At 40.8% G+C, this 288,358-nt stretch overlaps 7 protein-coding genes across 15 annotated transcripts; 2 read left to right on the forward strand and 5 right to left on the reverse strand.

Annotated features, from left to right (window-relative positions):
* Positions 1 to 678: 678 nt before the first annotated feature.
* Positions 679 to 27,420, reverse strand: ppp6r3 (protein phosphatase 6, regulatory subunit 3). Of its 5 annotated transcripts, none has more exons than XM_069685832.1 (26): positions 27,243 to 27,420; positions 23,365 to 23,535; positions 23,015 to 23,248; positions 20,581 to 20,767; positions 20,280 to 20,417; positions 19,611 to 19,676; positions 19,340 to 19,452; positions 18,899 to 19,012; positions 18,518 to 18,644; positions 18,162 to 18,314; positions 17,038 to 17,187; positions 16,466 to 16,530; positions 16,113 to 16,228; positions 13,833 to 13,918; positions 13,408 to 13,494; positions 12,080 to 12,159; positions 9,434 to 9,488; positions 8,595 to 8,725; positions 8,122 to 8,237; positions 7,173 to 7,389; positions 6,976 to 7,073; positions 6,539 to 6,734; positions 5,595 to 5,612; positions 3,836 to 3,943; positions 2,220 to 2,291; positions 679 to 1,653 (listed from the first exon to the last, which is right to left on the reverse strand). In XM_069685832.1, exons 3-26 carry the CDS (start codon positions 23,239 to 23,241, stop codon positions 1,602 to 1,604), a joined length of 2,772 nt encoding a protein of 923 aa, XP_069541933.1. In that variant the 5' UTR covers positions 23,242 to 23,248; positions 23,365 to 23,535; positions 27,243 to 27,420; the 3' UTR covers positions 679 to 1,601. The 5 variants fall into 5 exon arrangements, with proteins under 5 accessions (XP_069541933.1, XP_069541931.1, XP_069541934.1 ...); XM_069685830.1 differs by having other exon boundaries at positions 12,080 to 12,177; XM_069685833.1 differs by lacking the exon at positions 5,595 to 5,612 and having other exon boundaries at positions 12,080 to 12,126.
* Positions 27,421 to 29,718: 2,298 nt separating this feature from the next.
* Positions 29,719 to 50,651, forward strand: ric8a (RIC8 guanine nucleotide exchange factor A). The gene is made up of 14 exons (XM_069687014.1): positions 29,719 to 29,917; positions 34,263 to 34,310; positions 38,553 to 38,766; positions 39,109 to 39,260; positions 39,356 to 39,436; positions 41,141 to 41,240; positions 41,438 to 41,625; positions 42,729 to 42,823; positions 42,904 to 43,054; positions 46,066 to 46,161; positions 46,259 to 46,403; positions 46,488 to 46,632; positions 46,877 to 46,996; positions 48,279 to 50,651. The coding sequence occupies exons 1-14, from the start codon at positions 29,822 to 29,824 to the stop codon at positions 48,418 to 48,420; spliced, it is 1,773 nt and encodes a 590-aa protein (XP_069543115.1). The 5' UTR covers positions 29,719 to 29,821; the 3' UTR covers positions 48,421 to 50,651.
* A 2,222-nt stretch (positions 50,652 to 52,873) lies between these two features.
* Positions 52,874 to 107,948, reverse strand: carmil2 (capping protein regulator and myosin 1 linker 2). The gene is made up of 41 exons (XM_069686308.1): positions 107,904 to 107,948; positions 104,478 to 104,578; positions 102,414 to 102,464; positions 101,595 to 101,654; positions 101,322 to 101,443; positions 100,320 to 100,417; positions 100,157 to 100,227; positions 99,943 to 100,016; positions 98,636 to 98,711; positions 97,552 to 97,640; positions 96,143 to 96,237; positions 95,979 to 96,065; positions 95,691 to 95,800; positions 94,686 to 94,763; positions 94,271 to 94,347; positions 93,657 to 93,761; positions 93,145 to 93,214; positions 92,930 to 93,011; positions 92,296 to 92,392; positions 91,912 to 91,966; positions 91,538 to 91,710; positions 89,996 to 90,067; positions 88,804 to 88,897; positions 88,611 to 88,697; positions 87,529 to 87,657; positions 87,083 to 87,199; positions 85,639 to 85,814; positions 83,506 to 83,593; positions 82,783 to 82,872; positions 82,604 to 82,655; positions 78,217 to 78,722; positions 68,999 to 69,102; positions 65,909 to 66,773; positions 65,415 to 65,519; positions 64,413 to 64,449; positions 63,633 to 63,701; positions 63,281 to 63,543; positions 60,910 to 61,045; positions 60,509 to 60,598; positions 58,685 to 58,798; positions 52,874 to 58,566 (listed from the first exon to the last, which is right to left on the reverse strand). Exons 1-41 carry the CDS (start codon positions 107,929 to 107,931, stop codon positions 58,034 to 58,036), a joined length of 5,526 nt encoding a protein of 1,841 aa, XP_069542409.1. The 5' UTR covers positions 107,932 to 107,948; the 3' UTR covers positions 52,874 to 58,033.
* A 1,632-nt stretch (positions 107,949 to 109,580) lies between these two features.
* ctcf (CCCTC-binding factor (zinc finger protein)) lies at positions 109,581 to 120,964 on the reverse strand. The gene is made up of 16 exons (XM_069686298.1): positions 120,831 to 120,964; positions 117,347 to 117,527; positions 117,089 to 117,225; positions 116,788 to 116,907; positions 116,501 to 116,680; positions 116,075 to 116,290; positions 115,779 to 115,941; positions 115,429 to 115,599; positions 115,203 to 115,336; positions 114,909 to 115,029; positions 114,130 to 114,279; positions 113,839 to 113,999; positions 113,493 to 113,675; positions 113,248 to 113,380; positions 112,704 to 112,946; positions 109,581 to 112,490 (listed from the first exon to the last, which is right to left on the reverse strand). Exons 2-16 carry the CDS (start codon positions 117,513 to 117,515, stop codon positions 112,243 to 112,245), a joined length of 2,529 nt encoding a protein of 842 aa, XP_069542399.1. The 5' UTR covers positions 117,516 to 117,527; positions 120,831 to 120,964; the 3' UTR covers positions 109,581 to 112,242.
* A 6,186-nt stretch (positions 120,965 to 127,150) lies between these two features.
* ripor1 (RHO family interacting cell polarization regulator 1) lies at positions 127,151 to 163,237 on the reverse strand. Its single transcript, XM_069686348.1, has 24 exons — positions 162,965 to 163,237; positions 148,862 to 148,985; positions 147,433 to 147,585; positions 146,724 to 146,802; positions 146,443 to 146,466; positions 146,015 to 146,068; positions 144,378 to 144,527; positions 143,100 to 143,163; positions 141,437 to 141,480; positions 141,121 to 141,246; positions 140,865 to 141,013; positions 140,160 to 140,292; positions 137,273 to 137,398; positions 135,877 to 136,043; positions 135,098 to 135,770; positions 133,128 to 133,264; positions 132,004 to 132,124; positions 130,886 to 131,021; positions 130,545 to 130,706; positions 130,298 to 130,456; positions 129,991 to 130,187; positions 128,534 to 128,617; positions 128,270 to 128,360; positions 127,151 to 127,575 (listed from the first exon to the last, which is right to left on the reverse strand). The coding sequence occupies exons 1-24, from the start codon at positions 162,981 to 162,983 to the stop codon at positions 127,478 to 127,480; spliced, it is 3,270 nt and encodes a 1,089-aa protein (XP_069542449.1). The 5' UTR covers positions 162,984 to 163,237; the 3' UTR covers positions 127,151 to 127,477.
* Positions 163,238 to 227,107: 63,870 nt separating this feature from the next.
* Positions 227,108 to 235,628, forward strand: dnajc24 (DnaJ (Hsp40) homolog, subfamily C, member 24). The gene is made up of 5 exons (XM_069687022.1): positions 227,108 to 227,163; positions 228,133 to 228,236; positions 228,439 to 228,574; positions 233,544 to 233,612; positions 234,614 to 235,628. The coding sequence occupies exons 1-5, from the start codon at positions 227,112 to 227,114 to the stop codon at positions 234,835 to 234,837; spliced, it is 585 nt and encodes a 194-aa protein (XP_069543123.1). The 5' UTR covers positions 227,108 to 227,111; the 3' UTR covers positions 234,838 to 235,628.
* Positions 235,629 to 265,586: 29,958 nt separating this feature from the next.
* LOC138612494 (paired box protein Pax-6-like) lies at positions 265,587 to 279,156 on the reverse strand. 5 transcript variants are annotated; one of them, XM_069685783.1, is made up of 10 exons: positions 279,096 to 279,156; positions 273,562 to 273,692; positions 272,374 to 272,589; positions 271,906 to 272,068; positions 269,825 to 269,977; positions 269,050 to 269,132; positions 268,757 to 268,910; positions 267,488 to 267,597; positions 267,165 to 267,306; positions 265,587 to 265,672 (listed from the first exon to the last, which is right to left on the reverse strand). In XM_069685783.1, exons 1-10 carry the CDS (start codon positions 279,106 to 279,108, stop codon positions 265,587 to 265,589), a joined length of 1,251 nt encoding a protein of 416 aa, XP_069541884.1. In that variant the 5' UTR covers positions 279,109 to 279,156. The 5 variants fall into 5 exon arrangements, with proteins under 5 accessions (XP_069541884.1, XP_069541883.1, XP_069541882.1 ...); XM_069685782.1 differs by having other exon boundaries at positions 267,165 to 267,298; positions 267,477 to 267,597; positions 272,575 to 272,589; positions 279,096 to 279,145; XM_069685781.1 differs by having other exon boundaries at positions 267,165 to 267,298; positions 267,477 to 267,597; positions 279,096 to 279,145.
* Positions 279,157 to 288,358: the final 9,202 nt, after the last annotated feature.

Here is a 288,358-nt window from a genome sequence, read left to right on the forward strand (position 1 = left end):
GCCCTCCATATGTGCTTGTGTCTGCCATCAAAATTGTGTTGTATTGCATCAGAGCTAACTCTTAAAACCACAAAAGCAGGGGCCCTGGTTTAGCTCAGTTGGTAGACCAGGGTCCCCAGAAATAGAGGCAGTCCTTGACGCACTGATCGCAGGCTTGACTTCCGCTCCGCCGATCGTTTACCCAATGTCATCCCCCAACTCTGTCCTCCCAACATTTCCTGTCTCTCTTCAGCTGTCCTCTAAATTATCTTATTAAAAAACCCCCCACAAAAGTCACAAACTATTACAGACAAATTAAACAACAGAAGCAGCGAAAAACCAGAAGGTTTTGTGTTCTGCGAGGTAAAACTGATGTCTTTGAAGAGAGCGACGTAGCGGCTCTTTCAGGTCCCAAAAAAAGCATCTGCCAATCAATCTCTGATAACATAACATAATAATTTGTTTCACAGCTGCAGGCTTAGTCAATCTACTGGAGCATTTCCAAAACTTTTTGTACCTATGAGGCGTTAGACGCCACAATATGTAAAATAGGGAACAGTATAAACACTGTAATTCTCACAGCTATGCACACTGACTGGATGCATCTTCAACCTGCAATAGATCATGAATCTAGAGGGAGACCCCGACCAGAGAACCACTGCTCTAAAAAGCACTTCAGACGTATAAAAATGAGTTTAGGGCCAGAGAAGAGGACTGGTGGTTCTGAAGAAGTTTAGTTGGGCTAAAAAACACAATTTCAGAATGCATTACAGCTCCCAGTTTATGCTGTGGTGACGACAAACTGAATCTCTCCTTTTCAGCCTTCTAGCTGCGAGGTAGGAACCCAGTTAGCATGAGTGCAGCCTGCTAGAAGGGGAGAGGGCGTGTTGGTATGGCTCTTTAGTAACAAAACATCATCTTACTTCAATAATAAATAAAAAAATTATATCAGAAAAAGCTCGTCAAATCTTACCCAATGCATAAGAATACAAGAGAAAACATTTACAAATGATACCTGCAGCAAAATAAAACTTTGATGTGTGGATTTAAAACGCGATTCAATCATTTGGAGCAGCTCTGCTCAGAGACACAGACCAACGGGGGTGAGGATTTAAATAAAGCAACTGTTGTATTAAGTGTCAGACTGTTATATGCAGAATCACAGATCCAGCAGGTGACAACAGCTCAGTGGTCGGTTGGGGCACCAATCAGCTCGTCCTGTGGTAATTCATCTTATGTTTCTGTATACATTTTTCTTTTTATAAAATATTTTATTCATACAATCATTTCTTTAACTATAGCAACATTACTATTTAATTTTGAGTGGCAAGTTATCAGTCGCACATCACCTCATAAGAACAATAGTATATAAACAAATGCTGAAAAAAATTATTCTGTATCCGTTTGGGTACATTTTGCTTTTCAGTTCGTCCTGTGTCTGTACACCTGTCTATCTGTCTGTCTGTCTCTCTGTCAGTGATGAGCCGAGGGGGGTATTGCTGGTCCTGGTGGGGAGGGGGCGTGTGATTGGTACAGCTCTGAGCAGTGATCTCCGCTGGCTGGCCAGGAGGAGGGCCCTGCATGGCAGAACAGGCTGGCTAATAGGTGGCTTTAGGTGATCCTCATGCCGGCCCGTTTACAGCTGGCTCCGAGGAGACGGCACTCTGGTCCAGTCTGGAAAAAACACAGACGGGCATGAGAGAAGGCAGATGCAATAATGAAGGATAATCAAGGAGTAAATTACAGACAATTTTCTTTTAGTTTATTTTATTTAGGTGTGCTGGACTGACAGCTCAGTGTGCAGCAGCAGTTCATTAGTCTGTCAATAAAATTTGCAACATAATATCTGTATGCCAAAGGAATTGGCAATAAGAGCCTGGAATCGGCATATGTCCTAAATTAACATTTCAGGCCAGTAAGAGGCAGCTTTAATTATTCCTATACGATGGTCTAATGCCAATGACTACACTGAATACGGGTAGGGGGGGTATTCACCTAGACTAATCTTACATAAAAATGAATATGTCCTGTATCACATGTTATCGAAATTTAAGTAGTTTTCATATTTTGCCCAAGTTATGTGCAGATTTTTAAAAAAGTATTGTATGTTATGTCTGCATCCGCCCTTGGCCTTCACAATAAGAGCAGAGCAATATAACAATTCTATTACAGGAAAGACTGATGCAGCCTAGACCACCTTAAATTTACCGCTCACACAGTGCGTGTGAAGTGAGACTTACTTGGCCTCCTCTGTGGCTGACATTTCCTCGAGAGGACCATTGGGAAGCTCCACAGATCGACACTTGTCGCTGCTGACAGGACACACAGGAGAGGAAAGACTACAGTTCAGTGAAAAGTTCGACTAGAATCATATCAGCATGGCTCTCGTTTGATTACGTTCAAAGCAGTGAGGGAACAATGTAAGATACAGTCCTACAATAACATTATTGAATACAAATAATGTTGAAAAAAAGATGTGACTGCACAATTTGATGAGCTATTATTACTTTGGTACATACTTGTGTATCAATTCCAAGATCTGTTTTCAGGATTTACACAACATGGTACCTTCGTCTACAGACCACAACTAAACGAAATGCAGATTCCTTTGTGTTTGTGTATAGAGCTCTGAATGTTCCAGTGGAATAATTAGACGTCAGCAGCATTTTAAATTTTAAATCCATTGATTGATTACACAAATACTGAAAAGTATATTTCAAGCTAAGAACTAAAGCCACTGCTGTTAGCCATATTAATACAGTGATATGTATGATGTGTATTAGTGATGCATTAAACAGCTTGTTGGTCTAAATCTACTTAAAGTTCAGACTAAAAGCAAATTGAATTTCTGTATATATATATGTTTCTGTAAATATTGTATGAACCCAATATAAACAGCTGTAAAAATATGTGATTTACTTTCAATTAAGGGGTCAAAATGATCCCAAATATCATTATTATGAGGCAGATTTGTAAAAAGTATACATTTTTGGGGATGACCAATTACAACACTTGTGCAACTGCAAGAAATCTGCAAGATGCTAGCTGTCTCCCAATCCAGGGGCTGCAGCCTTCGAAGGCCGTAATGGAAGGCCGATTGCATCACAGAAGTGCATCTAAGTCTGTCCCAATTCGACGGCTCCTTCAGATGCGGCCCACATATGCGTCCTCCGTTTCCCGGCCCTTGAAGGATCCATCGGGTGCATCCTTCGTGGCCCACCGTATCACGAGATGCATTGCGAAGCAATTCAAGCGAAATGGCGGCCGAGGAATAAACTTTAAGATGTAAAAGTTTTTGTTTCAACTCAATCGAATACCTAGCCTTACACATGTTTAAGAACATGAAAGGGCTCTTGAAACAAATCATCTCTAAAATAATAGGTTAACTTACTCGACGTTAGTTATGCTATCTAGTTAGCCCACTAGCTACTTGTTGCTAGGCGACAGGAGCAGGTGATGCAAGGGTAGACCAGACTGTCTCATTTCAGTCCAGCTTTAACGGTCTGCGCAGGCTATGAATGGAGCATCCTCCATGGACCACCTCCTTCGAAGGCTGGATTGGGACACAGCAACTGTGTTGTGAAAGCCTGACATTTTAATTCGAACCAAAAATGTATTGTGGCTATTGGTCCAAACACGCCTTTACAGTAATGAAGGAATATAAACTGGGACTGCTTCTGATTGTGGAACAGCATTTAATCTCAGCCATACTGAGTAATCCAGCACTTGTCAGGCCCAAATAATTATTGAACATCTACATAGGTGTTTAGGTGTTGGTGTGTGTGTGTGTGCGTGTGTGTGTGTGCGTGTGTGCGTGTGTGCGTGTGTGCGTGTGTGCGTGTGTGTTGTGTCTGACCCTGTTTTGGGACAGCAGGTCGCAGCTGAGCTGTTGAAGCCTGTTCTTTCTGAATCTGCACACTCCACTACAGCGTATTTCTCTGCAGAAGAACTCTTCTCTTCATCACTGAAATACACACACACACACAGATATACATTAATAACATGTGAGGTGACTCATACCAACCATTTTCCCCACAGAAACAAACACACACACGCTCACACACACGACACAGTGAGATGTGAACAGTGATGCATGCTGGACTGACCGACAGAGCAAACAGTAAAACAAAGGATGGAGGTGCTGAAATGGAAAACTATGAACATTATGAAGGAAAAGCATCAAAATGTACAGCAAATGGAGAAAGTCTGAAAACTGTTTTGGTTGTTTGGCTAAATGCTGTTTGATCTTTGCAGCTACAGAGCCAGCAGGTAGCAGGCTGGCCTACAAACTGATTTAACACTGATTAGACCGAAATAGATTGTGCCAGCCGTCAGTCTTGCTTTGTCCCAGAGAACCACCAATAATCCTGATGAGGACTCAATCAAAGCAAAACACCCACAAACATGGAAATGTAATCCAACATTTGAGGAGCTTCCTAACAATTATCACCGGTGATACCTGAGGATATTGTTGATTTTGGGGAACATTTCTGTTTGACACCATTTTTCAAGGCAGTCTAATTCATACAGGTTTCTTCATGCATGCTCAAAAGGACCTTTATTAAAAAGTAACTAAAATCGTATACATTTTATCTGTAATGCGACTTCATTTACAAAAAGGACACAACAATGGTGATATTGTGCAAAGCTTTGCAACTCCTTTCTCATTCCAAATCAGCAATTTCCTGAGTTTTGGTTTGATAAAATTAGAAACTTCTGAAAAGTGAAGCTGCATCCATCTTCCCTTTATTATTATTGTTCACGAGAACGGTGCATTGCACTGCTTCCAAGAGCTGTGATGCATTGGCTATTTCATGGTTTAGGCCAATTTTAGAAATGAAAATCCATTTTCACAGAAACTTGGATAAATAAAGTGTGGAGCAGTCACGGCTTAAATGTGCTCCTGTAGTTCATAGTTACACAGAGTGCTCTTCGGACACAGGTGAAAACTGTCAACATGGCAGCATGCACTTGTGCTTATAAAGTGAGGAGTTAATTCATAAGAAGTCTCCTCAGATATCTGGAAGTGGTGCTGTTCTTTATCGTCCAACCTCGAGAAAATCTCAGCTGTAAAGATTGCCTAAAGTCTATGGCAAGTATATACAGCAACACAAATAATTGACAGATTACACGCTCCGGTTATAATGCATTTACACAGTATTCTCATTATTACAATCACTTGTGCACACAGTCAAAAATACTGAACATGTGTGGGTGCCTAGATAGTACAAGCACATCAGAATTTATGAAGCAGTGACACCTTTCATTGTCATAAGATTGTGAGTTATTAAAAATCCACAGAGACGATGGCTGATGGCCAAAGCCAATAAAGAGGCAGACCCATCCAATCATGGAGAGGTAAAGGCCCCTTAGTGTTGGTCGGTTTGCCCAGTTCACATAAAAGCCGTTTGAAAACTGAATAAACTAAAAATTGCACTTGGACAACACCTTTGGTAGAAAAACATGCAGAATGGAGATAATGAAATAAACAAACAAGGAGCTGAAACCAAAGAAGAAGAAGAAGAAGTTCAAAATTGGGAAAGAAAAGTTGGTGGTTGACGTGACAACAAGACTACATCACGGCTGCAGGCTGATCTCTGATTGGCTGTACATACCGATAAGATTTCAACACTCTGAAGGAGACCACACCCACAACGCACAGCAAGAGAGAGAGGGGAAGCTCAGGTTGTAAGTGTCGCTCAGTTCATCAGACAGTTTGTTATTTACTCAGACGGACAGACAGACAATATAATGCAGCATCAACAAAGGGACAGAAGGACAGAAGACGGGCAACTTTAAAGTCTGTCAAATACTCTGCGGCTCAGTAGAAAACAGCGGCTACAATAAGCTTAAATTCATGACGGCTACTGTAGATATCAAAGGTGAAAACCACTCCTACTACATAAACACTTGAGATATTTCCTTGACGACCAGTCCTTAAAACCAAAGAATACTGCAAGGGCAAGAGCTTCCACCAGTGGGCCACAGAATGAATAATCATTGTGGTAACTCATCAAAAGGTCACCTAATAGACAATAGAATATATTTATTTAACTGAAAATCTTCCCAACTTTAAAACCCGAATACTACTAGTGTTATACCGAACACTAAAGGCGTCGTTCTGTCAACCAATGTGGAGCAAAGTTGGAGTGTTAATCCTGTATCCTCTTCACTCATACTTTGTTTTACAAAATACAAGATTAAAGCATATGATTGAAGTGCTTGAGCCTCTCTACAGTGTGCAGTGCCTTCACATTTGCATTTCTGTCAGTCTGATGTGCCCGCCTGTAAACGAGCACAGGCTGCAGCTGCTCAGAATTATAAACAGGTAAGAGCATCATGGATGAGGCTTTACTGACATTGTGTATATTTCTTTACTTTAATGTCTTTGGTGTTATTCACAATATAAAGACATCTGGTAGCCATATCTGTTACAGTAGGAGTTATGGCCAATGAGCCACTGAGAAGTGTTCACATTTTTCAAATTAAATTAAAGAATTAGATTATTTTAAATGTTCCCTGGCGTGTCGTGAAATGTTCTTGTGCGTGTTTGTCGAACCTCTTGAAGACGGCGGTCTCGGTCTTGGCGTCCACAGTGAGACTGACTGTTTCTTTCATGGAGCCGTTGATGACCGTCTCTGTGATGCTGCGCTGCTCACAACAGGCCGTTTCCTCCTCTGCTTTGGTTCTCCCACAATCCTTTGGTGTGGTGGAGGAGGGAGAAGCCACGCTGGTGCCCAACCAGCCATCACAGTCTGACGGGTGTTAAAAAAAGGTGACAGCAGGTGTCAGGTGTCAACAACTGTTACAATGATGTGTCACCCTCATGTGATTTAACATTATTTAAATGTTATGACATCGTACATATTAGCAAGTGAATTTGTCATTTCAAAGCGTGTCATGGTTTTGTTTGTCACATTAGGACAACGGGAGAGTTATAGTCATAGATACGACAGTGTTACAGATAACATGTATATGCATGTGCACACATCTCACCTTCAGGCTGCATGGGTGCATTGACCCCTAGAGGGTCCATTGTCTCTATGCTGGTTTCCATAGCAACAGGAGAGTTGCACCTCAGAGGGTCTTTAGGGCTGAAAGAGAAGAGTCTCTATTAAACACTTTCTCAGTGACACTCAAAAGCAGGAATGATCTTCCCCAGCTGCAGCACAGAGTCTGTCAGGACGTCCTACCTGACAGGGGTGAAGTTGGAGAAATCAGCCCAGCCTGTCTCAGAGTTGGAGGTGGCAGGGGGAGAGGAGCTCCAGGCTGCCTCAGGGAGGGCTTCTGTGGTGGAGGAGGGGGAGGACAGAGGAGAGGGGGCAGTGGGGTTGGTGGGGCTGGAGGCCGGAGCTGTGGATGTACCTGTGTCCATGGGGATGTCATCGAAGTTGGCCGTCCACACTGGCCCTAAAAAACAATTATGATATGTGATTAGTTCAGGCCAAACTTTACATAGACAGTCACTGGACGTAAAACCTGTTTAGGGAGGCCATTTTTCTGTCTCAGCTTAACTTGTACAGAAGGTGAGACCGAGGTGGGACGGAGTAAGTCTACACAGAGTCTTCAGTGTTGTACGAGTAAAGAAAAAACCCAACAGCCGTGGTGTAAGAGTGCTGCACTTGTATTCACAGAATATTCACACGGTACAAAACAAACATTTGCCCATTCATTTTGAAAGCAGCACGACCAACGAGGAAACACTTGACAAGACAGACAGATGGGGTAACTTCTGCACTCAGTAAATCAGTGACAGTGTTCCACAAAAGGCTTTTTGAATTATGTTAATAGTGTTTTTAACAACTTTGGCTCAGGGGGTTGTGAAGGGAGTCCCCACATCTGAGGATTGCGGTTATACAGCTCCTCTAGTCCGCAATTCAAAGCATCCTTAACACCAAATAGCTCCCTAAGGCACAGCCATCAGTGAGATTGTGTGTGTGAATGAGCAAGAAAGGATTCTGATGGGTATGTTGCCAGCCTCTCTCATCAGTGTATACATGTGTGTGCATGAATGGGTGAAAGTGAACATGAAGTGTAAAGCTCTTGGTACAGTTGACAAACTAGAAAGGCACTTTAACAGTACAGACCATTAACTATTAGTTCTTCCTACTATTGACATATTAAACTGTCAGGGCCACAAACCTGTGTCAACTTCCATTCTGTCATCCGTGCTGGGGTTGGAAGCTTCGAATGGATCTCTCTTCACATCCTCCTCCTCCGAGTCTGTGCTCTCCTCACTGTCTGTGCTGCCTGAGCTCCTGAGATAAACACACACAGTTTTAGCCAATCAGGATCATCAGAGTTCATCCTCTCTTTACACAGAGGAGTGAAATAAATGTGGAGCTTGGCTGGTGGCTGGTGCAATCATTGATAATCTATATAAAAGGGAGCCAATGTTTGATTTTAATCAACAATGAGCAAAGAGTACACGTTTGTATGTGTTGTCCTGAATCCTGTGTGTTTAAATTCACTTTTTTAAGAGTACAAAAAGGATTTACTGAAGGTGTAAAAGTCACAACAGAAGTTTATTCAGATTGACATCACATAGAGACATGTGTTTTTTATTGTATAAAATGACAAACGTGTGTGTGTGTGTGTGTGTGTGTCAAGCTCACCTGGGGCGTCTCTGTGCCTCTGGTGCGAAGGTGACATCTTTTTCATCCCAGATGTCCTCCTCGTCTGAACCAGCATCTTCAAACTGCTGGATCTTCTCCTTACAGCGAGCCTCAAACAAAGCTATATTCGCCTGGAGAAAACACACACACACACAGGCCACATCGTTAAAATAAAGATACCTTACATACATAAATACAAAAAATGGCAAAATGCAACATATGACCCTCAATCCTTGTATCACTATTTTTTTTATCAATCCTCCTTGATGTGGCGTTAGATTGGCTTCTTTGTGACAGATACACCACTATGAGTCCGAGTATACTGAGTTGAGTATACCTGTGCAGTTTGTTGTTCTTGTGACATGATGTACAAGTCGAGTTCATCTTATAATAGTCCCTTTAAAAAGGGTCAAATGGACGAGTATTTACTTTGTTTTAAATCCAGCATGTGTCATGCAGATTTACGGATGGTCTTTTTTTCAGTTTACCATCCATTAACAGAAATACCCTGCATGCATTCTGTAAGTATAAACTGTATACACAAATAATATAAAACAAACACACACTGTTTGTGGTCCGGTTGTAACTTATTAAACCCAGTGGTAGAGTATTCAATAAAATCAGGTGTTAGTGTTTGATATTCTGCCTGTGTTTTGATGTTATTGAAGTGAATCCTAATATTCTTCTGCCATACACTACTAAACACATGTCAACAGTAATACATAGAAATATAACACATCCCATCAAAGTAATAACCCATTTTCATTTGTTTCAGGAGAGTTTTACTGTCTCCTCTTAATGATAAGTGTGCGTTCAAGATTAATAATCAAAGTACTTACACTTTCATTTGTATTCAGTGAAAAATTGATGTCTGATATTCTATCAAAGGGAATACTGCAATGTTAAAGAGAACAGAGTTTAGTTTAGTTAGGGTCGTTAGGCATTCACATATATTTCAACTCACAGGCAGACAGGCTCCAGCACATAGCGCTAACAGTTCATGTTCAACACTTGTTTTCAACCCATGCCAGGTTCGTGGTTACAGAAATATCCTGCTGAAGACACTTTATTTTTAAAAGGAATTTCTGTTCTAAACATGCACGTTTAGGGCAAAGAGAAGCAAATATTTAAACAAAGGCAGAAGAAACTGACATGTTTCCAACATTCATTCATCAACCAAACAATTGTTTTCCTTCTCCAAAGTCAAATATGCTGAATATAAACTCGAGGCCGAGTCTAATTTAGCATACACTGGATGCAGAGAGAAACTGCTAGGCTAGCTCTTCTCAGGGTTAAAGAAATACACTTATGCAACCTACAATTATTGTTTATAAAAACCTGATCATAGGTTTATAAAACTCCTACCATGCTGTTATTCTGTGTGTTTAGTGTACAATAAAAGTGACATGTTGACCTTCAAGGTGAGCTTAAAATCTGGAGATCCTGGATGAAGGATCGTAATAATCAACATTAGTGTATGTAAACTATGAATGTGGTTCATCATGTAAGAACTAGCATGCTATCTTTATGTTCATAATTGAAATCATTTAGCAGCAGTCTCTCGTTACCTTTGTCAACAAGGTAGGAAAGTATATTCCTTATATTCAACGGAGCTATGCTAGCTTTTCCCTCTGCTTTCAGTTTATCACCAAGCTAAGCTAAAACATCTGGGCCTTCTCACAGAACTGAAAACCCTTGAATAATCTTGATCTTCTCTTTAGACTCTCGTAAATGTTATTGTTGTTTTAATCCAACCTGTTGCTTTTAATAAGAACTAAAATAAGATCAGCCTCAGTGCTTCCTTTGGAAAACAAGTGAACAAGGCTACAATTGACTTAAAAACAGAACTAGTTCAGACTAGTTGAAATTAACAGAAAGCTTTAACACACATGAACCCGGCACTCCCCGCTCACATCAGCTCATACCAGTCAGCAATCACCAAATTGTAACATTTGCTATCTAACCACCTGATTACATGCTGTCCACTACCTCACTAGAGTTTGTAAAAAGGTTCAAACCAGTTGAATTTTAACACAAGGTAAGTGTGTCTGTTAGTTCCATTATAACTACAGAACATTTAATATTAATCATGTTGTCACGCTTATTATTATAGAGTACAAATTGGATTTAGGGCCATGATGCTATCAGCTGATGAAGGATACCTTTTATGTGCAAATTTGTCATAATGAAAAAAGCCTGTTCAGCCAGATTGTGTAAAATCAAACTGGTTTAATTTTTTACACCAGACAGGACTGGAAAAAATGGATATTGGAGAAACTCTATTCCCTACTACTCTAAGCTTAGAAATTATAAAACGGAAATGGGAAATATTGACTGCAACAGGGCAGGAATGAATCCCAAAATATTCTTCACCTAATCCCACTTTACCTTTACGGTAATAACTGACGAGTACCTGGCCTGCACAGAGTGATTTTCTTAAAGCACAGCAGGCTCTGTGGGTTATCTCCTTATTGACCCTTATTAACTTGCAATCTGTATCACAACGTTGTCACGTTTTTCCCATCATCAGCATCAAACAGTATCATGTAACGCTGACTCAACTCTAAACAGCAAGAAATGTTGCTGTGGGTTCAATCTGCAGGACATTATTCCCTCACTGAGGCTGATCCCGTCAATGCTAAAAGTTTGTTTTGTTCTTATTTATTACTTAATTTACACCGCAGTGCTGACATCATTTGAAAAGATTTATTATTCATTTGATCAGAAAAAAAGCTCTTGTACATGCTACAGTGCTCAATCTGCTGTTTGCATTGTTTCTTAGTCTTTAACAAAGCAGTTTATGTTGCCAGTCATTATTGAGTTGAATCATTTTAACAGAACAGCATCCAGTCTTCCCATTTGATCAATGCAGTCATGCATCTTTTCTGTTGAACTGATTTATGTGGAAATGATGTGAAGAGAACTGATTCTGAACACCCAATGAGAAAGGTCTCAATTTGCATAGTCTGAGAATGCTTAGCCAAAGATGTGTAGAAAGAAAGAGGCTCTATTTCACCACATAAACCGACATTTTAAATCACTCAACAACTACCTGCTATTTCCCACAGCCCACAACCTTCGCACAAGATTAATCCCCGAGCAAGCTTGTCCTAAAGGATTGCAGAAGTGACAGCACAAGACAACACAAAGCTGGATATGGTTTCTTCTCCTAAAGCCATATTTTATATCTTTTATGGCAGCCACTTAAAAAAGTATTAGTATTAGTTTTAGCCTTTGAATTTTAGGTTCAATCATAAGAACTGATAATAAGTTCTTTTTATGTGGCATTTACATTTTATTGCCAACATAATATCTTGGATCAGAAATCAAACACCGTGTTTTCTTCATGCTATTATTGAACATATAAAAGCATATTTGACCCCCTTCTCCACCATCAGCTTTGTAATGTCTTTACTGCCCTACCCCTTCAGTGTTACACAGTAATATTTAGACAGCAAGTCCAGTCATGCAGGATGAGTACTCACTCCACAACATCGTCCTGATCAGCAAACTCTTCGTCATTGAAGCCGAACTGCTCAATAAAATTGGACGTCATTTGTTGCATCTGATAATCAGAAAAGGCCTGGCAAACCCAGGACCAACGATAATGATATAGTCTTGGCACTACACAAATCTGGTCATTACTTGCAGTACAGAGAATAGTAAATGCATATACTGAGCTGTAAATACAAAGAGTATATAACATGTAGACTAGAAGGTTAATAGCTAAAAAAGCACAAACATGCATTTTCAGTCAAATGCCAAAATGCTTTAACATTAGTAAACAAATCTGTCAACTTGATTTAAAGTTACTGTAAAGTTTCCCAAATAACATTGTTAGTTTATCAATTAACATGGCAGAGATGTTCCTGCAGAGTGTTACTGTGCATGACCCATAGTCACTAAATACAAAGAGATGTGTAGCTTTTGTTTGAATTGCATGGCTGATACCTCGTCAGGTAACTAATGTCTGATTACACCTCGTCAGGTAACTAATGTCTGATTACACCTCGTCAGGTAAACAGTGATAAAGGCCAGTGGTTATTTTGTTTATCGTCTCAAGAACATTTTGCCGATTGCATCATCACACTGAAATTAGATTTTTATGTCAATTATTCAACTTACACTTTGTGTAAAATACAACACCGACTCAAAAAACAGTTTGATTCGAGGTCAAACATACATCAAATTTGCAAGCATTGGGCTCGCAATGAGTGCACATTAATAAAATGGCGTTAACAATAATCATTGATCTGTTTTCAAGGAAATATGCCTAAAAGCAAATGTTTCTTTTTATTTAGGTTTCACACAGCGCCCAAACTGTTTTGTGAACCAGGGTTGAATTCTTGAACTTGAAGTTGAACTTCTTAAAGTAGTCATTGTGAGAACTCACATTTACATAGGCATAGGCCAAAAGAGTCAGGGTTGTGGTTTAGAGAAAGGTCGCTGTGGTCTAACAACAGACAAAGTATCTGTGTGTGATCGTGACTAGGGTATTTTTGGGGGGGGTTTAGAAGAAAGCTGACAGTTGTGTTTTTGCAGATTAAAAGTATTTTGTCTAAGCAGGACTGATTCTTATAAATGTTTTAAGTACATTTCTCACACTGACCAACTCTGAAGAGACAATATTGTCCACATACAGAGCTTAGAGGATTTGCCTCCAAAGGATATCCATTTATAGCCCAAAAAAAATCCTGTTTGGAACTATAGTAGAGAGAGTAATGAATATTTGTCGATCAGCTCGGTTTGTGTGGCTATGGGCCTGCTTTGTGTGCATGTAGGCATTTGTGATGTGTGTGTGTCTAGTTCTTACTTGTTGTAGAGAAGAGTCCTGGTGAAAGCCACTGTCTTTAAAGTCCACCTCATCATCACTGGAAGAATGGATGTGGTGTGTATTCACCTGAAGAAAAACATACTTTAGCAAAAAGCGTCAGATAAGATAAAATAAAATAAAAACTAACTACTGCCACCAAACTACTGAGCAGGCTGTGCTGTCCTAAAAAAAAGTAGTAATAAGTTGTAATAGAGCTTGGGCTCATGTGTTGCGCTAAATCTGAAGAATACATCTTGAAAGAAAAAAAACACTTCAGATAAAGCCACTGAGTTACTCCTAATTCAATGTGCTGGACTACAGAACCAACACAGTAACACACAGTATGACTGTCTTAATAAAGGCACCGTACACCAAAATAAATGTAAGAGCCAGACGTCAGTGTTAATGTTCAGGACGTCACTCACCAGGTCGACAGTGTTTCTCTTGTTTGTGTCAGACAGCTGCCCAGAAATAAAGGCCTCCCATTTGTCTTTGTCTTCTGCCGGGAGCTCTGTAACACACACACAGGTCATATTTACCTCCTGTACATTAATCACAACTGTTTAAGTCCATATTAGACTCCCCTGGTTATTTAAATAACCACTTATTTCCACTAGGGGCTGGGGGTGGTGGGTGTTTGGCTCAATTCACCTGAGAACTACACATTTGTTATTGGTTTACAATCTATTTAGACATTTTTTTTGCTGCACTGATTGGACTAAAGTTATATGGAGTTTTCCGTTTTAACCAGCCTTCATGTAAACAAGGAAACTCACAGACCAATGGCACGTGTTGTAAATCATGCCATGTGTAGGAACTCAGACTTTGTGGCAATGCTTATCCATCACAATGCTTATCAGTTGTTCTGCTTATCAGACTACACAGATTTGATTCAAAACGGTGCAGAAAAACTGGTTCATGCATTTTTTACTTCTAGGTTGAGGCTCAAAGTGCCATATTACCCCTCTAGAACATTGTTCTCCCAGGATGCGGGCCTGCTTGTGGTACCTAAAGTCTCTAAAAGTAGTATGGGAGGTAGAGCCTTCAAATTATCAGGCCCCCCCTCCTCTGGAATAATCTACCAGTCAGGGTCTGGGAGGCAGACACCCTCTCATCTTTTAAGAGTAGACTTAAAACTCTCCTTCTGATAAAGCTTATAGTTAGGACTGGCTCAGTCTTGGACCAGCCCATAGTTATACTGCTATAGGCTTAGACTGCCGGGGCACGGCAGGTTCCTGGGGATTGTTGTTGCAGATCACATGCAGCTGTGGACATGCTTTATGCTAAACCGCTACAACTATTAATATTAGCCATACTTATATTATCATTAGGAATACACGAGATTGCATTTTTTGTCCAGAGTCAATATTTTCCAACCCTTTATGCCAATTGCCAATTGCGATACCGGTATATTAGGCACATGTTTTTTTTTCACCTAACTGCAGACAACATCAAAGACCCTGTTATGGAGTAAAAAACTGCCATACTGCAGACATCTTGCACCCTTCTTCACACTTGACGGAAGAGGCGTTGTACAAAAGGTCACGTGTCTGATCACTCATGTTTCTGAGCGCACCTGAATTATCATTATAATACTAGAAATATGACTAACATTAGCAACTATCATAACAACTATCATCACTGCCGTCGTTATCATAAGTTTGTAATGTATGTTATTTTATTTGCTGTGTGTAGATCTCCCTGTGTGTCTCTATCTATCTCTCTCTGTCTTACCCTCTATCCCACTTTCTAAGCAGATGGCTGGTCACCATGAGCCAGATTCTGCTCGAGGTTTCTGCCTGCTAAAAGGAAGTTTTTCCTGCCACTGTTGCCAAGTGCTTGCTCATTGGTAAAATAATATTTGGTCTCTCTAATAATAAAACAAAGAGTACAGTCAAGCCCTGTTCTATTTGTAAAGTGTCATGAGACAACTTTTGTTATGATTTGGCGCTATATAAATAAAATATGATTGCCGCTTTTAATAATCACCATGTTCTGCTATCAATACTTAAGTCAGTAAAAACACTGACAGCATTCTCTAAAATATGAACATATATGCAGCGATCTCACTGCAGCTGAAAGGATGAGTATGCCACTTCATTAAGAGGGATGTGGTAGACTTTTATCAGTCAGAATCTTAAGTAAATTATTGTTTTTCATACTGTGAATTTGTTTGGAGTGAAGGTGATTCTTACTGAAAAATCCTGCGCTCCATCACAGCAGTCTAAAAAGATCTCTTCAGAAGCTAAAAATGTAAATGTATCCCGAGAGTCACTTCCGTCCTGTGAAGTTTTTAGTTTGGATCCTGAGATTTGTTAAAGTGAGATTACTGAACACACAGAAATGTTTACAACTACCGAAAGCAGCCTCTCTAAGTGTTAGTATAGCAATGATGCTGCTGTGTGTGACTCACAGTTGTCTAGCAGTCTAGTGTTAAAAATACAAATTAAAATGGTAATATCGAATTAGTGTATATAAGAATTTCAATACATATGGAATTCAGTATTATGATTGTATTATAGGAGATAAGCATATCGTCCCAGCCCTCATTTCCATCAGGTTACAACTAACAAAACCATACGAAACAAACATGGACTTTACACAGTAAAGAAAATAGAGTCAACAGTATGACACTGAAAGAAGATAAAGTGAATCAGAGATGACGTCACAGCTTCACGAGGCCTCAGACAGAAGCGAGTCCTTACCAGAGATGAGCTGTTGTATCTGTGGTCCATTGGGGCCTTTGTCACAGTTGTGAACTATAGAATTGGCTATTCTGGTTAGGTGTCCCATGTAGCCTCGTCGCCGACCGCCTTCCGCCCTAAAACAAACACATGAATAAATTATGAAGACCTTTCATTATGAGTAATTACTTAACAGACCACAAAAGCTAAACATCCCTCTCTTAACTAATGTGCAACATGACCAGTACTGATTGTAGTACAGATGGAAAGGACTTTTGGTTTTTGCTGTTTATTCTGTTCAACTAAATGAAAAGACATTAAAAACTTTTAGACCCTGAGAAGGTTCCTTATGTGCAGCAGAGCAGAATACTCACTGCTCTTTCTCATTGGAGCTCCAGGCGTCAACGATTCTCTGTATAAACTGGCACTTTTGAAACAGCTGGTGGAGAAAAATACAGACAAATTAGTCTCCTACAGATAAATAATGCAAAGCGTTCACCAACTTACATATTTGGCACAAGATTACTTATGTCTTCTTCAAACCAGAAAAGGTCTGTATGACTAAACATTAAAATATCCAGCCCCAGTTGGACTTTAACTGTGCGCATGAGACTAAAATAAGTATGTGTATGTAGTAATGCTTCAGACCAAAGTCTTTAAGGTCTGCCATCAGGTCTAAAAACAGAAATCACATTGTTTGCTGAGCTTGAGGTTCCGAAGCTTTCTATCTTTTCAGCTCACATAGAGACAAAGCCCCAAAGCTTCATAAGGCTTCATCCATCATTCATTACAATAAACAACTAATTTCTGTATTTGCTATTTTTATCAGGCATTAGCAGCATTACCAACATTATAATATTCACACACAGAGTATTTGTTCCTATACAGCTTTAGTTAGGTTAAACATCTGTAAATATCACATATTCTCTAGTATTTCCAAGCTTACGTGTTTGATGAGGATGCTCTCCCTTGCATGTTCTTGCTCTGTGTCTGGCTGGGTGTCAGTGGGGGCGGGGGGCATAGCCAGGATCATGGCTGTGCAGATCTCCACCTGAATGTGGAGGAAGTTGTTCCAGATGTATTTGAAATACATGTCCTGTGGAGAAAAAAGCAAATTAGCAAATCCTTCCCGCCAGTTTGAATCCCATTTAACCCAGGTCAGTTGTTAACCCGATATCTGTAGTTGCAGTGACCAAAGTAGCCTTCTTCTGATGCACAGTTAGGCCATGTCTACACGTACACGGGTATTATTGAAAACAGAGTTTTTACCTCCTTTGTTTCCAAAAAAACCCCGTCCACACAAGCATGGTCATAAAAAAAATCGCTTTTGTTCCTCAATACAGTAGACGAGTAACTGTGCATATATGTGTCAACATGTAAAAATTCATGTTAAGCATCACTGTTTATGTCACGTCCGTCATTTTGCGAGGAATGTCACCTCATTTGTGACGCCTCACAAAGGAGATAACGGCGCACAGCCTGACGTCATGAGCCAAAAATGCTGTTTACCCCGTCACATCTCCGCAGAAACTGAGTTTCTAAATGTCTTCAACCTGGCCGGAGTTTTACAAAAGATCCGTTTTCAATTTTTTAAAAGATACCCGTGTACGTGTAGACTTTGCCTTATTAAAAAATTTCAGCATGGGAATCCTTCAGATTATTCACATTATGTAAAGTTGCAGTCTTATGCTAGCCATGAGAAATTCCAACTCATCTAATCTACACTCAAAACCTCCTAAAGATAAAGCAAAAATAGTATATATAGAAGGAATAATAAATATAGACATAGATTAGACAGATTTGGACATTGGTAGAAATTGTAGACACCACAAAAGATCTGACTTGATGTAAAAATGTTGTAGCTGCACTCAAATATCAGGGGCATTCATATTATGTGTAAAAGTTCATAAACTTCAGATAAATACTGCTGAAGACAACCAAGTAGCCCTGATGACAACATCTAAACTTTCAGTTTCATTAAGAGTCATTACATTTTGCTGTAGTTACACCCCTCACTGCCCCTAACAATCTGCACAAACAGATACCAAACCACCAGATAGTAGTACTCACTAGTATGACTCCCAGTGTGTTGAGGTTAATGAGTTCTGTGTTGATGCTGTGTGTGTTACTCTGCAACAGGCTGGCCACCAGTCTGACCACATTGAGCCTTGTGTTTCCCACAGGGGGGTCCAGTACCCCCCAAGTTGTCTTCATCACATTTCTCTGTTGGTGGAGAATAAATACATAAATTAATATTTATATACACAACTGATTAGAATAAATGTGTTTTAATTAAAACAGCTGATTGTGGGTTAACTTTAATTAAAATCAGTTATGAATACAGCGCATACAGGTGTCTTTAATATACAAGACATTTTGTCATTTAAAAACTTCTGACAACTGTCTGGGTGTTGTTGTTTTTTTACCTTCGGCGGTTCCAGTAGCAGCTGGTGAAAGTCTTTGAGTCGCGGTCTCACAGCTTCCAGGATGCTGTGGTTGACTGAGAATGAAGGGTGGGACATCCCAGGGGGGCACTCCATATGACCCTCAAACCTAAAACAGGAAAGGCATGACTTAACGGATGAGCTTGCCGAACCCAATGTAATAGTGCCACACACTGAAGCATATAAACATTGGTTTCCCTAAACTGGCACCAAAATAGTTGCAACATTTGTGGTGGGGCTGGGTAGTTATTTTTATTAAGTGTCTTACATAATCTTTAGGAGGCATTCAGTTCTCATTTCACATCATTCAACACTCTCATTAACTCTGTTTATTCAATGTGAAATTAAAATATCAAGACGTACGCTGGTCTCCTGGTCTCAAACAACGTAAGGAGGATCTGAATGACACTGACGATAGCAGATTCATTTTTCTCCTTGTCGAAGATATTTCCCAGCAGCTGCTCCACCGTCTCCTGCCTGAGGAGGAGCAGGACACACATGAATATGAGGAGAAAGCAGCCTTCAAAGTCTTTATTGATCCACATGGCACAAGTTGCTTTAAAAACGCAAAAATGACGATATCCATAGTTACATAAATGTATTTTTAAACACACAAAGCAGTGAGCAATAAAAACTAAGTAACTGTTCTGGTACAGTTAATATAACCCGAGTAATATAAAGAAATCCTCTGTACAGAGTCTTTGTGAAGGGTAAGGTCACAGTCAAAAACAACATGGAAGTTAAACAGGTTTGTTCTGTATAATAATGATATATATAAGAGTTCTTCTAAATAAACGTGCTTACTTTTCAAGTGTGGACAGAAGTGGGTCGGGCTCTGAGCAGCCCTGGACCTGGAACATCTGGTCTCTGCTCAGTCTGATGATCTCACAGAGGGACTGGGAGGCATTGGAGTGTCTCTGTGTCACAAAAGGAGACAAATAGGAGACGTTATAGATATTTGTTCTCAAGGTCAAAATGAAAACCAAACAGAATGTTCATCAAAAGCTCACAGATGATTTAATTAACTGCCAGACAATTGAGGAAAGTGTGTGGATGAAGTGTGTTTGAAACTCACATCCTCATCTTGAGAGGGTTGCACCATGTCCACCAGTCTCTGAATCACCTTCTCCTCATTCAGCCACTGAAAGACAAAACATGGCAGAGATGATCAGGACAGCACGAAATAGAAAGAGAAAAAAAACCAACAGAAGAGACCTTCAATTTAGGAAAAAACCTCTATTGTTAGTTAATAATTACAGTTTATTAATTAGTTAATGAACTGTTACAAAACACTTAAGTTTATTCTTTTTTTCTAAATGATGTTCTTTTCCTATTAAGAAATTACCTGTTACATTTACATCACTATCCAGTAGCTAACAAGCATTAACTTGGAACAAATGCATCCATGCAAATTGTCTGAGCGTGAAAAGTAAAGATGTCTTCCAAATTTTCTAAACAGCAGCTACTATTTTTGAAAACTTAATCTCAACAACAGTTTGGCTTTTCCAAGTAGACAGGCTTCATATGGTGATGTGTCAGTGAAGAACAGAAGAATACAGCACTCACTAAACGTTATATTGTCCTCTGCAGGAGTTTCCTGAGCCGTGCCAGATCACAGCGAGCAAAATTTAATTTGTTTGCCTGTCACTTTGGGTTGTTATGGTCCAATTTAAACTGCTTCCTTAGTGAACAAACGTAGAATCTATTTTTAGCACAGCCAGGAAAGTGTTGTCCTGCTACTCACGTTGAGAACGTCCTGTCGCAGCTGTTGTGGTTCGATGCAGGTGAGCATTCTGAGCAGCAGGTCCATGATGGCAGATGTCCCGATGTGTTTGATCATCAAGTCTACAAAGTCTTCCCGCTTCCGCAGAAACTCCACTATCTATAAACACAGATACATAACACACACACCTTCAAACCAGTACGGAGGATAAAATCTACATTATTACAATAGAGCAGAAAAAGATAAGATAACATAAGACTAGTTACCATTATGTTTTGGTTTCACTTCTCAGACATACAGAACCCTGGTTTTGCTGACTCACCTGTTCAGGCTTGCGTCCTATAAGAATGGACAGGACCTTGGAAAAGAAGCTGGCCAGGAGCGGGTTGAGGGGTGGCTCATTTTGGAGGAAGCCGTAGAGTTTCATCAGCAGTTTTTCATCTTCTCCCAGTCTGTCGTTAATCTGGCTCACATCTGATGTAAGCAGCTCACAGGATATGTTGGGATACCTGGTGAGCAACAAAAGACACTTAGATTTTTCCAATACGACCACTACAATAGTGTGATGCAATGTCTCAATCAGTTGGTTTCAAATACTCTGATGCTCTAATAAAACTGCTGGTGGATGCCAAGAATAGTTATGAGGGAGAGCGTAAGAAAAATTGACAGGAAATTACATTTCAAATCTATAGACTTTGATGGATCTGATCAGCTTTGGAAGCCCAATAAAAAGTGGTTTTGTTCTTCATACATTATGCTGAAACTAATTAAGGCTACAAAAAGTTACACCTGTTTTATGTCTGCAAAGTGATAGTAGAAGTTATTGTGGCAGGATATTGTTCTGTAACTTTCATAGTTTAATTAAGATATAAATAGGAAGTCATAAGATATAAATAGGATTATAAATTACTGAGTGGGGGAGAAGAGGTAGGATTTAATAAGCTCATGCTTCTTCCTACTCCTTTTTGGACATTTTTTTCACATGTTCGAAATAAAGCCTTCATTCATTCGTTCATTCGAAGAAGTAGTGCTAGTAGCATAGTATTGTTGGAAAAACACTGACTGACATTTTGCTAGCTTTGCCTAACATAACAATCTCTACTAGAACCACACTGCTTTCGTTATTATGAACAAACCATAATCTATTTTGTTATGGTATTGGATTGGTGCATTGACTGACCTGATTTTAGCGTTTTAGGTAGTATAATCCTGTTTTCACCTCACTGCCAATGTACACAGCATCAGACTTTGACACCTTGCAGCTCTGCAGCCTTTACATGCCGGATCAGCTCGCAACTCTCAACCAGACATTTACTAATGAATATATACAGATGCATGATTTTATCAGCTATTCACTTGTAAGGTAGGTGCCCATGGTGCATTTACAAGTGTAAACATGGTTTGTTATCACCTATACTTTACTTTGCCTAAATGGCAGAAGTCACAATATACATAGTTGTTATCATGAACATAAAACTCATACATACTAGAGTTGACCAGTGGGCATTATAAAGCAACTGCACCTCAACTACAATCGTAATGTTATGACACATCAAAACACCATCATCAGAAAAAATAGAAATAGATGTAAGAGCTGTGCTGTGAAACCTGCTCTATTGACTTTTAAAATGAGAGAATTATTCTTGTACAGACAGAAAGCAAAATGAAATACTGTGGCGGAATCTGATGTTTCTCAGTAAAGAGAGAGAGCATGTGCAGAGCAGAGAGCATGAGCAAGAAAGGAACAGGAGGTAGCGATTAAGGTGAACAAAGCAAGAGATGGAACTTAATTTGCCATTTGATGCAGTGTGGTTATATTGAATACCATAATGCTCTCAGCATGTGGTCTGTTTTGAAGACTTGTGTATTCAAACTCATTTCAGGCTGCATAATTAGTGGAATATTATCAAAATCACAATATGGTCGAGTGCAATTCCAGAGAGCAGAAGCTGCAATTTTTGGCTGATAGTTTGGCCTGGTCTACAATCTTATTCTCCACTTGTAAGAAAAAATGTTTGTTTGTTACAGAGCAAAACAAATATCACCTCTTCATGATTGTTTTTGTGAAATATTTGAAAGGGAAATATTTTTTCCCCATATCCAGCAGCCTTTTGCTCCGTTTCACCTTTGCATGTTACTTTTGCATCTACTAGTTCTTCGTTGTCAAATGTCAGAGCTGCTTTATAGTAAATACAAATAAAACACGATGACTCACAATATTGTTCCTTGTGTGTTGATGCGTTATGTCTTTTCAAGTTTTCATGGTCCTCACAGAGAGGTTTAAATGCTTTGTGGTCTGCAGAAAGGGATGTGGAAGTGCAAACAAGAATGTAAAAAAGAATTGTTTAGTTCCCTATTTAGCTCCTGTGTAGTTCTTAGTATGTATGACATGATATGGTTCAAAACAGCAACATGGGCTTTTTTAGTGCAGGTTGAAACAGCTACCATTTTTCAGCTGGTTTGTTTCCTTCAAAGAGAGATTTGAAATTGACTGGTGTATGCAGACACCTCTCTAAAGCTCTCCTTTCTCCCTGCGCTGTACTGCTACTATTAAATCTGCTTTTATGGGTTATGTGCTGTTAGTGGTTATACAAGCTTACAGAAAACAGAACTTTGGATTTGCCTAGAGGAAGGCAAATTTTGCAATAAAAGTATACAGTATTAAACGTTTCAGTTCAGGTTTTCTTTCACTGCAGTGAACAATAAGACCTTTTGGAAATCACAAATTGATTATCCTCAGCACAGTCGTCTCTTACTTGTATTTAACCTTCTCCTCAACATCAGTACAGGGTTCCTGTGTGATGAAGGTGACAAGGTCCTCCATGCACTGTGGTCTCAGCAGGAAGTCAACCAGTTTATGGTTTTGGGCCTTGCACTCTTGAAGGACGTCGTCCTCATCCATCACCTCCGTCAGCGTCACATCCTCCTTCTCTAACAGTGTGTCGATGTGCGACGTGGTGTGGAGGTCAAACTTCCAAAACATGTTGGCTCTAAAACAAACAACATGAGTCATTTAAATAAATACAAAATGACATCTTCCATCGGAGGTTATCAGAGTGTAAAAGATGACTGTAATGATTAACAGAGCAATCATTCTTTGCCCTACCTGTGGGTGTATTGGAGTCCAGACGATGGAGCTCAGGTTATAAAGAGGTGTGTTCTAGTCTTTGGGAGTTGTGGCCCATTCCAGGCTAGCCGGACGGACAGACAAGCAGGCAGACAGCGGTGATGGACAGACTGACAAGCAGCACACATACAGCAGTTCAACAGCACACACCTGTACAGGGCAGACACAGACAAACAGACGTTTTGTAAAAGGATTGTTCCACTGCTTTTCATGTGGATATTAGAGCAGATAATTGCTCATTATTACAAATGGCATCAATCATTCTGCTGCCTGCCAAATACAGGCTAAATGTTGGCAGGTACAAAAAGCCCGTCACCTGTCTCTATGGCAGACAGGTTGATCAAAATGTAGAACTATAATATTTATAAGAAGATTATCAAGTTAATGTTAATGTTTCTGTAAATCATTGTTTACAATTTTAAATCTTCAGACAAAAATAATGAGTGAATGATCTGCCAAAATGGCAGGTGATTAAAAAAATATATATTTCAGACTCTATATACACCTGTACAGTACGATCAGAGAAAAGACAGTTTTCACTTTCCATTGTGTTATAATGTACAGTTCACTTCATGAAAACGTCATTTAGGAGGAGCAGCTCCTTCACATGCAGTCATTCTAGTTCTAGGTTTGTTTGTTTCAACATTACTAAGAACTAATCTATTTCTGATTAAATGGGGAAGTATAAGATGAAACTATAAAAAGAAAATCCCTACAAAAGGCTGTGCTCAGGATGAAATACAATCATTTTCAGATAATATCTCTCTCAGCGTGACAGAGTGAGGGATGAGGAGCGAAACACAGCTTTAAGTACCTTCAGTAACTGCACAGACTCAGCTGCAGCACAACCAAGCTGCATACATTTGAAACTACAGGTAACTTAAAAAGAGGGTGAAAAGGTTTTTAAAATATTATAATGTAATTATAATGTATAATGTTTTTAAAATGTTATAACGTAAATAAAATGTAAATTTATAATGTATGTTATGTAAATAAAAGGGTTAACAAAACAATTTATCATAACGATCATCTCAGCAATCATGTCGGTTAGTAAACACAGGCGGAGGGGAATTTTTAAAATAATTTCAAAATTGTACTTATTAAATCATTAAAGAGTGCTCACAAAAAGGAGGGTCCGACTTGTTAACATCATATTACTAACGTTGTCATGAACACAAGCACTGACTTGATTATCCACACTCCACTCCTCAGAGGCTGCTCTGAGGTGGGCCATTATGCTATCTGCAGTGTGACTGTCAACTGCGATGGAAGCTTGTACTCTCGCTCAACAAACAAAATCAGCTCACTGAGGATTCGTCATTCCACAAAGTTTAAGGGGAGAAAATCTTAAGTCACCATTTTGGTGAGGAGCTGGTTAATCTTCTCTGCCCTGATGGCATCATGATGGCGCATACCAACAGTGCTAGCAAATGAGGTGATGAGAGATCACCTGTTATCCGTTTCCTCTGTTTTCTACTTGTCTTTCATAAAAGGTTAATCATTGAACTACAGGGTTTATGATCCCGCAACTGTAATGTTACACTGCACATTTGGTTTGTTTACTTTATCGAAATACTTGCATAAACATATCTCTGAGGACTGCTGGTCGTCATTCTGTCTGTTAAGTTAAATCAAGGGATGTCTGACTTTAAAAAACGAACTTCTTTAATGGCTGCTTTGATTTGACCAGAGCAAAGGTTAAAAACAATACTCATAAACATTCAAAAGAATCTGAATTGCTTTTCTATTTGTCTTCTCATGTAAACCAACTTTAAGCTTCATGTGTGCTCTGCAGCTGTGTTAAATGTCAAAACTGACCCTTTTTGCAAGTACTCATAAGAATGTATTGATAATGTTCTAGTTAAGAAAGAGAGGGCAAATACCTTACAGGTAAAAAATAGTACTCAGATTACAACAATATTTTCCAGTCTTAAGCTGCATCACAAGTTAAAACAGCTAAGCTTCACAAGAAAATACTTTGCACTAAGCATGGATCCTATAATTAGCGTAAGTGTAAGCAATCAGAGTGAGGGATTATGTGAATCTAGATTTCTACTGAGGAAACCTGATTTTTCGCCAAGCTTTTCCTTAATTATGTTTCGAATGGGATCTTTTAGCGAGGGACAGACTAATGATGGTAATTCTGTAGGATAAAAGGCAATATCATTACTCATAGCTTTTACAAAATTACAACAATCCAATCTCTGACTAAAACCGAAACTGAGATAGGAAAGTATTATCAGCTTTTACAGCTAAATAGCACTTATAAAATAAAAGACATGTTCCAGACCAATTTCACCAACAGCTTTAAAAAAGCCTAATATAACAAATAACAATTTTTTTTTTCACATTTTTGAAAACAGAAACTCATTTCACTGAGAAGATACAAACACAGATTTTATACAAAGCAGGTTATTAAAATATGTGTTAACCTAGTCTCAGATTTTCAGCTTTAAACAAATTTCTGTTTTCTTTCCTTGTGTACGTAAACACAAAGATTTGCTGTGGACAGCATGTGTACATGGGGGGTATACTGGTGCACAAGCCATATATCAATATATATTTAAGAAGCAGGAGATGGTACTGCAGCATTTGTTGCAGCAAACCAAACGGATTCTGGCTGCTGTGAGATTTAAACTCCCTTAAACACCACTTATGTTAATATCATTTTTGCTTTATGTTTTTTTTTCTTTTGATTTGTATGTCTCAGCAACACCTGCCCACAACTCCACAAAGACATCCATTACCCTTATCGTACAGATTGGAGACTTCATAACAAGGAATAAAATGTATCCCTCTATCGTGGTGATAAGTATTTTTTTCTCCCCATACAACATAATAAGAACGAGAATCCAAAGGCTAAAAGCAATAAAATACTCTTGAGCAAAGCAGCATAACAAACTTTAGCACGGGGCCTGGCTGGATACCCAGTCCACCAGCCGCTGTCACGGGACCAAAACAAAATCAAAGTCGATATTTACTGTTTGATGACAGTTTGGTCTAATTGCACTATTGCATTATTAAACTCCCAAGCTACGTAGTTTACATGGGCACAGGTAGAAAAACAACATTGTGTTTTTTAACTTAAATCCACAGCCCTGTCATAGCCAATAAACAGATGTATACGTTAATAAGGTTCAGTTGGTTAATCTAGAGAAACAGACTGCGTTAGAGTGCTGTTACTAGGCAACCACATATTATAACAGTTAGTGTTGCTATAGACCCGTTTTTTACTGATTACACGGAATTAACCCGGAAAGATCATGACGGCTGTAACAGTTATCCAACAACGTCAGAAAAGCGTTAATTTCCGCCAAACGCAAGATAAACAACAACTTACGATTCAAGCTATTACCTGGCTTATACAAGCTAACACGGATGCTCGTTAATTGCGTTTTTATGTCGAAATATTACGTTTACAGTAGCGTCAGACCATTTACATACCAGGGCCCAAAACACCGCTACCGCATCAGAAACACACCGGCTCAGACATACAGGCTAACGTCACTAGCTAGCGTAGCTATTGTTAGCTAACCTAGTCACTTAAAATCAGGATCAAACTAACATTGGGACTACGTCAGTTTAACCGGTGTCACTGAGATATGAGACAACGGTCAATTTGCTAACAAGTTAGCCAGCTAAAAACATCGCTATAGCTTCACCGTACCTATTAACACTGACATGCAATGTTAACATTTACCCTCTCCAAGCTAGAGGTATACCAATAGTGTCTGACAGCATAGCGTTAAGATGGCCAAGTATGCTTCTTGATAGCCAGCTAACGTTAGCCGGCTATCTGAAGACTGCTGGCTAATCTTCAGCACCAACCAAGTGCATGGGTTAGCAAGTGTACCTACCGATAGACAACGGTAAACGGCGAGTCTCCAGCATGTAGCTTATTTTGCAATTAGCCCCCGGCCTTAACAAAACGAAGACAGAGATAACACGGAATTCCGGAAAGGAAAATAAAGCGTTTAAAACTGATTCTGACAGGCGCGAAAAGGGAGATCATCGGAGGGCACTTTTCAAGATGGCGGTTCCGTCAACTTCAGCGACCCCTTCCCCCACTACAGCTACAGCGACTGTCACTCAAACTGTAACTGCTCAACGATTGGCTGTAAACACATCACTCAAACCAGGTCCTGAGGTTTTCATTGGCTGCAAAGTATGCTACTTCCTGGTGTCGTTTACTTGATGTATAACTATCCTGCAGCCCAGAAGAACGGAGATTATACTGTTTTCTTAACTGTATGTATGCTGGAAAACCCACTTTTTAATAGAAGAAATAAAGATATACTTCAGCGTATAAACAATTTTGTATTATCGAATTTGGGTGATATTCCGTCGATGTGAAACATTAACCCCGCTCGGCCGGCTTACTTTGTATTACAAATCGATCACACTCGCATAGTACGAGCACGCCTTTAGAGCGTCGAGAAACGCCCATTTCACTAAAGGTGGTGAATTAAAGATAGTAGACATTTTGAGAGAATTTTTATGTTTGGAAAAATCCACTCAACACAACTGAAAAAAATGATCTTGTCCTCATCATAACTCAAAATAATATACATAGGAATAATATAGAAAAAGCTCTCTGCTTCTTTGCTAACATGTAGTTAACATAATTATTATTTTGGTGTGCCACTATGCTTGATACATTTACCTAAATTTCTGAAAAGCACTTTTGGTAAACACCAAAAAAGCTTGTTCTTTTCTGGGTGTGTGGTGTTTAATAATTTTAAAGGCATGTGAGGCACTCACGTTTTCAAAGCATTTGTCCAGTTCAAGTCCAGACAAAGTGTATAGGCCTACTGGCAGTAACTGTGCGCATTTCAGGGATTTCGAGAGGTTGCAGTTCTTATGTGGCTAAAAAATGAGTGAACATCTCTTCAGCTAGCTTTGGTGGTTACACTCCAAAGCAGCAAGAGGAAGGAAGTCAAACACAGTTATGACATTGGCATGTGTACAGTCACTGGTATCACTGTCACAATTTGGCCTACCTGAAGCATCAACACAATACTTGATCCTCTTAACATCTCTTGTAATGGACTTATTCATGTGAGTACCAACTGGTGTACCAACAGGACATAAAGTCTTTGAAAGTCTGTAAAGTTTGTGACAGAAGACATTTTGACTTGTTACAGTAAAAAACTATCAGCATTTACAATAACAACTAGTTGTATGTTAGCCCTGATGGTCAAAACACAACATTTCACCTAACACAACATTTCAACTTCCTTCTCCTGAAGACATTATAGACAACCGGGTAAATCAATTGTGGAGCTCATAGGTGAAAATCTAAGTCATCTCTGTTGTCTAGTATTTCTCTCCAAAGTAAATTTGCTAAATAAATAATTAGAGGCTTATGAAGGATGCACTCTGTCACTCTGTCATTTCATTGTGATGGATTTATTTTATAATTACATAATCTGAACAAGACCAGCCCAAAAATATGGCCACCAGCAATCAGAAAGCTCTGCAAAGGGTGGCGCTCACCAGAAAATTGGCCAAAACTGATTGGCCATTTAAGAAAGGCCCAAAACGTGTATCTCTATACAAGGTAGGCAGATTTTCAACAATTGTGGCGCAAAAGTTTAAAACTAATAAATATAAGGAAGATATTCAAGGGTGTAGAGGGGGGCATTTACAAACATATTACATTTGAGAGGTCTCCAGGTGAAGTTTGTATGGTCTCTTAGTACAAAAGTAATCTGCAGTAGAAATAAATACATTCTTCATGATACCTTTCTTACATTATAATATGGGAAATAAAGTATATAAGGATATCACATAATATAAAAGCTTTTTTTTTTTTTTTTTTTTTTAGGTCAAAGTGAGTGAAATATTGGATTTAGTGAGTCAGAATTCACTTTTTAAATCAAGGGAAGATGTAACCCATCACAATGTTTACCTCAAAAGTAAAAAAAATGACCTGAAGGGACATTGTTTGGAAATTCGCTACTCGTAATGTAGGGTTTGTATTTTACAATTTGACTTAAAACAATCAAAAGTTTTTGTTCCACCAAAAAAACCCAGTTTATTTTTAACTGCTATCTTTCTTTAACGAAGAATAGCCTCCATATCTATAATAAAGCAAATACAGGCATTTGGTTAATTCATACATTGTTAAATATATTTTATATGTAATAAAAACTATCTGCATCAAGGCCACTTTATTATTTTATACAATAAAAGGAGAGATACGCTTGCTTGTCCGTCTTTCCCTGGGACACTTGAACGCAGCACTTGGCTTGCTCAAATCCTCTCGGTTAATCGCCTCGCGCCGGCAGGTGGGGATTCAGACATCATGCAGTCATCTGTGGGTGGTGACAAAGCATAGTGTGAACGTTATACCTGAGTGTCAAACCGACACACACACAGTCACACACAGGCTCCTGGTCTGACGGTGATTCTGGAGGAAGCTGCGGAGAGCTAAATGGCGATGAAGATGGATTTAAATGTCACCATAGAGCAAATGGAGACGGGAGAGCAGGACGCTGCTCTGACTGCTCTACAGAGCTACAACAAGGAGGTAAACATCAGCATCAGAGGACTGTTTATCAAAACATTAAGTTTATCATGCTCTGTAGATGTTACTTGTTATACTGCCTCAGCTAAGCTTTTGGTTAGCTCTACAAACACATTCAGTTTAGATGATGACATTTGCATTGTCTAAAACTGTGTCTATTTTTAACATCCAGAAAGCTTAAGGTCTTCAGTACCTCAACTTTGATAAAAACATTGGCTTATCATTTAGCAAGTATTGTGTATCAGTCAAATGTGACATAGTTTGCCCTGAATTTCCATTCCAGTTATTTGTTTAACAAAATAATTTGAACTGAAATCTCAAATAGCTTTTAATTCCCAATCTAAACCTGCTTTAAAGCTGCATTAAGATGATTCTTTGCCACTTGGGGGCAGCAGAACAAGCTGTAAACACAACAGTGACATACGATCACCTTATAAATCTTAAACTGGGTACACTTGTTTCCACATTTAAATTCCTCCTAGCTTTCATGTTAAAAAGACTGTGATCAATCTACCTGCAGTCTGTTCTATACATGAAGCCTTAAGACCCCACACTCTCACTCACGTTGATACCAAAAATATGATGGAAGTAATCTGGCCTCGGTAGTTTCCTTTTTTTCTTAAAATTAACAACAGCCTTTAGTGTTGTGTCCATCATGCATATATACACATGCAGGGGACAAATGATCAAAAGTACCTGACAGCTTTATTTATAAGGACTTATCCTTAGCATGTGATTTAACTGGGTGAGCAACTGGTGCGCCAATATCTTGTAAATTTTTGATTTAGCACTACCTACTTAAGAATAATACAGGTGAACACAGGTAGTTATAGTTTATTACAACTTAAGTCCTGTTTAGTAATTTAAGCCGTCATTTCTACCAGTGATAACAATCAAAGCTTCTGGTAAGATGCTGACTAAGCTACAACGGATTAATTGAGCAGTTAGAGCTGGGCGATAAATCCATTCACTTAATTTATAAATAGTAATATAGTAGTAATATAAATAATAAAGTTTTTAGTTTGGGATGTTTACAAAAGAAAATAGTTTTTTACTTGGATAATTGCTTTATAGCTGCAGCCACTGCTTTCCAGAGCACCTGTAGTTTATAGTTCTCTTTAGTCACAGGTAAAATGTAAACATGATGGTGTGCTAACGCTTAGAAATGTGAGGAGTTTGTTCAAAAAAGTTAAAGGGTCAGTTCACCGATTTTCAACCTCAGTCCTATCATGCTATTATGGGGAGGTAATGCCATTATGGTAGGGAAATAATTCAATTTCGCTCTGTGCCTTTGGAGGACTCTATCCGCTTCTCCAGTGGTCCCTGGAAAACCTCCGCCAGACTACGTAAAACACATCATCTGGCGGAGGCCAGGGAGCTCGCTAAACTACACTTCCTCAATCTGGGACGCCCGCCTCTGATGTCATGTCTCGTTCAAAATCATCAGGTTTGAAATGTAGACTACAGACCCGAAGAATTTTTAGACGATCCACCGGTATATTCTCGTCGTATTTCGGATTCTGCACCGCTCTGAGCCATTGCCCGCAGCAAAAACAGTAGTATTTCACTCCAGCGTCTCTCGCTGGGCCGTTCCTTTCAGAGGGAGGGGTGCAATGCACGCTGGGTGTTGTAGGAATGTAGAATGGGTGAAACCACGAGCTGTTTGTACAACTTTCTCCACAGCTATGGCGCCAATTTCAAATATTATTGCTTCTATCGATTACAGAGAACACCAGCTTTGACTGTTTTTTCCAGGGGCCAATTGCTCCTTTAACACAGAGGCACGCAGCTGAGCGAGAGAAATGGAGGCTTCTGTTGGTGCCTGTTAGCTATCTTTGGTAGCAAGAAATCTTTTTCATATGAAATAACTCAGATGTTTTGTTGACCATTACATAACCAATCTTGTCCTCAGCTTACATGGAGGCCACACATGGGTTAGCACAGATGTGTTAATGATGGGACCTTGATGGGCTCCATACCATAGGAGTAGAATGTAGAGTAGTTATGACCCATACAGTACCCATGTTCGCTGTCTAAATGGTACGCACATTTCTAGGGCAGATATATTATCATGGGTTTCCCATGTAAGCCCTAACATTTCCCATTTGAAAGCCAACTCTGAGCCCATGCCCTGTTACCTTACTCAAGTCAGTGCCATATTGGCCCCACTGTTGAACGGGATGATGGGGTTTGTTATTAACTCTCGCTAATTGCAAGGTTGACGGTTAAACCCTCATGAGGAAGTGTCCTTCAGCTAGGTATTGAACTCCAAATTGCTCTTGTTTGTCAGGTCAGTGCCCTGCATTGTGGCGTTCTACTACTTGTGTGTGTATGCATGTAAATGTAAATCATGCACTATAACACATGGAAAACACGGTGACTGTTGGATCTTTGACCAAACAGTGAGTTGAAACTAAAAAATGTTGTAATGTGATCTTATTTGGTATTTGGCTTATTTAGTATTTGAGCTGCAACTCCGTGATCACATTGTGTTAATGAAAGCGGCCTCCACTGTCAGAGAAGGTGTGCTTCATTAGTCTAACTTGCCACTTGCTGTCTGCTTGCACCAGGTGAGCCCTGCTGCATGCCTCTCTGAGCCACAGAGACTTTTATCTGTGTGGGAGTCGATCATGAAGGCAATAGGATTAGATTCAGTGATACACAAATAGAGTCTGCTACAGCCAAGTCAAATCCTGCTGTAGCGCAGAGCTCTCTGAGATGAGGAGCTTAGTGCTGCAGGGACTCTTCAGATAATCTGCATCGTCTCTCGTTGCTTATACCTTCCTCAGTATGTTCAGGTGTTCCTCTGCTGTTAGTTCACTCTAGTTCATTCAGCCTGCTGTCTATTGCATTTTCTTTAGGCTATAAGAACACAATTGCATAAATGAATATTTTCTGATCTATATATTATTTTTGTAATTGAATGCACTGAAAATACTTTTAACTTAACAGCACGACTTACAATCTTTTCATTGACATTATCAGTGCTGAAAATGCTGGATTCTGATTGGATGGAAGGTGTGGAATAACTCTTCACTGGACTGTATAAATTGTTTGTTTCATTAATAAATCATGACAACAAACAGAGAAATATCTCTTCTTCTGTGGTTTCCATCTGCTCTATGGAGCTCTTTAGCCTCTTTCAGCTGAATGTTTTGGTTTGTTAGCCCTTAAACTCTGCTGTCCACAGCACAGTCCACAGTTTTATCCAGTAGTAGGCAGTTGTTTTGAATGAAAAGGGTCTGATAAACTTGCTGCACGCCCAGCATCAAACAGCAGACAGACACAGTTAGAGATCAGCTCCATGTAGTGGGCCGTTAGCTGCTAAAGTGCCAGACATTAGACGAAAGCAGAGTTCAAAGGAGAGTGAATATTGGACACATACACAGTATAAACTCTAAATGAAGGCTTATGTTGTTCTGTGTCTGCTGGATGTGATGACAGGAAACTGTTTGTTAATGCTTAAAGGTATAATCTTGAACTTTTTCATTTAAATAAATGTCTGTTAAGTTACTATCTATCACCCAATGAGGTAACACAATGGTGATTGAGCCTATGGCCCACTGATGAAAGCATTTGCATTTGCAGTGTATAGTATTATTACAGACTGGGTGTCTGTGGCGACAGAAAAATATCACAAGCGGCGCTCAGTTAGTGACGCGTTTTCCATCACCCAGCTGTGGTTGGTCTGTCAGAGAGGGTAGGCGGAGCTAAGCGGCAGCTTTTCCGGTCTCTGTAAGTGTTGCGAGTAAACAGTAATCTACTATGGCTGAACAAACAAAGAAAAGATCGATGGCTACAGATACAACTTCAAAAATGTGAAGTGAAAATCCAAAGAAAAAGAAACAAATTTGACGCTCAGATGAAGGAAAATCCATTAGAACCATGACAAAAGGAGCCAGCCGTAGATGTTAAATTGGGAAGTTATTGTCAGTGGGTGGCACTCAAGAGCGGAACTGAAGTATTCGAGATTGTATCTTTAACCATAAAATGTTATAATATATTTAAATGTTTATTAAATATGTGTTCTGCTGCCCCCAAGTGGCCAACAACAATAACTATATAAAAACTGTTCTATTAGTATTTCCGTTTACATTTTTTGTATTACAGTTATATCTGTTAGGCTACAGATGTGGTGGGACTAGATCTGATCTGACCCTAGAATAAATGTCCAGTTTCCCCCAATACCAATGATCCTGACAGCAGTTCTGGCACAATCACGTATGAAATCAGGAGGGGGTTTAAGTTCAGGTCACACCATGAAGACTTCCCTTCCTTTCTGTCTTCTTTCCTGCTGTCTCTTTTGTCGTCACCTCACACCTTTTATTCTTTCTTTTCTTTCCTTCAGATGAACCAGTGCTTCACATTCAGCAAGGAAGAGGAGCAGGACAGAGAGGTATGACTAACGTTCACATCCTTCAGTCTTTTTTTAAGGAACATTTTTAATGACATGTCCTGTTTTTGAACGCATACTTTGATTAATCTCTGAATAGAATAAAGGAACAAACTCACAGAAGCCTTTCTAACACTCTCACCTCTTTATTATCTGTCTGTGTGTGCATGGCCGATGCTTTAGAAAGGTCGCTCACAAAACTGTAGATTAAGCAATGAGCAACATTTTCTGCTTCTCTATTTGAAAAACAAAAGCCAGAGAAAGTTGTTAACTTTTTTTTGTTTACATTTTCACATATTTCCCCACAAAATAAAATTAATCAGTGTTTTTTAAACTCATATTTTACAATGTGAATGATACAAAGGAATGATCATTCATTAATTCTGACCTCTTCTGAAGTTCGGTATTTTTAAACCTGGGCCCAATTTTTATAAATCAGATTGTCGAAATGACTCATAGGAACAAAAACTTTTGGAATCAGTCCAGTAGATGGCCTCTGCTGTAGCCACGATGCGGCTGCAACATAATCTCCTGGGGCAACTGCGCCCGATCAAAGTACGTCAAAGTGCTTGTTTATTTTTTTATTGTTAGTCCAGGTGTCCAACTCTAACTCACGTTTCCATCGTCCTGTTCAGAGACTTCTCCCTGAGCGAGACTTCTTTTTCTGGTTACACAAAAAGGATCTTACTCTTTAAAGGACCATCTTTGTCGGGATCATTTCCTTAATGTTGTCGGACACCTGGAGTAACAATCTGAGCCTGTCAGCGGCAAAAACAAGCACTTTTAGTGGACGTAGGGGATTATGTTGCAGCCATTGCGGCCGTATCGCAGCTACAGCGGAGGCTATCTACTGGACTGATTCCAAAAGTTTTTGTTCCTATGAGTCATTTCAACACCGAATTTGTAAGAATAAAGCGCAGGTTTAAAAATTGCGAACTTCTCCTTTAAAGGGGCTTTCATGATCCAGGTCCTAATATTTGCTTTAAGGTAGTCATTTATTCGTCTCATCAGAAAGGACTAATAAAAGGTTGGTAAAATTGATTGCTGATTTCTGACCTATGGCTTCAAAATGCACCATTTGGGAAAAAATCAATCAAAGACATTTCTTCTGTCTAGAGGGAATTATAATTGAATGTCTGAAGTTTTGGGGTCAACAGTGTTGCAGCGATATAAATGAAACCTCCGTCTATTAGTGATCCTGTTTATTTAAGGAGTGACAGGTCAGTTTTCTTGCACCCTGATTCTGATAAACAAACATGCAGTTAATTCATATTATTGTTAATGCACACCATCGAGCCATACTGTGAACTATATTATAGAATTGGCATTTTTCTGTGTATTTGTGGCACCTCCATTGTCCATAAATTCTTCCTCACGTACCTTCTCACATGCTTTCGTGTCATGATTAGCTGTTTGGCACAGTTCACTGGGTCCATTCTGCTCTTGCAAGAACAACAGTTTACTTTAGTTTGTATACAACAGGGCATGCAATGAGTTTGAGTTACTGTATTTAACAAATCCTGCATTCATTACAAACAGCACCCAAAAATAACACCGACTATCAAGTTAACAGACAACTAAAGAAAGCTAAAAAGAAAGGCTCTTAACCTGTGATTTACGTTGTGAAAGGGTCTTTTTATTACCAGCATCCAAACCATGCTCTTTGCAGAAACCTAACCAGGAAGTTTGGAGACAAAACCAGTCAGCTTAGTCTAAAAACAGTACAAATTGGCCCAAGAACCCTGGTTCTGTGGGTGAAAGTCCTGTGTTTGACTGATTTAACACGCTGTTCTAAACAAAAAGCAGCACAGGTGGCTTCTTAGATGCTCCTAAAGTACTTCAAACCTGACAAAGTGCTCCGTGATATCACTTTTTAGTGCAACAACACGTGTGAAAGTGCCCTTGGAGAAAACGTGAATCAGTACACGCAGCTTTTCCCTCAGACGGGCCGAGTCCACCACCGGTTTGAGTGTAGAGGCAAAAAAGACCGCTAAGTATCTTTCAGGGTTAAGTTTAGTTCAGGTGCAGCTTAGGTGCCATTGCGTGCCTTCATTATCCCACAGACATGTGCACACTCTGAGCATACATCTGCACCCAGACTGCACGGAGGTATTATGCAGGAGAGCTTAGCGGAAATATTTATCGTTGCCTGTTTTAGAGGCATCTGGTCACAACATCAGCCAGAAGACACATCTGAAAGTGCTCCTCGACTGGCGGGGTCGACACTGCAATAACCAGAACGGGAGGACTGACAAAGTTCTATTTTAAGCCTGAATACTTCAAAGAGCTTCTCTGCTGTGTTGACACTTAATACATGTGGAATAGAGAGACAGGGAGCAGCTTAAAATGCAGCTTTCTTTATGTTTTCTAAATCTGTGAGTGCACCACTCTCGCTGCATCATCCTTGGTGTCACACAGGCTCACAAAGTATTTAATGTCAGAATGCCACCTCACAGACTTATAACTGCTGGAATCGCTCATCAGTTTTCACGACTTTTTCTCCTGGATTTTAAAAACTGAACATGATGTACTCTTGCAGGGTGAACATAACGGGGAGTGGGAGCTGTCAGTCAATGCTAGGGTGCAAGTGTATGACACTGTTGTTACCTCTTTAACAGATTCTGGAGTATGGTAGTAATACTGTGCTGTTTATTACACCTGCAGGCACCTTCATTTTAAGTTTGCATTTCTATTATTAGATTGACCTGTAGTTTGGATGATATGTGCAGAATTGAAGCTGTTGTTGATGCTGATGTCCCTTGTACAGTTTGGGACCCTGAATAGTTTTAGAAATGGAGCCATTTAGGGGTGGGACAAAATAACCATACAGCAATATATCGTCGTCCTGACTCGTGCAATACAAATATCGATATTTTAATTTACAAATATATGGTGGTCTAAACAGATTTATCTGCTATTTTGACTCACAGTGTCACAATTTCATGACTCCTCGCTGTGGTGTTTATGACATGAGGGTAACATGAACGGAAATTAATTGGCCAAAGCAGAAGCTGACATCAGGATAAGATCATACAGAGCGCGCTTTGCAGGCTGTAAAACGCGAGGCGCACCGCACTGCCTTTTTTGTTGAAGCCTACGGTTATAAAAAGAGCAGCTCGCTGCGCCTTCTTATAACTACTGTTGTTAAGGCAACCACTGAATCATTATCTGTCATTAACCTAACCGTTATATTGTAAATTGAGAGAAGGCCCGCCTCTACATTAGTCCGATTGGACAATGAGAAAAAACGTTGACGTTGGGCGCTTTTCTGCTTTGAGCTCAGAGCAGAAAAACGTGAGAAAGCAGCGCACAAAAAGTGTCCCTCTCATTGAAAACAACTACAAAAAAGTCGTCCCCAGCTGCCAAAATGCGTTCTGTCTGATCGGGCCCTTAAAGAAGAAGAAGAAGAAGACAGCGGGATAATGTCGGACAGCGGTCAAAAGCAGTTAAGAGATGCGCCAGCCACTTTCAAATCCAAAGTCCTGATTTGTTCCATAGTTCTGTAAATTTAACTTTTAACAGACGAACACAGTTTCACAGAATTTGACACAAACTGAGATGAAACAGACGCCTAATTGCTGTGAATAAATAAATTCATTAATCCTTCACTTTGATATCACACAGATATCGTGATGTATCGTTATACGATTGTCTTGCAATATATCAATTATTGCAGAATCACTGTATCATGATATTATCGCTAACATGGGCCACGCATCACGTATGGTATCATATTGTGAGTTACCCTGATGATTCCCATCCCGAGAGCCTTTGCAGAACGTGTCGTGGCAGCTCTGGCTGCCACCTAACTCTCTGCCATAACAGAATGATTGATGATGATGTATTTTGCATCATATCTCCTGAAACAAAAGTTATAGCACAGAAAAGAAGATGTCTACTCTTATGTTATGAAGGTCAATAATTACAATGAAACCATTTAAAGCACCAACAACTGTTCAGGTAAATATTAAATGGTGCATTCAGGGACGTTCTGAAAGGAAATCACGGAGAGGGCTTGGAACCCCTGCTACACATTATAGCATCATGTTTTTCACGCATGTTGTGAAGTGTTTTGTAACCTTCATTCTTTTATTCATGATACATGGCTTTCAAAGTAAAATACTTCAGAACTTTTATTGAGTGGTATTCAAGTTCAAACATGAAGCATTCAAACCTTTAAGAGCACTCTTTTACTCCATACTTTATTTATGGAATCTAACCTGATGTATTATTTGTGTGTCACAGCGTCTCGGGGAGTTGGTGCTGGGTTTCCTGAACAGGGAGCTGCAGCCTTCCTGTCTGCTGTCCTGTCTAGAAACGGTTCGAATCCTGTCCAGAGACAAACACTGCCTGAATCCCTTCATCAGCCACTCTGCCATGTCCACCCTCGCCCGCTACGCCGGCATCGCTGTGGCTGGTGCTGCAACACACGAGTGCAACCAGCAGGAGGAGGGCCAAGGTAGGTCTTCCTTTGTTTCTCTGATCTGAGTTTCTCTCCTGGTGCTGCTGTTCTGTTGTTTCTCCCATTAAAATCCCTTTATTTTATTTTTTTAATAAATTATTCTGTGTGTTTCTCTATGTAGAAGGTTACATACACGACAAGAGTCAGGGTATGATTTACATGCCTGAAATTGCAGCACTAATTGGCTGTGGAATTATTAATCAAAACCTCTAAAGACATGACGAAAAGCAGCTCAGCTCATTCGTTTGTCTTCCATTCTTCGCCTTTCATAGAAAAAAAAAAAGGGTCTTAAAATAGCTCTAAAGTGCTTCTTCAGTTTGCTCTTATTCCTCTTCCCAGTGGAGAGTGAGGGAGGAGAGGAGGGAGAGGCAGCAGAAGAATCCAGTGAGCTGATGAAGAAAGTCTCTCCATCAGAAAACGCTGACCAGGAAGTGATCGCTGAGGCTCTCAAGTCCATCTGTAACATCCTGCTGCACAACGAGACGGGACCGGTCAGTCTTCAGACTGACATTTACATTTATCTCAGATTATTAGACTTCTATTTCACTGACACAAATATATGTTTGTATGGATGTATGGATGGCAGGTGGTAGCAGCAGATCTGCAGCTGATAAAGGGCGTGGCAGAGAGGCTGAAGCAGAGTCATGATCCCACCTGGAACCACGAGGTATGAATGAACCCCACTAGGTTAATGCTTTAATTAGCAAGGCAGTAAAGTCAGTCAACAAAACTGTGTGATCCTAGATCAGAGGGTAAGATGCCTCTGCAGCCTCCAAACAAGAAGATTCATAAATGCTGGTTTGTTTTCTGTTTGCATGTTGTCTCAATGTTCTCGTTAGTTATCTTTAAACCTTCAACAACCAATGAAGAAAATATAGTACATGGACTTCGGCACGCATTTAGAATTACTAAGGCCCATCCCCACCCCCTCAAACCCCACCAAAAAAAAAAGAAAAAACACACAAACTCACACATGCAGCCAAGTCAGCTGCCACATGCAGGTCTCTCTACTCTAAACGCCGTTCCAATTCACCACCAAGCAAAACCAGAACTTTAAAGTACAGTTTCCTGTAATGATCCGCTGGGCTCGGGAATGTGTGTGCGGGCTCTCCAGCATCCAACTTTGCATCACGTTTCTGTTACCAAGGCAACAAGGACATCCGTGCGGTCTTAGGAGTCCGCTACCACTTTCTTGGAGAACTCCTCAAAGGCTTGATCGGACCTCTTTATGTAAAATCCACGTCTTTCTGCGCATCCTCTAACAACCTGTTACAGTCTGTAGGGTCCTTGACAGATGTTCAGTGAGAGAAATTCACATCAGCACATTTAGTATGTTTTATATTCAAAAGTGGGTTGGGACCGGGTCCTACCAGCCCTACCGGTTCTGCGGTTAAAGTTTAAAAAGTACAGGACGCTGATATCACAAAGATTTGCATCCTGCATGTAGTTAGACTGAGGTTTAAAAACTTTGCAGTGAGCATTTAAAATATATGTTCAATATAAATGTGTCCGTATTATGTTGATTAAAAAAAACCTACAGCAACAACTAGTTAAATGTAAATGTAAAATTTAGAAGACCATGATGACCATGTGGTAAAAACACCAACAATTAATTTTTTTGGTACTTTTCTTGGAAGGACATAATCTTTTTTTTTTCTAAAAACCTTTTTTCATTTAACAAAATCATCCAACCCAATGCCTGGAAACACATTCATGCTTCTTTAATGCTGACGAAGGTCAAACAGCTGAGCGACACAGTCAGCATATTTATGACTTAATGTCAGAAAAAGAGAGAAGAAACCCAATCAGAGAAGTATTTTGTTCAGCCAATATTTTCTATTTTCAGCCGATATGGGCCCACAGCGTATGTTTTCCGATTTTATGCCAGTATAGAAACTTTCTACAATACATATAATGCAGAAACAGTGTGATCATGTGTCTTGTAGTTTATCCAGCAGAGTGTGCTCTGACTCCATAGTCTACAATACTCAGAGCTCTGTCTGCAGCACATGTAGCAGAGCATCACAGCTGAGCAGACGCTGGTCCACACTGGAGTTGGTTGACGAATTTAGAATGTTTCTTCAATAAGGTTTTTAGTTTAAGAAAGCAGCCCCTGCATAATCATACATCATGGAAAAGGTCTTTTATAAATCCTTTTCAAAAATTCCCTGAACCAGCCGCCATGTTGGTCTCACTGGTCAGGCTTTACAAAGAAGAAATATAAACACAGACTGAGCAAGAAAGCAGTGCCTGAAACAGATTCCAGTTTGTATCGAATGAGTATCAGGGTTTGACACACAACCGTACACAGAGGAGGAAAAAGCAGACAGACAGAGAGTGAGTCCTTCATGTGTCTTCTCTCTCTGTACAGGTGCGTTTCTTTGACCTGCGCCTCACCTTCCTGCTGACGGCCCTGAGAGTGGACACGAGGGCACAGCTGGCTCAGGAGCTCCACGGCATCAATCTGCTGGGTAAATGATTTCCTCCGTGTCTACTGACCTGGGACAACAACTCTGTAGGTTACTATTATAAAAGGCATTCAATGCTAGGAGGAAACTCACCTTTCAGGTCACCAATGTTTGGTACACCAAGGACGTTCTGAAGTCAATCAATCGCTGATACATCTAAAACAAGCCCTGTGACCACTTCCTGTCTTGTGGTTGTCTAGGTAACCAGTTGGATGCCACTCTGGGTCTGTGTTGGCCCGATACACTGGAGACGGCCCGGGCCGGGTTAGAGGAGGTCCCGCCTGAAGAACTGCCCCCACTGAGCCGGGATCAGACAGAACTCGCCATGGAGAGCCTGAAAATACTCTTCAATATCACATTCGACACAACCAGACGCAAGATCGACGAGGTACTGAAGAAAATGACGCATGGTTTAGCCTTTGCGTTAGTTCACTAACTGAGTTTAGTGTGTATCGAACAAATCACAGTGTTTCTTTACTTTAGAGATTCTTTAGCTACAAGTTTTGAGCCGATCAGTTAACTAAACTGAGTTAACTAAGGTATGACCTTTGACCTTTTGGTGGCGGTCCATAGCAGTCATCTTCTAATGTTGGGACGTTGGTCATCCATGACTGATGGCTTACAGTCATTGATCCCTCGAGCCCTCTACCATCATAATGTGAGATTAAAAAGCCCCCGACGCCCGACTATTCCTCTTTTATTCAGATGAGAACATCTTTCCTTTCTCAGCCTGCATGAGTCTCATGTTTTTAATGCCTTTGATCATCAGCTGGGATGTGAAAACATCAGATTCACACAGTCAGAGAAAGTAGAAGTGTTCGTCTTGTTCATGTTTATAAAATCACAGCGCACCACGGAGCGTCCCTCCTGTCAGCCTGCCTACAGCGCTGTCAGATCAAGAATCAATCAAAGTAAATGCAGCATAGCAGGTTGTAACGTTACGACTGCCTGGTTCAGAAGTCGTTTAGCTGACTGCTTTGACACTTATTATCACGGGAGAAAAAACAGAGAGGCAGCCTGCAGACAGCAGCCGTGCTGCCTGGCACTTAAATGCATCACACTTGGCCCCTTTTACAATTTGTGGTAATTTCAAGCAGCACAAGATGACTGTTTGTGATGAACAAAGACCCTGCTCCTGTTCCTTGACACATTTCAGTGTAGTCCAGATCAGTTGACTGACTCACAGACAAACAGGAAATGAAATGATATAGCCACAAACAGACAATAACAGGAGTACAACAGGAGTACTACGAGAATCAGTTACTTTCTGATGTTAATATCCACCATTAGAACGATGTTATTGTGATCGTACTAAACATACCAGAAATGTACAGTATATTTTATCCATTGGAGGATTTGTTCTTCAATGCAAGAAACATTTCCTATCAATATTAGAAAACCAATGATTGTCGATCTGCCTGTTGCACAGAACAACATGTGAAATACACAACCCTAATCAAACACACTGCTCTGTGTCACGTGTGTGTGCAGGAGGAGGCAGTAGAGTACAGACATTTGGGAGCCATACTGAGACACTGTCTGATGAGCCAGGCTGACGGAGAGGAGCGCACGGAGGAGTTCCACAGGTAGGAACAACCCGTTTAGTCTCATCTGTGCGTCCATAACAGCACCTCCCTAACAGCACCTCCCCTCCTCTTTTCCTCAGCCACACAGTAAACCTGCTGGGTAACCTCCCTCTGCCCTGCTTGGACGTCCTGCTGATGCCCAAAGTGCAACAAGGCTCCATCGAGTACATGGGGGTCAACATGGACGCTGTCAACATGCTGCTGGAGTTCATGGAGAAAAGACTCGACAGGGTAAGACCCCGAATCTGCTGTAATTACATTACAACATTATAGTAAGTAAAAAGGCAAGTGAATTAAATGAGCAAAAGAAATTAAATGTACTAGAACAATATTGAAACTTATTCGGTCGAAAAATACACGATTATTTTGTTGGAGGTAAAGGAAACATGAAAAGTTTATCAAAGCGGACACATCCAGGCAAAAAGACCAGGTGCTGGGCCGAGAAGGCACATAGAAGCGAAAAATAGTTTGCACACTGGATCATGCTCCCAAGTAGTTTTTATTTAACTACCACCATACCATCTTCAGACAATGAGACATACAAAGACACCCCTTTAAGTACTTCCTGGGTCAGGTCACCTGACAGTCATCTGACCTGATTTTGTTAAGGTGAATATGCCACTTTTTTCCAAAACAACTTGCATTGCAGTGCATACATGTTCACTACATGTGATCCCAGTGGGTATGAAACAATCAGCACATAAAAAATAAAGTGAATATGCCATTTATCTGACGCTCTTTTCTAAGACAGTGCACAAATGCCCACCATGTGATCCCAGCGGGGAGCGTGAAAGCAAAATACTAAAGTTCCCGGAAAAAAAGGACATGTACAACTAAAATAAAATAAAAATAATAGTAATGATTAGAATAATACAAGAGAATAATACATATGATCAGAGCTTCCTTGTACTAGTATTGACACACATTTCATTCAAGTCAGAGCTTATACAGTACTAGAGGTAAAACAGAGCTACTTGGGATCATGTGACCAAACATCAGGCATAAACCATCATAAATGTCACGTAATATCAAGGAAAGAGGAGAGGTAGAACTGACCTATGTAGAGGTGCCGCTGCTAATTTAAACAGGTGGTAGTTTTGAAACACAATGAAGGTAAAGAGGTAGATAAACAGTTAAATAAACAACAAGCTTTTGAAGAATTTACCCTCATCAATTAAAGTACTATCTTACTATCTTAAATGACACCATCAGTAGAGTGTTGATCCACAATAGCCCGTATGGGTTTACAAAAAAAGTCGCAAATCAAAATCATTTAGACCTTTTGGGGCTAGTGTATCGAGAGTGTAGAACCAAAATGCTTCTCTTTTAAGTAACAATGACTTCCTCTGCGGGAAGTTTCACATGCTCTATGCCCATGTTCCTGAGAGACGATCCAGTATGGGATGCTCGTGTGAAATTAACTTCTGATATCATGATGACGAATGTTTGATCTATGCTCTGAGATTCTCGTTTCAGAGGTCTAGTGGTTTTACCAATAAAGAGGCAGGTGAAAGGAAACAAACCTCCAAATAAACTTCATACTGTGAGAATAATCTCTGTCACCAGGGGGAGCTGTTTGTTAACTGATGGGGTTTGAACAGTGTACATTGATGGCACCTGGTTACTACAGGCTTCTTGTTTTAACTCTGGAACGTCCATCTGTAGAAAGAGTTGATGCCTTTTTAAAAATATATCAGACGGTTTTATTGTTAAAGTGATAATCAGTGCATTAAGTGTCTCTCACAGAGAGGGGGAACGTAATTAATTACATGTATATTATATTATTAAAGTAATTTCTATGACAGATTAAGTGTTTTTTCACCATGTTTTGTGAAGCAGTAGGAACTCAGCATAAAGTCAAAATGATCTTCTCTCCCCAGACCAGATTCAGCATATTGAATTGCGCTCACTCAGGATGAACCAAAGCCAAAACAAACGAAATAAGCGACCTCGTCAACAAAAACGATCAGATACAGCAAAACAGGGGAAAAGCGTGTAGAATCAAGTGGCAGAAGGTGAAAACTTCTAACCAGTTATACAGATTGTTCACAAAATAAGTGCCACTTAATATCATGGTGGATATAGACCATTATTCAGCATGAAACCTTTTTTTTAACTTTTATTTGCAAAAGGCAATATCACAAAATAGACAACATTTTGATATTTCCTTTTTCAGCATTTTTCAGGGGTAAGATTTACATTTACTTATATTGCGATTAGTTTGACTTGTATTGCAATTTCGATATGATTTGTGATATTAAAGGGAATGATCATTTTATATATTCTCATTTTTATGGTCACACATATTAAAATGATTATGGGGTGATTTTGCAGGGATCTCTACCAAACAAAGATATTTGATACTGACGTCTGTGTATGATGTGTAGGCCTGACAAAATTTTACCTCTAACAAATATTGTACCTCCTGCGATTTTAAAATTGCAGTAGGCCATATAGCAATTTTTATAAAATTGTAATTAATTGTTCAGGCCTAATACACACCAATGCATGCAGTTTACACATTTCTTACATCTGCCCATCATGCAAATGATTAAAGATGTAACTATGCACATTATAACTACGGGAGCATACATTTATATTGTGTCCCTAAAGAGGGGGAAAGGAGTGTGAGTAGTTGGTGGAGTCACACAAAGTCTGCTCTCATTAGGGTAATAAATTCTATCCACTTATTCCAAGTTTGATAGAATTTCTCTTTTTGGATCCTCAAAGAGGAAGTCAGCCTCTCCATTTTCAATATTTCCAAAATTATTCCAAACCAGTCCTCTAGTGTAGGTGCTGCTGCATCCAGCTGCTTTCTAGTGATGGGTTTTTTTCACTTGCTGCCAAGAGGGCCTGCAGCAGCTTCGTATCTCTCCTCCTTTTCAAAGACAGAATGTGACCTAAATACAGACTCTCAAAATTCAGGGGTACTTGAGTGTTTGATACCTGGTTTAGTGTTTTGTGAATGCCACTCCAGCACAAACTTAGTTTGGGACAGTCCCAGAATATGTGGATTCGCCTCCATTGAGCCACATTGTCTCCAACATGTCCGACTTGTATTCTTCTACTTGTACTTAGAAGGGTGCTTTTAATAAACATGTAGCATGTATCATTATTATACACTATTATTTAAACCATTATATATCACAAAACATATATGCCTATACGATATATCTGTGATAGGCTCATATCAGCTGAATATTATCAGCTAAGTAAACTAAGTTTGTACGTCCACTTTGCAGGGACATAAGCTGAAGGAGATCCTCCTCCCATCACTGAACCTGCTGACTGAGAGCGCCCGCATCCACAGAGAGACCAGGAAGTTCCTCAGGTCAAAGGTCAGTGCTGAGGCAAAGTAAATCCATGATGTAGACATGACTGAGTACTGTTTGTGTATTTGTGGCTAAGGCATCAAGTATGTGTGTGTGTGTTTAGGTGCTGCCCCCGCTGCGTGACGTGGTGAACAGGCCAGAGGTGGGCGGAGCTCTGAGGAACAAACTGGTCCGTCTGATGACGCACATCGACACGGACGTGAAGGACTGTGCTGCTGAATTCCTGTTTGTTCTCTGCAAAGAAAGCGGTGAGTGTTTGCTGATTTTGATGCTGAAAAACTTCACAATAACATCTTTACTGAGATATTAACAGTTTTATGTTCTCGACCCAGTGTCCAGGTTCATTAAGTACACCGGATACGGTAACGCTGCCGGTCTGCTGGCTGCCAGAGGACTGCTGAGGGGGGGCAGAGACTCTGGGATCTACTCTGAAGATGAAGACTCGGAGACAGAGGAGTACAGAGAGGCCAAAGCCCAGTCAGTATAAACACGACACCATGTCACCTCTAATCACTGCTGTATGTAGTGGGATGTAGTTTCACTGCTGCCGGCTGAAACAGTTTACAGGAGAAATTGAAAAAGTCATTTTTAATTATGCTAAATAATTATGCTAAAAAAAGGGCCTAGAATACCAGCTTTCCTCTTTTACTTACTTACTGAAAGATTGTTTAGTTTTTAGTTTAAATTGTCTGATATCTCTCTCTCTGTGTTTTGTCTCCAGAATAAACCCCATCACAGGAGTGGTAGAAGAGGACCAGCCCAATCCCATGGAGGGAATGACGGAGGAGCAGAAAGAAATTGAAGCCATGAAGCTGGTCAACATGTTTGACCGACTGTCAAGGTCAATAAAAGCAGCACACACACAAACTCACACATGCAGCCCATGTGCTGGTACAGACTGCTCTCGCTCCTTACTCGTCAAATACAGCAGCAGGGTCAGCGGCCCACTGCTTGAAAATATAAAGCTGTATGTACACCTCAAGCTTCGTTTCAAGTTACTAGTTACTACAAGAAGTTAATTTACAATATGCTAGTGGGTCAAGGTTGGGTGGGACAAGAAGGGTAGAGGTAAATTGGGATGAAAGGGGGTAAAAGTAGTGATGGGTGAGAGGGGGTTGAGGGATGAGAGGGGGTCAAGGTATGGTAGGATGGGAGGGGTCGAGGTAAGGTGGAATGAGACAGGGTCGAAGTAAGGTGGGATGAAAGGGGTCGAAGTAAGGTGGGATGAGAGGGGGTCGAGGTAAGGTGGGATGAAAGGGGTCGAAGTAAGGTGGGATGAGAGGGGGTCGAGGTAAGGTGTGATGAAAGGGGTCGAGGTAAGCTGGGCTGAAAGGGGTCGAAGTAAGGTGGGATGAGAGGGGGTCGAAGAAGTGCGGGATGAGGGGGTCGAGGTAAGGTGGGATGATGGGGGTCGAGGTAAGGTGGGATGATGGGGGTCAAAGTAAAGTGGGATGAGACGTGGTCAAAGTAAGGTGGGATGAGAGGGGGTCGAAGAAGTGCGGGATGAGAGGGGGTCGAGGTAAGGTGGGATGATGGGGGTCAAAGTAGTGTCGGATAAAAGGGGGTCGAATGAGTTTGAGTTAGCACTAGCTGTTGGGAACCCAGGGGTCGAGACTCAGGGTGGGGGTACATCTCGACGTGCTTTCTGAGGCAAACAGGTGAGAATGCGTTAGGCAGGCTAAACGTGTACGCACAGGTAATTACATTAGGAGGCACAGGTGTGAGAGCTAACAAGACATACAGTAGGTGATGGAGTTAGTGAAGGAGGCGTGGTCCTGTTATTGAACCTGTGTTATAGAAACTTCATTTTATTATTGTGGTGAATCCTAAGCTCTTCAAATGTGAAATACATCTCAGTTAGCTTTATTTTGAAAGTCTAACCAAACCAACATTGTTTTGAAAGTGTAACCGGATGTTGCACATTTCCTTCATTTTGTTTATTTGTCAATTTATTCTGACTCAAAATCAAAAGAATAAGTGACACGTCTGAGAATCAGCAGCATTTAGTTGCATTTACTGTCTTTGTTTAATAATGAATACTTCCACAGTTTTTAACACTGCAGGAGACTCTGTCTGTACTATACATGCACATATCATCACATTGTATCCATGTCTCTCTGCAGGAACAACCTGATCCAGCCCATGCAGCTCGGCATGGACGGGAAGATGAGAGAGGTGACTCCAGACGATCTGAATAAACTCGTCCACAATCCTCTGTTCCAGCCAGAGGAGCCGACCAACTCAGGCAGCGAGGATGATGCTTAGTAAGCCTGAGGGATGGAGGTGACAGGAGGGAAGATCAGTTTCATTATTATATTCACGTCACACAGTCCAAACTATTCTTGCTTACTTATTCAGACGGGAGGCGGACAGGAGGCTTTGTTCAGTCAAAGTGAAAACAGCTTGGAGTACATTTTTCAAAGAGCACTATTTGTTTGTGAATATTTGTTGCAGTTTCACACGCTTAAAAGAAGAGATATTTTACACATCCAGTTATTTTGTCTTCCAAAATATATCCCTTTTTGTTGTTCATACATTGTACTTAAATTATAATATACCAGAAGGTTTGCTGATGGCTCCCTTAAATTCCCACATTTTTACAGACATACTTAAAACATGAAATTATTTTTGTCTCAAGATATCACACAGACTTTTCAGATGTTGCATCCATACATATCTGTTTATAGAGGTTAGTCTAAAACTGATGACATGCCTGGTCAACAATCATGTGAATGAATCATCAGTCCAGCCTTGAATTCACACTTATCTCTAAATAATTAGAAAACACGAACACAGTGTTTTGTTTCCTGTTCTGACTTCAGTGAGATGATTATTAGTTACATGATAACTCTCCATAACTCAGTCTAAGTGTTTCAGTGTTCCTGATTTGTCTGTATGTATAAAATAATATTGATTGGTTATAAATATTTCCACACTCACACATACTGAATGCTGTGGCAATCGTATTGACCACTCCTGGCAACAAATGGAATCAGCACCTCTGTTACTCATAATAATAATTAAACCTTGTTTGTATAGCACCTTTAAAAACAAGAGTTTACAGTGTTCATAACCTCACCCTCAGTCGTGTACGGAGTCAGAGGAGTGCCATGAAAAATAATAAATCTGTGTCGAATAAGAAATATATATGAGGAAATTACCAAATTAAAAAGAAAAATCAACAATTTTCATTCATTTATATAAAAATAGATACATATTTATTTATTTTACGCACATAATCATTTTTTTCTGTTTACTTTAAATTTGATTTTAAATTAATATTTATTGTTTTAATAAAATCTAATACATTTATTTTAATCTTTTTTATCTTACCTCATTTTTTTCCCGTTTTGCTTTTCGGCTCCCGCATGCTGTCAGTCAGCCGACTCTGAGCAGGAGCACTTCCTGCCCCGGCTTTTAATGACATGACATGAAAATAAAGTAAGTTGAAAAAAAAAAAAAAAAAAAAAAAGGCTGCATGGTGGTGCAGTGGTTAGCGCTGTCACCACACAGCTAGGACGTTGCTAGTTTGAATCCCAGTTCGGATGAAGTGGCTCTTTATGTGTGGAGTTTGCATGTTCTCCCCATGTATGCGTGGGTTCCCTCCTGGTACTCCGGCTTCCTCTCACAGTCCAAAGACATGCTCGTTAGGTTCATTGGTGACTCTAAAATTGTCCGTAGGTGTGAGCGTGAAAGCTTGTCTGTCTCTATGTGTCAGCCCTGTAATTGACTGGCGATCAGTCCATGGTGTACCCCGCCTCTCGCCCAATGACAGCTGGGATAGGCTCCAGCCCCCCACGACCCTGAAAAGCGGTATATGTAATTGATGGATGATATCCACATTTCATTTTTCATGCTGTTACAGATTTATTCTTTTTAATGTCACTCCTTTGACTCTGTAGCTTGGGTCACACATCACCTCCTACATGAGACCCAAACATGTTAACCACATGGTGATTTGTTGAAGACTTCAGAGCAGACGTTTGGTTTGTAATCCTTTAATCTTTGAAAATAACATTTGAAACCCACAAAAGTCTCATTTTTTCCAGAAACAACATCCGAGTCTCTGTTTCTCAGGATAATCCACAGACGTCTCTGTCGACAGTCTGCGTTAACTGTTCACAGCTCAGTGGAAACTCGTGTCTGAACTTTGTAGGTACATTTTTACTAAGCGTCGGGTCTCTTAATGACGAGATGAAGGAGGGTGTGAGGGCAGAGGAAATGTATGAAAGAGCTGTTGTTGTTTGTGTGATGGAGTATTTTTGAAAAAAAAAAGGATTTTAGATGCCTGTTGTTTTTCATAAAGCCTTGAGATGTTTTATTTTTAGAGATGAAACATGAAACTGCAGACAGAAAAAGTTTTAGTTTTAAGATGGAATATAAAAAGTCTTTAATCTGAAACGTTATATATTACATGTATACACCTTTATATGGTTATTGTATAGCTGCCAACTGTACTTTGGACTGTAAAATATATTAAACTTGTTTAAATGACAGTTTGGGCTCATGACTTTCACTTTTACCTCCAGGGGTGAGCATATTTGGACGAGAGGGTGGAGCTGGAGAGGAGCGAGGCGTTGGCAAACACTATGTTATTAGGCGCGGACTTCTGATCACTCCACTCCTCTCCTCCAGCTTGCTGCACTCGTCCAAGCTTCATACCAAACTCGTTGAGTCCTAAAACATCGTACAGTATCTCCTAACTCTGCTGAAGGAAACTTGTGTTGCCATTAATTTACAGGTTTCATAAGTCATGATCAGTCATGCTGGCTTTGAAGTTTAAACCCGTAGATGCCTTCAACATATAATCAGTCTGCAACGTGGGGTAGATAAGAGGCAGAATAGGTAGATATTGAAGAGTAACTAAGTCCAATTGAAGTCAGTGAACAGTCTGATAGATCATTACAGAATCTATATGTTACTGTGTGTCCCAGACCTGCAGTGCTCTTGTCTTTCATGACCGTCCTCCACCTGCTGGGAGCAGCCTGCTGCTCTCTGACGCACTGTAGCTTTATGATCCCAGTGGGGTGAAAGAGGAGAGAAACAGCATGCTGTGACTGACATTTTTAATTTGAAATTAAACATTTTCTTTCAAACTATAGGAAAAAAAGTGACTGCAAAGGAATATAGAAAATTTTATCCACATCCACCATACCTACAGTAAACACTTTAACACAGATTCAGTGCTTAATCATGCAGCATTTGACCCGTCTGTCTGTTACTGAAAGCAACGTCAGGTGAGGATTTTAAAGTCCCTCTCCTGTCTCAGCACAGTCTGGTTATCTGCTCATTTGTTAAGAAAAACCAAAAGGAAATCAACTCACAAGAGCATGCAACATTATTGACATCTATTGCATTTGAATATTTGAAATATTCAGTGCACATTAGCTAACATAACTGCCTTCACCTCAATGAAAATAAAAGTTGTGGCCTCAGACCCAGTCCAGTGCTGCAGCACTGTAGAGAAACATTAAGAAAAGTCACTACAACCTTGTTTCCTTTCCTTTAGGAATCAGGAGATGTTTCCCTGAAGGCTGTTTGGATCATTTAGTGCAGTGGTTTCCAACCTTTTCCTTGGAGCCCCCCGCAGCTTGTATCTAAAGGCTGAGCCCCCTAGGCCCGCACACACGTACACCAAAACAATACAGTGATTCATTGCAAATCGTTATTGGCAAAAATTAAAGCAATCATCCTGTAGTTCTTTTTCATTTTAGTTTATCAAAGTTATCTTTAGTTATTATAATAAACACCCCTTTTAGTTCAATTTAAATATGTGGATGTAGGCATTTCTGCATGCATGTGTGAGTGTATGTCAAAAATATATGTGTGCATACATGTGTGCATGTATAGATGAATATATTTTTTGATAGTTGAACAGACTTTTGATTATCAAGCTTTTTTGATAATTTTATTTAACATGTGCAAATCTAATCTTGACAGTCTCAGTGCAGACAAAGCCTCCCGCTCCCCCAGGAGTCTTTGGCGACCTTAAGTGTACAAGTCGCGTCGACCTGTTCGGATGTGCAAACAACTACATATAGTGCAATTTATAAGAAAAATGCAAAAACCATGATCAAGTGTATTTATTTCAAATCGCCTGGGAAGCGGGCTACACTGTCCAGCTTTTAACCACATCTTACTGTCTCTATCAGCAGAGGGAGTTTGCTCAGCTGTCATGGAGTTGTTTCTGTTTTCATCATGTAACCTTTTTCCTAATATAACCCATACAGGACTGTCATCCGAGGACTGAAGTTTCACACTTCATTAACATGCTGTACTAGCAGAGCTTTTGTCACGACAATTTAGCAAACTCCAATAAAGAACTCAAGATGCAGCTAAAAGCTCCGGACAATGATTGAGTTAAAATACAGTACTTTTATTTTGTAAAAAAAGAAAAGATGCCATATTTTAACCTTATTTATTCTAAGCACCTTACTATGGTGGAGTGGAACTATTTGAAAGGGTTACCTCACATTTTAGCATAAAGAGCGATTGGGTTTCAACTCTACATAACAGTACCTGCTGATGTCATATTCAGTAAGCTGTCTTTAAAGTGGCACGTCAGCACATCAGTCCTGTTCAAAATGTAACCAGCAAACGTTTTGCTTTTGATCTGGAGTTTCAAGCCATAACTAATGTAACCATGACATCGTCAGCCCCTCCCTGGAGGCAGGAGACATTCAAACAACAGACTCACAATAAAAACAAGAGTACAAAATTTTGACACAACTCATATTTTAATAATTATTAACAAGTATAGGTATGGATTTACACTCTGTTCATAACTTTGTTTTTGTTTGCTTTCTGTAGTTTTGTACATATTTTGTGCGTGCAAGGCAAAGACAAACATGACGGTAGAAAATAAATTCTCCTCGCCCCGGGATCAGACGGAGGATCAGCTGCTGAACCGAGGTCTGCTCTTACAAACACACACACCGTCCTCCACAACCACCCTGAGAGTTTGATAGACTGATAGTTATCTCACACTTTAGCTCATCATATACTGGTCTGATATTAGGGTATGATCTGGTCCTGCTGTTGTCTAATGGAGTGACTGAACCTGGATGATATGAATGTCACAGACTGATGTGATTTCACAGACAAATGCAGAAACATGCCGAGCTTTTGTGTCCCATCTGTTAATCTGAAAATTAAAGAAGGCTGGAAGTGAAAACATCTTAAATAGGCAAAATAAATCTTAGAAAATAAGTTTAAACATGGAATGGGACTAGAAAAAATCATTTTCAATATATGACTATTTTAAGAAGTAATCAGAAAGTTTGGTCATTTTCTTTAGTTGTAAAAGTTATTTTCAAGATCTTAACCTTTGTGTTGTACGAGTGGAATTTGTAGGAAAAGTGGGAAGTATCATAAAAAATCCACAGATCTAAAATTAAGGCAAAACCTTCAGTTTTATGTCACTCAATCTTAGCCTTAGTCCAACCCTCCAATTTGGCCTCCACATTTGAAATTTCGAAGGTCTAAGGTCTTGAGTCAAAGCCTTTGTTAGCATAGCTTTAGCAGGAATAATCACCTAACTGCAGCCCTTTCATTTGAATTTATCGGTTGGGTCCTCGTGAGCAAATTCAAACTGGAACGTTGATTCCTCCTTGATTCATCATTAATGCAGGAAAAATAAACAAATTCATAAGAAAACAATCACAAGGAATTGTTATTGTGCACAGTTGAGGTCCTGCAGTGACACAGCTGACACCTAACATGCACAGCGGAATGACAGATGTAATGATCCGGGTCTATTAACAACAGTTTATAGTTTGTGAGCTTCTTCCCTGACACGTAAGCCCCTTTTACACTGCCAGTTAGAGGTGGGATTATTACTGCTCTGTTACGTTTCGTCTTCTATGTAAAACGCTCGGAGGCGGACTGGCGGGGCGAAGTCATTCCGCCTCTGAGCCGGCATCGGAGGTAGTAACAGAGGCAAAACGGCGTCAGTGTAAATAGCGGGGCGGAGCTGGCGGGGCGGAGCAGCGGCCGTGTGAGTGTATTAGAAGCACACGCTGTTTTTTTACCCCTTGTGCACGTTTTGCTTCCGCAGCGCCAGAACGCAAGCGAAAACACTCACTGTTGCTTGGTCCAATGTAAAATGGCAAAGGCTGCATGACGGCGGAGCCTCATTACGGCGCTGAGGCGTAACTGCAGTGTAAAAAGGGCTTTAGTCTCACCTGAGCTCTACATAGAGAGACTAAAAGGTATTTAACTGTTAGTAATGATGTGCCACCTTCTCAGACATGACTTCAGGTTCGTACCACACAACAAGGCCCTTCAGTTCCTAAAGTCAGATTTCCACCTGAAGTACTCAGAACTTTTTGTCCCAGGAACTACTTCTAAGAAAACTAAAAGTTTCCCCAAACCTGGTGTTCTACAAACCCACCAAAGTCCCTTTACATTTGGAAAGTACTACTCCCTGAGAAGAGACTTTTAGGGGGACAATTATGTCCCCAGAACTTAATTTAGACCCTGGTTCCTGAGGTGGAAATCCCCCCAAAAGGTTCTTAGTTCCCGAGGGAAATTCCTGCAGTGGAAATGGGGCTTTAATAACCTAAAGAGCCAACAGCAACTACCAAGTCCTGCTACGTGTTGGATATCATATCGTAACTTAGGCTTCTCCCTCTGAGCATGCCACTCTTACTTGTTGATATCATAAATCTCACTGATGTAAATTAAGAGGAAATGGGTTAAAGAGTTTGAAGGACACTCCAGGTAGGAAGAGGCTTTACATGTTGCTAAATAGATAACTTTGATTGACATCACTGATATATGCAAGAAAAACAACACAGTAATGTAAAGATAGCTGACAGAACCAGAAAAAGGCAGTTCAGCCTGAATGTCTGAAAATATGCAGATTAAATCTTCATGTGTTTTAATGTTGATAAATCTCTTGTAATGTAAATCTGATGAGAATCTTCTGGAAGAAGAAAAGAAAATCAAAAGAGCCCCCCACAGAAATCATAATGATAACTCTTATAAGACGGTGATATGTGTCAAAACATTGTGCTGAATGAGCCGTCATTTTGTGGAAAGTGTACAATTAAGTTTTCACAGCCACCAAGCAGTTAGGTCCCGCCCACACTGGAGGGGAAACAGTTGATGCCTCTCTATTGACTTTGTATTGCATTGAGGTGCCTCCGCGTCACTTTGCTCTGCTAGTGAACAACAGAAGAATGTGTACAAGCTGCTGCGTGGTGGGACGCACTACCAACAAAGTAAAGGACAAAGAAACTAGTTATTAGAACTGAACAGGAAACACTGACCTTAAAGAGGACAAACGTGGACACAGGTAATAAGACATGCGAGACTTAAGCAGGAAGACAGTGAAAACTGTGGGATGCTGACACTAATATTTGGCCAGACAAACTGTTTGCGGCTAAGCTATGCAAGGCCTGGTTTTGATCTTTGTTGATGTTAATCATCTTAAAGTATTTAACTTCTGACCATTCAGTGGGATCTTTTCTCCAATTAAAAAAGGTAAGGATAAACAACACTGAGACAGACAGTATTGGTTCTGTGATCTACCTTTCCTCTCTGGTAAACGCCAAGATATTCCTTTGACATCTTGAAATCTAATGTCTGAGCTAGAACAAGGATTTGATTAGCATTTCAGCGCTTGGCTCAATATTGTGGCACCTAATGTTTTCCCCTCCAGTGGGCGTGGTTTACAGAGCATCATGTAACGCGCTCTGATTAGCTGATACTGGCTGTAAGCCAGTTAATAGTCCGCCAGATGTGTTCAGACTGAATGCAGAGTGATTTTTATAGGCGGCGAGGTTGCATATAAGTTAATGCAAAGATGTAAGTGGCTGCAGATTCACCCTATCCTGCAAATGTATTACTGCAGTTGATGAATGTACAGATATGAGAACATACTGAGTCTGGATCATAGACTGTATAAATGAAGTGGATGTAGCCTCTTGGTTTTCAAAAGACTTAAACCTGCTTTTTTTCTAATGTCCAGCAGGGGGCGACTCCACTGGTTGCAAATAGAAGTCCAATTGTGTCTCAATGTGTCACGTGTTTAGAGTAAAACAGACAATAAAGCAGAGCATGCCTTAAGGCAGAAGATGTACTTGCTTTTAAACCTTGTGTTCGCATACACAACCGTCTGCGTCATGAACGTAATTGTTCACATACTTTTCTATGTATTACGCGTGTTACTGGAGGATACCTCTAGAGGGCACACCACCAGAGAGCTCAGGCTCAACTACTGTGTGTAGGATGTAAACAACAGACATGGCGACACTTGAGAAGGTTACTATTCTGAGATCATGGCAGAAAAGCGTCAGCTTCTAAGTGTTTGTGTACACACTGACGGCATAGCCCCAACTTCGTTTCTCCAAACTTTTCCTCCGTCCAGGTTTCCGTGTTGACTTCTAAAATAGAAATGATCTGTCGTCAGCTATTTTGACAGGCATGTTTGTTGCTGTGCAGTGGTGATGACACATCACACAGATGTGGATAATAACAGACTTGGTCTATCAGCTTGTCTTTCAGCCATTGTTGTCCCTGCTGCTGTGTTGACCCTGTCACACCCCCTCTGTCTCTACACTGCCCCTACCGTTCATCTGCATACAGTACTGCGTCTCGCGTATGCAGAGCGTTAATTTTTGAGGACGTGCACAGCCAACGCTCTAAACAGATGCAGGGAACGCGTGGCAGTCACCATCATGCAAAGTTAAAAGCAAGTATATCTCCGGCTTAAGGCCTGGCCACCCAGGATAGATAGGTAGTTAAGTGTATCCACCCCGTCATCCAATACCCCTTTCCCACCTCAATTTAGCATGTTAACGCAGGTTTTTCAGACCCGGGATGACCTGCTTATAGATGCCGATTGTCTCTGTTCCCATTGCCAGTAGAGTATACTCCTGTCAGTCTCTTTTCTGCTGCGTCATCACCTGACGTCACAAACACGCGCGGAGACAAGGTTAGTAAACAGTGAAGATGTTACGGTGGTTAGGTCTTTATTGTATCTATAACTCATTCAGTCTGTTCATCAAACTCGGCGCAGACAAATTTGGAACGATATTCGAGCGCTGCTCCGATGGAGACGGGCAGAATTTGTTGCTGAGATGACAAGGAGTCGCAGAACGACTGACGGAGCATAGCATCGCGCCGGAAAGGGGGCAGAGATTAGCGCGTCAATACGGGTTTTGTGTTTCCATCAATGCCGATCAGCGACGAGGCGATAATTACCCGGGTCTACTGCAGTCATTTGACCCGGGTCTGAATGCAGATTGTAACCTTTCCCATTAAGCAATAAAGCTGTGTGTTAGTGGGTTTTTTGTGTGCTCATTTCTGTCTCCAGAAACCATTCTGGCTTCAAACACATTGCTCACAAACCAATGGATGATGTCGCAGCAGCTACCTCCACTCTTTATATACAGTCTATAGTTTGTAGCAAAATAACTGAATGGAGTTCCTGGTTAGAGGATGAACTGTTAACACATGCTCCAGAAACACATGGTCGGTGCGTTTGTTGCTAGCTAGCTACAGTTAACTCTGCACATCTGATGTTTTGTGTGAATATTAAAGGAATAATTCGAGCCTCACTCAAGCTGAAACAGTTGGTGTGATCGGGCACTCCTCAAAGGCTCAGGAAGTTAAGAAAAAACATGTTTTTTTTCCAGATTTTTGCCCTTAAACAGGTTATAAAATGTGTTTAGTTGTTATAGAAAATTCAGAACTGTGGCTCGTTATTCGCATTAATTTGACCAAACACCAGCAGTGCAGATGTTAGCTGTACAAGCAGCTGCTCCCTACAGGACGATCCAACATTCAAGCTTCTCTCAGACCTCACACACCCTCCCAGACCCCGCCCCTCCTCTCTCTCCCAGGTGTCTCCTCAGGTGAGTCAGTCTGTGTGTTATTCAGACAGGGGGGGCTCAGTTCTTTGGTCTGCTGGCTTCACTGTGTGCTGTTTAGAGACCGCCTCCCCCCTCTCATGTGTGCTCTTTCTCAGATCTACTGTGCCTGGGCTCTTCTCCTTGTGAGACAGAGGACTCATTACCGGGGATTTAGATGCAGCTGGGCTTGTGCTGGGGGTCTTTTCTTGAGGTGGGGGGGACACCAGCAGTTTTTCTAGAGTTTGGGAAAACGCGGGGGAAGTGCAGGGACTCCTTTTCTGGGATGTGGGGGTAACAGGAGGCTTTTCCAGGGTTTGGGTTTGTGCTGGAGGCCTCGGCAGGACAGATGGGGCTTTGTCGAGCCCTGCAGCCAGACCGGAGAGTCGGGCTACTGGTGCTTCATGCTGAGCCTGAGCTGTAGAGGAGGGACACCAAGAGCGGTGGGATTTCTCCTCTCCTGGAGGAGGGGGCTGCTTGGATTCAGCTACCGTCCCTTCGTCCTTTTGGAGAGCGTCCTTCTTCTCTTCTGCCGCCTGTTTCCCTGTGTCACTGGCTGGGTGGATTGAGAAGAGACGAAGAGATGGAAGAATACGTTTACATCACAGAAAATAAAGACAGTAGGAAAAGTAAAAAAGTAAGTTATGATGATGACCGATAAACACCTCTCTCACCCTCCAGAGCTCTTTGTGCTTCCTCCCCACTGGCTGGATCTTCTTTGCAGGTGGGTAAGTCCCCCCTGGTGCCCCTGAAACGGATGGGCGACCGCTGTAAAACTGCCTTTAGCTCTGGGAGGGACAAAGACAAAGATAAGGGGGCATTAGACGTATGAAAGACCAAAAACGTATCTTTAAATTGCCACAAGGTTTAGCACAAGGTTTTGATGGGCGGTGAGAGCTATCATGGAGGGGGGGTGGCTCTGGGATGCCAGAGCTAACCGTTGAGCCTCCCCGAGGTGTCGTGATGAGGGCACAAGGAGAAGGGTTTCTTCACTGAGCATTTATCCTCATCATTAGGGCACAAGTATCTTGTGTTTTATTCAAATGCCAACCATACATTGAAAGACACAGTCTGATGCTGTATTCAGACCAGGAGCAGCTCAAATTTTCACCTTGAGTAAATCTGACAACTGGATCATTTGTGAGTATAAGCATTTGTTAAACACAACCCACGAATATTCACCTTTTTTAAACGTCTGAAAACCAAGGCTGTCGAGCTGGGCTCATGACATCATCAGGAAGTTTGCTCAGTCATGATAGCTAGCTTAAATGCTCTCATGTCTGTATCATTGTGCTCAAAGTGTTTAGCCTATTTTCATGCACAGCCAGTAAATCTGATATAATTTGATATAAATGTTGTTAACTTTGTAATGCTACTAATTGTCTACACTACAAGCTATTTTGACTGCTGTCCGTGCTGTACTGCGGGGAATATTGTAGCCCGAGACCGTAGTATTATAGACTTAGACTTAGACTTAGACTCAACTTTATTGATCCCTTTGGGATGACTCCCTCTGGGAAATTCAGTCTCCAGCAGCTTATACAGTAAACTGTGTGTGTGTGTACTGGAGTGGAGAGAGCTTCTGATTGTTCATGTGTGTTTTTCTTTGTATCTTTATCTCCTTGTAGATACCACAGGTAGGTTATTTGATGAAACATTCAAGCCTCTCTGATTCTTTGACCGGAGTCACACCCCCATAGTGTTTGCCAGCTCTATTCATCGCAACTGTAGAGGCCCTAGGTCTCTGTTATATCGTTTTTTTTATAACCTTCTCCAGGAACTGTGTCTGGATTTACGAAACTGCTGCAGTTTGGTGACCTGTTAGCTAAGATCAGTGCCAGGATTTCTAAAATGTTAGACCAACGATCATCATTTTGTCTCAGCACCAGAGCCTGTCCATCTGTCTCTGGTCACTTTAACTGTACATGTGACACGTTGGCTTCAACCTGGCTACCTACAGCTGTATGAATACAATAAAGAGATAAAACAGGTGCAGAAATAACTTTATGATGCAGAATTGTACAAAGTCCAAATGTATGCTTTCTCAGGACTGTCTGCAGGATGAAACAAGAAACTTTTAAAGTGCTTGTTTTTTATACAGAGTTTGGATTGACCATTTCTGAAGCAGTTTTAGGACCTCAGAAAAATCTCAGTGCTGAAAGGCTCTCAAGTAGTTGCCTGGTAAAAAATTGCATCTGCATTGACTTTGTATGTTATCAAGCTGAGTGAAAAAATTGCTTCACACATTGAAACACATTCATATTAAAAGCTACATTAGTGACATTTAAAAATATGCCCAAAAGCTGAGCTCATAAAATGTTTGTAAGTTTAACTAAACTCCGAATCACTTCTTTAACTTTTCCCCAGGACTGTGCTTTGAAGGTACAAAGATTTGCTGTTACTTTGTTCCTTACCTTCCTGTTATTGCCTTTTATACTAAATGTTACCACGAATTAGATGTTAGATGTCTTAATTATACTACATTAAAAAAGTCTTACCTTGTGTCATGGTCAGAGTGTCCTCGTGGACGGACACAGCTCGGCGCTGTGGGAGGGGCTTGATGTGTTGGCGTGGCTTAGGAAGACTCTCTGAAAGTATGCAAAAGCACACACACACACACACACACACACACACACACACACACATATCAGCAAACCTGAGTGAGTGCAACCTGACTAAGTAAAACAATCATGTATTATTCATGTTTTCTCACGGTTTTCTCTTCCTAAGTGGTTTCACACCTTGACTCATTGACCCTATTCTGCACACAGAGTTAACAGCTGACTGTTTCTGCTCCCATCACAAACACATCACCCGATCTCTCATAAGAGCTCATAACCTTCACTCAGCATGATGTGGATGAATTATTCTGTGTAATAGTGAGGTTAGTGAGGCGTACCGTCTGTCACTGATTGTGCTTTCTCGGAGCGATCCTGTGCGCTGGGACCCCTCCATGGAGACGAGGCTGGAGGAAGCAGCTCCTTCCGGGGAGACGGAGCTGGGGCTGCACCCCGGGGACCCTCCTGGCCTCCATTCTACAGATGAAGATCGGGGGGGAGGTGTTGACAACATGAGTGCTATGTCAAAACTGAGATGTTTATATGAAGTCAGAACAGAGAACAATTCTACATCCATGTCTGATTTAACTTAAGCACCACTTTAGACTAAAGGCTGGAAAGAACGACAGAAAACGATCCTGAAACGATGAAACTCTCCAGTGAAAGTCCAACACAAATAAATAAATAAATAAAACATCAATAATTGTATTGACTGTTTATCAGAAACAATACTGTCAAAGTATTTCCAATGTGATGCAACAGAGGGCGCCACTACCAGAGTTGCATAATGCCACTGTTAATAAACAAGTTATAAATATGCAGGATCAGAGGAGTGTTTCAGTGCTGCATATCTAGGCTATACATGTCTCCTATATAAATTCACCACATGCATTGTGAGGAAAGTAGAGTCTGAATGTGTGTTGGACTGCTGCAAATACTGTAATAAGAATAGACATTTAAGGTAAATCTCAGTGCTAGTTAAAGTTAAATAAGCAGAGGCCAAGATTTCCAGACCATAATTCTATTTATTGATTCATTTGATATTGTAGTTTCAAATACAGACTACAATATATATGCCTCCTATATATATGTTTCGCCATACATGTGGTGGTTTATCAGGAGGTAGCTCTGTGACCTTTGCAAGCTGTTTCTCTCTCCAACAGAAGTGAACCAAAATAGGCCTCTTATTCTTTTCTCTCTCTAATCTATTTTTTTCGCCTTTATTTAAAAGGACAGCTGAAGAGAGACAGGGAATGTGGGAAGTAGAGAGTGGGGGAAGACATGCACCAAATGATCGGTAGACCTGTGATCAGTGCGTCGAGGGCTGTAGCCCCTGTACATGGGGCGTCTGCTCTACCAACTGAGCCAAAGCAGCACCCCGGCCTCTTATCCTTTTAGCCCAAATCAGGATTATTCCCCCCTAGCAAAAATCGAAGTATATTTTTGTAAATCAATGATCATAAAAAAATTACAAAATCATGTCTGTTAAAGTTACAATTAAGTGTGAGGTCTCCCATAGTTTAAATCTTGAGGTTAAAGCAAAGACGAAGTTAATAAACAACCGATTAGTTGGCAGTTTTGCTAATTTAACAAAAAGTATTCATATACATATACAAGCCAAAGAGAACCCACACCAGGCTCACAACACAAAGGTGATGCAGAAAGTATAATGGGAAAAAAGGGTTAATAATTCAGCTGTAAAAAATGACTGTAACACTTTTAACTTTGAGCTCTTTGCTGAAAACAGCTCTTAAATGCAGTTACAAAATTCATGGCATTGCGTCATGGTATGCTAACTGAGTACTTTCATGTTAGTTATTTCTTATTCTGTGAAGTCTCATGGCAGTTGGCATCCTTAAAGAGCAGCTCCAGTCATGTTTTAAGACATATAAAACGCTCTGCTTGAAATAATAAATTGTGTTTTTCCAAAAAAATATGTTTAATTACCTTGTAAAAATCCTCCCAAGGCATCTCCTCCTTCTCCCTCATTAAAAATTCACCAATCTGCATAGGCCCCGCCCACTATGCAAATTTCCAACCAGCCTTATCGCGAAAACAAAACTCGTCTCTGCCATCATTTAGTGGCAACTTGTTGAAACTTAGCTCGCTTGTAATGTAGTAATTAGCAGTAGTAACGTTAACGTTAGTAGTCAGTAGTGAGTTAGCAAAAATGACGGTTACTGGTGGCTCATGCATCGCCGAAGTGGTTGCCATAGGTTACACATAATGATATGCATACTGCGCCCCGTCCATTAGCGGGATTGGCTCCTTAGGTTTGTGACATCTCAAACCTGCCAATCTGAAAACGTGTTGTTCAGCCTGTCCTTGGTGCACTGCAGTTTAAAAGCAGACAGGCCCAGACATGGAGATGACTGCTGATGTTGTCCCTGATGTGTCTTGTAGCACATGAGATGTTTACAAGGTGAAACACTTGATTTTCACTGGAGGGGGGCTTTAAAGTTGCATTTCTGCCTCCTTCTGGATATACAGTAGGCTACATACATTTCTCCAAACTCTATGACATTTTTACACTGGCCTCTGCTTGCCATGTTTTCTGTAGCTGTGGTATCGTCACTTGTCTCTCTGCTGTGACTGGGATATGATCGACTGTCTCTTTTTTATGACACTTATCACAAGTGGATGTCAGGCTGCCCACGTCAGCCCACACGTATTATTTTTCTGCCTGAGTGCGAGTGTCTAAGCGTGTGTTACCTGTGCTGTAGTCTCCGCTGTCCTGCCGTCATGAGTGAGCGCTCGGAGGTGGACTCTCTCTGCTGAGCTGCTGGATGGAGGAGCAGAGGAGGGACGAGCTCCTCCTCCTGCAGGACCACCCGGGGTGGGCAGGGGAGGCTTGGCGGCAATGGCAGGTTTGGGTGGCAGGGGGCCGATGGGGCGATCTGGGACGGCGGGCTTCGGGTAAAGGGGAGGGTCCGGTCGGATAGGATCCAGCACTCTCATGGGATACCTGGGATCCGCTGGAAACGGAGCGTTATAGAGACAGTAAGGGTGAGTTTGAGTATTGTAATTGTTATGATCAAGGAGTGGGTGTAGATAACAGTGATACCTGATGATGTGGACATCGTCCTGGGCTTCAGGTAGGTAGGAGGTGGTTGAGGTTTTTCCAGGATAGCACCTGAAGCACAGAGATAGTAAATTTTAGGAGAGCTGAGGGTTAATGTGAATCAGAGCTGTACCAGTAATGAATACAGTCTGAACACTGGGCTCCCCTGAAGCTGTTCTAATTAAGTCACAGAACTGTGATTAGGAAGTCTTCAAGCTAATTTTACTGGCTCAAACAAGACAGGACATTTTAAGTCTCCATAGTTATACTGTACATACACATAAACACTGACCAAATGAAAACCAGCAGGACATTTAATAAAATGTGTTTTTACAGTTTGTTTGGTTTCATAAACTTCCAAAATCTCACATCTCTCCTCCTTAACATGTTTGAGCTTTTAGGCTCCAGCTGGCACGTCTGAAGTCACTTTTATTTCTGCAACACCAAACGAGATCTTATTCATTATTAATCTAGTTCAAAGATTCAGTGTCGAAAAGGGTAGGAAACGTCTGCACTACTTTAATCAGTCACAACATGCACTTTAAGAGGGGCTGCACAACTGAATGAGTTTAGCAACTGTAAACTAGATGATACGAAAGAACTGTGATTAAACATGCTAATGTTTGTGTGAATATAAACATTTCAAGCTCAATTTATAGTTAAGGGCTGACTCAAATCACTATTTATAGCCCTGAACTCTGCAGGACAAGACTAACATAGATAGAATTTACACAAATGATTGATCGGATGAGTTTTATTCATCCAGACTTTTCACACGCTTACCTTCAGAGTTGGCCTTTCTCAGCTCCTCATCTTTATTCTACAACGGACACATGGGACAATATTAAACAAAGCTTAATCAGAAAGATCACATGCTTCATGCTGACAAAAATATATACAATTCAGTGAAAATTATGTTATATATAATTTTATATGTATACATCCCTGGACAATACATCGACTGGTTTCTCTCTACTCTACAAGAAAATGAATTAACTCTACATTTCCACACAGAACACTAAGTTCAAACGCAGACATATTTTCCACGAGTAAAAGGACGGATTAAAAGTCCATCCTGCTGATTGGTTATGATACCAGGGAGTTGTTGAGATCTGACAACACCGTGACATAACAAGAACAAGCCCGACAGGCGAAGACACATGAGCAGTCAGTTGGTCAGAAAGGCAGAAATTAAACAACGTTATTTGAAGGTCAAACTGAAGGTGAGCACACTGAACAGGATTGTGGCATTGAACAGGACACCTGTGTGCACACGCCCACTGAAGAAGCAGAGAGTCGCCTTCAAAGTAGCATGTAAGAGACGTGGCACGCTGCCATCATGACCTCAGCAGGTCAGTGTCGCACTAAACATTCCTGAAAACTCTGCAGGAGGCTGGAAAACCTATTTATAAAGTTGTGTTTGTATTTTGTGGAACAAAACATCCACAGTTGTCTGCATATATTTATGTATTTATCAGTTAGCAAAGCTGTCACAAGTCAAGCCTGACAGTTCTGGGCTGTAAGGAATGTTAAAGCAAGCAACCAGCACCTCAATTATAACACATAGTTAATCTTATATTGCAAACAGATAAACCTTGCTTGACTGAAATATTATTGGTTGACATGAAAATGATTTGTTCCTGCTGTTGTTTATTTGGTGAAAACCATAGCATATGATGGTACAGTTGAGACTCACATGCTCAGTGTTCACTATAAACTGACTGCTCAACCCAAAGAGAAAGCAAAACAACCTGTGGGACTCACGCACGCACTCACCCGTCCTACCTGGCTTGCCTTGGTGTCCGCAGGTGGCGTTTTGACCACGCCCATTCTGTGCAGCATCACCTGAAGCCTCTGTTCAAAACTCGGTGTGCTCTCAGACGCGTGTTTCTGGAAGACGACAGGAGAACATTTAGAAACAGGAAGTGTGAAAGCAGCAGAAAGCATCAGGCTGATCTTACACTCAGAGTGTTAAAGGTTTGAGCTGCTGATGAGAGATGTCATCACTTATATTTACAGATTATTTGTCTCACGCTGCATTTAAAAGAGTCAGCTCAGTCCTCCGTACCTGTTTTACATTTTGTTGCCTTTTACTTATAACAAGAAGAACTAATAAAACTTTAATTAATTTAATTAATAGTGAGAAATTGAAATCATGACTTTCTTATCTTCAGAGCATCTCTACACTCAGGTAGATACAAGTAAAAGGGCACTAATTGAGATCCTTGTTTCTTTCCCTTCTCCTATGACATGATGATATACTATACACTCAGACTGACCTTACTGTGTGCGTCCTCCTTGTCCTCAGGCTCTAATCCTGTCAGCAGAATGAGACTCTGGCTCTTTCCCTCCCTCAGAGACCTCTTGGTCACTTTCAGTCTCCTCTCTCCAAACGGAGTCCCTCCAAACGGCGCCTCCTTCATCTCCTGCTCCGTCAGAGGGGGAGTCACCACGGGGCTGGGGGTGTGATCTGGCGAGGCAGGAGCTGCCTCCTCCTCCAGGTTGGTGAGGTCGGGGCTTGTGGCGGTGGTGGGGTAAGAGGGAGTGGTCTCACTGGGAGGCGTCATCGTGGGTAAAGTCTTGGCAGGCGCCATCGTTCCCCCCGCATCGCCTGCAAGATGGTGGCCGGTGGCAACGGTTCCTTCTGTGGTGGCGGCATCATTAGAAACGTTAGCATCCTCCACTGACCTTGTCAATCTCCCCTTCTCCCTCTCCCTCTCTCTCTCCCTTTCTTTGGCCTCGCGGAGGGGTCGGATGAGGTCTGCGATGGAGGTCCTTTTGACCTTCACCCCCTCTCCTCCTCCCTCTCCCCCTCCTGCCTTGGCGGCTCGGCCGGCTCGAGCTCTCTTGAAGGCAAAGAAGTCGCCAAACTTTTTCTTGATGTTTTTGGTGGGAAGTGTGGGGTTGGTGGTGGTGACAGAGGAGGGGGCAGGGGGAGTGGGGGAGGATGTAGAGAGGGGGGATACATCAGTGGGAGTAAAGGATGTGTCAGTAGATGGGACAGAGGGGGATGTGACAGTGGTGGTGGTAGTAGAGGAGGTGATATTGTCAGACGAAGAAGAAAAGGGGGTTGAGGCTGAGGGGGTGGAGCTTGACTCTGAGGGAGTGGCTTGGGCAGGGTATGACTCCTCCCACCGGCCTTTTCTGCAGCGAGGAGACAGCAGAAAGAGCAACACACAAGAAGAGACACTCAGTACTACGACTACCACTACAGGACTCACATGCTCAGTTCAGGTACACAACCAAAGATCATGCAAACAACACAGAGGAAAACATCTCAGTGATACTACGCTACGCTCGTCTGGAGGCCCGGCATGATGACAAGCTTGACACGTCAGCAGAGCAAGATATCTACATAAACACTGGCCAGATCATGATAATAAATAACGTATTAATTGTCTGTAGACTTTTATGGTTCCCCCTGATGCTTTGTAAAGCAGCATTGTCAGTTTAAAGTTTCAGCCAATCCAACAAATACCTTAATTACAAAAGGCCGTACCTTTGTGAAATTAGCTTGACTGAGTTTTGACCTGAAATCTTCACTCAACTCTCCAAGACACACTGTAATCTAAAAGCAGATAGCCAAGGTGTTTCATTCAGACTTCCAAGTGATATAACTGTTTGATTTCAGCGATTCAAATATGCAGTAATCATTGCAATCATTGGCTATCATCTGAAAATGATTTAGCCTCAGGGGGATAACATTTCATGGCTTCAGAGGTAGACAGCAAATACTGGAAAAAATGATCTGATTATTGGGGACAAGACCGCCTCTTGACAGGAAACGTGAGAATGAAATTTAAATAGAGAGAGTGCATCTTTGGCCGGGTTCTTATCTGCATTCAGATAGACAGAGATTAATAAAAAGTTAGATCGTCATCTGATGAGAGCCAGTGGGTTATTGGATTACATATTGGCCGATGCGTTCAGCCTACTTTGCTCTTCACATGGGCTGTTTCCCTGCCTTCAACCAAAGCCAAGATACTTAAAAAAACAAACGTGTCTGTGCACACAATGCTCACTTAATTCCAACGCTTTCTCCAGGAAATGTGTGCGCATTAACTTTACTGCCTGCTCCAGCTACTTGAGGCAGACCAGTGCCCAGTTTGATGACTTGTTAGATGGGATTTCTCAGATGGAAACCAACTTGCGGGCGACCATCTGTCTCCGGTGAGTGGCAGCTCCACGGTAACTAGCACGGCAAATGTTGGCTGAGATTTGGCTTACTACAGCGAGAGGAACCAGAAATAAACAGCTTTGATTTACTTTTAACTGACAGATACTAATTGGCAGTTATTTTGTGTTCAGCGCAGTGAAACAGCAGACAGGTCGGGAACAGAGGTCAGAGGAGGGATACGTGTTATTGTGGTGTTACACCGGAGGGACTCGGGGTTTGTCAAACACTACAGAAACATTCACCATGCAGTCAACACATACGGACAATACAATTCTATCTCGGCAGTCATCGGCCTTTGTTTTCTTCGGTTCACCAACAGATATCAAGGGCGAACTTTTAAAGCATCGAGAGTGAGACAAAGAGCAACTTCTATAAAAAATGGAGGGAAGTTGGTGAACATTTTAATAATCAGGATTCATAGCGGTCTGAGTGAGAGTGGCCTGTTTAACTCCTGCCAAAACACCGACTACAGGCATTCTGCAGCAGCTGTCCGTATTAAACTTCTGTGTAGATTCACCATTTAGACTGCAACAAATATTTCCATCGTTTGCTCTAATCTCTTCGTTCTTCTCTAAAGCTCGTAAGCGTGTCGTGTTACCATGAACCGTGAGTTTCCTGTTGCTAGCTGCAACATAATTGAATATTATAATATCTAATATGATGGTTTTTTTTCTTCTGCCTAAATGTGTTTGAAAAAGAATATTAAAGGAGTAACTGTTGCAGATTTTGTAAAGAGGGTGAAGCCCATAATGGGAGGAACTGGTTTAGTGGAATGTTTTTGGTGGAGAAAAAATTATTTACATTAAAGCTGCTGAATCTGTTTGTTCTAACTGTGAGTATTAAACACAGGTGAGAAGAGTGACGCGACATTCAGAGAGGAGGAAACGCTGCAGTACTTGTGACAGCAGTAGCCAAGTTCATCTTCTTCTTCTGCAGTCTATTTGCTGGTCTGTGTGTGTGTTTGTGTGTGCTCCTCTCTGAACTTAGGGTAAGGAGGTTCATTAGATTGTTTTTACTGTTAGTCAGTCAGAAATACATTTCCATACTGATATCTATCTGCTAAATCATTATATCTAACCTGTTTCCTAGATAGGTCTCATTCCTAGTATACTGCTACCTAAATGTGTGTGTGTGTGTGTGTGTGTGTGTGTGTGTGTGTGTGTAAGAATGTGTATGTGTTGGTGCAACTCACAGTGCATAGTCAGGGATGATTTTCTTAGTGAAGAACTCTTCTACTCCTTCATCCACTCGGCCCATCCCCTCACTCGCCTCATTTTCTACCTTTGAAACAGGCTCCTGTAAAACAAAACAAGACATGACATACAGTGTGTACAGCTTGCAATACTGTTTGTGTGTGTGTGTGTGTGTGTGTGTGTGTGTGTGTGTGTGTGTGTGTGTGTGTGTGTGCGTGATTGGCAGATAAACAAAAGTGTGAGAGTAATTGTGAGATGTTTTTTTTTAACCTTGCATTAGATAGTTTGTATTCAAAAACAAACTCAGTAAATCTCGGTGTGTTTGAATCTGACTTCATGTTTAGTATTGTTGTGAGACAGATTTTTTCATGTTTGCTTCAGTTCAGATATCTAACTGCTATTCCACTTCTGTATTTCACAGTAACTTTGTGCGTTCATCGTACCCCTGGACAACTTGAGCTGTCTCTATAGTGGCTTTAACCCCGGGACCAACTTACTATTTTACAAAGATTAGACACACCTCTTCAAAGCCGCCAGACTCCATTGACAAAAACAGTAATTGTTCCTTGCAGAAAGCACAAGTTTCTGGTCTAGTTTGTGTTATTGTGTGACTGTAGCATTACAGATAGTAAACCTACATAAAAATGGATTTCAGTGTGGCTTTTCAGTACTAGTGGTGGAAACAGATGTTTCTTGAAGAATGGCTCAGGAGGCAGAAATATGTGCAAGAAAAGTGTTTGTTTGTTTTTTTACCAAAAAAGCAAGAAAAGAGCAAAAAACAAGATTCCCTGATAACTTAATAAAAAGCAAATAAACTTGAAAACAAGTGCAGATAACACAGCCTCCTGGCAAGCTGCTCCAAACCAACTTTCCCCCTGTCAGCATCTCAGTCACCTTTTGTACCTCTCCTGCTTCCGCCCTGATTGGATTGAACCATTGCAGGGGGTAAGGAAAACCAGAGAGTACCACTTCCACTGAAACAACAGTAAAACACAAACCAGCGACACAAGAAGGCTTTATTTCAAAGTGGGACGCCAAAACACATCAAAACAACAATAAAAAACATGATTATGAAAAACCTGTTTTATTCACTCAGTTTTGTTGAAAGCAGAAAAACTCCCCTAACTGAGGCTCCACACTGTGTCTAACGAGGCACAGGTGGCCTCCCTGAGCCTCACGACTCTGCTGGCTGAAGGACGTGTAGGGAGTGAATGAAGCTGGTCACAATTGCAGGTTTTCAGCCTTACAGGGAATCTACACAGGCAACATATGTGAAGCGTATTTTTGATACACGTGTGTTGGGACAGAATCGCTCCAATGTTATTCAATCCTACAATCTCCAGCAGCCGCGTAACCTGCACGAGAGGCGGGCGTAATACATGAGTAATTTTGCTTCTGCACCATTCGTTTTACACATCAAGTCTATTTATCCACGCTGCTGCGCGTCAGTGAAGCATAGAAAGCAATTGACTGCTCTGTAAATACATGTGCACAACCAAGGAATCCATGTTAAACAATGTGGTCTCTTCATTTTGGCCAACTTTGATTTCAGTTTCCTTTTGAAGTTATTGATAGACTAGATGAGCTGGCAAGGTTAATTTGAAAGAGCAGTGAATATGTTTATTTCCTCAACATCTGGGTTTACCAGTCCTGTTAATTCATTCTTATTTGATTCTACATCTACATACTACATAAACACAGAATGTATGCACAATTAAGAAATAAGTCTACAAGTCGGTTGCTAAGTTGTCTTTGTCGTAGTCACAGCCGGTGTAGATTGTAAAATAGATGCTACCATGACGCTTACGTGTCACACACGTTAGTCTGGCGCTACAGTGTCGGTGTTGATTCCCAGCAATGCTGGTTTGGATCTTTTCCGTAATACATTGAATATCAGATAATGTATATCCCTTTATACATGATCGTAACAGTTTCCAAGTAAATTATCATCTGTGTGCGGCTGTGATTTGATTTCTTACCAGCCACAATGTTTTGGACAAACAAAGAAACCTTGATAAGGTGATTTCATGCACAACACATAACCAGGATACTTAAAAAACCTGATCATAACCAGGATGCAGGTGCGTACTCAGTGACCCTGACCTTTGACCTCCAAATCTGATTCATCCTGGACTTCAAGTGGTTGTATGTTCCTTCTTTATGAAAATTGGACGGACATAAATAAGGGTTATCCAGAAAATGAGCTCCAGTGTTCCCTATAAGGAGGCAAATAACAGTGAATATACTTTTGCCAGACTCAGCTGCTGTTCCTCTGACTCTGATGTTCACCATGTTGTTCACCACGATGGTTTCAAAGTCTTAGAGGGGGTTAAAGGGGTTCAAAGCAGCATATTTTCACTGTCCTTATATATTTTAATGCCTTTAGAAAGTAACACAATGAAAGATGTATGATTATTTTGATTATCGGTTTCATACACTTTCTGTAATAAAACATTCAATACAGAAAGGGAACCGTGGGACCATTCATTAATATCAAATGTTAGTGGTTTAATTTGTGTCAGTTCAGGGGTCCGTAGCTTGAAAAGTTTATTCTACCATAACTCACCACCCTGTAAATGTTATATTAAAGGCATGCTGCTGGATTTGAAACGGACATGCTCGGGCTGCTGTGGACGAAGCAATAAGGAGCTCCAGTTCAGGACGGTTGTCATGTGTAAGCATTATTCTAACTGGGTCAAGCACAGTCTGCAGAAACACACATTAGCCTACTGGAGCTGCTATTGTGAGGATACAAGGCCTTCTGCTAGCTTGTTACATAAAGTCACTTTCACTGTTCTGTCTGTTTCTATATGTAGCAACACACAGAAACGAGTCTTGTACACTAATCTGTGACGGCACCAGTTCAACAAATGTTTATCAGGACTCTTCATATCTGAGTGTTTTCAGATATTTTAGTCGACCCCGATACACCCATGGCTCTCTTTTACAGTTCTACCTTTATACTGAATATGTTTTGTGTTTCTTTGTTATTCAAATGCAGAAAACGACATTTACAAAAAGGAGGTAAAGGACAAGGCAAGACAGTTATACTTACAGTCCTAATTAGCAACATGCTATCTTCACATATCGAGTGGACCATAAATATAAACAGCTAAGAGGGCAATACTGTCAAAGACAACCTCTGAGTCTTTGAGATGCATCATGGGAAATTTCTGTCCACAAATACCCATGCATAGAAAGCTGCAAATTGTTCTTCTTGTAGCAATTACTTCTAATATGAACTTGAGAAAAAGCTTGTTTCCATTTATTTGCTGCGAATGTGAGGTAGCAGTCAAGGTACCCATCTTGAAATCAGTGGTAAATTTGTCATGAAACTATGATTTATACGACAAACACAAGACAAAATGTAAATATGGCAAAGGGATAAACTGACTGGTTCTTTTACTGTGCACTATTAGCTTTGAAATACTGCATGCATCTGCAGGATCATAGATTGTCGCCCCTGATAGGTAAAAGTTTCCTCTCCTGCCATTTAATACATCTTCTCTGAAAGTTGATACAGCTGCTGGACCTTGTTCATTCCTTACCTCTTGGTCTACATAAGCAACAATCCTGCTGAATATTAGACAACAAGCAGCAACAAAACAGGACCAATTAACTGTCCGTACAGGGAAGCAGCCCGTGGTACACCCAGCGTGCATTGCGCCCCTCCCTCTGAAAGGAACAGCCCAGCGAGAGACGCTGGAGTGAAATACTACCGTTTTCCAGTGAGGGACATTGAGGGCTCAGAAATACAGAAACAGAAATACGGCGAGAATATACCGGTGGATCGACTTAAAAAATCTTCAGGTCTGCAGTCTATATTTCAAACCTGACAATTTTGAACGAGACATGACATCGGAGGCGGGCGTCCTAGACTGAGGAAGTGTAGTTTAGCGAGCTCCCTGGCCTCCGCCAGTTGACGCATTTTACGTAGTCTGGCGGAGGTTTTCCAGGGCTCATTGGAGAAGCGGATAGCGTCCTCCAAAGGCACAGAGACAAATTGCATTTTTTTCCTACCATAATGGCATGATAGGACTGAGGTTGAAAATCAGCGAACTGGCCCTTTAAGGGTGTCTCTATCACAATTTGAGTTCATGGAAAAAGTCTTTTTTAGCCAGTGTGCGTCACATGATGGCCAGTTGGTTTTAATTACTCTTTAATTAAGAACAACACCTGTAACCATGGTAGCTGTAGGGGTCAAGCCAGCCATAAACTATCATCCAGCCGGGTATCTGTTGCATGTCATCCCCATTTGTCATCTCTTTAATCATTTCCTGTCAGAGTCTCTAATAAAAGCATAAAAAGGCCCGAAGTATCGATGAGAAATTGCACACCTTAAAGACAGTAAAAGATGTATCCTCAGAATGAAAATTAATTTGCACAACATGATCATCAATTTGAAGACAAAAAGTATTTCTGTGGACTAAAACTTACAAAAAACAAATGGCTTAAATGTGCAAAAACTAATTTAATTTTTAGCCAAAAGTGACAAAACTAAAACTAAATAAAAGTCCGTTGCCAGAATTCGTCCTCGTGAATGCAGCATTTGTCTCCATCTCTCAGGCTGTTCATCTATCATCCAGTGGAAATACTGTGCCTCTCTTTCATTCTCTGCCACCTCCTTTACAGCCACCTGTCTCTCTGCGCTACATGCCAACATGGCACACAATTGTTGGCATACACGCTCTCTCTCTCTCCCTCTCATGCGCACACACTCGCACATAAACTCGTACACTTGTTACTAAGGGGCAACAGATCTGTCAGTTGTGTATCGTCGTACATACAGCAGACATCTACACACTTTGTATTGTGTCCATCAAACCCAAAAACTTTCACTGGTTTTTCAGCTTTTACTTGTTAAAGCAAATGTTGATACAGTTAAGTTGGCTCTAGATTAAGCTGCTCTTTGCTTAGACAGCATCCATGCAGCACACAGCTCCTCCCATGGGTGGGCAGACTGATGAGCCGGGGCAGCAGCAAACACTACAAACACTGCAGGCCTGACTGGGCAGACTGGAGCTTGTGTAGTGAAGCTGTAGCAGGCAGCAGATGGGTGGAGATGTAGTTGCAGAAGGCAGTAATTGATCAATACAACAGACCACCTTGGTATGTAAATAACCTGCTATACGGATGAAAACCACTTCAGCCCAGGTTAAAACACTGTAGTCTGGTCCTCCTGCATGTGGATTATGTAATTTTCCACAGCTGGTACCCCTCCAGTCCACTAGAGACCCTCACTGAGTCTCCTTGCTTCTTCGGGGACCTTCCTCATGGCTCCTGTGTGTTTCCTTGTAGTTCATTAGTTCACTGTACAGTGTAAAGGTTTCCTCATGTGTTGCCAGATCCTCCCATGTTGCCTTGTGTCCCAACCATCTGTCACCCTCCCTGTCTCTTTCCTCGCTCTGAATATTGCTAGCCTGCTTGTTAAATGATTTGTGTGCTCAGTGATCCCTCACGGATTACAAAATTACTTCCATGTTTCCTAAATTAATTTTGTTTTCACGATAACAAGAAATAGACTTCCTCTAAGTGCTCATGGGTGCAGTGCAGGGAGACACCAATCTCACAGGAAGTGCGCCAAGTTTTGAAGCTATTCTCACAGAGTGGCCAAACCATGTTATTACAACTCCCAGTGCAGTCACATGATGCACACTGGCCCCAAAAAACACAATGAATCCAGCATTATTCTTGGCGTAATGCATTAGCCACAGGGTTAGTGAGGCAGATTAAAGGACATGCTATGTGACTGCTCAATGGGCCCACGCAGATAATTTAGTCTCTGCAGCTATAAAAGGAATGAAAAGGGCCTCATGTCCAAAGCTGTATCCAGTTCTCCTTATACATCCAATGGAGAAACATACGATGGATCTCCATCTATCATAGTGACAAGGAACAGTCCTTTGATTCATTCAGTATGTCTCCAGTGCACTGGACAATTACTCTAAACCATATGTGTGGTATGCAAACAACAGTGTGGGAAGTCACCATTATGCATCCTACTGCGTCTCCGAACGGTCACAACAACCGTTAAACACATTTCACTTAACAGGCTGACCTTATCAGGCCACCCAATGATGCACAGAAGTGAAATGTCATATCACTGTTGATGTATTAAATTAAATTATGCAGCAATTGCCATGAGGGAAAGGTTTGACATATGAAGAAACCAGCTTGACCATTTAAACAAACAACAACACCATTAGTCAGCAGGTTTTAAATAAAGGCACCCAATTTGACTGGAGGACAAATAACAAGGGGAACAAGGACGATGTCATGCGTCCAATGCAACAGAAACACTGTGAAAACTAGATCAAACTCGCGTTTCATTTGCAGTGATGTAAAATAAACAGATAGGTGTTACCTGTCTCTTAGGTAAATTTTCATCCTTGGGAATATAATGAAAATCCAAATTGATTACTTCTTTTAAAGCATCAGGGGAAGCTAAATGGTAGCATTGGTTTGCCAATAGCATTACTATTACTTACTTCCACTTTCTAAAAGCTTAAAGTGGCTGAGCTTGGTCTAGCATACTGCAAAGTAACAGGATTTAACAGTTTCATGCGGCATACCCTAATGGAGAAGCAGTATGCAGTCTGTACTATGAAGTACGCCCTCCTGAAGCCAATGCGAGAAAACCCAGTACAACACGGTCAGAAAGAAAAATACCACACATAAAGGACCAAGTATCGACCCTTATTTTTCTGACCACAACCATAGTGACCGCTGAGCCACTCAGTGCATTGTGGGATCTTGATTGTTGGCAGAAATAATGCTGGCAATTATGGTGTACATACTTGCTGTAATATTCTGAATTAGTTGCTTTATAAAACAAAGCAGTTGTGTCAATAAACTACTTTTCTGTATGAATACAAAAAAGTAATACCCCACTGAGGTTCTTAAAAAGGTCTATGTGTCATTGTGGAACAGTGTTCTTTTGGGCTACATTACTGATGATGCAATAGAGAACCTTATTAAGGCTGACTTTTAGCAGCACAAAAGGTTCTGCTACAAGTACAGAGAAAAATCTCCTCCTGCTACAGAAATTATTAATTAATGTTTTAGTGTCGAGGACACAGAGCAGAAAGTAACCTGCCATCACCCTGTGAAGGTCAGGAGATAAATCAAACTGTGTAGAGAAAGCGACAGCTGCTGATTCTGAGGACAGACAGGATGGACATGTAGAGCACTTGACACGCGAGTTAAATCAAACATCACACAGAAGTCAAGGTGATATTAAGCCAGTATGTGTTAAACCACTTGTTTTAACTATGACAGGAACAGCCACACACACATACACACACACACACTAAAACAAGGCGTGATACAAGGCTCTTCCTCTTAGAGCTGGTTAATTAGCATCCAAACATACTTGCTATCAGGCTAATGATGGCATCACCTAACTAAACCTGGTACTCTTAAAACTATCTAACAATTAGAATGAATGAAGCAAAACTTCACGGAAGCAGGTTAACTGACAAACAAACTTGCATGCTAGGTTTTACATCTCCTAACTAAAGCTAGCATACTAAGATGCTAATGCCTGCCCCTCTGAAATCAAACTAGCTAACATTTAGAATTGGTGAATTAAAAATTAAAGCTAACAGGTAGTAAGGTAATCGACAAACAAACTTCCTTGCTATCAGGTCAATACTAGAATCTCCTAACTAAATCTTTAATGCTAACATGGTAGCCCCGCTCAAATCAAGCAAACAACTAGAACTAGTGAAGCGAAAAATCAAGCTAGCAGGTAAATCGGCAAACAAACTTTCTTGCTATTAGGCTAATACTGGTGTCTTTTAAATAAACATTAACACTAACATGGTAGCCCCTCTCAAATTAAGCTAACAATCAGAACTAGTGAAGCGAAAAATCAAGCTAGCAGGTTAATTGGCAAACAAACGTCCTTGCTATCAGGCTTATACTAGCGTCTCCTAAATAAACATTAACGCTAATATGGTAGCTCCTCTCAAATTAAGCTAACAATTAGAACGAGTGAAGCAAAAATTCAAGCTAAGGGGTCATAAAGTCAATGTCCAAAGATATAAATAATTTACTCTTTATTTAATTTACAGTCAGAAACAAATTTACCATGCTAAATGCTAATATAAGTGATTGTATTTCTGACATTTGCTAAACGGGCAACATTTATAAAATCTAACCACCAAAGATCCACATTCGCTCATCACTAACTGACACGATTCACCAATACAGTACAATACAGTACATCCTCTTCTGTAGTGAAGTCTCTTACAGAACCAAAAACAACGTGTGACAGAAAAATAACACCCACGTTAAACTGACACCTACAACACAGCAAATGTGTCTCTGTCAAAAAAGAAGTCACACGATTTACACACAAACAAGGTCACTACTGATGAAGAGAAATCCTCTGTTTCCATTAACACACTGACAGCACAGAGAAAGAGACCCCCATTAATGGGAAAACATGAATAATTGAGAAAAGCATTCCCAGGAGGGAGAGGGAGAGAGACAGAGACAGAGAGAGAGAGAGAGAAATCAGCACTGGGAACAACCCAGGGAACACCACTCCCAAAATGCATGTGCCTATTCTCACACACACACACACACACACACACACACACACACGCGCACACACACACACACACACGCACACGCACACGCTGAGCACGACTACGTGGATGAAAAATATGCAAAGATAAAGATGGCTACCATTATTACTACATCATATTACATCAATGTAGACAAATAGATAGATAGATAGATAAATAAATAGACAGATAGATAGATAGATAGATAGATAGATAGACGTAATGTCGCTTTTTTGCTGCTATAACCACTTCTCTCCTCTTTACCCTTTTTACTTACTGTGTTGTTTTCTATTCTAAATTTCTATCGTTTTCTCCTCGGGGATCCCTCTGTAGTCGTGCAATTAGCTTCCTGCTTCTTCTCCCCTTCCTGCTATGCCCTCATCCATCTATCCTTTCCTCCCATCTCTCATCTTTCTGTCCCTGCATCCTGTTTTCTGCCCTTCACAGTGGCTGTATTTCACTGAGCTTGGATAGACGTTTAATGCTCATTGTGTATGCAAATGAATCGTTGAGTGTGGTAATGCAAAATGCAAATTAGGGGTAATTTGGGCATGACCATATACATATGTATGTATGTGCGTGCATGTGTGTATGGTCATCGGTTAGTGTTTTATAGGCATGTGTGTGTGTGTGTGTGTTCTTACCTGAGGCCTGAAGGAGGGGGGCTGTGTGTGTGTGCGTCGCGGCCGCGGTCGGGAGGCAGTGTAGTGCCTTAGAGTCTGGCCCTGGGTGGGTAGAGGCTCCATGGGAGAAGCAGGGGATCCAGAGCCGGGGAGGGGGCCTGGGCTTGGAGCCTCTCGTCTGGGTAAGCCTCCGTGGCCGGCAGCCTCCTCCTCTGGAGCTCGAGCGGAGATGGAGTAAAAGAGGGGGAGACCGGGAGAGGGAATGAACGATGCTCCTCTCGCTCCTGATATTGCTGCTGCAGCATCCACTGCCGCCACCTCCCCCTCCCTCCGCCTCCTCCCCCTCCATCCTGAGGGGGATGGGGGCGGGGTGGTGGAAGGGGAAAGGGAGGGGCTTGAGTCTGTGACTGACAGCGTGGTTGCTGTTGACAACCGATGGAGGCCACACCTTCCTACACCGCCTCCTCCTTCCTCCCGCTCTGCTCCTCTGTCCCTGGTCTGCTGTTCCCAGTCTGCATCCAGGAGACCTGAGAGGGAACAATATGACTGATGAGAGGGGAGGAACCAGGAGAGAGGATGAAAGAGAAGGACAGAGGGAGGAAGGGTGGGAGAGATTTGGAATCCAGCCCACGCAGTGAGCATCCTTTTAGCTGGCATGTACTGTAGGTATGTTTATGTAGGGCAGGCAGAGCTGTACAGTAAAGAGGAGATGCAGGAGAATAGAGAGATGAAATAATGTGAAAACAGAGAGAAGGAGGAAAAAGGGTTAACAAAGAGCGGCCGAGCGGAGCGTAGAGGAGAGAAATAATCACTAAAGTGTAGTTATGCAGAGAGGAAGCAGAGCAGCAGATGGATGCTGCAGTCGCACTGTGCTGCACACACTTCAGCCGTCACACAAAGCTGACAGTCACACACACACACCACAAGGTGGAAGTGTTAAACCTACTTTGTTTGTGATTTTTCACTTTAAGCAGATCTTAATATCTGAAAGGCTTTCAAATGAACATCAATTATACAATTTTAGACATAAAAAGCTCAAATTTAGATTCTTTATAAAGACACTTATAATACAATGCTGACCTAATTCTTTTATGACCTACATCTGCCACACAGACGCACCAAATTATCATTTTCATGTATCGTCTTGGTTTATCATTACTCCTCGAAAAGCAATATATTCGACATCAAACAATAGGAGCGGGGGTGGGGTGTTTTTGGCAAATCCCCCTCCCATGTTTCCTCCTCTTCCCACATCATCCCCTCCTCCATCTTCTCCCCATCTCATCTCCTCCATGGTGGAAGTCACTGGTGTGAAAGTAAACAGGCCATGCTCCAATTAGCCAAACAGAGCTGTCTGAACAGAGAGGCTCAGCATGGCACCGCACACATGAAGAACACAACGGGATGACGTGAAATACACGATCAAAGGTTGATGTCTGGGCTACAAGCAGAACAGATTTAAATATGATGTTAACAACATCACACCATCACATTAAGTAACAATATCCTGATTATTATATCAGAAGATTTAAGGTGCAATTTTGGTCAATATAAATATGCAGATATATATTTTTTCAAATGACTCTATTATTATGGCAAATTATGTAATAAGTGAGATCCTCTCTTGCACACACCAGCTACATTTTTCTTGCTAGTTTCTTAAAGATACAGTTGTTTTTTTCACGCCCAGCGCCCACATTATACAAGTATCAAATGTGAGCCCATCTGTGCGTCCACCGGCGTGTTGGTCTTAAAATACGTTGTGGTCAGGCACATTATTGTTGCATTGTTATCTGGAGGCAGCACAAAGCGACTCACCAACTAAAATCTGGTTTACAGTCGAAGGTGCAGAAATTTTCCAGATATTTAAAGAGCACTTTATTGAGATAGTGAGAGAAACGATCATTGGGGGGAAATTAGGTTCTGTGTGTTACACACTCCTAACATCACTAAACCATTCTAAACACTAGGTGGCTGTTTTGAGAATGTTAAAGGACGAGGACACGTTAGATGGTGGGGCTTTCTCAAACCACTCCCTACACCCTCTCCCGATGCACTTTCACTCCGTTTGTGCGCTCGTGCAGAAGCTCCACCACATTGAGTGCCGTCCAAAACCTCTGAGTGTGGTGTGAGAGTGGGTTGTTAAACCCTCCACCAGCGAATCTGCACCGATGCTGACTTACTGAACAGGTACAATGCTGTGTTGTGATCGTAACGAGATGAGAGAGGTAAATTGAAGTTCGGTGTTATTACCCGTACAAACAAGAACTGCTTTATTAAAGATAAATATGAAATAATATACTGACGTCAGCGTCTTAAAGTTAACGTTATATTCAGGATCTAAGTGTTTATGTTTACAGGGACAGTTGTAAAAACTCAGCAGTTCATTAACATAAAATAAATATACATACATGATAAATAAATATATTATAAAAAATAGATATAATACGTATAATATTTACATATATATATAAATATATACATACACAGTATAAATGTAAATATAATAAATAATAAATATATATGAAAAATATATTTACATATAAGAAATGTCACCAAGGAAGCCCGGAATGAAGTTTATTTTCCTCATGATGTGGAGTAATGTTAATGACTCTGCCTCACTGGTATTTACGTCGCTTTTGTTATTTGTGTGACATGAAACCATGGTTACACACATTTCCCGCCTCCGCCAGAGTGAGGGGGGTTCGTCTCAACGCTCTGCGCTGTATTTAGTCCCTTCACCTTAACGAAGGGTCCTCCTTTTAGCTGTGTGACGTCAAACAGAGTTCACTCCGAGTGTGAGTGGGGAGGGTCCGGCTTGGCCCGCTGTGATATGAAAGTTGGCTTTTACTTTGCACACGTGATGATTTGTTTCCTCAGCAGAGAAAGTTTGCTTTTTTGTCATGTAAAACCTCCTTTTTTATAGACATGCGACAGATGCAGACCTTCTTGGTTTTTGAAGGGAACAGGAACTCTCTGGTTGATTTAGTTCATAATACATGAATACACATATAACTACACTCAATACTATCAGTTTGCACACTTAAAGCTCTTTTGCATTTCTTTTGACAGTGTGCCATAGATTTTACAAATAATGCCCGTGGTCTGAATGAACTTATTTTGCATTTTAAAATGACTTAGTTTGTGTTCTCTAATTATAAACACCCAATAGCCAAACATATTTTTTTCTCTTTATTTACTAATCTTGCTCCCAAATGATCTATACTGTATGTGCCCTGAATTAATGAAGAGATGAATTCAGGTTTTATAGGCACCTCCAGACCAATGAAAAGGGTTCTCTACTCAAAACATGATTGTAGCTATTTTTGCTCTTTAGGCAATGTGAGGGAACGTATCTTAGCAGAGAAAAAAGATTTTTAAAGAAACTAATGTGTTCATTGGTGCACCATATGAATGGAAATGAGGTAAAGGCCTTCATGCGTTTTGGGAGGAGTAGAATGACTTGTTTCCAGCTGTGAGTGAACTGTATGAGCAACCTGGGTCTGAGAAAGAAGAATATTATAAGCTATCTCAGACTTTCTTCTTAATATCCTGACTCAGCCCTGTTTTGTCCTCTTCTACATACTATATATAGACGAGGACAATATATAAATAACATATAAAGTGGCACAAGAAGGTCAATACTTAACATGGACATACTAGAAGTTGTCTCTGTCTCTGTATGTGTGTGTGTTTCTCTGATAAGCATGTGTGGACAGGTACGACAGGATTTTCAGTAATCATTCAATCGTGGATGAAGATCTCTGACAGATAAAATAAGAAACATGATAGAATTACATACGTGATACGTAGGTCACCTGTGTTGGGGGAAGCCGTGTGTGCGCTAAAACCAAAACTTGTGTTTATCTCGGTAATGACGGTATTGCACAATCCATGTCGTGGCAGAACGTGCCACAACGGTGACGGTACTGAAACCCGCATACCGCCCACCCCCAACTACATTCTATCTTCACATTAGCAGAATCAAAGGAAACGCAAGCATGTTACCAGAAAGCAGCAGACTAGCACTTGGTTTTGGTGTTAAGGTGCCTACAGATGATAAATGACTTCTACATACTAATATCTTCAGCTTATCCCATTCATCACATTACTCTATCTTACAGTTTTGACGACACCTTGGACGTAGCTTCAGCCACCCCAGCTAGCCTTGGTTGCTCCCTTTTAGCTTTACACACAATACCCTCCAGTGAAACTTAATGCAGATTATACAGTGACAGTTGTCAGACCATGGATGATGTATTCTGTTTGACACAATATGATGATGACATTTGAAGGCATTTGCAAGTAAAGCAATCACCCACACATGCAAATGAGCTGAATAGGGTGAATCAGAGAGAGCAGGGAGAGAAATGATTGGATCACACAGATGTGTGAGGGTGTGTCTTACTCTTAATTGAAGGAGTGGGCCTCAGTGTACTCCTCCAAAACGCTGGACTGTACTGATGATGAGTGAAAATAAGAGGAATAACAAAGAGGAATAACAAACAGAAAAAATTCAACACATTAATAAATGAATGAGTGAGTGGGTAGAAGAATAGAAAGTATAGATGGGTTTGAGTCACTCACATCATCAGTTGGGAAGTCACTGTTGCCCAGCCGCAGCTCGGGAATGTTGAGTTTTGGAGCAATGAAACAGTTTTCTTTTAAAAGGGAATCCTGAACAGAAAATAAAGAAATATATCAACACCTGAACAACAACTAATCTGTGACCAACGCATAGTGAACATACAGTATTTGCTGCACTAAAAAAATGCAACACATCCAAAGTAAACAATATTTAATCTATTGGACTACAAATCGTTTCACTTTTAGCTGCTGGAGCAGTTTCCCCCGGTTCCTCTTTTCGTGCTAAGCTAGGGGAGAAAGGGAAACTCCAGCAGAGATAGGGGTATTAAATCCAAAAGTCCTGATGAGCATGGGATGCTTACTTTATTCTTTTACAGTGTATTGAATGTGTTGTTTCTTGTACAAATGCTATACATGGGCGCCAAAAGAAAGTGGGCAACAGTTCCGCCCCCTCTGTGTTTGTGTTAGACAGCAATATACACACAGTTATTACCTCTGATTCTTCTAATTCCCACTAGCAACTCAGTGAGGTCAATATAATTTAAAGATAAATTAATATGTAAATAAATAATAATACTGTTCTTAAACTGCCAAAACATAGTGTACAATTTTCCATCCAATCAATATAAAATAAAAAGTAAAAAAAAAAAGTAATCAACACTTTGCTTTACACTCATAAACTATCAACAAACAAATATAAACCACAAACACACACATATTTACCATTTTGTCCTGTGCTGTTGTCAGATCCTGTAGAACCTGTTCGATGATGCTTTCAGCCAGAGACACGCTCAGAGTCTGTTTCACTTCACTGGATGGAAACAAAAACACAGAACACACAGTACAGTGATTAAAGAGAACAGTTTGAGTCCATCAATCAGTTATTTATTTTAATGAAAACGTAACATTGGATAGTTTATTTATATGGGGTAGTGTCTCTTATCTCATTCCGATTCAGTATATGCAAATCATTGTGAAAACAATCGCACTGTAGCAAAGTAGTTTCCACCTTGTCTTGACTTGTTCAACGATAGTGCGTTTGTTGTAAATAAGTCGGTGCAAAAAACACAAAAACTGTAGGCAGATTTTCCAAGCTCTGAATGAACCCGCGAGACTTGAAACATAAGACAGTTATTAGAGCAAGTTTGTTTGGGTCTCAGATGTTAGCATAGATCTTATGCAGGGTGGTGAACATAAAGTAAGTAATCACACCAAAGACCATCCAACTTAATTATACAGAATTCAAAGGTGATCGTCATAGGAATCTCAGTATTGAATCTGGGGTATGAGAGATAAACTGAGTCTCATGAAAGAGTTTCAAAGGAGGAAGCAGCCGCATGTCGGCAGATACTATCATAAGAATCGATCTTTTTTATATGAAGAACTACAGTCTATTCCAGCGACAAAACTACTCTACAAACAGCAACAAATGGCATCCCAAAATATGAGCACATAGGATATTATGGACAATGATACATTTTACATTGTTTTGGCTACCTGGATTTTCATCCATAATTACCTGAGCTTACATATATACCCGCTAAAATGCAGCAGTGGTTGGCCGAGTACATAACACCCTGTACACCAACCTTTCCTTGTCAGTACAGCACACACTGGGGCATGTATTGTTGTAATTGATTATATTTGCTTTCAGCTGTGTTTGGACACCCACGTAAAGCTTGGCAGGAATGTCCTCTAGAATCAGAGAAACAATACGGTTCAGTGTCGTCTGCATAAAGATGGACATTGCAGTCACTTTTTGAAGTCGTTTAGAGAAGAGAAAATATTAGCAGAGTACTTCTAAAGCACAAAGCCCAGCAGATAACGCAGCTCTCTATTGTGAAAAAAATAGCGTTTAAAGCCTGAATTTGGCATTTTTGCCATGAAGTGAAATCTGGAGGAGAGGGTGGAGCTTGAGAAGGATGTAGCTTGTTCTTGCACTAGCTTGGTGTGCAAGGTGCATCTGCAATTCAAAGTAACTGGGGTATAAATTAGGATGCAAATTAAGTCTTAAACAGGCTCACAACTAACAGCTACTACCTAACAACTTATCAAAAAATGAACATGTGTTTTTTTTAGTCTCACCAAACGCTCAATAAGACACTTTTCAGGAGTCTCTATCAAGACTTCACACGTTTATACACCCTCAAGCATTCACTGCTTTATGGTAATTTTAGCTCTAAATTGGACCGTAATTACAAAATAAACATAATGCTGTGTTTAATTCACCTCTGCATAAATCCTACAGAGTGCCATCTTTAATTAAGTTCTTCTTTCACCCATGCAATGACGCCTTCACTGATGAATTAATCACAGCAAACCTGAAGTATCCAAAGAGCACCTGTATGTGATTACTACAAAGACCCAGCAGCACTTCTACACCTTTGTCTTCACGCTGCATTGAAGAAGACTTTAAACTACATTTAAGACTAAACACTAATTAATAACATGTTTACTGTGGTAATAAATCAAGTGAGAAGTAGGCTACTTTTCTCATAGACTTGTATACAACTAGACTTCTTCTTGCATCCAGTTGTGGCCCCCTGCTGGCCTTTATAAAGAATGCAGGTTTAAGGTAATTGCAAATTGGTTTTCAGACCCGGAGGCTCTGCTGCTTTTTATTTACTATGATTGGAGGCTGTGATTTTTTTGCAGCAGGTTATTGTTCGTGTTTGAAGTATCGATATAATGTCCAGGTCAGTGTTTAATGGTTCCCCCTGAAGATGTCCTGCACCCTCTCCTCTCATCCACAGCCTTTGTATCAGTCAGCTCACACAGTATCTAATGTGATTACACGGTGTGAATGAGGTTAATTACACCGACTGAGACGACGCTGTCTTACATAAATGTTATTACCTCAGTCTGTCGCTGATGATCTGCCCTGTGTGCTCCAGCAGAGTGCTTCTCAGGAACGTGTGCGTCTGTCTGACTTTTTTGGACACACACTCTGACAGACTCTCGCACACACTCGATCGCTGAACCAGCCGGGGGCACACTGCCTCTGCACTCCTCGTCAGGCCTTGAGCCAACTCCTGCAACACACAGAGTTTAAATACATGAAGTCTGAGTCAATCTGAACTTAGCTCTAACCAGCACCCACTGAGATGTGCTTTATTCTGTTAGAGATTCAGTTAGGACGGCCTCTTGGGATATTAATGTGTACCTGGAAAGATTGAATCTAATTTCCGTCACGTAACTCGGTTCGATTGTCAGTTATGGTCAAATTTGTGCGCAAACAGCGTATTTCCACACACAGAATCATAAGACACGATAGCTTAACTAATTTAGAGGCATAAAAACCCCTCAAACTTTCTTCAGCTAGATCATAATAACGGAACTGGCACAAATTGAATTGACTAAGCCAGGTACATTTTTGAATATGTTGAAACAAACCTAATCTCAAAGCACAGCCTATAGATGTAATCCTCCATAGAGCATAACATGCCAGAACCATGGAAACAATGCCAGAGCAGAGAGTGTATGGGAGAAGAAGAAGGAAGCCTTTCTAACATGTGGTTACAAACTAATGGGTCAGGTTTTGAAACAGTGGTTTGGCTGAATTAGTACTTAGCATCAGGTCTGTTTATCTGTTTTGTTGCCCCTGTTAGGTTGATGCATGAGAACGACTTGGTTAGGTTTATAAAAAGATACTGTTTTGGGTTAAAATAACTACTAACTTAAAAAAGTAATAGAAGTTTATGGCATTACTTTAAGTTTATAACATTAGTAAATGTATGTCACCTATATGAGGGACTTGAACTCTGTGTGACCCGCCCATTGCACCCACCCACCAACCCAAACAGAATTTGTCCTGACATTCTGGAGGATTCTTGTGTCAACCCAGAAAAAAGAATAGAAGAAGAATATTAGCATTGTTTCTGTGGTGCTATTATGCAATTCTAAAAAGCTACAGCTTTACATATTTCTCTGAGACCACAGTGTCTCACACTACTTAAAAATGTTAACAATTAAAAAGCAGGTAATTGCTACACAGCTTTTAGTGTCCATTTTGTGTAGAGCACTTTCACCCAAGAGACCAGAGTTTGGTGTGAAACTAAAAGTTATGGTTGTCTTAATTTCACATAGATTACATCACTAGTCTCATACCTACCCATTTTAACCCAAACCAAGTGAATATCCGTTAACCAAACAAGGTGTCGAAAACAAGACAGCCGTGACCGTCACCCTGCTCTGTAATTCAACACTCTATAATTAAATAAAAAAGTTAAACTATTATTGATGCTACCCCGTGCTTCAGCCTGTGAGATAAGGTGTACAGAAGGTGTATTTAACAGTGTACCTGTATGCTTCTATTGAAGTCATTAGTCAGCGCAGTAGCAGCATCGCTGAGGATGCAGTTCACCATGTCTCCATCAGAGGCGCTCTTTCTCCCTGCCTCATACAGAGAGGGAAGCAGCTGCACAGAGATAACCAACAAAAACATTAGTGGCATAAAGCATCATTTACACCTGTGACCACTTTACTAGGTACACCAATACAATCAAACACAATCCATTGGAACAGTTCTGCTACATAGTCTACCTTCACAGGTTTCTTTAAACTTTCCCAGAGGTGCTTATTTAACTATGCGTTTATAAGTGAGGTCATGGTGGTAATGGTGTTTTGCTCATGTTTGAAATGTTGCTTAAACATTTGAAACACCTCATATCGATATTAAACATGTAGTTTATATAGAAATATAGAACGTCAATCAAAAGTTAACATTATTTAAGGTTAAGCCTGTACCTTGTAGGACTCCCTGGTGTTGTGCAGCACCTCGTGTGTGGTCAGGCAGTCAGCCTGGGCATCCTGATCGCTGCAGAGCTTTAATCGTTGAAGGCTGTCCTCCAGCTGACGACACAAACCCTGGACCAGCTACAAGTGAGGCAGACAGAGGTGAACAGACAGAATTAGACACAAATTGGCATTTGGACATTATAGTTGTTAAAATATACCATGTAATTATAAGATTCAGTTTGATAACTCACATGTATAAAAAGTATTTTAAAGATTATGTGTTTCAATCTGTGCTTTACTTAGGAGTTGAAAGAGAAGAGCAACTGACAGAAATCAGTCAATATGCAGATCCTGTTAAACAAAAGACCCTTTTTTTAAACATATTTTATGGTTGAAACAACCAAAAACCATTTTAAGCCTTTACATCAACCTCTTCAAGGCCAGCAGAGTCCATTGACAAAAACAGCAGTTTTAACCTCACCTGTAGAAAACTGGAGTTACTGCTCTCTCCTCACCCAGTTAGTTAGTCTGTGCTACTGTGTTGTGTGACTTTCTTTTGTAGAGGCAGTGGTAGAAAAGAAACTTCTGCGCTTGTGAGGTAAAATGTTTTTGTCAGAGGAGTCTGTTGGCTTTGAGGACAGCAATGAAAAGGCTATAACTTGTTTAAAAAAGCATTTTAAACTTTAAAAAAAGAGTACCTGTGTGACCATCCTACGGAGCCTCTAAAGTCCCAAAAGGTGAAATTTTTTATCTTGTTCCCACAAGATAATTATCTTGAGCGCACAAGATAAAAATGTTCACCTTTTGGGACATTAGGGGCTCCGTAGATTACCTTTTTGCAGGGAGGAGAAATGTATTCTGCCATGTTTCAAACAATGGTGAAAACATATTAACATATACTGATGCTGCTTTTTACAGAGCCCCTGAAGTCCCAAAAGTTGAAAAAAAAAAGTTATTATCTTGTGCGCACAATATAATTATCTTGAGGGAACAAGTTATTTATTTGACATAGTCACTAACTTATATTTAGTTGTTCAAATACTGAATATTTTTTTAGAATTTTTTTTATTGAATTCTTTCCTTCTTATTACCTTTTCAGAGTGTTGAGCTCTAAACACCTGCTGAAGTTCCACTCTGTCAGACTGTCTGTGGTTGTTTCTGTCCAAACTCTGCTGAATCTGCACACACACACACACACACACACACACACACACACACACACACACACACAGAGTTAGTTATACATTTCCCAACACACTGATGAAGCTCTAAAGACACACTGACCTTGTGCAGTGCCTCGCTTGTCCTCTCTGGGTCGCTGCGGTAACTCTGTGTGATGTCAGCCAGCGGCAGAGACAGCTGCTGCAGAGTGAAGTTCCTGCACAACAATAAGATACACTCAGCACACCTCACTTTAGACTTTGAGTCATGATAGCAGCATGGTGGCTGTAGAGATGGAATAGTCCACAGACTTCCAGAGGATGAATCCTACAGACTTCGGTGACTTCCTGTCTTTCCCTCAAGTGCCGTCATGAAGTTGGGCTTTGTGCTTTTTAATATAATTTCTCAAACCTATTGGATACTTAACAATCATTTCACACTGAGTGTACATTTTATATCTTTGATCATCATCTGGCTTAATCTTCATCAGGCTAAAATATCGGTTTGTCCTACACTCCCTCGTTTCTGATGAAATACCAGCAGAACTAATGACATTACCGTCACCCTCAGCTGTGTTTCTGTGCCAAGAGCTTTTTAGCAAATGCTAGCATGCTAACAGGCTAAACTAAGATGGTGAACATAATAAACATTATATGTACTGAACATCAGCTTGCTACCATTTTCACTGTGAGCTGTATTGTCCTCACACAGCAGCTAGTACAAATTTAAAGCCTTCTTCAACTCCAGATTGCATTTTAGATGATGATGTTCTGAAAGGTATTTGTAATCTTTTACGTAAGATAAAAAGTACATGTCAGACTTGGGGCTCTGTGAGATACTGAATTCACAGTGGTGTGGATTGTAAATTGGCATAGCACGCCTTGTTTTTTAGTAAATATTTTAATGTCATATTGTGACAGTTAGCTCTCACTGGAGAGTGGGCAACTTAAGCCAGTAAAAACTGCTTGACACGGTAGCCTCTTAACAGCATGTAGGTCAACAAGTGAAGCTAACACTGAGCTAGTTTTTTAAGGATTAATCAACTTTCTTTCTTTTTTTTAAAGATTATTTTGTGGCCTTTTGCCCTCATTGATATCACAGTTAAGATATGAGGGGAAGAGAAAGGGGGACTGACATGCACCAAAGTGCCAAGGGCGGGAGTCGAACCAGCAGCCGATGGTACGAGGACTTTGCCTTTGTATATGGGGCGCCTGCTCTATCGACTGAGCTAAAACGGAACCCTTATCAATTTTCTTTTTGTGTGATTTTATATTTTTTCAGCTAACTTGAACTTGTGTCTGTATGGATGTATGACCTGTGACCTAGAGCATCAGCCACATCCTGGAAGCCTCTGGCTGTCACGTTGTTTCTGTCCCATGTTAGGCTCCTTAGAAGAGACAAAGAGAGTTCAGTTCAAGTTAGTACGGCTCCATCTAAATCTGGTTAAAGATGGCCTACAGTTATCACTGTTAAGTAGGTGAAGGTGTAGTGCTTAATTACACTTGCAAATAGAAAACCTCAAAAAAAAAAAATTTAGCTCATTTTCAAAAACACCACTTACAGGTAGTCAAATTCAATAACTAATGAGACACAAACCATGGCAAAAACAAGCACCAGCAGCAGCTGTGTTAATCCTTTTTGGCTGACCGCCTAGGTCAGCCCTACACATGGGTCTGTATGTGACTGACTGACCGACTGACTGACAGTACGTTCAGAGCCGTAGAGAGAGAGAGAGTTGCGACATCGCAATGGCGGATCATGGAGCATATTGGACCTCCACTGACGCGACTCTCTGTCTATACGACTCTGGATACTTTGTTCGAGGAGTAGGCGTGGCTGCTCCTCGCTTGCTCGTCCGCTGTCCTCACCTACGTCCGCAGCGCGAACCTGCTTTCAAACATGTTGTCATTGGCCTCATAAGGACAGTCCTTGTAACACATTGCCCACAAAAGCAGACTGACCTGATGTGGTCAGCCACATACTATGTTTTGACCTAGTCTTGTTCAATGTCCCATGGAGACAAGGAGTAAACAGATTGGAACTGACATTGATACAGACAAATCTCGTTTTTTCAGATTGATTCTTGCCTCAATAAGATCTATACCAAAAAAAGAGATCAGCTCCTTTCTTTAATGTTATTTTTCCTTTTAGTGCATGCAGTTCTGCAGCCATGGATTACTTAGTAATCTGGAACCAATTATTTTATTGATTCGTTGAATATGAAATAGCTTTGCATTATAGAAGAGCAAAGGTAAATATTCATAATAATAATAGCAGAGGTCTGTTAAAATTCATGCAGTCCACAACTCAGCTAACCTGGAACAATTGGCTAAATCATTAAGTGATCACAAAAATGTATTCAGGTTTAGCCTCCTGATGATGACGCAGCCTTCCTCTACATGAGAGCCACTTTTAATAATGGAAAGTATCATATCTGTATCAATCCGGCCTCTGTGTAACAGAACTACTGGAAACAGCTCCTGTTGTCTTCTGCACAACGCAAGGCTTCTGTATTTCCCCGTGCTCTCTGAACTTGCAGCTTTTTTTTTCCAAAAGCACAGTATGTGTTGTCATACTGATGTATAGTTGTTTTCTTAATCTGCTTTTGTTTCAGCTATGTGATTGTGTTCTGAAGCTGCAGTGTGTTGAGCTCCTAGATCAGCTGAAGGGAAAACCATACAACATCAAATGACAAAGTGAACTCATAGAACACTGAACAATGCAGGCAATCACACACTGGATATTATTTTTAAACTAGTGGCATCTAGTGGCAAAAATAAACCCACAGCTTAAAGTACAAGAGGAATAAGAGGAACCTCAAACAGAAACCTCTGCAGCCATGATCCTGTGTGTTCACCTCAAACTGCTGTTACTCATCAGAGCTTTGGCCAACATTTTGGCTCCAGTGTCGCCGATGTTATTCCCACTGATGTCTATCTCAGCCAGAGCAGCATGGCCGCCCAGAGCGCTCAGCAGGATGTTTATCCCCGTCTTCAGCCTGGAGTCACACACTGACAGAGACCGCAGGGGCTGCACACACACACACAAATATAGACATGTCGGCATTACAAACTGTTCAACCTTCAGGAAAAATAATTTCCATTGAAAGAAATGAACTGACATGATTGTTGATAATCATTTAATTGTATATAATCCACAGTCCACACGGGAGAGGAGGAGAGCTAATATAAATGACTGAGAGTGACTGGTATGAAATGAAATTTCACTCACACACTCTTCATCCTGAATGAGCTGAGCGATTCGATGAAGCACATCAGTGAGAGCTCTGAAGGACAGAAAGAGTTCATATAAACAGGCAGAAAAGAAAGCATGGAGGAGAGAGGGGTGGAAGACAAGGAAGGACACAACACGTGATGGTAAGTCCACACAGTTTAAACTAAACATGGCAGTTAGATTTAAAGATACCTGGACTCAGTTCATGTGTGCAGTAAATTCAAGGATAGGACACATGAAGACAAAGAGCCAGGTGAATAAATGATGAGTATGTGCGCGCCTCCTGCATATATTCAGATCTGCACACTTCATGTTTGTTACTAGGAGTAAAGAGATACAGAGGAGCATGTACAGAATATTTTTGTATTTTGTTCGTCAGACCTGGACTTCATGGCAAAGTTTCTCCCAAGAGCGAGGTGCTGAAGAGAGCGACACCGGCCGAGAGACAGAACCAGAGTCACCATGTCGTTCTCAAAACCTGCAGACAGATAGCCGGAGAGAGAGAGAGAGAGAGCGCGACGCAGAGGACTTCAGTGATTCTGTAAACGTTCAGTCTTTAGCTTCTGTTTTCTTAATGTGTAAGACATGATAAGGTCTGTTATAAGGTACAATCTTCTAACCCATATTCTACCCTGTAACATAATCTAACCGCTTTTAAGGTACTTTTGCATCTGCTTTAAGGCACCCTTTAATGTAGCCTTAAGGGTTTGTTTTAAGGACTGTGTTCTTAATTTGTAACACATGCTAAGGTCTGTTTAAGGTACTGTTTATCTTTTAAGGTAACTTTAAGCATGTTATAAGGTTGCTTTTGCGTCTGTTTTAAGGTCTGTTTCCTCTCTAAAGGAACCCTTTAGTGTCTAATAAAAGGTTACCTATAGCATATATTTTAAGGCACCCTTTAGATTTAGATTGTTAACATGGTACTTATATCTCTTTTCTATCTCACTGTAGTAAGGGCCAATTGCACAAGTCTGCGAGTTTGCGCATGTGTGTCTGTGTGTGTGGCTGAGCATACCGTTGTCAGAGATATCCAGACTTCTGATGACTGTAGCTTCAGAGATGTGCTCTTGTATTACCTGGGCTCCTGCTGAACGTAGCTACACACACACACACACAAACACACACACACACACACACACACACACACACAAATAATATGTTTACTGCTGCTTCTGCTGCTCATCATCACAATCAAATGAAGGTGTTTCTTTATGCGAGTGTGTACTTTACCTCACAGCTACTGACGTCCAGCTCCAGCCCAATCAGACGAGTGTTTGTAGCCAGACCCTGCAGTAAAAACCTAATCGCAAAACGAAACATATATATGAATATAAACACAATATGTACATGTTTTAATACAGCTGCTTTGAAACCCTTTACCCTGTGATTCTGACAGTGCTGACGAGCATTATAACAACAGTAAGCGAGCAGCGTGTTGCCTTGGTAGCTAATACTTTATGAATGGGTCACTATTGCAGCCTGGGTTTTATCTATTTATCTTTAACATCTAAAAGCCTAATCTAATATAACTCTTATTCGCAGTGTGAAAGTGCTATGGCTCCACTGTAAAGTACAAATTATTATAGGATTTCGTCAAAATTAAAGTAAAGCACATTCTAAATCCTGTTTTCAAAGCTGCTGTAGCTGCACCTTTAGTGGCTGGATTTCTTGGGAACGCAGAACACAGACAATTACATTTTTTCCTAATATAATACTATTGCATTTGTTGTGAGTGAACACACCTGAGAGCCTTAGGAGGTAGTTTGGTTGCAGACAGGTTCACATATTTGAGCTCACAGCTCTGACTGAAGAACTCTCGAATGCTCCTGGTCACCTCGCGCACCTTTCTACACACACACAAACACCACACATGAGCACGACGATCAGCTGTGTTGTCTTTTATATTTGGAGAGAACTTCACAGAGAACTGATTTCCTACTTTCTTTATGAAATAAAATAGATGAACGACTCTGGCGTCGTTTCTGCACAGAATGAATTTTGACCGTTTAGACTTAAAGGTAGAAAAAAAATAAAATATTAAAACAACAAAATAGGAAATTAAGAAGATAACATTGGAAAACTACATACATAAACAAGCACAGTACTTAGCAGGCAGGTAATGCGATAGTACAGGTTCCATGATAACTGTGTAAATACAGATACATACATATATACAGTGTGATGCCAAAGTCTGAGACCACTACATACCCCTATTTTGTGTTCGTTTGTTTTTGTAATATAAGCCTAAAAAATTCGTGAAAAGATTTCAACATGGTGCCAGACTGTTGGACCCTGGATGTGGAAGTAATGAGCCTATTAGTGCAACCGGAGGACCTCTGGTATTAACGGAGCTGACCTGTGGCTGAAAGGATTCCTGGCCAGGTTCAGGTGCATCAGTTTGTAACAGCATCCAGCAGACAGAGACACAAATAACTGCGAGAGGAAGATCGAATCAGAGAGTGTTATGCACTGAAAAACAAGCAGCTCAATCCATAATAACAACTGCTACTGTTTTAGATACAATATAAAGTTTGTTCAGTTATTGATTCAGCAAACAATAAAAGCTTGTTGTTGAAAAAGTTTCAACATTGCAGAAAAGACTTTTGTACATAAATAATTCTACTCATGTTGACATATCACATAAGTACAACACATAAATAAGCTTCTCCTTCTAATCGGACAAGGCTGTAACTTTCTGCTAAGTGTGTCTTACAGCATCCTTACTCATACATCATCATGTTTTAGGTTTGTATAAAGTTCCTCTCACTGACCGTGTCCAGAGGGCAGCTGGTGTCACTGAGGTCCAGATGAGACAGAGAGTTAGTGCTGGACAGGAACCTGAAGAGAAACTGCAACAGATACACACACACACACACACACACACACACATAGGGATGATTCAGTGTAACACATAGTTCTAATACAGAGCATGAAAGTGATGTGCTGAGAGAGATTGAAGCTAATTTTCAACTCTTGTTGTTTTTATATGTCGGGTGTGATTAAAATTGACATTTTAAAAAAAAAAAAAAGATTACTTTTTGTCCTTTTATGCATTTATTTAGAGAGAGGACAGTGATTGTTGTAAACAGGGGAAGAGAGAATAGGGGATGGCCCGCGGCAGGAGGCCGGGGGTGGGAGTCGAGCCAGGGGTCGCCGTATTGAGGACTGTGGCCTCTGTACACGGGTAACCACTGCTAAACTGGCACCCCAAAATGTACATCTTAAAGTATCATACAACAAAATACACTACAGATAAGATAGAGAATACGACAGCACTTAATCTTTGCTGTAAAGACTTGATATGTTGAATTATGTATGATTACAGTGAGTAACGTATTCAAGAGCTAACAGCCCTTTATGTATTCAATTTAGATCAACAACGTTGTTTTTTACAGTTGCCATTCACCATGTTCCTCATCACTCTGTGACTGTCTTGTCTTTGGATCTGAGAGGTCGTTAACTAGACTGTTGAAAACTAATATGAGAATACTAATGAGAAAAGCTCTGAAAGATAAATAGATGGTATATTTTAAGTATGTGACAGTGATGCTAGCGGACATTATTTTTAGGGCCTGATTATATAACCATGTCAGCTGTCTGTACAGAATCTATCGGGCAGTTGGGAAACGACAGAAACCTGATAAATGAAACCTTACAGTTGACAGGGCTCCAAACACTCAAAAAAAAGTAAAAGATTCTTGTTTATAAAGTTATTTGTATTAAATCCACAACTTTTGACACCAAACAAACACACACAAACACAGAGCAGAGTGTACCGTGGCCTCTTCAGTAACCAGGCTGCCGGGGTTACCAGACAGGTCCAGGTGAGTCAGAGACGCTGTGAACAGCTGACTGGATGATAACACATGACTGAGACAGCCCAGACCTGAAACATCAGAGAGCAGGCAGACACGGTGAACGTGTTGTTGGGACAAGATTAGTTTATGTAAAGTCTGTTTTGTGAAATTATTTTATTTACTTTGAAAGGATAGACAGCAGCAGGAGGAGAAGCTTGAAGCTTGAGGGGGAGCAGGTGGGTGATTAAAGGAGATGTCACAACATACCTCTGGCAGTCATTGATACCCGGGACAGAGAGAGGTGTGTGAGTCCTTCATGTAGATTGATAAACTCCTGACTGAGAGCTATTACACCTGGAAGACACACACAAAGTGTCTACAATCCTGCATACATATTTAAACATGTGTGATGTGGTATTTAATAAGCCCACCTTTGTCTTCGATTGGATTTCCTGAGAGGTTGATGGATTGCAGCGTAGAGGAGGTGTTTTCACGTAGGGCAGATGCCATTTTGACTGCAAAGTCACTGCAGAAGAATAAAAAGGTTACCTCTTTATCTCAGTCTAACCCCAAAATCTGTATTTATTAAAATATGTATTACAATTCTTACTAAATTGATATTCATGTTTGAAATATATTGATCAGCTGTGGAGAATCATGCAAAACATCCACTTTACTGCTGGTCCCAGGATCAGCACCATGGACAGCGACCATGACGCTTAGTTCTTAGTGCGCAAAGAGAAAGTGGTCAGCACAGAGTCTGAAATAAGGCTGTGTGGGCATCTTAGAGAGTTCTTCATAAGTACACTCTCAGCCTGTAACATCACCGGTATCTTCACAGAGCTGAGCCAATCACTGCAACACAGAAATGTCTTTTTTCTATCTGTGTGGTATTTTGGTGCCCCCCTCAGAGTGTGCTGTGCAACAGCTGGGAGGTTTATTCAAATGAGGAAGCAGGAAGCATTTTGTTTACTGGATCACAGTTTCAAACATCTGGCCAATCCTGCAGCCTGCTCATGCAAAGCCTCCGTCTGACTTTACAGAACTTAAGAATTATCTCTCTTTATATCTTTATGCAAGTATAAACTACTTTAAATAGATTCATTTTTAAACATTCAGTACAACCAGACCTCCAGTGTGGGTCTTCAGGTGCTGAAAGTTGGCTAAGTGTTTGTTTACTGTGTCTACCTGGCTGTGTTTAGGCAAGGTAAGTTTATTTACAAAGCACCATTCATACATAGAGCAATGCAAAGTGCTTTACAGAGTTATAAACAGAGCATTAAGAACATTAAGAGCTTTAAATAAAATATGACAAATAACACATTAAAATACAAAATACAAAATATATAAAGTATAAAATCTGGTCCGATCAGAACAATTCAACAGTATATTGTATGGTTAAGTTAAAGTCTTCTTTCTCTTTAATTAAAACTCGTTAATCATAATTTTCCTTTGTCTGTAGAATTCCCAGAATTCTTTTCTCTTGGGTCCCAGACCCTGGAGTCCCAGACTCTGACTGTTGCAATATTCGATGTTCCCTTTTATTTTAAAATTGTTCAAATACAAAATAGATTAAAATTCAAGATCAATTAAAAAAAACATTAAAATTCATTAAAATAACAAAAGTGCAGACAAGGCGTCTAAAATAATTAAAGTTGAGGTAAAAAATAAGTTTGCAGCCATTAGAGAGGAAAGTAGGCCGTGTAAAAAAAGGAGTGTTTTTAGTTTAGACTCAGAGGCAGTCAGAGTCGGTGCTAGTCTAACATCAACTGGGAGATTATTCCAGGTAAGTGCAGCACATTTATTATCCAACTATCTGCGCAGAGTTCATCACACTCACAGTTTGAGTCCACAGGCCTCCAGAGACAGCTCCTCCAGACCGGGAGACCTGGACAGCAGGAAAGTCAGCTGCTGCTGGACGTCGACAGACTGTAGGGAGGAACACAGAAAGAGACACACAGTCTGAAACTAATATCAGTCAGGTATGACAAAATTTATTTTTTACAGTTCCATGCAATGTGTGGAAACTCAGAGTGGAGAGAAATGTGGAGATACAGCCGTCATAGATTCACATTATCCATGAATCCACGAAGCAGGTGAAGGTGTGACCTCTTCATCTTTCTGTGAACGGCCGTGTCTCATTCAATTTCAAATACTTCAGAGTTCAGCAGAGCCAAGCTAAATGGTACTCTAAACTCAAAAATCTCAAAACTTTACCTCTGTTTCTTTGAGAAACATAAAAAAAAGGTATTTATTTTTTGTTAATCCCCTGCCTGTGCCTCCACCTGCTCACCTTTATACTTAAACTGAACTCCCAAATAATTACACCCCTCTCTTTAGAAGCCCCACCCTCATATTCAATAGTCAATCATTGCCATCTTGCTGCTAACTTGTAACAAGCAATATGGTAGAATATGAGCATCTGTGGCCTAGAAAGCTTCAGTTAGAGAAGCAGCTTTTATCTCTATCAGGGTGTAGCTCTGTTTCTTGTAGGCAAGGACATGTCAGTGGGAAAGTAGAGGTATTTTTAATTTTTGCAACAACATTCAACAGAAGTACTTAATCCAGCCCACAAGCTTAATTTTCAGATGTCTCATTTAGTGCAGCAGAGACAATCCCTACCCACAACATCTTCCGACAACCTAATCAGATCAGCCTCCGGAAGAGAGAGGGAAGCTGACCTTGCTTTGACCTTATGGCCTGTTTATGTCTCTAGAGTTGCAGGGTTTGTGTGCTAATGCTACTAAAGGTGTTTTGGAACCAAAGTTTGTGACATTTTTCCGCATGGTGTCACCTCTTTCATGTGGTTATTGGTTCTTTTTCATATGAGGTACCTTTTTTACTTTTGTCAGTGTGTAGGCAATTTTTTCCATGAGTTGGGATTATAGACTAAGAATCTAAATTAAGTTATAAGAGAAGCGTACCAGTTTGAGTTCCTTGCAGTAGATCTGGGTAAACCAGTGGTTGAAGGACAGGGCTGCAACAGCTAATGCCAAATCCCTGAGAGGAGAGGAGAGGAGAGGAGGATAAACGACAATACACTTGGAGAGAAATAAGGAAGGTCAGGTGAGACTGAATTAAACAACATCGTACTCAGTGGTGGGTAGTAACGCGTTCACTTACTCCATTACATGTACTTCAAAGAGTACTTGTTTTGTGAAATACTCTTACTCGAGAAAATTTGCGATAAAAAAAAAAAGTACTTCTATCCCGTTGCACGTCTCGCTACTTTTATTGACACTAAAGTTGGAAATTAAGCACCGGCCAGTCCGAAGTATAACTGCTAAGGATCAGTTAATGACTTCACCACATACGCGGACATGTCTGTGAAGCAGACGGCGGTACTTCCGTCTAACGACGACATCACTGTCGAATCCTTTAGCCGACGCCTGCGACGTCTCTGCAGCTGCGGACAGCTCGCGAGTTTGCGTCACAAAAGAACACTGCCTCAGATGATTTCAGGTGAATAAGCTAACGCAACCAACCTCAACTAAGTTAACCATTATCAGTGTAGTCTGCAAGCACCAGTTAGCAACTCATCAACAGTTAATGGACATGGACGAGAAGAGGTGCACACTGAGGCAACAGTTTGGATTAGGGGAGAGTGGGGCAAGGTGAGCCATCTCACGTTTCTGGGCAAATGTGCAACACTGTTTGTCATTTAAACATACATTCATGAAACACCCATCATTTCTTTCTGGCAGTGATGGAGAGAAAGGACAAGGGACAAGGGCTTAGTAATATTTAGGCCTACACATATTTTTTTGGTTGTATGTATGTCAAACCAAACTGGGTCAAATGGCCGCCTACCAAATGACGAAAAACCACAGTCATATCATGCGATGTTGAAAAACATTATGGGATATTGTTAGGTTTAGAAAAGATGTTTTAAAAATAAGTGAACGTTGTGACAGAATAGTTTGGAAATTGCAAAGTAAGATTTTGGAACAGAATTTTATTGAATTGGGATATGATTTGATTTCTGAATGTACACATCGTCTTATCTTTTGTTACAATAGGATGATGTAATAAATTACATCTAATGAAGTTACTCACTACTTGAGAGTTTTTTTTAGGTGATACTTTCTTACTCTTACTAAAGAGCAGGTAGTAGTTATTTCTATAGCTACTTTTACTCCTACTTGAGTAAATATAATTATAAAGTAACAGTACTTTTACTTGAGTACTGTTTTTGGTTAATCTACCCACCACTGATACGTACTGTACTCACCTGCTGTCTAAGTGGCTGAAGTCCTGCAGGTTGAACTGTCTCACATTGTTTGTGTGGTAGATATTGTCAACATCCTGTCAAATTATAAGAAAATGCTTTAATGCTAGCATTTGGTTGGTGTCAAGCAGTTATAAAAGTGTCGCTTTAAAAAGGGCGTTTTTAAGTTTAGTACAAATTTCAGATTGACGTGTGTTTCATAACAGGAGTGACTCACCCACTGAATCTCCTCTCTGAACGGCATCTCATTAAAATCACACAGAGCAGCGTAGGTATCAGAAAATCCTCCTGAGAAAGACACGTTGATGAGTATGAAAAATGTGTCCTCTACTGCCGTACATACAGCCACTCATCCGTAGTGAAACAGGAAAGGCACAAACCACAGGGGCCAGGCTGACTGTTGAGCTGCTCCTCGATCACTACTGTTAGTGTGAGGAGTCTCTGCTGGAGATCAGGAGGAACCGTCTTTAACAGCTTTCTGGGAGTGAAGGAGGAGAAATATAGTGCTTAAGGCGGACATGCTGTGTTACAAGACGAACAGTCTACAGCTGTGGTAGTCTGGAGCCAGGACAGGGGGGAAAAAACCCTGGCTGTAATTCCTTTGACAAAGTATTTATCACTTGAGTTTCACAAATAAACAAATAAAACACACAAACACATTTCTAATGTTTTTTTTATATTTGCATACTTACAGTTCATGTTCTTCAATGACAATCTTCACATTTTTTATTTTTGTTCCTGTTTTTCACTGCAGTTAATCCCTCTACACATCGAGAGGAGCGGTCATGCTATCTCAACTTGAGCTTGTTGTCTTGTTTAGCATGTGGTTGCACTAAATTAGATCCATATATAGCCCACTCTGGCCCCTGTCAAATAAACTAACTAATTAAACTGTGCATTTTTGCTGTAATTACAATTTGTTTAAAGCCTGTTTTTACCAGCCAAAATATTTATCCAAATTAAAATCACACTTAATGTGACAGCAGATGCACCTTGCTAACCAAGCTAGTGCTACTAAACCTAGTGTTTGCTAACATGCTCGTTCAAATACTTATTTGTATGTCATTATTGGCACAAAAAAACAAGATGTAGACGGCCAAAATGCCTAACTTATTTTTTTCACACAGTAGTAGTAACGGTAGTAGTAGTATTTTTTTCCTGTTTTGATTAAAAAAAAACATGTTACATCTAGAGAAGAAACCTAAAGATAGTAGAAGCATGCTAATGCCGATGCTAGCATACAGCGCTCGGAGCAGAAATTTTTACATCAGCAATCTGCAAGTTTTGTGCAAAGTAAAGCATTTATTTAGTTAGCTAGCTCTCTGCCTGTACAGTGTTAGCTAGTAGTTGTAGCATGTAGCAGGTGGTACAGTGAGACTCACTGTGGAGAGGAATCAGGGAAGATCCTCTTCAGTGAGGCGGTCATGTGACTGACCATGGCCTCCAGATCCTCCGCGTGCAAAACACTGAAAGACAGAGTCTGCCTGTCCGTCTCCAGCACAACCTGCAACAAACACAGGACGTCAGACATGTTTGATGCTTACTCTTAACTCTCTATTAGATGTATATTTCTCTTAATGTTTTAAATAGCATGCAGCGCTTCACGCAATACAGAGACAGCTTAACAACTTCACAGAATATTAGAAAACAGTTACCTGCGTGGGACTGTGAATGTTGATCGAGGAAATCTCCAGGTAGCTGAAGGTGCTCTCAACCTGCACACAGTTCCAAAATCTATCACTCTATTTTGGTTTTGTTTGTCCAGCTTTTGAGTTATCTGTAAGTTATCTGTGATATACATATAATGAAGGTGGAAGGTAGTGAGTTTGTGCTGCTAAAAGGCCTAAAAGAAAGTCATTTGAACATTCAACAGCAGCATCTCTTACAAGAAACACCATCCCATTTATTGTAACTAGTAGAACACAGTGGAGACCATGTTTACAGAAATCTGATCATCGTAAGGTCTGGATCATCCACAGACAGGGTCAATGTTTATACCAACACCAGAAGCAGAATTATGTTCTGCTCTATTACAAATATGTCCGAGAGGCATGTGAGGAAAAGACAACTGGTTATCCATCTTCTCCTGTTTCACCGATTTAAAAAAATTAAGGACTTTGGAAAGATAATACTTTCTTTATATTAAAGATTATTCAGTTGGTATGATAACTGATGGTTCCAGAAGCCAATCTTTCAAAGTACTTAAAAGCCTAATTACCCGAATAGCTTAAGAACTAACTAAAATAAAGCCTCACAACAAAGCGGTGGCTGCTTATAACACTGTTATCACGAGTCTAATGCCCATAAATTAAGATTATTTACATCAAACATTTTTGGGGACTCTGTTTATGTTGTCAGAAGAATTGTTTTAAGGGTAAGAAGAGGTTCATCAATATAACACCATGATATATTTCACAGAAAGTCAAAGGCAAAATGAGCAGATGTTTGTTGGTGTAGTTTAATTAGTGATTTACCCGGACAGGCTGCTTGTTTAAAACCAGGTAACTTCTCCACAGACTCAGCACCTGAAGAAGAGGAGCGACAGGGTGTTAAATATGAGACTGACAGACCTACAGCTCCCCCTGCTGGAGGAACATGGCTGTAGCTTGTTTCATCAAATGTATAAAAATGTAACAGGGGTATTGTACTTTAGTTGGTTTGTGGTCATTTGAAATGTAAACATTACATTGGACAGAGGTGGTTATATTATTATATATCTTTATAGTACATACACTACCGGTCAAAAGTTTTAGAACGCCCCAATTTTTCCAGTTTTTTATTGCAATTCAAGTCGTTCAAGTCCAATGAATCGCTTGAAATGGTACAAAGGTAAGTGGTGAACTGCCAGAGGTTAAAAAAAAAGGTGAGGTTACCCAAAACTGAAAAATAAAGTACATTTCAGAATCATACATAAAGGCCACACGAAATGGGTTAACAATTTAAAGCTGTTCTGTAGCAATGGAGGTTGATCAAGCCTTGAAAGCTGGTGCTACTAATTCCTACAGGTGTTCCAACTTTTCTTGATTACTTACAACTCCCTCTGTCTGCGTAAAAGCAGTGTTGGAACACACTGTGGTACCATACCCTCGTGAGCATCAGTTGAACAGTATTGTACTGCAGAAAGTAGTGTGTTGCTACAAAAATGGCAAGAAAAAGGCAATTATCAATGGAAGAGAGACAGCCCATCATAACACTTAAAAATGTAGGTCTTTCTTACTGAGAAATTACAAAGAAAGTCAAGGTGTCAGTTTCCTTCACCATCAAAGGGCACTCAGAAACTGGGGGAAACTCTGACAGGAAGAGGTCTGGCAGACCCGAAGCCACAACTGAATCAGAGGACAAGTTTCTGAGGTAACAGCTTGCGTGATAGGCGGCTCACGAGACAACAGCTTCCAGCACAGCTTAATCATGGTCGTAGTAAGCAAGTCTCAGTTTCAACTGTGAAGAGAAGACTTCGAGCTGCAGGTTTGATAGGACGAGTTGCAGCAAGAAAGCCATTGCTTAGATGTCAGAAAAAGACAAAGAGGCTTGCCTGGGCCATAAAACACCGCCATTGGACAACTGAAGACTGGACTATTATGACTATTATGGACTGAAGAATCAAAATCTGAAATCTTTGGTTCATCACGCAGGATCTTTGTACGCCGTCGAGTAGGCGAAAGGATGGTTCCACAGTGTGTGACATCAACTGTCAAACATGGAGGAGGAAGTGTGATGGTCTGTGGCTGTTTTGCTGGATCCAGGGTCGGTGACTTGTACAGAGTGAGAGGCACCCTGAACCAAAATGGCTACCACAGCATTCTGCAGCGCCATGCAATACCCTCTGGTATGCGCCTAGTTGGTCAGGGGTTCATCCTACAGCAAGATAATGACCCAAAAAGAAAGTCCAAGCTATGCCAGAACTACCTCGGGAAAAAAGATGGTCAGCTTGAAAACATGGAGTGGCCAGCACAGTCTCCAGACTTAAACCCCATCGAGCTGGTTTGGGATGAACTGGACAGAAGAGTGAAAGCAAAGCAACCTACAAGTGCCACACATTTATGGGAACTTCTGCAACCGATGTGGGAAGAACTTTCTGAAGAATATTTGATTTCTGTTGTAGAAAGAATGCCACGAGTGTGTTCAGCTGTTATATCTGCCAAAGGTGGCTGCTTTAGTAAAGTTTAGAATACATTTTGGTCTATAAATTGATTCCATGATTTCTTTTAAACTCCAATTGCTTATTTGTACTATGCTTTCATTTCAGAGTGCAATGAGACATTAAACTGAATAATTTTCAATCAAAAACTGGAAAAATTGGGGTGTTCTAAAACTTTTGACCGGTGAGGAAGTGCATATTCTTACTTGTGATTTAACAAAACTCCACAAAACCACAGACAAACACTGACCTTTGGGCTTTTAGGGCCCTGATGGTGTGGTGTCCAAAGGCAGGTGAAGAAAAGAGTAAAGATATCCAATCTACTTTACACTTTAAAAATCTACATTATAGATTCAAATAAATCTTTGTTGTGTCAGGAGGAAATGTCCCGATCACTCACCACAAACCTGTTGGCAGATCTCCCGCACGGCTGACTGGAGTTCAGGACAACAGGCGTCACCAGACAGACTCTGTGAGGCTTCAGCAGCTCTGAGATCTGATCTGCTCACAGGGTCACACACACACACACACACACACACACACACACACACACACACACACACACACACACACACACACACACACACACACACACACAGGAGCACTGAAACGCAAGGATCTGTCACCATGACGGAACTCTGAACATCCTCTGTCCTCCATATCGCTCATGTGATTTACTGAACCCCATTTCTACTGGAACATCTGCACAGTCTGGTCATCAGACACCACCGATACATCATCCGGTGATGAAATTAAAGAGTTAATTTAAGGGTCAGCGTTGGGTCAGAGAGGGAAGACTAAAAACCTGCAGGATAACCAGGACGCTGTGAAAGGATTACTCTCCATATTTGCCACTGACAGGCTCAGAGTGTTATTGTAAGTGTCTGATCTTACATGACAGCGATAGACCTTTCTGATAAACAGCAAGATGCTTTTTGTGACCAGAAACAGCCGCGCACTCTCCTCCTCTCCCACTGTCTTTTTAACCTACAAAACAAGGGAGTTGCTGATCCACCGCTGCCTCAACTTTTTACTTTGTTTAAATTACTGTTCCTTTTATTTACTGCAACAAAATATTCAACTCCCGAAAGGTCACATTTTGCTCCCCCTGCTCTTTACAAACTCTTTGGGTATTTTAACTGAAAATGTTGGTCATGACTGAAGTGAGAAACACTTTCAAAGCCTTCTTTGAACTCTTTCCTCCATTGTTGAGTCATGAGTCATGTTTCCTTCTCTTTGACAGTTGAAGTCTCTGACTGTCACAATGGAAACACGACTGTTAGCGGAGAGGATAAACAAGGTCGCACACTGACCTTTGTGATAGTGTAACTGAGATACACTCTGTGGAGTCAGTGCGACTGATGTTTGTCTCTCTCTGATGCTACAACATGAATTATTCACATATTTAATTTACAACCTGTTCAGCAGCTCTCCCCTCCGAGTCCTCACACGAAAAAGTCAAGGCTTTAAAGCTGTCACATTTAAGATCATAACAGTGTCGGGTAGTCGGGAAATAAATGTTTTTAACTCGATTCAAGTAGTTAAATCACTGTTTTTGTGTGACAATGTAAATAACTTATTTATTTTTCATTGCTTTTTTACTGTTTGACTGTATTTCACTCACAACTATCTATTATTGCTATTTATCAAAAAACATTCACATAAGATGTTGCATGCTATTTCAGGAGTATACCTGCCTGCTGCTAAACATCCACCTGTGCAAAACTAAAGCTGCCATTTCTCACACTTTCCCATGAATACTGGGGTATGCTTTGTTTATGTATGACCTGTGGACAAGTGGATACTTTTTGCAATAAACTCAATTTAATTTAAGTTTTTGTTGGCATGTGACCTCTTTTGTAAACAATTTTGTTTTAATCACTTCTATTACTAATATTACCAATTTCAGTTAAAAGTTGTTTGAGTGACTTTTAGTCGGTAGCTTTAGTTTACCAAACTAAGGGCCGGTTTCACAGACAAGGCTTTAATTAAGCCAGGAGTAGGCCTTAATGTGTACTAGTTAAACCAGGAAATTTAAGTGGCTTTCATGGATGTGGCCTAAGTTTAGCTTAGTTAGTCGGTGACTATGGAGTCCTGGAGTAAGGTAAGTAAGCCTAAAAGAGAACACCAGGGTTAAGCCTCATTAGGTTAAGTATGAGCACATGCTGTTGGTCTAATGGTGCTCATAAAAACCCGGAATGGAATTGAAAAACACAGTGACTGGTGTGAACCTGGAGATAAAACAACAGCAGAGGCAAAGATAATTTGTTCAAAATACTTTAGTGAGTCTGAAAAAAGTCTGAAAAAACTGAAACAAAACTGTGTCAAACAATCCAGTAACTGAAAGTAAAATCCAGACTGCTTTCACTGAGCAAGAGAAGAAGAGTGGTTGGGCTGCAATTTGCAGTAAATTCAACACAAATTAAAATATAACAAGAAAAGTTTAACTTCTTGTGAGATATCTTTATTGTTTTCAGTGTTTGACTTTTCTCATATTTCTATTTTGTGACATACACTTTAGAATGATATCTGCCTCTGTGGAAGAACCTTAAACTGGTGTAAACAAATAGAGAATGCAGAGATTGGAAGAGAGCGAATTAATACTGGTGAATTGTACACCATGTGATGACCGAAAGTAAATTGGTCAGTGTTTTTGGTCAATATATTCCACTGTCTGCGTCAATCTTTATTCTTTTTTCATACTAAGGACCAAATGAGTTTATTGCTTCTAATGGAGCATTTTAATCACCACAAACTATATCTTAAGACCGCCTCAATTTTCTCATTTAATTTTCTGTGCACACTATTTAAATAAAAAAATTAAATTGAAAAAGCCATGATAAATACACTACATATTTAAATACGTCTCATCTGATTGTGCTTCAATGTAAAAGCATCTCTGTATGCAAGTCCTTGTTTGTCATTTGTGGCCTGAGCCATGAGCACAACTGCTAGATCCTGATTTTCCATTGGAGGATCAGGACAGCAGCGCTGCTTCAGGTAGTTGTGCAGCACTCCGATTACACTTATCCACAAGTACTCGTCTGGCTGGCCTCTGTAGTGCATGTTGGTCTTCATTTAGATGTTCCAAATAGTCCATTCTTCTTCACAAACAGGACTAAGCAGAAGTTAAACCTGCCTCTTTGAAGGATTAATTTAAGCTTCAATTTAGGACTAGAGTAGCTCTAACCTTCCCTCTTGCAATCAGCTTAGTTTAATCCAGAACAGGCTAAGTCTACGACTATTTTAAAATAGGTTTGTGCAAGTCGCTTTTAGTTAAGACAGCTCAAACAGGCATTTTAGTCTGGGACTAGGCTTAAGCCTTGTCTGTGAAACCGGCCCTAGATGTCTCCCTCATGTACCTTTAAGTCGCCTTTTTCAGTGCTCAGTTTCTAGTAGCTTGCAAAGCGATGCTCACAAGGTAGCTTCCTAAACACTGATTGATTGTGATGAACTACAAACTACAGAACAAGCAACACATATATTCTTCTCTTATTAAAGCAACCATAACTGACAACAATAAAGACAGAATTAAAAGCAACACATTTCAGTTGAACACAACACTTCAACAGAAGCCAAAGCATAACTCTAAACTCTCTAAAACAGTCGGATTAAAACCTGAAAAGTGTGGCTTTCACGAAGGGAGGATGTTTGACAAAGACTGTATCAGATTTAACGAGGTGTTCCTACATACTCTGTCAATACGGGTGATTATCTGGGGTAAAACATGCAGGAACACTGCTCTGTTGATCAGATACTGTTCTCCTCTCAAAGCTTCAAACTGTCTCAGAGAAAGAAAGAGCGCTAAAGTTAAAGGTCGTCTTACCTCGCAGGTTCTGAGAAACAGAGTCCATCCTGTTCTCTTCAATAAAACGCTGCTATTGATGGAAAAATGAAGCTGAGCTGTGATGATCTGCTGCTCCTCCAGTGTCACCCTTCCAACATGAGCGACCTATCCTGACTGAAAACACCACATCATCAACACAGAGGAAGAAATGATGTAGACGTGTGAACATGTTCGGACTCAGATGACACAGATGTAACAGATGTACGTCTGCACCCGCTTTCTCTTTTGTGCACACGTGCACACACACACACATACATCACCGTTTCTTGCTTATTGTGCACACATTCAGTGCTCACAAACATTTACATCCTGTTCCATGTTGTGAGTCACTTTTGTAGTGAATTTATAGAGAAGAGCGAGCTGGCAGGAACCTTTACCGTGTAACCGCCCACACTGAGAAACACCACATTCAGGAAATCTGCACTTTCACACACAAAGTCTCAGACGGTTTAAAGACGCAGCAAGATATTGTGATGTGATTGCACTGAAGGAGAAAGCTTGGTGTTGTGTTGAAGTGGTTGAAGAACTTCAAATGAGAAAAGCTGACCTTTAAGACAAACAGGTGTTAAGTTTGCAGACTTCAATGCAGTGATAGTGTACATGCATAGATGTACACCTGCTTCATTCAGCTCCTGCCACTGGAGGGCGCCAGAACTTGCAGGAAAATTATTCATACATACATGAAATAACTGTACTAGGGAGTGTTGTATTAGACATATGTATATAACACATATATTGAATGATTCTTGGAGATTATTTGAGAAGTTGGAGGCTTTTCTTTTACAATGCTGTTGGTTTAACCTATAACAATACATCACATTAATTATCTAATCTAACTTTTGGCTGCACGCTAACTGTGGTTAGTGCTGCCTCACAGCTAGAAGGGTTCCTAGTTTGAACCCTAGTTTGGACAAAGTGGATCTTTCTGTGTGGAGTTTGCATGTTGTCCCCGTGCATGCATGGTTTCCCCCGGGTGCTCCAGCTTCCCCCCACAGTTCAAAGGCATGCTCGTCAGAGCAATTTACAGTCACCGGTTACTCTAACTGGTGACTGTAAATTGCCCCGCGATGTGGGCGTGAGCACGAAAGGTCTCTATGCGTCAGCCCTGTGACTGACTAGTCCAGGGTGTACCCCGCCTCTCGCCCAAGCACCGTCTGTCAGAGTGGATAGGCTCCGACCCCCCCCCGCGACCCTGAACAGGATAAGCAGTATAGATAACACATGGATGGATGATGGAATCTAACTTTTTGTAGAAACCTATAATATACCATTTTTTCCAATCAGAGTATTTTCTTTGAACATGTCCAGGGTTCCAACAAAATTCAACAAAAAAAATGTACACATTTTTCAAGGACCCATGAGATATTTCCATGACCTTTATGAATTATAAGTCGACAAAAAAAACCTGCTTCATACGGTATGTTCTTGACTTTTTTACAATCCAAACAATCAATTGTTTTACTGAGAAAATATCCGCAGATTATGGTTATCAATAACTGTTAGTTATATATTATTTAGTTATTTTTATCCACATCACCCAGATTTAGCAGCCATATTTTGATGTAACCTGTGAAAAGAAACGTTTGAGCTTGATTAAACCTCCTTTGACACAGGACATTGCCCATTACTGATGGAAAGAACAGGGGCACGCAGCGCTCATGGGCCCATCAGGATGATTTTATTTCTCATCAGCTGTACAGTGTCTCATTTTCAGAAATGACAGGACAAATGTTTCTTCTGGTTTTAAAACAGGGATGTGTTTCACATCATCGTAAAACTCTTCTGCTGATAGAAACAAACAAGCGATGTGCAAACTAAAAATAAAAATACATACTGCAGTCAAACATTCATCTTTCATTCATCTGCCTGAACAACATGATAGACTGATAATGACACATTTTCTGTTCTTGTTTTACAGTCACATAGTTGATGTTTCTTTTACACAAGTGTAAATTTGATGCACCTGAAACTCTGTCTGGTTCATAACATGGTTCATAACAGCCTGTTCTTCACAACTGTGGGCGTCTGATCAAATGTATATTACAGAGGAAATGATTCGGTCATATTGAAATAAAAGAAAGGACACATCAGAACCTGTGGTCATGCGTCACAACTTTAAACCATACGTCTTCTCTAAGAGGAGGATTTGCTGAGATTTGGAGAAGAGCCGATCTTGATCAAATTCAGTCACACGGTACAGCAAACAGAACGGACAGCTTCAGCCTTCCAATAACAGTTTTAAAGCCCGTCAGAAAAAAAGAACAAGAGTGCTATTTTTTGTTATTAAGTACAATTTAACCGCTAAACTTCATTCAGTATCAGTGTTTGTCTTTTAACGTATCTTCAGGTGACATTCGAAACAATGACTCAAATCTTGTGCTGTCGAGCCGAACAGGGCCAACCACAAAGAAACGCAGCGGCAGCTACAACATGGCCAGAGATAATATGTGAAACAGTATCAGAGCGGATACACAGCATGAGATGTGGGTCAGTATTCAGTTAGGCTGATTAGGAGGGCGTGGAAGGAGAGCAAAATAAGGGTTGATCTGGAGACGAGTTGGTTGACAGGACGTGAAGGTTTTCACATCTGTGCCACACCCACAGTCTCCGTTTCAAAATATTAAAAAGGATCACAAAAGCAAAAAGGCTTTAAAATGTGTATTTACATGCGAAACACCTGCTACAGTTAGTCATCAATTATTTGTTTTACAGGGAGATAGCAGGCTGCTGGTGCTATTTTACAAAGCATGTATGTTTGATACCGCTGATGATTTAAATGAATGAACATAATTCAATGTTAATTTCCAAACGTTGGCTCTATTTTTACACATCTTAAATGACTTATAGGTCAAGTGGAATTGCTCTACTAGATTGCTTCATCTGGCAATCACAAAAGGGGCTGTAACGGCGGCAATGCAATCCTTGAAGGCAAATGTGATCTATCAAAGCACATGCACCAAAAGTGCTTGTTTTTGCAACGGACAGCTTTGTTATTATTTTTTTTGGAGAGAGAGATGCTCACTCTTCAGATGAAACATTCTTCTAGACACACTGTTTATATCAATGGAGTCTGGTGACTTAGCAGAGAGCGATGGAGGAGCTGTGTCTGGTGGAAAAAAATGTTTATAAATCTGTTACGTAATGTTGTCAGACACATGCTTTGATTGGGACTTCTGCCCCCAAGGATTACATGACAGCCAGGCTGAGGAAATCTACTGGAGCAATTCCAAACCTCTTATTTCACTCATAATCTAGACCCTAACCTGTGTAAAATAGGGCCCACAATTGCCCCTTTATTCAACTAACAGGAATGTTCAACATCACAACTATAGTACAGTTTCAGCAACTGAAGCAGGTTCATGTGTGTATTCTCCAACCAGCAGGGAACATTCAGATCATGAGGAGGAAAATGATCAACAGGAGGATGAAGAACAGAAGCTATGAACGATGATTATCTCCCATCAGTGATCTTTGAGATGAAGTTAGATTTTCTGTTTTTGCAAAGATTCAATTTGCACGAGCTGATTGACTTTAAATTAGAAAGATGTGAGGATGTCAAACAGTTGAACTGGAGAGCCCATTTGTTCATGTATAAAGAAGAATCCTTCTACAGAAGCCTTCATGTACAAACTAGTATCATAACAAGAGCCGTGTGTTTAACACAGGCCAAGAAGTAAAACCAAACTTTGGGGGGGAAATAATATACAAATCATATGACTGAGAGCAGGTACCATAAACTACGCCTCATGAGGATAAACTACATGTTTTCTATATATACACATATAAAGGCTTGGAATTAGCAACGTCAGTTTAGTAGCAAGAAGAGCAAGCAGGAAATCAAAGTGAAAAGTGAGTGTAGATTTTTGTCTCCTTTAGGCAGAGCAGAGAGGAGCGGAACATTAGCTGCAGAGCGTGTGGGCGGGGACTGACACAGGAAGTGGCTGTGGGTAGAAACAAGTAGCAAAATACACACTGATTCATTCAGAGGACATTCAATCTGAAACAAGCATTAAAGAGCAGAGAGAGAGGTCTGTCATCAGCTCAGACGATATCTGTTTATGGTGTAGAAGATGACACAAGTATGTGCAGTGGGATCAGGTCTGTGTGTGTGTAATGCATGTTGTTTATGTATAGGGAGTTACTGTGTGGAAGTATTTACATGCGGCTTCCCTTTTTGTGCAAGGTTATTTCTGCAGCCACTTCCATGGAGGCAACATGGCCGCCATGAGGAACATCAGGTGAAGGCCAAAGATTTGTAAAATGTTGATGCGTGTTTGCCAATTGTACTCAAAAGTCCGGCTCTGTGTGTGTGGCGTGTTCACCGGTCCATCATGCTGAGGATCATCTCTGGTGTCAGATCTCCGTTGGCAGCCGTCGCCGCTGTTTCTTCATTGACAGCCAGCTCCACAGTCTCCACCCCTTCCCCGTCTAGCCCCACCCCCTCCACGGTTAGAGCCACGCCCTCCTCCAGTGGAGTCTCTACAGAGGTGTCCCCGTCCTCCTTCTTCACTATAATGTTCTCCACTGCTCCGGTGCTCTCGTCCTCCACCTGGATGATGGCAGCAGCTACACAACACAACAAAGATGCATTCGGTTTATGAAAGGGTTTAAAACTGCCTCTCTGGTAAGTATTGAAATCTCACTCTCGCTTACTAAACAACACGAGACAACCCCACCCCAACCAAAAAACAGCCTCTTTTCAGTGACAATGCTCTTTAACATCAGCCTGATACAAATGTCTCGTCTAATTTTGTGTTATAAAAGGTCTCATGTTCTCACCAGAGGCGGTTGTCTTGGCAGCCACTCTGACAGACTTGCTTGGTGTTGGGGGTTTTGGGGCGTTCTTTGGGGGTCTGCCCCGTTTCCTCTTCACTGGTGGCTCGTCAGGAGCCGGTACTGGGATGGCAGCCGGGGCCTGGTCCAGTTCCATACTTTCTGTGTCCTCCTCCTCCTGTAGCAGTGAGGCTTCCTCCTCACCCTCCACCTCATCCTCCTCCTCGTCCGGGTCAGCGTGATCCTCCTCTGAATGCCACAGAGAAACAGTACAGATATAAGCTTTCAGTTTAAGTTACACTACAGCTGCATCTGAAGTGACAAAAGGTTGCTAATCCGCAGCAAATAGTTGACAGCATTAAGTTAGAGGAAACATGAGAGAGAAGACATAAACCCATAGCTGGCTTAAGCCTGGTAACAAACATACAGAAACAAGCACAACAGCAACAAACAAACAGCTCACTGCTGTCCTCTTATTTGGAACTCTTACTTGTCAGATCAACTAATCAGAGCCTCAAGTCTATATAAGCACACAATGTGATTTACTCACCGCTATCATCGTCATCTCTCCTGCTCCTCATCTTCCTCTTTCTTCCTCTCCTTCCTTTCTTTGGGGTTGGAGTTCCGTTCTCAGCCTCCTCCACCTCACCGCTGCAGTTCTCAGAGTGGCGAGCCATGGTGTTCTGTAAGGACACACGGGTAGATAGTTTGTACACTTTTACACCTTTATCCCATGTTGAACCAATCTAAGAGGTCTGACCAGCTCTGTGCATGTAAAAAAGGAGGCGTCCTTACCCTGCGAGTGAAGGTCTTGCTACACTTGGGGCAGACGAAGGCGGTGGGGACAAAGTTGGGGTCGTGGTAGCGTTTGAAGTGCATGTCGAGCAGCTGTTTCTGTCTGAAGGTCTTCTCACACTGGCTGCAGGCGTATGGTTTCTCTCCTGTGTGGGTGCGACGGTGCATCACCATGTGGCGCTCCTGGACGCAACACCATGATTAACAACCACAGAAGAGTTAGAAAGACGGACCCAAAGATCCATTCTTATTACATCCTATTAAGTCCTATAATATTGACACTACCTCACTCATTCACAAGTAACAACAGGAAAATCAGTTTAATAGGATATTGCTGCACACACACCTGGCGGCAGCAGTAGTCACACATGTCACATTTGAACCTCTTCTCATTCTTATGAGACTTCTGATGCTGGATCAGAGCGTAGCGCTCATGGAAAACAGCATCGCAGTAACGACACTTCTTTCCAGTCTCTATGAACGAGTGCTGCTTCCGGAGATGGACACCTGCAGAAAGAGAAAAACACGTCAGTAAAACAACAACATTGATAAAATAAACTATCACATCTATAAACTATTCTATCACATCTGTGCTATGGGTGTACACTCTGTCTCTCTGTGTGTGAGTTTGTGTTACCCAGGTCACTCTTGCGTGCGATGACAGTGTCACAGTGTGGACAGTGGAATTTGGCCACATTCTCTGTGTGTTTCTGCAGGATGTGCATCTTCATGGTTCCACTTTGGGTGAAGCGAGCGTGGCAGATGTAGCACTCGTACGGTTTTTCTCCTGAGAAGGGGATTGAAGTACAGAGGTTAATCATGGCCAAAAATGTACTGTCCGCATATCATCTTTGGGGACCCCATCGTAAAATTTTGTTGAAACAATACATAAAAAACTGTTAAACAACAACTTAAGACAGCACTCTTTTCCAGTCACACTGGAAAGACGTTAACAGAATGTAAAAATATATGTTTCCATTTTTGGAAATCGTAAACTTGTTGTTTTTTTTTTTATGTATATGTACCACATGTTTTCAAATAATCTGTTTTTTTTGCAGAAAACAGTATCTTCTAAAACAAGGCATAAGGGAGAGTTGGCAGAGGCTTGCAGTAGTCAGCAACATGTACTATCTAATGGCTGCAGAGTGGCCTTTTATAGCAATGTTCCGACGTGCTATTGTTAGCATCGACCCCTGTTTAATGTTTTGTCTTACATTTCCAATACAAAAGATTTCCAAAGACTCAATCAGATCAGCCTAATTACACTTAATAAAATAATAAATTAATGTTATTAGTAAATATGAACAAGAGGTCTATAAATAATATGCTAGTCCTCCATCTCTGAGAACTGACACATGCCACTCTGTCCTCCCATGCTTTATGAACGTTAAAGAGCAGTTCAGCTGTTAGTTTTACCTGAGTGTGTTCTCATGTGTCTCTTTAGCTTGTATGTGTCTCTGCTGGCGTAGCTGCAAAGGCTGCACTGGAATGGACGCTCGCCAGTGTGGGAACGAATGTGACGCTTTAGTTTGCTCACCTGCACAAAATCCATACAAACACAGTCACATATCAGAAGACTGCAACACAAACTGTATTAAAACCCCATTTAAACATAGTGCTGCAGGCTACAGAGCAGCAGAAGTCCTTTACTCTTGGATGAGCAGACTTGGATAAAAGAATCAGTGAAGCTGAAGTGAAAAAAAGTCTTACCTCCACACTGGCGTAGTCACACATGGAGCATTTGAATGGTTTCTCATGTGTGTGTTTGTAACGACGATGACGAACCAGCTCTCCACTGGTCACAAAAGCCATGTCACAGTCTGTGCACTTGTGAGGACGAGTTCCTGAAGAATGAAAAACACAAATGTGAAGTACTGCTACAGTGTTGGACTGGTTAGAGTCTAACACGGTTATGAAGATGTGTGTTAGTGTGTACCGGTGTGTGTGTTGAGATGGTTTCTCAGCAGGGTGACCGTCCTGAAGGCTCTTCCACACAGGTGACACTTGTGAGGTCTCTCGTCTGTGTGGCTCTTCATGTGTCTGTCCAGGTTGGAGCGTCGAGGGCAGGTGTAGCTGCACAGCTCGCACTGGAATGTCTTCTTCACTCCTAAAACACAACAATGACACACACAAACCTCTCATTCAATAACAGCAGCAAAATTCAGAATCAGTACAGACTTTATTCTACCACTGCCTGTTAAGGACTATTTATGAAAAGGAAGTGCAAATCAAACACTGACTGTGTTTCCTTTTATGCTGTCAGCCCAACAAACAACATTGCCTCACCTTTCTTCTTGATCTTGGTGGGTTTGGGGGGTTTCATGTTGCCCACCACTTTCTCAGCATTGACCTCAGACAGAAGGCCCTCCTGCTGTTCTTCTTCAAAGTCATACACACTGACATCCATGTCTTTATCTCCTTCGGCATATCGCAGACGACTCTTTTTACCCTGGACACACAGCAAGTCATAAGACCTCATCATCATCTGATGACAGAGATCTCCAGATGTTAGAGTCGACTTCCATCACAAGAACAGTCTCACATCCACAATAACAGAAACTGATACCACACAACCATCGTACCTTTTTGGACTTCTTGATACCTCCCATCGGGGGCTGATAGTCCGGGTCTTTAGCCCATGTTGGGTCTTCATTTGGAGGTGGCATGGGCTCATCCTCCCCTTCTTCCAGCAGCTGACTCCCCACCTCCTCATCTTCCTCCATTTCAGGGTGGGCAACTACTCCCTCCTCCTCCTGCTCCACCGTCTCCACCTCCCCGTTAGCGCCAACTTTAACAACCTACAAGATACATTCAGGGGTCAGTCATTTAATCACCATAAACACCATATCGTGTGCTTTATTCTGGAGACGCTGAGGCACAAGGATTTCACGAATGACGTTATAAAAGAAAAAAAAAAAATGATGAAATTGCAAATTTTTTATGGCAGTTTCACAGAAGTGTCGTACACCTTTAGAGTTTAAGGGCTATTAATGAGTCTGTGTGTGTACCTGAAAGCCCTCAGGCAGAGGCAGGGTGTGGCAGATGACTGGGTCTCCATCCTTTGGCATAGCAGTGGTGTCTACATAGGTGCCTTGTTGCAGGGCTTCCACGGTGGTGGCAGAAACAGGCACCTGGACCAGCTGGAGCTCCCCTAGACCCAGAGCTGCCTGTTCCTCCATGTTTACCACCTGAGGACAGAGAGAGACGCGAGGTTAGCACAGATGTCCGGAGAATCTTTAGGGTTTTAATGAGACAGACTCCAGACCATGATCTATAATGGCATCTCAAGACTTACCTGTAGTGTGATGATTTGAGTCTGGTCCACTGTTGTTACTGTAGCTTGGTGAGCAGCACCCGCTACCCCTCCGACAACACCCACTGTAGCTGATGATCCCCCCACTGCAGCATCGATCACCTGCAAATCAGCTCAATTTTAAGTGGCTGTCACATTAGAGAAACACATCCTAAATACACGAGGAGTCCTTTGGTTTTAGCTGGTTTTATTGAATAAATATTCCTGTGAGACCTGTTTCAGCTGCCAAGCATGGGCGACTATTATGACACATCAATCACAAAGCTCTTAACAGCGAGCTTACCTCAGTCTTCATCTGTAACAGGGCGGGATCCAGCGAGTCCATTACCATCATTTCAACCCCTGCTCCGCCGTCCACACTCACTCCCACCCCTGCTTCCATCAGCTGCTGCTGACTGGATACCATTCCGTCCCCATGACCTGAAACAAATAATACCGAGAGTCAAACGTTTAACCACAATCTCCAAAAACACACATCTACCTGGAATATCAATATAAACTATTACGTGCTCCTTTTACATATCAACGGATCAGTAAGAACCTTGTTCCAGGACGACTCCAGCCTGTCCCTCCACCACACCCCCGGCCTCTGCAGCCTGCTGGAGGAGGTCAGCCACCATGGCATCCTGGCTGTGAACGGCCTGGATGGAGGGGAAGTCTTTGGTGGGGACCTCCACCACCCCTACACCCTCTGTTGGCCCTCCGTCCATACTGGGTAGGAACTGAAATATGGAGTGTGTAAACCATTATCAAGCAGTGTTATACATCAGCCCCACTTCACTGGAAGCAGGTTTGCTGTATAACAGAGCAGATTTTATCTGCAATTTAGCACAGCTATCTGACTGGGGCCATCAAGAAACCGCAGGAGAGAATAAGCCGACCAGCGTGACGTTTCATTGGTGTCTTGTTGCAAAATGAACAGAGCTCTAACTAAAGGACATCCTGCTGTCCCACTTACACACACGCACAGTGAGAAGATGAATGCCAACTGTGAAATCTGAAAAAGTGGACCTGTCACTGCTGTCAGGCAGTTGCAACAACTTGCAATATAAGAATGATAGCTAGCTCAGGAGAGACCAGGCTAATATGAGCGTGCCCCACACAGACATTACAGCGTTTCACACCTCTAATTCTGATATTTGAAACACCTTAATGTGTTTAAAACTTGAGCTCATTTCTAATTTAATAATCTACACTTTACTGTTGTGTGACACATCACTTTTTTCTTCAACAATTAGAGGATTTTTTTGTGTAACAGACATTTTATAATTGGGATAGCAAACATGTACTGAGAGTGTGAATTGTATTTCAGGGTGGTGGGGGGAAAAAGTAATGTTGAGCCTAAAGCTGAGCATGAAGCTGAGTCTTATACCAGACTGTATCACCCTCAGTGTATGTGTCAAAGTTCTACCCATTCTTGTAACTGTCAGTGGATGGTTTACAGTATGTGTACAAAAGTCATCATAACAAAACCGATCTGCAGAATTGTTGATAAAATTTAGTTCATCGCACGATTACCTGGATTTTCAGAGAAAAAAGCGAGATATTACTAGCTCTGTACATGCTCCATTCACATAATACTAAATACACAGGCTGCTTTAAATCTCAGACTTTTTGGTTGGCATTGCCGGTTGTTTGCACGATTCCCTGCACACCGCTGACTTCTGACACTTAACTCTACTAGTGTTACCTGGAGCAGAAACGACAATTTGGCTGTTTTCATGATCTCTGTAGGGCTGCAGTCTGCAGGCCTGTGATTGCTGCTGAAAGCCCTGCGCTTTGCTGACTCAGATGTCTGCTACCTCACTGTCCCTGCCAGGCTGAGGAGGGGAAGAGGGAAACATTACACACTTTCACATAGACATTAGGGCCTTAATAACCCACACATCTCTTATAATTTTCACTGTTCTATTCAATATACCTACATTCAATCTGGAACGGGGGAGGGGGAACAGGACGTGACTTCCATGACAAAAAAAAGGAAACGCGTCCATGACAGCCCCCCTGCTAACTTTCAGTTCAGTTCCCTCTCTATAGGACCACCCCTGTCTAAACCACATATTCAAAAACATTTGACTTTAAAGGTTGAAACAATGTCTCTTTATTGGGTCCAGTAGATGTATTGTGTTATTTCCATGTAGAAAGAAAACAGAGGTTAAATTGTGTATACTCATGTAAGCTGCAAAGACCCTTGAAGACGGGTAGTTATACCCACATCACTTAGATGCAGGGGAATCAAACAACAGCGTAATTTAAGTTCAAAGACCCTTACATCATCTGACAAAATAAACCAAAGCAGTCAAATAACAATTCGACAGACAGCGCTAATTAACAACATCTATCTGGCAACAGAGGCAATGCATGTACATGTCTTTGGACAAAGTTCGCTAACTCATGTGCTCTCTACTCATTTAAAGCATTGCAGTTGGAGGATGGGGACGATTCCCAATTCAACAACTGCATGACATTAAAAACCCTCATGCGACCGGCTGAAGTGGTAGAAGATATTGGATAGGCTTCAAGTAATTGCCCTTCAAACTGTTAGGGCTGCAACTTCTGATTATTTTCATTGATCTGTTGATCATTTTCAACATGAATTGATTCATTGTTCATTCTCCGAAATGTCATAAAAAAGTTTTAAAAGGCCCAATGTGATCATCATTTAGTCTAATACATGACAAGCAGCAAAACATCAAATTTAAAAAGATGGAACCAGCAAATGTTTGACATTTTAACTTAAAGAAACAAAAAAAATCAATCAAAACATGTCATTGAAAATCAAAATAGTTGACAATCTTCCTTCAAAGACTAATCTGATCTGAGGGAAATTGGATAAAATATTGAAACATTGTTTCAATATAATATTTTGAATTTAGTGTAATTTAAATAAAATATAAAGCCTAGCTATATTATTTCCAAGTTAAAAAACATGCTTTATATTGTTTTGGATGATGTTATTATTGACATTAAGAACCAAAAGAGATGGACTCTGTACCTCACATGATGTCAAGTAGTCTGTGTACTTGACTCAACACTGTCAAAATCCTCAGAGCTCCATTCTGGTATTAAATAACTTAATACCAATAATTTGATAGATGTTAACTGAGTATTTTATTGCTGACAATGAGTGGGCAGCTGCATTAATTATTTTTGTGACAACGCGTAACATCTGTTTGTTTGTTCATTTGTGTTTACGTCCCTTTACGTATGGAAGTCACAGAGGCTGTAATAAAGGCCTTCACATATCCTCTGACTTATGTTACAATAAAATTACCACAACATGGCATTGATACCGTGCAACCACACGGGCAGCTGTTGCAGTTAAATAGCGGTATTTTTGTAGCTCTCCAAGCCGAATCGTAGAGGGAGCTCTCTGCTATAATATATATCTGTGGCTATGATGCTCTAGGTGGGCTTAGAATAAGAGACAAGCGGGCGAAGGGTGCAACAACAACTGCCTTAACCGAGCACGGCGCGAGGACAGGAAAGAAGAAGACAAATACGAAACTCCACAATGGAGGATGGCTTATGTTAGCGCTGTGTATCACGCTTAAACAAGTAACTCAACATTAGCTGACTTAACTGCCACCAAGTAATGCATTTGTCATCCAGGAGTTATGTTATCGTGCGTATATGAATGTTTCTGTAAATAGCCTTATATTCATGCACACAATCTAGCATTAGCACTAAGTTAAACCCGCCAGTTTCCATGTCGTCAAGGCTGTAAAGAAACAAAGAAGGAGAAGATGGACGCCTCGGCCTAAACTCTCCAACCAAATCGTCGAAGTATTCGTAACTTATTATCGACGGTAGATTCATAGATTCGTGTAAAATACAGCGGACTGTGTATATTTTTATTAGAACTTCGGTTATTTAAACGTATTTTGACGGGGTTTTCAATAACGATAGAGGGAGACAAACACTCTCCGACGAGTTGCCCGGACCCAGAGCCCCATCGTGACACCTAGAGGCCGATTAAAGATCCTGCAAACTCCCCCCTTATCAGAAAAGTAGTGATACTTTACCTCTTTTTAGTGTGTTTCTCCTCCCGTTTAACTCGGCCGAAAGCAGGGAGTCTGTGCTACAAAGTTAAACTGGCTGGCAAGAAATGCAGGCTTCTTCGCAGTTTGTTTTAATCCCTCTCCCGCTTTAGCAGAGTAGCCTCTGCCACAAAATGGCAGTTGGGAGCTCAGTGCGCCTGTGCGGCCGCTGGGGGGTGGTGTCGAAGCCACTGCACACACCCTGATTGGCCAGGAGGGGCGCCCCGTTGGAATACATTGCAGCCCATTTATCACAATGTTAGGAAGAGGGCCGCTTTCGGGACCCTCGGAGATATGAACTTTATTACCAAAAAACACCCCTTAAGTTGCCTTTGAAAGTGATATAAGTATTCAAACTTTGTAAGAATGTGAGTTTATGCCAAATAAAATCATGTATTTGATGTGGGTTCATCTATTTAATGCCATAAAATATTTTATTTGCTGTAATAAAAAAAAGAAATCACATCTAACAGTGCATGTGTGCTCATATTTACAGCGCATACAAAGACCAGCAGAAATTAAAGGCCACATAAACGCTTAACTGCCCTTTGAAAGCTTTACAATTGTTTTATATGCATTCATATATGCCCATCAAGGTATTCTCTGCTTCCAATAAAACTCCTAACCTTTATGTGCCCTAAACGCATCATACTTTATAGCCTGTGCCCTTAGAGCAAAATCCTGTTGTTCAGTGGTTCCCTGAAGTGCCATCCTGGACACACAAAGGCAGTAGATGTGCTCGTAAATGACAATGAAGTTTATATCAGCAAAAAATATGACACCTAATACGTTTAGCATTAAAGGCAGTCAATGTTAGTGTGCTAGTGTGTTATTTGTATGTGTTTCAACAGCTCTTGGTATAAATAAACACAATTACACATGACACAATCTTTAAACATATTTTTAATAGTTTGCATATATTTGACACCAGAATTCCTGGAAATATATTTTAAAAAAGAAAAAAAGAATAAAACATATAGTTTCCAATGCTGCACACTTGATCAAGATTGTGGAAAAAATATACTGTGCTGCAGTGTTTTTTCACTGCCTCACACTCTCTTCATTCTTAAATAAAGCATCTCATCTATGTCTTATTGCATCTATATTACTATCAAACCTTGAGGCACTTACCGTGAGACGCTTAATTAATGCAGAGGTATAGCTGCAGATTGCTGCTGTCCTATAGAAACTAATGCATCGAATACAGTTACAGCCTTCATTAATACAAACAGTGAGTTCCCACACGCGACACAAGTCCTATATTATGATTCCAGTGACACTGCAGCCTCTGTTGCTTATAATATGCTGTAACTAAACATCCAATCTGAACACAATATATAACTAGATGTCTGATCACCCTTCACTTCCACACAACAATACATTCACTATTGCCTTCAGAAGAGGATTACGGCTTTGTGTAAAAAAATATTTCTGATCTGAGATTCGTCCTTCCATACAGATATATATTTTTCTGCCCACATTTTTCTGATTATTTTTATTCTTCATAAGGATTGTGACTTGGATTCATAACTCAGAAATATTATTTTAAACCATGGCCTTAATCCTCTGTACAGGTGGATACATCCTTACAAGCACAGCTACTACCGATTTGTTTCTCATAGCAGTCTTCAGAAGTAGATCTTCAATACAGTTCAGTGTTACTAAGAACATTTAAGTCAGTCAAAGGGAAGTAAAAAGGCTTGGCACGTTGTAAATTGCATTTCTACACTGATTCTAATTACTGTCGTGAGTTTGAAGCATGTTCACAAGATAAAAAGTAAAAAGTGAGGTACAGCTGAACCATCAGCAGAAAGTGAAACCATGTGGAATGTGGTACAAAGCTTTGACAACTGAATATAACGAGTCTATAGCCATGCTAGCTGTGAGGCAATGCTTTAGCAGTCCTTTAAGGTAAATGCCAACATGTTTAGCATAGTATAATGTTCACCTTCTTTGTTTAGCGCCTTAGCATGCTAACATTTGCCAATCAGAATTTAACAAAGTACAGCTGAGGCTGATGGGAATGTCATTAGACTATATTTAAGTGGACGTAGCCTCTTGGTTGCAAAAAAGGAGGCCCATGCTAAAGTGCTTAAGCCGGCATTCTTTATAATGACCAGCAGGGGGCGACTCCAAATATAGAAGTTTATATAGAAATCTGAGGAAATTAGCCTACTTCGTACCTGATTTATTATTTTAGTCCTACAACATCCTATAACATCCTATTTTTTATTTGTCTTCTTCATACAGCATGTTGTTAGTCTTGTAAATTACCCATTTAAAGTTAAAGAGAATTAATACAGGATGTACTTTAAGGTGTGGCAAGCTGCGATTGACAAGTTGCTTCCACAGTGACATGTCAGATAGGATAGAGGTGTAGCAACATGTATCCACCCGCTTGTACAAATTTGGCCACTTCTGAATCGCAACAACCAAGATGGCGACGACCAAAAGGCCAAAACTTAAGGTTTCAAAACAATACTCTACAAAAAAATGGCCGACATCACAGTGGCTACGTCCACTTTTTATATACAGTCAATGGTTTTGCAGGTATTTGGTTATAAACAAGGTGGAAAAGCAAAGATTTTGACTTGATTGTGGCACGTCCGGATCTGACCAACACTGCCATCACTTGAGCCCCACCGTTAGCATGGCTAAAAATGATTGATCATTTCCTGTGAGGAGCCTACAAATGTCTTTGTCTTTCACCGTCTGAACAATGCACAGTCAACATTAATACATTGTCTTTAAATCTTAATATCAGCATACAGTATGAGAGTGGATCACATCTAAATACAGTACTATTGATGGACTGATGGTATTCTGTCATCGTGCAGAGATGAGCTTACAGTAACCGTGCTCAGGAAATGAAAAAGGCAGAGGGGGAGAATGACTGTCAGCAGCGTCACTATGAATATAATGAAAGTGGATTAGAATAAACAGAAACATGTGTAGTCAATGGGGCTGGACATTTTGGCATTTGATTGACATTAGTGAATAACTTTCTGGACTGTGAGGAATAAAATGTTTGTTGTTTTTCTGTAGTTAAAAAAGTATAGCAGTGTTTTTGCACGTTTCTTCTTATCCATTTACAGAAAACAAAACAAAAAACACCTTGTGTTCATGCTGGTCATTTCCCCAAGCTTATAGTGTCATACACTGAAATTAAATAAAGCATCCATCACATTGAAAATGAGTTTTGTCTTTAAATTTTTGTTACATTATTGTTGAAGACACGTTCACTCCAAAGATCCTGTAACCAGTGGCTGCACTGTGGAAACATAAGCTCGATTCAAAGGTCTTCACTTTGGAAGGGAAACGTACGGAATTTTTTCAAAGTAAGCTTTGGAGAATAAAAAGTCTAAATGACAAAAAATCTTCCTCTTTCATTAAAAAAAGACCCTCCTTCATTCACCCCTATTAGGTAATGCCTTGAACTAAAAATCCAACTGAATTCTTCTGGGTTTTTTTCATATATCTGGCCCCTAATACTTTTCCACAGAAACACATTGCATTCACCCAACTTAGAAAAAATGCCAGATTGACTTTAACTTAACATCTCATAAATATTAAACCGTCTCAAAACCCTCTCAAAATAGCAATTATTAATAATTATGAGGAACCTTTTTTTTTCTAATTACAAGGGTGTCCTTAATAATTACAGCTCTTTTTTTAATTATGAGATACTATATCAAAATTATAAGACACCAATCCTGTAATTATGAGTTCAATAATAAAGAAATAAAGATGTTAAGTTTTTACTTCAGTGAATGCGATGTGCTTACTTCTGGAAAAAGTCGGCAGCATTTTAAAGACACTGCAATGGCCCTTTAATACTTTATGATTCCACATTTACCTGAAATTCAATCCAGTTCTACTAAAATTATTGCTGTATAAATGTTTAAGGACTCCAATACCAACACAAAAAAAGAAAACCAGAAGTTCCTCTTCTTTCTGAAAGCCTGAAATCTTCATAGTCTTGAGGATCAGACTGTTACTGATCTGATTTTATGCTGAACTCATTCCCAGACCTGGATGAATCATTGAGCTCTACTCAGTGATCAGGTGTTGCCTTTAAAAGACAAACTCATCAGCAGCAGTCTGTGACAGTAACGCAAGTATTCACTGACTAACATGAGAATGCCCCTGTTTACAGCAGACATGTGAGTGGTACAGAGAGTCGTGTCAGCTCATCAGACTGAATAGAATCATCAGAACAGTAAAAATGCATCTCATAAAATAAAGTGTACATTTACAAATGAAGACTCTGCTAACATAAAACAATTTACAATCACAAAATAATAAATTCCAGTGGCATATAGTTATATTATATGAATTTCCATAAAGAATAAGAGAAGTCATAATTGCAGTAAAGTAATGGCACTGAATTGATTGAACCATTCTCTGTGCAGAAGCAACTAAACACGCTATTTTTAATCTTTCTTATATAGATCTACAGCGTGACTTGCACTTTTTTTTAATCTAATGCCAACATATCGACAACATTAAACTTAAAGGCTTGCGAAAATTGGAAGACATTTCACAGTAAATAAGCCAGCAGCAGCAGTGTTGCAGGTTTGGGATCAGTTATAAGTGAACGTGTGGCGCTGACTGCATCTGTTTGAATCTACAGTACCCATCAGGGTTCCCATAATGCATCTGTTCTCCTGTGTAATATGGTGAAGCCCTGCCTGCTCAATCAGGAAGTTTTATAATACAACCCATTAAAGGACTCCAGCTCGACTGACAAACCAAGGAAGAGTGTAACAGAACATCTTATCAACTTATACATTCTAACAAATGTCATTCTGTGATGCAACATGCATGGAGTTCAGCTCAGCAGGATTAAAGAGGGGGTATCATGCTGTTTCACATTGAGACATATATATAATGTTACAATGTTGGAAGTCCACACTAAATGTGGGTGAAGTTTCAAATCTGTAGGTAAAAGGATGTTGGAGCAATCCCCAGGCTTCTCAGCTCAGTCTGCAGGCTGCTGTGAACGCCAGGTTTCATACAGTTTTTTCAACATGCTGCACTTTGTGACGCCTCAGCAGGCTTCGGAGAGCTGGCCAATCAGAAGAAAGTGGGCTTGAAGGGACAGACTTGACTGAGTCGTTTCAGGCAGAGGCTGTATGAGGGCCTGCACAGAGCAGTTTTTTTTTAAACTGTAAATGATGCTAAGCTACTCCACAGGTATCACAGAGTGAAATATGAAGATTGAAATTAGCATAATACCCCCCTTTAAGTAACATATGGGCACTCAAAAATGAGATGTTTTCTATGGTTTTTTTTTAAACTTAAACAAATGACGGACACGTCTGCCTTGTTTTCTCTGCTTTCTCCAGTCGAGGCTGCGTTGGCAGTTAAAGAAGAAAGTTTTGACAGTATGTTGGGCGCATATTCAGGAGACTGTCTAAACAGCCTGGGGACAGATTCACAGAGCTGTATGTCTGGCATGTCACATCACAGAACAGAACAAGATGTCCACCTGCAGCAGGCTGAACACCATTCATCCTAATCTAGAGACGGCTGTGGCCATTAAGAAAAGCAGTTCCATGTTATGGTAGGGGTAGCATTATATCATAGGAGGGGGACATTTACTCTTGTGTACACTTACTGATGCACCACATAACCATTCAAAACCATAGACAGTCAAAAGTAAGAAAATAATTTAAAATACAAGAAACACAACATTTTGTACATTTTTGGGCACTTGTTAAGTTATGAAATTGAAATTATTAAACAAAATGAATCTACAGAGCTTTCTATTTTACTTCTAAATAATGTGTCTGAGTCAGGGAAGGACAGGATTGTAACAGCATGGAGTCTGTCTGGTAATGTGACTCAAGGCCACGCAGACACGCTCCTCCCCGTCCTCGTCGTCCGTCAGTATCCGTTTCATCCTCCCGCGCCTCCCTTTATCCATCCTTCTTGTACGCCTGCTCGTATTGTACATTCTTCCCGGCATCTTTACAGTCCAACTGATTAGTTAGCACAGGTTGATGAATGTGGTGTGTTTGTAGCTTAGTGACGAGAAATGTTTGCCCAGTGTTAAAGAAGAATCCTGTTATTATTAAACCTGGGCCCTATTTTCTTTTCTAAATGGCTAACAGGTAACAAACTTTTTGGAATTGCTCCAGCAAGTGTGAAATGTTCGGTAATGGCTGCAAGGAGCGGGATCTTTTGTCTTTAACCAGATACAGCTGTTACATCGCTCTGTTCAAAGCCACCAGACTCCACTGACAAAAACGGTAATTTTACCTTGAAGAACAGGAGGAGTTTCTGATCCACTGCTGCCTCGATTGGTTAGTTTGTTTGCAATATTTCAATGTTGTTAGACATTAGACCTTTTTAGTGGATGTACTTAACAGAGCGTGCAAAAACTTTTTATACCTATCGGCCATTTAGACATAAAACATTTTTTAAAAAAAGGGCCCAGGTTTAAAAATATCAGAAAAGCCTTAAAGTTCAGTTGCTGTCCTTGATTGCAACCCCCTCTGACAGTGTGTATACTGTGTATCATGTATTTGTGGTAGTAGTAGTAATTGGGAAGCAGAAGAGGACAACTTCCTTGTGTTGCTGACTTAGTGGTTCTGTGTGTGTGTGTGTGTGTGTGTGTGTGTGTAGTGTTAGAAAGCTGTGCTGGCCATGCTTCCTGGAGCGAAGAGTCTGGGTAAACTGTCCTGAGACGTCTCCACGTGTCTGTGGGCCATCTTCCCCTCCTCGCCTGCTCCACACAATGAATGGAAGAAAAGCAAATACATGGAAAAAGTGAATGAATGAATGAATGAATGCTCTCCAGAGACATTCATGGGGGGCAAATCAAAAGGGCAAAAAACAAGAAAAACGTATTTTTCTTTTTTCAGCCTTAATTTTCTTCTGATGTCACAAATATATGAATAAATGGAATAAAAAAAGATGAAAAATCACAGATAAACAAAAGTTAGAGTTCATAATGTTCAGGCACATTATTAATACATAACAGCCAGTGTCATTTACAGCTAATTCTTCATAAACGGGGGTCTTATTTTCTGAGTTTACAGCCACTTAACAACATTAGATTCAGCTTTATAAATCTCCCATGAATCCCTTTGCTTACACTGTACCATCAATAATACATGGCTGACAGTTCGTATAACAGCTTATTTTAGAACGGCTTCTATTACCACACAGCAAAGCCCCAGGAAGTACACAATTGAACATTGTAAATGTCACAATAGCCTTACTTTAAATTAGAAACTGTGTTTAGGTACTAAAGAAGTAAGACATCCTCAGACCTCTGGATGTAGCCTCCTTGTTTGTGTGTGTATTTTAGTGCTCTCCTGACAACCCTACAGTAACATTATTTCCACCTTCTGCTCTTTTTTCCGCATCTTTTAGCCAGTTAAATAGGAAATGTATTGTCTTGCTTTCATTCTTACCAAGCACCAGCAGGGCCTGTTTGGCAGCATCTCTGACTTCCTCCTTGTCCGTCCGACACAGATACACCAACTGGTCGATACTTTCTTTAGCCTGAAATGACAACAGAGTGGACACGGTGGTCAGTGGCGACTGTATTAGGTTTTTCATTATTTGACCATTTTCATGTGATGGATAAGATCAATGTTGCTAAAACAGTTTTAGTTTCAGTATTCTGACAGATGGAACGGTTTGGATAAGCACACAGACTGTGTTTGTGTTTGTACCTTTAGACAAGCTAAGGCTTTGCATCCACAGACTCTGGTGTCCACACTGAGATCTTCCAGCAGCTCCAAACAGATGACCAGCGCCTGAGGAGAAAAACACACAGCTTTTACAGTGTACAAGGCTTCTGCTGTGCATGTTATGATGTAGTGACTCATCACATGATGAAGTCCTGCTCTAGATTGCTGCTCATGTGTTTGTTTGTGTTTGCTAAATAATTAAAGCCTTTTGATTCAGGTCCAGTTTTCTTATCATATTATCACACCATCAAATGTCTCACATCACTTGATAACCTCATTGCAGGTTGGCTGTTCTATCATCTATCTTTCCAGTGAAATATTGGCATATCAATGTGCTAATGAAGAGATAGATTCAGATGTTTTCATTAAAATCAACACAAAAATAATAAAATAATATTATTCTAAAACCTGAGCCCTGTTTTCATAATGATGGGTCTATAAAGCGGGATGTTACGGATCCTTTTCTTTCAAAATAGAAGCAAACACTGTCCAGCTTCATCAGGCAAAACCTGAACCTGAAACCTTTTGCCTGATGAAGGTCTAGAACCGAAACTATGCACACAAATAAATGTTTTTTTCTGCAAGTTGGACAGTGTGTGGGAGTTTACTAATATTTTGACAGATTTTTACCTCTCCTACGCACCTGTCCTATGAAACAGGTGCGTTTTTCCCCACAGTTCCTTTTCTTGAAACCAGAAACAGCAGCTGTTCAAAGCATCAGACTCAAACACTCATTTGGACTTGAAGAACATGGGAGTTGTTGGTCTAACACTGCCTCAATCTGCTTTTTTGTGTGTGTGTTTCTATATGTGTTGGATCTAAACTAACCATTGAAAACAACAAAGCAAGTATCTTAACTGTCTGCATTTGTGTGTGCGGTACTCCTTATGATAACTAACATGTACTCTTTTACTAGCTCCCTGATTTCCTATAATTTCTTCCCTGTTATGCACACAATACAAACAAACTCACAGATGGAGGCAGAAGTAGACTCCTATGTTATGTAAGGTACTGTAAAAGAACTATATTTGTTAATGGTGGCTTTGAAGAGAGCGATGTTGCAGCTGTTTCTGATTAAAAGAACATCTTTAACAAAAAGGTCTCTAAAGGTGATGCTTCTGTTTTGTTGTCAGACATTAAGAATAACAATCTGAACCTTTTCCCCCCTAAGGGTCACGCTGACGCTTGTGGTTGAGACAATCTAATGGAGCTATTCCAAAAATACACACACTCATTTACACACCAAAATAAGTAAACAGGACCCAGATTCAAAATCCCCTTTAAACAATAAAATCAGAGACACGACACACACAGAAACATTATTCACAGGTTGAGTCAATTTAATAAAAAGAAATGAAAGAAACTGTAAAGCATTTTTCATATACGTGATATTTTTAGCAAGATTTCAGTGGAGTGTCGGACACACGCTGTGTTCTCACCTGCTCTCTCTGTCTGGGCTGTGCATTCAGGCTTCTCAGCACAGAGCTGGCAGACGCTGACACTTTGCCTCGCGGGTCTTTCAGTAATTTGGCCACAGCGTGAAGTCCGTCCCTCCTCAGGCTGCACGGCGCAGGCTGCCGCAGGGCCTGCACGATCACATCCGGGTCACATGACGCCAGGCTCTGCACCAGCCATACTGACGGAGGGATATTATCACCGATTATCGTCATGGAAACGTCTTCTCTGCATTTATATAGCTTTCAGTGTGTGTGTGTGTGTGTGTGTGTGTGTATGTGTGTGTTATACCTTCTTCTGCCAGCTCATTGACGTGTGTCTCCATGTCAGTGATGCCGTTGGCCTCCAGGTAACTCCACAGTTGGAACAGAGTCACCGTCACACCGTCTCTGCTGCTGTCTCGCCGTGGTAACCTCTGATCCAGCACTCGCTCAGCAAGACACAGGAACACTGGACACACACACATACAGGTGTTAACATTGCACACACACCAACATGCACTGTTCACACAGACACAGTCACACACACGTTGTCATACCTGTGTCGGCCATGCCGCTCGCCCTCTGTGGCAGGTTGTTGTAGTAGAGTGAGGACAGTGCGGACAGGAAGCTCTCAGCAGACACGCTGTACATGCTGCCCTGCCCCACAGACAGTTCCCATAGTAACACAGCACCCAGGCACTGGCCAAGCTGTGGTATCACTGTGACGGAGAGAGGACAGGTCAGATCAGGATTGCTGATATCTAATTTGATTAGATTGGTCACTTGCTGTAAGTGCAAAGTGTCTGTATGTGACACAGCTGTGACTGATGATTTAAAGGCTCTTATGCATAATGAACTGACTGATGTTAAAGGTGCAGACGGATACACATGATTTCACCTTCAGCCGGCTCTCTCAGGCGTTTCGGGTTGTCCTTGGTGACACGCCGGATGACTTCGAGGACTCGAGCTTCTCTCAGCAGTCGGTCTAAGGCGTACATCTCTCCACAGCGCAGAGGACCAAACGTACCCAGACGCTGCAGACACAACGACAAATATCGATTTATTCTGGTGAAGAATCCTTCGAACAACAAAGTAAATCTCAGTTTTATTTTTTCATAGTTTTATTTATTATATTGTATATATTGTATTTGTTTGTTATTAACTGAGCCATCTTACATTAGTCGACTTTGAATACTTAGTTTACACTTGATATATTTCAACAGATTACAAATTGCTCCAACTAATAAACTTTATAAGACATACTCATCTGTAGGGATGGGTACCGAGACCCGGTATTAAACGGGCCCCAGGGCTGAATTATGAAATACCGCATATTGATAAACTTATCGGTTCTGCCTTCGGTACACAAATATCCTGTTTGTTAAAAGATTCAGACATGTATATGATGCATATTCCCAATCCAGAAGAGAGATCTCTCTCGCGGAGCCTGTGTGCGAGGGGCGGGTACAGCTCTCTCTCACCACGCTACAGCGCGCACACACATACACACGCACACAAAAGATCCTGCTTCTGACGATGGCAGAGAAAACTAAACGTTCAAAAGTGTGGTTACACTTCACCAGAGTCGATGCTGACGATGCTCGTTGCCATAAGTGCAACAACACTTTTGCTTGTAAACACGATCTGACTGGACTTTTGCAGGATATAGTTGGAGTCTCTAATAGTGATCTGTACTAAACATTGCTGTTTCTTTTGATGTGAATTTTACATGTCAGAAAATAAAGCGATCTTTAATTTTCTCTCTTAAAAAATAACAAACACAACCGATAAGAAAACCGTTAAAGTACTGAATTGTTAAGCAGTATCAATAAGAGTAGTAATACCGTTAATATCTTAACGATACCCATCCCTACTCAGCGGTGCTTACAACCACATATTTATGTGTCAAGAAGTGTGTCCTGCTGTAACTGAAATAATACCTCTAATTGAATTATTGTAAACACAGCTTTACAAAGTACCAATGACTACGACAGGACAATATTGCAGGTCTCCTACCAGCAGCTGTGTGCAGCAGTTCTTCAGGTGGACCACCAGGGAGCAGTCGAGAGTGGTGCAGCCTGTGGTGAGGGGGGAGGAGGGGGAGGACGGGCTGTCCCAGCCTCTGTCCTGCAGAGACCTGCACGTATCACAGGAGGAATTAACATTCGACAGGAATAATTGAGACAGTTCAGTTGAGTGTATTTGTTCTTTTAGTGTCCCTTAATTGCAAATTAGCAGCACAGAAAAAACAGACAGACACAATGACAGACTATATAGAACAAAAGAAGCAACACATAATACAAACCAAAGAAAAGTCATAAAGCAGTGGTGCAGTAAATGACTTGATTAAGTACAAAAGAGAATATCATTGCCCACTCTGAGAAGGATGTTTGGGTGAACTGCAGCTGGCCTGAGTGGTCTGCAGCTGCAGCTCTTTAACACAGAGTGGTAGTGAATGTCACCCTGTTCTTTTCTTCAGAACCTGTCCTGTCTGAAAAAAATGAGCTACTTGGTGACTTCCTTCCTCTTCATAATCAAAGCTGTAAAACTGAATATCTTTCCTCAATTAAACTGTCTTAATAGATCTTAATCTTCCATGCTCTTTGACACCAGCATTAGTCAGAGAACTCTAACATCTCTCAATACATTCATATACTGTAGCTCTCACAGCTGCAAACACCAGTTAAACAAGGTGTCAGCACTACAACACAGCTCCACTAGATGGCAGCATGATACTCAGTGACAACAACAACCTGAGTTAAAGGACAGTAGGACTTTGCTCACTATAAACAACAACACTTGTGAAGTAACAGCGGATATTTGGGCTGGCTGTGGCTCGGAAGATCCAGTGGTTCGTCCACTAGGATTTACAGTTTGATTCCTGACTCCTCCAATTCACATGTCAGTGTCCTTGGATGATAAGTGAACCCCAAATTGTTTCTGAGGACTGTGCTATCATTGTGTGAATGTGAGCGTGCATGAGGTAGTGTTGCAAAACCCTTTGAGAAGATGGAAGACTAGAAAAGCAGTCCTTTTTTTATTTCACCTTTACGTGGCTCTGATAAATCAGGCATCCTCAGGAAGATGTATTGAACATGTTGTTTGGTTTTGGTGTCTTCAGCGGGTTTGTGAGCACTGACCTGCCATTTCTACTCCTCTTGTCTCCCTTCTCCTCTTCTTCCTCCTCCCAGTCAGAAGTGTTGAGGAAGTCAAAGCTGCCCAGAGCTGTTTCCACTGTGAGGCTGACCACGCTGGGTGAACGGCTGTGCTTACCACCCTAAACACACACACACACACACACAAACACACGCAGTCAAACCTTAGTCAACAAGCCAAGTATGTGTTAAGATACACATAAGAATACAGATAGATATGTGCCTGTCTGTGCACACCACCGATTGTAAACAGGAAGTGAAGGTCGCCCTCAGGTGAAACGTGACATAATTGCAATAGTGGCTTAAACTTGAGTCTTTCAAATGTCCAGCAGGGGGCCACACCACTGGTCAGTAAAAAGAAGTGTGATTGTAGAAGTCTATGAGAAAAACAACCTATTTCTCAGTGCGTTTATTACCTCAATAATAATGTCCCTAAAGGTTCTTCAATGCAGCATGATGTTCATTTTGTAAATGATGGTCCCACTTAAAGTGAAATACACAATAAAGCAGGGTGTGCTTTAGGGCGTGGCTACTAGCGATTGACAAGTCACTACCATGGTGACCTCAGAAATGTGTTGATGGTTGTACTAAAAGACACTTTGATGAGTCGGCTGTTCATTTGAGATGGGAAGATGCTTTTTTTTGTTAACCAGAAACAGATGTTACAGAGCTTTCTTCAAAGCCACCAGACTCCATTGACAAAAACAGAAATGCAGAACACAGGAGGTACTGGTCTATCGCTGCCTCCACCTGCAAATTTGTTTGTTAGAAAAATATCGTGTGGGATCTGAATCAATCTCGGAACCCATCAGCTGTAGTCTAACTACGATATAGCCTCTGGGGACAACGGTGAACACTTCGGGCATGTCCGATTTTAGCCGGCGGTTAGCGATAAGGCCTTCCAGCAAAGACTTCCTTTTCCGTGCGCTGCATTGTTTACAGTCCAGTTAGCAACTTGAGAAGCAACTGTGTCAGTTCTTGGTTCATTAAATCCCCCAGAGCAGCGCCGTTCATCTGTTTCTGGTGAGTCTCAGTTTCTTTGTAAAAATGTTACGCAGAGGCTGCCCTCTGGCTAACTACGGCGATATGAACCCGTTTTTCTTGTGATTGACTTTAATTAACGGGTCTTAACTTCATGATCATGATTCAGATTAGTAAAAAGTAAAAATGAAGCGTTATCAGAGTCTGTCCTCAAGAGGAGAAGAAAACTACTTTTAAAATGCTCGTTTGTTGAACGGAGGTCTGGTCGATCATTTCTGACGCATTCGAGGAAGTCGGGAAATCTGAACACTAAACAGCTTTTGTGAAACAGTGTCAAGGGAATTAATCTTAATCTTAATGAATTTTTATTTTAAATTTTTGATCTAGAGCAGATTGTTAGCTGTTAGCATGCAAATGTCTGTTTATAGAGATTAATAAGAAGCTAAACGGTCGTCAGACAGCTGCTGATGGGAGTCGGGATGTCATTTCTTTCTGCTTTTGCTCTCCACACGGACTGTTTTTCCTGCATACGCCGCAGCCTGCTGATACGTGATTGGTCAATATTACTTGGACTACAAACAGAAACCTGAACACTTCCTGAACTAAAGATCCACACCCCTGCCTAAATAGAGATTAGATCTGAATTAACCCTTTAAACCACCAAATTCACAATGCAAAGTGAAATTAAACGTGCCTTTGAAAATGGCAAAATAATGGCTGCTTATGGGTTCAAAAAAAGCACGACATTTAAAAAAGCAAAGAAAGCACTTTAAGTGAACATACTTATATATTATCCACATTTGACCTCAAGAATGTGTTTGCAGCCATAACATCCCTTTTCAATAGATGAATAGAAATACTACTTTAATATCTGTTTAAACAAACTAACAGTACTTTGTCTTGCACACAGTTTTTTTGCTTCTCAAACCTCTGGATCTTAATTTTCTCTTTGCTCACACACGCCCCATCCTCACCTTTAGTGTAACCTGTAGCAGCTTCAGCTCTTGCTCCAGTATTTGCAGCTCAGGGAACTGTCCTCTATAATCATCCAGAGAGGAAACAACAGCTGCCAGAGCGTCCTCCACCCCGCTGTCCACAGGACCATCACCCTCTCCTGCACCTAGCATCTCCTCCTCCACCGCCACCCTCCGGGCGACATACGTCACATCTGTGCTCTCTGGCAGTGTCTTACACTCTGGCTGTGAGTCTGTGTTGGGTTGTGACGGAGTGTTAGAGTCCTCTCCTCCCGTGCTGGGGGAGGAGGATGTGAGGACAGAGATGGATGATTCTTCTTGATGTTGATCTGCGACATCTTCAGCTAGTGTGCTTTCTTGGACAGCACCGAGCGTTTTTGGCGACAGGTCGGCATCTGTGGCTGAAGAGCCGAGCAGGTCCGGAGTTCTGCTGTTCACCTCCATCTCTATGTCATTGACGGAGAGCGCAGAGGCCACTGACATTGCCTCCCCTGATTCTCCGACTGACCTGTCCGTCAACACGATACCATCAGCACTGCTTTCACTGATGTGGCTCAGAGAGCGCGAGTAGTTGCGTGAGGTGAGGCTGATTGCTGCCACTATATCTGCTGCTGCATCTTCCTCCTCACTTTCTGGTTTTGTCCTCACAGTGACTGTCCCCTTCTCCTCTCCCCTGTTAATCCACATACATATTAAGGTTAATAAATATTCAGTCAATAAACATCATTTAGAAAAATGTAATCTGTGATAACTGTTGAGTAAAAAGGCACAAGCATTACCTGTTACTGTCTGTGTGATGTTTGCTGGAAATCTCGCAGGTGGCACTGACTCTGTTGGCTGAGTTTGGAGTTGAGGAGGAGGCGTCCCGCGGGCAGAATGAGATGTCAGGCTGCGGGTAGGAACTTGCTGTTACAGCTGGCTGGATCTCTGGTGTCACCACTACCGCCTGGAGAGCGAGAGAGACATGGACACATCCAATAGGTAAGGTGTATTGAGGATTGAAGATGCATCAGTAGTGTTGAGTATTTTCAAAACAAAATAAATTGGAAAAAGATTTAGAACACATGTTAAGTGTAATGTGGAGAGAGGACCATAGACTGTATGAATAATGAGCAGTGAACCAACTGCCCATTTAAAGCGTTGAGTTCGGCATGATGGTTTTCGGGAACCAAAAAAGACCTCGTAGGATGAAAGGGTGGCGCTGACAGGAGCAGTGGGATGGCAAACTCCAAGTTATTAAACCTATACAGTCCAATCTGCCCCTGATAGTTACCGCACCCCTAATTACTCATAACACTATGCCTTACATAATTTAAATGTGTGAGTAGCCTACTAAAAAAACTAAATAAGAACAGCAAAATTAGCTGTGGAGATCAAAAACTTTAATTGTACCAGGCTCAAAACATGTTTACTTCTGCTGTGAAGTTGGGCCTTTTTTCATGGGGTCAAACAGGGAAGTCATTTGCTTTTTGGGTCACTAGAGGTTGCCGCTTGGGGAAGACATAAATTGATGTGTAAATGATAAGAAACCCCTTAAAATCTTTGTATAGAGGAGGGAAGGACGGCTGAGACGGCAGATAGATGCACACAGCAACTTTTAGTTACAATCTGATCGCAAGGAATGAAAATCTCGATCTTTAAAGTACTCTGGTTTAGTTTCTGTCCGCCACTACTTGTTAACCTTAAAGCCCGGCTCCAGTCATGACATATAAAATGCTCTGTTTGAAATAATAAATTGTGTCTGATATGTTTTTTCTGCAAAATATTGTAAAAATCGTCCCAAGCCATTTCCTCCTTCTCCCTCATCAAAAATTCACGAATCTGCATAGTCCCCGCCCACTATGCAAATTTCCAACCGCCCCCTCCATCGCAAAAAACAAAACACGTCTCTGCGATCGTTTAGTGGCAACTTGTTGAAACGTAGCTAGCTTGAAATCTAGTAATAAGTAGTAGTAACATTTGCAAAAATTATGATGACGGTTACAGCTGGCTCGGCATCGCCGAAATGGTTGCCATGGGTTACACATAATGATATGCACAGCGTCACCGCGTCCATTAACGGGATTGGCTCCTTAGGTTTGTGACATCCAGCTTCTTGCATGGCTGTTGAAAGCAGACGAGGACTAGAGTAAACCTCACTGAGCTGACTTAGCCGCATAGTTTTTTGTGTGTTACCTTTTGATGTGTGTTGTTGCGTAGCCCTCCTACAGATAGCTGCGGACTGGAGGAGTCATCAGAGGATTCAGATGAATTCGACCAGGCTGTTCCGTTCTCCAACTCTTCATGGCGGCGGAGCATGTTCTAAGAGAGAGCAGCAACATTTAAAAACATGTTCATCCATTGACCCAGCATGTCTGTGCAGGGTCTGAGCCTGTAGCAAAGGGTGGCAGATATAAAGGTTACAAAAAAGAGTGCTGGGTTCAGTTCGGTACTAAGACTGGTAAGCACAACGAGACTTAAGGAGGCTGCGGATGATAACTGCACCTGCTGGCTCTAAGAAATAATTCCAGGACAGAACTCCCCTTAAACACACAAATTGGACACAGCATGTCATTTGGTGAGGTTTAGAGGTGTTGGTAGGAGCCCAGTCATGTCCACACAACTCCAGAGCTCAGGTAGCAGTTGATCGATTTGTCTGGTTAAAAATCCCGCCTTTCATGGAGCGTCCATTTACACTCCAACACATATAAAATATGATTACAGAATAAACTGTACAGGAGAGATGTTTTATCTATAATTCCAGGTAAATAAATCTTATTAAACATTCTGGAGACTACTTATGTTAATGAGAAAACTGAAGGCCTTAAGTCCATTCTGGATCAATGCCATAAGCTTCAGCAGAGCAACACTGAACAACACACTGCAGCAACAGTTCAGCTAGCTGCTTCACACAGTTCACACACTTGCCCCCTCTTAATGTCACTGTGTGTGACTCTAAATACAGCCTTAGAATCACGTATACTGTATAAATATATATATAGATATATATAGATATATTTTTATTTCTTTATTTTTTTACAAACGTGTAAAATAGTTAAACAGCTCATCACTTTGTGCATGCTAGAGGTAAATGTAAATGTAAAAGTTTGCAGCTTGTAAGTTACTGTGAATGGTTTAAAAAATGATGAGAGAAAATATGCACCACATGAGCATAATATCAACTGCTATATTGATGGCACTAAAGACGGGGTCAGACTTTTTGGGCAAGTATGTATATTTGTGTTTTGCCGAGAGTTACAGAAGAGACGATTCATTCCAGTTTTATATCCGACTATAAAATGTAGCTTTTATACTGCAGCAAAATAACACATGAAGATAAAACTAAATAGTCTGATGAACTGAGAATCACTGCCTGTTTTATGAATGTGCTAGTTAAACACATGCTGACTCTGATCAACATGTGTGATTGTGATTTAAAGGCCCTGCACACCCACACAGGTGTTTTCTATTAGCCTGATTGATTACACCTCTAATTAGGCAACAGTTTGTGTGAAGCCATGCTGGGATATGTATGATCAATGTCAAAAAACTTGAGTGAGGTGTGAGGTGAGATGTCAGACTGTTGTTAACCACAGAATAAATCAGTTGTAATAAGTGGGTGTCAGTGTCATGAAGTCTCTTCAGTTTGATTGACAGCCTTTGCTCTGTTACTCTGCCGTTTACTGTAACTGTGCTGGTGAGCAAGCAGACGAATGCAGGCTGACAGAGACATTTCAAATGACTGTATGTGCAATTACATTGCATACACTGACACCCAGCCATGCAGCTCAGACATCAGATACAGATCCTCTAGGCTGGATCGAGACATCTCTACGGGTGAGTGAACCTCTGGTTCCCAAAGTCAAGTAGAGCAAAAGTTCGAAGGGGCAACAAACAGTTCTTTAAACTTTCACAAGGATGGCAGACTTAAAGTCCTGTCTCGGTTTTGTGTGGACTTTCTACAGTTAGTCCCCTATAGGCCAGTGGAGAGTCGTTTGTGTGCAGACTTTCAGTTTGACCAGCTGTTTGGAAACCTCACATACACATCTATTAACCTCATGCTGCCTACTCAAACAAAGGGAGACTACTGTTCTAGGTGTCTAGGTTTCTATTCCGTCCTTCTACTCACTACTGTCACTACCAGTAGTAGTACCAGACTTACTGCAGTGGGGGGCTGTCTCGCTGGTGAGTTGTCACTACAGGAACAGCTCTGGCTAAGTGTGTCTCTGAAGATGTCGAGCAGCGGCCAGTGCTGCCGCCTGGTCAGACTCCGAGGCAACGACTGCACGTCAGAGCGGCAGCAGGTGGAACAGAAGGCAACGGGGCAGTTAGGAGGTGGTGCTTGTTGGCTGAACTCAAATGTTCCCTGTACAATCCCTGCATTCACATCCTCCTTGGATGGTTCTATTTCCTGAGGTGGGAAGTCTTTCTTCCAACTTCAGTGTGTTTAAGAGCACTCAATGGTTATGTGTAAACTACATGGACGCTACAAAGAAGATGTGTTGTATTTTATTGCTCAAAAGTAACACTTTCAACCTATTACAACTTTACAAATGTGAGAAAAATGTATATGTATATGCTCTACAGATTCTGCATATATGTGCAAAATAGGGGTCGTAATGGATTGCAAGATTGATGACGTCAAGTCTGTCTGTTGGCAGGTGGTTTATCAAAATTTTCTCAGACTTTCAGTTGGCCTTTAAAATTCTCCAAGTGGGAAACTAATTTATCCAAATTCTCCAACATGAATGAATGCAGGTTCTTTCCTGTTCTCTGATAGTACACAATGCCTGTCCTGGTGTTTTCAGGCCGATAACCTTTTATAAAAATCTGCAAAAACTCTGCTAAAAGTTCAGAAACAAACCGGATGCATTAGAGTGTAGGATCAAAAGAGGTCCGCTCATTCCTTAGTTGTTGGAAACTCTCATTTAGGTGTAAGGTAAGGGTATAAATATATGCCCTATCAATACCTTTACATATATTAATATTCCAGCTACTTACAGCTATCAGTGACTTCCACTGTCACTCTTTTGAAAGGTATCAGTCAAACAAAAACAGGCAGCTAGAATAAGGAAGCACTCACATAGAAGGCTTGTTCACGTAAGGACGGCGTGTCCGGTGGACTCTGGTTGAAGATTGTTGAGAATCTCTTGTTGACACTTGGAGCTTTGTTGACGGTGCTGGCAACTGAACTCTGGTCGTCTTTATCGAACGGACTGAGAGAGGGGCGAGAGGAATGGAGGAAGAGGGAGAAATATAAACATTCAATACAATATTTTGTCAATGTTCTTTAACACTTTACTGATTAAATGAACAAACGGAACAATAACATAAAGATCAGTATCATTTGGAATACAATGATTACTCGATAAATTAGTCCAGATACAGGATTGTATAATCAGATAAAGATGATAAACTTTAGACATTTTTACTTGATATTAATACGTCTAACAGACTTTCACACAGGGAAACTAAATGTGACATCAGCCAGTCTGCAGTTTTTGGTTTATACATCATAGTACACATCCATTTGCTGCTGTTAAGCGTAGTTTGAGCTACTGTAAAGACAGTGGATGTCCTCTAAAAAGAGAGAAGAAAAAATGAGCGGGACCAAGATGCAAAGAAGAAACAATGAAAAGCTAATAAATCCTAAACTAAAAACAAGTTGAGCTCACAAGCTCAGCCTCTTTCAAGCTGCTTTATCCTGATCAATATAAAAAAATGCCTTAAAAATTGCCAAGTTTATCTGATTTAGTAATTTTAGGATACACATTTATGCACAACTTACTTCCAGGTGACCTCCAGGCTCAGCTTGATGGTCCCGAGGTCGTTAATGTCCACAGCGACCGTCTGCGGCAGGGCAGCAAACAGGTCCTTAGTCTCACAGGAGACGCTTCCTACCACCACGTGATTAGCCAAGCTCTTCAGTTCTGTCACCTAGGAGACCACATAAATATAGTTTAATTATAAACTGTCAAACTACAGTAGAGGTGATAATATTATTGTCCCCGCTGTGGGGTAGAAGGCGTGTGGGGGGGACTGACCTTAACAGAGAGGAAGTCACTGATGAGCGGCAGGAACACCATCTCTTCACTGTCCCACACCTGTTTGCCGTTAATCTCTATTCTGCCACGCAGCTTCCACCGCTGCCGACCGTACCTCATAAAGATCTACACGCACACACACGCACACAGAGTGCATCAGTCTCAGTTCTGTACGTCAGCAGAGCCATGTGTGTATTTGTGTTCATACTTCTTGTTCGACAGTCATGTCTTGTTTTCTCTTGTTTCTTTTATGAAAACTGGTTTATTTTTGCTAATTTTACAAAGAACTTTAAAGTGTTGTGCCACATATACTCACCTCATACTGGTCACCAGCACACAATCTAGCAAATCCAGCCAGACCTGAAAGACAAGCAGAGACAGATGCATTGATCAGCGTCACGAAACCACCGCAGGGACTGGCTTTACTTCTCTTGTGTGTGGTGAGCACATACAGGGGCAATTTTCACCCCCAGCTTAGCATTAATAACACTTACATTTACTTACTGTTTTTGGCACGTGACGTCTGTGCATATGTGGATATCTTGATTTTTAATTTTTATAAAATAATCATTTTTGCTTGACTAAAAGATGTAAAAACGGTGACTTAAAAGTGTAGGCCTATTTATTTTTATTTATTTGTTTTATTTAAAAGGGACCATGCACAGTTTAAAACAAGAATGTCACCATTTGATGCACCGTACCAGATTATAGCTTTAAGCTAATTCCCATCTGTAGTCCCTTGAGAATTAATATGATGACAGAAAACTCCACTGAGAATAAAACAAAATTGGTTGTTGTAATGTCATGTATGTAATATAGTTACTGACACTCTGTAAGGAAACACATTTTTGGGCAACATCTGTTTACATTTTTGCTAATAGGTGGCATAAAAGTGCATCAAATAATCACCAGCAGTTCCTGTTCCTACCCATATGTGTACAGCCCTTTATCACAGAAGTGCTTTGATGCTGATTAAAATTTAAAAACAAGATTATTATACGCAGTAGCAGTCACATACTGAGACTAAATGGCTAATAACAATGCATTGATTTAGAGAAGCATAATGATAATAATGCATCTCTGTCTCGCCTGCATCAGCTCGTCTTTTAACTGGTAAACGTAAACGTGAGCACATCTCCTCTATCCTGACTTCTCTTTACTGGCTCCCTGTGCATTTTAAGATTGATTTTAAGATTGTATTATTAACTTTTAAATTGTTAAATGGGCTTGCTCAAACCAATTTTTCCTTTTAATAAACTTTTTATCATGGTAAATGGACTGTACTTATATAGCGCTTTTCTAGTCTTTGCGACCACTACATATCACATTCACCCATTCACACACACATTCATGCACTGATGGCCGAAGCTGCTACGTAAAGTGCCCAACTGTCAATCAGATATCACATTCATACCCGTTGGCTATGCCAGGGTTCAGTGTCTTGCCCAAGGACACTTGAACATGTAGCCTGAGGGAGCTGGGGATCGAACCCTCCGATTGAAAGACGACCGACTCTACCACTGAGCCACAGACCACTTGCTTCTGTCTGTCCCAAGGTCAAAGTTGAAGCTCAGGGGTGACCGAGCCTTTTCAGTTGCAGTCTAAAGCTCTGCCTCCACATGTCCGGCTGTTCCCCACATTGCCTGTCTTTAAATCAAACCTCGAAACGCACTTTTATTCCTGGTTTTTGGCTCTGTATGAGAGTTACTTTTTTATTCCTTTTCCTTTCCGAATTGGTCTTTTTACTATTTTACCCTCCTGTTGTTTTATTGTGTTGTTTTTATGGCTTTTATGTTTGATTGAACAGCAGTTGTTTTTTAAACATGCTTTATTAAAAAAATGGCACAGCAAGAATTGATGATAAATATATTTTATTTTCCTGGAATGTACCATGTAGTGGTGAGTGTCTTTTGTTGCTGCACAGCTAAGGAAAGGCAAAACAAATAATGTGTGGTTAACTCACCACATTTCCCTCTTACCTTTCATCTTAATATGAAACTCTCCCAGCTGGTTCTCCAGCTCACTCTCCAGCACACACATGTTCTAGAAAAGAGAAGAGAGGGACGCTTTCATTCATTCATTCATTTCTACTACACAGGTCTGAACTACAGAGCTGTTATTTACATGGAGATTGTTGTTGGTGTCATCCTTTTTAAATGGATCATGAATAAAAACATACACAAACACAAAACACAAAAATATTTTTGCAGCTCACAGCTCAGACGTCAGTCGTTGATGTCATCATGTTGTTCATATTGATGACACCAGTACATAACATTATGTGCGGTGACAAAGGTGTTAATAATGCGCATGTTGCAGGACACGTGTGATCATGTTTAATTGTATCTAAAATAAAACTGCTAGAGAAAAATTGACATAACTTACATGACTTTAGGCTGCTGAGATTTTACACATTTGTTAGAAATTTTAAGATGCTCAAAGAAATGAAATTATTTTAAGCACAATGTAAATAATGTAAGCACTGTATTTCTAGACCCGATGAAACTATCAAAACCCAAAATCAAATTAAACATTGCTCAAGAACTTCTAAATTCAAAACTGTTTTCGGTCAACATGTTTTCAGTGCTTATGAGCAAAGTGATGAAAAATCCTCAGATGTATTTTTAGCTGACCACCGGGGTCAGCCCTACACATGGGTCTGTATGTGACTGACTGACTGACTGACTGAACTTTCACAGCCGTAGAGAGAGAGATGCGACATCGATATGGCGGATCATGGAGCATATTGGATCTCCACTGACGCGACTCTCTGTCTATACGGCTCTGGATACTTTGTTCGGGGAGTAGGCAGGGCTGCTCCTCCGCTGCTCATCCGCTGTCCTCACCTAATTCTGCAACGCGCACCTGCTTTCAAACATGTTGTCATCGGCCTCATAAGGACAGTCCTTGTAACACATTGCCTACAAAAGCGCACATTGACCTGACGCGGTCAGCCACATACTAGGTTTTTACCTCGTCTATTTTAAATTTTTCTGCAATTATGTTTTTTTTTTACTTACATAACCTTTTAGCCTAGGTCGTTTAATGGAAAGTAAACGACTGGAAATATTCCAAGAAATTACATCACAATAAGCACAGATACCAAAGTAGGCACTGGTGGACCTTTTTTAAATGTATTTAATTCACCACTACTTTCTCATGCATTGGCCCCATTCTCCAACAAAGACCACTACACATCTGTTCAAACTTTATCCACTTTTTCACCTTGACCTATCACCCCTCTGTCTTCTTCTTACCTCTGTGTACTCTTTGTATCCTTTATTGGCCTCTGTTAAACTCTCCTTGGCCTCCTTGCTGACGGGAGAGGCCGTGTACGCCTTCACCATCTTGTTGGCTCCATCCCTGAGTCTCCTCTGCAGGCAGTACGCTTCATATAACTCATCAATCTGGGAAAACACAAGGAAAGAGTTATATATATATATTTAATTATTCTCTCCTTTGAAAATAAGAAGGCAGCTTCAGAGCATGTGGAACGCTAAAAATGTAAGTTAGTGCGAAACAGGAAGTGGACAGGAAGCAGGTCAATCAGTGAGTCAGGAAGTCCTGTCTGCATTATGTTTGCTTTTAACACCACTGCCACTGGATACAAGCTATGGCTCATTCTAAAACACATACTTTCGATGTATTTCATGTTGAGGTAAAAAGTGAACTCGACATACAATCTATCAAACAGCTAAAACTGTACATGAATTTTGCAGTTAGAGCCTTTTCCTCATTTGTTTCCAAACGTGAACACTGTTTCCAACCTGAAATCAATACAGAACAAACTGAGCCGTAACCACCCTGAAGCAGAAATGAACCGGCACCAGAACATACACTGTTGACGTGAACATGGAGTGTACCACAGCATTACTCTCCAGCCACAGCTGCTGCTGCTTGTTGCATTGTTATTAGGCGTCTGTGCCGGCCGTGGACTGGCCATAACAAACACCATGTTTGAGCACAGAACGATTTGTATGATACTTGGTATCAGAAAACTTTAGAACACAAAGATGGATCATTGACATTGTTGTTGTATCTTCAAATTGGCGGCTGTATGTCTTGGAAACTCTTGAAGAAAGAAGTGGAGCTGTCATCTGATTTCCACCTGGTTATAATCCTGGTTATAGTTTGGATCAGACGCATTAGCACTGATTGGAACTTTATTAAATCAACGAACACATCCTACACTAAGGAGGAAAAGTGTGAAGACTTGGAAATGACCTCATCCGTATCCCTGACAAAGGTGTGGATCTAATCCTGAGGTGTATTAGTTTCATGGACACAAATGCTATTAAAAACCGTATCCACTGAGGGGTCCTGCAGGAGTATGGGTTATAGGGGCCATTGCTACGAGCTTCCTGGTTCTTATGTAACCAGATTTTTCAGTGGGGTTGTGCCTTGTCTCTGATTCTGTTCATGGTTTATCATTAGGATCTCATGATGCAATAACAAGGAGGGAGGGTCCGATTTGGGGACCACAGAACCTCTTCTCTGCTCTTTGCAGATGATGTGTTTCGGCTGGATTCATCACGCCGTCATTACCTACTGGGGCAGTTTTGAGTTAAGAGTCAGCATCTTAAAGTCTGGCTGCATGGTTATCTGCTATGAAACAGAGGACTGCTCCCTCCAAGTAAGTTGCTGCTGCCAGTGAGTGTCTTATGCTCCTTTTCATGAGTGAGGGTAAAACAGAAAGGGCATTCATCAGGCACGTTTGTGGAAAATCGGCAGTAATGAGGGTGTGTACTGAAGCTTAAAAGATTTTGTAGACCTTCATCATCACTAGCTTTCAAATTATGACCACTAAATTACATCACCAGTCAGTCTTGATGTTAATCAACCAGAAGCCACAGCAAGATAATCTTAACCACGATAGCGATCATGATAATCTTACCTTGCTGAGGTGAAACTCCAGCCGTCGTATGTACCTCTCAGTCACCTTCACTTGCTGTTAGAGGGAGCACAGAGTCTCATTAGGTCCTATGAGTCAACACAAACTGAACTACTTTCAGGCCAGGTCAGACTCAGCACAACAAATAAAAGAAACACTAAAGTTTCATACAGTGTAAATAGACACATTATAAACATAAGACAATGATTGATGCCCACAAAACAAACAATACAACACATGTATGTGACCCTTGTTAATGTTTTAAACTGCTTTTAAGCTGAAGTCTCATTTCCTACAAAATACTTCAAATTAAAAGCCTTACAGGAAAGGGAGGGATTATACTCACAAGCTGATTGAAGGCTGTTAATTTGAAGCAAGTTATGATTTAGACCCTTACTTATGTACCCCCCTAAGAATCAGTAAAGGCTTACCTTGTCCAGTTCATACAGGAAACCCTACAGATACAGAAACATTATGTCTTCAGTATGTTTCACATTTTCATGTAAGTGGAAGCACAATAAGATGTACATTCTTCATGAAATGAAATATTTTCCATTATGAACATTTTTAATTTACAAACTAAAGTACAAAATGAAAACTAACAAATATTATTTTCAGCTAGTAAATAGGCTAAAATTTGCTGAATAATATGTGAAGCCCTGTGGGACGGGCTGAAAGGAATCATTGAAAACATTACACTGTGAGAACCCACCAGTCTGGAGTTCCTCTTTGATTCTTTCATCTGTCTGCTGAGGCCGTCCAAGTCTGTTTGATAAACCTGCAGGTAAGACCTGAGGGAAAACACACACACACACACACACACACACGGATAATGAGATTTTGAGACAATGATCTCGCCCTCTGCCTAACCTGACCGTCTCTCACTTAAATCAGAGCCAAGTCAGTTGCACGTCTCACCTCACAGTGTCTGGTTTTAATCCCAACAGTCGATCTTAGAAATAGTTTGACATAAAGAAAAAATGTTCAACAAATGAGAAACAACATTATTAATTTTGTGCTTTACAGGTGTTGGTAAGAGGATTTTATTCTCTTGGGACGGAACCAGGCTACTGCTCATTTGTCACTTGGCTAAGCTAAGCTAACCACCAGCTGTCTGTAGCTCCATGTTTCACCTCCAGATATACAAGTGGTACTGAGAAATTTGTATTTTTGTGTAGAGTATTATATTAAATATCAAAGCAATTCCCTGTTTTGTTGAGATGTTGGAAAATGTTATGACTTAGTTTTCTCCACACCAGCTTTATTTCATCCCATGAAATTACTCTTATACACTGAAATGGTAATAAAATGAAGGAGCTCAACATTACTGAGTAGGAGTCACTGTGGCATCCTGAAAGATAATGAGCTCCAAGTTATTATTTGTATGAAAGAGCAGCGACGTGTGTTGTGAGTCCACTCACTGAAGGCCTTTCTTCAGAGCCTCGTAGACCTGGTCCAGTCGCTCTGGCTGAGGAACTTTGGGTGGTGGGTTGGACTTGTTGGACGTGTTGAACATCCTGCTGGCTCTGCTGGGCTTCCTGCTCAGACCTGGAGTGCTGAACACTGAGAGGTTCCTGCAAACATCAGGCGAGCATCAGTTATTATAACACAATTCTTTTTATATTACAACAAAATATTTTCATATAATACTGGTGTTTGTTCTTGTTATGTCTTGCAACCAAATTGGTTTGGTTATCATCATAATTTATTCATTTAAAACACATTGAGGGAGAGACCTTATTAACCATGGTGTGCCGGTAATCGACAACAATAGAGTGGAAACAACTGAGATTAATATGCAAAGCTGGTGTGTAGCAATGAAGCAAGAATAGTTAAACAAGTTAAAAACAAGGTAAAATTCATAATGAGAAAAGGTTAAGATGCAGATTACTAACAAAATAAAAGATCAAAAAATAAGAACCATCAAAAGTTTGAAACGATAATTATTACGATCAATATACATTCAAAGAAACAAGGGCTGGAATAGTTCGGAGGATGGGGTGGGTATAGCTAAACAAACATAAATATAAACATCAATGTTCCTGTTGAGGAGGTCATAACTATCTCCAGCAATACATCTGTGGAATGATCAGTTTATCTGAAGATTTAAGACATTAATTGCTGCAAAAATTAATAAAGAAAAACTGCAGTTTCAGTTTTGGAAACAGTCAACAGGTTTTATCTGTAAATCTATTATGTTGCACTCCTTCAATTATGATGTAATCAACAATGTAATTTCACTGGCAGACATAGTTTTGCATTCCTAAACCAACATGTATTTTGTATTTGCAGTGTTTAGGACCAGTTTCAAGTAAACAAGGTGTTTTTGAGGGGCGTTAATGAAAGCTGTATATTAAGAGTTGCTGCTCAAGCATAAAGGCAGAAGTGTGATCGTTGGCATAAAGATGGAAGTTAAAATGTTCGGCTCATTATTTGCTTGTAAAGTGTTATAAAAAGAAAGATTCACAATATAACACGATAAAGTTATATATTGTTATAGAGGGAAGCTATTCTTGTTATAACTGAACAATTTGTAATCATCAAGTTTCTCTGCAGCACGCAAGCTTTAAAAAATCCTCAATCCAAAGGAGGAAGTCCCAATAATTATCTCTCAAACCAAAGGTACAAGTGAAGAATTTGTGGAAACAAAAATGTAAGATGTTTTTCATCAGATCGTCTGATGTCTGAACAGTTCATCCGTATTGGCTCATTTCTGTTTTAAAACACACAGTCAGACTGTCTGTCTTTGGAGCTCCACCTGACAGGATGTCCTGTTAAATTCCCCACAGCATGTATATATGAGTGTGTGTGTGTGTGTGTGAGTGTGTATGTGTGTGTGTGTGTGTGTACCTGTAGGCCTTGTCGTAAGTGTTGACTCCAGTGAAGCTCTGGCTCCTAGTGATGGATCTGGAGGTGAGGCGTCTGGCGGGGCGAACGGACAGCGACATGGTGGAGAGAGTTCGGGATGGACTCCCTGTGAAGAGCACGAGAGGAGATCTATTAATACCCTGAACTGATCAGCCGTGTTTGTCTCTTATCCAACTCGCACAGAAACAGAAACCTATTCCCACCCGGTATTAGTAAGCCATCTGTGCCTGCATATCTTTTTAAGGGGACTTTAGGGAGATGTTTCCCCTCACTGGAAAGTTTAATAATAGACACAAAGAAGAAAAAATGGGAAAAGACAACAAGGAGTGACATCAGCGGGTATAGCAAGTGTTTAAACCGCTCTACTGCCAAGATGCTTCTGTATTTGTAATAAGTTCATTTTATTAGTGTGAAATGTTTTCGATCACCAGAAAAAATCAACACAAGTTAAATAGTTTTATGAAATAATAATATAAAAATAGGGATGACATAACAGGAAAACGACTGAAATGAAGTGAAACAGAAAACTAAACTCATGAAGGAAAGAAAACTTTGTTAGAAATCATGAGGAGTAAAACACCATCCAGTGCAGACTGTTAATGACTGATCGTGTTTAGAAGGATTAGTTATGATCCAACACAATATTTGTGAACACAATAAAACAAAGTAACTGATGAAAGCAGCTGTAGTCCAACACCTCCCTTGTTCTGTGAAATTACAGTTTTTGTAAATGGAGTCTGGTGGATTTGAAGAAAGAGGCATAACCGCTGTTTCTGCTTATAAAGAAGTATCTTACTCCTGAACAGAAAAGGCACATTTCAGTAGGGATTCTTTCTAAAACGTTTTCAGACACTTCAAATAACAATCTGAGGCACACAGAGGCACTTTTAGAGGACGTACTTTTAAGACTGCGGCCATTACAGCCTGTTTAGACGATCAACTAAACCCAAAATATGTAAAAATAAATACCCATGCCCATGTTCAAAAATACCAGAACTACACCTTTATTCTTAAACTTACTGGTATTTCTCAAAATCATAAGAAACATAATACATAGAGTTTATTCCCAGCTGTGAAAAGCACACAATTTCTTTTTCTTTCAGGGAAGGCAAAATTATCAGCTAATTGATAAACCGTTAAATTCATATGGAAAAACTGGTTAGCATTGTTTTGAGGTCATAAATAATATAACTAACTTTAGATTTTTAAAACCACAAATGACCAACTCTCACCAACTCGCTAACTTCCCGCTGGAAACACTAATAAAAAAAAAACACTGTATCATGTGATTAATATGATTGTACACTCCCACACCTCCCCAAATGTGTCTCTCCATTTCACACACTGTCAGCTGTTCAGTGCTGAACAGTACATGAAGTTGCAGTACTTCATATCAGACTTTGTCTCTTCATAGTTTACACAAGGTCAAGTGGATCATCAAGAGCCAGAAAACCGTGCAATGGCAGCTGCTGAGAGTCACATTCACCACTTTAAAGACCTGACCAGCTTAAGCTTAATAGTGTTCATTACATAAATAGAAAAACACTGCTCTGCTGGAGATAACTTGTTGTGCAAAGAGGCACCACTTTGTAATATTGTTCAACTGCAGCAGTGCAGTTCTCAGTCAGTTTGGTGGTTAAATTTCTTAGGTTATACAATAATGGAACACATCATAGATAACTGTGGACTTCAAATGAAGACAAAGTAAAGTATCTTGCACATGACAGAACAAACTGTTTCACACCATGACAATATCAAGGTACAAGCAGGGTGTGCAGACATATTGAAGACATATCCCTGATGTCATTGGGAGAGAGGTGGGGTACACCCTGGACTGATCTCCAGTCAATCACAGGACTGACACTTAAGCCATTTTCCGGCTTAACACCCACTAACACACAACTTTTTTTGCTGAGTGGGAAAGGTTACAGTCGGCATTTAGACCCAGGTCAAATGACTCTGCAGTAGACCCGGGTAATTATCGCCTCGGCTCTGGCATTGATGGGAACACAAAACCTACATAGTGTACAGTGTCTACACACTAATCTCGGCCCCCTTTCCGGCAACATGCTATGCTCAGTCAGTAACTTCTGCAACTCCTCGTCATCTCAGCTACAAAATCCACCCGCGTCAACGTGCTAATTTTGGAGGGAAAGTGCTAATAGATACAGACAACCTTTCACACTCACATTCACACATACAGGCCACCCAGGGTCAGGGAGGGAACCCAAGCATGCACAGGGAGAACATGCAAACTCCACACAGAAAGGTCAACTTCGTCCAAACTGGGGTTCAAACCAGGAACCTTCTAGCTGTGAGGCAACAGCGCTAACCACTGCACCACTGTGCAGCCCAATCATAAATACAAATGCTCCTTTTTCTATTAAACTGATACAGAGATTATGTATTGAGGTGATATATTGTAGGGGCCGCTGCGGCTCAGTGGTAGAGTCGGTCGTCTTTCAATCAGAAGGTCGGAGGTTCGATCCCCAGCTCCCTCAGGCTACATGTCAAAGTGTCCTTGGGCAAGACACTGAACCCCAAATTGCTCCCGGTGGCATAGCTAACGGGTATGAATGTGATAACTGATGGCATCGTAGCAGCCTCTGCCATCAGTGTATAAATGTGTGTGTGAATGGGTGAATGTGAGATGTAGTGTAAAAGCTGCTTTGAGTGGTCGCATAGACTAGAAAAGCGCTATAAGTACTTTAGTGCATGTGACACCAGATAAAACACATCCCAGTGTCGGAATTTATTGAAATGAAAAACTAAACGTGCCAAAATTCAACCCACTAAATGGAACAATGGTATCCACACCAATTTAGTGGTTAAAAAAAACAGCCTTATGGATTGATGTAGGATTCAGGAGGGACATGTTGCAAGTATTGTGTAAAGCATGCAGAACAGCATATAGAGACTGTGAGTTATAGCTGTCTTTAATATATTGTATTTATTGCACTTCATATTGTTATCGCAATATTGAACAATGTTATTGAAAATCGCTGAGTTTTCTCACATCTTGCAGGCCTATCGGGCACTAGCTTATTGAACGGTGCATCCATCACCATGTTGGTTTTTATAGCCAGAAGTGACCATATAAGGGTGAGAGGGCGGACATTAGGGGTGGGAATCACAGGGTAACTCACGATACGATACGCGATACGTGTCCCACTATAACAATAATATCACGATACAACGATTCTGCGATATTGCAAGACAATCATGTCGTGATACATCACGATATCAGATTAAGTTCTTCTTTGGCCAATTCATTTCGGTTCACGTTACCCTCATTCATGTCACAAGCGCCACCATTAGGGGTCATGAAGTAGTAACGCGAGTCAAAATCGCAGGGAAATCTAAATTGTATTGCACAAGTCAGGACTACGATATATTGCCGTATCGATATTTTGTCCCACCCCTAGTGGACATTACTAAACCTCTAACCTAGTTATCGCCACTTGAGCACTGGCTTCACTTTTCAGACCCAGAAGCTACGTCTACTTCTTAAATACAGCTCTTCTCAAATCTCGTTATTTCCATCACCCATTCCATTCTGGTACGACTAGAAGAAGCGCAACAGTATGCGTGTGCTGTTTGGTTTGGTCCACATTATGGGTACATTGTTTTGTTGGCTGGCCTAAAATTTTTAACACACACACAGTCTGTGGTCTGAAGCTGTGATTTGTCGTCACGGCTCAAGCCAGCGGTTAATTTCTGTCAGCTGAGGCAGTGTTTTCCTACGGTGGAATATCCAGTGTCCTGCATCCTGTTTCTTCAAACAGCTGAACGACCTTTGCGAGACGACTGCCAGGCAACCCCCTCCCACAGCACAGGAAATGTCACAATCCTACAGGAAGTCAGAAGCGACTGCCTCTCCTGACAGGAAATTTAACAAAGGGAGATCGTCCTGAGGGCTGCAGTCATCTGGCTGAAGAGAAAAGGTCAGCTCTGCCGGAGTTCAGCTCCGGCACAATGGATGGAAAAAGTACTTTAGGTGTAATTCTTGTTGTGGAAATGGACTGACAACTTTCAAACCCTCCAAAATAATGTTTAACCTGTCTTCTCTGGATAAACAGGAACCAGTTATTTGCTGTTAAAAATAGGGTGAGGTTACTTCCACCCTTGAAAATCATTAGGAATGTGTGAGCGTGTTGCTGTGGGTCTGCGTGGTCAAGCACTTGTTGACTTAACCCAGTTTAAGTCCTCTCACAGATTACAGAGGAGCTGACGGCGAGTGAGAGAGATAAAGGAAGACGACAGAGAAACTGAGCAAGTGGAAAAGTTGGGTAACACTGGGTCCATCACATTCAGGAACTTTCCTCTTTAACTTTCTGATAAATCATCCTGTTGTGTTGTCACAGCAGTTCACCGTCTCTATGAGAACATCTAGATAATGAAGGATCACTTTGAAGTCGAAGCCTGGTTACAGTCAACAGTTTCTGCTCGGTAAGAAGTCTCTATGAAACTGTTTTGTCTAGTCTTTAATGTCTTTTTCAGATGTATGCGGAGGCCATCAAAGCACCAACAGTCGTGTCCACTTTCTAGATAACAAGCACCAAACTACGTAATTCGCACACACAAGGAAAGTAGATGATCTGGAAAGCTAGAAGCAAATATTTTCACCGCTCTACCGTTCCTTCAGAAATATGCTTATACAAACGACGAGATAAAAACAGGTGAATGACATCTGCAATAACGATACACAATTAAAAATCAATACAAATAAGGGACGATTCAAATATATGAAAAAGAAAATATATTGCAATACTTTTTTTTTAAACATCAGAGGGCGCTTTATGATTTGACCCCCCTTGTTCGAAGTCTTTACGTCTCTTGCGTCTGGCCGATCAGAGGATTACAGACATGTGGGCAGTAGAAGACGACAATGGAAAAGACCTTACAGTTTGAGGATGCACCCTCCCGTTTCACTTCGGAGGTGTGGCAGCATTAAGGCTTTCCCAAGTCAGAAAATTAGAAAAGGTGAGAAGATAACGGTCGAGACAAAAACTGTGTGCAAGTATTGCAGGTGGCAGATGAACGTAAAACGGCACCACAGTGAGAAGCTACAGACACCAAGACGCCAAAGTATTGAAAGGGGAAACAACGCTTGGAAGCGGATTTGCAAGCCCCCTAACCCAGACGAATGCACGCTCCAAGGAAATAGCTAAGTGCATTAGTGTTTATGGCAAAAGTTAAGAGACCGTTTTCCCTGGTTGAAAATTAAGGATGCTTTTGATAAACACGTCGGAGCCGAAAAATCGCACTCCATCGCTCCCACATTTGTACACCGTACTCTGTTTCCATGTAAAGCGCTGGCATTACACACTAACTCAAAGGAGGTTCAGACTCTCCGAGATGCAGCATTTCAATCAGAATGGCTATTTAAAAGATATTTTCTTTTCTTTTATTTATATATATAATTATTTTGTTTATTGGTAGATATTTAAGGTTAAGCTTACAAAACTGAGAGGACCAATATTTAAAAAAACAAAGATATTTTCAGGGAAGCTATTTTTAGTTTCACTTTTTAAAAAGTAATTACAGAAAAAAGTTTTTACTGCACAACCTGAAAAAAAAATGTTTTAAATATAACGTAAGAGGAAAATAGATTTTGAAACATTTCTTGTATAAGAATTAAAATAAAAGTATATTAACTCACATTTTGACTTCAATCCCATTTTCTTGAAAAATCGTATCGTGAACCCAGCACCGGTATTTGAAACGTATCATGTGTTGAGTGCATCTTTATCGTTACATCGCTACTGTAGCAATAAGCCCTCATATGGACTGTGTTTGCACCTGATTGACGCACTGATAAGGCTACAGCTGGAATTAAAGACAGGTATTCTCATCTTTGACAAACCTAAATCAATCAGTAAGGAAAATAAAAGTGGTTCTGAACCAGTGTAACTATGATTTTTGCTTTGTGCTAAACAAACATATAAGCGTAGCTGCAAGCCGCCGCGATCACACGACAGTGTCAGGAAACAATGGTAACCACCGCATGGAAACGGGCACGGCTCACTTGAGTACATAAACACTTATTGAGGGAACAGCAATGTTTTGTCACAGTGCGATACATGCAAAGTCAATGTAAAGACCAAAAAGACACATTTGTCAGGTTGCATCAGAAATGATGGATCCAAACTGTTCAAAATCAAGCATTTCAAAAGCTGTACCCTGATGTAGATATTTCAGCGTCCTTCTGAACTGTTTGTTGCTAATAAATCACAGCAAAATCTGTTTATTTTGGGTCCGTACCACTGAAGGAAGCCAGAGATCAGCTGACATGTGACTTGCTAGACACAGTGAAACTTTACAGAAAGAAAAAAGGCCAAGGACACCAACTGATTACATTTATTTGAAAATATAACAACAGGGTCAACTTCTGCATTTCCTCCGTTTTCCCTGTAGTATCCAAAATGTGATGAAACCTTTATATAATTACACCCCTAAACCCTTTCAAAAGCAAACACCAACCTTGATGGGGCTCCATGTCTATGTCAGAGTCCGAGCTCAGACAGGGCAGTGGTAGTCGGCACATTTCTCCCTCTGTCACACCCCACTGTCCCCTCTTCTATGTTATTAAGTTGTGTAAGCGATTTAGCCAATGTAACATTTAGTTAAATGATCCATTTAAACTCCAACCAGCTCATCCAGAAGTCAGTGAAATCCATCAATCTGAAAATGTCCGTCAAACTGTGCTGTGTTCGGTTTTCCCTACCTGATCCAAACAGTGGTCCGGTCCTGCCCAATGACAACAACAGATCCCAGTCACACCATCTCCCGTGCTATTGATGTTCTCATATAATCACTGAGGGACTGTGGCTCGCTGCCCCACACACACACACACACACACACACACACACACGCACAAAAACAGACACACACAGGCCTCCACACGCCTCTGTGGTGAGCCAGTGTGTGACACCACGCCTATTGTTTGATGCTCTCTGGTCTCTCTCTCCCAGACCATTCTGGAAAAACGCTGCCTGGGACCCAAACACACACACACCAAACACACAGACACACACACACCACTTAGTCCATGTTTCCCTAACACTGTTTCTGCCTCACTAGCAGGATAACCTGCAGCGGATGGCGATGTCACTTTGTCAGCACAAGATATCTTATGAAAAACAACCCACGCTGTTATGACAATTCTTGTATACATATGGTCCCTAAGATAAATCATCACACATCACTGAGGTATGTTAAACTAATCATGTGGTAGTCATTCATAAATGGAGAGCCACAAAAAAGCCTAAACAGGAATAATTGTCAAGCTAGCTTAAGTGGAAATATGCTGATGTTTTATTATACAACAGTTATTTCGGACCAAGTAATCTGATTGGACAAGAGGCATTCCACGAGTGCCGATATAGAATGTAACATCACAGGGACTTTTCACTGTGTGTATCACTCCGCCTCAGCCAGGTGTTCTAAATACTGTTATTTAACACTACAGCAGACAGAGTTTGTCTCGATTGATGAAGCTGGTACCTCTGAATCACACACACAGCTTTTTATTACTATTTGCCGCTTGTATAACTGTTTGCAGAAGAGCAATATCACCCGAGAGGGAGTGATGTTGTACTGAATATCAGCTCTGTTGGGATTCGGTCGTAGAAGATAATGCTGATATTCAGTACAACATCACTCCCTCTCGTGTGATATTGCTTAAGTAGCAAAAGTAAGTAGCTCCCTCTGAGAGAAGGCTCCAGTACGCTCAGTGAGCATTCAATATTAGTTGGTGAATTCCAGTGGCTGTAGTTATAATAAAAGCAGCAAACGGAAAAAGTCAGGTGGCTTGGAAGTATAAAGACTGAGAAAGTCAGTGGAAGGAGGAGGTCAGGAGGGTTTGTGTCTCCTTTGACACCAAAAGTCAACGCTGACTTCTTTAAACCAATCCTCAATCTTTTCCGAAACGTAACAACGTACATTTGTTCCTAATACTAATCAAAAGCACCTTTTACACTGCCAGTTCAAGGCGGGATTATAACGCCTCTGTTACGTTCCGTCTTCTATGTAAAACGCACGAAGGCTGAATGATGGGACATCAGTCATTCCGCCTCTGAGCTGACATCAGGGGTAGTAACAGAGGCAAAACGGCGTCTGTGTAAACAGTGGAGCTGGCAGCGGGGAACAGCGCCGTGTGTGTGTATTTTGCGTGCGCTGTTTGTTTAAACCTCGTGCACGTTCTGCTTCCGCAAAGCCGGAACGCTATATGTAAAATAACACACTGGGGCGGCTTTACGCCGGCGTTGCTTGGTCCAATGTTAAATGGCAAAGGCTGCATGATGGCGGAGCTTCGTTACGGCGCTGAGGCAGAACTGAAGTGTAAAAAGGGCTAAAGAGGGAACAATTCAAAACTTGGAATCTGTTTCCTGTACAGCACAGAAACAAGCATGGCGTTTGTCAGCGGCACAACCTATATGAAATCTCACACAATAAAGAGCAATATTCCCAAGTGGACAAAGGTTGGATGTACTGTATGTACTATAATGCAAGATGTCGGGATTATTCCAGGAAAAAGCAGCAAGGCACTAAAAAAATCAACTATAATATAACAATATGTGCCATTTTACCTAAAAGGCAGAAAACTAGGAAATTTCCAGAGGACTCGTGTTCCTATGAACTTTGTAACCATGGCACATCAACCAATGGACTTCTACTGTTAAGTGTCTATGAGCAGCAAACTTGTTATGCCCACTTGAAGTGGTGTCTTCATCAAAATCACATTAATGGGCGTGCTTGTGTGTGTATGCACCCCTGGGAGAATTGGGCGTTTGTTTCTCCGTCCTGTAAGGAATGTCAAACCCAGAAAGGCCGGCAGATCCAGGAACACACACGCAGCGGGATAGAGGGAAAACACTGTGGAGTCAAGAATAATAATGAAACTGCTCAGCCCAATAGAGCCGCCCGCTACCGTAACAGCCTGAAGCTGAGCACACTGTGGATGAGTGAGGGAGGGCTCCGCCAAGAAACGTTTAATCGACCAAGATTAAAGTCAGGATTTTCCCGACAATGAAGACCATTGAGTCAGAAGGTTGAGCTATAAAAAGGGAAACCATGATCTTGATACTCAGATAACAATGGCATGCTGTGCATATCTCAGATTTGTTTCTGACCACAACTACTTCTGGTATTTCAACCATGATAAGAATATATATATATATATATATACTTTGGGATTTAAGTTATTCTGATAAGACGTAGCTGATGGCTGGTCGATGTTACAATCAGCTTTTAACTCTTGAAAATCTTGGTTAAAGTAAATGGTAATTGGACTGTACTTATATAGCGCTTTTCTAGTCTTTGCGACCACTCAAAGCTGCTTTTACACTACATCTCACATTCACCCATTCACACACTGATGGCAGAGGCTGCTACGTAAAGTGCCCAACTGTCAATCAGATATCACATTCATACCCGCTGGCTATGCCACCGGGAGCAATTTGGGGTTCAGTGTCTTGCCCAAGGACACTTCGACATGTAGCCTGACGGAGCTGGGGATCGAACCTCCGACCTTCCGATTGAAAGACGGCCGACTCTACCACTGAGCCACAGCCACCCACAATTGAACACTTATATTTCCATGGCGGAGCAGATTAATATAAAGAACATTATTATAAAAGGTGAAGGGTTTGTATGTTTAAGCTTAGGATAAGGACAACAGTCTCTTCCAGTAAGGACTAAGAGATGTTGCCAGAATGAATGAGCCTCCTGCCTCTTGGGAATTTTAAAATGACTCAGTGCTTCCTGGTTAAAGATGGCCACATACAACACACACATATTAAGTAAGGTGAACAAAGGGTCAGTCCTGAGTAATCCTCTTTGGATCATCGTGAATGCTCCGTCTGATGTAAACAGTTTACCACTATAACATTGAAACTGTATAGTTTCACTCCGGACCCGTGCCTCCTTCAGGAGGAGGAAACGCAGCACGGAGTAACTTCCTGCAGGGAGGGCGGGGCCGGGAAAAGACTCAAGCAAGTGATGGCTGCACTGAGTCACAGGAATAACCCACCACATTTACTGTACAGCTCTGCCTGCTCACTGCAGGAAAAGGATACTGGTGCTATTGTCAGGCTGAAGGGGTACAGTTAAAGTTCTGTTATTGTTGGCTGGTAATACAGTTCTGATGTTTATAATTAATCTGCACCAACTACAGTATTACCATGTAATCATTATGTCACAATGAAAGCAGACACTGTGTTCACTTTGATGGACCAGCCATCAGAAAGTATATTATTACAGCTTGACATTTAACATGGCCACTCGACTCTGTGACCACCAAGTTTGATCTTAATCCTTCATCATGAACCGCGACACTTCCACAAACATACACCATCTTATTACCAATAAACTGAGCAGTGTGCAGTGAGGGGGGGTGTCGCAGTGCTGAGCGAAAGTGAATAAGGCTCTTTGCTGAGTATAAATGTCTTAAAGTGCTGCAATTAAACTGAAGCGGAGGAAGTGTGGCTGATCATGTTGAGAAGAAAAGCCTCTGCATCTGTTCCTGTGTGTTTCTAGTACAGAAAGCTGATTAAAGAGCTGAGTCGAATTTCATTATGCAACTACTACAGCTCACTCTAATTGCTGATACAATTGCCCTTTTTGTTGTGGTATTTAGCTGTGTGATTGCCACGCTCGAGGAAAACAATAAGTTCATAATTCCCTCTAATTGATACTCTTAATACGCCAGAGAAGAGCCCAGGAAGCAACACTAAGAGCGGACAGGACACCGAAACTGTTATATAGCAGCTTTTAAAAGGAAGATGATTATTTGTATATTCTGCACTATTTTCCTAACAATAAAAAATAAATGACTGCTGATCCTTTATTGAAGGCAAATGGACTAAATGGACTGTACTTATAAAGCGCTTTTCTAGCCTTTGCGACCACTCAAAGCTTCTACACTACATGTCACATTCACCCATTCACGCGCACATTCATACGCTGATGGCAGAGGCTGCTACCTAAAGTGCCCAACTGTCAATCAGTTATCACATTCATGGGGGTTGTCATTTGGGGTTCTTGCCCAAGGACACTTCGACATGTAGCCTGAGGGAGCTGGGGATCGAACATCCGACCTTCTGATTAAAAGACTCTACCACTGAGCCACAGCCGCCCCAGCTGGCACGCTGTGCTGTTTTAGATTCATGAATGAGTTTTTTTTCAGTTTAAGAAAAATCTCCAAAAATGACATTTACAGTGCAGTGAACAGATTTTATTATTATTTGTTATGTGTCAATGTAATGCAAAATGCAGTCAAACATTTTTTAAAGAACTTATTAATAACTGATTTGATGACATCACTTCAGTGACAGCACTGTGGAAATAACATATTCACATCCAACATTATTTCTCTAACAGTGCGCGGGCCAAAGAGGACTTTTATGAATCACTAAATAAAAACAAGTTGCATAAATTAAACTTTTTAAAGATGAGTCACTTTTTTTTTTAAAGATTATTTTTTGACCTTTTATGTCTTCATTTTATAGAGAGGACGGTGGATAGTGATAGTGCATGGAGGACTATATTCAAGTCGATATTTATAAAGTGTATGATATAATGACTAAAGAGTGTCAACCTTATCTGTATCATGAGAGTTGAAGCATGCAGGTAGGACTCTTGATAGACTTAATTGTCAACAGAAATCTAAGTTTATCATCATACAGATTAGATACGGATACTGTATGACTAGAAGGTGACAGAATACAATTTAAAAAAATAACAAAAGGATTTGAAATCATGTTGTTGTTATGTATATTACCTATGACATCAGACTCATCAGAAGTTAAAAATGGTCATAATGATGCTTTATCATATATAATCACTTTTAACTATACAAATACTGTGAAACAAACTGATTACATCATGTATGCTGATAAAAAAAATTAAATAACTTTATTTATAAAAGGTTGACAGTTAAGTTTAATAAACCCCTGCCTTCCTCTTAACTTTTTGGGAGTTATGTTGAGCCTGTGCTGCTGCAGTGACTTCCTGTTTACACAGACATACAGATGCTTCCCAACAAACTATTTATACATTACTGAGCTCTCAGGACATTCCTGAAGTTTTAAAGGTACAACCTAATCTATACAATCACTCACTGCTGGAAATGAGGAAAGGGGAAGAGTTCACACGCCAACTTAATGATGCATTAACACGTTAGCAAAAACGTCAGAGTCAGGCCTCTGTCACTTACTTCCTCTTTTTTTTCACGTGTATTTTATTTGCTGTTTTGGACCCTCAGCACTTCCTCCATGTGTAATGGCAACATCAGCATAAAGTGTGCTTCCATTAATCAGGTGACAGTTATGACGCACATACACACTTTGCCTTCACTTCGGGCACATAATATAATGTAATGGGCAGTTATAAAAACAACAATGTACACTCTTTAAAAGGAAACAATTACATATGCTAATATTATGCATACATTTATACACTCTATATATTTATTGAGTATTTACAAGCCACTTTTGCACACTGGATATCTTTATTACATTTCTTAGCTATCTCTCACTGTTTCATTTGTAAGTTTTAGTCTGGTTTAGAAACTTATTTAGGTATTTTTAGGTGTAGTTGTATGCCTAAATGTGTTTATGTTCAGTGTTAAATGTGGTGTCTTGACTGTGATTGTAGCTGCTGTGACAGACTTATTTCCTGGAAAGGGTTAATAAAGTATCTTTGGACTGACCGTTGTTTGTCTGATGGACTCCTGCCAGTAATGTAAATCTGATGTTATGAAACAAAAAATGTTGACTGAAATGAACTCTCAAAAATCTCCAAATACTTTCGTAGATCATTTAACATAAATAAACTCAACCAACCAGTGATTGGTCCATAAAGGTGAAGAGACACAAGGTATCTTTTCAAATGCTTCATACACCAATTACTATGGAAAGTTTGTCATAAAAAGACACTTTAAAATAGGGCTGAACGATTTTGAAAATATATCTAAATGCGATTATTTTAACTTGTATTGCAATTTGGATATGATTTGCGATATAAAAGGATAAACGATAACGTATACAGCATTATTGTTATATTCATTGCATAACATTTAAATGATTATGGTGTGATTTTTTGCGGGGATCTGTCCAAACAAAGACAGTTAATACTTGTGTCTGTGTATGATGTGTAGGCCAGAACATCTCTGCAGCACAATATTTAAATGGTATTTTGACACATATTTCACTTTGACAAATATTGCACCTCGTGCAATTTGAAAATTGCACAAGGCCATATTGGGATTTTCATACAAATGTTGCTCAATTGTTCAGCCCTTGTTTGAAATATGAACATTTTTACAACTTTTTTAAAAGATTTTTAGTTCATTTGCCATTCAAATAAAGTTCCTACATGGCTATTTTTGCTTACTGTGATGTCATTTCCTGAAATAACCTTACATGCTAATGCTAAAACCTGTGCTAGCTCATAGTTATTTAAGTTATGTGAGTAATGCCGTAGCTATTGTTATCTTTGTATTAATTTGAATAGTACTATGCAAACAACAATCTCTAATAGCTAATTCACAGCCACCTCTGCACTTTTACCATTTTTTAGTTGCACTTAGAAGGAATGACTATCAACATATGTGCAGCATTAAGATGTGAAAGACTGAAGCTTTAGCTTTGTGTCGCAAACGTAATTAATGATCTATAATGGTTTTATTTTAGATCAGTTTAAACTGTTTTTTAAAACAGCATCTGTGTTTGTTGGGTAAAATGTTGCTCTTTTTTATATATAGTTATGACAGTAAATGAAAAGTCTTTTTTCAATTCAATTCTTTTTTTTTGTTTCAAACAAATGGGCAAATGAATCAAAGATGTAATCACTATGTCCCTAAGGAGGAGGATCACTTCATTTGACAGCACAGACCAATTTAAGTAAGTAATGTAAAGTGATACTAAAATACATTTGACACTGATTTTGTGTTGCTCCAAACAAGTCGCAGGTTTTGTTGTTTTTTGGAGTTTGTGCTGAACTTTTCTGCCATCAGCTCATAATAAGTAACAACCTGTTAACCAGCAACTGTAAGTTAATGATTAGAAAGGAGCTGCTTCATACCTCCATATCCACTGTACATGGTGGCTGTGGTGGTCGAGTCCCTTTAGCGATGAATCCTCCCAAAATCCACAAACAAGTGCTCAGTCCTCGCTCCAAAGGTTCTCTTAGTCCTTTCTGATCCCTCACTTCCTTCTCTCCTTTTCTCTCACTCTTTTTAGCAGCTCCTTGACTTCTTTTCTCTCTATCCCGGACTGTTTCCTTTTTCCTCTTCCCCCATATCCACTGTCACAGTTGTTAATCCTTCGTCCACTCACCTACTGATCCCCTCTTTGCTCTCCACCACACTGATAAGAAGAGGAGGGGGAGGAGGTGGAACAGGGAGGAGGAGGAGGAGAAACTAAAGACGTGCCCCCTCCTCTTCTTCCCTGATGACATCACTGGTTTTCCTGCTCCTCCTTCTCCCTGTTGAACATATTGTTTCTGACCACACCAAATGATTCTTTGCCCAGCGTCACCTCAGTGCCAGAAGAGGGCAGAACACACACATTCAGAAATGAGCACACATGCTGCTTATTGTTTAGAGGATTTAACGACTCATTATTTATGAGAAAGAACCCCGGGGTACGGTGGCCCTGAGAGCCAAAACACTGCCAGCTTCCACATCACAACCAGATAAAGATTTACACGTCTGGGACAAACATGCACACTTGTTGACATTGTTTGTGACTCATGAAGTTATTTAAGTCGGCTCTCCATCAGTGGGGTTGGAAAATGTGCATTGTTTAAGGATTATTGTAACTTTGTGATGCATGTCGGCCATTTTTTTTGTTAATCTAGCGTTTACCTTCAGTTTACTACTATCCAGCTAATCTCAATCAACAGATAATTTCATATAAATGCAGCAACGACTCACATTCACATGATGGCAGAGGCTACCTAAAGTGCCATCTCCTATCAGGATCTAACTAACTACACTCATTCACCGATGACTGTGTGTTTGTGAGCAATTTGGGGTTCAGTGTCTTGCCCAAGGACGCTTCAACATGTAGACTTTAGCAGTCAGGGATCAAACAGCCAACCTTCCAATTGAGAGATGACCGACCCTATAATGATGCAGCACACAGAAAAAGAAGTCCTGGTTGATTGTCTGGCTAAGCGCTGGCTACACCGCAAGCCCCAAAAAGTGGGCCGTCGCTCCTAGGGGCCACAATGCCGTCAGACGACAGCCGATGGGTTCCAAGACTGCCAGCTGGTCAAGTCAAATTAATTAAGAAACAACAATTTAAGATCTATTTTTGCCACTAAATGCTAACTAAATGAAAACTAACTGAAATTAGTAAGCTAATAATGAGCAAAACTAATGTAAGAATAAAAGCAGATAGCTGCATACTTTTTGTAATGTAGCACCAAATCCTCGTCATACTGTCTCTGCTAACACTTAAATGCAAAAGATGAATTTAAAGCTGTTGTCGGGAACTCTGGTGAAAAAAGCTAAAGTTAGCTAGGTTAACTGCAAAAGGCAATATCCCCAATACAGATGTGCACGACCTGCCTAATTTATGGTGCAGGTCAAGTCCACAAACTTCTGGTGTAGCAAGCGGTTAGCAAGAAAAGACTTCTGGCCAAGACTGCCTTTTCTGTGTGCTGCATCGTTTACAGTGACCGAAGAGGGAGACCAGAGTTGGAGTCGAGTATAACAGCAGACTGATATCTGCTTATAGAGATTAACCGGGATTTCTTACGGCAGATGCGCTCCGCCCCTTTTCTCTCCACAATGACTGTTTTTCCTGCATACATCGAACGCCTGCAGAAATGCAAGTGGACAATACCATTCGGACTGACAGAAACAACATCAAAAATCATGTCACAGGCCTAAAGATTCTGCATTAATACACTGAATCTGTTAACACTTGAATCTTTATCTTATTCCAGGGTTGCAGCTCTGCCCCTTAGCAAAAAGACATCCACGGTATCATAAGACGGCCTGTGGACAGGAGAGATAGTGTTTATCTGTAAAGGGCAGCAGAGCAGCTGCTATTCATCCTGCACACACACAATAAAAGCAGCTGACACACAATGTTCTCACACCAAGAACAACACACCCTCACACAAGGATGTTATTAGGACATTTTTGACACTGATCAACAAGATGGAGTAGATCACAACATGAGAGCAGAGGCACGGTGCGCACAGCAGCTGCTGCCCGGCTGATTCATCAGTCACAGCTTCAAAGCCTCTGGACACTTAGGTGGAAATAGTGAAAATGCATTTATGATTTGATTATCCACAACTAACAGTTAACCTGGCTCAAGTCTTTGGGGAAAACTTCTACATTTGGTAAGAAACTTTGTGTTCTCAAAGGATGACTTATCCTGTGAATCAAATGTCAAGCCAACGTTACACAGGAAGGACTCCAAAACAATGTTAAGGAGTGGCCAACAATGGTCAGAGCCCAGGCATCAATGCATTTGTAGTAGACCTGCATAGTGGATGTACAAAGTCTAACGTTGTTGTCGATTGTGATCATCTTTGTGGGTTTTTAAAGTCAACAAAGCAGTTTCAGTTGTCAGTTAATTATGTTGATTTACACAATTAAATATTCTCCAACGGCTGCATCAGGGCAGCGTCAAGTTACTGCTAGAGATCACTTCCTGCTGCTGTTGTTTCACAATAAAGGCTTCTCAGAATTTTTGCTCCTACAGTGAGTGTTTCTTTTTTCTCTCTTCGAGAGTTTATTTAGTTAGATGACCACTGCCATAAAGTCACAATAAATATCTGAACACACCTTAGCTGTGTCTCAGTTTGGGGGCTGCATCCTTCGAAGGATGCGGTCTACAGAGGATGAGTAATTCGTAGACGGTGTAGACCGCTAAGGCCGAACTGAACAGAGACCGTCTGGTCTACAGAGGATTTCCTGTTCCCACCACCAGCTGTTCCCGCCCTTACACTTTTGTCAACAAACGCGGCTCCTGTCCAAAACTAAGGTCAGGTAACTTAAACCGATAATCTGTTTCGTTTTGTTTGGCGGCACCTTATAGCGATAATCGGCAATAGAGGGATCACACTTCCCAGATAACCAGACGTCCACAGTTGGCTCCGGTTGTAACGGTTGTTGATTTTCCTCGCTGACGGTCGCTTTCCTTTTTAGATTGTTTGCCTTCATCTGAGCATCGAATTTGTTTCTTTTTCACTTATTTTTGAAGTTGTATCTGTAGTCATCCATCTTTTCTTTGTTTGTTCAGCCATAGTAGATTACTGTTTACTCGCAACACCTGCCGGAAAGGAGCCGCTTAGCTCCGCCTACCCTCTCTGGCAGACCAACCACTGCTGGCTGATGGAAAACGCGTCACTAACTGGGCGCCGCTTGGGATTTTTTCAGTGAAAGTCCAGACACCCAGTGTGTAATACTGCAAATGCAAATGCTTTCATCAGTGGGCCATAGGCTCAATCTCCATTGTGTTACCTCATCGATAGTGACTTAATAGACATTTATTTACATGAAAATCTTCAAGGTTATTACATTAACCTATTATTTTAAAGATTATATTTTAATATTTTTATTTTTTTTTTACATTTGTATGCCTAGCTCTTCAATTGAGTTGAAACCAACTACGTACATTTAAAAGTGTTTTCCTCGGCCACTAAAGAGTGCACAATCTCATTTGAATTGGTGCTCAATGAATCTCGGGATACGTTGGGTTACGAAGGGTGCACCCGCTGGATCCTTCGTGGCCCGGGAAAAGGAGGATGCATTTGTCGGACGCATCTGAAGGAGCCTTCGAATTGGGACAGCCTTCAGCGCCCAAAGTGACCTTCAGATACGACCTTCGAAAGATGCAGCGACTGAATGGGGGCACAGCTCTTTTCTCCAATGAGAATGGGCTCCTAATCTCCGCAAAACTAAAAGAAAAGGCCAATTATTCAGGCTTAAGCAGTATTTCCATTTATTTTTAAACCTGGACTCTATTTTTATATATTCTGGGATTAAACCATTATTACAAGACAAACAAGTTTGTAACTGCTCCTGTAGATTTGGGTTAGCGGCTATTAAAGGGGCTGTAACGGCTCCAAACTGCTTTTGGCTAATGATTTCTTGGTCTTTGGGTTTACAGCACAGTCGGCCGAAAGCACAATACAAAGACACACGCACACACACACACACACACACACACACACACACACACACACACCTCCCCCCCCCACACACACACACCTGCTGCTTTAAATTAAACTCCAACCCTTTTTCAGCTGAGTCATCTGCACACACACTCCTCCTGAAATGAAACCACATTCTTTACATTCCTGTCATATCTCTTGTACCCCGACTGACCAGGTACGCTCGCTTCACCTCAGATTTATACACCTTCCTCAGCCACTGATATTATTATTCTATTATTTGTGGATCTTAAAAGGTATCTTGCTTTTTGTTTTGCCTTTAAACGTCATGGTATCAACACAGACTCACAAGACAAATGACATTTTGAAGGTTACAGTTATTAAATGCCGAAGGTTTCTTTTCCCTCATGCTTTTCTTATCACCAACAAAGGAATACAAATCTGCTTACACTCCCTCTTCATGACATTAAAACTGTATTTTATGTTAATAATTCTCTCCTCCCAAGAAAACTATATTTTTTGTTTCATCTTCGTCGAAAGTGTGTTCTATCAGTTCATTACATTGTAACTCAGTTACGCCTGATCTGTACTTTGTTTGAGCTTTTAGAAATTGTACGTTTTACCATTGAGTTCGAAGGCATGGTGTGCTTTTCAGCTAATACCCCTTATCTCTCTTCTATCCTCATATCCCTCCTTTCAAAGGGCACGTACTAAATGCATACAGATATTTAAAGGCAGTTTCAAGTATTTTTTCATTGTTGACCAGATTTTTTTACAACTATATTTGACTTGGTACAGCTGGCTGAAACAATTTACTGATGCAAATCCAGAACTGTGTGTATCCATGAGTCATGAAGAAGTGTAAGAATATGTAAGAATATGTAAGAAAAGAAAGAAAGGACAACAGATACACGTTTCAGATTACAGACGGACTCAAAACCTGCTACAGATTTTAGACACAGTCCATCACAGAGAAATATTTTTTGCTGTTACAGTATGTTCTTGGTAAAGTTGACAGTTTAATCATGTTCTCTTGCAGCGGTGAGTCCTCCCTCTGCTGGTGCGTTTAAGGTCACTCCGGTTTCTTAAACCCAACCAGCAGTGTTTTCAATCCAAGAAATAAATACATTAATAAGTTCTTTGGTAAAACTGTTGTCTATTTCTCTGTTTCCAATCTTTTTGATAAAAACAGTCCTACCTCTGCACACGGACTACTTTTCATTTCTTACAATCACTTCTATTTATTCTAAGTGCATATTCTCCCTCTTGAAACCATCCAAAGTTTACATTAGATTTGTATCTACAGTAAATGCTGTCAGCAGTGAGTGAGTGAGAAAGGGAGAGAAAGCGAGAGAGAAAGGGAGGATTTCATGGACAGAAGATAAGTTGATGAACACGGAGGCTGGCACGGCTTGAGACTGAGATAACACAGACCTACTGTCCACACTAAATTCAAAACACACACACACACACACGAAGGATGATGTCCTCCTCATGTCAAGTATACTGCATTTACAGTGGTAACCACAACATTTTCACAAGTTTCAACATTTCAACACAACTAGTTATGTTTGTTTCACATTAGTGATGTGTTTTTGTGTGTGAATGCTCGGGGATCGGTTGAACTCCCTGGAGACACTGATATAAATAAAACAGCTCTATACGTTTGGGCCGATTGACAAAGTCATCATCCATCACACATGGCTGACAGTTGGACTGGCATTATATGAGAAAAAATCTGATACGCAATAACATGGTTCAATATAACAATAATGTGCAATAAATACAGCATAACTTACAGTTCACATGTCTCTTCTTTTAGTCGTGTTCTGTACAGTATAGTTGCAAAGAGCAGAAGAAGGTCTCTGTCATCCCCTTTTCCTCACTGTTCTCTCCTTCCTCAGTTATCTCCCTGGTTAACCTTGTAGTTGCCATAAAATTGACAGCAATATATCAAAGGGCAGCTGACAGCTAAATGAGACTTCGTCTGATAGTTTGAACAAATGTACATATCCAGGCAACAGCAAGTGTCTTTTTTTATACAGCATATCATAGAGATTGTTCAGTGTAAAATTACTGATAAAGTTCTCCTCAGTAACCACATCATTGTTTATTACAATGTTTCACTTTAAGTCACATCTAGCTGCCCCTCCTCTGTTTAATGACTGTGAAACCTCTCCTCAGGACACTGCCTCAGCTCTTCATACGAGTTACCACTTTCATGCCTATAATCTAAGTCTGAAGTTTAGGATAAGAAACCGAAGACAGGGAGAAACAGCTACTGTGTTAGACAAAAGTAAAATCGATCTACCTGTACAACACTAATACACATTATTATTGAAATAATCTGCTGAAAACAAAATGTAATCAGAGCAAGTCTTCATTTAGGGATTGGGGAGGTTTTGTGCGACATTATTTTTTTGTGCGGACCAGCAGAGACTTGAGGTATTTACAGGTCATGAGCATGAAAAAATGTAGCTCCTAGTTTTAGTAAAAGGTCAGGCAATCCAGAGCAGTGCTGAAGCCTTTCTATCTGGTTGTCTGTGTGACCTCTTTCCTTTTTCCCTGGACAGGGATATTTCTAACCCTTACCCAGGGAACGTTAACAGAGCTGCAAAACGTCCTGCTTCATATTTTTAGAATTTAAAGATTAGCGACCGTCTATTTATACACTTTATTACTCTAAGGTTCATCACAGAAGAGCCCGTTGGACATCCCATTCTAAAACCTTCCGCAGCTACATTAGCAGACAATTTTTAGTCTTTGGTGTCTGTGGAAACTTGTCAAAGCCAAAAGAGTTTATGTGAGATCAGGCACTGATGTCGGATGACGAGGCCTGGCTGACAACCAGCGTTCAAAGCCCTCCCAAAGGTGTTCGAGGTCAAGGCTCCGTGCGGACCTGTGAGTTCATCCACACCAATTTAATGTAACCATATCTTTATTATACAGAGACGCATCAAGCTAGAACAGCAATGAACCTTCCCCAAGCTGTTGCTTCAAAGTTTGAAGACTTCCTATCCTGTAGCATTAAGATGGAGTGGACCTACAGGGATGTCAAGCCCCAGAACATTATCCCTCTTCACCAGACCTCACAGGAGGCCCCTCTTGTAGACGGCCTTCTCTTGGCGTCCATCAAACCCAGATTAATCTATCAGACTGCAAGATAGTAAAACATGACTCATCACTCCAGACTTTCCACTTCTCCAGAGTCCAGAGGAAGCGTGCATGATGATGTGCAAGCAGATAATATGACGTGTCAAACCATGTCATGAAATTCCACCTCAATCAAATACAACAACAAGACTTTGAGGAATGCATTAAACCCTGAGAGTATCTTCTGTAACATAAGCTGCTAACATGCCATGTTTACTGGCTGCAGTAGTAAAGCACCTACTGTGTTGGAGCCGGTCCAGAGTGGTACAAAAACAGAGTTTAAGCAAACGTGAGGGACACGTGTGCGGCACTTTATTGGATTAGGGGAAGTCTACATGCAATTAAAATCATTACTCGAGGTTTCTCTCGTCCTCAAAGACATTCTTTTTGTAAACAAATACAAACCATGGTTCTCAATCAGCTGGAGACAAGGTTTGTTTATTGTAATATAAAAAAAATACAGGAAATCATACCAGATAAATGCAGTGTGCCTTAATGTATATGCAAATAAAAATCATAGTCGCAGTTGCGTTACTTATACGATATGTCATCAACGATGTTCAAATGTATGTTTAATCAGCGTGACCAGCCCGGCGACCGTAACAAAAGCTCACCGTCTCCTACTTCCTGTCGGCACACTCAACTTCATGCACGTGTGCACTGCAGGGGACTACTGCACATGCACACATTGCAATTGTGATGGCTAAATGATACATCATTCAGCCCCAGTCATAGTCGTCATTTCAGTCAGCACAATAAACAGTGGCTAATAAAAACTAAGAACTCAACTCTTGCTTGGATCCGTCTCTAATCAAAGACTCAGTGTTTACAATAAACCAGGAACTTCTTCAAGTAAATTTGCCATCATTTACACAGTAGCATGAGCAACCAACAGGTGGGAACATGTTCTTCCATCCAGTTGGTTATTTAATTTTTTTTTTTTTTTTTAATTCTAGAGAGTCACCTGGACTTTGTTCCTTTTTAATGTTTAAATGTAGGTCCTGTGTCTACATGGGAGGTCTAAATGAGTACTGAACGTTTTGGTATTGCTCCAGTACACAGTACAGGTACAATGTAATCTTTCAGGGCAGATACTCCCCAAGTACATCCATAAAAAGAACCAGCAACCATTGTTATAGTGCTCTCTTTAATGCCACCAGACTCCATTGACAAAAACAGTAATTTTACCTTGCAGAACACAGGAGCTGCAGGTCTACCGCTGCCTTGATTGGCTTGTTTGTTTGTGTTGTTCTGTGGCCTGTGTCTTTAAAGAGTGGGCTTGGATATGACTCTTAACACTAACACAACTAACTAACATATGAAGGCAGAGAGAGACCAGCAACTTCTGTGTTCTGTGACGTAAAATAAGCATAATATGTATAAAAAGAAGAAGAAGAAGAAGAAAGACCCAGTTAAAAACAAAAAACAGAATTCCTCTTTCTATATAATTACTCCAATAATTGTTTAACTATTTCATTTTATTGTTAAGCAGAAACAGGAAGTGTTACGCTTCAGCAAGCAAACTACAATTATAAAAGGCCTTCTTGCTCATGTTCTCCAGACACACTTATAACTCTTAGGCCGACCAGAGATCACAGAAACAAATCACTGAAGTCATGTTTCATTCTCGTGAAGGAGAATGAGCTTGGTAATGATCTGACAGGCTGTTCCTACTTCACTAAGCACCACATGACTGAGTGTGTGTGGGTGTGTGTGAGTGTGTGTGAGTGTGTGTGTGTGTGTGTGTGTGTGTGTGTGTGTGTGTGTGTGTGTGGACCCCTGTCAAGTGGGACTTTCTGGTTAATCTCCAGCTGGCCAATAATCAGCTTAACTGTCACTGGAGTGCAGCAGGCTAATTACTAGTTTGTAGCCAGTCTAATATGGAAGCAAGTCACACATAACCAGACTGAGAATAACCTCTACATTGATACGTAAGCTGAAATAGATTACAGGATTCCTGTTAGGCCTCTTTGTTAGGCTGGAAATGTTTTACATGCGACAGTTTTACTTCCTGTTTAACATTAAATTAGTTTTAGAGACATCAACAATAGAAAAAGTGCAAGTTTCCAGATTGTATGGATGATGTTTGTGTCTAAATGTAGCTGTGGTTGTGAACATATCAGGTTTGTTCACTTAAATTAGCAATTTCACCGAATAATAAATTCAGAATTTTCGGTTTCTCCATGAATGGCGCAAAAGACTCCCTGCTGCTGTGACTCTGCAGTGTTTGGCCTGCGAGCAGGACGCACACGCAGGGAAACTGTGTCATTAGGTTAACCCTTCATGGAAGGTTAAGCCGCTGCATGGGCAGGTAAGAGGACACACCGAGCAGCTGTTGAACTGGGGGGTTAATCTGTGACCACAACCTGTTGATAACATTACACAGGCCTAAGTGAATTTGTCACAAAGTTTAACTGTTTCATATCAAGCAATACATTTGTGTGAAGCTGTGTCTGCAAAGTACTTTATTGCTGTTTCCAGCTACTGTAGGTTAACCAATGCTACGTTTGGTGTCCTTTTAGCTTGGATCCATGCCAGGAGTCCTCAGATGGACACCAACTGCAAGCGTCCCCTTTTTACGAGGTGACACAATGGTGATTGAGCCTATGGCCTACTGATAAAAGCCTTTGCATTTGCAGTATATAGTATCATTGTGGACTGGCTGTCCAGTTGCGACATTTGCGGAAAAAATCCCAAGCAGCGCCAAGTTAGTGACGCGATTTCCATCAGCCAGCAGTGGTTGGTCTGCCAGAGAGGGTAGGCGGAGCTAAGCGGCAGCTTTTAAGGTCTCTGCAAGTGTTGTGAGTAAACAGTAATCTACTCTGGCTGAACAAACAAACAAACATCGATGACTACTAGGGATGGATACCGAAACCCAGTATTAAACGGGCCCCAAGGGCTGAATTATGAAATACCGCAGTATTTATAAACATCCGATGTTATCGGTTCTGCTTTCAGTACTGGAGAAATGAATAAAATACATTTCCTGTTTATTATTGCTACAAAAATGTCTTCTAATTTGCAATAAGATTAAGACATTCTCTGTGATGCATATTCCCAATCCAGAAGTGAGATCTCTCTCGCTGAGCCTGTGTGCGAGGGGCGGGTACAGCTCTCACTCACACACGCTACAGAGCACACACATAAACACGCACGCGCACACAAGAGATCCTGCTCGTGGAGGTTACACTTCACCAGAGTCGATGCCGACGATGCTCGTTGCCACAAGTGCAACAACACTTTTGCTTGTAAGGAAACACGAGCGATCTGTCCAAACAGCTGTCTGAAGGGCATCATATACAGGCAGAGACATGCGCCACACTTATCACTGGATGCTGTTACCCAGAAAACGTAATACACGTGAGGAACCGGGTTAACTGATAAGCCCCGCCCACTACCAGCCAGACAAATTTGTTTGATATTTCCATCCTGAATAGTGATCTGTTGCATTGCTGTTTCTTTTTCTGTGATTAATTGTTTATTTTACATTTCAGAAAATAAAGCAATCTTCATTCTGTTCTTAATTTCTTTCGTTGTTTTCTCTTTAAAAAAAATAACAAAAACAACCGAAGAATACTGTTAATAAGTACCGGATCGTTAAGCAGTATTGAGAAGAGTAACCCATCTCTAATGACTACAGATACAACCTCAAAAATAAGTGAAAATCCAAAGAAAAAGAAACTAATTCAACGCTCAGATGAAGCAAACAGTCTAAAAAGAAAGCCCATCAGCGAGGAAAAACAAGAGTTACAACCGGAGCCAACCGTGAACGACACACATGCAACACTGTCTGGATGCTCTTTATTGCAACTTTATTTTTGAAAATAATATGCAGACTAATCACAGATTGAAATAGTTGTGAAAATGATTTCATAATCCATAACGCCTTTGGTTTCTGTTTGTAGCATTCATATACATATGGTATCTTCCTCTCCCCATCTGTGGCCATGGCTTTGGTCTTGCAGGCAAAAGGCCTAGTAAGTAATCCAATTATAATCTCTTTCACCTGAACCATCTGCATGTGCAGACACCAAGAGAGGTGCAGACGAGGACGCAGGTGGAGAGACAATGGAAGCTTTTCATTATACCCACTTATTATCCCTCGAGTCCTCTCTCCTCCTGTGACCCGAAAATCGCTCCCCAAACCTTTCAGTCCCTTAACTTCACCTCAAGGAGCAACTGGAGGAGCTTAGAGCGAGAAAACAAAGGTGCATCCTTTCCAGAAGTCTTTTATCAAATGGCACGACGTAGCTGGACCTACACACCAACTAGTTTGTTGATCTATGGATACATGCACAGTTACATGTTGACATATATATATATTGTATATATATATATATCAAGACATCACAACAACACTTAAGAAAATATAGTTTCATTTTGTTTCAAAGTGTCACAGGGCTGACACACAAAGAGACAGACAACCTTACATTCACACCTACAGGCAATTTAACATCACCAATTAACCTGATGAGCATGTCTTAAGAGGAGGAAGCTGAAGAGCCCGGAGGGAACCCCTGCATGCACGGGGAGAACACGCAAACTCCTCACAGAATGGCCGCCTTCATCTGAACCGGGATTGAAACAGGAACGTTCTAGCTGTGAGGAGACAGCACTAACCACTGCACCACAGTGCAGCCTGTATTATTGTAAAGATAACAGTCATGCAAGTGAAAGAAAAAGCCTCAGTAATCATAAGAAATATCACTGCTTCCAAAGCTACAAAAGAAATAAAACTTGTAATAAACGGGGCGACGCCTGCGAGCTAGTTCTGGGAGACAACTCAATTTGATATGCGTCACTTCCACATCACCTGACAACACTTCCTCCCAGTTGGCGGTCTGTTTAAGCTGCAAGATTTCCCGTCTCTCTCTCTCTGCTCTGTCAGTGCCATCGCTGCCCTGCACCAGTACTGTGCTCTTACTTTCAGCCCCACCACCACCCCTGCATCCACCTGCAGGCTCCGAATAGGGGGTTTAAGATATTATCTCATCACTCCTCAATTTCTGCATTAAAATCAATCTGCGAGGAGTGACGAGGTCGGAGCCTAGACGCCAAACACAAGCTATGTTCTGCTGCTGCAGTAAACATTTCTAAACTACAACAACGTGAGCTGTCTGACTGAACTGGCTATAAAAATCAGTTTACAAATGTTAATGACAAACAGTTTCTTGTAATACTTCAATAGGCCTACAACTTAAAAATAAAATTATAATAATGAAGGTAACAATTTGCATGCATCTTTTTAAGTATTTCCAACTCTGGGGTTATTAAGTAAATCCTACAAGTCTTTGATAGTCCGTAAGTGGCCTAACTTAATTTTAATTCAAAAGCCGTGGTGATATTAAGTTGTCAATTTGTTTGATTTGACTAATTCTAAATTCTGTATTTTGCTTTCATACTACTTGAAATAATTAAGGTAACAATTTGAATTGACTTTTTTGAGTATTAGTAATTTAACTCACTGAAGTCAGAACAAATAACACAAAGCTATTTGATGCTTAAACTGTTTATTATAAAACACAAAATCTAGAACCAAACCAATAATAGCAGATTGCAGATATATCAGTATCAGTGACTATATCCTCTGATATCCTCCAATATTAATATATGAATTTAAGCGCAATATTAACCTTCAGATGCTGAGAAGTGTAAGAAGTGTTATTTGTTTATTACCCAACACTATAATTAGTGTTCAGCACATGGGCCGTACCCACACCATCCCACGTAAAAATACAGCTGGAGTCAACAACAGTAACAGCCGCCTCACTCGTGGTTAAAACTATAAACCAGCACAAAAATTACGATTAACAACATATGCAATATGCAGAACATATGTTCTGAACAGACACATTACAAACACAAAGTATTATTTGTATTTTGGAACATAAAACAGCAAACTTGACAACTTAAACTACTCAGTCAGCACTGGGCAGCAGGCATGATGGGAAATGAGGACCGTCCCATCGCTGGCAGAGTGCGCATGTCTTTTTCAGGGTTTGTCCTGCATACTGAATTACGAGGCCGCCTGAGCATCGAATTAGTTTCTCATATTTCTCATATTCAGTACGATAACCCGTCTCTCCCGCTCCTTTCTCACACGTGTGGTGGACACGGTGTGGCAGCAGAACAAGTCCCGGCAAATTCAGGCATGTCCGCTTTGAAATGATGCATTCAGTTGAAACTCAGGAAACAAATAAGTTGTACTAACTTATTATCTCTGGATATTAAGTGGGCGCAGATTAGACAGACAGTTTAAAATGGATTAACCAATAAGTTAATACAATGATCCTTTTGAGTGTCACATGCTCCTCAAAATATGCTGTGAACTGACTAAAACTAGTACATGTAGCAAACGTAATGTTTTATGTTGAAAAACGTATTTATTTGAAGCGTTATTTACTAACTCCATGAATCATTTCTTCGAGTGGTTTTGAAATTGTTCTTGAATAAAGGCTTCTGTGGACTTAGTACATGTTGGTTACATCAGTAACTGATGTCCCTTCAGACTGAATCTGTGGAAACAAGAATTTCTCATTTGGCAGCTTCGACTCTTCTGTCCTTGAGTCTCCTCCCCTCATTTCTCAATCACATCCTCACCTGGAGGAGCTGAGAGGTGAGGAAGAGACGCGAGGAGACACATTAGAATAATGAAAAGGACACACTCTTTTCATTATAACAGAGCGTGTTTCCTTGCTTTTCTCCCTGGAGTCCTTTTCTCACCTCTCAGCTCCTCCCAGCTGTTATTAGAGAAATTGGCTGTCCACTTGGATCCAATCACGAACACCACATGTTCATACCAGATCTGTTAAGGGCCAGTGAGAGGAAGAAGAAGCCAAAGCTGCCACATTCTTGGTTTCACTGTAAACATCAAATTGTGTGCCACATGTGGAGGTGCTATAGTTATACATTTTTCCACCTGATAAAAGGAATCCACAGAGAATACCCCTGCTTTTCCTTCCTGTCAGCTACTCCAGAAACCTCCCCTCGAAGATCCTCCATGATAACGAAGGGGCAACTATTTTAGAGTCACTGGAAGAGGGACGAAGCAAGAAGCATTAATTACTGCAATGAAAAGGACCCAGACAGAGAGACGATCGCTGTGACCATCGCGTCAGAAAAAGGTCCAAAACCGGACTGTGTGAATAAGGTAAGAAGAAGAAGAGTGGACAGGTCAGAAGAGCGGTTAATGCAAATTCCACATTTCCTGGAACAGCATTTCAAAGCCAAAGAAAAAGGACATCAGTAATCTCAACCGAAACAGCCACACGAGACCAGCGCTGAAAATAACAACTGACCCGCCGGTGACCAAACCTCCCTCGATCCCAGACGCTCTGACGTTTGAAAGTAAGAGACTGTAAATGTCTGTTTCAGTCAGTGAAACATGTGATTACTGCAGCTGCTCTGTTATTAGTGAAAGACAGTGCATGAGCGCCAGAGCTGGACTGCTGCACGGACACACACACACACACACACACACACACACACACACACACACACACACACACAAAGTGTGTTTCAGCTGAGTCAGAGGTCGGGTCAGGTGCAACTTTTAGATTTGTGATTCAACTTCAGTGACTTATAGAATTGGCTTTCCCTCTTTTCCCTACACTCAGTGTGATTTAAAGCTGATGTCTAACTGTCTTTTTACAACTCCCACAGTGCCTTCATTGGTAGTTTTGCTTATTGTGTCATTTCTGTGAGTATTTTCAAATCCTTCATATCCTTCATATCCCTAAAATCTATACAAGCTGTAAATTATCTTCCAGCTATCATGGTTTCTATTTCAAATCTATTTTAACAGGATGATGCAGAAAAAACTCTCCTGCTGCCAGCACATCTCTGATCTGTTTTACGCCACACTTATTGTAACATAATGACATCATCGACAAAGATGGATCCCTCTGCTGCAAAAAGCTGCTCTAGCTGTTACAGTTTTCATTTTATATTTCCATATATTCAAATGGAATGTTGCAAACAATGATCATGACCGCTAGGGGTGGGAATCGAGTATCACTCATGATATGATATGTAACACGCGATATGTGTCCCACGATAACCATAATATCAAAATACAGCGATTCTGCGATAATTGATATATTGCAAGCCGTCATGTAAAGATACATAACGATATCTGATTAACTGCTCGGAGTAGAGCCGCTTCTCCTTCTAATCGAAAGGAGCCAGTTGAGGTTGTTCGTGCATCTGGTCAGGATGCCTCCTGGGCGCCTCCCTTTGGAGGTTTTCCGGGCACGTCCAACTGGGAGGAGACCCCGGGGCAGACCCAGAGCCCGCTGGAGGGATTAAATATCCTGTCTGGCCTGGGAACGCCTCAGAATCCCCCAGGAGGAACTGGAAAATGTTGCTGGGGAGAGGGACGCCTGTGTCACCATGCTGAGCCTGCTGCCACCACAACCCGACCCCAGATAAGCGGAAGAGGATGGATGGATGGATGGATGGCAATAGCCTATTGATGATTGAATTGCATGAGTCAGGACAACAATATAGTGTCGTATTGATATTTGGTCCCACCAATGGGAGTTCTGTTTTCATGGGATTACAAACTGGGCTAAATGTAACTAAAAGGTTGTAGTTTGAAAACCTCTAGATCACATAAAACTTAGAGTTTGTTTCAGTGTTGTCATTTTAGAGGCTGTAGATCATTTAATTTTCTCTGATTGACATAAAAAGAAACAAAATATTAGAAAGACCTTTAAACAGAGAGTATATTTCAACATGTAGCAGGTTCTACAAGATCTCTGAGGACAGGTGAAATTCTTTACATACTGTACAGTGTTAAGTGCAGGTGATGGATGCGTGCTTATTTGTACCAACAACCTTGAATGTAGAAGTTCATTAATCACTTCTCCTCAAAACGGAACCAACCAGGAGAGGCTGTAAGACAATGAGCGCTGTTATCCTCTCATTGAAGTCGTATCATGTCCGGACATGTTGTTTGTTAGCACGGCTGAGGGAAATGTTACCAGCTTCTACCACCTGCTAGTTTAGAGAAGTGTCTTTGTAGTGTCATGCGATGGTCGTGAGTTATTCCGGCATATAGACGTCGACAGTGGATGTTAAAAACGGTTCCTGACCACCTAAACAAACCAAACATCTGGTCTGTGGTAGAGACCTTCACAACACGGTCTGTCTGAAGAGTCAAAGTCTTTAACTCTCATTATAACTTTAAGAGTCCAGACTAGCATGTTTGTGTGTCTGTGTGTGTGTGTGTGTGTGTGTGTGTGTGTGTGCGTGTGTGCAAATATCTATAAGTGTGTGTATATCCAAGTTTGAGAGTTCGTGTGTTAATTGGCTGTTTGTCCAGTTCTTCAAGGAAGTCTACTTTACCAGAGGAAGTCATTATCTTCAAAGGCCCACGTGTGCGTGCGTGCGTGCGTGTGTGTTAGTGTGTGAGAGAGAGGGATAGAGGCCTAAGGCAGTTCAAAAACATGCATGCTGGGTAAACCATGTCAGGTTGCTTTGGGGGCCTCACAGATGCTTTAAACTGCTGCTTTCGCCGCGGTGCTTCCGTTTCCACTCTCTCTCTCTCTCTCTCTCTCTCTCTTTACTACCTGCTGGAACAACATGGACATGATTTTAAAAAGAAAAGCTGCACTGGAAGTAGGGCTGCACAACTGATAGATTATTCATCTCGATCACGATTTTGGCTTCCCACGATTAAATTCACGTGATTGACTGCGATATTGACGTTTAAAATGCGCGCTCCGTCGTACAACAGTCTGCTGCGTATCTAATCAAGCGATCCTGACTAAACAGCGACTCCACCCAGGGGGCGATCGAGAGGTTTTGGCTTCACTTTCGGGGGAGCTGACATGTCATGTCATGATAAACAACCAAGACCAGTCTGGAGAAACAAAACTCAAATGTCTGGGACAGAAGACGAAGAGCTGGTCCCCTGAATACTGTGCAAAGTGTGCGTGAAGAGTGCAACACAACTGTTACAGCTAGGATAGAGGAGTCAGTGAGGTTTTAGTTTCTCGTTTTGTTTTACTCCAGGTAGCATAGCTCTCAGTTGTTTTAGAGAGTCTCTTTTTGTTCTGATTATATCTTTGAGTTAACAGCACCTACCCCGTCCTTTCCGTTATAGTTTGCCTCGCCTCCTTTTGTTTTTAAAGAAAGACTCCATTGTTGAATCAGACAACTCTGTTTATCTTTTTAACATCTTGCTTGATGTCACGTACTTTCCCCCATGAGCTGAAAGGCAACAACAACTAACTTGTTCAACCACCTGAAAAAAACAGCACAAAGTGCAGCATGGTGAGTGCATGAAGGCCGAGAGGAAAAACGTCGCTACTCCCCGTCCTTGTCCAGCGTCAAGTTAGACATCCATAACAGAGACGCAGTACGGCACGACACCCGATCCACCCAACTCCCAAAGACACACTGAAACTACCAATGCAATCGCATTCCATTTATCCTAAGATACACGTCCTATAATTCAGGTAAAGAATGATATGAGTAGGAATGTAGCACATTGAAGTGAAACCAGAGCTATGTTGACTGAATTTAGATTTTTTTTTTTTACGACAAATTCAGGCAAAGAACCTCATTTTAAGTCTTAGTTTGATGCATAATATCCACATGTTGTTGCACAAAATGGAACTAAAAGCGGTGCTCTGTTTATTTTTTGTGAAAGTTCAATAAAAAAATGTTTCTCCCTTAAATTAAGAAATAATTGTGATAAATAATTGTGATCTCAATATTGATCAAAATAATCGTGATTATCATTTTGGCCATAATCGTGCAGCCTTCACTCGAAGGCAAGATGGAGCGAAGAGCTGCCCCCTCAAAGACGGTGAATCTGAATTTCCTTTCTCACTTTCATGTTCAATCATTCTCTTCCCCAGATGAAACACTGAGTGTGAAAACTGGACTGTACTGTAGATGCTTATATGTAGCCACAGCTTTAACCAGAGCCGGGGGAGAGGTGCTGCAGATAACAGGAATACAGTCACTCAAAAGCCACCTTCTGTAACTGCATGTCTGACCTGAGCCTGTAACGTGTCCATCTTGCAGAATTTGTTGAATCAGGTTTGTTTCTTTTTTTGTTCAGCTCCACACCGAACTCTCACATCAGCCTGTGTCTCATGTTTCACAAGCAAGACGCATATTTATGAGTTTTTAATCATGCTGGATGTCACTTGGTCACAAAGATATTTCCAGCCTTTACTTGAGTCTGGTTGTGAGCGTATAACTGGCAGCTTGATTCGGCCCTGAAGGCCACAGAAGTGGATTAGAGAAACCCCGTTTTGCTTTTGTCAGTGTATTTACTGGGTCTATTTTTTGGGAGGAGGAAACCTCTGTAGTTGATGAGGCTCCTGATAAAAACCTAATGAACAATGAACAATGACGGGACGTTTGGAGACTTGGATTGGAAAGTATACAGGCGTCCATGCTTCTGCTCCGGCATTGCTCTGCGAACAATGAGAGCTAAAAACACAAGTGCAGAGATCCGACAAAATGCAAGTCGACTTTGAGTCTTCTTACTGATTATTCAATTTCTTGGAGGCAGCTTTACTTGCCAAACATTTTTCTAAAACTGCACATTTAAGTTTCCAAAACATTAACGACCCAATCATTCAATTTGGTTTATGGACAATACAAGCTAAATGAAATGAGAGTCAGATGAGTGAGTACAGTGCCTGCCCTCTGCTCTGTATCTGTTTCATGCAGCTTGTTAGCGCAGGCCTGGTTATTAGCTGAATTAGGTCTTCTAACAGTGAGAGCTCTGCACCGGCACAAAGGGCTCACTGTTCACTTCCCTGTGAGAGAGCCACACAGACACAGTGTGTTTGTGGTTCGCAGGGAGCATTCCCACACTCAGCCCCAAAGAGATTGTTTTTGTCACCTACAGTATTACAGCAACATTTGGAGCCCATGACCCCCACCCTTACGCGCCGCACTTGGAACAAAATCAAACAGCGCTGTGTGTGTTTGTTTCTGCAGGCAGCGTACTACTACAGTATGCGCTGTATTTCACAGCTATGCCAAGAATGCTGTCACTTTCTGGAGACCAAAAGCTCGTAGGATTGCATAATGTTGGCACACAGATGTGTATTTTTATTATCCGTTAATTAAAAAATGAGCTATTTATTGTAGAGACTTAAAGGTTTATTTAAAATGTCCACAAGTTACCAGAATTGCTTGGTCAAAAATCCACATAGATCATATTTACAATGATGTAAACTGGTATATGCCTAAATAAACTTTACTGGTTGAGGTTTAATATATATATATATATTTTCTTGTTATATGTATTTCATATTTTTGACTAAATGTAAGAGTTACTACAGTCTGCTTAAACCAGCTAAGCAAATTTTCGCCTCTGTTATTGTTGCACAGGTTTGACTACAGGATCATGTGTTGATTTGCATTGGCTGAACACAACCTGCACATTTTCTGCCCTGCCAGATATGTCTGAAAACAAACTGCTGTCATGTCTGAGTTCATGACATCGCAACTTGACGGCTGCTTCCAGTTACTTGAGGCTGACCAGTGACACTTTGATGACCTGTTAGCTAGGATAAGTACCAGGATTTCTCTGATGGGCACCAAACCAGCAGTGTTTCGGCTACACGGTGCCTGTCCATCTGTCAGGGCCAGTTTCACTGTTTCTAGCAAGTGACATGTCAGTTGAAATCTGGCTAACTACAGTTGAATGAACCCATAATGAAACGGTTTTTGCTTTGATTTTATGTCAATACACAGGTGAAAAGGATGCTGAAATAACTACATGATGATTAATCTGAAATCATTCTTTGTCAGGTCTGTTCACAGACAAAACCAACAAACAAAATGCTTGTTTTTTGAGTGGAGTTTAGATCGGCCATCTTTGATGTAACCTCAGGAAGGAGAATCTCAACGTTACTGACACAGCATCAGGCATATCTCTTACACAAGTTTAATTTTTGCTCTTGTGAGAAATTTGCAAATAACAAGACTTTGGGTCACTGAACCAAGGGCGAACACATGTTTACTCAATGGATGGAAGTCAACTCGAAGTTAACTTTTACAATGTTGTTGTTGTGTGGTGTTGACCAGTGAGTCCCAGTGAATGCAAGGCATCATCGATCAATTAGGAGCATTCGAAATAGATGCAAACTATCATCATATTTGACTTACTATGCAAAGACGACACTGCCCTACCTTCTCTGACATTTAAAACACAAACAAACTTTTCTAATGAAGTGACACATTTTTACGCCAAACAGATTGACCATGACACACAGTCATTACACGCCTGACAACTACGACCAAACCAGGCTTTCATGGACACAATAATCACCAGACAACACATATTTAAATGGCACTTGGCGCAACTTATGGTCGTCCACAGTGCTTGCCAGCACACACTCATGTTGTCCTGTAGAGAACACTGCGGAATGTTCTGCAGCATGCAAACCAACAAGGTGACATTTCACTGAAGCTCCTGACTGAAGCTGGAGCTCAAGCTACAAGTACTGCAGAATTAAAAGATTTGAAAACACGGTTTGGTTTCTCCGTACATACAGCAGAGAGCGGGACATGTCGGAGTGACAGGACCAGACTGTAGCAGGCTGAGGCAGTAAGAGAAAAGCTGCTAATGAAGACGAAGATGTCCTGAGCTCATGTAAGCTAAGCCCCCCCAACCAAAAACAGGAGGCTCACTAGCAGAGATGAACACTATGGAGAAACACATAGCTAAATATGAGGATAGGTATGGAAATGAGGAACGTTTGAACCAACATACATGTTTGCTGCGATGTTCTGGCTCCTCTCCTCTCCCAGGTGACACAAATCTGTTCTTTATCCAAATAAGAAAACCAGCACCAAAAACAGGTCAAAATTATCCCAAGAACGGTTCTTCTCTCAGTCCATGAGTGTTGTTGTTGTTAATATTGTCTAATTTTGTCACAAATATCCGCTACGCTACTTCACTGGACAGCTTTCTTCCACGCAGCGAGCCAGCAATGCAGTGCACGCTTAACAAGCGTCAAGCGATGCCTAGTTAATGTGAAAACTTCCGGTCGGTCCTTTCAAAGTAAAATAACGTTTAGGCAACAGGTTAAAATACTACACTGTATAGTTTTTGAACATCCGGCCAACACTGGTTGCTCAACGGATTACATCAACACAACAAAAGCACATTTTTACATTGAAATGTGAGGACTTAATATATTATTAACTTAGGCTGATATTTGCGTCAATCTTTAAATTAGTTAAAATAACTGTTTATAAAAAATGTAGGCTATTGAAGTTATTCATTTAATTAAAAACAGACTAATCTTGAGTCATTGCAGTTTATGGCATAGTAAATAAGCTCTTTTACTTATATGACAAGGGTTTAAATCCTAATTTATTAAATGATTTTGAGGTCTGGTTTTAAAAGAAGAAAGCCCCTTGAGTCATATTATATTCTACAACCTTCATTTCTCTCAGTTTTTATAAAGCTTACAAGGTTAATACTCCTACATTTCTATTACTCGCATTACAACACCAAATTAGCACAAAAGTCATGTCACTTTATAAAACTACAGGAGATGCAAGGTTCTTTACAGTCAAGCTTCACAGATTGGTTAGAAAATGTCCCATTACTGGTGTTTCCATTAAAATATATGATATAATGTAATGTAACACATACAATACAGCAAAAGCCAAAAAGTCATAAAAAGTTATAAGCCAACAATTGTGGTTGTATGCCTCCTGCCAACCAGTCACGTTGCACTTTACTTCCGTCAGTGTTTCCCACAGACAGTGTATGACAGTGTGACTGAGGCTGGGACCAAGGAATGTTTGTATATAAAACATATTGCTCTAAAAAGGGCTGCAGTGGTTAGCGCTAACGCCTCACTGCTAGAAGGTTTCTAGTTCAAATCCCGGTTTGGACGTGTGGGCTCCATCTCGGGACTCTGGCTTCCTTACACAGTCCATGACAATATGAAGAAGTATGAAATTTTGTTTTCAAGCACAATACATCATTCCATTATCATCACAGGGACCAAGCAGTAAGACAAAAGGAAAACCAGAGCTTTGACGAAAAAGCATTTTTTTAATTTTACCTAAAACAATACAACATTTACAAACCAAGATTATAAAAAGTAGGCCGTTAAAAAGGTCAGTAAAAGCAAACTCTACATAAGACACCAAAATAACAAGGTATGAACTGAACAAACTGACCTAACATAATGAGGCATATAATGGCCAAATGAAATAATTCAAAATGGAAACTAACTACAAATAAATGCTAAGAAAAGTAACACAACCCAAATCCCCCCCTGACACTGGAGCATGTGGTACGTCCTACATGCTTGCTCCTGCATAAAAGTGTCCTCAGCCCTTGAATGCAACTTTTGCCAGAGCTGGGAGTGACCCCCCCCAACAGCCACGGTAACTCAAACTAAAACACTTAGCATAGTTAATATAACAGAAATGCGTGTGTCATTTTACAGTGTAAAATTGTGTCTCCATTTAAACAGACTAAAAGCAAAACTCTGCTCAGTGCTCCCTCATTGAACCTTTTCTTCTAAATTACCACGATTGATTTCAGCTGTGGTTGAACATCTTGTATTGTATAAATTAAGTTGTTATACAAATAAACTGCACTTAAATGTTTTTTTAACATTGCCTGTGCTGCACACATACATTTTTGTCAAACAAGGAGACTCGACACATTGATTCCTTTTACACATGTTTTTTACCTATCACTGAGAGACTGGTGGCAGTGTCAGGGTGAGCGCATGGAGGAACCGTCTACTGATTGCATACATAAGAAATTCTCATAGCATATGCCTGCTATGTACATTTGAATTAATAGGTCAGTTTAAGTATGCCTGGTAACCATTAGCTGCAGCAGTTTAGTTTTCATGAGATGCTGTAGAAAGATGAGATAATTCAAATGTTTTATATGTTACAATGTCTTTATTTTTATGTAGATTCAGTTGCGACCTCCAATCGATTAAATGCAGTAGCATTAAAGCTAAGTGTAAATGACGTTATGATGACTTTATTGATAAGTTTTTGGTTTTTTTGCTAATTGAGTATTGTGCAATTTTACCCTCTTGTATTGCAATCCTCATATATTCTGGTGTTCATGCCTACATAAGGTGTCAGCCAATTTCAAAAGACGACAAAGTGTCAAATTTTCTACCTAATTTTTTCCCCCTGAAATCAAACAGTAAAAGCACTGAAAGGATTGAATTGTTTCAAACTAAGGATGTTAAGGCCACTGCGACTTCAGCTTCAGGTTTGGCATGATATCTTCTGTGTTTGTCAGGGGGCAAGGAGCTGAGTCACCTGTAACCACACAGGTCACTCTGAAATCTTTACTCACTTCTGCAGCATCACGGCCTGCTTTGTTTTTCTCAGGTTGGCCTCTAGAGGGAGACAGAGTCCCTCTCACTGTGTCGCACAGGTGTGGTGACAGACATGAAGCCGACCTGAACAATAGGTCAGAGATGCTGTGTGTGAGAAGGCAACATTTATAGGCCCACATAACAGTACAAGAACAGTAATTATATCCACTGGGTTTAATTTAGACAGTATAGAAGATCTAAAACATTACCTAAGCATGTTGAAGGATCAGACAGAGGAAAAGAAGAGACTTAAAGGTTATTAATTGAAATGTTGATTACAGGGCAGCTATGATAATAAACTAATGACTTCAACTACCCTCAAAAAATAAGCACAGCTTGACACATTTAAATTCTATTTTGTAAATACAATGATTTCAAATTCTGAAAACGTAAGTGGACTTTAGTTTTGGCACTTTACTATTAAGCCAGATACCGTGACAAGAGGTGACACTTCCCTAGTGCATGCTGGTTTCTTTATGATGACTATGACACGTTATGGCAATTAGTGGGTTTTAACAGTCAAAGGAGTTATTAAGGCTTTTGTATTTGGGAAAGCAGGCAGGACAAAGATGAAGTTGTCAGCACCACGGACAGCTCTCTAATACTCAAATTCATATTTAGTACTTGGCTAATTTTATATCTTACTTGCGATCTGTTCTGTTTGCTGCTACACGGTTGTGTACAAATTACTAAGGCCAGAGGTAGGCTACCTGCTGCACTGCTGCTTGGAGGGGGGTTGACAGTGGGCTGGTGACTGCTTACAACATCCAAAGAAAGGAGCCTAATTTAGGGAGCTCTGCCACCTTGTCATTTCTTTCTGCACCTTGACTGCTTGCTCCTCTTTCCGATGTGCTAGGCTTGTCTGTCTTGATAGATTTACACCTTAACTAATTCCAATAGTGTCTTCTCGTCACGTGATCAAATATGCTTTAGAGGAATACATTAAAATAGCCTGAACCAAATTATTGTTTCATACCTGTAGACAAAATACCCCCAAAAATAAAAAAGTTACTCATTATATTGGATATTTTTTGCATTTTATTTAAATATTTCTAAAGTTAATGTAGAATAAGCATATAATTGTATCCAACACACACACACACACACAAAAAATTTGCTTCTAAACTTCCACATTGGAAACTTTCAGTACTTCTAACGTTTTTATTTTGCGTTGTTTCAGGTCGAACTTTACTGTCTGTCCCTGCTTGACTTCTGCTGCGCTGGACAGTGGAGGAAAACTAACTATTTAATTTTTTCTGTTATGTGTTGCTCACTTGAGGACGGTGTTGTGTAAAGTATTGCTTTTTTCCCCTTCAATGTGAAATTCTAGAAAAACTAAAACTTTAATAACTGCTACAAGCTTTGGAAGAGGGTTCCTTTTGTGCAAAATTTCTCTACAAATAATTTCAGATGCTTTATTTGTTCCCCATATGATTTGTGTGAAACTTTCTCTCTTTCTGTCTGTCTGCTCAGAGAACAATAGCTCCTGCATAGCCTTGCTTTTCTGGAGTCTGTTCCGTGTATTTGGAGCAGTTGTTGCTCAACATCTAATTGTGGAATGTAATTGGTGCCTACTTGACGACGGTGTGGTAGAAGGTAGTGCTTTCTCCCTGTTTAATGTCAAATTGTAAACTGTTTAGTTTTAAACGCTGTTAATTTTATGACACCTCCAAGCCTTGGAAGAGGGTTCCTCTTGTGCAGATCTTCTCACAGAAACGTATCATTCATAAGACTTTTCACACAAGTTTTTTCTTGTCCACTTATGGGTGGTATCTCTACAGGCATATTTGTTGTTAACCTGAATGCAAAGATCAAAAGAACATGTGAAGGATGTGACGTTAAAGGATGCATCAGAACAATAAAAGGTGTGAAAGAAAACCAAACGGAGAGAGCAGCTGCTTGATGCAGGCAATGTTGAATTCAGTTTTTTGAAGATTGAATTTGAAATAAAGTTCCCAGAGTTTATTTCTCATAGCCTTGTGAGTGGGGCTGCAGACTCCTCCCAAACCTATAAAACAAGTAAAAGAACTTCTAAAAATACTGGAGCCAGTGTATGATGGCTAGATTTGGGCTGATTTGCTCTTTCTTGTTTCAGTTAAAAACCTCGCAGCAGAGTTGTGGATTAAATTTCTGTTTTCTAACCATTTACTTTCAGAAAGTCAGTCCGGTAGTTCTGTTTGGGCAAATCAGTTGTTAAATGGCAAATCTTCAACCACCTCCTCATGTTTGCGATGTCAAACCTTGAGTTAAAAATCAGACATCAGGAGGAAGAGTCCATGTTTTTATTCAGGTATGCGAGCAACATATTTTTCGAGCTTCTGGATTAAAATGTAAATGTGCCACAGAAGCTTGCGGTAAACGAGCAGCTGCATGTTATCACACCAGTCCAGAGCATTGAGGTTTATTACAAATCTTAAGGCCCTCACTCATCATTGCTCACTGTATGCTCGAGTTGGTCTGCCTGCATTGTCCGACTGTAGACTAAATCACTGGCATGTCCTTATTTATTAGGCAATTCTTTCCTTGCTTCCCCCTTACTTATGTAATACTAATACTTTGATTAGCGGCTTTCACTATGTGACCCAGAATATGTAGACTTGTTTTTGTAACTATGTGTTGTATGTCTGAAGCTTTGTTAAAATGTGCTGCTGTTGTCTCGGCCAGGACACTCTTGTAAAGGAGATTTTGAATCTCAATGAGGCTTTTCCCGGTTAAATAAAATTTAAATAAAAGATAAATAAAACATATAGCTGCCAAGAATACAAAACATCTTCTCGGGGAAGCTTCCCCCTGAGCTTAGCCCCAAATCTTTACCACATCTGGCTATGCCCTGGGTCGAGTCTATAGTGCAACAATAAAGCAAACTGGACTTTAACAGTGTGTGCTTGTGCTCTTATGAAAATAGAGATTACAACGTGTCAAGACTACATGAACGACATCCCTAACCTTTGTTGATCCCCAGAGGGGGAATTCGGGATGGACCAGAGGTTGTACCTGATCAGAGGTGTGCAGAGATGTGTGTGAAAGAGAGGCCACACCCTGCAGATGACCCCTCCACATGAAAGCAGGAATACAACTGGAAGTCTGATACACGTGATAAAAAATGTTTTTCTAGTCACACTCTGAGGTCCAAGACTTTCACCAGCAGAGGGCAGTATGGCATCAGTTATTATGGAAAGGTAAAAGTGACTGTTGCAGTAAGTGCTGCATAAATGTGCATCATTTCTTCCTGCTGTGTTTCGCCAGTTTTTAATATCACGATGTGTCCGACCAAATATCGTGTGACTTCCTTTCAGCTACTATGATTTTAACTTCTGCTCATGTAAATAAAACAAACTTCATCAGTCTGTGTCATGCGGAAAGCCTTTCTCTTGACAAATACAGACTCAGGAATGTATTTGTCACGAAAATGAAGATATGATCTTTATTGGTTGACTGACGCAAATCTCTCATGAAGAAAAAAATCCCTAAATCATGCAGTAAGCAGAGGTGAGAAGACCTCGCTGTGGTGATGCTGATTGTTTTGTGTCCACTTAGATATGTCACTGTCTTTGCTTGGATCAATAATCAACTTCGTGCCACATGATACTTTTTCATAGAAGAGCTGGATGTCTTCCCTCTGCTCGCAGGTGCCTCCCAACAGAGGGGTGACATTCTGTTACAACGGCACGTTTACTGACTCCAGAAACTCCAGGCTCTTTGGACACCCTGCCCTCTAACTGCACACTAAACTGTAAACAAAGACCACGGTCATTATGTGCAAATGTTTGTTAAATCGCAGGTTAAACATGGACAAATAAAAGACATCATTACAATGTAAATCAAACATTTTCCAATTCCTATTAAGCCAGCCTTCACAAGGTAGATGTTGAATACAGTGTTGTGAACAAGACTCATTGTGGTATGTGAGGCCTACTTAGCACTCAGGCCTTTTGGAGGAACAGGAGAGGGGAGGGACTCGGTGTATCTGAGTGACAATAATTGAGAGAAGAGTAGATTCTTTGCCGTTAGGTCGAGTTGCCAGAAGATGGCAGCAAAGTATCACAGTGATCAGCGCTCCTCCCGCAGGCCGCGCAGTGTTCAGTCTGCACACATCACTGTGGATGGAGTGTATACGGTGAGCACATCCTATGGTTTGCCGTACTCCTAAAAAGTTGTGGCTGAAGGTTAGAGTGGGTCAGCCTCCGATTGGAAGTCGGCGGCTCGATCCCTAGCTCCTCCAGTCCAGATGCTGAAGTGTCCCAAACTGCCCCCAGAGGCATTGCCTGTGGCGTGTGAATGTGTATCTATTAGTTGAATAGTAGCCTTGTTAGTGTGTGAAAGGGTGAGTGCTGACCCGTAGTGTCAAAGTGCCTTCAGTGGTCAGATAACATTTACCGTTCTGTTGTTTGTAAGCTGAAAACACCTTAAATAAGCAGTGAAATGACGACAAGAACAAGTAAATCAAGAGAGACTTTGTGAGTGAACAATCATTTATTTAGGAAGTTTAGACCCCATCGTGGTGTTTACATGCGCTGACGCAATTTAATCATCATTAAGCATAAAAAGGTCTGAATTTAACACTGACGTACAAGAAGTCCTCTGTGTGTTTGTGTGTGTGACAGGCTTGCATGGAGACGCTGCTCGCAACTGCAGGGGCACAGCATGAGGGGAGGCCGTTCACATAGATGGATTACCGCATGGGCAAAGTGGGCGTGTGCCCAGGGCCCCAGAGCCAATAGGCCTTCAGAGTTGTTGTTTTGTTTTGGTACAATTTAAAAAAATTATTGGAATGAATGTGGTTTTGAAAATGTAGTATGATAATAAAATCATTTGAATGTTTAAGAAATTTTAAGATTAAATCAGTAATGTGTGATGACACAATGAAGTAAGTACCTACGCTGGGGGTCAAACAACAGCGCGTTTTCAAAATGGAGAAGCGGGCGCTCAGTGGATCAGCTAAACGAAAACAAAGGAAAGAAAAAGAAGCCAAAGATGCCGCATTGGTGCAGCAAATTCCATCCATCTCAACATTTTTCACCAGAAAAGTGAGGCAAGATGATGGTACTCATAGCAGCGGTGCCAGTAAGACTGTATCTGACGCTTCCTGTCACAAACTGTGAGGGAGAACGGTCATGGGCGGCCCAGGTGTAGTCTGTGTGTGGGAAACAGTTCAATGTTTCTGACTTTTTTACGTCTAATCGTCCAATAATTTTAAGGTCTCTTAACGTTTGAATGAAATATATGCGCTCCGTTTAGTTTAACTTGGATGCCGCCATCTTGTGAAACGTACATCACCATGCATTTACGTCAAGAAGGAGGGCAAATAGAATGCACACCTCTGCATTTTTATTAAGATCGAGGCGTTTATATGAAGCATTTTTTTTCGGTTGAGGCTCCATGTAGACTCAGCTACGTAAGAATTGGATTTGAGGTGACTGGGTTGGAGGAGGGTCGCATTAATCCACACTGAAATGACAAACTGAAAGCAGCAAAGAGAACAGCTTTAAAGTTTGACTGCAGCCGGATGGTTGGCCGATTAAGGTCGTGGCAAAATCTGGTTTAAAAGAGTAAACGCCCACGATCGTCTGATCAGAAAAGCGGGGAGAGATATAGAGAGGGCGTGAGAGAGAGAGAGAGAGGGATCTGAATGATAAACTAAATAATGAATGAATGGATTAAAGTTACGCTGAGCTTCACTACAAACGTTTGTCAGTCTGTCACTTTGATGCAAACAGTTGAAAGATGGGGCCCCTTTTTAGCCTCGTTAAATTCAGTTTCAGAGTATCATCAGACACCCATGCACACACACACACAAACACACATGTACACACAAAAGGTCTCCGTTGACGTCATGAGAGGAGTGTTGACATGCCAGCTTGTCCCGTGTCTCTGTTAACTGTATGTAATTAATGTATGTGTGGACCAGGTCAGTATGTAATTAATGCTCTTATAGATCAAACCGCTGTCTTCACATAATTACCGGCGCTCCTGTGTGGACTTTACATTGGAAACACATCAAGCTGTGTGCACGTGCAATGAGAGGCTTTCTCGTGTTTCTGTCTGTCAGATGATGTCACAGTGACGCGACGGTGTTTGGAGCAGAGACGAGGACAGGAGAGGGAGAGGGGAGAAGAGGAAAAGAGAGGAGGAGATGAGGAGAGAGGTCAGGAGGATGGGGCAGGAAAAAAGGAAAATAAGGGGAGGAGACAAGAGATAAGAAGAAAGGAGAGATGGGAGGACCTAACAGGATGACAGGAGTCACCTTTTTCTCAGGGTTGTCTGTAATTACTGTTCAGATGTAAGAAGACATGTTGACTGTATAATCACTAAGAAAACGGGGTAGCGAAGAGTCGATGCGTCTTTCCCTGTATATTACTACAGTTCACTTTCACCCTCAGCACAGCATCACCACAGACGTTCATGTGTTTTATATTTATTTACATTGAAAATTTAATATAACTAAGAAAACAAAATAAGAATAAATAACTCCCAATGAGGACACATATCTGCAGACTGTCGAGTACGGGTCAGGCATCAGGAAGACTCTCTCCCTGGTGAGAGGTCAGAGAAGTGTGATGTGGGTCAAAACTGAGGATCAAAACGGGGTCGACCAGCACTGTTGTATTTTTACACTTGGAGAAACTTTCTGCAAAGACGGCAAACAATAAAGCCTATTACAGTATATTGCAGCATTTGTTGATTAATTTATGTAACCTAGTGTTATTCTTATGGATGTTTGTGTGAAATATATGCGTTAAAAGATACTTTTATCAAAACTACAGTTATGTTTAAGACTTGATTTTTGTAAAGCACTTTATTCCGGTATCGACAAGTGCAGGCAAGTGTTCTGGTTTCCGTTTGAATTACGCTTGTAGTCCGAATAATATTGAACAATCACGTATCAGCAGGCTGCGGCGTATGCTAGAACAACAGTCTGTGTGGAGAGTAAAAGCAGGCGGAGCACAATGCGCCGTAATGACATCCCAGCTCCCATCAGCGTGATCTGATGACGATTTAGCTTCTTATTAATCTCTATAAACAGACATCTGCATGCTAACAGCTAACGATCTGTTCTAGATCTAAAATTGAACTTGAGATGACTCAATTTGCTCTTTTAAATCTCTTCTTAAAACTCACTTTTATCGTCTGGCTTTTTCTTAAAGTGATTATCTCAAAGATTTTCATGTAAATAAATGTCTGTTGAGTCTCTATCTATCGACAAATGAGGTAACACAATGGTGATTGAGCCTATAGCCCACTGATGAAAGCTTTTGCATTTGCAGTATTACAGACTGGGTGTCTGTGGTGACATTCAAGGGAAAAAATCACTAATAGCGCCCAGTTAGTGACGCATCAGCCAGCAGTGGTTGGTCCGTCAGAGAGGGTAGGCGGAGCTAAGCGGCTGCTTTTGCGGTCTCTACAAGTAGAGTAAACAGTAATCTACTATGGCTGAACAAACAAAGAAATGATCGATGACTACAGATACAACTTCAACAATAAGTGAAAATCCAAAGAAAAAGAATACATCTGAGGTTCCCACCATGTTTACCTTTATGGGCAACTGTCCATGGCTCCTTCTGGCTAGGAGTGGAGCTAATAGGTACCTGGAGCTTAGCTGGGACTGGGCCTGCTGAGATTGATTGGCCTCCAGTAAGCAGGTTAGTTAGCCGCGGTTGTTCTCTCTGTTGGTGCAGTGCAAAAAACAATCCAGGTTATGCTAGCACTAGAGACAGGTGATAGCGGCAGGCTAGCTTAATCGGACCAGGAGTCTTCAAAATAAAGATCTTAGCGATCGATGGCTAAAATCTTAAACGGTAAGGCTTCTTGTGTTGGTCTGAAGCAGACATTCACAGATATGGAAACTTCAATGACTGTAGTGATTGTTTTAGTTACGTTTCCTCTCACTGTTCGTCCTCTACTCTGCTAATCCGGAACAGATCGGCTGCAGGAGCCGGATTTGTCAACAGAGCTGTCAATCATCCTTTTTACAGCATCAAATGACTAATTAAAAATAAACATGTCAGAAAAATGAACACTTGGACGTAAATCAGCATGATAAGAACGAACTATAATGACCATGTGTATTTTGATTTTACAGTTTGACTTATGTCCCATCTGTTAACATAGAGAAGGCGGGCTTTATGACCTATACTGCAGCCAGTCAGCAGGGGGCTTCACTTTTAGGGAGCTGTCATGTCGTCCATCTTTTTATACAGTCTAAGGTCAGTGTGTGTGCTTGTATTTCAAAATTATACACACACACACACACACACACACACACACACACACACACACACACACACACACTTTAATCATTATTCTCTGTTATTAACAGACCTTTGTTCATGGCAATGAGGTGCATCTGAAAGTGGATCTCGAGTGGTAATGTGGATTTAGTGTCCATTTGTGTTTGGGTTATTTTTTCTAACTAATTATTTCTCTCCTTTCTTTTTTTCTCTTTTCAATGTTTTTTTCCTGGATGGCTTTAACAAACATTTCAATAACATAAACATGGATCCTTATAACGTTTTATTTACAATTGCAATGATAGAAACATGTGACTGACTTCATCACTGCTGATACAGTTGGGGTTTTTTTTTTCTATCATGGCCCTTAATACAGAACACCGTCGCACTGAACCAGTATCGACTCAATAAGTATTTCATGCCTTTTCATTACATGAAGAGGCCCCTCTCGAGTATCACAGTGGATTGATAACCCTCCACAGGGAGTGTGTGGTTAATAACGCTGCTGAATAGACCACTTTGGCATCATGAAAAAAAAAGCTTACCGACACTCAAAGATCGCTGGTGAGTCTTTTTAATAAAATCACTTCTCTTTAAATCCATCTCAAACGCAGAGATAGCAATGAAGAGATGGGCTCTTCATTACCTGATAGAGAGACGTCTTCACAAGCAATCAGTCTTAAAGGACTGGATGGTTGGCGTGACAGTGTGTCATTGATAAAATGGCGTCACAGCTGTTCCAAGCTGTCCACACTTTGTTTTTACAAAATATGTGAATAATTAACATCCTGTTTCCCTAAGTTATAAAAAGGTAGATATAACATATAAACAGGAGACACACGATTAAAAAATGAATCAATAGTGTCTCACTGAGGGCAACTACGGAAGCCGTAAGCGGCCATGCTTCTTGTGATGACGACTATTTTCTGGTTGTTTTCCCGAGATCTCAACTTGTTTTTCTCATGATCTCGAGATAACAAAGCTTGTGTTCTCGTGACAACAGGATCATTTTTCGGCGTTCAAGAAAACAGAACAGGCTGGTCACTGATATTACAGACCACAACATGGCATGCTGCCATTGCCCACACTAATCAGGTAAGTTTCTATGTTTGTTTTGTGCAAGTTATGATTATCTGACGTTACGGTGGTGCAGCGTTGTTGTCTTGAGATAACATGATGAGTCGAGACCTGGAGAAAAAAAACAGGAGATTACTCGTAACTCTTTATCACAAGAAAAAGGGGTAAATAAAAGAAATGGATGCGTGTTCGCTTAGGGCTTCCAAGATTAAAAGTGAACCGAATCCCCCCCCATTAAATCCCCCGGGGAGCGCACATTAATCTGTTTCCGGTGAGTCTCAGGCTCACTCTGGCTAACTACTGCAGATTCTTTCCAAAATTTCAGACCATGATGCAGATTTGTAAATGAATTTTGGATAAGTTACCTTTGGGATGTAATGTGATTTTGAAAAGAGGAGCAACAACGGCAAACATGCCATTAAGTCCGCTATTGTTATTGTGAGGGAAAGTTGCTGGTGGGAAAAGCGGTCACGTATAGAGTGACGTCATGACGTGGCTCTTCCAAGTGCTCTAGCGGGTGGAAAAACAAACTTGTTTCGAGTTGGTTCGCTACTTGAACCAGCTCCAAACCAGCACGAGCACCAGCCCTGAACTAGAACCAGGTTCGTGGAAAACGGGTATCAGTGATCTAAAGTCTGTGAGCAGAACATCCTTCCCCAATGCTTGGGTCAAGGTGAGCTATGCATCCGTTTGTGGCTATGGCTCCAGGTATGATCCTCCACTGGATGTCAGCCATCCGTTTCTCAACAGGAGGTTCATACAGGACCCGCCAGCTGCCTTTAGGGGAAAAGTCTGAGCCAAAAACCTCAGCCCACCCTGACTTCTGTAAGAGAGCGGATGTTCAGCACCTTCACACAGCTGGAGTACAGCTGCTTCCCTCCACAGGACCTGAATGTTCCCAACGCTGGAGTCTTTAGGGGTAAAAGGAGCCTGCTCTCCTCTCTCCACTCCCCCACAGCAGGACTCGCACTCAGGGAAGGGAAAAAGTACTCCTGTTCCTCACTCCACTGGTCAACCAGATCTTGGTTCTACGCAAAAACCTGGAGAGGAGCCAACAGCGACTGCCACACGTCATCCACCAGTGACAGAACCCCCCCCTTAAGGGACGGATTCCAGACGTCCCTAAATAAAGCAAACAAAAAAACCTCAAAAATCTCTGGGAACACGAACCAGGAACTAGGGTCAGCCGGACCGCTAACAGGGAACCAGAACCAGGTGCAGGTGTCAGTCGGACCGCCGACGGGGAACCAGGAGCAGGTGTCAGCCGGACCGGCAACAATGGGGAACCAGATCCAAGTGCAGGTGTTTAATTTACACCTTCACAATTCATATTGGACAAACAAAACTTTACTCAGCATGAATTCCACGTTCAGATTTTAGGTACTATGAAATCCATAGATGCAATGAACCACAATTTAATAGACAGAAAAATAATAATAATCAAAATACATTAATTAGACAAGACAATAATGGTTGTTTAAATTCAGCAAATAACTCATTATCAACTTGTATAAGCTGCATCACTCAGAAATAAAGAAAAAATAAAGAAAAAAAAAATCACAGCCTTACACCGCCTAATTGCCTCCCCCTTTATCTACCATTGCACCGCTCAGCTGACGATACACCACCAATGACTGACCACCAGGTGGCAGTCTAGGCCAACCCACAGTCATTGACACAGAGGGACAAACACTGATTCAGTCCTCTGACACTAAGAGGACTGATGTGTGTCACAGTGTGACATGTTTAGAAACTGAAGTTTGGGGAGCCTGAAGAGAGTAAAGGAGGCACTGGAAGAATCCAGAGTCCAGAAATATTGATTCTGCACCAAACAGGTCCGGCTTGTTCAGACTCTCCTTAAAGCTGCTGTTTATATTTCCAGTGGTAAATATCACACGTTAAAGAGGCGAGTAGGGGAGGCTGGGTCGCCAATGACGGGTAAGATCCGCTTGAACCTCGGAACGACCTAAGACAGGCACAGTCACGAATACTCAACCTGAAGGCCGCTGTGAGCAGGCACAGTGAGCAGCAGCACGTCGCACGCTCTGAAACAAGAACACCTGACGTGGAAATACTGCCGAGAAACTCCTACAGGGGAGAAAGCTGCAGAAATACTGTAGGGAAACTCCCACAGAGGAGAAAGCTGCAGTGTGAGGAGGATGCAGTTTGTGCTCCGACCTCGAGACATTATTGATACCTGGGACAGGGAGAGAAACCCCATCACTGCTCTCTGATACGCTCTCTTCAGGCTCTGATCCCCTGATATTAAAAACACTGATAATAAATAAGAGGACCTGAGACTTTATATGAGAATTATCGTCTCATCTTGAACACATGAAAAATGCTGTAATGTGAATACATGCAGATTCAGCCTGACGGGGTTATCCTGCCATCTCAGTCTGTAACTTTATAATCACAACCTACACTATCACTACTATTACTAACAATACTGCTGGTATATGTGCATAAATAAAGACAGTTATGGAAAATACACTATGAGCCCAAAGTGACACTCAGGGCTTCAATAGAAAGAGAAAGACGACACACGTGTAATAAAATGTGGAGCTAGAAGGTAAAAACAGACACACACGAGCTTAAAGCAGTTATCTGTCACGTGTGCGGCAAACGCACACACTGCAGCAGCAGAACATAAGTACTGACTGCATGAAATAAAGGCGTTCCTCATCCCTCACTTGCACGGTTAAGTTTAGGTCAGAGGTCAGGAAGAGATGATAAAAAAATAAAGGATTTGACCCATTGGAACCAGAGTAGTGGGTTGTGATGCCCTCATTATGCCTCGCCGTTGTGCACCTCCTCTAAAGTCTCTCCCTCCTCCTCCTCCGCCTCTCTGTCGTTCAGCTTTCCCTCCTCCACTTGCCGCCTGTGTCCGCCTGCACAAAAACCTGCCTCACACTCCTCAGTCCTCGCTCAATTCCTCCTGAACAGCAGCTCTCACGTCTGCTACCACAGAAGTTCAGCTCCTTCTACCCTGCTAATAAAAGTGCTCGTGATTCTCCTCTGCTGTTAAAAACCTGGACAAAGACCTCCCTCTGCTCCCTCAGTTATCTGACGGTGTGCAAAAAAACCTCCTCAAACTCCTCCTGCACCGAACCGTCCACCTCTGCAGCCACAGAAGTTGCTGTTTTTCACGCAACAGTCCTCTCTGCTAACCTAGCTCACTACTGTTAAATGTCCTGGACCTCCTCCAGCATCTGTCTCCCTGCTGTTAAGTTGCTCCTCAGTCCATCAGCATGCTGAAAAAACTCTCCTGATGACTTTCTATTGTGCACAACATCAGAGACCTCTGACACAAAGATGGCCACAGCTTCCCATGGAGTCCTCCAGCTCCAGCTCGTCCCCTGATTGTATCTTCAGTCGGGTCAGCAGCAAAAAAACTTGGAAAAACTCAGCGTCCTCGTACTCAGCCGTCCTTCTGCTCTCAAACACGTCTGTTGGTCGTTCTCCTCTGCCGAAACAGTCTGCCTGCCTGAACAACCACAAAGCATCAGCACAAAGCTGCATGTCTCTGCTGCTCCCGAGACTCGACTGGTTCAAAAGATGGTCTAAAAGCAGACCAGAGCCGAACCTGAGAGTTGATCCTGTTCTTCTTCTCTGCTGCTGAGTCTGGAAAAAGTCCTGCCTCCTGCTCCTCAGGTCGCTTCCTGACCGTGACGCCCTGAAACCTTGAAGCAAAGTAAGTATTTCCTCTGCTACAGAGTCTCATAAAACTGAACCGTGAGTTCCTGTTGTCCTGTCTGTGTGTTGAAGTCTCCTCTGATCAATATGTTGCTCTGACCTCAGTGACCTCAGTGACCTCCGCCTGCTCCATCTTCATCCCTGCTAAGCAGAGACGAGCAGACGTCCTGCAGGAGGAGATCCAGCAGCTGCAGACGGGATGAACCAGAGAGGAGAACCTGAAGCTGCAGACATGCATCCTGCACCTCCTCATGCACCTCCTCCAGCAGCTGAGAGAGCATCTGGCCTCATGATGACAGTGACGATCATTCAAAAGTATAAAAAAAAAAAAACATCAAATAAACATCAACACAAAGTGAATCCCTGTTTTATGCACTGATCAGTATTTTAGCTGCTGTTTGTCGTCGTTCTCGTTTCTGCACGTGTTCAACGTGTCAAACTGAGGCTGGTATTGAGGCTTAAAGTGTCTGAACTGCTTCAGTTTGTACGAATTCATCTTTATGTCTCATGTATGAAATGAGAAACATGTTCCCTTCTTCTGCTCTGTGAGGAGAACAAGAAGAGTAACAATGGAGATCACTTATAATCACACCTTGAAGTACCAGTACATGTATTAAAACCAAGATGGAAGAGTATTTAAATCTTTACTGAAGTTAAAGCTGCAGAACCACAAGGTTAAAATACTCCACTACATATTCAAGTCATGCATTTAACATTTCACTCAAGTAAAAGTACAAAATTATGATCAGGAACGTGTTTGCAAAATGTCCTTTTTAGAGTGTTTATTAGAATATCGAACATTAACGCACGGTCAGCCATTTTGACATCATCACATTTTTCTTGATCTGAATAGTTGTTAAAACAAGTGAACAACTATATCTGACAAATGCATGTAGTCAAACAGAGTTTACGCTGACATAAAGTAGAAATACTTCAATAAATGTGTTGAATCAAATGTACTTGATCAAATACAAATTAGTACTTTCCACCACAATTTAGGAGGAAGAAGAAGAAAACGACAAAGAAGAAAGAGAGGAAGATGCCAGAGAAGAAAGAAAATAAATGCATATATCTAAATAAATTATTTTATTATATTTTTTTCTACTGAAACAAGTTTGGTGAAACATTTTCAACACAAAACTGTGTTAAAATAAAAATGTGTGCATGTTGGCGACCCCTTGTAGACGAATCAGATCAGTGCAACTGTAACCGAAAGGGCCTGAATGGGTGTGAATGTTTAGCTGAACTTGGATGTAGAAGTCGGTTTAAGAAGCTAAATCATTGTCAGATGACGCTGATGGGAGCCGGGATGTCGTTATGGTGCATTATGTTCCGCCTGCCTTTGCTCTCCACGCGGACTGTTTTTCCTTCGTACGCTGCAGCCTGCTCATACGTGATTGGTCAACATTACTCGGACTACAAGAGTACTACAAAGTGAAACCAGAACACTTCCCGTACCAAGAATCCACACTCCTGCTTACAGATTCATCATCTTTATATAGAATCTGTAAATAGAGATTATTTTAACACTAAAAGGAAAAAAACAAACAAAGGCTTGCTGTTGGAGGGTCCATGGGGAACAAACAAGAAAATATCCAAAAGCAAAACAAGACCAGGTCAAAACCTATTATCTGGCTGATATTAACTGTCCAGTGTCCGTTTTATGCACGCACGTGAGCATACAGCCGTGTGATCCAGCAGCAACAATAAGTAAAAAAACATTTACAGCCGACCTTTCTCTGATGGTCAGCACACAGAACTTTAATAAACATGTCCAGACCTGACGGCGTGTCTGCAGATTTAAATAATTAATAAGTTACCTGCTGGGCCTCGCGCGTAAATGTTATCTTTTGTTTCTGCTCAAAAACAGTCAATACATGAACATCAGGCTGTGGAAACTTCAAATAAAAAGTCCAGACCTACACCTGTCCTTATTTTGTAGGAGACAATTTGTCTTCCGGTTTTGATGAAGAAATAGCAACATGTGGACATGCTGTGGGTTAGTCTGGTGCGCACTCTGTTAAATGTGAGACACGCCGCGGAGAATACCTGCTCAGACGGAACAAAGAGCAGAGATATGCAACAAAAGGCTCCCGCCGTGGTTTGTATATTCCAGCTGTGTTTCACGCCTCTTTTTACGTCACGGGTGCCGAAAAGACTTCCGCAAAGGATACATTGGTGTATCCTCGCTCATAGCTCCTCCGGCAAGCCTCCTTGATCCTCTCTCCTCGAGATGCATTTTATGAATTGAGACATCCTTCAAGATGGTGTGCTGAGATCGATTTCTGGGTCACAGGCAGGAGGACCGAGGAGCAAGGAGACGAGGAGGCACAAAATAGAGAAATGAGAAAGGCCTAAGGACTGTCCTTATGAGGATGATGAAAACGATGTGTTTGAAAGCAGGTGCGCGCTGTGGATGTAGATGAGGACAGTGGACGAGCAGCAGCCCCGCCTACTCCCCGAACAAAGTATCCAGAGCCGTATAGACAGAGAGTCGCGTCAGTGGAGGTTCAATATGTTCCATCATCCACCATTGCGATGTCGTGACTCTGTGTCTCTACGGCTCTGAAAGGTCAGTCAGTCAGTCAGTCAGTCACATACAGACCCATGTGAAGGGCTAACCCCGGCAGTCAGCCAAAAACTAGTGAAAACACTGGTAGGAACACACGCAAAGAGCAAGGTTGGAAGGGTTGTCAAAACAAACAGGTGAAGGCAAAGACTAAATACACCAGGAAGGTGAGGCTTAATCAGGAACAGGTGAGACAGTTGAGGCACAGGTCAAAACATTAAGAGCAGGGCACACAATCATACAAGCGGGGAAACACACAAAGGCAGGAAGTGCAGCGACATACACAAGAGTGAGGGGCGAACAACAACATAAAGCTAAAATAAAAACTGAACACTGGAATAAGTGAAACACGTGACTAAACAAGGATAATACACGAGAGATTCGACATTCCTGGGAAAATCAGAAGCACCCAGCGGTGGCTGGTCCAACACAGAGAGTAAGTGGAAGAGGTGTAGTGTTTTCTCTGGTCTCTGAGTTTGGAGTAAATGGAAGCTATGGCCGACCAAACAGACAGAAGACTGACAACTACAGGAGATTAAACTTTAACTACAAGTGCAAAGCCAAAGAAGAGACACATTTGACATTTAGATGGAAGCAAACTGTCAAATCGGTATGCGGGGACACTTTGCATCTTTGTTAGACTGACACACCTGCAATTACAGCTTAGCGCTGCCAAAGAGAATAAAAGATTACAACTGTAAAGAATGAAAAGTAAAGGTACTTGTTCAAGTAATTACTCCTCGACAGTGTTTTACTTTTATATATGATGCTTTAATTTATCCTTACTGCATTAATATGTCTGCTTTGTAGGTACAGCTGTAGATGTTTGAACTAACGGGAGAAAAAGAGGCGGGGTCCTCCAACTTTTCTCAGAACTATGAAAAAGTTTCTCCAACAATACATTCGCTTGTCCATACACTTTACCATTTTGTTATGTATCATTTGATAAACAATCTTTGAGTGAGAGGATAGGGCAGGGACAGAGGGTGTGATTGTATAGTTTTGTCAGCTTTCTAGATTAATTAATTACGTTCAACTTGTTTATTTTCTTAGGCTATTTGCAAAATCATCGAAAGATTTTATAATGCAACTTTTGCAAAAGTAGATTTCTGTAAAATGGTGACTTCTGTAAAATAGTAAATTTAAGAAGATGGTCAAATAATATCCGAATTACTGGGAATCTTTGCCAAAATTGGAAAACTCACCCAGAGAGAGAATGCACCAAAGTTACATCTGTAACATGTTAGATTTATTTTTACTATAGACTTATGACCTGCTGGAGACTTATGACTACATTTTTATTTCAAAGAAAATTAAGCAGGAACTGCAATAAGGAGCCTGTTAGAGACTTTATCCATCAAATAACTTCCTGAAGAAAGTTACAAATCAAGTATAAAAAAACAACAACAACAACGGCCCGGGAAACACTTCAAAATAAAGGCATTGTGTACAAACGAGGGGAGTCAGAATTCCAGATCGGACTTTTACTTTGAAAAAGCATACCGGAAGTGGTGACCTACTTTACTCTCCATGCCTGTGACTTTTACAACAGGAAGAGAATAGGACTCATCATAGTTCATTTTCACCGTGTATTTTGACCGAGAACCGTGTGGCTTCCTATTCTCTACATCGGCACGTGAGTCGCACGTGTTACGCCAGCATTGTGAAGACTCGAAATGATCATAAACACGTCCCGCAGCTGTCACGCACACACCACGCTTCCAGTGTTGCCCACAAAAGCGCACATTGACCTGATGGGTCAGCCACATATTAGGTTTTGACCTGGTCTTGTTTTCATATCATCCTGAGCATAACTGAAATGAGAACATTAATCATTAACATCTTTCAAAATCACAGATCTAACAAGAAAATTGAAGGAGTCTCCCTAACATTCACTCGTTCACTCATAATGTTGTCACAGTGGCTGCAGAGGCCAAAAAATGTCGACAGAGATTTTAGTGTCCCACCTCTCTCCACCTCTCTCCCTGTCTGCTGTCAGTGGTATTGATTGTGAGTTGAGGGTTTTTACCCTGTGATTTCTGCTCATTATTTTGACCGCACATTGTTCTCCAGACAGCGATCTGATTACAGCGTTTGTCTGCGCCACTCCTCGCAACAAAGTGCTTCAAAACACCTTTTCATCTCAGAGAAAAGCTCCACTCTGCCCCCGGCAAATAAACACATTTATTGACAGCGTAATCACTCAGAGCTCTGAGTCTGCGATGGCACACACGCAGGTACACACACACCGAAACACACACTAACGCACACACTCACACACACAGTTCCCCTGAACAGAAAGAGGTCAAAGGTCAGCCTGGAGTCATGAGGTCTATGATTGGATGTTTATAGAGAAGTAGGCGTCACAAGTTGTCATCTCGCTAAACATCGACCCGAGGAGACACCATCACTAATGGAGAGAGAGAGAGAGACAGACAGACAGACAGCAGAGAGGGGAGAAAGACAGACACAATGCATCGAGAAGGAGACAGGCTGACAGACAGACAGCAGAGATGGAGATAGACAGACAGAAAAGAGAGGGAGAAAGACAGACAGACAGCAGAGAAAGGTTGATAGATAGACAGATCGAAACAGACCAGATCGCAGAGAGATAGAGACAGACAGACAGTGGAATAAAAGAGAAAGACAGACAGCAGAAGGATGAGACAGACATACAGTAGAAAGATGAGACAGACAACAGAAAGATGGAGACAGACAGACAGACAGACAGACAGACAGACAGCAGAAAGATTAGACAGACAGACAACAGAAAGATGAGACAGACAGAGAGTAGAAAGATCAGACAGACAGACAGACAGCAGAAGGATGAGACAGACAGACAGACAGTAGAAAGATGAGACAGACAACAGAAAGATGGAGACAGACAGACAGACAGACAGACAGCAGAAAGATTAGACAGACAGACAGCAGAAAGATTAGACAGACCGCAGAAAGATGGAGACAGACAGACAGACAGTAGAAAGATGAGACAGACCGCAGAAAGATTAGACAGACAGACAGCAGAAAGATGAGACAGACAGACAGACAGTAGAAAGATGAGACAGACCGCAGAAAGATGGAGACAGACAGACAGACAGACAACAGAAAGATGGAGACAGACAGACAGACAGACGGACAACAGAAAGATGGAGACAGACAGACAGACAGACAACAGAAAGATGGAGACAGACAGACAGACAGACGGACAACAGAAAGATGGAGACAGACAGACAGACAGACAGCAGACCGATGGAGCAAAACAGATAGACAGGCATTAGACAGTCTAATGGAGTTGTTGGTGGTCCAGATGTAGGCACACCTGCTTTTAAAGAATAAAAAGTGTATTTTATATTTCCTTCTCGTTTATTTTGACCGTAGGTTACAACATTCATAAAACATGTAGCCAATGATGTATGTTCGCAAAGCTTTGCAGTGAAAAAGTTTATCCTGATGGTAAGATTGTGTCCCCCAAATACTTTTGGAGTATAAAAGATGTAATTGTAGCAAAGATAATAGCTGCTGGACAATGGCCGATCACAGCTGTAAGCGTGTGTGCGTGATGTCGATGAAGATGATGATGGAGACGGGGAATTAGTTTTCGATTATCCACAGTGTCAGGTCATGGTGTCACGTCCCACCTTTCTGTCTGTGGGACTGATCAATACCAACATCACACACACTATTAGCAACTCTACCTCTTCTTTCACTCTCTCGTCCTCTGTCTGACACACAATTATCAACTCCCCCTCCTCCTCCATCACTCTATCTACCATTCTTTCCCCTTTGTCTTCATTCTTCACTTTTCTATCACTATTTACCCTCATTTTATATCACATGACTCGCCCCTAACTTTTTGACTTCTGCACACTGAGTGCTCTGTATGTGCAGATAACAAAAGCATTAGCAATAGCTGTAAATAGCAAGGTGAGTCACATGAAGATATAAGAGGCTACGGTGTCAGGGGTTCAGGGGTCTCTCCTCCCACACATCCTCATATTGGGACAAAAAGTGGACCTGAGAGGAGCTAGGTCTTGGCAAAAGTTAAGTTATCAAAAATATACAGGCTTCTCCGAAGGCTGATTCATAAGCCTGCTAATTGTAAAGTAATTTAGTGGACTAAGAAAGCTTGTGAAAGCTAGCTGTTCAACTGTTCAAAATCAATAAGTTACGTAAAAGAAACTGTCCTCACATCTTTCAAGTGCGATGGCCAACAAGAGCAATCGACCACAATGATTTCCATTAAAAGAAACACACCCCTGTGCTCAGAGCCCTGACACTTGGCAGTGTACTATTAGTCAGCTAATAGTACCGCTAGCTGCACAGCTAACTTTGATCCGTAGCTAAGAGAGGCAACACTTAGCTCTTGCTCTTAGCTGTTATACTGTGCGCCACTACAGGCCTGGAGCACTTCCGTTGTGTTGACTGGATTTGCAGCGTTTTTCTTTTGCATGTGTTTTGACTTTGTGTATTTGCAGCGCGTTTGATGTTAATGCGTTTGTTTGAGCTTTTTACAGCAAGTCTTTTTCATTTGCTGCGCGTTTCTGTCGTTGCATTTGTTTTGGACTTTTGCATGCATGATTTTGATGTGGACTTGAAACTCGACTTGGACTTGAGACATGGTGACTCGGATGACTTGCGTGTGTTCATAAGTTTGAATGTTAGCTGTTAAATATAAAATTATATAGTTCAGTGTTGTCAAGTTTCTAACTATCAAGTATGTATGCAGCACAAACTGGGAATCATGATTGGATGACTCAAAAAGCTCCCCTGTATGTGATTGTCATGATTGGATGACTGGCTGTCAGTCAAACTCCTCGCTATGGCAACACTCAACATGAAACCGCTATCTGATGTTTTTTCCCCAAAGAGAAGCCTCATCAGTCGTACTCATTACTCCTTTTTGAACAGTATATATAAATTGACCAATAAATATCATTATAAAATGGGCTACTAATACCTTGTCTTTTCTCTTTGTAGAGACCGGGTACTAAAGACAAGAGTGCTGTATCTTGGGTGGAAAAAAAGTGACTTGACTCTGGACTTGACTTGCCTTAATTCAGGACTCGACTTGACTTGACACGACGTAACCTGTGACTTGACTTGACTTGCCCAAGAAAAAATGACTCAAGACTTGCTTGAGACTTGGACGAAATGACTTGAGACTTGCTTGAGACTTGAGCAAAAATGACTTGGTCACAGCACTGTAAGTTTGCATCCTGTTTCTTCAAATGGAAATCGTTTGGAAATGTCCAGTGTTACACAGCAGCAAAGAAACACATAACACACATGGTGCTCACAGTGCACAAATAATCAAGTAGTTAAAATAAAAACGTGTTGTATATGTAGTGTTGTTGGTATAATTGTTTCACGTGTTGTTATTCACATTTTACAGAAAAATACAGTGCAATGCAGTTATTGCACATTGAAAGTTCTTGTATTATTGCACATATGCAGCTCCAGCAGACCACTCAATAAAAGATGGCTGATGCGACCTCAGAGTCATAAAAGGTCCTCAGGTGTGCTTGAGAACCCGAGTCTCCTAAGCAGATGGAGTCTGCTCTGGCCTGTCTTATAAAGTGCATTTCTGTTATCTGTCTAGTCCAGTCCAAGAGACCAAGAGTCCACAATCTCAATGTCCATTCCCTGGATGTTCACCAGTGTGTGAGGAATGGGTTTATGCCTACCACCAGTTCTTTGGTTTTCCCAGCATTTAGCTGGAGGCAGTTCCACTGGCACCAGTTCACAGAGTCCTGGGTCAGTTCCCTGTACTCCCTATCGTTCCCATCAGTGATGAGGCCGATGATGGTGGAGTCATTCGAGAACTTTGACAGTTTGTTGTGTTGGGGGAGAAGTCTGAAGTGTATCCGCTGTCGGACACACAGTCCTGCATCCTCACAAACTGCGGCCTGTTGGTTCGTCCACTTCCAAGGTCCTAAAAACAACTTCGATTACACTCATTTTCTGTAGTACAGTCAGGCCAAAGTTCTATACCATTTGCTTGAGTTAAATTTGTTCAATTCAAAACATTGTGCTGTGAAAGCCTACCAGCGCTGAGATTCTCGTGATGTAAAGAGATGGCATTAGAAGTGATCAATCCAACTCCACTCAAAAAACTGGCATTTTAAAAGGTCTTTGCTTGTCTCATCTTACAGACATACCTGCACAAGAAATAATTATGTCAATTGAATCAACAAAATCTGTGTATCTTGGGCTCAAACTGTGTTGTTATAATGCTGTGAAACTGCCACTGTGGGCTGTTGGAAAAGCGCTTTGTAGCTGAAACAGAAGCAGTTTACGGTTGGCGTCCACCAACCATACGCCATGTCCGAGGCATTGATATCCACTCAGCAGTGAGTGAGCTCTGGTTGATTTGTTTATGAAGGGCTTTGAAGGGCAAGGCTGTGTTTAAATACACACAAACGATGCTGCGAAATAGAGCAAGCACACACAGCTTTGCAGTGCTCCCCACAGGAAAACACTCAGCATCTATACTCTGTAATAAAACTGGAAGTTAACAGTGAACACATCTGAGCTCGAACATGCTTTTGATATTATTGACCCCATGACCTTTCGTCTAGTGCCACCCGCAGGCGCTCTGAGTACTATTCAGTTTGATTCACACTATTGTATAGTTGATTGTAATGACACTGCAGCCTCTTTAGACTTGTATTCTTATTTGATTATCACAGAGCCCGACTGCACACGGCTGTTTTTACACTCCCTGCTGCTAAAACTTTCTCATCTCTTACGCTCATCTTGTCTGTGTCAGCAGACATGGATTCACAGGTCATCTCACATCAGATATTTATGATGTGGCTTGTCACACAGATGACCAGTCATTACTGAGAAGGTCATACACACAGTTTATATTCAACACAGCGTGCTTTCAGTGTGTGCTCATTAAAATAATAAAAAAAAGCAGGGGCTTGACATCACCACTGGCTTTTTCACAAGAGAGTCCTTGAAGCTCTGCTGTGGGCAGGTCCACCTCTAGGATGGAAGTCATGTGATCATTGTGACGCCTGGTAACTCTAAACCCTCATGGTGGAGTGCTGACATATGCCCTCGTATGAATTCTGTAAATTAAGGAATGTTAGTCTTGAGAAATCACTGTTTCTATCTGAGAAAGAGGCAACAAAATTAATTGAATGAATGAAAATAAGAAAAGAGACCAAGCGACAATAACTGAGGCAAAAGGGGGAGAGACAGAGATGGGAGAAATATTAGTACAGGGAGGGAGCGTGACGGTAAATGGGGAATGAAAAAAGCTCATTAGCTAAAAGGCTCCTCTCTCACCTCCTGCTGTGACATGTGGATGTGTGTGTTTGTGTCACTGTAAGTGTGTGTGTCCACAGGCTTTCATTCAAAAGGACAAAGAGCCTTGTCAAGTCAACAAGCAGCCAGTGAAGCAAACGGTACAGGTCACAAACACACACTGACAGGCTGCACTACATGTTTGGACGTGTGTATTGTTTGAGGGCACTGATGCTTTTTCCAAGTCATTTAACTTTAGATGGTGTTAGGCTGTCAAATGATTATCGCTCAGTCTGAAAGACGGATGGACACGACGGACAGACAGACAGACAGACAGATAGGGTATAAGAGGGTGGCAGCAACGTTTCCTTATACTACAGTATTCATAATATCTTTAGAAGTTAGGATGATGTTTCCCCCCCGATGTCTCTTACAGACACACAAGGTAGTGTCTGTTTTGAAATGCCCTTAAGCCTGTATTTCAAGGTGCCCATAAGCGTGTGTTTTGAGGAACCCTTTAGGAATTGTTTTAAGGTACCATTTGTAACTCAAACGATTGTTTACCCACGTATATTGGTGAGAATGATTCTGTCTAAGGAAGTATTAGTGTTGTGAGTCACGGTGTTTGAGAATGTATAAAGACAGAATGTCGAGTGCTAGCTAAAAACATGTTAGCTCAACAGTGCAACCCCCTTGTGTTAGAGGGTAATCTCCTGGCTCTTGCACATCATATTGTTATAAGTTAGACACGAATCAAGCCTGTGTGTTTTACTGTATGTTTATGTTACAGAACAGAAAGAGTTTATTAAGCGTTATTAAGATAGTTAGCTTATGCTAGCCCTTATTGGCTCAGCCATAGACGTTCTCTATATTATCGCGCCGTGGTGTCTTGTCTACACGAAACCTCACAGTAAATGAGAGTCCATTTTACAGAATCAGTAAATGAGTATTTACATTTAAATAAGTAAATTAAATAGGAGAAAGTCTTTATTTTGTATAATACAATACAGAACAATGATACAATGTTTGATACTTTTGATACTTTTATAAATCAGATAACTGATAAAGATCAGTTTTGTTTTAATGAATATTAGCATTGGATGTTTAGTACATCTTTTTGTAGGCCCTGTTGTAGGCCAAATGGACACAAAAGAAAAGCACAGAGGACAATGACTGGTTGCATTTGTTTAATAAATGTAGTTTGAGAAGACTTTGAATGAGAAGCCACACGTCTGCCTGCCTGATTATTGTTCCTGTTTTTTTAGACACACACACACACACACACACACACACACACACACACACACACACACACACACACACACACACACACACACACACACACACACACACGTCTACAGGCTCTCTCTCTGTAACATTTATGCAGTTTATGCATTGCAGCTGTGAATTAAAGGATGAAATTGTGCTCTCCTACATTAAATAAAAACGATAACTTTTATCCATATAGCACATTTCAACATTACATTTGCATGAGCTTTCCAAAGGTACAAAAATAACCAGATAAGTAATAAAAAGATGGCAAACAATCAAGTTTAAAAGAAAACAGATATAAATAAATACAGTGTAGGCAATACAAGTAAAATTTAATAAAAATTTATAAATAATTTATAAGATATAAAATATACTTAAATTAAAATGTTACATTTAAGTAAAATCATGAAAGGCAGATAAAAATATATCTTAAGAAACCACTTTAAAGACATCAATGACTTGGCCAACCTGAGCATTTCAGCAGATTCTTTGCAACAGGTGTGAGAGGGCAAAATTTTTCTTAGTCATGTGCTTTGACCCATTGATAAGGATCTTTGTTGTGTCTGAGTTTTATTCGTAACTTAAGCTGTCAGTGAAGCATAATGGGGCCTGTTGATCTATTGAGCAGGTAAATCTGCATATCATCGGCGTAAACATGAAACGAGACACCATGTCTATGAATAATGTGCAATAATGTTAAGTATGTGTAAAGAAAATAAAATGTATCCCATTCTTATCTGCTTAATATTATTATTATTCTTTTGTAGTTATTTATCCATTCATCCATCCATCCATTTTCTTCCGCTTATCCGTGTCCGGGGTGGTAGCAGCAGGTTAAGCAAGATGACCCAGGTGTCCCTCTCCCCAGCAACGTTTTCCAGCTCCTTCTGAGGGATTCTGAGGAGTTCCTCGGTCAGACATTATCTATAAACCCTCCTGCAAACTCTGGGTTTGCCCCGGGGTCTCCTCCAAGTTGGATTTGCCTGGAAAACCTCCAAAGGGAGGTGCCCAGGAGGTATCCTAATCAGATGCCCGAACCACCTCAACTGGTTCCTTTCAATGAGAAGGAGTAGTGGCTCTACTTCGAGCTGCCCTCTAAGGCTGAGCCCAGCCACCCTTTGGAGGAAACTCTTTTCAGCTGCTTGTATCCATCATGTCATTAATTCGGTCACTACCCAAAGCTCATGAGCATAGGTGAGGGTTGGAACTTAGATCGACTGGTAAACTGAAAGCTTTGCCTCTAGGCTCAGCTCCTTCTTCAACGGTCCGGTACAACGCCTGCATTACTGCTGATGCTGCACCGATCTGTCCGTCAATCTCACGATCCATTCCCCCTCACTCGTGAACAAGACCCAGAGATACTTAAACTCCTTCACTTGAGGCAGAGACTCACTCCCCACCCGGAGGAGGCAATCCACCATTTTCCGGGAGAGAACCATGGCCTCAGCATTGGAGGTGCTGACCTTCATCCCAACCGCGTCACACTCAGCTGCAAACCACCCCAATGCCTGCTGGAGGTCCCAGCTTGATGAAGCCAACAGAACCACATCATCTGCAAAAAGCAGAGATGAAATCCTGAGGTCCCCAAACCAGAAGTCCTCCTCCCCTTGGCTGCACCTTGAGATCCTGAAAATCACAAACAGAATCAGTGACAAAGGACAACTCTGTCTGAATTTGTGCCGAGGATGCGGACACAGCTCACACTTTGGGGATACAGGGACTAGATAGCTGTAGCAATGGCCCCGGTACCCCGTATTCCTGCATTAGCCCCACAGGACCCCCCAACGGACACGATCGTAGGCCTTTTCTAAGTTCACGAAACACATGTTGATTGGATGAGCAAACTCCCATGCCCCCCCAAGAAGCCCTACCTGGGTAGAGAGTCGGTCCTCTATTCCACTGCCAGGATGGAATTCGCATCGTTCTGTACCCAAGGTTCGCCGATCAGCCGGAGTCTCCTTTAGTCCTGTAGTATTTATTTATATATTTATTTTTCTTCCCGAACTACCACACTTGCGATACCCTTACTCTTCACGCAAACTTGTCCAGATCACATAACACACAAAATACCTCAAGCATTCAAACATAATTGGAAAAAAATCATCTTCAGCGGGAGAAAATGAAGAGATACAGTTGTTTACAGAGACACAGAACCTTCTATTCAACAGGTATGATAAAAAACATCCTACGCTGTACAACATAGAATATGAGCCTGCTGCTCCCTATATGACCAGGAGGTGATGGTATAAGTCCAGCAATCCTCACCCCTCTATCCTGTCTCAGACTATTTATCTCTGCAGCTTTTGATCAAAAATAAAATCTAATGCTGATCTATTATTTTTTCTTTCTTTCTCTGCCCCCCCCCAACATGGCTCCTCTCTGCTCCTTTCTTCTCTGAGAGCTGTCAGGCTGAATATTCACCTTGGTTACTGAAGCGGACAAATGACACCTTTTAAAGCTGTGAGTAGTGTGTGTCAGTGTGTGTGTGTGTGTGTGTCACATGTCTGTGCGGCAACAGTCTCATAAAGTGCAAATTCCATTTTTGTAGTGATGGTCTGGAGAGAATATCGTTTACACCTGATTAGTTCAGTGTGTGTGCGTGTTTGTGTGTAAAGAGAAAAGAGGAGTGAACGTGTATCAATCTGTGTGTGTGTGTGTGTGTGTGTGTGTGTGAGCAAGAAAGAGTGACAGAGAGTTTGACAGTTGTCAAAAAGTTTGTGTGTGATTGAAAACACTACTTCTCTTGTGTGGTAAGAAGTGATTGCACCATTTGTCAAAAAAAAAAAAAATAGTACACTATGACTTTAAATAAACTCACCTTTCTTTAAAGTACAATAAAGTTCAATCAGAAGGACTAAAAACATTTCTTCCCGTTCTGACTCCTGTCCAGCTCCAGGCTTCCCTACCAGATCAAGCAGACCTCAGTGATCATGTTGGGCTTTCGCCACTTCCATTTTAAGTCCCATCTGCTCCAACTGGTCCCCCTTCTGGGCATGCTCATGACCACAATAGGACCAACAGATGTGATGCGAGTGCCAAGCAGCATTGGGAGACTTCTGACATCCTAACGCTTCATCAGAAAAGGAAAATCTGAACTCCATTAAAAAAACAAGCATTTAAAAGCATGATTTTGTTTTTGTCTGTATTGTGTTTCAGCTATTTTGGCAGTGTTGGTCAAGCTACTTGTCAAATGTAGTGAACAAAGCTACCAGTGACTCTCCATTAAAGGAGATGGGTCAATTTACCCAGTGGCTCACCTTGCCCCACTCTCCCCTAATCCAAACATTTCAGCTTTTTGTTGCCTCAGTTTTTGCAGTTAGCTGTTGACAAGTTGCTCACTGGTGCTTGCAGTTGGTTCTGTTAATTGGAAATCATCTGAGTGAGTGTTCCTGCGTTAAGTGAACTTGCGAGCTGCCCCTAGCAGCATGGCATGGGTTAGCATCGCAACAGCATCGCAGGCATCTGCTGAAGGATTAGACAGTGATGTCAGCGCTACATATACACGTCCGCATATGTGGTGAAGTCATTTACTGATCCTTAAGGGTTATACGTATTTGGGACTGCACTATTTAATAATGAAAGAGCAAAGCTGCTGAAAAGCTATTTGATTCAGAAAAAGCAATGCTACCACCAAGCTACGGAGTAATGTAGTTAAAGTAATATTCTCGAAGATTTTCATTTAAATAAATGTCTGTTAAGTCATCTATCAATGAATGAGGTAACACAATGGTGATTGAGCCTATGGCCCACTGATGACAGCCTTTGCATATGCAGAATTACAGACTGGGTGTCTGTGGCGACTTTCATGGAAAAGAGGCGCCCAGTTAGTGACACGTTTTCTATCAGCCAGCAGTGGTTGGTCTGCCAGAGAGGGTAGGCGGAGCTAAGCGGCTGTTTTTCTGGTCTCTGCAAGTGTTGTGAGTAAACAGTAATCTACTATGGCTGAACAAACAAAGAAAAGATCGACGACTACAGATTCAACTTCAAAAATAAGTGAAAAGAAACAAACTCAACGCTCAGATGAAGGCAAAGCGACGGCCAGCGAGTTAAACTGGAGCCAACCGTGGACGTCACACATGCAACACTGTCTGGATGTCTGGGAAATGGGCTCCCGCAATTACCGTTCATCACCATAGGTGCCGGCAAAGAGAACAAAACTGAGATCTTCAAGATGCACTTAAAACTACTAAAGCAGCTATTTGTAGCATCGTTACTGCCCAACACTGTATTTGGCCTCCATTTGGTACATTTATTGCTATTAAAAAAACACCCAAATCTCTTTATATTGGCTTCACACTACCGTGGTAAACTATACTTCACAGCTTAAATGAAACGCCGGTTGTTGGCTTCCATCTAAGAAATGCTGGTACCTAGCCTAGCCTATAGCTAACAGATTATGAAACAACTGGGTACTGTTGAAACATAAGTGGGTGCACCTCGATGTGATGTTATGAACCCAGAAAAGATGGCGTTCGGTTTTCAGACATACTCTAAAGGGGAAAAAATGCACGGATCAATAAACTCAAACTTTCAAGAAACAATAGCTAAATAGCACATTTTGTCTCAACACAGCTTGAGATGGATACCTTGTGTGCTCCTACTAGTTCTCCTGCTCACTCTGTGCCCCATCCTGATCCCCACCGTCCAGTCTCTTGCCAATTCCATCCACACAGACTCCACCTCATCATTAGCGTTCATCGCTTCCAACCAGGCCTCCATATTGCAGCCTGCCTCGTATTCAACAAGCCTTTTACATCCATTCCAACTCAACCTTCTCTGGCCTTTGTTAGGATTTTGATGTCTTGAATTTGTCATTGAGGACAAACTGGACCAAGCCTGTAGATATTTAGTTTAATAGGCAAAATACAGCCAGAAAGAAAAACTTTAATCTAAGGACTAAATTTATTTAGGGGAATTCAACGTAGAACTACTGAAATAGCCATTGGATGATTTCTGATCCACAGCACAAATTGATTATATACACATTTTTTCCATGGCTCTGCTCTCTGTGTCACCATGATGTGCAGGCTGGTCCTTCACTCACAGTAACAATATTAAAGATGGTGGAGTAATTACAAAGTTGGACACAAACTTTTATTTGCTGCATCTAATATCAGAGAGAGATGAGTAATTAGGGAGCGACACGTTAAGGCCACCTCAGTGAGCACAGTGATGAGACAACTGAGCAGAAAATTGCCAGTCGCTGGAGTCAAGATGCAATCTGCTGGTTGACAAGTGCTTCATTAGTTGGTCTGTATTCTAACAGTCGTTTTTAAGGGCTTGTGGTTTATAATACTTACAGCGCTGGGTCTTGGAAATCACATTCAGTATGTGTGATAACATGGTGAGTTTTGTTAGGTTGGGAGGTAATATAAATCATTCCAACAGTACAATTTGATTTGTTCTCTACTACAGCAGGCGTCAATTAAGTTCATTAGAATTTAAAGCTGTTCTAGTCTGTGTTTTTATACAGTCATTTAAATGAAGTGAACTAGGGATGCACGATATTATCTGCATGTTATCGGTATCTGCAGATTATTGCTTGAAAATGATATATATTGGCATCGGCAGATATGTTATTTTCCCCCTGATTTTTCCTGCCGATAAAACAACGCTTTAATTCTGCCTAAATGCTCGATGATTCCCTAAAAGTTATCAACAAATAAAGACTAAAAGGTCACAGAAACTCGAGCCAATGAACAGAAACAAATTTCACAACTCTCAACAAACTAACAGTTAACCGAACTTAACAACATCAAACATGCCGAAAATACACTTGCGGCCAAAGCCGAAGCTAACAGAGTGTAACATAAACATCAGTGCAAAACTAACTTACATATTTATGGACGCACACACTATAAAAAGACGCAGTAAACAAGTCCGGGCATGTCTCCCTCACTGCCATGTTTTGGGGGGATGCTGCATTCAGGTGCGCTCAGAAATGTGACCTTTAGTACAACGCCTCTTCCGTCAAGCGTGAAGAAGGGTGCAAGATGTCTGCTTCAAGGCAGTTTTTGGCCACTACAATAAGAGTAGGCATGATGTCAATTCCACTACAGGGGAGACTTGTTGGTCTCTGCTATTAGGTGAAAAAAAACATGTGCTTTATATATTGGTATCGAAATCAGCAAAAAGGGTTGGAAAATATCTGCATATCGGATATCGGCAAATAATCCAATATCGTGCATCTCAAAAGTGAACTGTATTGTCATATATGTGAACATGCTTTTTAGCCCCAAAAACTGCAACCCCAAAAAACTTCTATCCAGCAGTAGCTGGTAGCTAGCTATTAAAGAGAATGCAACATCTTGCCATTAGAAGAGGGAATAAAGTTAAGTAAGGAAGTTATTATATATATATATACATATATATATATATTATTTTAGTTTGATAAAAGTTTTGTATGTATGACATTGTGAGGAAGGGGCAGGATTAGATAAGCATCTGCTTCTTTCTGCCCCTTCTCGAACCCTTTTGTTGTGTTTTTTTTGTTTTGTTTATATTGACTGTAAGATTTAACTGTTTATGTTTTATTTTCTTTTATTATGTAATTGTCTGTGGTTGATTGTTTGAGATAAAATAAACTCAACTCAACAACAACATTTATCATGTAGCAGAGCCCAGCTTGCACTACCTGGATGTCCTGTAGAGGACACCTCTCAGACCTTCAGAGGTTCTGCCCCTGCCAGTATCCAGGACGGAAGCTCTGGAGCTGTTTCTTCTCCAGTTTAGGAGGTCTTGCAGGGGTAATTTCTCTTGTTCTCTTATTTTTGGACTCGATGCTCCGTGAAGGATGGACTTACATTTAAATTTCATTGGATAGATAATATATATTTTTTCTCGTATAACCATGATCTTTTTCTAAACCAGACCAAGAATTTTTAGTCTTATACCTAAATAAGTAATTAGTTCATGATGTAAAACGTCACACTTTGGTAAATTTCAGACGCCAACACTGCTTGGTAGGGTTTAGGAAAAGATCATGGTTTGGGTTCCAACCATAAGTCATTGTGGACTTTAACAGGGGACATGGTCAACATCGGTCTCCTTAAATCCTGGGTGAAAGAGCTTCTTGACAGAAAATCTTAAGGCAAAATTTCATGCAACAAGTACCAACCAATCACAGCACAGTTGTACTAACCAGTTACAGAGGGCAGGATTAAAGTAAGATAGAAAGAGACAAAAAAAAAAAGCCCAGGGAACTGAATCACTTGACAAACAGCCTTACCTTTCTACCTGTGACTCCCTAACGTCATTCCCTGTGTGTACCTACCAATTTAAGGCTGCCTAACACCTTCTCTCCCCCTACAAACCCTGAATCACCTCTCTCCTGTCTCACTATCAACCAATGGAGATTCTGAGTAAGCGCAGTGACACCCTGAGTCTCAACCCCCAGGGTCCGGAAGGCTCCAACAACCGCGATATCCTTTTATCCCACACCACTGCAAACCCGGAACATATACCAAATAAACACTTATTTAAACTGTGCAATGGCTTGTTCTCGTTAATGAACAGTTCGCCGACAGCTACCGGTCGACACTTTGGTTCAGTTTTATTTGCCTCACCTTTTTACAGATGGTTGGACTCTTGAAGCTGCTCCGCCTTCGCTCTCACCTGGAAAACAAGATTATTCCTTCTCTTACACACAAGGTTTGACGCACAGATGAACAACACTGAAACCTGACAGAGCAGAGAGTTGTAGATGAGCTGAAGATGAAAAACGGTCCTCCAGGTAAGAAACCAGAGAATAAGAGAGACATCCGTGTCCTTGCAGAAAAGGAATGAAAATTTTGTCTGTCAGGCCCTGGATTAAGTTTATAAAGCAATGCCCAAGTCTGTTGCCGCTCTCTCTCTCTCTCTCTCTCTGTTTTCTCTTGCAGCACAGCCACACTTGAGTAGGCCTGAACAGCTCAGTTTGGGTATGTGTGTTCACTGGTGTTGATATATTCACATTTATCACAGCTGATTTGGAGCTAGTCTAGTTGAAAATGTCTTGCACTGTTAGATTTGCTCACAGATTTTTAATCAGTTACAGGTCATATTATCACAGTTTCCTTTAGCCACCCATAATATGAATTACTATAATATAGGCCTGCAGGAGAACAGTTCGGTTGTAAATGAACTAACAAATACATTTTGTATAATCTGACAAATGCAACTTTGAATTTATAAAAAAAATGCTTTGTGTTTCATGCCCTTATATCGTACAGCTATAGACATTGAAAATGTAGGTGAACTGTATTGAAAGGTGTGTTTTTGCTGACATTAACATGCAGGCCTTAATGAAAATCAAGAGGTGGCACCAGCACTGACTAGAAACAGCGCACACACAAAAACACACACGAAACTTTATCCGCTCTCCTCCAGCGTCATCTCATTTCCCTCTCTGTTTTAGTAGAGAGACTAAAGCCCTTTTCAAAAAACCCGATAACACTTGGCTTTTTTGCTTAGTGGGAAAGGTTGTAATCGGCATTCAGACCGGGGTCAAATGACTCTGCAGTAGACCCGGGTAATTATTGCCTCGGCTCCCATCGGCAATGATGGGAACACAAATCCCGGGTCGACACGCTAATCTCTGCCCCCATTCTGGTGCGATGCTATGACGCGCACAGCTACAAATTGCGCCTGTCTCCGTCCAAGCAGCGCTCGAACATCATTACAAATTTGTCTGCACCCAGCTTGATAAACAGACTGAATGATATAATAAAGAGCAAGCAGCAAAAAAGACACCAACAGGAGTATACTTCACTGGCAATGGGAACAGAGACAATCGGCATGTATAAGTGGGTCTTCCCGGGTCTAAGAGTGCACTTAGACCCGGGAATATTTTCCTCTTTTGAGACTGCCACCATTTTTCTTAAAATAAATGTAATGGTTGAAAAAAATGTGAAATTTGGGTTGCGATTTGTCACTAAGGAGGTGGTGGTGTGGTGGGTCCTGAGGCAAGACCAGTTGAGAACCACTGCTTTAGAAAGCACTGAGTTACCACCCCAGTGACTCAAACCTTTAACAATTTAATTTCAAACAAAGATATTGCTTTAAATATCCTGCAGTAGGAGAACAGACTACTACTTAAGGAGTTGAGTCTTAAAGTAGTTCTTTAAGTTGGTATGAACTTTAGCTCCATCTGAATTCACACAATTAATAGAGTACGCTTGAACACACACACACTTGGAATTAATTTACTGCACGCATGAACACATACACATGCCCCACACTTATGAATGTGTCACTGCGTGTGCTGAAGCTAACGCTCGGTCTGCTGAAAACACACACAAGACAAACACACACGCACACACAGTATGCACGCACACTCAACTACACAGCGACAGAAATACACTGTGTGATGTTGCAGGGAAAAAATACACGGCTTTATTTGTAGAGGACGAAGAAGAAACACTGGAAGTTTGAGGATGTGTTTGTAGAGACATTGTAACAAACAAAAAGGTCCACATCACATATTATACCTCTCATCCACAGTTCATCTTATAAAAACACTGTTATCCTGAAGATATGACTGTGTACAGCATGTTAACTGACATTTTAACTGCACCAGAAGGTACAATTTATTAAAACCCGAGTATACCTGCAAAATCCCTCACGGCCTGTTGACGTACAGGTGGCTGTTGAATATTTGCAGCTTGTTGTTTCATAGAACAAAGATGCTGTTGCCACCTTCTATTCACCATTTATAATGATGCCAACGACCAACAAAGTTTCATGATCAAGAAACATAAAAAAGTTCAGGTCAAAATATGGGTCACACAAGCACAGGACCATCATACAGAAGTCTGTGGTTTGATTCCGGTATGACAACATGAATGAATGGTGACTTCTTTTCAGAAGTTGACTATTTTTAAGTTACCAAACGTATGTCTGTTGCATGAAGTAAGTACATTAGTCACATAATGTACATTTGTTTGTAACATCAAATTTGATAAGTTAGTTATTGGATGCTCCGATACCGATACCAGTATCGGGCGGTATCGGAGTTTAAGTACTCGTAAAAACCTACGACGAGTACCGCAACCGATTACCCCTTTACGGCTTGTTGTTAGCCTCCCGTTAGTTAAGCAGGTAGGCAGAGAAGGAGCACTTTTCAGAAAAAGGGTGTAAAGAGTGTAACATAATCATTAAGGCAAACTAACTTACATATTCATGGATACACATGATAAAAAGAGTCCGTCGGCGATCACTGATGTCTCTGTAGTAAGTGCAGTAAACAAGTCCGGGCATGTCTCCCTCACTGTGTTTTGGGGGATGCGCTGTGTAGTACTGCGTTCATGTGCGCTCAAGAAAGGGAGTGCTAATTACGTGACCTTTTTTACACTATATGTGGTATGTTGTGTTATACTGAAATCCACTGAATGTGATATAGGTTACACGAGAGTAAAATGTGTGACAGTGTCTTGTTAGTTTGTTAAGTAAAACAGAGTTGAGTGTGAAAATGTCAGCGACAGCTACAGCTGCATCATTCAGTCGATTTGCTTTGTTACAGTCAGAAAGCGAGGAACATCTGATGAAAATGAAACATGCTTTTAAAATCATTACAACTGTAATGATATTATTAAGGACTCATATTGGTACTCGGTATCGGCAAGTACCCAAATGTAAGTACTTGTACTTGCACTTGGTCTGAAAAAAAGTGGTATCGGTGCGTCCCTAGTCTGCTTCATATTTTATTACTGCTAATTTGATCGTGGAGCCCTGCATGTGCAAAACTGTCCCTATAGTGGTACCTAGATAGTCATGTTTGAAAGCGTAGGGCCACTGACCGAGCTGCTTTATCCGAAGAGTTCAGGGTGACAGTCAACGTATGGTTAAACTGCTGGGAATGTTCACAAACAACAAAAGTTATATTTTATATTTGGATTTTTTTTTACAGATATTGGACATTTGGAGCACAGAGCCAAAAGTCAGTTGTACGGTTCTTTCAGGAATTAAACCGGTGCCGTACACAACCTTAATGCTATTTTTAATCATAAATGTTAATGAATCCTACTGAACAGCTCTCCGAGGCTTGTTGCATTTTGCTGTGCAGCAGGGTACCTTGAAATGTGTACAGTGAGCTGAATTGGTGTCAAAACCTGCTAAAACAGGAGACAGACTCTGTGGTTTCTGAAGTGTACAGAAGCTTTATTTAGGAAGCAGCTGCCCGGGAACTTCTGTTGACCAGCTGTGTTTCTCTGGCTCAGATTCACTGCGACACACACACATGTACACACAGTCTCTTGCTGGTTCAGCAGTTTAAACCAGTGAAGTGTTTCAGAGCACAGCAAGATGTGACCCATCATCAATCACACACACACACACACACACACACACACACACACACTGACACACTGATTTCTTGACAACCAAGTGTGTCACCAGGCCAAGCGAGGAGAGCAGGTGGTAGGCAGACAGTCTGTAAGTGTGTGTGTGTGCGCACACAGAGCTGTGGTAAAGAGGAGATGTGGTCTTTTTCCACTCCAGTATGTTTGCATGCACTAGTAGTTTGCAGCCGCCTGCATTTACAGTGTGTGTGTGTGTGGTTGAATTTGAGGCGTGGCGCGGAAGGCGGCACACAACCTCTCTTAATAATAGAGGTTTGGCTGTAATGTGGTCATTTGAAGCATACATTCCTCCCTGTGTCTCATTCTGACAAAGAAAGCTGACTTCTCTTGCTAGCAGAGCTGTGTCTGCGGTGCCTACATGTACCAGGATGCAATGCAAGCAAGCCACCACAGCCTCGGCTGCATACCTAATGGGTAAAAATAACTTTAGCTTAATCAGACACACAGACTGGTGAGCTCAGCGACCTGAGAGCAGAAACACATTCCACGTCCAGCTGATTTACACATTGGAGCAAAGTGTATTATTTGTACTTAGAGTGATTTAAGTGTAACAGTCTCCCAGGCTGCCTGGTGTTGCAGTGGTTAGCCCTGTTGCCTCACAGCTAGAAGGTTCTTGGTTCGAATCCCAGTTTGAATGTTGGAGGCCTTTATATGTGGAGTTTGCATGCTCTCCCTGCGCCTGTTTGGGTACTGTCAAGGTATATCGCAGCTTCCTCCCACAATCGAAAGACATGGTCATTAGGAAGGACTGCATGGTGGTGCAGTGGTAAGCCTTGTCGCCTCACAGCTAGATGGTTCCTAAACCAGGTTCAGACTTGGGCTTGTTTGCATATCCTCCTCGTGCTTCCTCCCACAGTCCAAAGCCCATAGGTGTGAATGTGTCTATCTCTATAGCCCTTTTTACATCGTAGTTTCGCCATAGCACCGTAACGAAGCTCCTCCGTCATGCAGCCTTTGTCATTTTACATTGGATCAAGCAACAGCGGCATAAAGCCGCCCCGGTAGTGCTTTTTTTTACACAGCCTTGTCAGCTCCACTGTTTATACAGACGCCATTTCGTCTCTGTTGTGCCTCTGTTACTACCTCTGAGGTGGAATGACTTTGCCCCACCATTCTGCCTCCGTGTGTTTTACATAGAAGAGGAAGAGGCGTAACAATCCCGCCTTGAACTGGCAGTGTAAAAGGGGCTTATGTGTCAGCTCTGTGATTGAACTGATTGATTGGCCACCAGTCCAGGGTGGCCAATGACAGCTGAACGCTGCATGCAAAGTGCATACGTAGTAAGGGCAGTTGCATACTATAGTAAGAAGAAAAGCGTACTTATAACAGTATCAGATCACTCAGGTTTCCTCTGTTATCTTCTAAAACAGAAGTGCCCAATCATTGAGGTTTGGGATTTGACCGCCACGCTGCAGAATTTAGGAGGACATCTGGAAAAAAAGTCTTTGGGCCTTTGATCTCAAATATATTCAGACTCGCTGCCTCCGAAACTTTTCATCCAACAATAAAACATTATGAGAAGATGGAAAGATATTTTTTATTTTTGGATGTAGGTGTTAAGGTTTGTTTATTAGAGACAATAACAGCAGCGGTGGATTCAGTTAATGAGAGATTTCTTAATGTAGTAGTTGTTTTTTAATGATTATTAGTTTAGTTAACACCTTTCTGATGAACAGCTGTGTGTGTGTGTCTCCTTCAGTCCGTCTGTAACGAGTCAGATATGAATCTGATGTATGGGTCAGTGATTCTGTCTGACTGACATGTTGTAGCTGCGTATTCTCCTGCTTGTTTATCATGTTTTATATTGTCTTTTGTAATTAACAACAGCTTTATGATCACAAGCAGGTAGACAGGCCCTTGTGTGTGGGTGTGTGTGTGTCTGGTTGTTCTTTTTCTCTCTTTAATGAGCCAGAGATCGCTGTTATTATCGTCAGTGTTGTTTCTTCACACATTTCTAATGAACAGCTGCTCTACGTCTGAGAGTGCTAGCCAGCGCACACACACACACACACACACACACACACACACACACACACACACACACACACACACACACAGTTGGAGTAAGCTTTGTGTGCCCTGGGGCAGTTTTGGGGGTCTTTTTGGACTTTAAGAACCACTGCTGATATTTATTTATTACATTTACTACAAAACAAATTTAATTGGCTGGCTGCTATGTGTCATTCAAACCTCACTGAATCTTTTTAGATTTTTATTTGTTCAGCCCTGCTCATTTCAGAAAACATGCAGTCTTGTAGCACAAAACTACACTTCCCCTTCTCTCTTTACCTTCATCATCTTTACTTATTTTGTTTCATTAGTTTATTTAACAGGGACAGTGCAACACTGCTGTCAATGTGCCAAGAGGCTATTTTTATCTGTAGTCCCTGGACAGATGTTTTGAGACGCACTATCAAACTTAAAACATAATCTAAAATTTAAATTACAAAAGTCATTAAGATCAACACAGAGGCGCATAATACACGATATGCAACAAAACCAAAAGATAATAATTTTAATAAATATATAGACTAAATGATACCACACTGTGCTGCATTATTATAAAATGTTACTAAAACATGCCAGGCAGAGGCACAGACATAAAAAACACTCATAATATTACATTACATCGCTACAAACACAGCGACAGGTGACAGCAATCAGCAGTACAGACAGCAGACTGTAATGTTCTATATTACAGGCATCTTGAGATTGTACCATTCTTTTCAAACACATAAAAACAGGTTATAAGTTTTTGTTCCAAAGCATGGTTTAGAATAACTCTAGCCTTAGGCAATGCAAATCACAATTCCTATATTCGCTTAAAGCTCCTGTGAGGAACTTTCACTTTGTGTTGATTGTGGCGCCCCCTGTGGACAAAGACGTACCTATTATCTCTTTGCTGATCTTGTCCCATACATGTGTAAGTAGTGTTTTCTGGTTGAAAATCTCCTCGTGCTTTCTTTTAACATTTAAACATATTCATTGAGAATCTTTACAGTGGAAAAAGCAAATAAAGGCTGTTTCACCCACATGCTGTTAATCTCCTTGTCTGACACCTACCCCGCGGTCGCACTTTCGGGCATTAAAACTAAATGTAAAGAAATAATAAATCTTGTTGCTGATGGTCTGGTTTGCTTTTGTAGGTCATATAGAGTAATCAGTATTAATTTCAGTCTGTTTCATAACCATCAAAAAACTCCTCACAGGAGCTTTAAGTGTAAAACAATTCAAGTCTAAAGACAAATTTGTGTGTCGTGACCTCGCTAATAGGTCATCAAACTAGTCAGTAGTCAACCTCAAGTAGCTGGAAGCCGCAGTCAAGTTTGTCGTGACACAGTTCCTGGAGAAGGAGGTGAAATTAAGCGAGCTCAACTGCATGATGACAAATGACCCTGGGGACAACAACGTGGCAAAAAAATTCACTTGAACACAGCTATAGTTATCGCAATGTGAGCACATAGTTTTCATGTGATTATGCACTAATGCAAATGTATATATGAATATTTAATTCATTTCTGCCGATCGATAGCCAATCTTATACAAAGGACATTAAAAACCGTTGTAAGTGCCAATTATCTTGTAAAATCTGAGCTATATTAACTTATTATGTCCTTCTCACTTATATATCTAAATTTGTGAGAAGAAAACATCTTTCATTATATTCCTGTGTAATATAGTAAAAAACAACTACTGGCTGTAAATGAGCACTGACTTAGATAACCACCTCTGACACAGTGGCAGCAAAAAGCTTAAAGAGACAGAGTTTATTTGAAGGCTGCTCTATGAAATCAACGGCCTCAGACAGTTCAGGCCTGTGTATCAAATAAAGTGGGAACTGCAGCCTCTCAATCTGACGATGAATATTTTGTCACCTGGCTAATTGAGCCTTAATTCGACCAAAATGAAGAAATAATTAACTGCACAACAATGTCATTCACCCCGTGTAACTCCTCCCCTCCCCCTCTTTCCCCACGGTCTCGTTAAAGAGCCATAAGTGAGTGACAGACAGGAAGTCGGATCATAAAGGTGTCATCGTGCCACCTCATCTCCTCTGTTACCATTGCAATTAACAGATCGCTTCATGGTCGGTATTGTCAGGACGCATTTCTCAGCAGGTGGTCTCGTGCTGCTCTTTCCTGGCGCCTGTTTCAGACGTTTGGCAGAGGAATTCAGAACTATGATCTTAGCTTTCTTACTGATATTTCACATAGTTTTAAAATATAGTTTTTTATTTAATGTTATTTTTTCTGGACTACAGTTCCTAAACAACAATGGTGCCTACCTCTGCCTCACCACAGAAGAATAAATGTATTATTTATTAACATAGAAGTTATAGTATGTTTAAACCTGTTTAACATATTTTGGAGTCTCAATACTTTTTATTCTCTACTTATTATTTGAAGGGCCTGACAACAGTACAGAAAGGATCCCAACAGGGAAGCAGAGACCAGAAAATGCTCTTTCATTGAACTCGTCAAAGACACCAGACTCCAATCACAAAAACAGTGATTTAACCTGACAGATTTCGTCTACCGCTGCCTCACTTGATGTTGTTTGTGTTTTAATGTGTTACATAAATGTTGTGTTGGAGCCAAACTTACCAAGGTCACACAGATTCGTTGTTCTGGTTTCTAGAAAACAGCTATTTACATTTTATTAGTAGTAGGCTGTAGACCCCGCTCAACATTTATTTATATTATATCAATATAATATATATTTGTGTCAAAATGACATAACGGTAGAGTTAGTAGTATCATGGGGGTTTATTTTCCCTCATTATAATATAGGCTATAGGCAGTTATGTACAGCAACAAACACAAACTACCACAATACAAAGTTTTAGATCCTGTCCCAAGAAAAATTTAAAATGCATACATTTTATTTAGAGGAATTGGAAATTATGTTCTTAAATTGAAGCTTTCATTTCATAGTTTCCATAGTTTTTGGGTTGATGCTTCTTATCTATACTCCAATTCAAAAGGTGGCGGTAGTGCGCATTGACAGCTGTTCGCCAAACGCCATTACACAAAGGAGAAGAAGAAGTCCCGCGGCGGCAGGCGGAACAGAAACACAGGAGTTTGTTTACAGGGGGGACTCATAACATCGTTGAACACTATGCCGTCTCACAAGTGACAGCTACATTTTAAAGGTATGCTGAATGCTTTACAACCCAGCACACGCAGAATGACACATATAACTAACTGTAAGTGTTTAATATGCCGTTAACAGAATGAGCGCATGTTCGGGTTAAAGACAGGTTCGTTTATCACAGCTCAACCTGCTCATACTTCCAAAGTGTTCACACACGAGGGCTTATTTTTTGTAAGTTCGTGCACACAACGTTACCACGTGAACACAGCATCACTAAATATCGCAACAAAGCAAAATTGTCTTTACATTTAGCCATGTTTTGCCTTCTAAACACACTTTAGATTGTATTACTATATAGGGCAGACAGCGATACTTTGGTTAGCAAGCTGCTGTCTGTGCTCATATGAGTTCATTCAATAACGTGCATCAGTATGTTTATTTATATATGTTTATTTATTGAGGGGGCTTTTCTTGGAGTTGACAGGGTTTGTGGTTAGTGGAGGTCTCCTCTGTCCTGCCTGTAACACCACTACATGATTTTCGTTTAATCTGACACACTGTGTGCTTATTTCAAACGTTACCTTTCATTTTAAATCACTATTTAATAGTAACATTAAGACAAATGCTCTGAAAAAAATAGACAAACATTTGGCAGTTAAGGATACAATTTATACATTATCATTCAGCATTTTAGCAGCTATAAAATGAATCTAATCATAAAGATTGTTTTCATAAGTAACTCATCAAACCATTTTAGGCAAAAACGTCTACTTTATGTAGGCTGGTAGGTAAGTTCACAGTCTATCTCATTAACTGCTCCCCTTTTACAGATGCTCATCAATTTGGAGCTTGATTACAAAAACCCTTTTATGTTTCAAAGGACTGCACTCCTGATTCTGATCCTGCAAACAGCAGCTCATCTGACAGCTATTATCTGAATTTGTAAGATTTTAAATATACATTACATTTAGCCATGAAACCGATGCTTCTATGTAAAGGCCAAAGGGATATACTTTAGTCCTGCAGTAAAAGGTTTATGTTATTTGCGTGTCTGTCTGATGTCAGTCTTGTGTCGTTGCAGGGATGTGCGAAGCAGCAGAGAAGGACCTGTACGCTGTCCTGGGAGCCAGCCCCTCAGACTCAGCCCAGCAGCTCAGACACAGATACCAGCAGCTGGCCTTACAGGTACACACAGTGCTGCCAATCTCTAAAGCATCACGCAACCACAGCTGCTACATACAATCTATCTGTCCCGTGTGCTTGGCTCCATTAGAAAATTGACACAATCCAAACTGTGCGTCTCCCAAAGTTACTGTCCCCCTGTTTTAAAATCTCCATTTTGTGTGTGTGTGTGTGTGTGTGTGTGTGTGTGTGTGTGAAAACATAGTACCATCCAGACCGTCTTGGAGGCGCGTGTTCTTCAGAAGCAGAGTCTGCTGTGAAGAAGTTTCTAGAAGTTGATGCAGCCTGGAGGATCCTCAGTGACCAGAGCAGCAGGAGACAGTATGACCTTCAGAGGAGAGGTAGGACTTGATGTATCACTTTATCATGCTTTCAACAACGACATGTTCATTGTTTAGTTTGTAAAACATAAAAAAATGAGACTACAGGAGTTTGGGTTAGACAAACTGACAATCAGAGGATAAATCTGATCTGGGACCGTTGTTCATCCCTGTGGACAACATTAGCTAGCATGCTACTGATGACAGAAAACAGGTACAATCTCACCTTCAGTTCTTACTGATGAATTGACAACCAGTGTTTACTGTGTATACTGAACTTAAAAACTAAAAAATAATTGAATGTAATATGTTAATATGAATTATTCCTATTTATTAGCAAATTTGATGTGATTCAGTTCTCATGTGTTTCTGTAAACATGCCTGAATGAACTGGAGTGCGAACAAACCATAATGCACTGTTAAAATACAACGAATAATTTAAGCTTTTTACTCAAGTGGTCGGTGTTCATTTCAAAAGTGAACAAACTTGCTGTTGAAGCCTAAGTGACTGTTGTGATCATAAAAGGTGCTAAAAGATTCCCAACTTATTCCGGCGGCTGTGGCTCAGTGGTGGAGTCGGCCGTCTTTCAATCGGAAGGTCGGATGTTCGATCTTTCAGGCTACAGGTTGAAGTGTCCTTGGGCAAGACACTGAACCCCAAATTGTGATAACTGATTGACAGTTGGGCACTTTAGGTAGCAGCCTCTGCCATCAGTGTGTGAGTGGGTGAATGTGATATGTAGTGTAAAAGCAGCTTTTTAGAAAAGCGCTATATAAGTACAGTCCATTTACCATTCCCTTTCTGCATTAGTTATTGTATGTTTTTACACTCTGATCATCAATGATTAGGGCTGTCAAAATCGTGTTAATTTCGATTAATTACAGAAAAAATAACCTTGTACGTCACTGATCCTTCAACTGTATACGGCAGCTTTGAAAACATGACGGAAACACATGACACAACATTACCTGGCTTTACATTTATTATTATTGTATCCATCTGAGAGCAACCGATTGGTGCACAATCTGATCTCATTCTCTCCCCCTACATGTCGTTCCCAGGGTCTATCCAGTTGTACACACACACACACTCACACACTCACACACTAAGGAAAGCAAAGTTATCAGATTAGTAGTAGTTTAGTAAAAGTAGTTGAAGGTGAAGGAGAGAGTGAAATTAAAGTGTGGAAGTAAAATTTAACCATCTAGAAACTTCAGAGTGAGTGAGTCTACATGTGATGTGGTGCTTCTCACAAAAACCATTGATATATGTGATTAATCAGGATAAATTAATTACAAAGCCTATAATTAATTTGATTTTTTTTTTTAATCTCCTGACAGCACTACTAATTATCATTTTCACATATGAATTTGGAACAGTGTCATATGTATATGTACAGAGTAATATGTACATCAATTACAATATTAAGCTTTGGACCTGTTTACCCAATATAAATAGATCAAACAGCAGTCAGACAACAGAAATAGCAACAACAGCCAGTCTGCCATTTTATTTGCTTGCATGTGAATTACAGGCAGGAGAACATGCCCACGTCCCACTGTGGAGCATTATTTGAGCTGCAGATGGAGAAAGTGTAAGCCTTTTGTGGAGGTGAAACCAAATGCAACAGGGAAAGTTGACTCCTGTTATCCACATGACATGACGTCACTTATACAGATATTAGTAGACATACTGTGACCGCCAAATAGCTTTGGAGAAACACTGAATTTTTACCTGTAATCTCTTTATTTTGTGTTCTTTCCATTGTTATTCACCGGGTCAGTTTGTATTGAAGACAAGAAGTCCTCTGTGGATAATTCTCTTATTAAAAAACCTTGTGAACAATTAACGCAAAAGTGATCCTTACCTCATACACGCCATGTTCCTACAAACAAGCGGTGTGTAGTTAATGTGAAACTGTTTTATTCAGTGTGTTTCATTTTTTTTCACTTCACAAAAAAGGATCCAGCCTTAAAAATGTTTGATAGCGTATACGAAGTGCAGTTCCTCAAATGGCCACCTGAGGCTGCCTCCAAAAATGAGTAAACTCCCACAGAGCCCCAACGTTACCGCAGAATAATCACGATAACAGCCTGGTACAAAAAACTGTTTCGGTCTCCTTTGCTCATTTCCCCATTCATGACAAAGGTATGGTGGGTACACGATCTAACCCTGCTTCTAGACCACGTGTCCATTCAGGCAGCATTCACGTGACCCTGAATTTACCGTCTATGTCAGTTCTGTCTTGTCCGCGCTTTTCCGAGTGTCGAGCTCTAAAGGAGTAGCCACAATTTATGAATAGCGTACGTTTGGGAATTACTGTTTTATGTTTTCATCAACACTTATGCATGTAACAGATAATTAAGTATCGCACATTAAGATAAGGCTTATTAAGTAAAGTTCATTTGGTATAGCACCTTTCACTGAGCAAAGTCACAAAGTGCTTCACAAAATATTACAATAATAGTAGTAACAGTCATAAAATAAAAAGAGATGATGAAGAGCCAATTTAAAAAGGTGTCTTAAGTTGCTTTTTAAAAGCGTCAAACCATTACACAACACAGATTCAATAAAGGAGAAAGCGTGCCTTTACACACACTAAAATCAACGAGCAGGATTAGAGATTAACAAATAAATATATATCATAAAAGTTTAATAATTAAAATGATGAAATAATGATGACACTCTAAAATATGCAATTTAGTCTTATATTATAAAAACTAATGGCCAAGGTTGTAAAATGAAGATATCCAATGTCTTGTTATTGGACTTTCAGAATAAGTGAGTATTACAAAAAAAGACTTGATTAAGACTGCAGCTTGTGGGCTCTGTAGTCAGCTCAGATCTCAAACAGTTACAATGGAGTCTGAAGTAAAAATATAAACACAACCATAGAAACTTCTTAAACCATCCTTTTGTCTTTTCAGATATAAAATTATTTTATATTAAATAAAGTTTGTGTGATTACTGTGATGACATGCTCTCTATAAGCTTCAGCCTCTTCCTCATCATTTATCCAATCTTAAATTATCAGTAGTTTAGCAGCAATTATTCCTCACACAGAGTAACACTAATTAAAACCCAGGTAAAATTTAGCACTAATTATTCATGGTTCAAAGTCATTATCACTGTCAAACTGTACGACTTGATAATGACTGTTTCCTCAAGAGTGAACTGTAAAAAATCTGAGTGTGTGAACATCCAGCTGTTCACCTTCTGTCTGTCCATCCATTAAGGATCCTTCCATCACTTTTCATCCATCTAATTATTGATGATAGTTTCTGTCCTCCTTTTCTCTTTGAGATTGGGCATTTGAGCGGCGAAGGAACTTGTTTCCTTAAAGCATCTTTAGATTAATGTGATCATAAAATCCATTTTATTGTCCTTCTTAGGCTTAGAGGTGCCGACACCCCTTGAAGACACTCTTACATAGTAGATAGAGTCTCCTACAAAGTGAAGTAGGCTAGGGACACTTTACAAAGCTCTGTAACCTGCAGGAGGAGTCAAAAACTAAAAACTATGGCAAGGGTCCATCTTAGACAGGTCAATCACAGGGCTGACACATTGGCCCTGTTTACACGTGGTATTTACATTTGTCCTGGGTGATCTGGTCACAAGTGGTCAGCTTTAAGTACAGGTGTAAACGGTCCTAAGATGCATGTAGGATGCATTGAGATCCAATAATTTCGACCACTTTCTGAGGTAGTCCAGGCTCTACATGGCCACATTCTTCAGAAGTGTTTTGGACCACTGAAGGACTGCCTACCCTCCAAAACCAAGGCCACAATGAAGTTGAGCGAAAGACCACTTGTCCACAGTCTTTGCCAGGTTTAATACTTGTCAGCTATGTCTTGTGAAACTCGTAGTCCGCCCCCTCCTTTGGGACCAGTTTTCCTGGAGGGACCCCATCAGGGGCAAAGGTGCAATTCCACTTGTGGACAATTTCAAACTTAATACTGTTGAGAGCAAATTGTTGAATCATTTTTGGATAAAACAACTTTTTTAAGACCAAATCTTGTTTTTTATAAAGAAAACAATTTAATTTGAAAATAATGATGATTCAAATATATTGAAGTAAACAGGGTAGGTTGCTGTTTTTAACACCTGTTTAATAAAATCATGTTTTAAATATCTTTGAAAACTGTTTCTTTTTAAATAGTCAGATTTAAATAAAATAAAATGTAGTAGGGGCGCTGGTTTAGCTCAGTTGGTGGAGCAGGCGTCCTATGTACAGAGGCTACAGTCCTCGAAGCACTGATGGCAGGTTTGACTCCCAGTTTGCTGATCATTTGGTGCATGTCATTCCCCACATCTCCTGTCTCTCTTCAGCTGTCCTGTCAATAAAGTCAAAAAGCCAAATAAAGTATATTGTCACATGTGTAAGTAAAGCACTTCATTTACATAAATACCATAAAAATGTCGCCTGTGAGTTATTAGGCCATCCATCGCTTAAACGCGTACGTTTAGCTCTGTTCCATTTGGTCCCTTTCAGTCTCTTGGTTGGAAGCAATCGCTTTGAGGACCATGGTAAGATTTCGTTTGACTGTTAGCATTTATATTTATAAATTCTTTTTGGGCTCACCGTCTTCAGACACTCTGTAACAACATATTTCTTGGCTGCTTGACAATTGTTTAATGACTCTGCTGCATTGATAACAATTATCTTAAAATTGGCATCATTACTCCGCCTCAGTTGTTGGTTAACTTTTGAGTCACTTTGTTCTGGACGATCACTGTGTCTCTCCATCTTTCATTCCCCTGGAACTGTAGATGTGAGTGATGGCTGGCCGCAGTCATGAGATAAGTGGGGATGTCTACTGCTGTGAATGTATACTGGCCTTTAAAAGTCTAGACCCCGAATATAAGACGATCCACTTTTTCAGATGTATTTCAAGGAAACAAACCCGTCTCATATTTGGACCAATATGGTAATTCTATGGGTCATTGTTCTGCTGCTGCCATATTAATAATGCCTTACTACCTCTCCAGCACAGGAGCTGAAACAAGATTGGCCCGTGGATTCTACAGTCTATCTGGAGGACATGACCTGGGACCAGGGTAACTGCACATCATAAACACTAAAACACATGCACACAAATAGGCTAGACTTGTCGCAGCTATCACATTTGAATGTAATATGAATACTTTTTGTACTACAAGTTTTAAATGTTGTGGTGTCAGTGACAATTCCTGTCTTGAGTGAAAGAGGGAGTGAGTGAGATAAATAAAAAACCCTGCCACAAAGTGTGATTTCTATTCTATTATATATATATAATATCAAAAGAAAATAAATATTTTTTAGAAAATTATTTGAGAAACTGTAACCAATTTAAAATAACATAGACATATAGATGTAAATAGTATAGTATATAGTATAGTCCTGGAGGATGCTCTATTCATAGCCTGGGTAGACCCTTAAAGTCGAACTGAAATGAGACGGTCTGGTGTATGGAGCATTTCCTCTTTGCGTCACCAGCTGTTCCCACCTTACCCTTGCGTCACCAAAGTCGCTCCTGTCGCCTAGCAACAGGTAGCTAGCGGGCTAATTAGTTAGCATAACTAACGTCGAGTAAGTTAACCTATTATTTTAAAGATAATTTGTTTCAAGGGCATTTATTTAAACATATGTATCTCGAGCTATTCAATTGAGTTGAAACGAAAAACTTTTACATTTAAATTTCTTGGCCGCATAAAAGTCCGCCATTCTGCTTGACTTGTTGCGCAATGCATCTCGAGATACATTGGGCCGCAAAGGATGCACCCGATGGATCTTTCACGGCCTGGGAAACAGAGGACGCATATGTCGGCCGCATCTGAAGGAGCCTTCATAATGCGAGAGCCTCCAACACGCTGCTGTGACGCAATCGGCCTTCAAATACGGCCTCCGAAGGCTGCAGCCCCTGGATTGGGAGACAGCTGATAAATCTCTTGAGTTACTGTATTTCACTTTAAATCACGCTTAAAATGTCCACATCATAATATCAGTAGACCTTCATTCTCACTAAACATCTCACTCATGCATTCTCACTTATCTAAAATGTAAGTGTGTGTTGTTTCAGATGAGTTTGTGTACACATACACCTGTCGCTGTGGAGGAAGATTCGATGTATCCGAGGAGGAGGTAGAGGAGGACACGCAGAGGAGGCAGCAGGATGACGAAGAGGAGGAACCGGAGGAAGAGGAGCACAGAGGAGTGGTGGTTTGCTGCGATACGTGTTCCCTCAGTGTTTACGTCACATGGTCGTTACATTCAAAGACTCAATTGTTAAAATGCCAAAAATAATCTTTATCTGAAACTCTGCTGAGCTGGACTTCCATTGTGTCAACGTTTCCCTTCGTGGAAGAGGCAAAGCGTGAACAAAACGCATGGTCGGTCGGTCGAAGCGGACATTTTAAGAGCTCTTTCAAAATCTCGATCACGTCTCCTTTAGAGGACACAAAACAAGGGACAGAATCATCAATAAGCAGTTTGTATGTTGATAGAAGTGTGCGAAGCTGAATGTTGCTTGTCCTCACTTCCGTATTTATGCAGTGGCTCATCAGCATCACTGAATATGAACAACATCCAACCAAGAGCAAGTTAAAGGCATCTTATTCTCATGTAACTACAGGGGTACTGTTTCTCTTTCCTGCAGCCATTAACACCCCGCTCTCTCCAGTGATACCTTGTTGTGTGATGTCAGGCTCTCAGCAGTAATAATGCTGCCTCTTACAGTGTTGTGGATGAGGTTGTCAGGAGGACCAGTGATACCGTCATGGGAGTTGTTCTGAGGTAATGTGATGCTGCAGCGGTACAGAGTGATTGTCTATCCTCTGGAGAGCGTGCATGTGAGGGGGAGTGAGGAGTGTCTGTGACCTCTGGGGTCTTTGCTACATGTCTGCACCTGCCTGCTCACTGATGCTGCGAGCATACCTGATGCTCATCAACCACATCACACTGTTTAAAACCAGGAGCAGAGTTTAAACTTCAAGTATTTCTTTGTGCAGTCTTTCTACTTTTCTTGAGTAAAAGCCCCCTGAAATACAACAATTGTATTATTGTTTAGTGTTGGACTCCCGTAATGCTTTTATTAAATGTCGTTATCAATTGTTTGTCTTTCTCAATTGTGATTAATTCTCCTAAAATAATTTAAATTCAAACTTATTTATATGTTACTATGTAATAATACAATGTGGTATTTTATAATATGAAAAATATAACTGTTTCTGTAGCATCAGCCTGTGTCACACACAGTTTTAAGTTGTCATTTTCTCTCCAAACAGCAGATACAACATTGTAATACCCTAAATATATAAGGTGTGAACCCAGAGTACAGAGAGAAAAGAATTATCTTTAACGACAATAATACAAAACAGTGAATGTAACAAATATATCTAGTGGTAAACAGTTAAAGCTACTGTGAGAAACGTTCAGTTAATGTTGATCATGGCGACCCTTGTAGACAAAGCAGCACATCTTAGGTCTTTAAAGTAGTAATCTCGAAGATCTCAGTTTCGTTCACTTTGGTGGCACTTAAACTGGCGATAAACGGTAATTGCGTGCACACTTCCCAGATATCCAGACAGTGTTTCATATGTGTCATCCATGGTTGGCTCCAGTTGTGACGGTGGTAACTTGATTTTCCTCGCTGACGGTCGCTTTCCTTTTTAGTCTGTGTGCCCCATCTGAGCGTCAAATTTTTATCTTTTTCTTTGGATTTTCACTTATTTTTGAAGTTGTATCTGTAGTCATCCATCTTTTCTTGGTTTGTTCAGCCCAATGACTGTATATATCGATGAACGACGCGTCTCCAACTGCTCCCATTGTACGAAAGTGATGCCAAAATAGCCCCTGTGATAGACGATGGTGACATCATATGGAGCCAGAATCACGTCAGAAGAGATCGGCGCCACTTCCGCTAACCAAAACACACACTTAACTTACCGAAAAAACAGCAAGGATCTGGCTCGCCGGCGTGTTTAACAGCAGAACAGCTCCTTGCGTTGGTCTGAAGCAGACGTTCACCACTGTAGTGATTGTTTTATATACGTTTCCTCTCATTCTTCCTCCTCTACTCTGCTAATCCAGAACAAATCGGCTGCAGCTGTCAGTATTTGTCAACAGAGCTGTCAATCATCCTTTTTACAGCATCAAATAACTAATTAAAAATAAACTTGTCATAAAAATGGACACTTGGACGTAAATCAGCATGACAAGAACTAACTATAATGACAGAAACCATGTTTAAGAAAAATGTATTTGGCGTGTATTTTGATTTTATAGTTTGACTCATGTCCCATCTGTTAACATGGAGGAGGCGGGCTTTATGACCTATACTGCAGCCAGTCAGCAGGGGGCACTAGAGATGTTTTGGCTTCACTTTTAGGGAGCTGTCATGTCGTCCATCTATATATACAGGCTTTGGTTCAGCCCTTGTAGATTACTGTTTACTCGTCTACTGCTGCTTTCATTGGTTAATTTGTTGTGTTATTGTGTGTTAAATTTCCTAAACTCCCCTCGGGATCAATAAAGTATCCATCTATCTATCTATCTATCTACACAAATAACATGTTGGATCGGAGCTTACCATTTACAACACCAAAGTCACACAATAATACAAAAGACATTGAGGCAGCGTAAGACGAGAGGATCTCACGGTCTGCAAGGTAAAATGTTTTTGTCAAACATCTCACTCTATCTAAAAGGTCTATCTCTGAGGGCAATAAAAGCCCATTTCACTAGCTGAAGCAACCTAGTGGAATAATTCAAGTAGTCCTCATATCTATAAGTCATTAATAAAACAGCGAAATGTAAAAATAAATAAATAAAATTGAGCGTAGGTTTAAAAATACCAGAACTTCCTCAGAAACTTTCTGCTTTATGTATTGAATTATATGAATTATCGCAGAAGGTGGAGTGAAAGCAACAAGAAATAAAATAAAGGACAATCAGAAAAAAAGCAAATCATTTGTTTGATCAAACTCTATCCTGTGACCCCGAAAAATTAGCCCGTGACAGCAAGGGGTCCCGACCCCCAGGTTGAGAACCGGTGCCCTAAATGACAGAGCTGTTCTCCTCTCTGCGGGGCTGCGACAGACACACAAAGGGATAAAGGCTGGTAATGACTCTGCTCGCTCTCTGGTCACTCAGCCTGCAAAGGTCACAGCTGACAGAAGCTCCCAGTGATGATCATCTCTCATCTATTATCCCCCCCGACTCCCCCCACCCCCCCAATCAATCTATCCATATCTTACCTCCTCTCAGAGAAGGGGCGAAGAAGACGAGCGGTGGTGGGCAGAGAAAGTTAGGGTTTTAGAGAGGGGGGTGTGGTTCGGGTCAGAATCGGCACTAGTGGTCAGCAGTTTTGTGAACATTTTCCTGACAGAGTGTGTGTGTGTGTGTGTGTGTGTGTGTGTGTGTGTGTGTGTGTGTGTGTGTGTGTAAGGGGGGGGTTAATGAAGGGTTGGTGGAATATTGATGTGACAGACACATTGAGACGTGCTGGGATGAGCTGAGACACAAAATCACTTTCACCAACACACCACCTACAATTACAGCGCTTTAGATCACTTTCTACCAAGAACCAGCCCCCACTGCAGAGCCCCTCCCCCACCCTGTTCATACACTGTAAAATACTAACACTCAATTTAGTTACATTACAAAAAAGTTGTCTGGAAGCCAATGGGTTTTTGGATTGCATTATGGGCAATAACTTCTCCCCCTTTTGTTGCTCAACAAATGTATTTTCCTCGCTGACGATCGCTTTCCTTTTTAGACTGTTTGCCTTCATCTGAGCGTTGAATTTGTTTTTCACTTATTTTTGAAGTTGTATCTGTAGTCATTGATCTTTTCTTTGTTTGTTCAGCCATAGTAGATTACTGTTTACTCGCAACACTTGCAGAGACCGGAAAAGCAGCTGCTTAGCTCCGCCTACCCTCTCTGGCAGACCAATCACTGCTGGGTGATGGAAAACGCGTCACTAACTGGGCGCTGCTTGTGATTTTTTTTCGCAAATGTCGCCACAGACACCCAGTCCATAATAATACTATATACTGCAGATGCAAAGGCTTTTATCAGTGGGCCGTAGGCTCAGTCATCATTGTGTTGCCTCATTTGGCGATAGATAGTGACTTAACAGACATATATTTACATGAAAATCTTCTAGATTATCTCTTTCATACATAACTAAAGAGAAGTCAAAACTGACTATTGGTATCACACAGAAATTGATCCCGGTCAGCTGGATTCTTCTCTTCATACTATCACCTGACTGCACCTGCACGTCAAACAATAAGAGGACAGCTACCACAATTTAGTCTAGAAGGGTTCCAACAGGGTCATATTTTGAAGCCACTTACCAATCTGTCATATTTGATGAGTTAGAGTGAGAATGGGCAGGATAATGATACAGATTTTTGCTATTAAAAGCATCACCCCGCCCACGCACACACACTGAATGGTCCAGAGTATTTAGTGCTACGTTCACACATCGGCTCACCCCGACTTTTTGCGGGCATTTAACTAGGCAGCGTGCAGGAAAACGTCGGGGTGAAAAATTCGACACATGCAGCCACCCTGGACATTGTGCGGAAATCTTCAGGAGAGCATGTGTGACAGCCACCCAGGTTTTTTTTTACCTAAATATAGCATCAGGGTGAGCGGCTTTGTGTGCTGCTTATCTATAACGTGCATGCCTTTTGTTCGTCTGTTCAAAACAAAAGAACAATGGGCCTCATTCACTAATATATGCGAAGAAATGTTCTTACTCAGCGCATAAAGTAAGTGCATACCCAAAATCACGTCGGATTCATGACACGTGCGCACTGCCCAATTTTGTTCTCACCACCTTGCGCATGTTAGTGAATCAGAATCATTCAAAACTGACAAGCGCTTGCCCTCACTCTGCATACTACCACGCCCCCATTTCTCTATAGAAGGACATCCGCTCAGCGTATCAGGAAGAGAGCGTTGAGGTGAAGACGAGTAAAAAGAGGAAAAAGTTGCAAGACAATTTCTTTCTCGAAAGAATTTCAGCACAGCGGAAATTGAGGCAATTGTGTGGAAGGTGGAAGCAATAAAAAACACTTTTCTGAAGCGTGTCCTCAAGAGTCACGATGTTGAAAAAAAATTGAAGCTTAGGCTTCAAGAACTGAGGCTGTAAGTGTCTCCTGAGGTTTGGACCGTGGCTCAGGTAAAAAAAAAAGAAGTGGTTTGACATCAAGGTGGATGCTAAAAAAAGAATCGCTGAGCAGAAAAAATGGAAGGAAACAGGTGGGGGACAAGGAGCACCTGATCTGACAGCGCAGGATGAGAGACTGGCTGCAGTAATTGAATCATTCATATCTGGAATTTGTCCACGCACTGAGGGTGGAAGTGATGATATTCAGCAAGAACCGTCTCCTACAGGTCATTTCACAATTTAAAGTGTTGTTTTATAATTAACGAGTGCAAGTCAATCAGAAAAAACAAAACATTTTATTCAAATGAAAATAGCAATGCTCATTGCAATAATTAATGAGAATAACAATTTAATTTGGTCAATGCATTAGTAAATTCATGGTTTTAATTGTTGTCTTTTAAAGGCTTTTTTTAGATTAATAGTTTTAATATGCATTCAGTTATAAAGGTGTGTGTTTACATTTTCGGAGAAAGCCGGTCCTGCATCATTTGTGCGTACAGATGGGCTGAGGAAGTTCTACATTTGTTCGTAGAGTAAGAACAAACTAAAGTAAGAACATATTAATGAATCCCACATTTGTGCGTCACACGTTCTTACACACAGTTTAAGCACAGATCTGTGCGTACGCACTGTTTGTCAATGAGGCCCATTGTTTGCATATATACACAGTCTTGGCTGATTTAAAAAGACATACAACTGAACCTATTGATGCTAGCACTGATGTTTAGAAAGGAGATGAAATATCAGTAGTAGTTCTGTCAGTAAGAACAGTAGCATGTTCATTGCTTCTGTTTCCATCGTGCTCACTTTTACTTCTACCTCCAAATGAAGACATCATCCTTCCTGTACACAAAAACTCCAACATCCAACTTATTATCAATTCACAAAAGTTGACTCGGGGAATTTTAAATGGAAAAAAAACTAAAAGAAACATACAAGCTCAGGGAGCCTGGTCACCGTGTGTTTTTACAGTGTATCCTGTCCCTCTCTAACAGAGCCCCCTCCCTCTCTGTACAGCAATTAGAGCCCTTAGATCACTTTCTTTCTGTAACCCCCTACCTCTCCTCTCCCTCTCTCTTCTCCTCTCCTGTCTCACTCTCTGACTCCCTGCAAAATAGACCTATTTAGTCCCCCCCCACCCCTCTCTCTCTCTTCTCATTCTTACCTCAGTCGCTGTCTCTCTGTCTGTGTTTCTGTTTGGGTGGCTGACAGTATTTGAAGGTGGATGGGAGGGGGGGTGGAGGTGTTGATGGATGCCCTGAATAACTGTCAAGATAATAACCGTGGCATTGCCCTTTAATAACTGGAGTTCCTGCAAGGCTGTGATGAATGTGGCTTATACGCTGTGATTATAAACTGTCAGCTCAAAACCTGCTGAAAAAAGCCGCTCAGAAATGATCGTCATATCTTCAGATTGTGATGAGAGGTGTTTCCAAAAGCCTTTCAAAATAAAAGATTAGTTTTGTTTGTGGCTCTCCTTCATAACTTTTAAATTAAACCACAAAGACATGAACATAAATTGTATATTTTTACTTATTATATCTTTGGCAAATTAATTTTCTGTATTTTCTTTACTAATTTAATTTAGAACAAACCAAATAAACATTTGGACATTTCTCCGGCCTGTGGTGAAAGAAAATATTGATATAATTGAGTATTGCGATAAAATGTTTAGTGATAGTGTATTGATTCTCAAAAACACTGCACACTATTAAAAAGTATCATTGTTATTGTTTTGCCTCACTTTGTCTGACTCCAGCAAATTGGCGGACTGCGTTATGACACCAGTGAAAAGACAAAATAAGACTTATCACACTGTCCCAATCAAGTCTTTATCAAGGTCTGAACAAATATTGCTTGTTGTCATGACAGCTTACATGCTAAAGGGGGGTTAATCTACTCACTCCCTATGACTTGCTCATATTATTTATTTTATTTGTTTAACCTTTATTAGGTTAAAAATCTCTTGACATCAGAAGTGTCCTGGCCCAGACAGGCAGCAGCACAAAAATTCTGACAAACTAAGCTAAGTCTGCATCACAAGGTTGGAATCATTAATGAATACATGCTTTGGGACCATGCACAATGACACAGTGGTAGTCATTATAAGCAATTTTATTAATGGTAAAAATAATTGTGCACAGTGGGATCAATGGCTCAGTCCCTTTCACTTCTATATAAGTTGGATCTTGTTTAATTTTTGGGCCTGTTTGCATTAAGCATTTGGATTATTTATCTGTTTATGTAATAAATAAATGCTTTTTTGATATGAATATATAACAAGTAGAGTTAAACAGTTTGGGTTGAAATAAAATGTATTGTATAAAACAGAGGTACACGGCAGCCTTCATAAAGCAGATTTAGAGGGGTTGCTTATACTGGGGTTAATTTATGGCTCCAACTGAAGCAGGTGAAATGTACCTGACAGCCTCCCCCTCAGTCAGTGTGACCACTGAGGAGGAGGAGGTGGGGGGTTCTGACACTGAGCCACCCAGCAGCCACCTTGTTAATAAAAACTGATGTCCCATTGGGTGCTAACTAATTGGCTGTAGCAGACAGGACCTCAGAGACACTCAGACCTTGTCAACCCATTAGCATGTTGTTAGCTTGTTATTAGCTTAAAGCTTTTTTAGCTCCTTAGCTTGATGAATGACCGGGGAAACAATCAGTGGACCACTCAACCCACTGTGAATGTGTCTCTGTGTGTGTGCGTGTGTGTGTGTGTGTGTGTGTGTAAGAGCTATTGTAAGTGCCTTCTGATGACCCTTAAAAGACCCATTTAGCTCTTGAAACAGTTGTATGATGTCTTGTGTGGCTCTGGAGGTGTTTTGTCAAGTCTGCTGAAATAACCCTGATGATGTAATAATGATGTTACAATGTTACAATTTCATTTAGCAGACGCTTTTGTCCAAAGCGACATACATCTGAGAGTTAATACAACACAAGCAACGATCAAGACAATGATGTCTTAGGGCGTTTTTATGATTGCTTCGTACCCGAGTACGGTTGCCCCCCCTCTCCTCTCCCCCGCTGGTCGGCTTTCATATTAGTAATTTTGTTCCCTACCCGAGTACACTTGCGGTAGGAGTCAACAGAAGGTGGCGGTAATGCACCTCAAAAATAAGGAGAAGAAGAGGAGTATCATCAACTACGTATGATTGTTCATGTTGTCGTTTAGTGTAGAAAAGCCTGCGAATCACATGATCCCAAGCCCATACAGTGGAGCCGACCTTCTCACTGTGCCTACTATTATTCGTATTTTAAAGAAAAAAATCTCAAGAGCGACCCTCTCACCTACATTCCTACGGTATCAGCCATGGCCGTGCAGTTCAGAGGATGAGATCGGCGGTGCTGTGCGCATACGCGGATTTCGGAGGAGACGTTATAAAAAGCAGTCCACTTCCGTGGTTTGGTACGGTACGCTTTCTGATGCGTACCTTACCCGAGTACACATGAAGCATTCTCGAGACCACCTTTTCAAGTGGACCCGGGCACGGATCAACAAACCGTGCTCGAGTACGGTACACACTGTTCACACTAATCAGATGAACCGGACTGTAGGGTCAAGTGTACTCAGTTCCGGGCCTCGGGTCCCTAATGTGAAAGCCCCCTTAGTTTTCAGACCACGATGCACAATATGCAAGCAATCACCCTTTCACACACTCACACACACGCACATGCACACACACACGTTCATACGCTCATCTTGTGTGGCAGCTAATCATCACACACATTCAGATCGTATCGCTGTGCCTTCGAAAGCAATTTGGCGTTCAGTGTTTTGCCCAAGGACACTTCGACATGTGGACGTGTAGACTGGAGGAACTGGGGATCGAACCACCAACCTTCTGATTGGAGGAAGACCTAATCTTCGTCTGAGCCACAGCCGACTTTAGAGCAGTGAGAATGCTTTTCATGTTATGTTTAAATATCACAGAAAACAAGTAAATGCATTAAACTACTGGCATTTTTTGGTTTGTAACCAGGGGATGAGAACATACACGAGATATTTTCATTGAACTAAGGCCTGACAAAGAGGGCTGATTTCAGTCCTTGATAACATGTTTGAATTTGATAGTTACAGGAAAAGATTTCCCACAATCACAGAAATCATTTGCACAGGCTGCTGGGTAAAATGCCGACAGTCACGGACAAACAAACAAGTTCAGTCACTTTTACATGATGTAACACAGTCACAAACCCAATCACATATACACACTCACTACAATTATTGATAATCATTTTATTAACAATGATATGCTTTATTTTAATTATATTATTATTTCTGTTTTATTTCTAGGTTAGTACCATATCCAACTGACCAAACTGTCAGTGAGGCTGAACATCCATATCATCCTCGATCAAACAGCAGCTTCAGTCAGTAGACTTTATTTCTATCATTTTTACCAGTGTACTGAGCAGAAAGACGTAGTCACCTCACCCTCTCTGCTGCCCTATAAAAAAAGCACATTGGGGGTGTTGGATTGGGGGGTGCACAGGGAGGGCTGCTCGCTGAATGGAGCAGAATAGAATAGAGAGCAGTGTGTCCTGCCCGGTGCTAAGCTGCTTCAGTCCAGGTTAAGCGTGAGTAATCTGTGTTGGCTCACAGGCCCCCAATAGGCCCCGGGCCCCCGCTCCCTGCCTTGTCCTCTTTGCTTAATCTGCCCCTCACTACCTGCCCCCCCGACTTGCCCTCAACTCCCGCAACACTATTGTCTCTGTATGATCAGTGTGAGCCACAGAGGACATTCTTATTTAGAAAGTGAGTTAATAGATTATTTTCTTTCTGTGGGTAATAAAAAGAGAAAAATATTTTAACAATCTCTTACAGCAATTTTGAACCACACATACAGGAAAGAGAGAGAGTAGAAGCTCAGCTACAGAATAAACAGAGACGATCTCTGATAACATTTATTTATCATATTATTTTTATTCATTAAGGTTTTAATATTAAAATACTCCTCAGTGGACCTGCTGTTAATACCTGCCGAAAGAGCGACTGAATACACAAATGTTTGGTGGTATATTTCTCTACCTGCCATCACGTCGCGGTGCGGACAGCTGAAGGCCTCCCTTCAGTCATTCCTACAGTATAAAAGCTTTGACAGGAGCCGCTTGTCAGACGTGACCTGATGACAGAGAGCAAATGTGCGGTCATTAGTCGTTCTTCTTCTACATGTGCCGTCATAATGAAGCGAGGCAGAGCTGTCAGCCGCTGCTCGTCCATCTCTGCAGGAGCAGAGAGGAGGTGAAAAGAGCAGACCTGTCAGAGGAGAGACGTCTTTATCTGTCCTCATAGTGCTCACAGGCTTTTTACCTTTCTCTTCAGCATCATACTCAATGTCTGATTTTTGAAGATGTTTTTAATCAAATGTTTGTAGAAAGGATGCTTTTGGTTTCTATGTCACAAAATAAATGTCATTAGACAACTAAAATCTAAATGTGTAAAACCCTTTTTACTTCCCCTCTGTGGTTGATTTTTTTTTTAATATATGATGAAACACACATTTACACCACTTTGAATTACTTTTGCAAACTAATGTTTATATATTTATGCAAGGCCGCCCATGAGAGAGAAAAAGAGGACAGCTGTCAGGGGCTCAGCCACTAAGAGGAGCCAATGGTGGCCAGCAATAACCTTCTTCATCATAACTATGCAATGATAACAACTTTAAACCAAAATCCTCCCCCTGATTTAAACAACAAAAATAGCATTTTTTTTTATTGCAGCTTAAGTAAAATGTAGTCTGTTTTAACCCCCCCTTTTTTTAACACAATGCCACACATGACCTTAATTGTGAGAGTTGCTATGTCTGAGTGAAGCCTTCATGACATAACAGGACCGGTGCAGAACACAGGGGAAAGCATATAAATAAGAGGGAACCAACAATAATGTAATAATAGGTTAGACCTTTTAGACTTTTTAGAATTTGAACTTACGTCTTCTTCTGTGTATGTGAACATGTGTGTGTTTGTGTTTGGGGTCATGTTTGGGGTTATATATGAATAACTCAGATTTGGGATGGGCACACTTACTGGACCTTTTTTGAGGCCCAGCCATATCTGTGGGCGGGCCTGCATTTATTTATTCTTTTTCTGTTCAAATGCAGATATGTAACAAGGATTTTAAATATATTTAATATGCTTAAACACTGTCAATGACTCTTACATAAGAACTGTTCAAAAATACTTGAGATTTCTTTTTTGAGAAAGTTAAGAAATTAACACATGCATCCCATTTTTTCCCAACTTAGGCAGGAGAATCATCAGGGTTCAACCTCTCAAAGAAAACTGATTTGGCACCAAACATGTAGGTGGCCCCCCGTACTGCAAGCCAAACCACTGATCTGGTCCCATGAAGACGAGTACGTCCCTCTAACACTAGCAGAGGCCTAAGCTGAGGGTCTTTAACTGCTGCAGCAGCACAAGAGACTGTGTGTACATGTAGCAGACACACATAGAGGAAGTGGACGCTATGTCCTCTTCTTGTGTCGCTATTGTTGTTGATTCTGGGCTTATAGAAGAAAATTGTTTTTAAAAAATCTTTCCTGGATCAATTATTAGCTTCCATTACTGCTACAGCTGACCATTCCCATTGACCGCACGTGATGACGCTGTCACGTCAGATTGGAGGAATAAATAAATTCACACATTTTAAACCTTTTTCATATATTTTCAGGCCGAAGAACTTTAGTTTTCACTTTAAATTATATTTTCATAGAGGTGTCATACTTAAAGAAGGCTGTGTTAAGCTACATTAAATTACTGAATTTTTTTTCTAACAAAAAGCACGATAATTAAGTGCCCTCCTGACCTATTCGGGTGACCAAAAATTTTTTTTTTTAAGTTTAGGGTTTTAAAAATATAAGCCTCAATCCTGTCTTATTATCTGCATAATACAAATCTGACCGTTTGTTTCCAGGACACCTCGCCGTGGATCAAAGTGTTGACCAGAGGACAATTGTTTCCTCCTGTGTGGGTCCCTCCACACGTCTCTGTCTCTTGTCATCACTCGTTGCATAAATCACACACTCGACGATTACAGCCACATTCGGGCTGTGGCTCCACCCGGCTGTGTAAATGTGCAGGAGTGGTCAACACAAAGACACTGTTTACACTCGCTTTATTTCCTCTCACTCTGCTCAGTGGCTCGGCATAATCACTTGTGGAAATCACTTAACACTCCACTTCCATGTAGAGTCTGCGTGTGTGTGTGTGTGTGTGTGTGTGTGTGTGTGTGTCTGATTTACTGATTTACTCTGCAGACTGGAGTCAGAGATAACTGCTGCTTCACTGAGTGCACACTGCTCTGCATGTTTGCCTTGTTTCTGTGTAAACCACTCGACACACGACGAAACAGACTAGTGAGACTATTGTCAAGAAGAGTGAAGGCCTGAGGCTTCAGGGTGGCTCTTTGGGGACGCCCTTCAACAACCAGGAGCCCACAAACAAACAAATGTGACATTCCCTGTTTTATTGTCTATTTGGTTCCCAAAATAAAGGTGCAATAACTACTGTGTAGGTTTAAATTACACTTTTCTTGACACATTTTTGTTTCCAGTGGATTTACTGACAGCAGAGATCTGTGCTAAGACTTCTTCTGACTGCTGCTCAATTTTTTAAATTCAGACTAAAAACTTAAAACACACAAAAAAGGAGTTGGAGTAGAGACGTGACATTTATGGCTTCACCTTTTTAACAGATATTGTTCTCCTGCACACAACCGAAGGTAACACATTTCACATACTTGATTTTAATGACCTCATGACCCTTTATTTAGCACTATTTGCAGTCAACACTTCACAGTTTAGCCTTCCTGTGACTGAAAGTGAAGCTTGCACGGCCCGAATAATCAAATGTGAAACCTTCAGAAAGTGTCTAAGTGTTAGAGAGCATTGAATTATATTTTAAACACTATCAGATGGAAAATCTTGCAGCAGGTTACATTTTAATTTCTTAATATGTTCTGATAGAGAGAACACATTTTTATGATTGAATCATCTTTTTGTTGTTAACCTTTATGATAAAACTTTACTAACTACTAACTTCTTTACTCGACTAACTTTACTGTACTTTTTTTATCCTTTCGTGTTAGCTGCTGACAAGATAATGATGATCGTGTGTGTGTGTGTGTGTGTGTGTGTGTGTGAAGCTTGGTAACGCCACTGGAGGGAACTGTTATGACATGCCTGTTGCTATAGAAATCCCAGGGTGGGAGTGTCTGTCAAGAACCATCCCTACTCCCTCAGGCAAATACACACATATACACAAGGTTGTTTTGTAGTGTGTGTGTGTGTGTGTGTGTGTGTGTGTGTGTGTGTGTGTGTGTGTGTGTGTGCGTGCATGTGAGTGTGTGTGTGTGTGTGTGTGTGTGTGTGTGTGTGTTCGGCAGGCTGAAACATGGAGGAGCCTCTGGGGTTCTCTTTGTGTGTCAGTTGGGTCCCCAGAGGCCTGCAGGAAAACAACTGTACTCACCAGCTAAATGATGACAAACACTGTCTGAGAGACTGTGTGTGTGTGTGTGTGTGTGTGTGTGTGTGTGTGTGTGTTTGCTAATAGGTGAGAGAAAGGTTTCAGCAGCTGGACTCCACTCGTGCCTCCCCATTAGTTATCACTGTTTTCCCTCGTGGACCCAATTTTCACGTTCTGAAAATTCAACGCTGATTTGATTAAATGCTGTGAAAGAAACATAGAACTGATCTGAAATCATCAGGTTATGTTGTGATGTTGAAAATATTACTTACATTAAACTTGAATCAGAATCAGGTTAATAGAAAGTTTTCACACTGGGAGGGATTTGCCTTGGTATTTTGGTGCGCAACAATAACAGATAATGAGAACAATAAAAAGCAATAACCGCAAAAATTAAGAAACTTAGATTGAAAATTGTACAATAAAAATATGTTAAATTACAATAAGTGCAATGACCTGCACAGTGTGTGTTGTGTATTGTGGGGGCATTAAGCAGCTCCTTTAGCAGCAGACTGAGACACCCACCCTGCAAGAAGGAGCGCTACAGCAGGTCCTTCATCCCCGCTGCTGTCAGACTCTGTACCAACTCATTATACAGTAATAACAGTACTGCAACTATCATCAACACTCATACTACCATTATACATATTCTGCATACATAGTTCATCATGCTATGCAATCATTCTGTGCAATAATTTCTGCTACACTGTGCAATATTACAGCAATATTTTTCTATCTTATTCTGGTTTGTAATGATGCTACACACCATGAGTGTTTTGATTTTAAAAAATGACTGCACTATTTTCTGATTTTTCTTTTTCCAAGGAGAAATGTGTACATAGTGTGAATAGTCTACTTTTTGTCTTTTTATTACTTGAGTGCTTTATTTAATTTGCCTTTTGTGTGCATTTTGTGAGCTGCTGTAAGGAGTAAATGTCCCAATTGGGGGATCAATAAATCTTATCTTATCTTATTGAGTTGGATCCAAACTAATTATTTCAAACACCAAAGCAGCCAAGGCAGCGATAAGCCAGCCACTCATATATTCGACGAGGTAAAATGACTCTTTTTGTTAATTGAGTCTGATTCTAAAGCATCATGCTCTTGAAAAAAAATGCTATAATGTTCTTAGACACTCTATGTTTATATATAATATGTTATATGTTATATGCAATATGTTTGTACATCTGCACTGTTGCAGACTTTACAGCCCATGTCGTGTCTGCAGGCTGGAGTAATATACTAGAGCAATTCTTAAACTTCTTTAACATAAACAGACCTCCAGGGCCCAAGTTTAAAAATATTGTAAAGGATCTAAAAATGTATCCCATTCCTGAGCTACATGTCACTGTAAAACAGAGGCGTACTCAGGCTGTTTGAGGGACAGGGGCAAAATAATAAAAAGGGCACCATCTGTCTGCCATGGGGCACCAGCGCACAGAAAGATGTGATGCAAAAACGTGCATGGTGAAACTAAACAATGGTTAAGATTAAAATGTTTTATTATGTGAGCACAACTATGTTACAGGATTACAATTACATTTATGATACGTTTAAATTCTACATGCTAACAAAATGGAGTTCACTGGCTCGAACTGGGAACGAAAATTAGGTAGAAACAGGCCGCCATACGACTGTTTTTTAAAAAGGCTATATTTCAAAAACAACAACAGGAGTGAAAATTTAACCCAATGAATCCAAAGCTATCTTCAAAAATATTTTATGCTGCAATGTCTGTTAATAATTCTCTATTTTAAAGCAATTTGTGGTAATTTTTTCTTCACAGACGTCAGATTCTCAGAACCCTGAGATCAGGGACGACCTCAGTAATTATCACTAATCACACAAGGTCTTCAGGTTATTCTGGTCCTGTGTGACGAGGCTTTTTGAAGACGCTCGATCAGCTGAGGCCCTGCGGCCACCTTTTGTTGGAGGTCAGTCTTTTAAGTATCCGGGGTGGGCTGGACGTCTTCATCACGTCTCTGTGTCTAGCTGTCTATTGTACGGAGGTCTTGTATTCAGAGAAAGCCTCTTACTGGACCTCCCTCTCTCACTTTAGCCAGTTAAGGTTAGTCACAGTCAGCACAACAGAGGCATTGGACTGCTCCATGCTCTCTGCAGTTGTTTATTGTTTGGCCTCCATACATCCAAAGCCTCTTATGCTGTCAAAGGAGCCTGTGAGTACAAGTACCTAATCGGTGACTGCCCTCTCTTCACATCAGTGCGGCCTCTTCTTAGAGCTCCTCTTCAGCTTCTCCTCAACCTGAGCGCAGTAATTGATCCTTCAGCTCTCAATGAGCTGCTCTTTTGGCACCAATACATGTTAAAAATGAATGGCAATGCTGTTTTAATGAGGCTGTAAAGACATAAACTTTGTAATTTAAAGTGTTTTTGTATTTTTATTTCATTCTTAATTAAGCTTTAAGGTGGCTAACATGAAACATATACGAGGATGCTTATTTGTACAGCATATTTCAGGTTTACAAGACTGTTGAAGAACAACATTCAAATAAAAATAATGCTTCCTTTCTAGCGTTCTTATTAACAATTACATTTGCAGAGTCAAACCAAAAGTGTGTTAGCTATACACTCAATGCCCTCTGACTACTCTGTCTGTGTCCAAAGCCCACTGGTTTCTACTGAAGACATAAATCTGCAAACATTTCTTTCTTAAGAAATTTCATTTCTTAAGAAGAGCCAAGCAAAGCAACTTGTAGCAGTTATTTTCATGAAATATCCCCCAAACAGGAGAGAATTGTTCATTTTTGGGGACTATTTTAAGCAGTGGATTAATCCACACTATTGAAATATTGACACATTGTAGGGAAAATTAAGGTTAAGGTTGAAATCCCATGTTATTAGTTGCATTAAATACATAAAAATGTATTATACAGGATTTATTCTACTTTTATAAAAATAAAAAATAAAAAGACAATTTTAATTATCTTTGTTCAGTTTGGCAGCTATGACAAAGTTTTAGTAGACAGAGTCTTCAAAGTTTCAAAGTCATCATTCTGACGCTGGACAGTGTTATCACCATGACGATAAAAATTGTTAAAATGAAAATGTGTCTAAACAAGTCATGTTGCTGTACTCTGTAGCAGTGGCTCACTCCAGGCTGTGATATATTATGTACAGCTAAGAGGGAAAGAATACTCCATATAACACAACCTTTTGTAGCCATTGCTTGAATAGTATTAGTATACATGATCAACAGGAATTCTGTATTTTAAAGCCTTTTCAAATTTCATTGTGTTAACCTGCATATCTTTTTATGTTGACTGCTTTGCAGATTGACCTGAGCTGAACCCTTACAGTCCATTCCTGCAAAAAGCAGCCTCCACAAACGTTCCCTGTGTAGCACCAGTTTAATCTTTCTCTGCCTGTCTTTTACTCTTCCTGCACGTGTGACATGTTGTTCCCGCAGTTCCAAAAATTTCCAAGGATTTGGGGATATTTAATCTTTATTGCACCCCCTCTCTACCTGGATAAATCCCCTCCATTTCGTTAATGAAGGCTCCATCACAGTAATGAAGCTACAAGTGCAAGTGTGGCCCATCGGAGTGTGTGTGTGTGTGTGTGTACGCGTGAGCGTGTGTGTGTGTGTGTGGGTGTGTGTGTGTGATGATTGGAAAGAGGTTTGTGTGTCTCTCAGGTGAGAATTACTGTGATAAAGAGAATAAATAGAAGCTTGACTGTGCAAATAAATGCCTTTTTTTTAGCCCTCAAGGTGTTTTGTATGTGCTACAGCGTCATTGTCATTTGATGCTTTCACGGCTCTCTGTTATAAGTCACAACAGTACATCTTCACATGGAAAAACAATGGGGAAAGAAAAGGCATATTTTAGTACTTCTGTACTTGTTCACACTAAACGAGACTGGCATTAAGTCATGCTTAAATATGAGGCATAGAATTTCTTGACATGGGTGCTTAATCATTATGTATTTTACAGAACATGCACTTCTATGTCCTATATTGGGTAAGATATTCTTACTATTCCTACTAGAGGGTCTCTGTAGTGTGGAATGGCCTACTGCATCAAATACAGTTAAAATAGTTTGTTGTTGTAGGGGCTGTCTAATTCATTACCTAGACTTAAATTATGTTGGTGTACCTCAAGGCTCAACTTTGGGTCCCCTGTTTTTGTAGTTTAATTACCCATCTGAAGTTTTACCACCTAACTCAGGGGTATGCTGATGATGCGGTCATAAATCTAAATGCTGAAAAAAAAGAAGCATGCCGCAGAAGAATTATTCGCCGCAATGGTCAACACGCCTGATGTTATAGTAGCAGAGAGAAGCCGATCATTAGTGCACAAGTTGAAATGTTTAGGCAGGATGTTCAGACTCAAAAGTCACATTAAAAATAAAATTGGGCACATTTAAAAAATAGTTTAACTACTGAGGCCTCAAAGTTGAACCTCAATGATTTACTGACACATGAACGACTACCAGCTGGACACAAACAGGACCACAATACAATTAGAAATAACACATAATAAACAGGCTCTGATTACCATTTTAAATTTAATGTTTTGTTTGTTTTTTTACAGGAAAAATTTGCTGACATTATATTTTACTTTTCTTTACTTGTTGATATTTTACAGAAAAAGTACCTTTATACAGTCAGGCTTTTTCTATTAGGTGGCACATCTGGACTTTGGTTGGCACTAAAACAGTGGTAACATGTATCAAATGTGCTGTCTGACGAAGTGGTTATGTTATGTCTCTATTTGTCTTTAATAAAAAAATAAATATACATACCATCAACCTGTAAGAGAAAGTATATGCATGTATGGCTTAATCTGCCATATTTACATTTTGGATCTAAATGTCCCTTCTTGAATAAAATAAACATAAACCTAAGCACATTTACTTTAAATGAGCTCCACCTGGCAGTTACGAGCTTAGTTAAAGTGTTTATTCTTCTATTCAGAGCTCATGAGAGGACAGTAAACACTGGCACACGTTATTTGGGGTAAATGTTGATCCAAGCTGGTGTTAGTCATTCTTAGGATAGCCAACATACTTCAGTTACCGGCACTGACAACCATTCAGTTTGTTAAGTCAGCGTTAAGCTCCCGTCGTTATGAGTCAAGCTGAACTCTTGACTGAGCATCCCGACTGGAATTCCCTCCATTCTGTCATTCATTCATCCACAGCAGCAACAAACCGAGCCCTGCACGCTGAGGGCTTCAGGTAGAGAATCTGAGCCGCTGAATGGTCTCACAGAGCGGCTCTGAGGACGTATTTAGATGTGCTGCAGCTGTATTGAGATGTACTGAGCCGTATTAAGGCGTAGGGACTGAGTATTGAAGCTGTATTGAGAAGCACTGAGGTTGAATTGAGATGTTTTCAGCCATATTCAAATTTTACTGAAGCCATATTGGAGCTGTATTGAGATGTATCAGAGCACAGCTAATTGAAGCTGAGCAGCAGAGAATGTTGTGCTTTGTAGCTGGACGGGATTGTCCATGCAGCAGCAGCACAGTATTGTGGTCTAAAGGGATCCTCCATGCTATTGTGGCGTAAGGAGATTGTCCACAGTAAGAAAGTAAGAAAAGGAGAAAAGCCATGAAGAGAAGGAGCACTCGAGCTGCCAGAGGTGATGTAAGTCTGCTCGGCTATGTGTTGTCTGTCTGAGCTCTCTGTCCCAATAGGAGAGCCAGGCTCAGATTAAATGTGTCCAGTGTGTGGCCCAGTGCAGCCTCGCTGTGTGATGTGTGGCCCGGGCCAGCCTCTCTATTTAGTACGTGGATCAGTTTGACCTCCACATTTGATGTGCAGAGCAGCCTAACCCTTCCTTTGTCTGTGAGAAAATCTTCTAATACTGAGAGCAAAGACCTTAACAAGGCTGCGCTCAGGAGTTAGAGCAAGGCACCCAAACTCTGCCTGATGTTATCACTCCATTAATCAGTTAAAGGAGAACTCTGGTACGATCAAACCTTGGTCTTATTTAAACATATTTGTTAAATGACTAATGGTTACAAAAAGTTTTGGAAATGCTCCACCAGATTGCTTCAACAGACAGCCGCAAAACGGGCTGTAATGGCTGCAACATGTTATTCATGGCAAATGCACCCGATCAAAATATGTCAGATAAAAGTGACTGACCTTTTTGTTAAAGGTGTTTTTTTATAACCAGCACAGTCATTATAACACACTCTACAAAGTCACCAGACTCCATTGACAAAATCAGTACCTCGCTGAACAAAGGTGTTTCTTTTCTACCGCTAACACCAATGTCACACATCAGCACAACAACACAACAAGTCAGCGAAGGCCAGCAACTCTTTGGTTCTGTATAATAAAATTGTTGTTTTTGTCAATGGAGTCTGGCTGATATGATGAATGATGTAACGATGTAAGCTGTTTCTGGTTTCAAAAAATCTAAAACATCTGAGTCTTTTGAGGCTGCTTTTACCCTGAAGGATACGTTACGAAATATGTTTAAAATGTCTGACATATCCAATCACTCTTAAATTCAACTGAGAAAGAAATACATCAAACCTTTTCCAATATCAAATGTTTTCCACCAAAGAAACAGTCAGCATGAAAGTCCCAAGTAAGTCTTATGTCATTTGGTCCAAGTCTCAAGCAAGTCTCGAGTCATTTTTTCTTGGGCAAGTCAAGTCAAGTCAAGTCAAGTCACAGGTTATATCAAGTCAAGTCACAGGTTATGTCAAGTCGAGTCATATCACAGGTTGTGTTAAGTCGAGTCATATCACAGGTTGTGTTAAGTCGAGTCATATCACAGGTTGTGTTAAGTCGAGTCATATCACAGGTTGTGTTAAGTCGAGTCATATCACAGGTTGTGTCAAGTCAAGTCACAGGCTGTGTCAAGTCGAGTCACAGGTTATGTCAAGTCAAGTCACAGGTTGTGTCAAGTCAAGTCACAGGTTATGTCAAGTCAAGTCACAGGTTATGCCAAGTCAAGTCATAGGTTATGTCAAGTCAAGTCAAGTCACAGGTTATGTCAAGTCAAGTCACAGGTTATGTCAAGTCAAGTCAAGTCACAGGTTTTGTCAAGTCAAGTCGAGTCCTTAGTTAAGGTAAGTCAAGCCCCAAGTCAAGTCACTTTTTTTCCACCCAAGATCCAGCACTCTTACCAGTAGCCCATCTAATAATGATATTATTGGCCAATTTAAATAACCTGTTCAATTGACAATGAATTGTATCTGTATTATAATTATTGATATGCAGTTAAAGAAATGTAATCAAAGCAAAAACAAATAGCTTATTTGTTTAATATTCCCTCGCCATCTGACAGCTAGACTAAAACGTCAAACATACAAATACACACTCGATAGTTAGACAGAAACTTGACAGCATTGCAGCTAACATTCAAACTTATGAACACACTAGGGGTGTATCAGATCACAAAACTCACGGTTCGGATCACTTCAAGGTTGTGAGTCACGGATCAGATAATTTTTTGGATCAGCAAAAAAAAAAAAATGGAAGTAGAGTTGAACTCCGATATTATTTAATTGATTTTTATACAATCAAGAGTGTGTAATAATAATAATACTAATAACCTTTTATAGAGCACTTTCACTGCAGCTCAGCTGGAAGAACATACTCACAAGCCCCGGCCCTCTCCTTATAGACAACTTGGTGAGTAGTAGTCTACACTACAGTGGTAAAGGTATTTTAGTTGAATTTTTGACTTATCTCCAGTGTAAATGTAGGAGAATATGTCAGTGCTCTAACCTTGTGATGGTTTAAAAAGATCTCCAACTCCAATCCTCCCACTTCTGCCTTTTTATTTTCTTGTTTTCAGGCGATGACATGATGATTACAAACCCATGTTCAAGAACAGATCTTTCTTATTTCTCTTTCAATTTCTCACAGGTCTTTCTCCAGGGACTGGGGTTATATCCTGTGTCAAAGCAAAAGTCGCTTTTTATTTAACCAAGAAACAACAGTGAGAGTGTGAATTTTTGAATAACCTGTGACTGTTCTTTCTCTGATAAGCAGCTGCATTATAAGCAGGATAATGCACAGAAAGAAGGTCATTATAGCGAAAATGTCCCCATCACCAGCATGCTAGGGTTCATGTCCACCATAATGACTCTATCGCTGTGCATTATGTCATACTTAGATGACAATGACATCATGAGGAGATGAAGTGATGTCCAGATAAGAACGAAATTGATCTGAAATCATGAGATTCCACGTTACATACGTAATAGATACATACGTAAGTAACATTTGTGTGTTCTATGTGGAGCGGTGAGGCTACTGAGCCTTGATGAATTATTTATTCTTTTATTTCCAAATTGATTTATCTAACTGTGGGGAGGGAAACTGAATGGGTGAATAATTGCTTTGATGAAATAATTATTTATTTAAATTTGACAAGCATCCTTTGTGATCACAACCTTCAGGTCTTTCATTTAGTTGTAATCAGCGACTGCAGGACAGCAGCTCGCATCGCATTAAGACTCTACTTATTGAGGCCTGTTTGTACAGTGGCCTCTGTGGACAATAACAAACCCTCTGGTTGAAATAAAGATGTCAAAGTGACTCCGACATTGAGCTGATTCCCATCTGCTGCGTGTGGCTTCATTTCAGTTTGCCTTTACCGCTCTGCCTGTCCACTCTGTTCGTTTGTCTCTCTATTTGTCTGTGAAAAGGTAGAATGCTTCCTGTCACAATAGCATCCTGCTGTGATTACCATGCAAATGTATTTCATTAGGATGTAAATGATCAACGTAATGATGATTTTTAATTAGAATGTAAATGATGATTATTTGTATGAAGAGGACTGTGACAGCGAGCTGTTGTCTTTCTGACCGACTGATTGAATGGATGGATGGCTGCTCTTTCATTCGTCAATATCCTTTTCTTCCCTCTCATTTCTCCCTCTGTTCCTTCTGTCTGAGGACTTAGAGACAATATAGACACACATATACACAATGATTGGACTAGTTTACACTAGTTTGTGTACATAGAAGGCTTAAAAGACTAAAACATTTTTTTAAAGGCTACATCCACACTACTTTGTTTTCATTTTAAACATTATTATAAACCAAAAACGTTCTCTGTTAACATAATTTCATAACTACTCCTGTTCATAATAACAAGTCTGACAGCAAATATTACATGACCATTTATGTATACTGGGCATGCCTATGCTATGGTAAACTGGTGCACAAAACATAGACTGGTTCTATCAGTGAAAACAATGACCTTCCATTTAGGGTTGATTACACAGCTTATTAAACGGTTGTGTTAAATACTTGATTCTGATTGGTTAATTACAGCATTCGAAGGTCTGTTATTTCGGGATAACCGTTGCTAGGGATGCAGCTCTAATCACACAATCCAAAGGACTAAATGTAATCGTATCAGTCTGCCGAAAGAAGTCTGCTAAATTTGACGCTGGTCTGTTTACAGAGGGAAAAAAGAAGAGACAAAAACAGTGGAGAGAAAACAACAAAGGTTAAACGATGCATAAACTGAAGGCTATGACAGCGAGATCTACAAAACTGAAGACGGCACATGAAGTAAACATATAATGACAGTGAGACAGAAAACCTCTATTAGGTGCAGAGCCCATTCCTGTGGTCCCATCCACCGTGTCTTACTTCACCATCAGTGGAAATTTTTCCATTTACTTTGAGTAAAAAGCTATCTTAGCTCATTTTAATGTAATTAAAAACAGCTAGGTTAACTCATATTAATGTGAGTATTAGCTCGGTTAGCTCATATTAATGTGAGTAATAACAGCTAGGTTAGCTCATTTTAATGTGAGTAATAACAGCTAGGTTAGCTCATATTAATGTTTGTAATAACAGCTAGGTTAGCTAATTTTAATGTGAGTAATAACAGCTAGGTTAGCTCATTTTAAAATGATTAATAACAGCTAGGTTAGCTCATATTAATGTTTGTAATAACAGCTAGGTTAGCTCATTTTAACCTGAGTAATAACAGCTAGGTTAGCTCATATTAATGTGAGTATTAGCTCGGTTAACTCATATTAATGTTTGTAATAACAGCTCGGTTAGCTCATTTTAACCTGAGTAATAACAGCTAGGTTAGCTCATATTAATGTGAGTATTAGCTCGGTTAGCTCATATTAATGTTTGTAATAACAGCTCGGTTAGCTCATTTTAATGTGAGTAATAACAGCTAGGTTAGCTCATTTTAATGTGAGTAATAACAGCTAGGTTAGCTCATATTAATGTGAGTAATAACAGCTAGGTTAGCTCATATTAATGTTTGTAATAACAGCTAGGTTAGCTCATTTTAATGTGAGTAATAACAGCTAGGTTAGCTCATTTTAAAGTGATTAATAACAGCTAGGTTAGCTCATTTTAATGTGAGTAATAACAGCTAGGTTAGCTCATATTAATGTTTGTAATAACAGCTAGGTTAGCTCATTTTAATGTGATTAATAACAGCTAGGTTAGCTCATATTAATGTTTGTAATAACAGCTAGGTTAGCTCATTTTAATGTGAGTAATAAAAGCTAGGTTAGCTCATTTTAATGTGAGTAATAACAGCTAGGTTAGCTCATATTAATGTTTGTAATAACAGCTAGGTTAGCTCATTTTAATGTTTGTAATAACAGCTAGGTTAGCTCATTTTAATGTGAGTAATAAAAGCTAGGTTAGCTCATTTTAATGTGAGTAATAACAGCTAGGTTAGCTCATTTTAAAGTGATTAATAACAGCTAGGTTAGCTCATATTAATGTGAGTATTAGCTCGGTTAGCTCATTTTAATGTGAGTAATAACAGCTAGCTCATATTAATGTGAGTATTAGCTCGGTTAGCTCATTTTAAGAAGGTGTTAGAGTTATTCCTATGGACGCAGCTCTTACTGTGTAACAGACTATTTTTAAAAGGAAAACGGAAATATAATATCTATATATATATATAATATTTTTAAACTAATAAAATCCTTTTCAAGTCAATATACTGTGTCAAAGAATTGTTTTCGTAAGTAAAAAGCCATGAACCCCGACAGGGTGAGCAGGACAGGCAGGTTTTGTCTCACCCTGATCCCTTACTTGATACAGGAATTACTTAAATGATACCTTTTGCTTGTAGGCAGTAGTTGCATTATATTGCTGAATTTAGCTGCATAACAGCAGCTAGCATAGACATCAAGGTCAGCAGAGCCTGTAATTGAGTTAACCTCCACTAGTCAAGGCTTTTGTCTCATGATAAGTCAGTTATGGATCGGGAGAATATACGTTATGACTGTTGAGACCCAATCAGCAAGCAAAGTCTTCGTTCCAGCGTTTTCAGACGTAAACAGGGTTATCAGTGTTTCCAAAGGTCTCTGTCTTAGTGGCTGTAAGATCCTGGAGTAGTGCAAATGCCAGGCATTAATAGATGCTCAACAGAGGCAATGGGTACCTTGGAACAGAGTACCTTAAAACTGACTTAACAATGGTGTAGTGAAGCTCTGGCGTTAAGTTGCCTTTGTGTGTTTTACATCTTGCTTTCACGGTGCATGATTTTACACAGAGTTCCAGCATTAGGAGAACAAAAGATGGTGATGTTTGAAAAAGCAGAGCATGCAACATCAACACAGATGTTTGTTTCACCTCTGTTTCACCTCTGCTGCCAACTTAGTGGCAGAAAGACTTCCCCCACAATCTGGCCTTCATACGTTTGACACGGATCCACAAGGTGGAATAGCAGCACAACAGTCCCACCTTGAACAGACTATGAAAAAAGTGCTTTAGAAAGGAAAAAAACAGATGTTGAAACAGACACTAAAGCAAGGCATGGACAAGTGTTGATATTGATAAGCCTTGATGGGAACATCCAATGCATTGGTTGACTTACAGATTAACACAGGAAACAAAGAGAAGTCACCTATTTAGTTGACCGATCCAGCCAACGCAAGTTTGGCATGGCAGGAGGTCTACTAGATCCAGAGCTGGTGACAAAGGTGGGACAGCTCTTGGATTTAATGTGGCAAGTGATGATCTGGCTGAAGGTTAAGGGTGCAATAAGGGCAGACCTGATGATGGCTGAGCAGATGGTTAGAGGCTTGGATGCAGGACCACAGGCTAGAAGCTGGGTAACTGGCAGGTGAGCTTGTGGAACGGTGGAAACATGAAGCTATGAAGCACTGCCACAAGAGATTGCTGCAGCTCAGCTGAGTCTTTTGCTGAGGCTTAGTAACAGGTACCCTTTGCAGCAATGCATCAGGAGGAACAGGGGATGTTAACAGCAGTACCATCAGGGGACTACTGCAGTATCTTTGCAGGAACAGGGAACCTTTGCAGCAGCTCAGCGGAAACAGGAAATTCTGCAACTAAGAGAGTTCTGGATATCTGCAGGGATGGCTGACAGGGGAAACAGGAGCAGGCACGGGCCTGGCCAGCAATGGGGAAAAAGGAGCAGGCATTTGCCGGGATGCAGATGGGGGAACAGGAGTAGGCATCGGGCTGGCCACCAAGTGAGAAACAGGAGCAGGCATTGGCTTGGCTGCTGACTGTGACACAGGAGTACTGAGGACACAGGGGCTCTGGGCAGCAGAGGCTCTGGGGTGCTAGGCAGTGGAGTCTGTAGCCATGTCGACCACATCTGCTTCTGTGGCCTCCACGACCCAGTCAAATGGCCAGGTGAAAATCCTCCCAAGGTGACTGCCTGATGTTAGGGGGATTGTCAACAGAAGGCTTAATTGGTGCAGGGGACTCAACTTCAGCATGTGGTTGGTAAGCTAGCAAGTAGAGCCAGGTGGCTGGCTTGATGACAGGCTAGCCAGTTCATTCCAGGTAGGAGAGACAGGAGCAAAACTGGTGTGTAGGGAACTAGCTGGCATTGACCAAGCCTAATGGACTGAAGTGCAGGCTGGTTGCTAGCATGCAGGAATGCAGGCTGGAGGTGAGAAGGCGGGAAGCTGAGTTTTAGACTGTGGTAAAGACCAAGATGGAAGCTAAGGTGAAGGTAAGTAGGTCAGAGTGTGGTAAGTTCCTCTTTTAAACCAGACAGCAGCCTTGCAGTCATGTGCTGCAGGTGGTTGGGATACGCAGGTGAGGAGAATAAGCTGATTGCAGTGATGCAGGACTGATGGGAGTGCCAGAAAGTCTGGAGATGAGGGACGCCAGACCCTACATTGTCATTGTGTAATACTATTACACAGATGAAAGACATCCTCCTTGTCTCGCGTAATTTTTACTATGTCTGCTCAATGGTTTATCAGAGCACTGAGGTCAACACATCAGATGCTCTTGGATGCTCCAAGAAGAGACAGAGCTTTTGCTGTGGCTGCTCCATACCTGTGGAACAGTCTACCTGCTAATATCAGAGCTGCCCGGACCCTTGAAAGTTTTAAATCCCTGCTTAAGACCCACATCTTTGCGTTGGCTTTTAATTCCAGTTGAGCTTGACATTTTATTATGCAACTATATTTTACTCTTATTAATAGTGTTTTTAGTGCATATATTGGTTATTTTATTTGATATTGTGTTTTAAACCCGTACACCACTTTGGTCAACCGTGGTTGTTTTATAAATAAACTTCGACTTGACTTGATCTACTGAATGTACAAATCCATGTGCTGTTGTGCAGTTTTCTGGATGTGTTCAATTTCATTTGCATTTGCATGTTATATAAAATAATATACAAAGTGAGCTGAAAGAGAAGAGCATTGGGTGTAGAAAGGCAGGCTGCATCACCTTGCACACACACACAGACACAATCCTGGTCTCGTTATGACCACAATAACCTAATGATCTTGTCATCTCTCTTGTTTCAAGGAAAGGAAGCAATCATTGATCATCCTCCAAATGCTCTTTGATGATTAGAGCTCCCCATTGTCCTGTTTGATGCAGACAGTAATTGATAGGTGCTGACATGATGTGGATTGTGTGAGATGTAATGGAATGAAACTTTTCAGAGTGAAGCTGCAGGTCATCTGTCTTGGATCCCCTCTCTCTTTCTCTCTGTGACAGCCGTCAGCTCCTCTTTCTCTCACTTTTTTCCAGTCTTTTGTTAGGTAAATGAGAAGAGGTTGACCCCATTCTCATTTTGCAGTCACCCGCTGGCCGATGGAAGACAGAAAGAAATGACGAGCTGAATGAATGAATGAAACCGAGGCAGAGCGCCAATGAATAGATTTTTTTTCTATTCCACAATGCCACACTTTGCAGTGTATTAAATTTTGATGTGCCATTGAGGTTATTGTGTGTGTTTGTTTGATTGCAAAGGATGACTATGTTCTCTGTTTTCTGAATGGCAGTTTCCTTACCTAGACCCAAAAGACCAAACCTAACGTCACACAGTCCTTGTCACAAACCAAATCTTTGAATGCACGTCCAAGTTTTTTATGCAGCCAAATAATCTGATTATAATTAGTTTAAAGCCTGATTAGAATGCTCCATAAAACTTCAAAATGAGCAGGCCCAAAATGATTGAGATTAAAATTGGTTGCAGGGGGTTTAATGTAAACCAGTCAAAAGACAAACTGCCCTCGGCCTTGACCTAAAGGCATGGGGACGTAAGTTCTTCTTCTTCCTTGGTTGTAATGGTGGTTGGCAAACCAGGGTGTATGTCAATAACTGCCATCTAAAAGACTCTGAATCTAAGCGTTGCTTGATGAAGAGCAACACAATAATGGCAACGACTCTGCTGGTCTAACGAAGGATCTACGTCTTTAGGGAGCTAATCAAACTAAAGAGATATTGTTGAATGGGTGGGTACTGAATGGTGCTCGCTGAGGAAGACGACTGCACAATGTGTTCATCCCTTTTAGGCAAGTCATGCAGTTTTTCCAATGCATTGTCGCATGTAAACACTGGACCGTATTAGATTACATCCAATGTAACACTTGAATTGACCCCACTTGAATGGTTTAAAAAGTGTGCATATTAGCCCAGCTTCTGGTTCATTAATTGGTAGTAGACAGACCTGGTGAGAAATGTGGAGATCTTATCATACATTTAGAAAGTAAGATTTTATGATTTGGGGAAAGTGCAAAACTTTGATTGTGATGTGTACGATTCACGCCAAGGCTCACATCTGATTAAGACAACAAAAGCATTTTGGTGAAGGGTAGTAAAAAATTGTGGTTTCAGGTGATCTAAACATCAAAGATGCTTTGCTTCAAGCAGAAACTGCAGGAGCTTTGTGAGGTAAGGATGACAAGATACAACTACCCTTGGTGGTATTCCTTGGTGGCAGGGTGGACAGAGCATTTGCATCATTGGAACCATTTTGCATCCCCAGCAATTATCTCAGGGTAGCAGGCATTTCGTCCCTTAACTTGGCTGTACGCCTCGTCTGAATGGGGCCACAAAGACTAAATTAGCCTTCACATGCGACAGGGTTCTAACTGTGCGCTCCTGTCAGTCACAACCACCTCAAACTGGTCTTGGCTGCCGTGGCTATCTTCACTGTGGCTTTCTTCAGTCAGCTGGGATCCAGCCACAACCTTTGTAAGAAGTAGCACACTGATGTTCATGTGAAGCAGTGACAGCCCACTTCGATATGGAAAAAAGTCTGCATGCCACACCTTAATGTGAGCTTTGTCCATCAGGTCCTGGGTGCTTGGCTGTTTTTTAGCTGATGAGAAATGGCAAGCCTTTCCTCCATGGGTGCTGTGAGGTCAGCTACTGATGTGTTTTTTGTAGTCTTGGATAGCAGAACAAGATCAGGTCGAAAGGATGTTACTGCCTCCTCTTCAGACCAGACCAGACTCCTCGACTTGCATCTCCCAGCGCGATGTAAAATGGAGGGCGGGTTCTTTACAGCTGTTCTTGCATTAGGAGCTGTATCTCCTTCCCTTTGGAATTTGATTGCTTCGGGTAATGGGGCCTGTTGTTTATTGGTTTTGACCCTCTGCAGAGCTCTCCATTTGGCAATTCCGGTAAGGACCTTGTTGTCCCTACACCTGTAACAGCCTTCTCCCAGTGCCTTCGCACATCCGGTCAGGATGTGGTACAGGGTGCAAAGAGCTGCTCCGCACTGCTTGCACAAGGAATCTTCTTCTTCTTCTTGAAACCAGTGTGAAAGCGCCTTAAACCTACATTACTTTTAGGCAAGCAATGGCAAATCCACAGGCTGTAAAATAAAGTCTGTACAGAAGTCTATGAGAAAAGACCCGACTTCTAACTTGATTTATCACCTCATTGAATATTGTCCTGAGTTCACGGTCCCAATGGCTGGTCGAAGTCTTCTTCAATATAGCTTGATTCCCATTTAGAGTCAAGTAGGGCGGGGCTACTTGTGATTGACAAGTTGCTGCCATGGTGACCTCTCAATCAGAATGTAGATATTACAATGTGTATTTACATTCTCCCAATATGGCAACTTCTGGCTTGAAAATGGCGATAACGAGAGCTAAAATGTGCAACTTAAGGTGTCACAATGGTAGTTCACAAACCAACAATGGCTACGTCCACTTCTTATATACAGTCTGTGTGCTTTGGTCTCTACAAGCAGATATTTAATTATGAAATGAGATATTTGACACTTTCGGTATGACATTTTCCTTCAATCTCCAGACAATAGTCGAATGGTTCGGAGATATAAAGAAACATATACATATAAGGAACATAATCAATCAAAATGTCTTTATTATGGAACCCCTTCCAGATAACCGAAGAAGACAAATACTTTACACTTTGAAATTAGAAACAAATATACATCCCAGACACAATATAAGCCATCAGTGTTTGTTTTGCTTCCTGTCTTTCATTAATTGATGTGCTGTTAAATCCCCCATCGCCAAACAGACATCATTCATAGGTCAAGAAAGAGAGTCCATGCTTGTTAACAGATCACATCCAGGTCAAGGTTTTTACGATACCAAACACATTTCACCAGAATCCACATTCTGAAATTCTATACACATTCTCGGCCGGGCCTCTTTGAATCTGCTGTTGAAACAAATTCACAGCAGACAGTTTCAAGTTTCATCAAGTTCTTCCCTTTACGTCTCAGTCAACATCTTTGTTTTTGCTACAAATACACCAACATTATATAAATAAGTAACTGAAAGTGGAGGTAATATGTCTTCCCACTGCATGTCCACATGGATACCAAGCAGTTTATCTGGACCAAAGGAAGGTCCACGTTCCTGAGCCTCCTCAGTCCAGCTCAGACTGGAGGTTTTCATTCTGGTCCAGCTGATGGAGATGATGTGGAGAGAAAACTCCCGAGGATCAGGTGCAACTGAACCATCACTGGTTAGCAAATTAATATCCTTCAATTGGTGGAGTACACAAACTCCTCCTGTGCTGCTTGTGTCCAGAATTTGGTTTGAACCTTTCCTTGCTGTCACAAACGAGAGTCAGTACTTCAAATTCATCTGCTGTGGTGCACAGTCTGTTTGAGTTAATCACAGGTCCTTTTTCACATTCAAGCTGTAAAGTACGGTTGGGTCACGACTTGATGTCCCAAACAGTTGTGCTGCAACATTCACTGCCGCTGATCACTGCAGGCGTGGCCAGTACTGTGACATGTCCGCTTCACTTCCTGGAACTTGGACTGGAACTGAGACACCGGGAGAAATCAGACCTGATAAGAGGAAGACAGAGTGGTAATTAGAGTAAAGTTATGTGACGGATATTAGACAAACTTTAAAGCTGGGTTTTGAATTTTAGAAAAAGCAAAATTGTAAAGACTTTTCCATTCTTAAGGGTTTCCAAATGAGACATTTAAGCAAAAAAAAATGCGCAGATGTCATGGATATAACTTCCTGTATAGATTGGATAACAATGTTTGTTTACAATAACTATAAGGTAGGAAACCCCCGTGTCATGTACAATAAATTGTGTGAAACAGGAGCAAAGGAACAAAGACAAGGGTAAAGCTGCAGTCGAAAAGTCAAAAAAGTTACCCCCCTTTTCCTAACCACTTTTCCTTGACCTTGATAGAAAATGCCATGAGGTCAAGGAAAGGTGTGAGGAGAATTCAAAAGGAGTAAGAAAAAGACGACCGCGTAGCTCAAAGAATCCGACTGCATTTACACTGGGCGGATACGACTGATGTCACATGGTCCTGCCGTGTGAAAAACCACTATCTAACGATGATGGACTACAAGGAGCGCGTCTATCGCCTGGGTCCGTTTTACCTTGTTGTTTCATGCAGTCATAAATATGTGGACAAATCTGACCTAATTGACATGTTTATAGTGTTTAAAGCAGTATGGCCTGTCAGGACGAAGCAGCTTTTAGTAGCAACAAGTGTTCATATCTCTAAGCGTGACTTGAAACTTCTGCAGCCTGTTTAAGATTAAGGATGAATAAATTAATGATTCTATGATTGTTTTTAAATCACTTATTTTACTTTATTTGTGTTGCAAAATCGTTTAATCTGTATTATCTTACAGTAGAGACACAAATACAGTTTGATTAATTTATTGATTGATTGATTGATTGATTGATTGGAGGTAGGGATTAAGTTACTAAAGGTAAAGTGAAATGTTTTCCACCCTCCTCTTGTATTTGTCCACATGAATCATAAGTTTGATTGTCTGGAAATAACTGTTTAATCCAGTGAAGTTGACATTTAAATCTAAATCTACTATCTTCTGTCATGTTCATGCGTGTTTTCATGATTACTGAGAGGTGCGTAACTTTTCTCCTCTCCTTTCCTAAAGGATGGTCCATTGTTTCCTAGGCTAAAGGAGATAATAAAGGAAGCAATGACGCTCCTTTCCTTATCATTTACAGAATTCAAACCGCTCATATATATTCTTGCTGTTGGGTGTTTGTATTTGATGATTCAGTTTCTGAACATTTGCTGTTTTAAAAAATGTAATCACTAAAAGTTATCGTCAATGTCAAAGCAAAGCTTTGTATTTAATATGATTTGTTTGTTATTCCAGCTTCAGTTCTTATTCCAAGAACTCTTTAAAGTAAAATCATTCCAACTCTCAATTAAATCAATACACCTAAAGTGCCATGTTTTAATAGTTATTATTGACCTTCATCGTGCTTGTGTGTAACAATCTTAAAACCTGTAAGCGCAGAGAGAGAAGAGGGGAGTGTACCGAAGCCGGTCCTACCTGTTGATGACGTTGCAGAGGAGGCCATTGACTGGCTGTTGATGTGTGGCTGCATGTGTGGAGGAGTGTATGTCTCATAACTTCTTCCATTAACAGTGGGGCTGGTGGGCAGCATGCAGGAATACGAGGTCTGACTGGATGCCTGGAAAACATCGACAAATATTACTTATGAGAAAGAAGAAAATCATGTATGAATGTCATGCAGGATTAACAGTGTTGTTACAACCTCACAGGTATCAAGGTCAAGTTAGATCACTTTACTTTAATAAGTGATCACTAAATGTATAGTAATACATTCCACACAGGAGAGGCTGTGAACTTACTTGCATAGGCAGGCTGGCAGCCATACTGAAGCTGGGCATGGCTGGGAGGCTGTAGCTGTTGGACAGAACTGGATCTGACCTTCCCAACATGGATCCAGATGAGAAGGACACTAAAGACACAGGGATGGAGAAAGGGATTTATACAGTATCCAATGAAATATACCTGTACTTACACACTAATAGAATATCTGTATCACACCAACAGATTCAGGTAGATAGTGGTCCAAGTCATTGTTTTGCCAATCACAAGTACATCTGAAATTATCATCAGGTAATCAGTTCATTGTAGAGTTACAGGGTCAGTCCTGCTGCCCACATTTCCAGGTGCAGCATCCTCAGAACTCTATTACCTAGTTCATTCATCTAAATCTTAATGAAATTCATGATGCAAGATTGTAACAGAAGCATCATCGCTGTCTATAATTATACAACTTTATGTTAAGTTGCCTTCAAGCTGTGGCAAATAAAGCAAATGCTTGTTGCACACACAGTGACCCAACATTAGATGAACACTTTGAACACTTTGGGGGTAGGTGTCAGACGAAGTGATTAACTGCACGCTGCCTTTGTTAACATTTTCCAGGGCAAACATTAGTGATTGATACAAATTACTGTTACAGAAAGCAGGATTTTTTGTTTAAAACCAGCGCTTAGGTTTTGTCCACAGGGGGAGCCAAAATCAACACAAACTGAAAGTTCCTCACAGCAGCTTTAAGCATCTGTTTTAAGATCTGTTTTCTTCTTTCTTGCAAATGGTTAGAAGTGATTAAGGGTACCCTTTAATGCCTGCTTAAAGGTCTGTTTTTTTTTCCTTTCTAACACTTGGTTTGGTGGTCATAGTGGGGGTTAAAATAAGAACTCCTTGTTGACTTTTGTCTCACAGAACGTGGCCTCACCTACTTGCTGGACAGTCAGAGCAGTTGCTCTGTGCATCTAATGTTGCCTGTGCAAAATCCTGCAATGCAGAGCTGGATACATCAACCTCCCTTCGCCTCAAGTAAGACCTTCACTGAGGCTCGAGACGCATACTATTTTATAGGTATAAGGCTCAATAGCCAATGAGAACAGCTTTTTTGACACTCATATTGACAGATTGTTGCCAATACACAGGCCTTTAATGTAGGAATCCAACCCAACCACCTAAACTCATCTTGAATGCTGGCTCACTGCCATTTAACTGGCTTTACTTAAACATGAAACCATTAAAGAACATGAATTAGTGCTGGTCAAACGTGTAGTATGTGTACTTGTAGTGTACGTCCTGGTCACTACCTGGTGTGGCAGGTTGTGGTAGAGGTTGGTAAACACTGGAGTTGAAGCTGCTGCTGATGGGAATATGGCTGGAGGAGTTTGACACCTGACGACGCTGATTTCTCAGCTTCTCCTCTCGCCTCCACTTTGCTCGTCTGTTGGAGAACCAAACCTACAACAGGACAGAAGCATTGGTTTCACCATGATTCTGATTCTTATTAATTGCAAATTAATTATTATTTAATTAAACCATTACATACATACACATTAACTAACATGTTAGTGTACAAAGGATAAACAATAATTCCTACCTGTATTCTCGCCTCTGGAAGGTCTATTTTGTTGGCAAGACGTTCTCGGGCAAACACGTCTGGATAGTGAGTCCTTTCAAATTCTGAAACAAGAACACACGGTGTCATTACACAAAAGTTATTTTAAAACAATAAGAGATGAGCAATCATTTCAGACATCCATTATCAAGTAAGGGACTGAAACATGCAGCATGTTTATTTTCTGTCCAAAACAGGCCGTATATACCAAACCATTTTAGCCCATTTCAAGGTTCTTATATTTTTTAGCAGTAAGGCTTTTCCTGTGTTTCTTTGCTCGTCATTACTCGTATTGTCTGCTGATTGAGTGCATTATTTCTCCCTAACAGAATTTGTTAAATGACCACAACTTTTTAACATTGCTTTATTGATTGATTGATGACAAATTATGTCCACACCACAAAACGGTGACGATGAGAAGTCAATAAGCTTCCTTTTTGTAGTGGACACGTGAATCCTCTTGAAGTCTGAAGACATGATACAAAGAGTGATCGCGAAGGTGTGATTGACGGCTCACACAAACACGTGAATTTCAACCAAAGTTAAAGAGTTTGAAAGCTGTGTCGTTATAAACTATCCCACAGCTCGCTCAAATCTAAGTCTTTCATCCTTTATGCAGATACAGATGAACAACACATTTACACAGAAACAACACTCGATGGCTCATCATTATTTATAAGGTATGCAAGATCTGCTGGTGTACGATGTTCTTATGTGAATGTAGCTGTGTAGTGCACTCATGGACAACAGCAGGTACCTTTCTCCAGTGCTTCTATCTGCTCCTGAGTGAAAGACGTCCTGTTTCTCTGCAGCTTCCTCTTCAGCTGAAGCCTCATCTGCGTCTCCTCCGAGTCTTCTCCGTTAGAGCTCACTGAGATGGTGTTCTCCCCTCCGTCTACCTGCGAACACTCTGCAGCAAGGAGGAAAAAAAATGTAAAGATTTATAAATTAAAATTAGTATTTCAAGATAATGTGGTAGCACTTAATAAATGTACAAATAATATACCTATATATATAGAAAAAAGCTACGTAAGTTGGACCGATTTAACTCATGTGAAATAGTAAAAAGAAGGTTTATTAGCAATCAATGAATAGCAAGCAGCTAATTAATCAGCCATCCATATACATTTCTTCACTAAAACCTCGGCGTTGATCAGAGTAGACAATACAATATGTAATATTCAGATCCATGAAAGTAAACCATGCGTGTAAGTTGGAGATGAATGAAGGCACAGGGCACTTCAGAGAGGAGATCTCAGAGCAGACGGGAGCTCGACTCCAGCTCCCCGTGGAACTCATGTTATTTGCGGTGCTAGCCTAATTATTCATTATCCCCAGCAGACAGAGACTGCAAAACAGAATGAAGCCATTGCTCAGTGTCACAATCAGTCAGGCAGAAAGAGACACAAATGAGAGCAGACGCCCCCTCTCCCTCCTCCACACACACACACACACACACACACACGCACACGTGCAGGCAGAGGCGTGCTGCAGACTGATGGGGAGGCAGCAGCCGTGGTATACAGCATGACTTTGTTTCACTGTTGTAATCCCAGGGTGCTGGAGGAGGAGCAGCAGCATATGAGTCTACTCCACACAGCAAATGGGGCCCTCAGCCACACAGAGTGAAGGAAGAGGAGGAAGCTGCTCGTGTCATTCTGTACACAATGTGTCCTCTGTTCAGTATCGTGGATTTCGTGGATATCGTGGGTTTATGGTGCAAGTGGGCAACTGTGGCTGCTACATGATGCAATGGTTTTGTGCAGCACAAATATTTGACTTGAATCTGACCGGAGATCAACTCACCAGAAGTTCTTGGTTTATAAAATAACTAAAATTAAGGTTTTTCTTGCTTTGTCTGTGTTTCTGGCACGACATTGATGGCAATGGTTTGTTCAACGACCTCGGGCAAAACACAGACTGCTGAAATTTTTATCTTTAGACTGTGGCAGTACAACTCATTTATTCAAGCATCTCTATTACCCCTTTCCCACTGAAATTAGCGTGTTGACGCAGGTTTTTCAGACCCGGGAAGACCTGGGTCTGTTTTCCCATTGCCAGTGAAGTATACTCCTGTCGGTCTCTCTCAGAAACAGGGTTAGTAGACAGTGAAGATGTTACAGTGCTTAGGGGTTGTATTGTATCTATTACTGTCAAATTTGGAACGATGTTCGAGCTCTGCTCGGACGGAGGCGGGCTTAATTTGTAGCTGAGATGACAAGGAGTCGCAGAACCGACGAAGCAAAGCATCGTGCCGGAAAGGGGCAGAGATTCGTGTTTTTAGGGTTTTGTGTTCCCATCAATGCCAATCAGAGCTGTGGCGATAATTACCCGAGGCTACTGCAGAGTCATTTGACCCGGGTCTGAATGCCAATTGTAACCTTTTCCACTAAGCAAAAAAGCCGGGTGTTAGCGGGTGTTAGTGGGTTTTTTGACCAGTGGGAAAGTGGCTAATCAGAGGCATGTTGCACAAGTCAGCGGCAGCCCGAAAACGCCCACTGAAATGCAATTACAACAGTGATATCAAATTAATTCAGTGATTGGTCATTACTGAAGCTCTGATGGATTGCAACATGAGATTCTGTGTTTCTGCATCTAATGATATATGTGCTACTCTCACCCCAACAGCATTGCTTAAAATCTGCTCTTAGAAGAACAGAGAGTCTCACCAGTGGTAGTGAGTGCGGGCCAAGTATTATAGAAGTTGTGACAGTAAAGTAGCAGTAGTAGTAGTAGTGTTGGTGTGAGTGTCTCACCAATGGTAGTGAGTGTAGTTTTAGTATTATAGTGGTAATATTAACATTAAAGTAGCTATAGTAGTATGAGGAAGTGTCCTACCATTGGCAGTGATTGTAGTCCCAGTGTACCACCCTGAGCGTCCTCCCCAGGTGGTTTGTCCGTTGAGCATCTTGAGTTTGTCAAACATCACTTCAGCTCCCACTGTGCCCATTTGCTGCTTGTCACTGGTCAGGTTCCTGAGCACTCGATTTATTGAAGAAACCTGGCGATTAACACAACAACAAGGTCATTATTTTAGTGGATATTGAAGCTATTGGTGAACGGAATCTACAGAAGCAGATACTGTCCAAAACCAAACCAAGCATTAATGACCTCAGCAAATAAATCATCCTCAGCAAGACCTATTGTATCTATTTTAAGAAACTCTTTAATGGTTAGGTTTTTTAGAGTGCATTCACCTGCTTCATCTTGTTTTTGTGCTCAATAACAGGCTTGCTGATTAGTTTTGACTAACTCTGCACAAACCTCTAACCACCATGACTTGGCTGAAGAGCAGAAGGGTCTTACACTTGGTATATTGTCGTTGGTGCAGACTCCTTCTGCCAGGAGTCGGTCTCTGATCTCCCAGGCGAAAATCGATGGGCACTCTCTCTTGTACTGAGCGATCTTTCCCACCACCTCTGGGGTGGCCACCCTGGGTTTACTTCCTCCTATGGCCCGAGGACGGATTGAACCGGTCTCGTAGTATCTGCCCAGGATCTTACTCACACAACCGTTAGACACCTGGATGCAAAAACAGCACACATCAGACACATTATTGGGGCTGGGGGAAAACATATTGGCTTCCAAAAGGTCTCTGTTTGGTAGATGATCATGGCAATGAGGAACTCCAACAGCTATTTGTGGCTCCAGAGAGAGTTGTGTTTCAGTTGGGGCTGGAGGTTACAAGTTCAAAATGAAAAAAGGGTACAGATTAAGAAAAAAATATACTTTTTAAAGTTAGCTTAGCTTAAGTTAGTCCCCACTCGCATCAAATTACACAAAGGTAACTATGTGTTTCCTTCAGAGGTCATACCTTCTTCTTGATTTTTAACTGTTGGAAGTTTTCCCACAAATGCATCTGCTAGAAAGACATAAATGATGGACAATGGACTTTCCCTCATGGTTCTCCATAACAATTAAAGGAGGAAGGGAAAGGTGGATGTCAACCCAATGATCCACCCACTTTCCTCCATATAAGGTGTGGTGGCTATATCAACATTAGAACCTCCACCTTCTTTGTTCCTAACCTACAACAATCATAATACTCATGATTACCGAAGTATGTCAGTTAAATGTAAACATGCGTCAGATAACTGACTGTCTTGATGTACAGTGACACACCAGGTACAATGGGATACCACCCCTTAGTCTGATCTCTACATGTTTCTCTGTGTGTGACCTTTGACCCACATTAATGTTGTTCTGCAACCATACTTGAATACTTCTGACCCTATGCTGTAGACTGACATGTATCACTCCAGAAAGGTAGGCACCACACCCAAACCACAGAAGACTCTGTTCTTGATGCTGGGTTGTAGCTAGCTGCTACAGCGTGCTAGCATCCACATGAAGCTGACACTTGAAGGGTGATTGCCTCAATGTCTAAAGGCATGTTATGTGTGTATACATTATGTTTCAGATAAAGTAATTATCATGTTTAGTTACACTCACAATTGTTTGAAGTACATGGTATTAATACCTTGGTGACTTTACCTGTAGTATTCTGGATATGTCGCAGGGTCGAGCTCCGCTGTGTGCCAGCTCCACTATCTTCTGCCTGGTGGTATCAGGTAAAGGTCTCCCATTCACAAAAACACCGCCCAGCTGGTTTACTCCACTGTGACCTACACACACACAGATAGCACAAAAAGAGCTTCAGCTATTGGTTTGCTGAGCTTTAACTACTCTATAGTGACTTAAAAAAAAAAAGACTCTGTCTTAAGCAGAACTGAAAAGACGTCTAAGTACAATGAACTGAAGCCACACTGATCAGCCACATGCAGGAGGGGGGGGGGGGGGGGGGCAGCAGGAAACACAGGTGAAAGCAAATTAATGTCAAGCTGCACACGGGCACTTCTTTCTGTTTCTGTTTTATGCTTAAAATGTTCTGCTGATCAACATGTTGCAGGTCAGACATGTTTCCCTCAGCAGCAGCAGCAGCAGCAGACCACAGTCTGTGCTGTGACACAGTGCAGGTTAAGTAGGGATTTACAGAATCAATTGTCTATTGTCACTTAATGGCTCTGTGGGGGAAAGCATATTGCAGATTTATAAACCTCTCAACGGGGCATTAATAAATCATAGAGCCAGCCAAAACACACACACACACACACACACACACACACACCCACACACACACTGCTCCGAATGAAAACCAGTTTCACTACATGAAGACTTCCACAAAAACGATTACAATAAATCATTAATAAATAATCATAGCAGGGTGTGAAGAGCATCGTCCTTGATAAAACTACATTTCTCATGACCAGGATGTTTCCCCTCACAGACACTTGATGCTTTAGGCTGTTGGATCTTACAGGTTTGTGTTTAACTTAAATAAAGGTTCAAAGCTATCAAATATTTACATTTTAGTCAGTCACCGGTAAATAACCTGCCTTGACTTAAGGCAGTTTGTGAAACAATAAAAATATATATCATTTATATTTGTGTACACGGACACATATTTCCCTTTCTTCCATGTCAATCCGCTTAAAGTCCGAACTAATGGATTTCAAATGGAAGTATATTTAATGCCTGCAACATGGAAGCCTTTAGGAAGAGCGGTGATGTGGAGTATAAAGCCAGAAAGTTTGCTCAGGTGGCATTCAAGGCGATGGATGTGTCAGACATCACAGGCCTCTCATCCAGGACACAGAGCTCGAGTCGCGTGTCACACAAACGCTCAGAGTTGACTGACAGTCGTGTGTGTAACATAAACGTCCTCCTTTTATAGATTCCTTAATTAAGCGTATGTCAACCGAAAGCAGGATCCTTTTTCTAAACCTAACTGCTTTGGCACCTGAGTATGGTCACGTTCAGACACTAAAACTTTGATTAGGTAAAAAAATCAATCAGGGTGTGGGCTAAACATTGACTTCTAGTTTCACACAGGAGACGAACAGCTGTCTCCTGGCTGAAAGAGAGGAAGCTTTCGAGTGTAGAGCTCTGAAAGTTGCTGTGCATGACATTCGTGCCAACACCACATAATGCGATTGAGCTACATGACATGAAAATACCTTTTAGTTATTTAGAGCACAAAGACAGACCTGCACTCACTAAGAACACAGTATTTCACTCTGACTGAGGTAGCAGTGCATGCGGATCAGATGATTTCGCTTTTTTTGTTTGGTTTGGTTTTTAGTTTATGCACCAAAACTGCGAGGTTGGGTTTCAGGAAATTCCTTTGGTTAATAAACAACTCTTTAGGTTTCACTTTCGCTATTTTATTAAAAATGTGTAGCGAGAAGACCTAATGGGAACTAGTGAGAACACTAATAAGACACACATTACTCTGTGTGTGACGCAGGGTGTAAGGCTCGCACCCCCTGGTGAAGAACAATGTTTTCAGGCAGTCCCTCTGACTGTAAGTGTTTGAGGTGTTTTTTCAGAAAAGGGCTGAGATTTGTTAATTGTTGTAAATTCGTTCGGAGCGGGTTATAAATAGTCTGATTAAATTTTTTTGCTGATTAATTGTCAGAATAGTGTATCTTTAGTTTATCTGCATAAGGAAAGTGATGGAGAGTTTTTAATAAGAACAGACACAATGCAATATAAAAATATTTTGTCCTGAAAATTGAAGATTTTTTAAATAATTGATGAATTAAATGATCTAATCAAACAAATTATTTCTTAATGAAGTGTTATTCACTATTAGAAGAACCCAGCTCTGCCCGGGCTCTGCCTGTTCATTCAAATCCACAGAGCGACTCCGACCCCTCCCCCTCCTCTCTTGAGGTAGAACTACTCCAGTGGAAAAACAGATGGATAACCTGGATGAGAGAGGGTTTATATTCCACTACACCTCACACTATCGTTTGAACTTCTCTTCTGCTTAATTAAATTACAGTTGGAGTCACGGCCCCCGTAGAAGCAGTTGACTTTGAGTGGGCTGGTGGATTATTTCACCCTGTACCTCTCCGTCACGCTGCCTCGCATCACGTTTACTTTGTGTTTAGGGGTTGATCGTTGTGCCGGAGAAATGTTAATCACGGTGTCATTTCCCACAGGAGCACACCCGGGCTTCCCTCCGCTGACACACAATTAATAGACAGACATATGGAGTCAATTTGGCTGTGGTCCCTCTGTGACACACAAAAACACACATACGCGCGCACACACACACACACACACACACACACAGCAAGCGAGCCCATGGGAGGAGCAGCTGAGCAGCTTTCATACTGAACCTGGCTGAATTAGTTCTAGCTTTAACCATGTGCGGTTCTTACTGAAACGTTCTCCATATTAAAGGACAAAATGTGTAGTTTGTGTGTAATAAATCTGTTTCATGGGGTTAAGGTTCAACATCTTACGTGACATCCAAAGGCAAGTCTACATCATTGAAACAGCAAAGAGCCTGCACAGAAGACTAAATGAACACAGGAAACAGCAGCTGTCTCTGAACACCAGAGCAAAACAACGGGAAAGAGGTCGGAGGTCATCGAGGTGGCGTAAGGGGACAGCTCGGTCAAAACGTGTTGCCATCTCTCCTCATATTGGAGCACCTGACATCAGATCACTGAAGTTTCATTGTTAGTTCACATGATAACTTCAAATCTGATTATTATTTCATCCTGAGGTGTGAACAACAAGTGAAACGCTGCTTTGAAAGCATCTATTACTTCACATCGGAAGAAGTTTAACTTAACAAACGTACTCTAGTGAGACATCTAGCTTGGACAGACAGTTTTGTAGACAGCGTCCATCCGTCAGACACGTGCCTCTAATTCATCACTGTGGCTCAGTGGTAGAGTCGGTCGTCTCTCAATCAAAAGGTTGGGGGTTCGATCTCTGACTGCTACAGTCACATGTCGAAGCGTCCTTGGGTAAGACACTGAACCCCAAATCTGAGTATGAATCTAGTTAGTAAGTTCCTGATTGGAGATTACCACTTTGCCATCAGTGTGTGAGTCTGTGTAGTGTAAAAGCACTGTGCGTGGTCCAACAACTAGAAAAGCGCTATGTAAGTGCAGTCCTTTTGCAGTCTATCTAACTTGTCTGAGCATTTGTTAATAAGGGAAAAATTATCAAAACCAAACTGACCTTTAAGGTTTTCAAGATTAGTTTTCGGATTTAAAACACAACCAAATATGTTTCACTGATGAGCTGCACAATCCAGTTTTCTGGCGTACAACTGAGACAAAAACTTTCTGCAGCTTTGTTGTATATTTGGTTAACATGTCTGGTTTAGTTTTGATAAGTTTCCTATAAATAAGTGTATCATTACTTATAATAAAAAGTATACATTGTGCCTTCGGTGCTTCAGGAGTGTCTCTGTCAAACAACATACTGTCTCCTCTTGAGTTTAAACTGCTCTACAGAAAACACTTCCCACAATAGGAGACACTTTAACACTCACGTGTGAGGTCAGTTTTTGCGCAGGCATGGAGCACAGTTTGTATGTGTTTGAGCCAATCAGCTTCTGTGGTGGCTTAAAAAGTTAAATTCTTATATATTATGGTTTAAGTCAAGTCCACACAAAACTACAGCTTATCCTTCAGCTAGAATGTTCCTCTCCAACACATGGATACAGTACGTACACACGCACACAGATATCAAGAGAGAGTTAGATACTGTACAGAATGCAGCAAACTGATTGAACCCACTTTAATTCCAATCACTTCCTAATATAACCCGAGCTTCATTCACTAATGATCTTACTAAATGAATATTGGTTCACCTCCAGCTGCTCCATTTTCCCTCTTTGGATTTAGCAGTGATTAGAGTGGAGGTGGTGTGTTGACACATTTAACCCGATGCTACAGACCAACAGGAGTCTGTCAGCATCCACCCCGTGTCACCCAAGGTGAGGTGGGCGCAAGGGGTAGAAGCAGTGCATTGTGGGACTGATACTGGTCAGAGGAAAGATGCAGGACAATGAAACACAAAGCAAACACACACACACAGACAGAGAAGTAATCCACACACCTTCACTGCAGAGAGCGTGGACCTCTTGTCCCGCAGTAAGAAAGAAGAAACCAGGTGGAGTTCAATGTCAGTCACACTCACTGATCTCACACCACAGTGTCTGACTCTGAGGGCAACTCTGGTGTTGTTTAACCTGGACCCTAATTTTGAATATTTTTGGGGTCTTAATGACTAAAAGGTACAAAAAGTGTAGAAAGGCTGTGATGGCTGCAACATAATCCTTGAGAGCGAATGCCCAACATCATTACAGAAGTTGGATATCCCTTCTGTAGAGGAGTTAAATAGTTCTTAAACTACAAAACAGTACGTCTGTTCACTTCAAAGCCACCACCCAGCTAGAAATGTTTTGTTCTAAGAACGTTCTGAGAATGTTACGTGCGATGTTCTGGTAATGTTTTGAGCGGGAAGCTTTTATTTGGTTCCCACAATGTTCCTCTTAACAGTAGCAGAACGTTCTCTGAAAACATTTTCAGAAAGCTGCCGTGAGAATGTTCAGATCACATTTCAGGAACGTTTTATAAATCACGTTCTGATAGTTCAGGCCTTGATAACATCCTGAAAAGATCCTCAGAATGTTGCAGTTAAAACGTTTTGTCTTTAAGTTTTAACGTTACAGGAACTTTTATTTGAAATGATAAACATCTTTAAAACGTTCTTTGAATATTAGATTAAAATGTTTTCTTTCAAACATAATTAGAGCTTGTAGGTAATGTTAGCCGATGTTATGGGAACGTTCCTTGCTAGCTGGGAAGACTCCATTGACAAAAACATATTAGCTCTCAGAACACAGAAGTTGCTTATACCATCAAAAGGTCATTTAGACTGCAAATAAAAAATCAGACAAATGTTTGAAAATGTTAGAAATCCCTTTGAACTATTAAAGATTTACAGTGAAATTAAAACAACCCTTTTGACATGACTTATTTTTGACTTATTTTTGTTGTTTTGTACATCATTTTTATCCAAAAATAATAAGAGAGCAATAAAAGAATTGTATTATTAACACATAATAACACAGAGATTCACTTCTCATGACAGCTAAAGATAATGTAACATTTGAATTATAAGACAGTAACAAACACTTCAGAGGTGTAACTCACTGTTTTGCATCATCGAGGCCACACCGGTCTCCCAGCTTGTTTGGCTTCTGAAATCTGTGTGAAAAAGAAATCATCTCTTACTGTGCTGTTACAGTACATGCATCGACAGTATCATCTCATCCTGGACACCAAAGGAAGAATACGTCAACACAACTTTTCTATTTATACGTTTGGAGGAAACTTTTCATCGGATATAAAAACATGTTGAGGGGGAAAAGGAGACAGAGACAGTGTCTGGACAGAATGTCTGAATGCCCAAATGTCCTGCAATTGCTTCATATGCTAATGTATGCTAATGTCCATAAAGTTATGAGACATGAGCTTTCTCACTCAGGTTCATTGCTACATCTTTATCTATAAATCCATCCTGCTTCCCTCTTATCTTAAAATATCTCTCTTACTGTTTGTGCTTTCATTAAATGGGTTTGCACTGAACTTGGCAAACAGGCCCCCTGCAGCCTGAAACACCTGCAGACAGACTTACAGCTCGAGAACATGAGGACGATGAGTCCGCTCTCTGTGTCCTTTTTTAAGACATGGGATTCTAAAAGTTGCCACTGATTTAGTTTTTTACGTCATTTATTTTGGGCTTCCTCATTAAAGAGATTTTGTAATCTCAGTTGGACTTAACTGGTTAAATAAAAATGTAACAATGATAATTAAAGTGAGTGCAGACAGAATAAGCTGTGTTGTTCTGGCCTTCACTCTACAAAAACACAGGCACATTTCTGATCAATGTCACATTTATAATAAGTATTGACTATTGTCTGTGATCAAATAAAATGACTTGGGCCACACTGAGGTCAGTTGTTGGGCTTTCAGGGAGGCTCTTGTGCACCACCAGTGCTACATTTCCACAGTTTGGGAATCACTGCATAGACAAACTGCACTGTACTTATTTAGTTCTAAGTCCTTCTCTTGACGACAGAAGGAACAGTCACTAAAGTTAGAACTAAACCTTTTGTGTTTCTGTCAGGTGGGCCACGTTTCTATGTGGTCAAGCTGAATTTCACATGATACTGGTAAAGCCTCCTGATACCTCACTCACGTGTTCATGAATTTTATGTCCCTTTGATCATTAACAGGTAAGAAGAAGACATTGTGGGATTTCGGGGACAGCTGCAGTACACTATAGAGAATAAAAATACATACGTATATATTACAGCGATAAGGAGCGACACACAGCTATCTATCTTAGATCGTGTGAGGAAAGACTTCAAATCAAGTTCAATATCAGACAGAGAGGTTGTTTCACCAGGAGCAGGTACAAATGCTCTATAACACATGCAGACTGTCTTTAAATGCTTCACATGCAGCTACATGCAGATGTCAGAGTTAACCATAAATGCTGTAAAGAATCTCAGACACTATCAGGCTGAAAAACTGTTGAAAATAAATAATGAAATATAAAATAATAGACTATATAATACATATAGAATAAAATGGCCAATATATTGTAATGATGACTTTGTGAATTATTGTAAATCATTCGTCCTGTGTTTCACAATAACAAAGTTAAATAGGCCTACAGGTTATTCTACGGCCGTCTGCTCATGCAGGTAACATCACTGCCTCTGCCCCATTGACTGATGGATCAAAGTATTGTATTGTAAGTATCTTAATCTTAATCCTCCTGTGATTATTGGGGTTTGAATTTAGGAACGGGAACATTTTGACAACGACTGGATTTAAAGGTAAAAATGACTTGCATCAAATTGAAGCAAATAAATCTGTTCATTTGATTTGTTATTTAATACTCTCTTTTATTGATGTTATTCAGAACAATTTGGGCCTGTATATAAAATCAACACACACTTGTCAGATATTACAGAAACCTCAAATAAAAAGATTTATATTTATATTAAAAAAAGTCTCTGTAACTCAATAAAAGCAAAAGTATTCAGTCCCGTTTGTCACAATGATGCAGGATGTCTGCATTTGGTCATTTTTAGATTTATTGATAACTTAGTAACTATTGGTGTCCAGGTGGAATTGTCAGTGAATGTGCAATACATAAATTACGACAGCAAAGTTATCTCTATTAAAACTGTTGGGTAATATTGGGTGTTTCACGGAAACGGGATCTCAAATTGTTCTTTTTTCTTTTTAAATAAAGCAGTTATTTACACAGAAACAGGAACAGTCATATGAAGTTGTTAGAAACACATTAATTGGACGAGTCATGAAACACTGGGATGATAGAAAAAACACCTGTGAGGTAAGAAAGAAAAGGAACAAGAACCTCTGGGGTCTGCTGGTACCCAGATTGGGGGGATCAGGGTTTGGGTGTGAGTGTGAAGACCGAAGTTCACATTTGTTTCCTTTCTCTCTTTCTATATCTTAAACAAAGACTGAAGTGTTTCAACATAAAACATGTGAAAAAATACAAATTAAATGTCCTAATTATTAGAAAAAATACTTTAGACCAAGTTTAACTATCTGTTGGCCTTAATGCACGTGGAAATCACGTGACATCCATTATGCTCCATCACAATATTAAAATCAAAGCCTTTTATGGTTGGCTCAAAAAAAAAGCTAACAAATAAAAGCTTCAAAGCAGCTCCCTCTCTGAAGCTCTTGTCATTAACAACCTGCATAATGAACATGAAGCAGCACAGGGAACACACACACACACACACACACACACAGGCCGGCTGCGGGCACCTTGTTCCCGCTATAACTCAGCTCTCTCTCCGTGTGAAAGGAGACAAAGAGCCGGAGCAGCGGAGCCGCGGCTCGGCTCGGTAAATACCCGCCAGGCTTTGTGTGTCCGCGGGATTCTCATGTCGTTGCCTCGTTAGCTGCGGCTCGTTAAAAAACCCGCGACACAAAACCGCAGGGGGGAGCCCAATTTGAGCAGCACAAGTGACATAAAGGAGTTCTGTTGAACACACTGATGACAATATAAAAGTTTCATTCAGACGCTTTCAGCGCGCGGACATGTGAGCAGGACAGAGCCGCGAGACCGCGAGCTGCTGCAGGTTTACCGTGCGAGAAGAAAAACAACAATAACAATAATAATAATGTTTTATTTGAGCATTTTTGTTATTATTTACACCAATAAAAGACTGTTTTTATGGATCTGCTGTTGATGTTGTTGCTTGTTGTTTTTAAAGGCTAAATGAGGCCCACATGAATATAAAATGACTTTAACGCGTGAATTTTCTTTGTTACACTTTTAAACAATTATCACCAACTGTGTGAGAGAGCAAAAAAAAAACATTAACACAATATGTTCCTTTTTTTTTTTACAACTTTATAATATTGTAGACAAACCCCGCAGCACTTCAAAGGTAAAGGCGGATTATATTAAATATGAAGGTTTTTCTATCGATTATTTATCGTGTTTTTGTTCTGTTTTTTTAACGTTGTTTCTGTTACAGTGTCCTCTGTTTGCGCTCTGGGTCCACTATTTATTCTAACCTTTATTTAACCAGGAAAAGTCCCAGTGAGATGAACAGTCTCTTTTTGGAGTCCCTTGGCCAAGACAGGCGGCAGCATAATAAGAACACATAGTTACAGATAGAAAAACACAAAAAGGGGGGAAAAAAACTGTAATATAACATAATATAAACTATAATGCAACAACAAGCCTTATTAACTCACAATTATTTGGAAAAGATGTCAAAAAGAGTGCGCAAACTTCTAAAGAAAGAGAGAAAAGAAACTCTTTTTGTAGGTGAAATGTGATAACAGCCAGAAAGGTTAGGGAGCTTACTTTAACGTATTTGGCTTTCTGTCTCACAGACTTTGAACATGGGCGAGATATTAGACATGACACGGAGCAACATGAGGAGAAAAAAGTTACCAGTTAGAGTCTGCCGGGGTTTCAAAGGACGCTCACAGTGACAGTGAACTGTAATCATGATCTCATTTATAATTTAAGTATTTAGCATCACCTTAGTTCAGCCAGTTATAAAATGAAAACATACAATCACAAACTTAGAAAGAGATGACGTGACTCAGCCCAGTGAAAGGCTAAGGTGGGATGTAGGCTGAGGCTGGACGTGGCTCAGGTGCGCGCGGCAGATTATACAGCAGCGTCTGTGCGCGTGAAGTAAATCTCTCCATGAGAACATATGGGAACAGCAGCCCGCTCCTCTCCGCTCTCATCCCCATGACACACACACACACTCTCACACACACACCAAATGAAATCAGATTCACATGTTGGATGAATTCATTCTGACCTGATTAATCATGCAGTTAATTGGCTCAGATTTAATTAAGACTTCAATTAACGTTTGCCTTAATTACATCGTCAATTAAGAACTGATCGTGTTGTTTAATGCTGGTTGTGCATGTGTAAAGCTCTTGGTCCAAACACTGTGTATTATATAACACTGAGAGCAGACACACACTCGGGTGTATAACAGAGCTGAGGTTTTAACACCGTGCAGGCCTTTCAGTCGTTTGAATTTATTTCAGGCCTCGAACAAGATACATGAGTTTAAAAAAAAAAAGGCCTGATCATTTATATATATTTATCTAGCCTACATTTTAAAAAAACCGATGAGGGTAAATGCCATGATTTAGAAACTTTAATTTAATTTAATTTTGCTTTAAATCTCAATTAAAGAAACATATTCCATTTGTTGAGACGATATTAAAGAGTCTTTACAAGCTCCAACATGTTTAAATGAAGGATTTAAATGAACAGTTTGAGTCTTTAACGATCAGGTCAAATCATTTTCAGCTATAAAGTTGTAAAAAAAAATTTTTTAAATATAAATTAAAGGTATTCATTAAAAAATGGGCCTGTAGTAAAACCTGAGATCAATCGGCATAAATAAAACCTTAACGTAAAATCTGTTTTATCCAACAGTCTTATTGACAGGCTGCTCCAAATATCGTCCGGACTCAAAGGGGCAAAATACACTCGCTCTATTTATTTCTGGAGCCTATTTAGGAGAAAAATCGCGATTATCTGTAAATTCTTCAAAGTGACACTTTTCAGAGAACACCATTCTACCTTATCTCCGTAAAACAGAGATAAACACTGATGCTTTTCTCCTGTCCGGCCGCCGTAATCCAGCAGAGAATATGCTCCGAGTCTGAGTTGATTGATATTAATCCACATCCATCACTGCTGATGGAGCGCGCGGCATCAACTCGCGCACTCAGCACGAGCGTCAAAGCCACAGCGAGCGGAGGTTTTTGAGTTGTTCTCGTTGTTGTTGTTGTTGTTGTTGTTGCTTTATTTTTGCCCTGAGTTTTGTCTTTTAGGCAAAATAATCCCGCACGAAGAAGCGCGAGGCTGGTGTCCAGCACGAGCTGCGTGGGACAGCTTCGCTCAGAAACACAAGTGAATGTTTTGACTTAAAGTCCTTTAATATTCACCAAAACCACTGGACAGTGGACATACATGTTCACACAACAACTTTATGTTTGTATTCCAGGGGGGTGTACGAAATATTTAAGTATTTTAGTTTTCATAGATGTAAACCTCCGTGACTGACAACAACTTGTGAAACTAAGCGCGAGCTGCTGGTGATTTTACATCCTGACAGGAAATTCAAGATTGTAGGGCAATTAAAAAGCTGCCAGACATAAAGAATCACTTTCAACAATTTAAACACAATCTGTTTTATAGAAAGAAATCTTTTTTTTCAACGTCCCCTCTCTCTCCTTTTAACAGCTGCTTCTTCAAACATTTGTCCCACCAAAGAGGGACAGCAGGTGATCAGAAAACTAAATTCCCCCTCACTCGGTCCCTAAAATCACCTGTTTCTACTTTCATCCTGTTCTTTCGCTCCTCTGTTCCTAAATTTGCTCAGTTGTTGAGCTGTTTCTTAACTTTTCTCACTTTCTTTCTCTCCTTCTTTCTTTACATTGCTTTCTTTCTTAGCTTTCATTCTACATCTTGTCCTGCTAGGCAAACTAACTTTTTAACTCCATGCTCCGACTGATGGAGTGAGAGAAGAGAGAAAGGAGACGGACAGAGGGAGGGAGGGTGAGGAAGAGAGGATGAAGGAGAGGAGAGAGAGAGAGAGGGAACAGAGTGAGCTTACCTTTCTGTGGCATGCTGTAGAGAAGTAAAGTTTTGGTTCGTTTAGTTTTCCAACAGCTCCTTTCTTCTATTCTTCCCTCCAATTAGTTTCTCCTTGACTGAGGAGACAAGTGCAGAGAGGGACAGAGCTGCTCCTCTGAGGAGGAGGAGGGAGGAGAGTGGGAGGGAGGAGAGGGAGACGAGTGGGAGGGCTGAGAGACTGTCACAGAGAAAGAGAGAGGAAGGGGGGTGAGGGGAGGGGATGGACGGTTTGAGCTACAATGGTGAGAGCTGGAGCTTGTTTATGAGGGGGGGCTCCTGTGATCACTCTCCCACACTTCATCCCTCGCTCAGCTTCGGTTCACTTCACTCTGCTTCACTGGCATCAAAGTGTCAAACATTCTGGGTTAGACTGATACAGCTCAAATAAAAGAAACACACACACACACACACACACACACACTTTGTGTTGGTCTGAAGCTGTTCTTCACAGTGACAGCCACAGTTCACGCTGTACAATGTAAAGTGGACAAGAACGCATACAATTGTTTCTACCTGTGTTGCCACTTTTTTTTGGCCCCTTTGTACCTTTTTGAGGCAACAAACTCTCACTCTGTGAAATATGGCCGCCTGGTCGGAGGCCCTATGCTTAATTTCCAGGAAGGCTTTTTAAAAAAAGAGGTCAAGTTAGCGATGAAAAAGAAGCAATTTCCTGTAAGACATTTACAGCCTGCAGACAAAGATTTCACATGTTTGTGAAGAAATAATGAACACATCATATGTTGTAAAACAGTCACAGTTTGGTTTTAGAAAAAGATCAGGGTTGTTCAGATAATGGATGACGGATGGAGGAATTCTCTTCCTTGTGTGTAAGGTGCTATATAAATAAAGCTGAGTTGAGTTGAGATAAATATTAAAATCTCATGTTAGTAATGTAACTGTAATTACAATGTATTCCTTATGTGACTTAAGTAACTTACATACATTTTGTAACTTCCGTACATTATTCAACGTTGGCTTTTCTTTCCCTAAAGAATCAAACCAAGGTTTGGTGTCTGGCGACTTTTGTGCTCTTAAAGACCTCAGCAGTACATCAAAACAATAACAGGGCAACACCATGCAATGATGCTTTATACATATTTTGCAGAGTTGGACAACGAACAAAGCAGCTGTATTTGAAGACATTGAAGAGAGAGGACAGCAGTTTGGGAGCCCGTATTTAAACCCTCTGTGGTTGCTGGGAGGTATGAGTTTAACGTTACAATGCATCACTCTGGTGCACTTAAAGAGGACAGTGTCCCCTTAAAAGAAAACATACACTTATAATTTATTATTTGTTCCTTTACAGCTTAAAATACATTTATTCATTTACACAGCTTCCAAGTAAAAAGACAAATAAAAACAAATCTGTGTTAGGCACTCTATCATGCAGAGGGCCTTATTTAGCTTATTTGTAGAGGGGCGTAATATCATTTAACCAAGTGATCATATACAATGTGTTCCTCAAAGGTAGAATAATCTGTCCTATATATTTCAGTACAAGTTAAATGTCCCTGACCTGTTGCTTTTGTTTTGGCTTTTTAAAGTAAAAATGATTAAATTAAAAACACTTTAAAGTAGAGATACACACAGGATCGTTTATATTAACAAACTATGTTGTCATTGTAAAATATTGTAATAAACATGGTTTGGTACGGGAGTAGCAGCAAAGCAGAGATACTAAGATACACAACACAGATATGTTTACGTCATTAAAATGACAAAACCATTATTGCAGCAATTTAACATTCGTTTTTTATAAACACGTTATATATTCATATTTCTTTAAAAAGCTACAGTGGCACATTGGGCCCCCTCCGGTGGCTTAAGGGGCCCTCTGCAACCACAAAGTGGCCTGCACGCTGCCTGTCAGCACCAGTGTCCGGTCACATTGAAGCTGTTTGTTGGCACTTACTGCCTTCCCTCCTGTCTTGTTCGTTGCTCGTGTTATTAACTCTCAGATGTACCTAAATGAAATTGTAACATTGTAACAAAGTCAGCAGTGTGATGAGAAATATACAGAAGATTCAGGATAATATTCAGCTGAAACAAAAGATCCTATTTTTACTTTGTTTAAATAAAATGACCCAAACTGCTGCTTATGCAAAGAATAAGATGTGTTCAATAGCACTCGTCGTTATTCTGTGTTGTGGTGTAAATGCTGATTTGTTTTGACAGAAGTTAGCAGTGAGGAGTTTTGTGTTATTATTGTCAGATACATTTAATGTCAGCTTATGTGTATTATTATAATAAGTATTTTATTCCCCCCTTATTTTCTATTTTTAAAAATAAACAGATAAATGTGTCAAAGGATCCTTACTGTAGCTTTACTAAATAAGTGCTAATATAGCTGTGTATAGGTGAACAGCTCAACTCCTTTGTAGTGGGCAAAACTGCTGCATTACTGTGATTATTAACAGGTGATAAATAGATATATGTACATGCTGTGACATATGCAGGTTCAAACAGTAGTGATGAATGAATTTAAAAGGATACAAATAGAAGATGGTATCCATTAGAAGCTAGTAGTGGTAAAGAGGTCACTGCGACATCACTGCTGTCCCCGAGAGCGTGGGAACGTTTGTGGCTGGGGTGGTTGGTTCCTTTCCTTCAACAGCTGGGTGCAGAGGTCATCTAAGGTGAGCTGTTCTTGTTCACTGTTCTTACTTGTACATCAGAAAAGTAATGCACTATTTAACCGATGTGATTTAATTTACACTGACCCCTGGCAATGTTACACGTGCAGAGTCTGATTTGTGGTTAACATTTCCAGTTTGAACTTTTATGATCATTTTTAAGCAGCTAAGAGAAACTTTCATTTTGTGTTGATTTGGCAGCCCCCTGTGGACAGACGAGGTATGCCTGGTGCCATAAAGAACTTGTTCTGACATGCATTTGTTTGGAAGGGAGTGAAAGAAAGATGTCACTTCTTTTGGATACTATTTTTACACCCAGGATGCACAGCAATGAGGAAGTGTGTGTCTTTGTGGCTCTTTATGGCTATAATGATCTTTAAGATTAGAATAACTGTAGTATGACACAGTTCAACTTCGTAAACTATGTTTTAGCAGGATTACCATTCACAGACCTAGTTTAGCCTACAGCTAACAGTTACCCAGTTTAAAACTGTAGTTACTAACATTCCCTATTAATGTTTGTCTTCATAAGAAAACGCCAATAACAGCATATAACTCCCTGGCAGGACCAATATAAATGTAGGGTCACGAGCCGGTTC

Source organism: Semicossyphus pulcher, unplaced genomic scaffold (genome assembly GCF_022749685.1).
Source record: "Semicossyphus pulcher isolate SPU_LCO1_2020_fin unplaced genomic scaffold, fSemPul1.0.p SCAF_8, whole genome shotgun sequence".
Taxonomy (NCBI): domain Eukaryota; kingdom Metazoa; phylum Chordata; class Actinopteri; order Labriformes; family Labridae; genus Semicossyphus; species Semicossyphus pulcher.

Bases quoted from the DNA above. Each gene is read 5' to 3' on its own strand.
- ppp6r3 (XM_069685830.1), bottom strand. From the start codon at position 23,241: ATGTTTTGGAAGTTTGACCTCCACACCACGTCGCACATCGACACACTG. The intron at 20,768-23,014 runs GTAAGAGACGAC...GTTGCTCACCAG, and splicing joins GAGGAGAAGGTTAAATACAA to GTATCCCAACATATCCTGTG. The intron at 8,726-9,433 runs GTAAGTACTTTG...TGTTTTCTCCAG, and splicing joins CACTGAATACAAATGAAAGT to GCGAATATAGCTTTGTTTGA.
- dnajc24 (XM_069687022.1), top strand. From the start codon at position 227,112: ATGCTGAATGCTTTACAACCCAGCACACGCAGAATGACACATATAACT. The intron at 227,164-228,132 runs GTAAGTGTTTAA...GTGTCGTTGCAG, and splicing joins AATGACACATATAACTAACT to GGATGTGCGAAGCAGCAGAG. The intron at 233,613-234,613 runs GTAACTGCACAT...GTGTTGTTTCAG, and splicing joins GGACATGACCTGGGACCAGG to ATGAGTTTGTGTACACATAC.
- carmil2 (XM_069686308.1), bottom strand. From the start codon at position 107,931: ATGGACTCTGTTTCTCAGAACCTGCGAG. The intron at 98,712-99,942 runs GTGAGTACAGTA...CTCTCCTCTCAG, and splicing joins TTCAGCCACTTAGACAGCAG to GGATTTGGCATTAGCTGTTG. The intron at 87,200-87,528 runs GTACAGGCTTAA...ATCTCTGTGCAG, and splicing joins ACACCAGGGAGTCCTACAAG to CTGCTTCCCTCTCTGTATGA.
- ric8a (XM_069687014.1), top strand. From the start codon at position 29,822: ATGGCGATGAAGATGGATTTAAATGTCACCATAGAGCAAATGGAGACG. The intron at 39,437-41,140 runs GTATGAATGAAC...CTCTCTGTACAG, and splicing joins ATCCCACCTGGAACCACGAG to GTGCGTTTCTTTGACCTGCG. The intron at 41,241-41,437 runs GTAAATGATTTC...GTGGTTGTCTAG, and splicing joins CCACGGCATCAATCTGCTGG to GTAACCAGTTGGATGCCACT.
- LOC138612494 (XM_069685779.1), bottom strand. The intron at 269,978-271,905 runs GTAGGACACTTC...TCCTTGCTGCAG, and splicing joins GACTACAATCACTGCCAATG to AGTGTTCGCAGGTAGACGGA. The intron at 269,133-269,824 runs GTACCTGCTGTT...TTCTTGTTTCAG, and splicing joins GATAGAAGCACTGGAGAAAG to AATTTGAAAGGACTCACTAT.
- ctcf (XM_069686298.1), bottom strand. From the start codon at position 117,515: ATGGACGGAGGGCCAACAGAGGGTGTAGGGGTGGTGGAGGTCCCCACC. The intron at 116,908-117,088 runs GTAAGCTCGCTG...GCTGATTTGCAG, and splicing joins TGTTACAGATGAAGACTGAG to GTGATCGATGCTGCAGTGGG. The intron at 114,000-114,129 runs GTAACACAAACT...CTCTTTCTGCAG, and splicing joins CGCACGCAAGAGTGACCTGG to GTGTCCATCTCCGGAAGCAG.
- ripor1 (XM_069686348.1), bottom strand. The intron at 141,481-143,099 runs GTAAGAGGGAAA...CTTGTCTTTCAG, and splicing joins GTTTCATATTAAGATGAAAG to GTCTGGCTGGATTTGCTAGA. The intron at 136,044-137,272 runs GTAACACACAAA...CTCGCTCTCCAG, and splicing joins GCAACAACACACATCAAAAG to GCGGTAGTGGTGACACCAGA.